The sequence below is a fragment of the Pinus tabuliformis genome, chromosome 3_2 (genome assembly GCF_031772625.1).
Source record: "Pinus tabuliformis cultivar Carrire ecotype Pingquan chromosome 3_2, CPIR1, whole genome shotgun sequence".
NCBI classification, from domain to species: Eukaryota; Viridiplantae; Streptophyta; class Pinopsida; order Pinales; family Pinaceae; genus Pinus; species Pinus tabuliformis.
The window spans coordinates 1,123,650,270-1,123,938,627 of NC_142302.1; the positions used below are offsets into that span (position 1 = coordinate 1,123,650,270).

Consider the following 288,358-nt stretch of genomic DNA (forward strand, 5'->3'; position numbering starts at 1 on the left):
CTATTAAAAGGACTAGTTGAAGTGCATCTGATAGGAAGAGTAGGGAGTGGAAAGAATTTTCATTGTTTTGTTTTGAAAAGTGTAGTGAAGAGTCATCTTACTTTTGGTTGCTTGTTTGTTGCATTGATTGTTTTCTCTTCTCTCAATTAGTGTAAGCATTCATGGAATTGAAAGGGTTTTGTCTCATATAGCTGCACATAAGATTTTTTCAGGTGACATCGATAAGGCCTAAAAACTGAGACTTAATTTCAAGATAAACCTTTAAAATATATTCAATTAACCTAAGGCGCATTTGAAACTAAATGCTCACATTTAGAGGTCTAGGCTAGAGACATGTTTTGGCGTCTTTAAACCTAGCAGTTGTCATTCGCTTCGGCATTAGACAACGCTAGTACGGACTTGTGCTCCCTGTATCATCGCGTATATAAATGGAGACCCCACTAGGTTTGCAATCTTTTATCCATAAGAAGTCGAGTCTACCGCCTTGTAAACATGATACACCGAACACAGCATTCGGGGAGATTGCCTGTTGTACTTTTCGGTTCGTCAGGAGGTATTCTGCAGTTCACGGTTACCTAGTAATCCCTTTTGACTAGACTATCATGATCAGTCATTTTGGTCTTTTTGACTCTTTAAATTTAAAAGATCATCGAGCACTTGTCCTTTCGAGCTCGTTCAAACCGAAAGTGACTAGAGTCATCTTTGCCTTGTTCTCGACTCTTAAAACATGAAAAGGCATCAGTCTTAAAAAAAAATTGCCCACGATCACATCACATTCTTGATAGTTTTATTCTGGACCACGTCGTGAGTATATCCTTAATATATTTTCAAGAATCCTTGAAATTAATATCTCCTCTTTTTGTTTGAGACAAAGTCATCGTGGTTGAACCATCAGGTTTGCCTCGTTCCTCTTCTTCTCCTCCATCTGGAAGGTCATTTGGAGAAGGTTTCCCTGAACTTCAGCAGTCGCTTGAGGATCAAGGTGTTGAACTTGGGATTTTTCTGAGTATTCAACCTTTGTCGTCTCGTTCACCGCCATCAGATACTGGGTCACCTTACGAATTTAGCTCGAAATCCTCTAATAATACTATCCATACTCTCGAGAGTCCACAGACTCCTAAAAGTCCGCAAAGACTGATTGTTTACCCACCGAACCCATTGTTCGATCCTGTTGTGATATCTCCACAGCATCCGTACAGTATGTACGATCGACCTGGTATTCCTTTGGAGTTATCTCCTCGGACATCTCCGGTTCCTCGTCGCCAGTTGTTTCCATCCATGGAGTCAGCGGGCGAGATCCCAGACTCCTCTCTGGGTCATTCAGAAGTTTTTGCTACACACTCCCCACGTAGATGATGAGCAGGGATATGAGTTCCCTCCAGAAGGCTTCCCTTTTACGGGAAGAGTCTCGTCTCTCTCTTATCCTGAGTTTAGTGAACCCATATTGCTGCATGGTTATACCTCTCTAGCTCAGTTGGTTTCGAGCACTCCTAGTGCCTCGTCATTGTATCAAAATGCCATCTAGTCTTCTGGCGCTATGCCTACCTTAGTTCCATTCATTCAGAACACGACCTCTCAAATGATTTTACAAACTGCAGTCACTTCAGTTCCGATTCAACCTACCATTCCGTCTCAACCTTTCTTGTCGTTTCGGTCGACTCTTCTGATGCAACCAATAGTCTCAGGTCAGGTCTCGGTAAGTTCTTCTATCCCTCCAATGAGTGGACAGACTGTGCCACCACCCGGGGGGCAAGATCTGAATATCCCTATTATGTCAGGCCAAACCAATGTGAGTGGATTACAAACTCACATGGTTGGAATGAATCAACCTTTTTACGGCACTATTCCTAACCCTGTTGATCCATCCGGGTCAGGTAACGTCCAATACCAGCAGCCATACATGGCTCAGGTTCCATTCCAACTGGCTTATGTTCTATATGGTTCGTAAGCCTTGGTTGCTCCGCCTTACATTCCTCACGCTGGACCTTATGTTCAGCCTGGTCAACCCGTTACGCCTGGTGGATATGGCCAGATTCAATTCAGGAACTATTAATACCTTCTGGGTATAACTCCAGGAACTGTCCAGCTACCCTTGCAGCAACAACGGCAACCTTCACAGCAACAAGGGCAAGCATTGCAGCAACAATGGCAAGCATTGTTGCAGCAAGGACAATTGCTACCACTGCAAGGGCAACCTTTGCAACAGTCACAACAACCTTTGCAGCCGCAGACACAATTTGTTCAGCAGTCCTCCCAACCTTTGTCCTCGCAAGGCCAGCCTTTGCAGCAACAAGGGAAACCTTTGCAGCCACAAGGTTGGCCTTTACAGCCGCAACAAAGCAAACCTTTGCAGTACCCACAAGGTCAGCCATTGCAACAGTAGGCCGTATATGCATATCAACAAGGTTAGCCTGTCCACGGCCAAGGTCAACCTTTGCCAGGTCAAGGTCAACCCCTGCAACAGAAGGTTAAAAATCCTTATGTCCAAGGTCAGCAGGTTCAAAATCCTTACGTCCAAGGTCAATAGGTTCAACAGCCTTTTAACCCATATGCCCATCAGCGGCCTATCACAGGACAGTATCAAATCTACCCAGGATCAAATCCTCCCTACGGGCAAGGTAACGTTTAGTGGCAAGAAAATCAGATTCCATATGGACAAAATCCTCCACTGTGGGGGAAAAATCCTTACCAACAAGGATGGGTTCCGCAGTTTGGGTCTACTCAAAGGCCCCACATGCCTTTTAACATGCAATTGCCTTTCTTGGCCATGTTGGAATTGTCGGATGTTTCGAGGCTCACCAATGATCCTATCTTTCATTTGCCTTATTGGCCTCCAGTCCCAATGAAGGTTCCGAGCGATTGCCCCAAATTTGAGGGAAAAGCGAAGGAGGATCCACAAGCCCATGTGATGACATATCACCTCTGGTGCTCCTCCAATTCGTACGTCGATGATTCTATCCGTCTCCGACTTTTCAAAGAACTCTCACAGGGGCTGCAGCGAAATGGTACATCGAATTTCCTCGAGGTACCTACGGTGACTTCAACTCTCTCGCTATGGCTTTCCTCACTCATTTCCAGCTGCCAATTCACTATGAAACTGGCACCTATCTGCTTACGTCACTTAAGCAAGACACTGCGACCCATATCTCCGATCACATCCACAAATGGAGACGTCAATGTCACCTCATCAAGTTTGAAATTGTTGATCAGTTGCTAACAGAATGGTTCACAAAATCATTCGTCGGCCCAATTGCTAGGGACATAGCTATGGGTGGGTGTGTTACTAAGGAGCAAGCCATCGCTCGTGCCCAGTATTTAGACCTAGTCTACTCACAATCTAGCACATTATATGAGATGTTACCCGATGCTCCAAGACCATCATCAAATCTGACAGCATCGATGTCTCCGGATACACCACCTGTTAATGGAGTGATTCGTTCTGTGTCACAAACTCCCACGAAATCTTCTTCTAAGCAGAAAACGGTCTCGAACATTGGTTCCAATGATCCCTCTAGAAATTCATAGAGTCCTAGTAAGACCTCTAAGGTTCATGTTGTGCAGTCTACCGTAGCGGACAAAACCTCTAAAATTAAAAAGAAGGGCAAAGGCAAGGCCAAAGCCAATGCCCCAAAACAAGGCCCTCCTAAGTATTCTGCTGGCGATGCTTCTCAAAGAAATCCAAAATATCCTTGCCTCATCTATGAGGAGGATCATTACACTAAGGATTGTCCCCGACAATCTGAAGTTAGTCGCTTGCTAAAAGGGACCCCGGTTGTCTTAAAAGAACCCTTTCCATCCCAGCAGACCCAAATGGTAGACTAGCCTCAGTCTTCCACTTCCGCAGGTTCCCAAGTGTTTATGATGAATACACCTATAAATGTGGCTACTAGATCTAAAGATTATCAAACCCCTCTGACGGCAGGGAAAGAGAATGAAAGTACCCCTTCCTCCTCTATCCTGTCTACCTCCAGTCCTCTCCATATAGAGTGACCTAGTCCTGATTCTACTATCCGACCACCCTCTCGAGGTGTGCTGCGAAAGTCCTCATATAATCCAAATGCTCGAGCTGCTCAGCACTACAATATTGTTGAGGATTTAGCTCAAGCGCCATCAGCTATGTCTGCTCTTGAGGTCCTTCAAAGTTGTCCCTCTCAGCGGAAATCATTACTGTCGACCATTGGAGGTGTTGATCCATCTGATTCCAATCTCATTTGCTTTGATCTGGAAAACCATGTTCCGTGCTTACCCCATCAAATTGCCTTTCTCATTTAGGTGATAATTAATGAAAAGACGATTCACAGGACCGTCATTGATGAAGGTGCTTCCACCTGCATCATGTCTGTGTCTTATTGGAAGGCAATTGGTTCTCCTACCCTCATCAATCGCCTAACATGTTGGGAGCCTTTGATGGACGCAATTCTCGACCATTCGGTGTCCTTCCTAATCTTGCCATTACCTTGGAAGGTAAGACAATTAATGTCGAAGTAGAAATTGTTGATGCAAATCTTAACTATAATCTTCTACTCGGGCAGAGTTGGACCCATGCTATGCATTGTGTGGCCTCCTCTCTTTTCCGCATGCTTCATTTTCCTCATCAAGGGAAAATCGTCACAGTCGACCAATTGTCTTTCTTTGCCTCTTCCTCCTTGGATGGCAATGTTCCTTACGTGAAGCATACCAGTGCTCCATATGAGAGTGTGGGGGTTGGAATTTTCAAAGATCCCGCCTTAATGGGTATTTTTCCTCTCCCACCTCCGAATGTTGCCTCAATCAACATGATCTCGGTTAAGTATGATCCTTGGGTCATTCCCCCTCCTGATCGTGTTGATTCATGGGGTGATGTCATGTCGTTAAGCCCTGCCGAGATTAATTATGTGGAGATTGTTTCAGCTTTGGCTTCGGTATCTACTGTTCACACTGCTTTGAGTACGTCTCTTGACGCGTATTCTCAATCCCCTTGGCTTGGTTCTTCGGATTCTTCTGATCCCTTAACCAAGATGTTTCCTACTGACGAAAGTATCATGGAAATTATGTCTCTTGAGGAAGCACCTTGGAATGATACTCATCATCGTTCCTCATTCTTACCTGGCCCGAAAGTCATGTCTACCTGTCTTGAGAAGTTCTCTTCTCGTTTCCCAACCCAACCACTTCAGATGCCTATCATGACTCATGAAGTCTGGTCGGAAGGGAACATGGGTAATATTACCCAAACGATGCCTATTGACATTTCTGTTAAACCTGGTATCGTTGAACACGTTCATATTGGGGTAACTTGTTCTCCTGATGAGATCAAGCTTTATACTCGCCTTTTTCAAGAGTTTCAAGATGTTTTTGCATGGTCGTATGAAGAAATGCCCAGCATTGACCCAAGTATAGTCGTGCACGAAATTCCGACTTATCCTAACGCGAAGCCCGTTCGTCAATGGCTTCATCCTGTGCACCCTAGAAAAGCGGCCGCCATTAAGGCAGAGGTTGAAAAACTTCTTAAAGCTGGTTTTATTTATCCTATACCTCTAACAGATTGGGTGTCCAACATCGTACCAGTGACTAAGAAACAAGGCACCATTCGCGTCTGTGTTGATTACCGTGACATTAATCGTGCCTGTCCAAAAGACAATTATCCCACTCCTTTTATAGACCATATTATAGATGAATGTGCTCGGAGTGATATTTTCTCCTTTATGGACGGTTTTTTTGGTTATAACCAGATAAAAATTTCACCCGCTGATCAACACAAGACCGCTTTTATCTATCTGTGGGGGACTTTTGCATATAAAAATCTCCCTTTTGGCCTTAAAAATGTTGGGGCTACTCTCCAACGAGCGATGTCTTATTCTTTTCATGACATTAAAAACATCGTTCAGTGTTATCTGGATGATCTTCCTGCTCGTTCACTTAAGCGCCATGACCATCCCGATCATCTTCAACAAATCTTTCTTCGTTGTAGACACTATAACATTCAGCTTAACCCATATAAGTGTGTCTTCGGCGTTGAGTCCGAACAACTTCTCGGTTTTATTGTTTTGAAGGATGGTATTTGTCTTGATCCTCTCAAATTCGAGGCTATTGTTAATCTACCCCCTCCCTCTTCGTTGCATCAATTACAGAGTCCGCAAGGGAAAGTAAATTTCCTTCGTCGCTTTGTGCCTAACTATGCTGAGCTATATAGGGTTCACCCAATTACTTAAGCAAGGAACTCCATTTCTTTGGGATGAGACTACCCAAAGTATTTTTATGACTTGAAAGTTGTCCTCATTAATTCTCCTTTATTGCACCCTCCAAACTATCATCATGATTATTTCCTCTATCTAGTTGCAGCTTCTAGCACTATTGCTATGGTACTGGTGCAAGACGATGACGAAGGTCATGAACATGTCATTTATTACCTTAGCCGCAATCTCCTCGATACTAAGACCCGTTATGATCATGTCAAGAAATTGGCTTTGGCTGTTATTCAGGTTGTTCAACGCTTTCGGCATTATATTCTCCTCCGCACTACAATCGTGATTTCCGATTGCAACCCCGTGACTTATATTCTGACTCATTAGTTATTTGAGGGCAAATATTCCAAGTGAATTGTCATCCTCCAGGAATTCGATTTGGTATTCACTACTGCCAAATCAAAAAAATCACTTGTATTTTCTGAGTTGATTTGCTCTTTTCCCTCTGCTTCTCTACCTACTGGTGCTAATGAGCAGCTCCCCGATGAGACTTTATTTCTTATTAGCACTCTAGATCCTTGGTACGGTGATATCATCATGTATCTCCAAACTTCTACCTTTCGGTTTGCATTGTCCAAGGATGATCATCGATGCATTCAGCATCAATCCCAACCTTACTGCATCATTGGGGATACTTTATACTGCGTTGGGGTTGATTCGATTCTTCGCTAATGTTTAACTCTAGATGAGGCTTAAAGAGTCTTAAAATGACTGCCATTCTAGTGCATGTGGTGGTCATTTTTATGGCTAAGCCACTGCTCAAAAGATTTCCCACGCTCGCTATTTCTGAGTCTCCATCTTTAAAGATTGCATTCTTGTTGTCCGCAAATGCCATGAGTGCCAGATTTATCAGCAGACACCGTTGATCCCTGTTCCAAATGGGGCATTGATTTTATGGCATGTAACCCTCGTTCGGTCGAGGGGCATGGTTATATTATCATTGTCATAGATTACTTCACCAAATGAGTCGAAGCGATGCATACATTTTCAGCGGATGGTAAAACAGCTACGCAATTTCTCTTCAATCATGTTATTTCCAGGTTTGAAGTGCCTCAAGCCATTGTCACTAACCATGGCTCCCATTTTCGCGATTATATGATGGCTGAGTTGACTTCTAAATTGGGCTTACGTCACGACGGCTCAACTCCTTATTACCCTCAGGCCAATGGCCAAGTTGAAGCAGTAAACAAAGTTTTAGTTACTATGCTTCAGTGCACCATTGGGATGCACAAATCCAATTGGCATCTCATGCTTTTTTTAGCTTTGTGGGCCTACCGAACCTCGACTAAAGATGCAACTGGATTCACACCTTTTTAGCTAGTCTATGGTCTAGAAGCTACCCTACCGATTGAATGTGAAATTACCTCACTCAAATTGGCTGTTGAATTACTCCCTGATACCTCGCCTCAAGAGGAGCATCTCCTATATTTGGAACGACTGGATGAAACCCGTTGTCTCGCTGCTTTAGTTATTGAAGCACAAAAAAAGTGAGTTAAATCCCATTTTGATCAGTCGGTCTCTCCTCGTGCTTTTTCTGAGGGTGATTTGGTCTTGCTATATGACCAAGCTAACGATAAGCTAGGGGCAGGAAAATTCGAACCCATGTGGCATGGACCCTATATTGTCAAGCGTGTATTACAAAAAGGGGCCTATGAGCTAATTGATTATGAGGGTAACCCTTTGGACAAGCCCCGCAATGGGCTATACCTCAAAAAGTATTATGCGTGATTCATCTTGCATGGTTACTTATGTACATAAGTGTGTTATTCATTTTTGTGCAGTTTGGTTTGGTGTGTTTTTTCAAGCAGCTTTCTTGCTTATTATGTCTTCACCTGCTTTGCAGATGTCTGTGACTCCTTATGTCGGTTTCGTTGATGGTGCTTGCCGTAGTACCCAGAATTTATCATCTGCAGCATGGGCTATTTATGACCCTCACGGTGAATTGATTGATCTTCAAGGTATTTGTTTTGGGTCAAACAACTAATAGCATTGTTGAATATATCACATTCCTCTAACTCTTGTCAGAAGCTATTGCTCTTGACATTCGAGAAATGGTTGTAAACCTTGATTCGCAACTTGTTGTTTTTCAGCTCAATGGGCAATATTCTGTCAAAAACTCTCAATTATTGAGAATGTATTTGCGTATTCGTCTCTTGGAAAAAAAATTTGACTATATTACATATCATCACATTCCTAGGCATATGAATACATTAACAGATGCATTGGCTAATTATGTTTTAGACAGACATTTACACAATATGTGAAAAACATTGTATCATAGTAAACATGAAATATAGCATATATATGTCGATAATGTTCGAGTATAATAAATCAAAATCCAAAAAATAATATGTGTGTTCCAAGTACATCCATGGCTCGCAGGCCTCAAAACTGTAAATGCTAACTACGGACTACTCTGCGTGATAGCATGTTATTTCTCGCACTACACGAGTCAGTAATCGACGGATCTGATCCAACAATCCCACTGTGTGCCGCTGATAACGGCGAGGAATGTCCTCGCTCCGTGCATACTCTGGAATCCCTCTCGTCAGGTTATACAGATTTCGATCAATCTCCTCTTCGTTGTCAACTCCTTCCTGGTAAGGAGTGATCTCAAATTGCCAAACAACGCGTCTCGCTATTGGGGACATCCCTGCTGGTCTCTCTAGTCCAACATCTACAATTACAACGTCAAGGTTTCACGAATACATATATTCAAAAACAATAAAAAACAAAAAACAAAATTGTTTTGCTCAGCTCCATCATCGAAGTCCTCTCCCTCTGGAAGAGTTGAAAATAATGGGCGCCATATAGTCCACAGCATATTGGAAGTGAGATTTGTTGGACTCATGAAGTACTTGAGCCCCAGCTACTCGGTTGATGGTCAAAAGTACCACCTTCAATAGAAGATCATTTATTGTCATAATATCAATCTTGCCACTTGTAGATTTCAGAGCTCCTGGGCAATGTTGGGCAAGGAGCGTGTTTACGCTCGCCCCAATAGGCCTACCTCCATATAGTTGGACTGGTTCCCCTCTGCGAGACAGTGCAGTAATGAAATAAATATCTGAAGTCTCCAACTCTAGCTCTTGGTCATGAATCATAAATACCTCCCGTCCGATATCCCATAGACTGATCAGGTACTGCAGTAGTTCAGGTTGAGCCCGTAGGCCTGGTGTCAGAAAGAACTTGAGGAGCCCACAGTTCCTCAATGCGTCAAGACAGTCTGGATCCTCCAAGGCCATTTGGTCTATTCTTTCATGTTCGTGTTCTTTCCACTCAATCACCATTTTCTCGCCTTGATTTGCCTGCAAACACCCCACATTTAACTCAACAGGGAAAATTTCAATTTAAAGCATTGAATTTGGGCAAAAAGTGAAAATTTTTCGTTCTCTACGCCAGCGCAACTGTTTTTAAAATAGGAGCGCCAACGACACGAGACCTTGTCTTAAAAGCCGACCATCGGCGCGGTCCCGTGCCCAGATCCCGCGTCAACCATCGGCGAATTTTTTTTGTAAAAATCCCCTGCAAAGGCAGTTAAATGTTCAAAAAACAGGTATCAATGCAAAGAATAGGGCCACGGCTCTTCCCTGCAACGAACGGTTCAACGATCGACTTCCTGGATCCGCAGCAATCCGCTCCTGAAGATCTAGAGCACAAGTGGGTAAAAAAGTTGCTCAAATGAGGTAAATGAGGTAAATGGTAAAAAAGTTTTACATTTTTCCCTTTTTATAAACTTTTGACAATATTTTAGGGTTTTAAAAGTATTTTTTCACCATTTTTTCCTTTGAAATGGATAATGCGTTTGATTCTTGTGTAGCGACAGGTGATGGTTTGCCGGTGATGATGCAAAACTGGAGTCGTATTTAAGCTCTTTTCCCGACTCGTAAAAAAAGAAATGAAAAGATTGCAAAGTATTTTTCCCTTTTTGACTCGTTAAAGTAAATAAAAACAAGAATATGCTTTAAGCTCTTTTCCGACTCTCAAAACACGAAAAGATTACCAAGCTCTTATTGTTTTGACCTCGTAAACGGTTCTAAAACGTCATTTACCAGTATACGTTTACCCCTTTTTCAGGATGGGATAAACTATTTACGAAAAAGGTACTCCTTAGTTGACATGGCCAAGAGGTTCTCTCGAGTATTGTTTTCTACCTTTTCGGGCTCGAGAGACAACTTTATGAAAAGGGACCTTTTGGAGTTTCCTTTTGTTATTTTCAAACTCTCTAAACATGAAAAAGATACGGAGTTTTTCCTTTATCGAACTCGTTAAAATTTAACGACATCGAATTCGTCACCATGACGGACGTGAGCTTCTCTTTCCTAGGGCTTGTTAATCTTACTAGGTCGGATCTATCCGAAGAATGGACTTATATTACAAGCATATGTTATCCCCTTCAAGCTTGTGATACTAAATAATTGGGATACCTGCCAGGAATGGTGGGGTAAAGTGGAAAATTTTTACTAGTTGTGTCGGCAGCTTGTCACTCTTGAACATGACACTCTTTTTCTTCGTGTCGGGTTGGGATATCCTCACTTCATCATTGACCTTCCTGGGTTTGGGTCATCCACTTTTTGCCTTTCCATTTGATCTTTTCCACGTCATCATGACCTCTGATCCTATGGATCCAAAGAGCTGCTAAACTCCGAAGTCGTGTCATCGATATGTTCAAGAGTTAATCCTTCTGTAGTTTACACTCATTCCTGATTCTCTGTATCATCCATAATCACTGCATCCCCTTGTCTCGCGTCAATGGTGTGGAATACATCATGGCCCTCCTTCGACAAGGTCACTTCCTGTCGACTTCAGCTCATTATCCGGGAAGTTAGTCGAGAGACTCCCTTCTAGTACCTTAAAGCTTCCATGCACTAATGGAAAGTTCTTCGCACTCGATGAGAAGTTCTCATCATTGGCTTTCAATCGAGTGACTTCACGAGTGTTCGACTTCAGTTCCTTATTCACACTCCGTGAATTGTGTTGTTGGTACCTTGAGAGCCATTGTCATTATTGGTGATTTCTCTCACGCTTGTTAATTGTTCACATCATTGACCGGTAATCAAGCGACTTTCTAGCATGTTCAACTTCGACACATCTATTCACATGTTAGAATTTGTACTTTGATCGGGGTGTGTTGGAGCACAAGACCCTGGGCTCAAATTACAAAAGTCCAGGGTGCGAGGCAATGTGACATGATCATGCTTATACACGTCTCTTTTAGTTGGATGGTTGCGACCATACCATGAGTCAGTTATATGTGATCTTATTATTGGATGGTTGCGACCATACCTTGGGTTAGATATGATCCTTCTTACTGGATGGTTGCGCCCATGCCTTGGATCCATTTACATGATCTTTTTCTGGATGGTTGCATCCATACCACAATTCATTTATCTTTTATCAGCGATTTCAGTGATGTATAAGTATCTATGCTTGCTTGCAGGTTTTCCGATGACAATCTCTGGTTCCATGCATCTACTCGTAAAGCATTTCACCCCACTCTTGTTCAGCCTTCACGCTTTAGGAGGCATCTATTACACAGCGTTTTGTCACTGTCCCTATACTCCCCATTCCTTGATCATGGAGGTCCTCTACAGTGAACCTCACGTGTTTTCCTATCATGAAGAACATGTCTTTACATCACTCTTCATCTGCAAAACATTTCCCTCTTACATCATTTCCGGAGAATATTCCTTCAAACTCAGGGGTTATCCCTCAGTTCCTTCCCCACGTCGATCCTCTTTTGGAAAAATTTTAAAAATGGAGTCGAAGCTTCCAGGTCTAGAAGCTTCGTGAACGGAAGTCTGGTAAATGGTTAGTCGAGATAGAGTCAAGAGAGACTGTTTGGGCTCCTTTCCCCTATTAAAATGGAACAAACCAAAAGGGATAAGACCTCTCCCATCATAAGAGGATCCATATCCCCTCTCTCAAGCTATATAAACTTCTCCTATTCCAAACCTCGGCTCGCTAATGAAAGCGCTGCAATAATCTGCAAAATCTTGATAGCCAAAACAACTCTTGATAGCCTTAACCTTTTAGTTTGTTCTTGTAAAGGGAGAATAAGTTTGTAGTTTGTTTGGTTTGGAGCAAAGAGGAAGAAGCCTTGAACTTCCATTGTTTGAGGTGAATCATGAGATGCTAATAGTGGTGCTGGAACTCGGACACTTCAAAGGAAACCTACAACGCTAAGGCGAAGGTTGTACATTCTTTTTGTCATAATAATACAGCTGATATTTTGTTTCCTATATCAATTGCATATGGTATTTGGTAGCTTAAGACTCCTTAGCCTCTTAAGTAGGTTGAATATATTGTATGCTATCATGTGTATTTTGGTTTCTTGTCTATTTGTTTTGAGTGCTTGATTGACATTAAGGAGTTGATCGTTGGAGCAAAGACACAAGGACTTCATCAAACAAGGATAAGCAATACAAGAGGTAGGATCTTATCCATTCTCAATCTAAGGGAACTTATGTGAGATTGTCTTCTTTGTGACTAGACCCTCTCCCCTAGGCTAGATGGATTGTCTTTGTCCACATCGAGAATCTTCCTACTCCACAATGACCTATGGGATTTCTTCAGTTACCTATTCTTCTTGCTTTTGTTTTCTTCTCCACACATTTCCTGAAATTAGAGTTTTCCTTCATGGAAGACTTCATCATGCTTTTGCAATCATGAGTTATATGTCCATAGTTGTGGCATTTGAAGCATTCTACATTATGCCTAAATTACGATGCAGCGAACATATTTGGATATTTGCCTTGAGTTCTTGTGAACATGTTTTCAAGATTTCGATAATGACTTTGATTGCAATCCCTGTCATAAGCTCTGTAATCCCTAGCCTTGTGCCTAAAGTTAGGACATGAATAACAATAACCAAGAAATATACTAGAGTACATGGATGGGGGCAATCTTCTCGGTGATGCAACTCTTTTGTAAGCTTCATCTTGAGTCCTCTCTACTACAGGTCGTTGATTATGCCTTCTCTGATTCTTTTTTTAGGGTGTGTGTTCTTCCTTCTTGATGGAACCCTTGACGACACTTGCATAGCTTTTCTACTCTGGTTCTTTTCTTGTTTTCATGGAGCTTGATCCCTTCTCAACATAGGAGGCCTTGCAACCTAATCCAGATTTATCGTCGTGTGGTCTTTGACTACTAATGATTTCTACAAGATTTTGGTGTTGTTAACAAATTTCTGATGGACATTTTTCTTCTGAACTTCCTTTCTTAGAGAGACCATCTCTGCTTCCAAATTTTCTTTCCTTTGTATTTTCTTCTAAAGTGTTTTTGAGTGTTTCTTCAATCTTTTTCGTTGCTTCTGATTGGACCTTCACATTGATGATGATCTTCTCTGGTTCCTCAGCGTTCTTGATGAGACTTTTAGCGTATTCCTTAAGTTAACTCAATTTAGCTTCCAATTCCTTGATATACTTCCTTTCTTCCTTTAGATCCTTTAAAGCGCAGATAAGTTCTCTTTCAAGGTTTGCTTCGCCTTCTTCTTCATCCTCTTTAGGAGGTTTCTTTCGATTGTCTCTTGCCATGGATACCACTCTTCCTGTTTCATTTTCATTATCACTATCGCTTTCTTCATTGGATGAAGAGCTATCTTCTTTTGAATAGGAATTTTTCTTGAAGGCTTTATTTTTACCTTATTTCTTATATTTTCTTTGATTCCTTTTTACTTTCCTAGGTGTTTCTTCTTCATCATCATTGTATGAGTTCTTTGCATACAAACACTTTGAAGCAAAATGGCCAATTTCATCACAATTGAAACATTTCAAGGGGAGCTTACCTTTGTACTTGTTAGTTCCTCTCTTCAACTTCCTTACAAAATTGGGAATTTCTTTATCTGAAACTTCACTACAACTGCAACTAGGGCTTGGCTTTGATTGTTGCTTATTTTTCCCTATTTTCTTGGATATTGAAAAGATTGCTTCTCTTTTAGATGATTTCTCATGTTATGTTCTCATTTTGTAGGTTGTAAGCATTCCATGTAGTTCATCCATGCTAACATTTTCTCAATCTAATCTTTCTTCTAGCACTGAGACTTTGGCGTCAAATCTCGTTCGGAGTGATCTCGGTATTTTTTGGACAATTGCCTTGTTTTCCATTTGTTGTCCCAATCCTTGATGGTGTTTACTACTTCATCAACCCAGAGAAAATAAGCTGCAATGTTTTCATCCTCATTCATTCTTAGCTACTCAAATTGACCACTAAAATCCTGAAGCTTGGCCTTCTTGACCTTTTTGTCCCCTTCATATATGCTTTGGAGCTTATCCCAAATGTCTTTGGCAGACCTGCAATGCATTAGTTTAAAATACACATATTCTATTAGACCATTCAAAATAGCATTCCTGGCTTTGGCATTACTATCATAAAGCTTCTTACCTGCATCAAAAACTGAGGGCTCTTTGTATCCAGTCATTATAGAGTGCCAAACATCATAGTGCTTGCATATATGGTTTCATCCTCCCACTCCAAAGCGCATAGTTTTTCCCATTAAATACTGGAACTTCGTTCTTTGTGCAATCCATCATCTCCCTTCTAGTGGTTAAACTATTAGTTTTTGGTAGCATCGGAAGTGCTCTAGCCTTGAAAATTGGTGGAGCAGCTAAGGCACATGAGTTCTAAAAAACCCAGAAACCGTTTGGTGAAATTCCACCCGGATTGTATTTTATTAAAATAATTAATATTTTTAATGGGGTCCCTAAGTCTAAACTTGGGAATTTAAAATATTAATGGGTATTAATCAAAATATGGGTGAGAATGATCTAGAAGGTGGATCAAGTCATGTTTTAATCTTAGTCGTTGATTAGAGACTTAATCTCGGTTGTTGAAGACTAAACAAGAAAAGTATAAAATGGAGGCTTGGGGTTGATTTAAAAAAAACACACAGAGAGATTGAGGAAATCGATTTTTTGAGGTGAAAAGTTCTCAGGAGGAAAATCAATTAGGGAGATCTTGTAGCTGAGGGGTAGTGAGAATCCGGAAGGACATTCCAGAGAATACTGACAGAGGCGGAGAGAGCTTGTAGAGAGGCAGTGCACTAGCCGGGAAAGGTTGACGTTGGGCCAGTATGGGCCCACGCAGAGCCAGAAGGGTTAGCACAGAAAAGAAAAGTTGCCTGTCACGCAGAATCCAGAACTGTCGGGAAAAGCCGAAACTGTCGGGATAGCTAACGCACAGGGCAAAAGAGGCGATGCAGGGCTGACGCAGACCCTACGTAGGGCCAGCGCAAAAGTAATCGAGGTTAGTCAATCTTGTGCCGAATCAGCCGAAATTTTGCCGAGTGAATTGAGGTAAATCTCACTCAGATTTTCCGCCAGCATTTTCTTTGTAAAGGATTGCTAGATGAGCATCCTAGATTTGTATTCAGATACTTTTCCTGCGTAATAATAAACCCTCATAATTGTTGCACCGATTTTCCCATATTGGGTTTTTTCGGGGACTATTGCGTCCAAAAATAAGTGTGTCCTATGTATCTTGTTCTTTGCTCTGTTTTCTATTTCATGAGATCAAATATTAAATTAGTGTAGGCGGCAGAAGCAATTTTCTTCAGTATTCAAAAGAAAACTTTATGAATGTAATTTAAAATCAAGTAGTTTTAGTAGGGGTTCCTTCGAGTGTAGGAATTTTCACATAAACTACTAGTGAAGAAACTGGCTCTAATACCAATTGTTGGAAATATTGAGAGGGGGGTGAATAAGTATTTCACTTCAATTAGTTAATTTTTAATCTTCAAAGCATTAAATTCACATTAGTCTTAGATCAAACATAAATTAGCGCACATCACATGAACAATTAGCAAAACCATTCAACAATGCACGACATCAAGACAGTAACGAGATTTTTTAGGTGGAAACACTTCCGAGAGAAAAGCCACTAAATGATTCTTAATATAGGTCTTTAAAGATTACATCAACTAGAAGCTCCATCTTCTAAGTTTCTCCAGTTACCGTTGAAAGGAGGCTTCAACCACCTGATTTACCAACTCCAACTGAAAGGATGCTCCAACATTTTGATTTACCATCTTCAACTAGAAGGATGCTCCAACGCCCTGATTTACCAACTGCAACTAGGACACTCCAACACTCTAATTTACTAGCACCAACACCCTATACAAGCTCCAACCTATCCTAATCACCCTGTCACCTTGAAGTGTTCTTAGGCTCCAACCTAAAGAAGACTCCACTCTCTGCCTTCCACCACCCTGCCACCCTTCAATTCACCACCGCAGATCATGTTTCACAATTTTTAGACAAAATCCATCATTACTCAATATTAATACAAAAACAAACTACAATACAATCTCTGCTCAATCAAATTTGTTTCTACCCAATATGTACATCAAACCCTAGCTTCTTAAAACTTAATTATCTCCTTCTCAATTTGCATTGTGTCATCAAACATCTAGCCATATAACCCTAGTTCAACAATCAAGTTAGAAATGTTGTAAACCCTAGGATTCATTAGCTGCCCACACAAGCCAATAACACTGCTCACCAAATTATGTCAAACTTTAACTCAACAACAACATATCAAACATGCATCAATATTGTACCAGCATCCCCTGCATCAATGCACCAATAGTATATCATGCCAAACTTCTCTGCAATGCAAGCTTAAATTGTTCTCTCAAACCATAGTTGCTTTGATTGATCAAAAGTAAGTGAACTAACAACTCCATAACAACCCTGTAAGGTCACTATGATCAGCAACACACTCAATTCATTAATAGCTTCAAACCATGATCTTTGTCCTTGTCTCAACATATGCATCAAAACCTAAAGGGTTGATTCTTACTCAGCCATATATCATCATGTAAGCTCAACCAAACTAACAGATACTAGCGATTGATACAATTTCACTTATGACAATAGAAGGTATGCACGTCAATGATCTAACTCTCTGCAATGGTGAAATATAAACAACTCCTTCCTATTGATGTAAGCTTCAGATGAGTAATAATGATGTCCCACACTTCAGAACTAGAATTTCAATAAACACAACTAAACCATCATACCTTTGGTTTGCTAATGTGAACTTTATGTATCATACCTCAAATTGGTTGTCAATCAAATACTTTGCCCTTATCTTTTGTTAATATTGTGCCTCAGACTCTAACACAAAGAGTTTTCACTGCTCAAATTTCATTTGCACTGCAAAGATCAGCTTTGATACTAGGATTGTGACACTCGGGTTGAGATCTACACAGTCGCTCCCGGTTCAGACTCCACTCCAACCATCCAAACAAACCTCTGACACTTTAGTCGTTTTGTCCCAACAAGCTTCAAGAAGACATCTTCAATTTGTTCAATTGAAATCTCACAAGGCAAACCTCAATAGAGCTTCTGGATAACTTTTAGAAAGAGGCCTTGAATGGCAACAAAAACACTGCAATACCCCCCAGACTTTGCCTTTGAATAAGATTCAGACCACTTCGGATTATCACAAGAAAAGTTAGCAGTCAAGCCCAAAGATGATTATGTATTGGTCTCAGTCAAATTTGGGCCTCAAAATAAAGTCCTTACAGCGACGAACAAGCCCACAGATTGGCACATGATCATACTGCAAATCTATCTACAATAAATGCAGAGATAATAGTGTTGCTTTGATCTTGAAAACTCCACTGATTACGAAAGAGTGATCTCGGCATGGTGCACAGATTGCCACAGAGAGATCCGAGTTTTATGCCACTGAGACTACCTCCAACATCCTTCACCCAGTCATATGTTAGGGTCTGGATTTTCTTCACCACAGAAGGTTGAACAATACTCAAACATATACTTATGGATCCATGAAAGCTCAACGAAAATTATACCGAGATTAACCCTCAAGCCGCAGTGTTATTATCATGGAGGGTCGAAAGGCTTCCAAGGAAATAGGCTGAAATAGCACACAGTGAATCAAACGAAAAAGTCTCAGAAATGTGTATTATATCAACTACATGCTTGTCATGAACGTCTGGCAAATGGAGGGCCTAGTCAGCCTATAATGATCACAATAACTACAACAAAAGAACTTCAAAATTAACTCAGAACTTCGACCCCCTTCTTAAGGTTTGCAAGTCTACTCAAGGTTGTAGACAATCACAAAGATATTTTGCACAAAATAAGTGTTTGATTGATGTCTTTTAAGGGCAGATGAGTCCCATTTTTATAGTAGATGTGTCATCGATAGGGGTAGGCTGACCTAATCTAATGGAGGGAGCCAACCCACGAAAATTTGAATTCAAGATTTAATGCGAAATTTGTTTTGGAGCCAAAAATCTATTTCCCTTTGAGGTCGACTTAGCCTCCTAGGCAACTCACATTAATCTCCAACAAAGTAATTGATTTACTCCATAAAAATCCTCCATGTTTTAATTAATCGCTTAGCCAATTATTTTGCTGCCACATCATTTCACTTTGGAGACTTTAACCACACTATCGGGGGCACAAACTTGGATGGACACATCTCCTCATCCGTGAGGAGTTATGAAGCGTGCCACTTACCATTGGAATCAGCACGATGAAGAGAATCAAGTGAAGATGAACTTGCTTGCCAAAGCACTTGGCTTCTCATCCAAAATCCTCATTAAATGCAGGGTAGCATGACCAGAACAGAGGGACTTCTCAGGACTTACTGATCTAGAGCTTCCAATCAATGCAATCCATTGATTTATGTTAAAGAGTGTTCAAGGATAATGTTGGCATCAATCACAACACCATTCAACAATGACAAAAAGAAAAAACTCCAAGAATTACAAATACAAGGAATTAGAACTAATTATTTAAAAAGGGAAGCACACTAAAATGTCAAAAGCATTTCATTTGAATTGATAAATTGTTAAGGCCCATGTTGAACAACAAAAGAAGCCTAACCTACTTAGAAATAATTTAGACTGATGCTAAATGAAGTGCAAATCAATATTGACAATGAAATTTTAGAGTTGACAAAAGACAAACCACTTCCAGAGGCGGCTACAAAAAAACAAACAACTAAATTTTAAAGCAAGATTGAAAACTTGAAAGATAAATGGACCGATGCCATTTTAGAATATCAAAAATTACAAGTAGAAGTACAAAAAAACATTATAGCTCTGGCACCCATATTGTAGGATTGAACAGTTGTCTCAAAGACCAGACAAAAGAAGTGGTCAAGGCCTGTTAGAAATCCATTTTGCAGTACTGCATATGCATGCCCAATTAGGCCAGGGACAAGGACATGCATACTGATATATTGAATATCAATGTGACAATCTAAATGAATGCACCATCCTTATTGACTTGCGACCTGTAATAAAGTGCACATGTTTTGTAGTTACTTTTCTAACTGAAAATATTTATATATATGTAGGACTGAAAACTTATAATTAGAGAGTTAGAAATTGAGAGATGATCGAGGATTTCTGTTATATTTATGAGGAATGGTTGGCGGCTATGAAAGATGTGAATCTAAGTTTTATATTCACACTAACCTTTGCAATTGCCAATGACCACTGTCAGTTTCAGTTGCTTTGCTTATTGGTTTATTGTAAGCCATAAAATATGATCCACAGGAATAGTACATCTTCTTTTCTTGTAATATATAAATGAGATTCACGACAGAACCAACAATATTGGACCATAGTTAAAAGATGTGAATATGCAGAACAAATGTTTGTCTCTTGAAAGCATGTGATTTCATATACAAATTTACCTTGGTGCCCATTGGCAATTCAAACTATTAATAAGGGAAGCATAAATGATTCTGGCCTAAGCAGAATTCTACCTTGCATTGAAACAACAAAAAAGATTTCTCGTGACCCTCCCTTTGATTCACTATGAATTCAGCATGCATACAGATCTCTGCATTGGCAACATTCTACTTGAAACAAAAATTGTATGATCTTTAACTGAAATAGAATAAGAGCACTAGACTTCAGTGCTATTTACCCTGTAACCTTGATTGTCAGCTGTTACATTTCTCTCAAAAAGTTTCCAAGAAGTTTTTGGTCAAAAACCATGTTGGGTACCTGCAATATATAAGGAAATGATGATGGATGCTATTTGGTACAGCTTTCAAATCATTCACAACCAAGAAAAATAACTTGTAATTCAGCTGTAATATATATTACCTTGTTTCCAAAAAACATTTTTGTATTATTTGCAATGGCCTCGATAAACTTCAATTCTAGGTACTCTGGAGTCAACAGTAACTCGTTTGCTTCAGCTTCCTTCTTAACCCTACAACAAAAATATGACCAACCAACTTGTATATTTCATCTCATTTTGCCTCTTAATGGACTCAGCGTTCAGCAGATCCAAACAAGAAAATATCTTAAACGAGTGAAAACATCCAGTGATGTACCTGTAAAAATTAGAATCTGCAAGACTTTTCTCCCGATTTAAGTACATTTCATTCTCTATTATTTGTTGCATCTTTATGCTTTCTTTCTCCATAATTATTTGCTCCATGCGAATCTTACTTACGAGTGCATCTTTCTCAGCTGATGTCACAGCCATTTTCATTTCTGTTTCAGCTTCCTTTTCCACTACCTTTTGCCTCTCCATTGCTATCAGAACCTATGGTATATGGTCCAAACAATCATTAGGAACAGGAGAAATATGAATATATTCCTCTAAAAAGAAGTAACACTGGGATTCCTAATAATAATGGCCGGAAATGAGCATGCCAATCAAGAGACGAGAAGACAAGAAGGAAAAGAGAGCCTGGCATTTTAGTTAAATTTTGACATATCAATCAACATGACATTCTGAATGAGGTTTTAGAACAACCCACGTGAAAGCAGTATGAATCACTGATTTATCAAGAAACCTAAATGCCCCAGTGGTCCTACTTCTAAGTTGTTACAAATTACTGATATAAAACTATAGCACACAAGTATATTTTTGGATCTAAGAAAGCATATGATTGACCTGTCTTTTTGTGTACAGCCTCATGGACTCCAAGATAGGAGTTGATGATGTACCCACTGATTTGGGGAAAAATATGACATCCATTTCTCAATGCATCTTGATAGACCTGTTCTTGCTCTCTGCAACCCCATTCTGGTGTAGGTTGTAAGGCACTGCCAGCTTCCTCTTGATCCATGTTTCCCTGCAAAAGGTGTCAAACTCCTTGGAGGTATACTCTCCTCCATGATCTGTTCTCAACATTTTAATCTTCTTCCCTTTTTGAATTTCTACAAAAGCTTTATACTCTTGAAACTTCCCACGGTTCTCAACCTTGGTCTTCATAAAGTATATCCAGAACTTCCAATAGGAATCATCAATAAACAAAACAGTATAAACCTAATAGTGAAAATGAAGTCATGGTTCCACATACATCTGAATATATCAAGTCAAAAATCTTTCTTAACCTAAAATACTACTTGGGCCGCAGAGTTGACATGCTTCCATCGTGCACAACATTCGCGCACTAACAGCTTCTCAATCTTGACGTTTGACAATCTCTGCACCATCTCCTTCAAAATAAGCAACACTCGGTAGTGAAAACTTAAAAGTGACCCAACGTATTGTGCCAAAGCTCACACAAGTTCTCACTGTCAGGCACTAGGACTTTCACTAGATCCGCAAACAACCTGTACAGACAACTCGCTTGAACACCTCTGTCTAAAACTCCACTAGAATCCAAGCGCAACTCCAGATTATACTTGTTGATCATCACACTCGACAACACATCTTAGGTCTGTCATTGCTAAAACTGAAAGCAGATTCTCAGTCAAACCATAAACTTATAAAACACCACCAAGCTCAAGAACATCAATTGAGGACCTCCAAATGAGATGGACCCCACTCCTACTATTAGAAAGATGATATCATCACCAAGCTCTAATTGTATGTTCATATGTCTAGCGGTTTCATAGTCCACATACCATTGGACACTAGACATGTTGTTAGATGAGAGCCATGAGACCATGGAGAAGGTTGTGTTGAAAATAGTAGCGAGAAAGGTCCTTCTTTGACTTGTGCCTTAGTCAAAGAGACCAAGAAGCAGTTTTCCTTAGCATGCATGATTTCCTAAAAGTTAGAACGTGTTCCTAAAATTTAGGACGAATTCCTATAAGTTAGGACAGTTCATGAAGCAATTTGTCTAATGTGCAGAAGTGGAAGGCTCAGTTGTTGTCTTCTAGTGCAAGTTAGATTTGGGAAAAGGACAAGTGATTGAATCTCAATTTTAAATTGAGACTAGACAAGCTAAAATAGTCAGTTTGACTCAGTTAACTCATCAATCACGAGTTGACTTCCTAAAATACTACTTGCCAGAGTTATCCTATGCGAATTGCTTATAAGGAGGACGAAGACAGCATTGTACACAGTAGGATTTCAGACAAAGCCCAGGTAATTAACTTATCAGACATCAGTCTTGATTATGCAACTGAATCCATTTTGAAAAAAGGTCTAAATTTTGCCATAACCCCGAACAAAATTCCTATAAAGGATGTTATCAGTAACATTGAAGTAGCTATTAAAAACCTAGATATAGCAAAAAGTGAAGAAACCAGACAAGATATTGCAAAAATTCTGAGAACCTCTAAACCGCCTACATCTAACATTTCCATAGAAGAAAAAAGAGCTCTAAACAACCTCAGAAAAAAATAAAAGCATAGTCATCCTAAAAGCTGATAAGGGCAACGCTTCTGTAATTATGAACAGAATAGAGTATGACAATAAAATGGAAGAACATTTAAATAATAGTGGATGTTATAAAATTATCAATAAAGATCCTAGTGAGAAAATCATGTGTGAAGTAACTAAGAAAATCAAAGAATCATCTCTGGATGATGTCACAAAAAAGAAAATCATCCCTAATAGTTCCATTATTCCTAGAATTTATGGAGCTCCTAAAGTCCATAAACCTAACATACCTCTCAGACCTATAGTTAATACCATAGGTTCCCCTACTTACCTTTTGGCAAAACACCTAGCCAAAAAACTCAGACCCCTGTCTGGCAATACCCCTTCTTATATTAAAGACTCCTATTTGTTTGTTCAATGGATTAATAACATAGAAATGAAAGATGAAGACCTTATGGTTAGCTTTGATATTGTATCCCTTTATACCATGATTCCTATTGATGAAGCCATTGAGATCATGAGAAACATCACTGATAAAGAAATTGTGGATCTTCTGGAACTATGCTTGAAATCCTCTTACTTCAGCTTCAAAGGTAAAATTTATGAACAAACTCATGGTGTGGCTATGGGCTCTCCTCTATCCCCCATAATTGCCAACATCTTTATGGAGCACTTTGAACAAAAGCTCTTAGGTCATTTCCATACACCCCTGAAGAATGGAAAAGGTTTGTTGACGACATATTTTCCAAATGGAGTCATGGAAAAGAAAAACTTGACCTATTCCTCAATCACTTAAATAGCCTCTCTGACCATATAAAATTCACTATTGAAATTGAAAACAACAACCAACTTCCCTTTCTCGATATCCTTCTAACTAAAAGAGATGGGTCTCTTGGTTTCCAAGTCTACAGAAAGAAAACCCATACAGAAAGATATCTTCATGCAAATTCCCATCACCACCCTAAACAGAAGATTGGCATCATTAGGACCTTAACTACTAAGGCGGCCATAATATCTGATGCGGACCATCTAAATGATGAGCTTAACCATATTCACAAGGTGTTTGAACTAAATGGCTACAATAGAAATACCATCAAGAAAGCTATGCACCTATCCCTAAACAAGATTAACAATGATATTGAAAATCAAAATTTATCCACTCCTCAAGTCTCCCTTCCATACATAAAAGGCACCACTGATAAAATCTCTAAAATTCTTAATAAACATAACATTAATGTAGCATTCACCCCTGCTAATACCATCAGACAATTATTCAACTCTGTCAAGGATCCCATAAACCCTAAACTTCAAAAAGGTGTTTATGTGATTCCTTGCTCATGTGGTAAGGAATACATAGGCGAAACGGGTAGGTCTCTTAATATTAGAATTAAAGAACACACTGCTGACTTAAGAAGAGAAAGGACCTCTAAATCAGCCTTAGCTGAACATGTTCACTCTTCCTCTCATTACATCTGCCTAGAAGACGTCAAACTGGTTAGAAAAGAAGACCACTATCTCAAAAGGAAAATCAAGGAAGCCATTGAAATAGAAAAAAGGAAGAATAACCTGAACCGAGACGATGGATTGAAACTAAGCAACACCTGGAAACCATTACTTGAAACCTTAAAGCCAATAATTAAATATGTTTCCTAAAAAAACTTTTAAAAAAAATAAAAAAATAAAAATAAACAAATAATAAAATCATCAATTATGTAATATCCTCCTTAAAACAATAGATTTAATTAACAATCATAAACATAAATTAGTCATAGATTTCTTCACATATAATCATTTGATATCATAAAAAAATAACTAATAGAATGCATATAGGTGTAGTTACTCAAAACTTCAAAAAAAAATAATAATAATAATAATAATAATGAATAATAATAATAATAAATAAACTCTAGAAATTATAGATAAATAACTCACTAAAACCAAAAAAATAAAAAAAATTAAAAAAAATAAAAAAATTAATTAAGCAAATAAATTATAAAACAAATTAATCAAATAAATAAATAATTAAACAAAGAAATAAGTACATTAAATTAAAATAATAAACTTATTAAAAAAATAATAAATAATAAATTTGTTAACTAATCTATCCGTTTAATTAACTATCAAAAATTAGTTAATTAGTAAAACATAGTAATTAATCAATCAAAAAAAAAAAATTAATTTTTCATAAAAGTATTAAGCCTAATAATTCATTCAAGAAATAGAAAAATAAGTAATTAATTTATCCCTGTAAACTTATTAATTAATGAATTAGTTAATCAAATTATTAAATTAATAATGTAAATAAATGAATAAACATATTAATAAAGAATACATAATTAAATTAATTAATTTTATTAATCAAACAAATTAATTTATTATTTAAACAAATTAATGAATCAATTGAACCAATTATTTAAAATAAAATTAATAAACATAATAATTAATTCTATAAATAATAAAATTAATCGATTAAGTTATCTCCTTGAATAAATTAATTAATTAATTAAAAATAATAATAATAAATAATTTAATTAATTAATTAAATAAAAAGATAAGAGCCGACCTATTTTCTTATTTCTTTTGTTTAATAACTTATATATATACCCTAATTATAGCTCTTGGATACATCATTAAGATCTTAAGAATATCTATTGACGCATCCTCCCCTGATGATGGACTCACTTGGTAGTCCGAAACGTTGGGTTAATAAAACTCTACAACAGGTCATTCCTCCTCTACCTAAAACTATCCTCACCTGTATGGATTCATTATTTAAAAAAATCTCGATAACATTCCGATTTTATCTCGAAATCACAATTTTTTGGCCTAGTCGATGTTTGCTGATTTTTAAAAATATTTTTATGGTATCTTAATTTTGTCGATGTTTGCCAATTTTCACTGATCTTTTCCCGATCTTTATGATTTTTCGGTTTTCCGGATCCTTGCTGATTTTATCCCGGTACCGATGTTCACAACATTGGTGTGAACTTGTGAGAGGAAGAGCGTGCAAGAGAAGCTTGTGTGCAGATTTCAGGAGAAATTTCCCTAGGGATTTGCGCAAGGATTTAGGGAGAATTCCTTAAATAATAGGAGCAGCCTATGTGTATAGAAATAGGGAGGCAGAGTCAGGCTACTTGCAGGTGTTTCAAGCCTAGTTCAGGCAGCGAGAACCATTGTGTTTTCTGTCAAAAGTAAAACAATATTGTATTGTAAGAGATCTATTGCTCATTCTTCTATCAATAAAATTCTCAAACAGGTAAAGGGTTTTCCCGCTTGGAGTTGCAATAGGCCGAAATTTAGCCCTGTTGACCCAGTTGGCTAATTTTCAAGGGGAGTTGCAGGAGACCGAAATTCAGCCTTGTCGACCAGGTTGATTGAATTTCAAAAGGAGTTCCAGCAGGCGGAAAAGTGGTATGTTTGACCAGATTTGACTTATTGGATTTTGTGGTCAGTTTGACAAATTTTTTACTAGGAAAATCATATTGTACTTTTGATGAATTGAATAATTTATTTATACTACGAAAAGATGGCTGGGTTTTCCCCTCGTTAGGGTTTTCCAAGTGGAAAAATTTGTCTCTTGTGTTTGGCTGTCTCTTCATGATCCTACTGTCATTATTATTTTACTCTTGAGATTTTCTATGTATAATTGCTTAATGATGAATGTGACATAATATTGCCAATGGTTATTTGGCTAGTGGGTTGAGTGAGTGCCTTATAGCATCGGCAAAGGACAAGCCGCACCCGCCATGAAAGGGTGCATCCCTTGGGGTAAATGAACCCATTCAACTTGTATATATAAACATGATGTAACACTTCATTTGATTATGCACTCAAGATCATATTTTTTCTTTAGAAAATTATGCTTATGTTGCAGTCCACCAAGTTCCAAGTTTTTGCATGATTTAATGCCCAAAACCCATCATGAACATATGACTGATATATACATTAATTTTGCATTTGACTTGAAACAAAAGCTACTCTACTATCTTTTCTTTTCAACAGCTGATACAAGAAATTATTGCAAGCACACACATCAAATGAGACACTTGTTTTTGGTCTACGACCCTAGAAAAACCCACAAGGGGAAAACTAGTTTAAGAGAGGATTTATTTGCTTCTTTCGAAATTTCTTACAACAAAAAATTTCATCTTATCTATTCCCTTGAAGGAGTGGCTCAGAGGTCCTCATTCAACTGAGTTCTAAGCTGATAATTATGACACACAGTCAGCTCTCCTCTAGCTAGAATTTCAGCCTCTTATCTGCTCCTTCAACACTGGAAATCATGTAATATTGTAGCAAGGAAGGGCTTCATTTGACTTGTGCCTAGTCAAAGAAGCAGATTTGAATTCAGTCTCCTAGAAATTCGAATTAGCTGTCAGTTGTGTTAAAATTGGCAACTAGGGCCAAACTCCATGTGGGTCACCTTATTTATGGCTGCTGATATTTTTCCTAGATTCCTCTCGTCAAGAGGTGTAGGATTGATCTAAAGATCATCTGATTCCGACAAGTATTTATGGAGATATGAATTTATTTCTAATTACTTGACAAATTGTCAAGGTTGGCCAGCAGCTAAGTGTGTGGCACACATACCCAGCGTTTCATATAAGTAGAAGAGAGGTTGAGTCATTTGGAACTTATTCATTCACTCATCTTCTCTCTCTCCTATGCATCAAAGGAGCCTCTCTCTCTCTCACACAGATGTGGCTGGAAAAGAAGACGCAGTAGGGCAAGGCAGACGCAGGAAGGACGCAGGGGCTGCAAGTCATCTCTTTGACCAGCGTTGGCCAAGCGTTGACCATCTAGGAGTGCGGATTTGGTGTGGCTGCCTCTCCTAAGCAGGCCGCAGATTTTGGCACGAAAACCGAGGTGATTTGACCTCTAGTTTGACCAGTGTTGACTGCCCTAGTTTGGGGCAGCAAGTTGACTTCAGTGAACTGCAGTTTGACTGGGTTTTCAGGGCTGTTCAAGGGCTGTTTCTTCAGGCTGTTCGAGGATTAGCTGACCAGAAATTGACCAAACATATTGGAGGTCAATTTCCACTCGTTTGACCAAGTTTGACTTTGCTGATCTAGGGTTTGCTGCTGCTGATATAAAATTACAGAATTCTGATTTTGTACTATTTCTCTCTGCTGAACTATTGAAGATAAAAGAAAATTTGATCAAAGGGTTTCCCCACATTGGGGTTTGTGTCCCTCGCTAGCCACCACATCTTGTGTCTCTTGCCTTGGCTTGTTTTCTGTCGATCATTCAATGTTCTATCTGCACTTTACTTTATGTATATGTGATTGCTAATCTGTGGGTAATAAGAAGAAAAATAAGTAAACTGCTCTAAGCATAGAACATACTAGAATTTAACATGGTATCGAAGCTGAGGTGGAGACAAAGCCCAAGCAAGAACAAGAGCAATCTCCGAAGAGAAGGTTGGCAAGGCTATCTTAAATAAATCATGGGGTTCTCAACACACTTCCCTGCTGAAGACAAACTCCGTGAGAAGTCTGACTATCACGGATGGAAGATGTCTCTCGATTTAACATTAGAAGAGCAGGAAGTGTTGGACCATGTGAGAGGCAGAATTGTTGAGCCTCCATTAAATGCATCCGTTGCTGCTAGAAACAAATCGACCAAGGGAGAAGTCAAAGCAAGGAAGATCATCTGGGACTCTATCGACAAGCGCCTGGTGGCCTATGTTTCCGAGCTGACCACCTCCAAGGAAATCTACGACAGACTGGTCAGTTTATTTAAAGTTAATGATGCAAATCAAGTTTTGTTCCTTAGAAATAAGTTGAAGGGAAAATTAATAAGGGCAAAGATGAGAGTATGCAAGCATATTTCTTAAGGATCACCGAGATCAAGACGATCTCCTATCTATTGGGGAAGTAATTCCTAACAGGGAAATGACACTCACAACTCTTGGAAGACTTCCATCTGAATGGTATATATTCAGGACTACTCTTCTCAACAATAACGTAATTCCTGGATTTGAGGAATTGATGGCTAGATGCATTCAAGGAGAAACAAGGATGGAAAAGCAAGAAATGCCCGCACTTAAAGGCCATCCCTCTGCTTTCTCTTCTCATGCTAAAAGAAGAAACAATTCTGGGTCTAAATTCAAAGGAAAGGCTGGAAGAAACAATTATGGGTCTAAATTCAAAGGAAAGGCTGGACCGAAGGGTGGAAGAAAAGGACGATGTTACAATTGCAATAAAACGGGCCACTATGCAAGGGAGTGCCCTGATAAAAGGGACTCACACCGGGACGATGATCAAAATCACTCTCAAGGAAACCAAAGGAATGGCAGGTCAAATGGCAGAGGCAAAATAAATGCCGGAAATCAAGGAAGAGGACAACCCTTCAAGAAGGCAAGAAACTCCACGTATGAATCTAACATTGTTAACAATAAGCAAGATGAATATTATCTACCAGCGGCTCTCTCTACTACTACTCCCCCGGACTCGTTGGGAAATTGGATTATTGATAGTGGTGCCTCAAGGCACTTCACTAGTTACAAAGAAGCTCTCTCTAATCTGGTAGAGAAGGAAACCAACCTGGAAATTGTTCTTGGGGACAATTCAAAATATCCCGTGAAAGGCGTAGGAAATATCACTCTTCAATTGAATCAGGGAAATACAATCCATTTATAGGATGTATTATATGTATCTGATCTCAAAAAGAACTTGATGTCCATTTCGGCAATGGAGGACAAAGGCTACAAGGTGGCCTTCAGCGATGACAAGGTATGTGTATGGAAAAAAAAACTTTAAAGATGCTTTCACTCTTGGGTTTCGAGTTGATTCATTATATCAGGTCAAAGGAAGTCCGCTGGGTGTCATGTCTTGTGACACATCCCTTCAGTCCGAACTATGGCATCGGAGGTTTGCTCACCTTCATTACAAAGCTCTACCCGATGTGAGAAAAATGGTAACAGGGATGCCCGAATTCAGATTAGAGCAAGAAGGTGCATGTCCAGGATGTGCCGAAGGAAAGCTCAAAAGGGGACCATTCCCCTCAAGCCAAAGCAAGACCTCCGATATATTGCAGTTGGTTCACTCAGACATATCCGGTATGATGCCTGTGAACTCCTTGGGAGGATATTTATATTACCTCACTTTTACAGATGATTATTCTCGCAAGACTTGGATATACTTCTTGAAAAAGAAGGATGAAGTGTTCTCCTGGTTTCGGCATTTCAAAGCCTTGATCGAGAATCAGACCGAAAAGAAGATAAAGACCTTAAAGAATGATAATGGGACTGAATATGAATCCAATGAGTTTCATGACTTTTGCGATGAGGTTGGCATTAAGAGGGAGACTACTACACCATATACTCCTGAGCAGAATGGTGTGGTGGAAAGGAAGAATCGTACAATTGTGGAAGTTGTCTGTGCTATGCTCCATGATCAAAGATTTCCAAAGTTTCTATGGGTCGAAGCTGCAAATACCGCCGTATATGTACAAATTTGATGCCCTCATCAAGCATTGGGTTCCAAGACTCCTGAAGAGATGTTCATTGGTAAGAAACCTGAGATAAATTTTAGAATTTTTGGAAGCCCTGTATATTTTCATGTGCCGAAGGAGAAAAGGAATAAATTGGGTGCATCTGGAAAGAAAGGAATCTTCGTGGGCTATAGCGAAAATACTAAAGGCTATAGATTCTATGTCGCTGGTCAAAGGGAAGTCGAGATTAGCCATGATGTCACCTTTGATGAAGATATGGCTCTTAGCAAAGTAGACAATCTTCCTACTCTAAAAGTATCTAAAGAAACTGACACCGGGGAACCGAAGGAAAAGGAAGATGAGACGATGCCCGATGTGGAAGAACCTATGGATCCTATTGATCCTCCTCCGCAAGAGCCTTACTCTTCTAGGAAGAGGCCTTCATGGCTTAGGGGGACACTTGATGATGCTGAAAGACAAATTGCACCCAGAGGAACCTTCCGTAAAAGTAAGAAGCCGAACAAATATCAGGGATACCTGACCATCATGAGCACGATCATCCAAAATGAGCCTTCGTCATTCACAGATGTTGTCAAGCATCAAGTATGGAAGGATGCTATGACCGAGGAATATAAGTCCATCATGAAAAACAATGTTTGGGATGTGGTCCCCAAACCCCAAGACAAAGCAATTGTCACTTAAAAATGGCTTTACAAGATAAAGCATGCAGTTGATGGAAGTGCGGAAAAGTATAAGGCTCCTTTTGTCGCTCGTGGCTTCTCCCAGAAGGAAGGTATAGACTATGACGAGATATTTGCACCTGTTGCCCGATATACCACCATCCGCTCGATCATAGCCCTTGCTGCTTCGCAAGGATGGAACCTACATCAGATGGATGTCAACACTGCATTCTTACATGGTTCGATCAAGGAGGAGGTCTATGTGGAGCAACCCAAAAGATTTGAGATTTATGATCGAGAATCTCATGTGTGCAGGTTGAAGAAGGCCCTCTATGGGCTAAAGCAAGCACCCGAGTGTGGTATGAGAGGATCGATAGCTACTTGATGAAGCTGGGATTCACTAGGAGTGAAGTCGTCCCTAACCTTTACTTTAAGGTTGCAGATGACAAGCCTCTCACACTGGTGCTATATGTTGACGACCTCTTTCTAACAGGCGCAGACCCTCTCATTCACAAATGTAAAAGGGAGTTGGCTTCTAAGTTCGAGAGGAAAGACCTAGGACTTAGGCATTATTTCCTAGGACTAGAAGTCTGGCAGAAACCAAGGAAGATTTTCCATCTCAAGGAAAATACGTGGTGAAAATATTGGAGAGATTCGGCATGGTGGACTGCAAGCCTATAACTACCCCGATGGAGCTTGAATTTAAGAAGTTAAGCGGTGGTGCTACCGGACCTGTTTTACGAAATGCTACCGAGTATCGTCAACTCGTTGAAGCACTGATGTTCTTGGTGAACTCCCGTCCGGATATATGCTTTGCAGTCAACACATTGAGTCAACATATGGCTGAGCCTCACCACTCACATTGGATTGGTGCCAAGAATCTGTTGAGATATCTTTGTCGCACGATCACTCATGGGTTGAGATACACAGTCAAAGATGTGAGACTACTTGGATATATCGATGCTGACTGGGCAGGCAGTGTGGTGGACCGAAAGAGCACTTCAGGGTGTTGTTTTTCTTTGGGATCTACCTCGATATCCTGGATGAGCAAGAAGCAGAAATCGGTGGCTTTAAGCACCACCGAGGCAGAGTACATTGCTGCTAGTATGGCCTCCTGTGAGGCAGTCTGGTTGTGAAAGCTCTTCAATGAGCTGTTTGATTTACATTCGATACCACCGTGATCCTGTGTGAAAACCAGAGCATGATTCGTTTATCAGAGAATCCTGTATTTCATGATCGCTCCAAGCATATCGATATCAGGTACCACTATGTTCAAGATATGGTGCAGCGAGGAGTAATAAGGCTCCAACATATCAATACAGATGAACAGGTCGCCGACATTTTAACAAAGCCCCTGGGAAAAGTCAAATTCTTGACTTTTCGAGAACGACTTGGTGTCGTTCAAAGACCCTCTTATGAGGGTCGAGTATGATGTATTGAGCTCTGGGAGCTCCAGGGGGGCACGGGGTACTTCTTGGAGCAACATGTGACCACAAGGCGACTCACCATCCCCTGGTGGTGCACTATGTACAGGGTAAAAGGTTCAACCTTCCCCTGTGACACCCCGTGGCAACTGTGGAACAAGATGATTAGTTCTCCTGTGGGCCAAGATGATTAGTTCTCCGTGGCGACTGTGGAACAGGATGATTAGTTCTCCTGTGGGCCAGGATGATTCGTTCTCCGTGGCGACTGTGGAACAGGATGATTAGTTCTCCTGTGGGCCAGGATGATTAGTTCTCCATGGCGAATGTGGAACAGGATGATTAGTTCTCCTGTGGGCCAGGATGATTCGTTCTCCGTGGCAACTGTGGAACAGGATGATTAGTTCTCCTGTGGGCCAAGATGATTCGTTCTCCATGGCGACTGTGGAACAAGATGATTAGTTCTCCTGTGGGCCAGGATGATTAGTTCTCTGTGGCATCTATTGGACAGGATGATTCGTTCTCCTATGGACAAGATGATTAGTTCTCCTATCGAGGCATCCTACCCATGCAGTCTGGGACTCATGGGAAGTACCTCTCATCCAATCAATGAGCAGGGAAATGAGGTTAGGGACCATAGTAGTACTATCAATGGACGCATCATTGTATCTACCGTACTCCCTATGCTAGGATGACCTCCATTGACCTGGGATCAATGACACTGATATGGGATCAGTGAGAGTGGTACACACTCTAAGACTGACTTCGGGTCAGTGGAGGATGGTATGATACATCCTCGATCATTTCTTCTTCTTCATAGTTCGAGCAGAGCAGAGCAGGGGTCAAGTTGTGCAGGGCAACGCATTTGATGGATGGATAGTAGCGAAGGTCAGACGGATTGCAAATGGAGTTCTCCCTAGTTGAGAGGGAGTGTTAAAATTGGCAACTAGGGCCAAACTCCATGTGGGTCACCTTATTTATGGCTGTTGATATTTTTCCTAGACTCCTCTCATCAAGAGGTGTAGGATTGATCTAAAGATCATCCGATTCCGACAAGTATTTATGGAGATATGAGTTTATTTCTAATTACTTGACAAATTGTCAAGGTCAGCCAGCAGCTAAGTGTGTGGCACACATGCCCAGCGTTTCATATAAATAGAAGAGAGGTTGAGTCATTTGGAACTTATTCATTCACTCATCTTCTCTCTCTCCCACGAATCAAAGGAGCCTCTCTCTCTCTCACATCTGGCTGGAAAAGAAGACGCAGTAGGGCAAGGCAGACGCAGGAAGAAAGACGCAGGGGGGCTGCAAGTCATCTCTTTGACCAACGTTGACCAAGTGTTGACCATCTAGGAGTGCGGATTTGGTGTGGCTGCCTCTCCTAGGCAGGCCACAAATTTTGGCACAAAAACCGAGGTGATCTGACCTCTAGTTTGACCAGTGTTGTCTGCCCTAGTTGGGGGCAGCAAGTTGACTTCAGTCAACTGTAGCTTGACTACGTTTTCAGGGCTGTTCAAGGGTTGTTTCTTCAAGTTGTTTGAGGGTTAGCTGACCAAAAATTGACCAAACATATTGGAGGTCAATTTCCACTCGTTTGACCAAGTTTGACTTTGCTGATCTAGGGTTTGCTGTTGCTGATATAAAATTACAGAACTCTGATTTTGTACTATTTCTCTCTGTTGAACTATTGAAGATAAAAGAAGATTTGATCAAAGGGTTTCCCTGCATTGGGATTTGTCCCTGGCTAGCCGCCACATCTTGTGTCTCTTGTCTTGCCTTGTTTTCTGTTGATCATTTAATGTTCTATCTGCACTTTACTTTATGTATATGTGATTGCTAATCTGTGGGTAATAAGAAGAAAAATAAGTAAAATGCTCTAAGAATAGAACATACCATAATTTAACAAGCTGACATGTGTAATGTGGCCTATCACTAGGTTATTGTCAGTTAATTCGAGTTAGACGGCTTTTAGTGAGTTGTGTGTAGTGGATTGCTATTATTTAGCAATCTAATTGAGTTGACTACTAGTGTCTGTCAGTTAACTAATCACTAGTCTGGAATAGAGATAGTTTAGAGTTTAGTTGAGATGTTTGAATTTTGTTAACTCAACTGACTCTCAGTTAACTAGTTATAGCGGCTAAAATTAGCTCTAGTTGGTCATGCAATTCGAACTACCTATTGAGACTGGATGGAGGCACAATTGTAATCATTATTGTAAAATAGGTTTTGTGTACAAGCTTGAGAATTGAGCAAGCATATTTCTCTTGTGAATTGCGCAAGGAAAAAGGAGACATTCCTATCTTTTAGGGGTTGAATTGCGCAAGGAAATAGGAGCATCCTTGCAGGTTGATTTGGCTATGTGTTGGGCAATTCTTCAAGAGCAATTCATCAGTATTACAAAGGCTTCAGGCTTGACGCAGATTCTTTGTAATAGATCAAATTGCTCAGTTGATAATACAAGCAAGAGGCGTTTTTCCCAGTTGGGTTCCCCAGATAAATATTGTGTTGAATGTGTGATTGATCTATTGTAATTGTGTTTCTATTCTTTTTTTTCATTCCGCAAAATTTTGAGTAGAAGAAATTTTGTGTGTTTTGTTATCAATTTGATATCATTAGCAGTTGCAAGAGTTGCAGGATTTTCTACATGGTATTAGAGCAGAAAACAACGTAGAGACCTTGTTCCTTGATCAGATCCAAAGCGAGTTGAAGAGGAGATTAGTTGGTGCACGAATTCTACAAGTGCGGGAATCATGTCAATCTATGGTTTGAGCACAGAGCATGCCCTAGAAGGAACTTTGAATTTTTGTGCATGGAAGGATAGAATCGAGGTTCTGTTAGATGATAATGGAGTTTTGGAATGCATCAAGAATGATATTCCTAAACCTCCTGCATTAGATGCTCAGCAGCTAACTCAATGGAGGAAGGATTCTACCAAAGCTAGGAGGATGATCCTAGATGGATTTAGAGACCATAATGTTCCAAATTTGCATTGGAAGGAGACAACATTCCAAATGTGGATCGCCTGTACTGATCTTTTCGAAAGCAATAGTGATACCAAAAAACTTGCTTTGAAGAACAAATTGAGGAGCATTCGAATGGGCAAGGATGAGCCCATTATTACATATCTATCCAAGTTAGCTCAAGTGAGGGATGAACTTGGAGGTGTTGGAGAGACAGTTCCATCATCAGAGATGGTGAGCCTTGCTCTTCTTGGGCTTCCAAAATCTTGGCATAGTTTCTAGGATACTTTGAATGGCAGAGATAAGCTCCCTAATTGGGAGAGATTGTGGTCAGATCTCGTGCAAGAAGAGATAAGGAGGAATACAAGAGATGGAGTCTCAGCTAGAGCTGATGAGGAGGAGAACTTTGCTTTAGTTGGCAAAGGGAAGAAAGCCAAGGGTAAGAAGGCCCAAGGCAAACCTGAATCTAGTTAGAATGGAGGCAAGAAAAAGAAGGATCTTAGCAAGATTAAATATTTTCATTGCCATGAATTTGGGCATTATGCTATAAAATGTCCAAACAAGAAATCCAACAAGCATGTTGTAGCGAGGCCCTCTCTTCTCAATTCGAATTGGATTTCTCTCTAATAGCTTGCATGGCAGGGTCAGTTCGAGGTAGTGTGTGGTATATTGACCCAGGGGCTTCATTCTGTATGACAGGGAATAAAGTGTTCTTCAGTAGATTGGAGGGGAAAGACATGCAATTCCATATTGAGCTTGGTGATGATGGGAGATATATGACCAAAGGAATTGGTACAGTAGCCTTTAAGAGGGAGTCTGGTTCCCTTCTCCACCTCAATAATGTGATGTATGTCCTTGGATTGAAGAAAAACCTTGTCTCAGTTGCAGTTCTTGAAGACAAAGGGTATGATGTAGTATTCAACATTTTTCTTCAGGTCAGGTCAAGCAAATTGGTGTCAGGATCAAAAACGTCTACAAGTTGGAGGTGGATGCATGTGCAGCCTTAAGCAGGTAGGCAAAGTTAGTTCAGGGCCGAGATGTCGGAGAGCTCTGGCACAAGCGCATGGGACACCTACATCATGGAGCATAGAAAATACTCAAGCAGATCACCACTAGCCTACTTTAGAGCACCCTTGAGCAGCATGATGTGTGCAAGGGATGCACTCTTGGCAAATATGCCAAATCTACCTTTCAGGGCCGAGATAGCAGAGTTGGAGCTATTATGGAGAGAGTTCATTCAAATGTTTGTGGCCCTTTCTCCACAGTTTCACTTGGTAAGCACAAGTATTATGTGATTTTTATTGATGATTTCTCCCGTAAGTGTTGGATCTATTTCATGAAGAAAAAATATGAAGTATATTCCAAGTTTGTTGAATTCAAGGCCTTAGTGGAGAAGGAGACAGGGAAGAAAATCAAGTCCCTGAGGAGTGATAATGGAGGGGAGCACATTTCAAATGCCTTTAAAGATTTATGTGCCAAAGAGAGCATTAGGAGGGAGTTGATTGCACCCCATAATCCTCAACAAAATGGGGTTGCAAAGAGGAATAACAGGAGTATTGTTGGGGCTGCTAGAGTAATGTTGCATGACCGGGGGTTACCATTATACTTTTGGGCAGATGCATGCAACATAGCGTTGAGAAATCTAGGGCATAGAAATTAAGTGATTTCTCTTCAATTAGTAACTGCTTGAGTACTTTTTACTTCTTTAGATTAGGATCTTCTTTTACTTAGGTTATCAGTTTTATTCTTCATCAAACAACTACCAATTCATAAACCATAAAGAGATAAGAGACACAAAATATAGGTTATCAGCCAAGGCGAAAACCTCTCACTCTTTGAGAGGAAAACCCGCACAAATTCTTCTTATAGAGATTCCAATTGAAGAATACCAAGACCAAGACCCTCGACCTATTTGCCACTCCAAGACCAAGACACAAGTCCTTTTCCACTTTGACCTTCTTAACAATGAGACATTATCACCACTGTTATGACACCAAGGTCTCCTTCTCGTATCACTAAGATGTTACAACAGCGAGACCTTCTTTCTGAGATCTTCTTACTATGGTAGTACCGAGATCTTCCTACTGTGATGACACTGAAACCTTCTTACTATGGCGGCACTGAATTCTCCTTCTTGTTATGACACCGAGACAGAGATTTCCCTTGACTGTGAGATAGCACCGAATTCTCCTTCTTGTTGTGAGATCATATCACTATGACAACACTGAAGTTTGATTATTGTGATTACCAAAATTATCTCTGCAATCCTATCCGAACTTGCGTCTGCAATTAGCCTGAGTTCCTGTACCCTTATCCGAGCTCCTTTATCGAACTTGTCTCTGCAATTAGCCATTCGAATTTCAAAGGTGATCCGCACTGCTTGACCGTGAAATAGGTCGAGATGCCTATTTATAGTAGTCTGTCCATGTATATTAGCCGACATGATAGTTTGAACAGTTATGTCTCCATTTTAGGTGAAGCCGACATGAGTTCTTCATTTCATCTTGAGGCCGACTTGAAGAGGGATAACTTGTGCTTGTCTTGGAGGGCTACTTGACAATCCTATAGACTCATATACATTTGTAACATGCCCAAGAAGGGTTTTTCATACATGATATTGACTCTCTTTGACTTTAATGACTAGATGAAAAATCCTAAAGGCTCACAATGGGAGCCATCACTAAAAATAAAATTCCTTGCTCATGAAACCCATGAGGCAAGCATTACAATAATAATTTTGTTTTTCTTCCTTTACATCATTTACATAAAAATCACAATTACATGTCACTATGAAGACCGAACCTAGTTACACTTTTCAACACATAGTTGTGTACTTGCAGAATAAGAGTCCTCACAGGATTCCTGGGATGATCACACCTGAGGAGGCTTTCACTAGTAGAAAGCTAGATGTCTCCCACTTTCGCATTTTTTTGTCCATGGTGTATTCTCATGTGTCCAAAGTTGATAGGAAGAAGTTGGAGCCTACTGCAAAGAGTGGGATCTTTGTAGGCTACACGGAGATAGCACTTATTTACAGGGTGTACATTCCCTCTCTCAAAAGGATTGTTTTGAGAAGGGATGTGCGATTTGATTAGGAGAAAGCCATGAGGAGCCCTCTAGAGCAAGAGCTAAGCAAGTCACCAGATGAGGAGCTTCTAGCTCCCAAGGAGGAGCCTCAGTCATATTTACAAAGTCAGTCTTTACCAAAGGGAAACAAAGAATTCCAAGAGGATGATGTGGAGCAGTCACAAGATGAGGAGCAAAGAGCAGGTTGAGTGGACTCACCCACTCACCTAGTGACTCCCAAAGAAGGGAGGAAAAGAACCAAGTTGGTTGATAGCTTGGTGCAGGAAACTTAGGAGCAAGTTGGAGCTCCTAGTTCCTCACACAGATAGCGTAGATCACCAGATAGATACTTAGGATACATGGCACTCATGACAAAATTGATAGATTTTGAGCCATCTTCTTTTGAAGAGGTTGTTTCCCAGCAAGTGTGGGTAGATGCCATGGTGGAGTATGACTCCATCATGAAGAATGATGCTTGGGAGGTTGTGCCTAGACCTGAGGGAAAATTTGTTATTGGCTCCAGGTGGTTGTATAAGGTGAAACATGCAGCATATGGCAGTATTGAGAAGTTCAAGGCCAGATTTTTGGCCGAGGGCTTCTCTCACATTGAGGGGATTGATTATGAGGAGACCTTTGCCCCAGTGGCAAGGTACTCATCTATCAAGACCATACTTGCATTAGTTGTGCAGATGAGGTGGAAAATCCACCAAATGGATGTCAAGATTGCCTTCCTCATTGAGCAGCCTGCGGGGTTCGAGGTCTTCAACAAAGATACAAATGTATGCAAGCTGAAAATAGCTCTAGATGGGCTCAAGCAGGCTCCCCGAGCCTGGTACACTCACATAGATACTTATCTTAGAGGATTTGGCTTCATCAAGAGTGAAGCAGATGCCAATTGTTGATTTTGGGTAGCATCGGATGTGCTCTAGCTCTGAAATTTTGTGGAGGAGCTAGAACACATGAGATCTCCAAGATCAAAAAATCATTTGGAGAAATTCCACCCAGATGAGGAGTTATTAAAATAATTAATATTTTTTAATGGGTTCCTAAGTCTTAACTTAGGAAAATAAAAATATTAATGGGTATTAATAAAAATATGGGTGAGAAGCTTCTAAGAGACAAGGATCAAGTCTGTTTTAATCTTAGTCGTTGATTAGAGACTTAATCTCAGTCGTTGATTCATCAACAGGAAAAGTATAAGAGAAGACTTGAGATTCATTTGGAGACACACCGAGAAAATACTCAGTACCCCGAGGGAAATCGATTCTCAAGGAGAAGGAGTTCGATTTCAGAGGGAGAGTTGCAGGGTGGAGGAAGAGGAGGGCATCAACAGCAGTTAGTGACTGAGGAGGAGGTGACGTAGGGCATTCGAGAGACAGTGTAGAGGGAAGAGCAGGCAGACAGCACCATTGGAGACGCAGTCCTCATGCAGACTGACGCAGAGTGACGCAGAAGTGATGCAGAGGTGGGTGAAGGGTCTCCAAGGTGTCAGAACTTCTCCAGGAAGAGGAGAAACTTTGTCTCAGGTGTTTTCTCTCAGTAGTGTCTCGGTTTCTCTGTGAAAATCATTCCTTGTAAAGCGATTGTTGCTGAAGATTAATAAAACCCTCATCTGCTGCACCGGTTTTCCCACATTGGGTTTTTCCAAGGACAATTGTCCAAAAACAACTATGTTGATGTGATTGATTCTTGTGCTTGTATATCACTGTTATTTTCTCTATGTAATTATGTGATAACTGCAGTAGAATTTATTTTAATGTTTGTTGAAGGGTTTTCATAAATAACTTATCCAGAACAGGACTCCTCACAGGACATTAGGTAAGATTAATCCGGAGAGTGTCATCAGCGGTAAGAAGCCTAAGGTGAGTCATTTCAAGATATTTGGGAATTTGGCATACTACCATGTACCTGAAAGAGAAGAGGAAGAAATTAGATCAGAGTGCGGAGAAAGGATATCTTGTAGGATACAGCGAGAATGCTAAGGCATATAGAATCTATCTTCCGGGGAATAGGAAGATCATAATTTGACAAGATGTGAAGTTCATGGAGGACAGAGCCTTCAGAAAATCCCGAGAAATGCCTTCTGAAGAGCAGTCAAAGGATGATCCGTTGGTTCAGCCACTTCGACCAATAGAAACTAGCGCTAGTATTTCTCCTAAAGACAAAACTCCAGAGGTGGAGCCTCAGGAAGAGGAGCAGCAAATAGATATACCCACTACCAGTGGTAGAGCGAGCCGGGAACTTCGACAGATACTACGAGATGCAGAGGATTTTGTCGGGGCGCCCAAGAACGAGAAAAGGGAGCGTAGACAGCCAGACAGATACCAAGCCTTGGTGGCTCAGGTTGGAGAACCCTCCAGTTTTTAGGAGGCCGTTCAGCATCAAGTATGGGTAGATGCTATGGTGGAGGAATACAATTCCATAATGGTCAATGATGTCTGGGAAGTGGTACCTAGGCCTCAGGACAGGTCAGTTGTAGGGTCGAGATGGCTCTACAAAGTCAAATACGCTGCAGATGGCAGTGTAGAAAAATACAAAGCCAGGTTTGTGGCTAAGGGGTTTGCTCAGAAGGAAGGGATAGACTACGAAGAAACCTTCGCCCCAGTAGCCAGGTATACTTCTATTAGATCTGTGATATCCCTTGCAGCTTAGATGGGGTGGGAGATTCACCAGATGGATGTCAAGACGACGTTCTTGAACGAGGTGATAGAAGAAGAAGTATACATTGAACAACCAGAGGGTTTTGAGACACATGAGAAGGAATCTCATGTATGCAGATTGAAGAAAGCTCTGTATGGGCTTAAACAGGCACCTAGAGCATGGTACGGTCGAATTGATGGCTACTTGCAGAAGATGGGATTCATCAAGAGTGACGCAGATCCTAACCTCTACTATCTGGTTGTAGAGAATGAGCCTCTAATCTTGGTTTTATATGTGGATGATCTCTTTCTGATAGGATCATCCAGGCTCATTAAAGATTGCAAGGAGAACCTAGCCACAGAATTCGACATGAAGGATTTGGGACAGATGCATTATTTCCTGGGGTTGGAAGTTTGGTAGCAGAAGGGTGAAATTTTCCTTAGGCAAGGGAGATACTCTACAGAGATTTTGAAAAGGTTCAGAATGCAGGACTGTAGACCTATGGCTACTCCAATGATCAGCAACTGGAAGAAGATTGATGCATCCGAAGATAAAGAAGTCGATTCCACCTTGTACAAGCACAAGCAGCTCATAGGGTCCTTGATGTATCTGGTCAATACCAGGCCAGACATTTGTTACGCTGTCAACACGCTTAGTCAATTCATGGTAGAACCAAAGAGGGCGCATTGGGCAGCACTCAAGCATGTTCTCAGATATATACGAGTTACAGTCGAGCATGGACTAATGTACACCCAAGGCAATGACATCAGGTTGAGTGGGTTCACTGACGCAAATTGGGCTGGAAGTTCAGTAGATCGAAAAAGTACCACTAGGTACTGTTTCAGCATTGGATCAGGAATGACCTCCTGGTGTAGTAGGAAACAGAAATCCGTGGCTCTGAGCTCAGCTGAAGCTAAATATATGGCAACTAGCACAGCTTCGTGCGAAGCCATATGGCTTAGGAAATTGCTTGTGAATCTATTCAGGAGAAAGATGGAAGCGACCAGTATTTTGTGTGATAATCAGAGTTGCATCAAGCTCTCTGAGAATCTAGTCTTTCATGATCGGTCGAAGCACATTGATATCAGGTGTCACTTTATCAGAGACTGTGTCCAACGAGGGGCAGTACAGTTGAGGTACACCCCAACAGGAGAACAGGTGGCAAACATTCTCACCAAGGCCCTAGGAAGAACAAAGTTTGTTTACTTCAGGGAGAAGATGGGGATGGTGAAGAATCTGTTTCAGTAGCAGAAGCGGATAGTATAAGGAGTTGCAGTGCAGCAATTAGCAGTGACAGTGTTATGGGCAACATGATGCAGCATATTCAGAGGGAGTTGTGGTACAGATGTAGCAGTGACAGTTACAGTGTCATGGGCAGCAGTACAGGTTGTAGCAGCGCAGTGGATGAGGGGCAGTTGGTCGAGCATCAACAGCGCAGAGGACCGATGTCGTGGATCAGTGTGATGCTTCTGTTGGGAAGTATTGCTAGGGCACATTCCTCGCTAAGAGGGAGTGTTGATTTTGGGTAGCATCGAATGTGCTCTAGCTCCAAAATTTTGTGGAGGGGCTAGAACACATGAGATATCCAAGACCCATAAATCGTTTGGAGAAATTCCACCCAGATGAGGAGTTATTAAAATAATTAATATTTTTAATGGGTTCCTAAGTCTAAACTTAGGAAAATAAAAATATTAATGGGTATTAATAAAGATATGGGTGAGAAGCTTCTAAGAGACGAGGATCAAGTCTGTTTTAATCTTATCCGTTGATTAGAGACTTAATCTCTATCGTTGATTCACCAACCGGAAAAGTATAAGAGAAGACTTGAGAGTCATTTGGAGACAGACCGGGCAAATACTCAATACCCCGAGGGAAATCAATTCTCAAGGAGAAGGAGTTCGATTTCAGAGGGAGAGTTGTAGGGTGGAGGAAGCAGAGGGCATCAGCAGCAATCAGTGACTGAGGAGGAAGTGACGCAGGGCATTCGAGAGACAGCGCAGAGGGAAGAGCAGGTAGACAGCACCATTGGAGATGCAGTCCTCACGCAAGCTGACGCAGAAGTGACGCAGAGGTGGGTGAAGGGTCTCCAGGGTGTCAGAACTTCTCCAAGAAGAGGAGAAACTTTGTCTCAGGTGTTTTCTCTCAATAGTGTCTCAGTTTCTCTATGAAATCATTCCTTGTAAAGCGATTGTTGCTGAAGATTAATAAAACCCTCATCTATTGCACCGGTTTTGCCACATTGGGTTTTTCCGGAAACAATTGTCCAAAAACAGTGGTGTTGATGTGATTGATTCTTGTGCTTGTATATCACTATTATTTTCTCTATGTAATTATGTGAGAACTGCAGTAGAATTTATTTTAATGTTTACTAAAGGGTTTTTGTAAATAACTTATTGTGAGAGATAAGTAGGTGAAATAAATCAGTTACTGCACTAGAATTTCGTATTAGAAATTTTCACACCAATCTCTACTAAATTATGATAGATGGTAGTCTGCTCATCTTGGTACTCTATGAGGATGATTTGATTCTGACAAGAGATGACAGTTTAATCCAGGACTGCAAAGAGGACCTTGCCAGAGAATTTGAGATGAAGGATATGGGTTTGATGAACTACTTCCTTAGCTTGGAAATTTGACAGGGAGATGGAAAGATATTTGTTGGATAGGGGAAATACACCTCTGAGATCCTTCAGAGATTCCACATGCTGGATTGAAAACCCATCGATACTCCTCTAGGTGCTAACTAGATGAAAGAGGATGCTTCCACAGCAGAGGCAATAGATGGTACTATCTACACAAAATTGAATGGATCCTTGATGTATCTGATGAACACAAGGCCTAATTTTTGTTTTGTTGTGAACCAATTGAGTCAGCACGTGGTGGATCCTTCCAAGGTCCACCGTAAAGCAGCAAAACATGTTTTGAGATACCTCAGAGGCACAGTAGACTTTGGATTGTGGTACAGACAAACTGATGGAGTGAAGCTTCAAGGCTTCACAGATATAGATTGAGTAGGGAGTCCCTCAGATAGGAAGACCACTTCAGGCGCAGTGCTCAGTATTGGGTCAACTGCAATTTCTTGGTACAGCAGGAAGCAGAGGTCAGTGGCACTCAGTACAGTAGAGGTTGGGTATATCGCTACTAGTCAGGCAGCATGCAAGGCCATTTGAATGAGGAAGATCCTGGTAGGACTCTTCAGTCAACGGATGGATACTAGATTGATCCACTATGATAATCAGAGTGTATAAAACTCTCTGAAAATCCAGTGTTTCATGATAGATCCAAGCATATAGACATCAAGTATCACCACCTTAGAGATTGTGTGCAGAAGAGCATTGTTATGCTACAGTACATTCCTACAGAGAAGTAGGATTTAAACATTTTTACCAAGGCCCTATCAAGGGGCAAGTTCGAGTTTCACAAAAGCATGATTGGGGTTGTCCGGAATCCCTTCCTCGCTAAAAGGGAGTGTTAAAATTGTAGCAGGGAAGGGCTTCTTTTGACTTGTGCCTAGTCAAAGAAGCAGATTAGAATTTAGTCTCCTAGAAATTCGAATTAGCTACCAGTTAACATGTGTTATGTGGTCTATCACTAGTTTATTATCAGTTAATTTGAGTTAGATGGCTTTCAGTGAGTTGTGTGCAGTTGATTGCTATAATTTAGCAATCTAATTGAGTTAACTAGTAGTGTATGTCAGTTAATTGATCTCTAGTCTATAATAGAGATAGTTTAGAGCCTAGTTGAGCAGTTTGACTTTTGATAACTCAACTGACTCTCAGTGAACTAGTTCCAGTTGTTAAAATTAGTTCTAGTTGGTCATGCAATTCGAAATGCCTATTGAGACTAGATGGAGGCACAATTGTAATCATTATTGTACAACGGGTTTTGTGGGTAGGCTTGAGAATTGAGCAAGCCTATTTCTCTTGGGAATTGTGCAAGGAAATAGGAGATTTTCCTACTTTTTAGGGGTTGAATTGTGCAAGGAAATAGGAGCATCCTTGCAGGTTGATTTGGCTAACTATTGGGAAGATCTTTAGGAAGAGTTGATCGGTATTGCAGAGGCTTTAGGGTTGAAGTAAATTCTTTGTAATAGATCAGTTTGCTCAATTGATAATACAAGCAAGAGGGGATTTTCCTAGTTGGGTTCCCCAAATAAATATTGTGTTGAATGTGTGATTGATTTATTGTGATTGTGTTTCTATTCTTTGTTTTCATTTCACTGAATTTTGATTGAAGAAATCTTGTGTCTTTTGTTATCAGTTTGATTTCATTAGCAATTGCAAGAGTTTTGGGATTTTCTACAAATGGAACCACTTGAACAGTCAATTCTCTACTCTGAAACTCGGGTTTACGCAGCAGGGAATACTCACTCATGCAGCACACATCTCCTTCCTAAGCCACAAGCTTAAACAAACTCAGAGATTAGCCCAAGAAACTTGTTGAAATACGCTCAGAACTGGCCTGAGAAACTCGAACTTTGTGTGACTGACAGACGGAGAGTTCTTAGCTACCTAAATGTTGGTTTTGACTCGTTCTGGCCTAAAGATAAATTTGACCTGTGTGCAGATGTTTATAGTGGCTACTACCTTGAAACTCGAGCCCCCCTAAAGACTTAACTCGGCCTCCAAGGAAGTTCAAACTACTAGTGGTCTTGATTTTTGTTCTTTGTTGTAGAATGATCTCACCAAACTCTCTTCCTCCTTTCTCACCTTGCTCTCTTCTCAATGGCGATGATGAGAATGAATGAGAGAAATTGTTTCCTTTTCCTTTTTTGTCTTCCTTTAGTGTGAAGAACCCTAACCCTTAGATCTAATGGCTGAGATTAAATCTCAGTTCATTAGATCAAAGGTGGAGATCATTCCCTCTCTTGACCCTATCCCTCATGTAGTCCCCCTAATTTAATGAACATCTTAGTACTTTTTTATGTTTTGTACCATGTGCATTTTTTCTCTCATAAAGTCACTTTTAGTAGTATATAAAATTCACTTTAATAATATAAAGTGTACTTAGTACTTTTCACATAAAGTCACTTTTAGAAACACATGTGACTTTAATATATTAAAGTACAAGGTACATCTCCCATAAAAAGTAACTTAGCTCCTTGCGATTAATAAAACACATAATGCCACTAGACAAAAGGGTCATTAATGTGTCTCCCTAGGCCAAAAGAATAAATGCTTAGGAAACACCTCCTTGGTACCCTATTTTCAATACTCCCTCTTACCGAGGAAAGCGTTTCTCACCACTCCCATCCTGTCTCTAAAGAATACATACTTTCCCCTTGGCAATGACTTGGTGAGAATCTCTGCTACCTATTCATCAATGGATATATACTCAAGCTTCACAACTCCCCTCTGAACCCAGTCTCTGATGAAGTGGTATATGATCTCAATATGCTTTGAACAGTCATGAAATATTGGATTCTCGGAGAGCTTGATACAACTCTGATTATCACAGTGTATCGGAGTTGGTCTCGACCTCTAACCAAATAAACCAAATAGCATCTTGTGAAGCCAAAGTGCCACACAACCTACCTAACTAGCTTCCATATACTCTGCCTTTGCATTGCACAATGCCACTGACCTTTGTTTCTTGTTGAACCATGACACAATTGTTAAGCCAAACGAGAAATAACACCCGAAAGTACTCTTCCTGTCACTAGCACTGCTAACCCAATCTGAGTCTGTGCAACCAACCAATCTGACTCCATCTCCCCTGACATAGTCCAAACCATAGTCCACCGCGCCCTGTAGGTACCTCAACACATGTTTCACAACCACCCAGTGCACTCTCCTAGGCTCCATCATAAATGAACTCAATGTCTTGACTATGAAACAAATATTTGGCCTAGTGTTGAACAGATACATGATGATGAAAGAACTAATCAATTGACGATAAAATGTGGGGTTCACCGACTCGAAATCCAAAGCATGCAGCTTCTTTCAGCTAATGATCATAGGAATAGCCATAGGCATGCAAGCCTCCATACGGAATCTCCTCAAGATATTGCCTGCATACTTGCCTTGGCCAATGAAGATATGCCCATCCTCCTACCAAACCTCCAACCCCAAAAAGTAATGCACCAGTCCCCTACGGTCATATCAAACTCTGAAGCAAGGTCCCTCTTCTAAGTTGCACGAAACGGGGAAACGGAAACGAGTTTCCGAAATGGGAAGCGATAAGAAATGCGACCTCCCCAAATTTTGGAAACGGGAAAACGCGAATATATATATATATATATATATATATATATATATATATATATTAAAAATATTTAAAAATTATTAATATATATATGTGCAATCATAAAGCATTAATGATACATTTACATTATATGATTATAATTTATTACATTTAAACATTAAGATTAAATTTACATCACATTTACTCATGAGTCATGAATGATCACATAATGAAAATAAAAATATAGGAAAATCCAAAATCAGCCTTTATTTATATTAGTATATGAGGCTGCAAGTACAATAAAGACTATAAGGCTGCAAGAACTATAGAGACAAGTCACAAAAGACTAATCCTCATCAAAAATAGAAGCAGCACAATGCTCAACAGTGGATGGTGGTGCTGAAGAAGATGATGCACCAATTCCACTTCCAGATTCGGCTTACCCAAATTAATTTTCTGTGGCTGAGACTACCCCGAAATGCCAAAAAAGAGAAGAGAAATATGGCTGTAGCTGAGCCAAATCTGCTGCTGCTGAAATCTCTTTCTCTTGCTACTGAAATCTCTTTCCCCTGCTGCTGAAATCTACTTTGCTCACTGCTCAAAACACCCTAGCTGAAACAACTGCCAGTCTCCAAGAGAAACGACTTGCTGAATAGTGTGATGAGAGAATGAGACAAACTGCTCTTTTATAACTTTAGAATAGGTTTCTAGAATTTTCCGGAAACCTAAAAAAAATTTAAAAACCAATTAAAAAAAAAAAAAATTAAAAAACAACACATTAAATTAGGGAAACATGGCTCGTACGGCCTGGAAACGCGTTTCCGGCTGTACTGCCACGTTTCCCGAAACGGAAACGTGGCAGTACGGCCGGAAATGCGTTTCCAGGTCGTACGGTACGCGTTTCCTGGTTTCGTTTCCATTTCAGGGGGGAAACGACCCCTACCCCCACGTTTCCTGCAACTTAGTCCCTCTTACAATGTTGGAGGAGTTTGTCCTCTCCTGTAATAAACAAATCATCCACATACAAAACCAGAATGAGTCGATCGTCACCAATCATAATGAAATAGAGGTTCGGATCTGCATCACTCTTCTGGAAACCCATCTGTTGCAAGTAGGCATCTATCCTCTCGTACCATACCCTCGATGCCTGCTCTAGTCCATATAAGGCTTTCTTAAGCCTACACATGAGACTCCCTGCCATGCACCTCAAAGCCCTGTGGTTGCTCAATGTACACCTCCTCCTGTATAACACCATTGAGAAAGGTGATATTCACATCCATCTAGTGAATCCTCCACCCAATCTCAATTGTTATAGATATGACTGATCTAATGGAAGTGTAATGAGCAACAGGTGCGAAGGTCTCCTCATAGTCAACTCCCTCTACCTGTGAGAACCCTTGCACCACAAAACAAGCTTTGAACTTCTCCATGCTGCCATCTGCAACATGTTTGATCTTGTAGAGCCACTTGGAAGTCACCACTAACCTCCCCTCAGGTCTCAGCACTACCTCCTAGACATCATTCTTCATGATAGAGGCATACTCCTCTGCCATGGCATCGCTCCAAATCTGTTGACTAGCGGCCTGCTCATAACTACCTGACTCTGTCTCCACAACATCTGCCACAACGCCACCCAACCCCTCTAGTGGTTTATTCTCCCTTGCTGACCACTTGGGTTTCCCCACTGCCTCTTGGGCTTCCTTCAGGGTGTCAAGAAGCCATCTTGGCTTCCTCTTCCCGGTAGTAGCCTCCTCTGTTGTTACGGGAAAATCCTCAACTGAAGCCTCTCCTCCTGACAAGGAAGGCTCTCCTATGATCAACGAAGATCATGAACTCTAAGATCTTGCAGCTAACAATCCTGCACTCTGTGAACCTGTCACCCCTGAAGAAGGGGATCCTCCTGATCCTAATGTACCACCTAAAGATCCTGAGACTTGTCGTGTGGTCCCCTACTAAGGAGTCTCTTGCTCTACCTTATCAACCTCCCGAGACCTTCTCAAGGCCCTCTCCTCCTCAAATCTCACATCTTGCCTCTATACAACTTTCCTTTGTCCAAGAATATATATGCAGTAAGCCCTGCTAGTCTCACTATAACCCATAAGAATTCCCTTCTCTACAGTGTTGATTTGGGGTAGCATCAGATGTGCTCTAGCCATGAAAATTGGTGGAAAGGCTAAAGCAGATCTCCAAGACCCAGAAATGGTTTGGACAAATTGTACCCAATTTGGGAGATATTAAAATAATTAATATTTTTAATGGAGTTCCTAAGTCTAAACTTACGAAAAATAAAATATTAATGGATATTAATATAAAATTGGGTTAAAAGGTTCCAAAAGTCATGGATCAAGCCAAATCTCATCTTAGCCGTTGATTAGAGATTTAATCTTAGTCGTTGAAGGACCAACAAGAAAATTATAAGAGGAGGCTTCAGGGTTAGTTGGAGAACACACCAGAGTGATCAGTCATTCGATTTGCTAGAGCAGGGTTGCTAAGCAAAGTCGAATAAGTGATCAGCAGTGAGGGGCAATGAGAACTAGACAAAGAAGCAGAGACAGCGCCGAGAGACCAGCGCAGAGGCAGAGAGCGAGAAGCAACAGCCAGAGCAGGCCACGCAAAGCCCAGCAGAGAGTCGCTAGAGTGACGCAGAGGGTCCTAGAGGCTGCACAGTGCCTCGGAGGGTTGACGCAAAGGGGTTTGGGGCTGACGCAGAGGCTAGAAGGGCCAGCGCAATGCTTCAGAGTCGTTGGAGAGGATTTCGTGAGACAGGTTTTCTGAATACCTATTTCCGAATAGAGAGGTATTGCTGCCAGTGATTTTTCTTTGTCGGGTGAGCCAGCTTGGCACCCAGTTGTACTCAAGGAAATATTGCATAATAATAAACCCTCAGAGTAGCTACACTGGTTTTCCCGCATTGGGTTTTCCGAGGACATTTGTTCAAAAATAACGGTGTCACTTGTGTGTTTGTTTTCTTTCAGCTGATGGTCTGTAGATGTTGAGACTGTATTGTGTTTATTTCGTTATTTATATGTTTTAAATAACTTGTTCGAATTTAACAAGTAGAAGAAATAAACCAGAAGAATACAGATTAAATTTCTAACAGATAGAATTAGAAATTTCAACATGTAGTGGGTTCCAACTTCATCCTCTTCTCCTCAAGGATGTTTGAATATGTAAGGCACCCAAAGATCCCGATGCGCCCAACCTTTGGGCTCTTGCCACTATGGCCCTATTATTCCTCTTTGCCACCCCATTCTATGGGGGCTATAAGGCACTATATACTCCCTCTTGATGCCCGCACTCCTACAGAACTCCATCTCCGTGGATGCATACCGAGGCCCATTATCTAATCTCAAAACCTTGATCTTCCTCCCTTTTCGGTTCTCCACACGAGCCTTGAACTCTTGAAACCTCTTGAAGACCTCATCCTTGGTCTTCAGAAAGAAAATCTAAGTCTTCCTGGAGTGGTCATCAATGAAGGTCACATAGTACTCACATCCATTCAGTGATACAGGAGACATAGAACCACAAACATCATAGTGTACAAAGTCAAGGATACCTGCAACTCTGTTGTCATTGCTCGTGAAAGGTACCTTGGTGTACTTTCCCAAAGCACACCCCCTGCACACATCATGATGCTCTCTATTGAACTTAGGCAAACCAATAACTATCTCCCTCAACTTCCTGAATGTTGGAAAATGTAACTAGGTTTGGTCTTCATTAATGTATTTGAGTCATCACAAAATGTACTTGTCAAAAGAATAAAGAAAATAATTTTTATTATTGTATCAATGACTTATTAAAGCATGGGTTTCATGTTTCAGTCATCATTATATTAGTCAAAGTCCCCATTGTGGACTCCTAGGATTAATATTGAGTTTATAGAGTCATTGTACATTCAAAGAGACCCTTCTTGGGTTTTTGAATCATGTAAAAAGGTTTACTATTGAATCAAATATAATTTATGTAACCTCCACATCAAGTCGGCCTAGAAGAGATCAAGTCTGCCTAAGGACATCCATTCGAACTCACTTGGAGCCTACAAATAGAAGCAAGTCAAATTCATTTGGAGCATCTCATCTCAGGCTAGTTCGATATCTCTAAGGAAGTTAGAGAAGTGCGAAGTGGGTCTAAGGAAGCAAAGGAAGTGCGAGTTGGGTGAAGTCTAAAGAGAAGAAGAAAATCGAACTTTTGGTGCCTCTCTCTCTGTTTCGTGCCCTAGTTTGGGAAATCGAAGTCTTCCAAATTCTGTTGCTCCCTGATGCCAGAAGTTGTTGCATAATCGAAGTTGCTAGTAAGGAAGTGCTACTGGAAAGAGGTCGAAGATTTGGGAGGCTGACTTGGTTTGGTGGGAAGGTTTGGTCTTTGTCTAGGGTGAAGAGTCTCAAAGAATACTATTGAAAGGAAGATAATTTTGATTGGGTTTTCCCCTTGAGGGGGGGTTTGCCCTGCCATAATGCCTACATCTTGTGTCTCTTGTTTTTTGATCTTCATACACACATAATATGGTAATTGCTTGATGAAATATAAGATAAGAAAGAAGCAAAAGAAGCCAACATAACTCACAAGTAATTATCAAGTAATGAGAATCATACCCTAATCTATTTGCATTGATTTTCCAACATGGTATTGGAGCTAATGTGAGGAAAATTTGAAGATCACTTTGTTGGCATGAATTCTCCCTCTTATGATCTACAAAGGAATGGGTATCAACACTATTGGAAGTTGGATCAAGAAGGTCATACATTACTTATTCAACAAGGTCAGAATTCAAGGATTCTTGGTTGCTCTTACATGTTCTCTTAATGATGACAATGCATGGATCGTTGATAGTGGAGTATCAAGACACATGACAGGAGAAAGTAAACAACTTCATACACTATCAATGGAGCCATCTTCTCATGCAGTGGACATTGGGTGACAACAAAAGCTATGTTGTTAGAGGCCTGGGATCAACATCGTTCAAGTTGGAAAATGGATCAAAGTTGCACCTCAACAACATTCTATATTTTCTAGGTTTGAAAAAGAATTTGCTTTCTATTTATTGTTTAGAAGATAAAGGGGAAAGAGTTGCTTTTGTTGATGAAAAAGTATTGGTTTGGGGAAAAGACTCTAACATTGATAAAGCTAAGGGTTATTAGAGTTCGTGAAGGAAGCCTTTATAGAGTCATTACACCACCTCCTCAAGATTTGGTTCATATGGAAATAAGTACCATCGAGCTATGGCATAGGAGGTATGGTCCTCTACATTATAAGGTCATCCCTACTCTTAGTCAATCGGTTCATGGTATCCCCAATATGAAGTTAGATCATGAAGGTGTGTGCAAGGGATGCTCTTTGGGAAAACATACAAGAAAGCCATTTCTAAATAGTGAAAATAGGTCTAAAGAGATATTAGACCTCAAACACTCTGATGTGTGTGGACCCATATCTGACAAGTCACTTGGAGGTCATCTCTACTATGTAACATTCATTGATGACCATTCTAGAAAGACATGGCTCTACCTTCTCAAAACAAAAGATGAAGTATTTGATAAGTTCAAGGAGTTTAGTTCCGAAGTGGAAACCCTAACCGAAAGAAAGATAAAAACTCTAAGGTCTGACAATGGCGGAGAATACTTCTAAGGAATTGATTGCATATGTAAGGAAGCAGGTATTAAGAGGGAGCCCATTGTTCCCTATTATCCCGAACAAAATGGATTGGCCAAAAGGAAGAATAGGTCAATTGAAGAAGGCATTCGAACTATGCTCCTTGATCAAGATACCAAAATTCTTATGGAGAGACGCAGCAATGACAGTCGTGTACATTCAAAATAGAAGCCCTCATAAAAGCCTTGATAATACAACAAAACCCAAAGAAGTATTCACAGGAAAGAAGCCGAGTGTGGATCACCTCTAAATTTGTGGAAGTCCAACATACATCCATGTTCCAAAGGACAAGCGAAAGAAGTTGGACTCTACAAGTATCAAGGGAATATTCATTCGATATAATCTCTCCTCAAAAGCATATAGAATCTACATTAAGGAAGGAAGATATATTGAAGTAAGCAGGGATGTCATATTTGATGAAAATTAGGCATATAAGAAATCAATAGATATTCCTATTGATTCTGATGACGAAGAAGTTCCCATATTTAAAGAAGAAGAAGTTCATCATGAAAACCCTACTACAAATCAAGAAGAGGAACAAGTGAGCCTATTCAATCGATGGTCATCCCAACCACAAGGAAAAGGGCAGATTGGTTAAAAGCTACATTAGAAGATGCTGAAGGACATGAAGCTGTGAAAGGAACCTTCAGGGAAAGTAAGAGACCAAAATTCTGGTTATGCTGCATATATGACAAAGTTAATTGAAGTCGAACCATCTACATTCAAGGAAGATACATGTACATAGATCAATCCTCAAAGGCTATTAACCAGCAAATGCAAATAAAAGCAGCAAAGTATTAAGAACAATATTACCACATAAATCTGAAAGAGGAACACGATGTTTTGAAACCCCAAAGTCTTTGTGTTTTATTAACCAGAAAAAGTTACAAGAGATTTCTTAGAACAAGTACACGATTCAAAAATTGGATCCAAATAATGGAGAGAGGCCTCCCATTTATAGAAAAATTTTCCAATGGCTAATTGGCTTAATCCCCATCAAAGCAATCTCAACCGTTGATGAAGATCGAATGATATTTTAATCATCACCATTGAAATAAAGTTACTTTTTGAGTACATTTGAATTTCACTTTTGATTCTCTTTTAATTAGCTCAAAAATGATTATTTTGAGTTAATTGCCACAAAAAGTTGACTCTGACTTAACTACTATGGTCCAAGGGTCCAAAATATCTTGAAATTTTCAATATTCCCTTGGTCGGAGATCTCCAAAAAATAAAAACTTTTAAACCCACGAATTTTAAATGTTGGAGAGTTTAATTTTTCCTAGGACCTAAATTAATTAAATTTCTGGCTTCTGCATTTTAATTTATTTTAGCCAGAAATTTTAATTACTTGACTCATGAGGAGATTATTAATTTTTCCAACCCTCTAATATTTAGCCATGCTGTCTAACTATGAGGGACCATGCACTAAATATTTTTTACATGAAATATTACATTTCTAACCCATGAAGGAGGAACACCCATTCGTTATAGACCCTCAATAATTACCCATTTCTGCGACACAAAATATGATCTATTAGACTAAGTGACTTGTAATAAAATAATCTAACCAAATAGTTAGAATTATTCCCAAATCACTTTTACAGAGACTCGATAAATAACACTATGACACATTTAAAATCCTGCCGACAAAATCCACCCTAGCTTTGAGGTGAGGCTGGAGGGAAAAACTCTACCGATCATCCGTGTTTAGAAAAATACATGAATCGGTGAGACTAAAAACCTCCTAAGATAGAAATCATCATCAAAAAAAAATTTACCTCAATTGTTACATACATTTGTCTTACTAGGATCATTTACATTACAAAATGCAGAATGGATTTACAAAACTCCAGTGTACATATAGTTGATAATGATGAATCTGAATGATGCGAACACTCGAACATGATAGATCCCTTTTGCGAAAAATGAGAGTGTACTGCTATGGGGTCGTTGACACAGAGTGGTCAACAGGGCCCTAGATGAGCCCTCCTCCACATTAAGGAACCCATGATTGTCCCAAACCCTGGTGGGCAATGAAATGACCCACCTTAAAAGGGGGTAACTACTGCGATATCCTACACATCATGCTCTCATCCCTTGGAGCCCTGAGCAGTTTTGAAGAAAAATAAATCAAAAGGCAAAAGGCATATGAAGAAGGGTGGAAAAACAAAGGTCGGGGTAAATCATGTACCACAATTTGCTCCCCCCCTACACTCATATATCCAAGTGTGGATTTCCCTCCTTATAGCTAACATTGTACCATTACATGTGGACTGGAGCATTCCCTTGATCCCCACTCTGTTCCATCACACTATATCACATGCCCCCTGCCACCTGATGGATGTACCACAGATATGTCACCCCCTTTAAAGGCAAAAACCACCTAATAAGGTCCTTGGTTAACTCCCTTATTGAGCTTGGAGAAGCTTGTACATGCCAAAGCCCACTATGGAAGGGCATGCCACCATGAAGTGCCCCATTGATTTCATTATTTGTAAGCTCTTTTACTTGATAATTCTAATGATTTTTTGTATTGGACAGCAAGGTACGCATTGGATCTTATGCGGGATTGCAAGTGGGTCTCCATTTGGGGATTGGTCTCCCTACATAGGGTCCAAGCCCTCCAAAGGGCCATATTGGCACTTGTAGGGTGAGCGTTGAGAGCCATGGGCCTCCACCATAGCAGAGAGTACTTCATGGATCCCCAGCACCACTCAAGGATTGCTCGTGTTCCACCTTTTGGATGACGATGATGCACCTAGTTCACCATACCCAGTCGGCTCCACACTTGCACCATACACTTGGCAGATGTTCCAGGGTCTAGATGAGGATGTGTCTTACTACATGAAACAAAGGGAGGGTTTATGTCATCATCCTAGCCCTTACAGATGGTTTACAGGCATTATCGATCCACTTGGAGACCCATGAGGAAGTCTTTGTACCCCCACACCCAGTTGGGAGAACCACATGTGACTTACATGGGAAACAACGAGCCAACCCCTTGTTCACTATGTTTGGAGTCCATTCTCTCACCATGGCACACTTTGGACTTCACTAGGCCTTCTCAATGGCCCAACGACTCATTATATTAATTATTTTGCCCTCTTGAGAAGCTTATTTTTATGTTATTAAACTATCTTGATGGGTTTGTCATCAAGTGATATTGCTATTGCACATTATTTTATTATTTGGGGCTTAAATGGGCCAATTAGGCAAATCGATTTCTTTAGAGACCATATAAATTGATGAGAGGTGATTCATTTCTCTCATCATCAATTGGATTTGGGATTAGTAGCCTTCTTAGAATTTTGCATTCCCTTTTGGAGGACGAGTTTGGTTTCATGGATGAATTTTGATGTTTGGATTCTATCTTCTTGGTCTTGGAGCTTCACTATTGGCAGAATTTGATGATTGGAAATACTCATTGTACATGTAAGTGATATTTTTCATGTTTATTCTTGTTATTTACTTTGTCACATGAATGTTGTTGGGATTTTCATTATATAGCTCTGAGATTTACTACTACTCTATCTGAAATGGTGGAAATTTTGGTATTTTGAAGCATTGCATACATTGCATGTTGTCATGTATGAATGGGTGAATGTTAATAGATGTTATCTTTGTTGAAAACACCTTGACAAGTCATCCATTATTGCATATCGAAGTATAAAATCTTTTCGCAGCTGCTCTCATGCCCTAATTACCATGCGAAGTTGTTTAGAGGTCTCCTTGATTGGACATAGCTTCTCCAAATCACAAATTCACCTTGACTCCATCTCTCCCAAAGGCAAGGCATTGATCCAACCATTGGTGTTCACTTAAAAGAATAGTTTTCTCGCCTTCTCCTTCCCTTTCTAGAACTAGCCCTAATAGGTCACCTAGGGCATCAACTAAATTCCATTGTAGCCATCAAAACACCTTGATTTTTGGTCTTTAACTGCGCTAGTGTTTCTTCTAGAGGCCCTCCAAATTTGAAGCAATTCCGACTGTGGGATCTCAAAATATAGCAAGCCCTAGCTACAAGACAAAGTTTTGCCCTAGATTGACTTGAGTTAGTGTCCCCACTAGGATCATTGCATACAAATCTCAAAAGAAAATTAGTTCTTTGATCTTATTCCCTACCCTAATTAGGTCAAGCACCTCATTGAATGATCAACTCCACACCCTTAACCTAGTTTTGGGTCCACTTGAGTCTGTGTGGTCCCACAACTTTGTAAGTTCAACTCCACAAGGATTACATAGAAGCCTCTTATCCACAAGGATCCTTAGGTCTAGGACGCCCCTTGTTAAGGCATATCTTCCAAACCTAGGCTCAAGAATCCTCCTAGCCCTTCCTAAAGACCATCACCTTGCTTTCAAAGCAAGCAAGCTATTTATTCGAGCCTCTCTTGTTAATAGGCCTTAGGAATCACTCTTTATCCTCTTACTGATCCATTCATCTATTGATTCCCCTTATACCAGGTCTCCTCCCATCGGTGAAAGTCTGTAAAGAGCACAGAGCCTTAGCTAAGGTGACAGTGGGCTATCACTTCATTGTCACCCCTTGACCTAGTAGTTTCTCTATAGGATCCCCTCCTAAGACCCCTGCTAGTTTGCGCAGTAATAGGCTAAACGGTGTTGATTAGAATAGAGAAAAGTGTTGTGCTTGTCTAAGTGCTAATACTAGCAGAAGAACATAGAAGACTACCACTTTAGTAGAATATTAATTTATTTACCTATTACCTAAAGTTAGACTTACGAAAAAAGTTAAAGTTCCCAAGTTAACATATGATTTAATCTTAACCATTGATCACGATTTAATCTCAACAATTGAGAAGGAGATTAGGGTTGAGAATGAAATCATAAGAGAAAATAGAGTGAGTTAGTGGCAAGTCAGTTGAGCATAGGTAGGCATGACATCACAACAAAGGAAGAGTCGAGAGTTCAACAATTTGCAAAGGTTCAGCTTCCAGGAGAGATTCAGATCAATTAAACGTTGACCTGCCTTAGCCCCGAGGTCAGTTGCACAGCTTCAATTCGCATGTGCGCTAGAGGAGAGGACTTGCGCTTGCACGTGCGAGCAGACAAGAAAATTCACGCGGCCTTTTGGCAAATAGAGGAAGCAATGATCATATCAATTTATCTTGGAGGATTGATCAGTTGTATTTCTGTGATAAACTAGGAAGTTTCTCCCTTGTTGTAATTCTCAGAAGAAAATATTTTCCTACAAAGGAATAATAAAATACACATAGTGTTGCAGGTTTTCCCTAGAGTTGGGGTTTCCTGGGTATATCTTGTGTTCTATGTGTTTGTCTTCTGATTTGTTTTACGTTGTGCATATTTAACTTAGAAAACTCAGTGTATTTGTGATTTAAGGTTATAGAATATTGGTTTGGGGTTTTTACACTTAGGGAATTGCAAATCAGTCTATATGGTTTTAAGGAAAACTAACATGGTATCAAAGCCCAATTTTTTATTGAAGACAAAGCCCAAAATTATCTTCAGGAGCAGTTTATGTGATTCAGAGGGAGCAAGTTATCATATCGGCTTCGCCATTAGAGTTTTGAACAATGTGCATTGATTTTACCAATGTGATTTGTATTCAACAGTGTAATTTGGTAGTACGGCATATCAAGGTCTCAGATTTGAGGACAGATTGGACAGTGCTTCCAATTTCTGTTCATGGTGAGAAAGGATAACAGTAGTGTTGGAGGAACAAAGGGTTTGGGACTTTGTTGATAATGCCCTAGTCGCACCCATGGATCCTCAACAATTGGCTCATCATAACAAGATCGATACCAAGGCAAGAAGGATTATCATGGAAGGAGTCAAAGACCACATTATCCCTTGTTGATTTTTGGGTAGTTGCGGTAAGGTATTCCCCAGCTACAAGTCAGCACAATTAAAAGAGGTAAATTTAAATTTAAATTTAAAATAAATCTACTCATCTCGGCCTAATAGCAAATTTTTCAAGTCGGCTCCAGCAAAAGGTCATGTCTTTTCAAAGAGTCAAGTCAGCCCTGATGAGCACACTTGGTCAACAATTCCAAGGAAGCAAAATGCAAAGACATGAAAATATTTTTCAAAGTTCAAAGTCATCGGCCAGCACAATTTTATCATTGTAAACCTAATTTCCGCAAATAATTGTAAATGATGTTAGTATGATCATTTAAATATTTAACAACACCTAGGTAAGCCTCTGATTTTGGCAATGAATTTCATCCTAACAAGTTTTTAAACCTCACCAAATTACATGTGTTTCTAAACACGAATAATCGACAGAGATTTTCTTCCAGCTTAAACCCCAAAGCTAGGGTGGAATCTCTTGACAAGGTCTTAGATGAGTCCTAGTGTTATATCGAGTCTTTCTAAAAGTGTGTTTGGGAATAATTTAAGCACATTTGCCTAAATTATTTTATTACAAACCACTTGGTATATACTAGATCATATTGTGTCACAAAATTGGGTAATGTCATAAGAGTCTTTGTGTAAAGGTATATTCCCCCTCTAAGGGTTGAATTAATTGTAATATTTTATGTAAAAAGTATTTTACTGCATGGTCCCTCATACTAAGAAACCATGGCTAAAATGTTTCAGGGTGGAAAAAATTCTAATCCCCTCTAGTGTCAATTAATTAATTTTTTTGGCTAAATTAAATTAAATCCTAAGCCAAAAAATTAATTAATTTTAAGTCAAAAATAATTATAGAGCAATTAATTTCTCTCCAAGTGGAAAATATTCAAAAATTCGTGGGTCAAAAGAAAGTCAATTTTTGGAGGTCCCACACCAAGGGAAAAATGGATGTTTTAAGAAAATTTGACCTATTGGACCTTGGAGGTTAAGTCAAAGTCAATTTTTTGAGGAATTAATCCAAAATATTTATTTTGGATTAATTAAAAGTGGGTTTTAAAAAAATTCAATTTTTTCCTCAAAATTAAAAATTCGACTGTGGAGATTAAAAAATCATCAATCCATTTTCAACTGTCGAGATTGTTTTGACGACGATCAAACCAACTAGCTGTCATTTTCCACTTGGAGGAATTTCTCTATAAATAGAAGTCATTTTGCTTCTATTGCATATCACTGGATGTTGTAATTCTTGAACGTTGGTATTGAATTGTTGCTCTACTGGGAACATTTTGTATCATAATAGAAAGAATTTGGGGTTCAGTTCATGGTGTTTCTCTTCTATTGATCTATGGTATGTGTTAGTTATGTGTGATTCTATTATGAGTTGAATACTGATTAATAATTGTTATCTCGTTTGCCAGTGATAAGAACATTCTATTGATATATTCTATCTTAGGTGATCTGATTCACTAATAATTTTCTTGAGAATATAATAGAGATTTACGGGTACACTAGCCCTTGAGCTCCAAGTTCACAAACTATGGGGAAAGGTTGACTATGATTGGGCTTTGAGATTTCTTTAGGGTGTTTGATTTTGAGGAGGGTTTCAGCCAATATTTATTTTTAGAAAATATGTTCATCCATTGTTATTTATCCAAAATTATTTCTCCAAAAATTCTAAAATTTTGTAAATATTGTATTTTTGTAAATTATTTGTAAATTGTCTGTAAATTATTTCTAGCCTACTTGTTTTGCAGCAATTGGGGTTTTATTATTTTTGGGGCTTTGAATTTTTGTATATATATTTGGGGTTTGACATTTTCAATTCAATCGTGCAGGTGAACTTCAAGATGCTCAAGAAGATTTCCGTTGGAGTTTTGAGGCAAATCTAGGTTTAGCAAGGCAAGATCTAGTCTCCATTCATCCTCTAGGCCCAGCGTCCATCACTTTTGCTGCAAATTTTTCGACAAAATTTAGTTTGCAGGGTTTGAAAAAAAAAATTCAAGGCCCTAGGCCTAGCCATTCTCCATTTCCAGCCTAGTCGTAGGGCCTAGGAGTCTCCTAGGGTCCTCGGCCCCCCTCCTTTGCCTAGGTCACAACCTTTTAGGGTTGGTTGTGGGCCTAAAAGCGCCTCGCCCCTCCTTCTCCTCCCCTGTCGTGGCTTCTAGGAGATCCTCCTCCCTCTTGGCCTCCCTTTGGGCCCTAGCCACAACCCTTTAAGGGCTTTAACCCTAGCCGCTAACCCTCCTAGGGCTTTTTCTACCCCTACGTCAGCCTCAAAGGGCTTGACGTCAGCCTTAAAGGGCTTGTTTGCCCTTGTCGTGGCCTCATCTTCCCCTTTTCCCTTGGTCTCTGCCCTTGTTTTGCCCTTCTAGCCCCTCATTTGTCATTTCTAGCCCTAGTCTTGGGGTTTTCTAGCCTTCTAGCCCTTGCCCTAGCCTTGTATTCAGTGATCTCTGAATTTTGTATGATTTTAGTTGGCTAACAGTTGTTTTTGCTACATTTATTTGAGCTAATTTGGTGTTTGCAAGTAACCAAGCTCATTGGAGGTCAATCTAGCCTTCAACTAGTTCTCAAGGCCTCTTGGTTTTCTCTCTAACCCTCTTGTTTCACCACTGCCCTAAATTTGAATTCTGAAGTATTTTATGACAACAACATATTCAAGGCCTTAAATACATTTTTAATAAGCCTAAATTCATTGATAATTCATCTAATACATTAAGAAGTACACCTAATTTAATTTTAGTGCATATAAGTGGTTTTCTTGTGGGTTGGGTAATATTCAGATCTGATATTTTTGTTACAGCCACATAAAAATACCTACAACAATGATTAAACTATATAATAGTGGTATAATAACTCATTGTTAATTATACTTCATCGTGTATTGCCACTTGCACTCATTGGGCTTTCTCTTCTATGCATATTTGATCATTTTCTGACAGTTGTAATAATAATATTTCAGGGTCTGAAATTCACTACATAAGGTCTGATATAAAAATTACAGCAATGATATAAAGTCGTTGAAAGTCATCTAATCTCATTTAGCCTTTATTTCTTACATCTTGTGGATCTTGGAATAGTGTTCATTTGAGGAATTGGGTCATTTTCTTACTGCTGCAATCACATGTTTATTGGTTGATCCATATTGTATTTCTGACTCATTGGCATCTAGTTGCACTCATGCATTCACACATAAGTGCTTTAATCAAATTGTTAAGTGTTTAATAAGATTAGCTAATTTCTCTAAGTGATATTGTGAATAAATACTCTAAATTTCTAATTGTCATTATTGTCATTGGATAAGTGAATTCATTGTTGAATTGGATATCTCTTGTGGATGCTATCTTAAATCATAATTGTGATAAGTCATCTAATTGGCATATTGGTGATTTGTTGGTCATAGTCTTGAAAGATTGTTAATCATCTTAGGAAGCATTGATCTTGTATTTGTTTATTTCTTGAGCAATTGTCTATTGATATCACTGGTAACATTTTCTGGCGCCATTGAGTTTTGAGCACTACCTCTTTTGGTTGGGATTGTCATCTATCTATTGTTGAAGTACTTCATTGTTCATTAATGATCATTGTAATTAAGTACTTAAGAACATTTAGTAATCTCACCTTGACAGCACTCATTCATCTCTTGCACTTGCATATTAGGATTAGCCTCTTGCATTTATTAATTTACTTCCAACCATAAGCTTGGTCGATAGAGAGATAGGCCCATCTTTCTCATCTAGCTTGAGGAGTCTAGCACCTCTTTAGTAGTTAACACAGCGACCTTGCAGTCGTCAGAGCCACAGTCTTTGCAGCGCTGGAGGCATCCGCTGGTTAGAACCCCAGGGGAGGTATCGTTAACCAAGCCTTAGCGTGCTTCTCCCTGGTTTCTCTCTCACAACTTACTCTAGAGACTAGCTTCGAAACAGTTAAGAGGAAATATACACCTAGAATAGGCATCTAACTAAAATAAACCAAGATTTTGCATCTCACCTAAATTGTAGGATTAGCATCTCATATAGGATAGTGAAGCATCACTTAAGCACCAATTGTTCATCCGATGACTTGGTAATTAATTTGTCTTAAGCAAGTAATTGACTCCATTTAAGGTATTGATCTTCCATAATAATCTAATCAAATCATTTAACTTGCTAATTCAACCAAGTTGTTAGGCCATTCAGTTGTGTCTCTTGAATTTGTTGGTTGCCAACGAATCTTCCATCTTCACACTTCATAGAGACTACCCCCCTTAGCTTGTTGTAGGAAGACAGCGAGAATGGATAGGGCGGGGATCAGAGTGATAGGCCTCGCCCGGAGTGTTGTCACATCTTGCCTGTACAGTTTGGACGACAACATTTTCTAGCACCGTTGTAGAGGATAAGTTTGTCTTGTTCTCAGCGCTTTAACGACATTCTTCCTAATCTTCTAATCATTTTCATCTTCTTAATCCGTCAAACACCACATTTTATGGCGCTTTGACATCTCACTAATCTTCTTATCACCTTGTTCACCTTTCTATTTGCACCTTAGCGCCTAGACATTTGGGTTAGTTTCATGTCTGGGTGGTGACTCCACATATTCATCCATTCACAAGAGCTTATACTAGAAAGAATCCTGGTAGCTTGGTCAACTCCGCTCTTGATTCTGAAAAAGCGCTAAGAGCTCGGTTAAAAAAATTACATTCTAGTAAGCATTTAATCTTTCTCAGACAGGAAACCCTCCCTGATATCCACTTCCTTTTCCCATATCCCATTTGTCAGGACATCATGGATTTTTACGGGCCTTGCAACTTTGCCAATGTCCAAGGGTATCCTCATAATCTTCCAGATGTTGGTATGGATAAGATCCCTATGTTTCAGGGGAACAATGCAATCATTGTTGATGCTCACATCAAGAAGTTCACATCTTTTCTGCTAAGACATGCTCACGTCGTTGCCTACAACCATGAAGATGTTAGAATGAAGCTCTTTGTCCTTTCATTAGAAGATGATGCATTGCAGTGGTACATAGACAAGCCTGATGAATCTTCTGATTGTCTGCAAGATTTCATCAATGCATTTGAGGGTAAATATGGGGACAAGAAGGAAGGAAGATATCTTTCCAAAGCTATCAATAGCATAAAGAAGAATAAAAATGAAACGACTGAGGAATTTAATCAAAGATTCAATGGCATTATCAAAGAAATGACTCAGGATTATAAGCCTCTAGACAAATCTTTATTAGAGCAATATCTTGAGGCCTTTTGTGTTGATACATCGTATGAGATAAGACGTGCAAAACCCATTGATTTAGCCACTACTCAAGTTGTTACCGAAGAGTTAGAAAAGGATAAGAAAGCATCAGGTGAGTCAAAAATTCTTGGTTTTGAAAGAGGTCCGGCCATAAATAAAGGTAAAGAAATAAAGGAGGTAGAGCATGACCCAATCAAGGAATTAACTCAAATGATTAAGGAAATGAGGGTTGAGCATGCTAGAGAAATAAGTGTCATACAATCTAGGCTAATTCAAATGGAATGAAATCAAATTCAGAATATTCAGCCTAGAAATAATAATAATAGAGGTAATAGCAATCCATGGCCAAGAAGGAATCTTCCAAATGATCAAAGAACTCCCACTCCTCTCAAGTTCGCTAATATCGTTGATCAGCCTATTCCATTTTGCAGACCTTGTGAAAGTTTTCATGAAGAAAGTGTGTGTGCCATCGCTAGAAAACTCCTAGATGAAGGAACCAATGAACAAATAAATAATGTAAGTTCTTCAAAGGAAAGTCGTTGTGCAGACATGATCCCTTCATCTTTCACCATCAACAACTTCAATGATGAGAAAGATCCTATCACAAAAATGTCTGGTGAAACTCAGTCTCAGGAACAGATTCTAGAAATTATTAGAAGCGAATGTTATACTTATCAAAAAAAAGGCAAGGATCAAAATCAGAATCAACAGGTTGCATCTAAAAGCTATCAATCAGGATTGGAAATTGATTGTGCCGCATGGATAAACAGTGTTAAAATTTATGCCAAAGTGCTAGAACTTCTAAAGATTCCTTCCCAAATAACAACGTTCTTCAAAGCTCTAGGCATGACTTAGCAAGATAAGACTGATACGCACACAAAGAACGAAGATATTAAGTTAAAGGATCTAAATTCTTACATGACTAATAAATATAATCAAGGCTTTCTTCCTTACTTTAGAAGTTAATGACTGTCTGCTTCATAACTATATGCTACACTCCTGGGCTTCAACCAATGCCATGACTCAAAAGGTTATGGACCAGTTAAATTTGAGAATTGCAAGGCCTTATCACAACATTTTCTCTATGGATTCTAAGAAGATTAAGGTCCTTGGTGTGGTTAAAGACTTACAGGTTGCCTTGGCAAATTACCATACAAAATTATAACCATGGACATAGAAATCATTGATGTGCCAGACGTATGGGGAATACTTCTGTCTAGAATGTTTGTAACTAACTTAGGTCGATGCATTCAGTTGGATCTATCATATGCTACTAGTCTCGCGCAGCTAGTGGTATGGTCAAATTATACATAGAGGTTGAAAGGAGGTACTAGGGAAATTGAACCACAGGGTCATCCGTCAAAGCATAATGCAGTGGTCACTGAGTTCTTCCAACCTATATATCATTTTTCTTTGTTTCATCTTCCAAGCAAGAAAAGAAGACAGCTTGAGTTGGATAAAGATATGCAATGCAATGATGAAGTTCACATCAACGAAAAAGGGTTTAGTTTCAACAAGGGACATCTGACAAGCAACCGATCGATTTACCTAAAAGATGGCAGGTGTTCCAGATTGTGCCACAAGGATGACATCTGATGCCATAGAGCATTTGTATTGTATTTCTAACACTAAACTCTTACTTAGGATCTCATTTGTGTCATTAGCTAGATTTCTTTTATGCATTTAATTTTATGTCTTTACGTTTTGTTAGAGTAGATTTTTTATATTCTAACAGATGTTCTATATATACATGATGATTTGGATTTTGAATGGATGTCTATTTGATGGACTCTTGTTTTCTTGGATACAGGATTCTGGATTCTCACATTTCTTCAACAAAGCAGCGTGTCCCCAAGTAGAGCCAGAAGTTAACCACACTATGTCAACAAGTCCAATGAAGCAGAATGCAAAGACATGAAGATATTTTTCAAAGTTCAAGGTCATCGTTCAGCGCAGCTTTATCATTGTAAACCCAATTTGTGCAAATTATATTATAAATGATGCTAGTATGACCATTTAAATATGTAACAACACCTAGATAAGCCTCAAATTTTGGCAACATATTTCATCCTAGGAAGTTTTTTAACCTCACAAAATTATGTGTCTTTCTAAACACGGATAATCGACAAAGTTTTTCTTCCAGCTTAAACCCCAAAGCTAGGGTGGAATCTCTTGACAAGGTGTTAAGGTGAGTCCTAACATTATATCGAGTCTTTGTAAAAGTGTGTTTGGGAATAATTTAAGCACATTTGCCTAAATTATTTCATTAAAAACCACTTGGTCTATACTAGATCATATTGTGTCGCAGAATTAGGTAATGTCATTAAGGGTGTATGTGTAAAGGTCTATTCCCCCTTTGAGGGTTGAATTAATTGTAATATCTAATGTAAAAAATATTTTAGTGCATGGTCCTTCATACTTAGACGTCATGGCTAAAATGTTTGAGGGTGGAAAAAAATATTAATCCCCTCGAGTGTCAATTAATTAATTTTTCTGCCTAAATTAAAGTAAATCTTATGACAGAAAATTAATTAATTTTGAGTCAAAAATAATAATAATTTATCCAAAAATTTTAAAATTTTGTAAATATTGTATGTTTGTAAATTTTTTGTAAATGATTAGTAAAGTATTTCTAACCTATTTGTTTTGCAGCAATTGGGGTTTTATTATTTTTGGGGTTTTGAATTTTTGTATATATATTTGGGGTTTGGCATTTGTTATTCATTTGTGCAAGTGAACTTCAAGTTGCTCAAGAAGATTTTTGTTGGAGTTTTGAGGCAGATCTAGGCTTAGGAAGGCAAGATCTAGTCTCCATTCATCCTCCAGGCCCAACCTCCAGCACTTTTGCAGCAAATTTGTAGAGAAAATTGGTTTGCGAGGTTTGAAAATAAAAATCAAGGGCTTAGGCCTAGCCGTCCTCCATTTCTAACCTAGTCATAGGGTCTAGGAGTCTCTTAGGGCCCTTGTCCCCCCTCCTTTGCCTAGGCCACAGCCTTTTAGAGATGACTGTGGGCCTAAAAGGGCCTCGGCCCTCCTTCTCCTCCCCTGTTATGGCCTCTAGGAGGCCTTCTTCCCTCTTAGCCCTAGCCGCAGGCCTTTAAAGGATTTAACCTTAGTTGCTAACCTTCCTAAGGATTTTTCTACCCCTGCGTCAGCCTCTAAGGGCTTGATGCCAGCCTTAAAAGGCTTGTTTTCCCTTGTCGTTGTTGATCAGTGGTTGTCATTAATGTCAACCCATGTTGCACCAGGGGCTACCCCAATCTTGCATGGGCATTTTGACTTGACAACTCATTCTTTTTTGAGTCAAGGATATTCTAGATGGATTCTACTCGTCGAGATGTTTCCATTGATATATGGCACGCCACATAGTTCTTCACAGTTTGAGAGTTATTCGTGTTTGAAGTTAGTAACCCCTCTTAGTGGGCTAAACCTCATGGGGTTGTGGCATGGGACTCATCATTGGTTGTGGTCATTGAATAGTCAATAATTAATAATGTTTTATGCTCCTAAAAGCCCTCCAACGTTCACTTGTTGAGGACCCTCTCAACTCAAGACATTTCTATAAATAGTGACCCTCATATCCTCCTCTAGCAAGCACTTTTCAACGAACTATCTTGTGAGAAGACCTCTGTAATTTTTCGGCCCTCATGAGCTTCTAATGCAAGATCTATTACAGGGAGTTTAAGGTTTCGTTGAGGTCTGGTTAGGGCACAAAATTATGATCAAGTTTGAAGGTCTGTTTTGAAGCAAGTTTAGAGCCTTGGATTCTAGGATTTCGCTGCTTCAAACAGGTCATCGTGGCATTTTTTCTATAACTTTTTTTCTACGAAGCTTCAAAAGCTGAAATTAAAACCCATTTGAGCCGAAATCTTGATGAACCTCGTGACCGAATTTTAGATCTTGGTTCGCTATATTTTCAGAGATATGATCTGAGGAAGTTAGGGTTTTTGCAGGCTCCCAAATTCCATGTCAAACAGGTGACCTCGGGAAAATCGTCATAACTTTCTCTTTGAGCATTGGATTCAAATTTCGTAAACAGTGACAGAAAGAGGATGGACAATAGTTTGTTGGGTATCGTTTTCAAGGCCGAAGGTCAAAACAGTGACACGTGGCACTTCGTACAAGTTTGCTCTACTGAATCAATCTACAATCTGGTCATCGTGGGAGATTGGGCATAACTCCTTCTTGAAGAATCCAATCTCGATCAAACCTATGGGGTTGGAAAGAGGACTCAGAGGGCTACCACAGGACGAAATTTCAAACCTTGGAGATCTGAAATTACATAGATACAACATATTCAATATCGAGCTCCTAGAAGGCAAGAAAAAGTATGCATTCAAGGATCACTGCAGCAAGGACCATACATCAACAGTCAAGGGTAAGTCTACTACAACAAGGTATGTATAATTAGTGTTTGCATTTGAATTTTTAATATCATCTCTGACATGTGTTTTTGCAGGACAACGTAAGTATATTGTTTTGTAGTTGTTTGGGTCTTGCTTGTTAATGCATGTGTAGGAAGGAGAACACTTTAGGACAACTCGGACACATACTAGAAGGACGTGTAGCACCAAAGTACTATTACTTGAAGCAAGCACGATAGTACCTCAACAGTTGCAAGCAATCCAAGAAATCGTGTCAAGTTAAGCGTCAGTTCTTGTCAAGAGTCAGTGTTGTAAAAGATCATCATTGTAAAATTGTAAAAGAGTCGTTATTGTAAAAATTCAATCTGCCTAGAGTTGAAGAGGCATTGTTGGGCGGTACAGGAATGGTTGTTGGATCATGTCATGGTTAGGTTGCAGGTCATAGTGTGATTGGGTAATCGGTCAAGTACAAGAAAATCATTGTAAATTATATTGTATCATGGATCATTGTCCTTGGTACAGGAGTCCACACTCTTGTTTCATTTCTGGTCATTATAGGGTGGCAGGGAGGTGTTAGGCAGGTGCATGAAGTCGCCTACAGGTTGGAGCCTGTGAACACTTTAGGGTGGTAGGTTGGTCTAGGATGTTGGGGCATCCATTCAGTTGACTACTGAAGAAACCAAGGCGTTGGGGCGTCCTTCTAATGGGAGCTGGAGAAGAATGTTTTTCTAGAATTCTAGGAAGTTGTAACTTTCATTTTAGTTGGGGCTAAAGATTAAAGAATTTATTAGAAAAGCGTTCGGTGGTTTTTGACCCGGAGGGGGTTTTCCACCTAAAATTCTTGTGCCTATTGTGTTCTTTTGTTTACTGTTGTTACTGGATAAACATTAATAATAATTGAAGATTAACTAATGCTCTAAAAAGATTTAAAAGTGCTAATTGCTAAGGAATATTGATTCACCCCCCTCTTAGTATTTCCAACAATTGGTATCAGAGCTTGGTTCCTTCAATAGCAGTCTAACAACTGGAAGGAGATCATGGAATACACCAAGAATAGAGTTCCTTTGTTCAATGGAAATAACTATGCACTTTGGAGTGGAAGAATGCAGGTTCATTTGTTGGCACAAGGATACGAAGTATGGGAAATCATTGAAAAAGGCTTCACATTGACCCCGAATGAACAAAGTAAGAAAAATACAATATATGATACAAAGGCTAGAGATCTTATTATTAGTGGGCTTATCGAATTTGTCTATATTAAGGTATTGAGTTGCAAAACTGCTAAAGAGGTATGGGGCAAGCTTGAGAATATATATGCAGGCGACTCACAGGTGAAAGAAGCAAAGCTTCAAATTTTCAGGGCAAAATTTAAGCAACTCAGAATGAATGAAGATGAAGATATTGTTGCATACTTTCAGCGTGTTGATGAAACAACAAACACATTGGAAGGTTTGGGAGAACCTGTCGACACAAAATTGTTGTCTGAAAGATCCTCAGAACCTTTGCCAGCAAGATTCAAGCCAAAGGTATCTGCCTTGGAAGATACATCAAATCTAACCAATCTCGGCATAGATGAATTGCATGGAATTCTTACGACATGTGAAATGAGGATTGAAGAAGAGGATGGCACATCTCACCTAGAAATAGCATTTGCCGCATCCAAGAAGACTAGTAAGGACAAGTAGACTCTGAAACCAAAAACTTGCAGTTGTAAGGATGAAGAAAAGGAAGAAGATGAAGAAGAATTTTCAGATAAAGAATTTGCCTACTTCACGCGGAAAATGAGAACAAGTATGGGAAAATTCAAAGGTAAACTTCCATTAATATGTTTTGATTGTGGTGAGGTTGGGCATTTTGCAGCCAAGTGTCCTCACAAAAATGAGGTTGTTACGAAGGGAAAGAAAGGTCCTAGGAAGTTCAACAAGCAAGGCAAGAAGAAATGGTTTAAGAAGAGTTTCTTCTCCAAAGAAGATAGCTCCTCATCCAATGAAGACAATGATAACAAAGAAGAAATCAACGAAAGAGTATTGTTTATGGCCAAGCACAATAAGCAAGAGGCATCTGACGAAGAAGGAGAAGAAGAGATGACTGAGGTTGAATTTCAAAACGAAGTGATCAGGGTTATCAAAGAGCTCAAGGCTGAGAAGAAGCATGTCAACACTCTTGAATATGAATTAAAGACAGAAAGTGAACAGGTCCTAAATCTTAAAATCAAGGTTGAAGAATACAAATGAATTGAAGAATTGCTCGGGAAAGAATTAAAAGAAAGAAACAAGGAAAGAGAAGCATAGGAAGATGAAATAGTTTCTCTACGAAAGGAAGTAAAAGATGGAAAAACTCTTCAAAACTACGCCAACAGCCCAAAGGCATTGGAAGAACTCATCAGCGATCGGCGATCATGCAGTGACAAGACTAGTCTTGGTTACAAAGAAAAATCCGAAAGGGAGTCAAGTCCTTCTATGGCAACAAAAGAAGATGGATATGCAAAATTTACCAAGCAGGTAGATCTCCCAGCTAAATCAAGAGATCAAGACTCGCAGGAAGAACCATGGAAGAAAATTCCTCGAAGAAGATTTCCTCCCAGGTATCAACCTATCTTTTATGGTCATTGTTATTCATGTGGAAGGTTTGGACATAGAGTTGTAGAATGTCACATGTATGTTTGGAATGAATATAGTTCCAGGAGATCTTTCAGAAATGGATATTCTAGAACTCAGCAGAATATCAACAGATTTGATCATTTGAGAGATGATGTCGAATGTTACAAATGTAACAATTTTGGACACCTGGCTAAAGATTGCAGACTTGGAAGTTCTTCAAAGGAATTCTCGCAAAATCAGAATGAACAAGTATGGAAAAAGAACACTGAAAGGTGTGCTCTTGCTCTCAAGGCTCAAAGCAACAAAAACGTTTGGTATGTTGACAGTGGCTACTCAATGCATATGACTAGAGATAGAAATAAGTTCATATCCTTGAAGGAAAAGGATGGAACAGTGTCTTTTGGAAATGACGGGTCTTCAAACATCATAGGAACAGATACGGTCACTTGGAAGCAAAGATGCATTAGCGAAGGATGTGTTATTAGTTGAAAATATGAATCACAATCTGCTCAGTGTTGGACAAATGTGCGATCAAGGACGCACGATGCTATTCAACTCTAAGAAATGTGAAATCAGGAAAGGCAAGTTTGGTAAAATTGTGGCTATAGCAAGCAAAGCTCCAAATGACATATATATTTTGGATGAGACACCTGAAGGGTGTTTTTTGGCAAAAGAAGATGAAATATGCAAAATTTAATCTAAAAGGAGAACCAAATTGTCTTCTTCTTCATCCTATTCGTCCTTATTGTCCTTCTCTTAATTGCCCATAAACTATCTTGTGAGTGAGATGTGAATTTACCTAGGTGGAGGAGGTCGAATTGCCTTTATATAGTAATCTATCTTGGCCGAATGGGTGTGTCTTCTGCCAAGGATGACTTGACTTGGATGGAAGACGACTTGACAACTTTTGGAGACAAAAATTATAATTAAAAAATTCAAATTTTTTTCTTTAAAAAGTCGCAAAGGGACTTGACTCAAAATAATTTTTCTTTTGACTCTAACATTTAAAATATGCTTTACAATAATAAATACAAGTGACCAAATATACATTATGAAGACCGACCATAGTTACAAATTCAACTCTCACTCTTAACTAAGGAGGTATTCATAATCAATGTCATAGGTCTTCTCAAGTTGACAAATTTCTCTAAGAAAAAGTTATCTCAATACATCATCTACTATCAGCATCCGCTAGTAGCCATATCCGAGGTGATACCAAACCCATGGCTCATCATCAGCGTACCAAGACTCACTCCTCCAGAGTCATCGATTCTAAAGTTGACTCAACCCTCCTAGGGAGTACTAGCAGGCACTCACTCAACCCTCCTAGGGAGTACTAGCAGGCACTCACTCAACCCACCTAGTGAGTACTCGCTCAACACTCCTAGGGAGCACTTCCTCACCCCTCCTATCAAGCACTTTGGATCTTGATGTTGAAACACCACATTCAACCCTCTCATGGGGAGTGATTAGGTCTCCTCACCGGGAGGCACTCGCTCAACCCTACCTGGGGAGCACTCTAAGCCTCTCAAACCATTCTCCCCTTCCGAGAGAACGTCCATCCATATTGGTGACATATTAGCACCCCCTCTCAACAAAAGAGGTTGTTGTTGCCTGGATTGTACAGGCATCGTGACAACTGCTCATGGCGGGCGTTGTCACTATGATCCTCGCCCACTCTGTTCTAGTTGTCTCCCGACAGCAAGCTATGGGGGGTAGTCCATATGGAAATGAGGTGAAGGAAAACAAGTTGGGAACCAACTTGTTTGGGATGCACGGATGAGTGGCCTAGCTGCTTGGTTAAATTTAGTAAGATTAATTATTAAATTAGATTTTAAACATGAAACTAGTGCCTTATGGAGTCACAATTCTTGCTTAATGTAAATTAATGCCAAGTAACCGGATGGACACCTGTTGCTTGATATGATAGACTAACCTATATGGGATGCAAGTCCTAAGAGCTAGGTGTGATGCAAGAATGTTGGTAAATTTTAGATTAAATGCCTATTCTATGTTGAACCTCTCCCTTTATTGTTTTGAGAAATAGTCTTCAGAGTAGGTTGTGGGATGGAAGCCAACGGGAAGCAGACAAAGCCCTTATTAACGATACCTCCCCCTATGTTCCAACCACCCAATGCCTTCAGCGTTGCAGAGACTATGGCTCTGACGACTGCAAGGTCACTGTGTTAACCACTAAGAAGGGTTGAATCCCTCAAGCTAATCGAAAAAGGGTTGCCCTAGGAGTCTATCAACTTATCTTATGCTAGGAAGTAAGTATTTCATGCAAGCTAGATCCTAGAATGCTCGTGCAAAGATGATGAATGAAATTAATTGAGTTAAAACTGTTTAGGTGTTTAAGTACTCAAATTATGATTACTCCTTATGATAACAGTACTTAACAACAATTACAAGACAATCGTAATACAAAGCAAGTGCTTAAGGATACAAGTGCTAATGAATCAATCCACAAGATACTTAGAATAAATTATCCAATTTGTCAATTAGCCAATGATTACATGATGCCAATAAAATTTACTCAAGATGTTCTTATCACAATGCCAACTGTCAAAGCAACTTAACCAACCACAAAATCAGAAATTTAGAGCTTAAATGTATGAGTGCTTTAAGTGTAAAATTCAGAAATCCTTGTAACTTGGAGCAAGACAAGCAAATGTTAAATCTCAAATATCCAAATCAGGGGTAATATTTCAAAAAATTCCAACACTTAATAGACTTATGACAACAGCGAGAAAATCACTTTAGATCATGGAATTTGCCAAATATATGAAACAGAACATTCTTCGAACGATTGGCAAATGTAAATTTATGAATTTAGCCCACTTTAAAATAGAGTATTGGAGTATTCAGTGATATGTTAGATCTGAAGTAACTTATTACAGCAGTAAACAAAACATTAGATCAATAAGTTAATGATGCAACAACAAATGCCCAATATGCCCAAAACTAGGAAAAAATTATCAAAATTGAAAAAATCAAGTTTTTAGGGCTTTTAGAGTGTGATATTCATAAAATAACAGATCTCAAATCATAAAACTAGCGAGTTATTAGTGCTTGAACAAACGCCAAAACATGCCCAGAACTTGGAAAAATTTGCCAAAACTGAAAATTTGAAATTTTGAGCCTTTTAGGTTAATTATTCAAAAAAAGTTCAGATCTGATATATTCAGTTATGCAATAAAATTCTAGCAAGCAAAATCAAATCTAGGCTATATAACCAATGCCCAAATGTCCAAAATGGTCTCATGGATCTCCAACTAGATCAACATGTTGATACTCAATCCATAATGCCTAGAATGATGATACAAGCCCTCCCATGCCTCCTTAGGTGAGACAAAACTCCATCTGGAACCTCGATCATATGCCAAGTGTCTGGTGCAAATATGTGGTCAGCTGGGCAATGTGGTCCAAGTGCATCATCATTTCTGCATGAGTGGGGCACGAGCAAACCAAATGTGGTGTTGAAGAATCCCATGGAGTGGCAATCAATGCTCTGCTGCGGAGGAGGCCCATGGCTCTCAACGCTCACCCTACAAGTGCCATCATAACCCTCTTGAGGGTTGGGATCCCGTTTAGGGAAGCCAAACCCTATGATGAAGACCCATCTGCAATCTCGTATAATATCCAATGCGTCTCCTCCCTTCCAGTACAAAAATTCATTAGTGCAATTGAGTAAATGAGCTTACAAATCAAGGAACCAAGTGGACACGTCATAGTGGCATGCCCTTCCATAATGGGCTTTAGAATGTATAGGTGTCCCTAGGTTCAAGAGATAGGTTAATAAAGGACCCTATTAGGTGGTTTCAAGTTTCAACCTTTAAGGGAGTGACAGGTCCATGGTACATATGTCAAATGGCAAATGTCATGTGATATAATGATGGAACAGCGTGGGGTAGCAGGGGAAGGCTCCAAGCGACATTTCATGGTACAAGGGTAGATGCAATGAGGGAAGCCCACACATGGGTGTACAGATGTAGGAGGGAGAAATCGCGGTACATGAGTTACTTCGACCTTTGTTTTTCCACCCTTCTTCATATGCCTTTTCCCTTTTATTGATTTTTCTTTCTTTTAACTGCTCGAAGCTCTAGCGAACGAGAGCATGATGTGTATGATATAGCAATAAATACCTCCTTAATGTTGGGAAGGTCAATGCCCACCAAGGGTTCGGACAATCATGGGTTCTTTAATGATGTTGGGGCTCATATAGGGGCCCTAGGAACCAAGATGATGGCCATGATGATAAGGGATAGAGCTCATGTTTGGCTTTTTCCCACGTGCTAAATTTTTATGTCCCAGCCATATTTTGCATTTTATGGTATATTTCTTGTTGTAACTAGCCAAATTATGCTTTTAACTTTCTTTTAGCTGCATCAACCTCTGGGGCGTCATTTCAAGCCCTACCAAAAGTGTGAACAAGGGGAGGGGGAGGCTAACTCCTTGTGGACCCAATGGAAAATGTGGACTCGAATGATAAATATGTGAAAAGGGGTTAAAATGAGCAGAGGGGAGTGATGTATGTGGTGTTGGGAAGCGGGACAACGCGACCAAAATCAGGTTTCCTACATAATGCCACTCTTAAAGCTAGTAGCCAATAGAGGAGATCTCACGGGACTAGGATACAAAACTAACCACCAAGTTGGACAAGGGGACAAGAGTACAAACCAAGCCCATTCTTTCCCTCGAATCCCCCCACTAGTCCATGTACAGAAGTGTCCATGATAAGTAAGCAAAAATAACCAATTACATAATGAAAAGCCATACCTTCAGGGCTGGAAGGCCCACCTTCAAACATACAATCATAACAGATGGGCGAGGGCACATAATGGTTGGCTCAAGTCGCGGAAAATGGTGGGACATCGAGCTATCTGGTGGTCGCATGGGGCTATTGGTTGTCGACTGAAGACATATCAAGGAGAAAACAAATTCTCCTATGGGTATCACCCACTGGTGGTGGGTAAGACTACCCTTTCGTGGAATTGCACCACAAGGGAGGGTTCCCGGTAATCACTTAAAAGATGTTCTAAGTTAGATGGCTCAAGGTGATGTAAATGAAAGGCTAAGTAAAGATACTTCTTTGATGGACAAGGACAAAATTCTTTTGTGTAGGAGCAATGTATTGTTAGTTTTTGGCAGCATCAAAAGTGCTCTAGCCTTGAAAATTGGTGGAGAGGCTAAGGCACATGAATTCTAAAGAACCCAGAAACCGTTTAGTGAAATTCCACCCGGATTGTATTTTATTAAAATAATTAATATTTTTAATGGAGTTCCTAAGTCTAAACATAGGGAAATTAAAATATTAATGGGTATTAATCAAAATATGGGTGAAAATGATCTAGAAGGCAGATCAAGTCATGTTTTAAGCTTAGACGTTGATTAGAGACTTAATCTCGGTCGTTGAAGACTCAACCAGAAAAGTATAAAATGGAGGCTTGGGGTTCATTTGGAAACACACACACACACAGAATTGATCTAGAGTTCGATTTTTGGGGCTAGGAAGCTGAGAAATTCAAATTAAGTGATCATTCAGCAGCAGAGGGGCAGTGAGAATCCGGGAGGAGGACTTTTTGGAGAATACTGACAGAGAGGTGGAAAGTGCTTGCAAAGAGGCAGCACAGTAGCCGGGAGAGCTGACGCTAGGCCAATCTGGGCCCACACAGTCCTGACACAGAACCAGAAAGGTTGGTGCAAAGTAGAAAAGTTGCCTATCACGCAAAATCCAAAACTGTCGGGAATAGCCAGAACTGTTAGGAACTACCGGAACAACCGAGATAGCTGACGCAAAGGGTATAGAAGCTGACGCAGAGCCTATGCAAGGCCAGCGCAGAAATAGTTGGGGTTAACCAGTCCTGTGTTGGATCAGCCGGAATTCTGCCGGGTGAAGTGAGATAAAACTCACTCAAGTTTTCCACGAGTATTTTTCTCTGTAAAGGATTGCTAGATGAGCATCCTAGATTTGTATTCAGATATTTCTCTTGCATAATAATAAACCGTCAGAACTACTTGACCGTTTTCCCGCATTGGGTTTTTCTGGGGACTATTGTGTCCAAAAAATAAGTGTGTCTTATGTATCTTGTTCTTCGCTCTGTTTTCTGTTTCATGAGATCAAATATTTAATTAGTGTAGGCCGCAGAAGTAATTTGTTTCAGTGTTTAGAAGAATAACTTGGTTAATGTTAAAAATCAAGTAGGTGAAGTAGATTCAAATTTGCTACAATAGGTGTTCCTTCAAGTCTAGGAATTTTCACATGGTATCAGAGCATTGGTTTTGAAGTGAGGAAGAGCAGATCCAGTGCTGAGCAATGAGGCCGAAAGTTGTACTTGGCAGCAATTCGAATCCCCTTGAAGGGATTGTGCAGTTCTTGCCAAGAAGCAGATCCAAGGAAATCTCTCTCTGAGTGAGACGTCAAAGAGGTATGATTTCCAATTCGTGAGTTCGCAGAGGCAGAGAGAGTGAAACAGAGCCTCAACGCAGTTCTTGAAGGGTGCAGTTTCTGCCAAGGTAGAAATCCGCTGGAAAAGAACGAAGACACTTAGAAGGGGAATTTTCTCCTCAGAGAACTTTCCGCCAAAAAGTTCGAATTTCTCACTCGCTGAGCAATGCTAAACAGTGACTGGAGGAGTCAGTTCGACAGTTGGGCGAGATGGCATTGCATGGGCTCAGAGATCAGGACAGGTTGGAAGGTGCTTCCAACTATGTCATATGGAAGACCAAAATCTTAGTTGTTCTGGAGGAATATGATCTCGAGGCCTACGTCAATAGTGTTGTAGCTATTCCTGCTGACAACAATCAAAAGAAGAAGTACAAAGCCGAGCTAGGTAAGGCAAAGAGGCTCATTCTTGATGGACTTCGAGATCATGTGGTCTCACACTTGCAGGGCAAGGATACAGCCCCCGAAATGTGGGAAGCCTTGTCTTCTCTGTATGAAGGCTCTTCCAAATAGCGGAAAATGTATTTGGAGTAGAAGTTGCAACGAACTTTGATGCAGAAAGGGGAAGGGGTGAACCTTTATCTTCAGCGTCTTCAGGACATTAGAGACTAGCTTGCTGCAGTAGTGTCCACTCCTCAGCCAACAGTGGTGGTGAGGATAGCCCTAAATGGAGTCTCGGATGAATGGCAAGTTTTTGTCCAAAGCATATTGGGCAGAGAAAAACTACCTTCATGGGACGAGATGTGGGCGGCTCTTCAACAGGAGGAGTTAAGGAGGGACCTAGTGAAGGTCAACCTCAGTGGCAGCAGTGGGAGTCGCACAAAGATGAAGGAGGAGGAGGAGGAGAACGCAGCTCTGGCATCGAAGGGACAATAGAAGTTGAAGCGAACGAAGGACATTTCGAAGGTGGAATGCTTCAGTTGTGGCGAGTTGGGCCACTATGCATCCTAGTGTCCTTTGAAGAAAAAGGACAAGGATGAGAAACATGATCCTAAGGCTGCTTCAGCAAAGATTAGCAAGGATGAGTTTGCCATGAGTGCCCACGCATCTCCATGCGGCAGATGGGGCGATATTGAGCTGTAGTCAGGAGGACTACATGTGGGCAGGACCCTTGAGGAGTCCACCTCTTGGATCAATTCCTTGCTATGGAAGCCCAAGATAGCAGTGACGAGATTGACTCAGTGACAGATGATGCAATGGAGCGTTTGGAAGACAGATGCAATAGCTGGGGACCAGAGACTGATCAATGCAGAGCAAGGTTGGCAGCAATGCAGTTGGCACAGTGCAGGAGTCAGCAACAGTATAGAAGATTTGGAGGTTAGAATCAGTAACAGTCAAATTCCAACATTCATTGTATTATGTTGAACACAATTAAGTTCAACTAATTTTGGATGTTTTTCAGTTGCTTCTCTCAGCAACTGAGTTGCAGTACGGATCCATTGTTAGCAGTGGTAGTGTTAGTGTCACAGGCAGTAGTACAGTAGCAGTAGCCGCACAGTGTTGGTGGCAACAACAATACAGAAAGGAGGTGCTTTAGAAACAGAGCAGCATGGAGGTGGACATTGTTGCTAGAGCACTTTCCTCGCTAAGAGGGAGTGTTAGTTTTTGGTAGCATCGGAAGTGCTATAGCCTTGAAAATTGGTGGAGAGGCTAAGGCACATGAGTTCTAAAGAACCCAGAAATTGTTTGGTGAAATTCCACCCGGATTGTATTTTATTAAAATAATTAATATTTTTAATGGAGTTCTTAAGTCTCAACTAAGGAAATTAAAATATTAATGGGTATTAATCAAAATATGGGTGAGAATGATCTAGAAGGCGAATCAAGTCATGTTTTAATTTTAGCCGTTGATTAGAGACTTAAACTCAGCCATCGAAGACTCAACAGGAAAAGTACAAAATGGAGGCTTGGGGTTCATTTGGAAACACACACATAGAGAGAGAATTGATCTAGAGTTCGATTTCTAGGGCTAGGAAGCTGAGAAATTCGAACTAAGTGATCATTTAGCAGCAGAGGGGCTGTGAGAATCCAAGAGGACTTTTCGGAGAATATTGACAGAGAGGCAGAGAGAGCTTGCAGAGAGTGTTAGGGTCCCACCCTAACCCCCTTATTTATGTAATAGGATCGAGTCATAGTTATAGTTCGTAAAGAGTCAATAAAGCCCATATTAATAATTGTAAGTGGTTAACCCGCATTTAATGACGGGACCATAGTTAGTTGCAAATGGGCCATGGTATTAGATAGATGGTATTAATAAGAACCATGGTATTGCATGTATGAATCCTATATAAAAGATAGAGACTCCCTGCGAGAAGCATCGTGTCTTATTTTGTAATCGAGCTCTGCTCTATTGGAGGTTGCCCCCTCGAAGAGGCAAGTGAACATTGCTTTCTGAATAATAAAATACTTGCTGTTATTTCTCACTGTTCTATGTTCTGGGTATATTTCTTCGCATATTTGGTATTCTGGTATCGTCTTGGAGGTTAAGAGCATAACGTGTGGTATCAGAGCGCTTTCTAGGGCCGGTGGGATCTCCATTTTTTAGCAAAAAAAATTTTGGCTAGAGACGTGTTCCGGCGTCTTTAAACCACGGGATCTGTCGTTGAGTGCATAAACCTGCAGATTTGGGGAGGCATGCATGCATATAAGAGGTGGTCACGCTTGTTGGACTCCCTTGTAACCCCTGTGGGTACCCCTTCGAGTAGTAGCGCATTACACAGAACCGCGCATGAACTGTCTTCCAAGTTCCAAGTACCTTCTAGGTATATCAGAAGCCCCCTAGCTCCCTTGAAACCTCGCCATAGATAAACAGCCAGCCGTCTTGCTGCTACAGTACACCGAGAACAACACTCGACGAAATTACTCGCCCGTACGATAGGGTAGTCGGGTTGTACGGCTAAAGGTACGGTTGATCCTCCTTGGTTAATGCCCTGAAAAATTGGGCCGAGTAATACTGTCAAACCCTTATGTATATTGCAATCTGTAGCACCTGACACTCCTGGAGACCATAGTTCCCTTCTCTATCTCGGGATCACGCATAATCTCTGCCAGATCAGATCTCACAAGTGGGGTTTTGCAGCAGCAGCAGCAATCAGTTCCACCGTTCAGATTTATTAGAACAGCCATTCAGATCTATTAGATCCATCAGATCCGCAGCAGCAATCAGATCCACCATCCAGATCTAAGTAGTTGTGTGGGTTCCTATACCTGGGCGCGATTTTTGTAGGACTTTTGGCAGCATTGACATTTCTGGGATTCAACGACTGCAGTATTCCTAAGCAAGGAGTAAAACTCCGTTAAGAGTAAAAAAAAAAAAACTCTGAGACCCCCCGGGTTGCTTATTAGTGACTTAGCCCATAAGAATCAGGACAACGCGTTGAGCAAGGTGGTACCATTCAATTGTTAGTGCCAAAAAATTCAGGCGGTCCCAAATTTCAAGTAAATCGGCTCGGTGCATGGTACAAACTAGAAATCAAGCTATGGCGAATGAGAGGATGGACAGCCTTGAAGCATCCTTGAAAGAAATCCAAGCGCAGCTGAAGGGAATAACTACAGCACTCTCTATGGGCAAGGCGGAAGCCCGCGAGGAGGCATATATTGGCACTGAACACAATGAGGGTGAGTCTAGCCAGTCTCTTCACCTCTTTGGCCCCCACCAACAATCCCATCCGCGACCACCCAAGCTGGACATGTATAAATTTGATGGCTCTCACTCGGCAGCATGGATAGCACAAATGGAGCAATATTTCAATCTGAATTACATCCTGGATAATGCCACTCAGCTTAGTGTGGGTATCATGTACTTGGACAATGAAAGATGGCAATGGTGGCAATGGCATCAACGTTGCTATGGAAGGCCCTTGACTTGGGAGACATTCAAAAAAGCTCTTATGGATCGCTTTGACCATGACTCTGCCTTTTTGGGTCATCTCACTAAGCTCCAACAAACAAGAATAGTGGATGAATATATTATAGCCTTTGAAGCCTTAGCTTTCCGCACTGGAGGTCTACAAGATGAGTTCTACACGGAATGTTTTATCAGTGGTCTTAAAGAAGCCATACAAGCCCACGTCCGACTGCACCACCCTCCCTCATGGCTGGAGGCTTGCAGGATAGCTCGTGAAGTAGAACGTGCGTTAGCGGCCCAGTTCAATCGCCCAAATTTCACCGCCAAGGGTCGCCCCCCACAGGCTCATAGCACTACCCAAACACTCAAGGTTCAAAAGGTGTCACCTGCAGAAATGGCAGAAAGAAGAAAGCAAGGATTATGTTACTACTGTGATGAAAAATACTCCCCAGGGCATAAATGCAAGGAGCCCAAATTCTTTCAAATTGATGCTACTGATCACAGTTCATCGGAGGAAGCCCCACCACTTGAGGAACCAGAAGGACAATGTACCTGAAGAACCAGTTATTTCACTGCATGCCTTGGCAGGGATTTCTTCGCCTCAAACTCTCAAAATCAGAGGTTTTATTAAGCATCGCCCAGTAGTAGTCTTGATTGATAGTGGAAGTACACATAACTTTATCCATCAAAGAGTCGCGGAAGTAGTGCACTGTTTTGTACGAGCAGTTTCTAACTTCCAACTCCAAATTGCTGATGGGGGAACAATGAAATGTGAAGGCCGCTGTGAAAATGTCAAACTTCAAATGGGGGATTATCAGTTAAAGACCCACATGTTTGCCATACACATGGGCGGGTGCGACATTGTCCTAGGTGCTGAATGGCTTCGCACACTTGGCCCAATCACAATGGATTTCCAGGAATTATATATGAGCTTTAAGCAGAACAACCACACACATACCCTCTGCGGACTCCAGGCGGGAGCTCCCTCTATCATCAGCTCACATCGAATGGAAAAATTGTTAAAAAAGGGCCATCATGAAGTTATAGCTCAATTTAATGTCATCCAAGCCTTCGAACCCAATTCTCTTCAGATTCATCCTGAGATGCAACAGATCTTAAATAATCATCTGTCAATCTTTGACAAGCCTCATGAGCTTCCACCCTCGAGAGGGGAACATGATCATAACATCACTTTGGTCCCAAGGGCCCAACCACCAAATATGCGCCCATATAGATATTCGTTCGCCCAAAAGAATGAAATAGAAAAAATAATCAAGGAACTTTTGGAAGCAGGCGTCATTCGTCCCAGCATTAGTCCTTATTCATCATCGATGGTCATGGTGCTCAAGAAAGATGGGGAATGGCGTATGTGTCCAGACTTCAGGGCCCTTAATAAGTTCACAGTAAAAGATAAATTTCCCATCCCGGTTGTTGATGATTTGCTGGATGAACTAAATGGGGCTCAATTCTTCACTAAGCTTGATCTTCGCTCAGGCTACCACCAAATTCGCATGAAAGAAGTCGACATTCCAAAGACTACTTTCCGAACTCATGAAGGCCATTATGAGTTCCTGGTCATGCCATTCGAACTTTGTAATGCCCCATCCACTTTTCAGAGCCTTATGAACCACCTCCTCAAACCATATCTCAGAAAATTTGTCCTTGTTTTCTTTGATGACATCCTCATCTACAGTCGCACTTGGGCCGCACATCTTTAGCATGTAGATCTGCTCTTGCAACTGCTCCGCGAGCATAAATTATTTGTTAAGATGTCCAAGTGTTCTTTTGGCATGGAAGAAGTTGAGTATTTGGGCCACATTGTGGGGCGTGAAGGTGTCAGGGTGGACCCCAAAAAGATCCAGGCAATGCAAGATTGGCCTCAACCTAAGACCTTGAAGAGCCTGAGAGGATTTTTGGGTCTCACGGGCTACTATCGCAAATTTGTCCGCAATTATGGTCGCATTGCGAGGCCCCTCACTCAACTCCTCAAGAAAAATTCATTCCTCTGGAATGATGAAGCAAAACAGGCCTTTACAGCTCTCAAAAATGCCATGTGTTCCACTCCAGTCTTAGCACTACTCGACTTCACCAAATCTTTTGTCATTGAATGTGATGCTTCGGGTACGGGTATTGGGGCGGTCTTAATGCAGGAAGGTCGACCCTTGGCCTTCACAAGCCAACAACTAAGTGGGAAGAATCTGGGACAATCTACCTATGAGAAGGAGATGATGGCCATCTTACATGCAGTAGATACCTAGCGACCATACTTATTGGGGTGACGCTTCCACATCCGCACAGACCATCAAAGCCTTAAATATTTTTTGGAGCAATGCCTATCATCACCACAACAAAATAAATGGCTTGCCAAAATGCTAGGATATGATTATGAGATAATTTACAAGAAAGGGCGCGAAAATATTGTAGCAGATGCATTATCTCGCCAATTTGAGGAGGAAAGTACCCTGCTCGCAATTTCCCTTCCCATTCCAAAATGGATTGAAGAGGCTTGCAAGAAATGGTTTTCACATCCCTGGCTCTCCCAACTCAATACTCAATTGCAGGCAGATCCAAATTCCACAGAGGGCTACTCGTGGCAGGATGAGATTCTTCGCTACAAGGACAAAGTCGTAATATCACCAACATCCACCCTCAAAAGCCGCATTTTGGCGGAGTTGCACTCATCTCCCACTGCAGGACATTCAGGCTTTCAAAAGACGTATGCTCGCACTCGAAAGATCATTTTATTGGACAGGCATGAAAAAGGACATTCTTACTTTTGTAGCTGAATGCGACGTCTGTCAGCGCCACAAAGGAGAAACAGTCAAAGCACCAAGCACATTACAACCATTTCCCATCCCGACATCAATATCGACGGAGGCTTCTATGGATTTCATTACAGGTCTTCCAAAGTCAGGAAATAAGTCAGTCATCATGGTGGTTGTGGATAGACTTTCTAAGTATGCTCATTTTTGCGCCCTACCCCACCCTTTTACACCGACTTTGGTCACTCAATCTTTCCTGGATCAGATCTTCAAATTGCAAGGCATGCCCACTTCCATTGTGTCTGATCATGACCCGGTCTTCACCAGTAACTTTTGGCAGGAACTCTTTCGGCTACAAGGTACCCAACTACAACTCAGTACTTCCTATCATCCACAGACTGATGGTCAAACTGAAGCAGTCAACAAATGTCTGGAAACCTACCTTAGGTGTTTCACTTCAGAAAAGCAACATCTCTGGGTACAGTGGTTACCTCTAGCTAAATGGTGGTATAACACCAACTATCATGCCACCACCAAAATGACTCCATATGAAGCAGTTTATGGTCAACTCCCTCCTTCCCCTACTTCTTATATCAAGGGGTGCTCGAAGGTACAAGCAGTGGATCAACTCCTACAAAACTACACAACCATGCTAGCCCATCTTAGAGAGAATCTTCATCAAGCTCAAAACTGCATGAAGCAACAGGTAGATCAACATTGCTCAGAACGCCAATTTCAAGAAGGGAATCAGGTATTTTTGAGGCTGCAACCATATAAGCAAACATCACTCAAAGACAAGGGTTGTCAGAAACTCTCTCCAAAATTCTACGGACCGTATCAAGTACTTCAGCGCATTGGAGAAGTGGCCTACAAGCTAGCTTTGCCACCCACCGCAAAAATCCATCCAGTTTTCCATGTCTCATGCCTCAAGAAAGTGATTGGGAACAATTGCAAAATTCAAACTAGTCTACCTGAACTGGATGAAGAAGGGTTAATCTGGCTCCAACCTGAACAGGTCCTGGACACACGAGAACGGCACCTGCGTGGCCGCATGATCAAGGAAGTCCTCATCAAGTAGAAAGACACCTCTCCAAAAGATGCAACCTGGGAACCAGCCACTATTCTTCAGCAGTTTCCACAGCTTCAGCCTTGAGGACAAGGCTATTCTTATGGGGGAGGGCATGTTAGGGTCCCACCCTAACCCCCTTATTTATGTGATAGGATCGAGTCATAGTTATAGTTAGTAAAGAGTCAATAAAGCCCATATTAATAATTGTAAGTGGTTAAACCGCATTTAATGACGGGACCACAGTTAGTTGCAAATGGGCCATGGTATTAGATAGATGGTATTAATAAGAACCATGGTATTTCCCCATGGTATTGCATGTATGAATCCTATATAAAGCATAGAGACTCCCTGCAAGGAGCATCGTGTCTTATTTTGTAATCGAGCTCTGCTCTACTGGAGGTTGCCCCCTCGAAGAGGCAAGTGACCATTGCTTTCTAAATAATAAAATACTTGCTGTTATTTCTCACTGTTCTATGTTCTTGGTATATTTCTTCGCATATTTGGTATTCTGGTATCATCTTGCAGGTTAAGAGCATAACAAAGAGGCAGCGCAGTAGCTGGGAGAGCTGACAATGAGCCAATCTGGGCCCATGCAGTCCTGACGTAGAGTCAGGAAGGCCAGCGTAGAGCAGAAAAGTTCCCTGTCACGCAAAATCCAAAACTGTCGAGAATCGCTGGAACTGTCGGGAACTACTGGCACAGTCGGGATCGTTGATGCAGAGGGCAGAGAAGCTGACACAAACCCTGAAAGGCCTACGCGGAGCCTACGCAGGGCCAACACAGAAATAGTCGGGGTTAGCCAATCTTGTGCTGGATTAGCCGAAATTCTGCCGATTGAAGTGAGGTAAAACTCACTCAGATTTTCCGCTAGTATTTTTCTCTATAAAGGATTACTAGATGAGCATCTTAGATTTGTATTCGGAAATTTCTCCTGCATGATGATAAACCCTCAGAATTGCTACACTGGTTCTCTTGCATTGGGTTTTTCCAAGGAATATTGTGTCCAAAAACTAAGTGTGTCCTATGTATCTTGTTCTTTGCTCTGTTTTTTGTTTCATGAGATCAAATATTTAATTAGTGTAGGCTGCAGAAGTAATTTGCTTCAATATTCAGAAGAATAACTTGGTTAATGTTAAAAATATAGTAGGTGAAGTAGATTCAAATTCGCTGCAGTAGGGGTTCCTTTGAGTCTAGGAATTTTCACATGTATCATATGCTAAGCCTCAAAAGAGGCATGTGTCGCTAAGGGTTTCAAGACATAAATCAACAAAGGAATACCTAATCATACAAGCACCAAGGAAAAGAATTGCAAATGATTTAATCATCAAAAGAGAAGGAAAACCTTCAAATTAAGTCCCAAGTTGGAAGCCCTAACTAAGGTTAGCATTTTTTAGTAGGGCAAATTCAGCCATGTAAAGTGTTAGATTTTGAGTAAAAAGGATCAACAAAGAAGAATTCAAGACAATTAAACTCCAACGTCTATCTAAGGAATTCCCTAATTGAATTTGGCCCTACTATCTAGCTCTATCAACTTACATTGAAGGACTTCGAAAAATAAAAGGGAAGGAAACCTTGAAGGTTTTTGTGATTTTTGACCAACACAATGATTCCCAGTGCCTATTCCCACTTGGGTGATCAATTCTTAGGGCAAAATTTAAGAGAGTGAATCACTGCTTGGAGTAAAGGGGAATAACATAGTTTTTACTTGATAAACCTGAACTATCTCTTTTGTGAGGGGAGAAATTAAATAGGGGAAGCTCCCTAGGAAGTCCCTACAAATTTCAAAGAAGATAATTTTAACATGCAATAATCAAGCATGATTTTCCATAAATAATATGAATTTAGACATGGAATATGAAAAACCCTAGCATTAATTAATCACATGAAAAACAATAAAAAATCGCAATTAAACTTACAATTCTTCCAAGAAATAGCCTTCTTTCAATCCCAAAAAGACATCCCCAAGAAAAAAATCATTCTCCAATAGCAATAGCTCCAAAAATATCACCACATCTCACAAAGTAGTGAGTTACAACTAGGCTAAGTCGAGCTCTCTAAAGGAGGCCAAAATCCAAGAGTGTTGATGAAAAAAATAGAATGGAATGATCCTCTATTTACATGAAGTTAATCACTTACATTAATTTGTCTAAAATCCCTATGACAAGTTTAATTTTGAGTGTACACACAGAAAATCAATTAGAAGCCAACCCAATAGCTCAATATAAAACCCCACAAGTGTGGATCAAAACTCCTCCCAAGCAAGACGTCATGCATTTTAAGGGCTAATAAAGCTCCAAAAATGCAAGAAATGGGCTAAATGAATCTCCAACCATCATAATCAACCAAGTGATTAAGGGTAAACCCTCAATCCAAGCCTCAAAACATCTCCATATGTCAAAATCCAACTCTGGGTGCCCCATGTCATCTCCATGGGGGCCATCAAAACAACATGGTGCAATCTCTCTCAAGTGTTGGGGCTCCATGAGGTGGTACAAGCCCTCCCTCGTCATCTTGGGCATGACCATCATCATCTAGATTTCAGATCAAGCCATGCCCATCAAACAATGTTAAGGCCAACCTGGGGGCATGTAGGGTCCACCTAGTACATCATCAAAAATCTCCAACAATATGTAATGCGAGCTCAGTGTTTTATAATCTAGGGGTGCTCTGATGTGTCAATCAACTGCCAGAATCATCAAAATGCCCAATGCTATGTTGTGGAGGGGCAACATTGCAATTTCGAAGTCATCACTATTCTCTAGAAGTGTAGTACAGCCTGGGCATCATGTGAAGTAGGCATGGAGTGAGTGTACCCACAAGGTTGTTGTTGCTCTGTGAAGGACCTGTTGACCCTATGGCCTACACCAACCTACAAGTCAGTGAAAAAAACCTTCAACCCACAAGGTGTGGTTGGTGGCAGGGAACTCAGAAAAGGGGTTGTCACACTAATCCCGACTCTCTCCGTTTGAGCTATCTCCTAGGTTAGCTAAGGGGGGTGGTCCCTAATGAAAAGTTAAGTTAAAAGATGTGAGTTTCTAGGAGAGTGTTATAGTGAAAATGGATTACTTTTAAAGATTTATGAGCAAATATGAAGTGAGCAACTTGAAATAACAATGCCAATCATTAATATGATTAAAAACCATAAAACCAGTGCCTTATAAGGAATTTGCTCAACAATTTAAAGATATATTTGCTCAAAGTAAAATGCAATGCTCTCAAAAGAGAAAACAAAGTCACCCTGAAATGTAAATAAGAATTGTTAGCACAAGATATGTAAGATACAAAATGCTTTTGAGATAATCAACTTTATAAATCAAAACATGTGAAACATATCTTGCCAAAACACAAAAAAAAAGTAATTAACTTGGAAATGTAAAAGAAAGGAAGTGTTAAACCAACACATCAATATGCAATTAGACTCGAAACATGAAAAGAAAACACTTGTTTGAAATGATTACAATACTTGCTTTTGGAATAGACTTTGCATATGAAAACTCAAACCATCAAGAGACAAGCAAAGTAAATGTAATGGAAAGTGCTCTTGGTTAATTTTATTAATTAGCTCTACAACAAGATTACAATTTAACTCTTCAATCCTCAGACCTCACCCTCGCCCAATGATATGGATCTCACAGTGAGGAGTCAATAGAGAAGTAGATGATCCCTAAGATGTCTACTTCAACCAACTTATGTTGGAAGTAAAATTTTAATGAGGCTTGAGGCCTTCCTACACTAAAATGCCTAGATGAAATGCAAATTGTGTTAATTCCCCACATTAAAATAATGATACATGCAAATGCTTCAAAGAGATTGATTTGCAATGCTTGAGAATGAAATAGTGTTCAACATAAGTTGCAATTATAACTTCAACTGGAGGAATAAAATTAGCTTACAAGTGTTGCATGTGTTTCATCAATGAATTAAAATGATACAAGTAATTTGCTTGAAAGTAAAATTTGTTTCAAATAGACAATGACAATAAATTGCTCCAATATTAAATATAACAATGTAGCATAAAATTGAACCATGTATTCAAGTGCTCATGAAACAATTTACGAAGGTAAATGGAAACGAATCAAAGTTTGTTAAGAATATAAAATGTTTGCATGTAAAGGATGAATTGCCCAAAGTAAAGTGTAAGCTTGTATCTTCAAGCAACAATGAGATAGAGAATGCAAAGCTCAAATGAAATTGTAACAAATTTTAACTTAATGAAATGTGATAGTGAGGTTGTGTTAATTCCCAATTAAAACATGCATGTAAGTGAATGACGTATGAAAGCTTAAATCCTGCAAATGTCAATCCACCCAAGAGAAGCCTCCCTCTAAATGGGGAGATAGGATACCATGGGAGAAATCCCAAGCTCCCACAAGCAAGTTAGATCTTTTATTAATATTACAATGAGAAGAGGGCCCTTCAAAATTCTCAACTATACTTCAAGGAGAGTCCTCACAATAATTGCTTGAAACTTGGACACTAGACCTCCTTTCTTGAGAAAGTAGTGACAAGATCTCACAAAACTTATGCAAGGGAAACAAGGTGTGAGTTTCCTCCAAATGCCCACAGCTTAAAGAGAAAAATGGTCAACCCTCTAGTTAACTTGACTTGGCCAAAATAAGCCTCAAAAGGGCTCACGACATCCTTGGAAATCGAACCCCCAACACTTGTCAAAGGTCCCGTAAACACTTGTTAGATGTTGCGGGAAGTTGCTCTTCAAATCTGCCACACAAGAGTTAGCAAACAATTCAAACAATGGCTGCAAAATAAGTTAAGTATTAATGGAAAAATCAGCAAGATAAAATGTATATGTACAATTATAATTTACAAAAGGCTAAGCTAAAGAGTGAGAGTAAACTCTCGTCTTTGCTTAGCCATCTTCAAGCTCTTAGATAGCAAATGAAAGAAATGAAGTACAATGTTTTTTAAAAGAGATCTAAATTTAGAAGTTCTCGGCTTGTGTACAAGCTATGTGCCGAAATCTCTGCAAAACCACTTTGTAAAATAAAACTATGAAGGTTCAAAGAACAAATGAGAGCTCCTTTAAGAATGTATCAAGAGTGGGTTGATCTCTCCAAAGACTTGCCCTCACGCTTGATTCTGTAATCCCAACAAGATGTCCCCTCTACAAAACTTCAATCAAGAATTAGTTCCATATAGATTTAGCAATAAACAATGATAAGAAACTCTATAGATTTATTTAAAACCAACTAGAGCATTTTATACCTAGAGGATACTTCTAAATCAAATGTCAATGCAAGATAGCTCTACATTAACAAATCTACAGCATGAGTAAAAGGAATTATACCAATGCTCAACAATTCATCGCACTCGAAAAGGAGGAACACCTCATGAATGAAACCCCAAAGTCTTCATTGATATTTTTGGAAGTGTACAAGACAGTAATGCTTCCGCAAGCACAATAGCTAGTAACAATCTTATTACAATGTGAAAGCCCATGGCTCTATTATATAGAAAGTTGGGAGCAAATCCCAATGAAGAATGACAATGACAAATGGCATGAGGTGACAATCCCAAAGAGAAATTCGAATTTGTTGAATGGAGCTCCAATGCCCAATGTAAAAATCGAATTCTGGCAAGTGGACATCATTTAATGTGCCAAATTCGAATTTTATGGTGGAATGACAAGTGTATATGGGTGGTAACCCATGTGGGGAGAATTTTCCACAAAAATCTCCACCAAATATTCTCTCAAATCCTCCCAAATGTGCATTAACTTCACAAATTCGAATTTCCAGGCAACGTTTTCATTTAATGCCAGAAATTCGATTTTATTTGAGCACATGTCCTTTCCTTGATTTTAGGAGCCCACATCACCTTGGGACTTCACTTTAACTCCCCCATAATTTTCCACTTCATTTCCACAACATTTAGCATGTGTGGATATTTATTTTTCTCCATTTATTTAATTTTTGTCTTAATTAATTGCCAGATTTCCCACTAAACTTAGGAAAAGTGGGTTTTGAGGGTCCAAAACACATTATTAACCCCTCAAAGTGTGTCATATTAGAAAGTTGAAGGTGAGAGGTATAAATTTGATTACTCATACCCCATACAACTTCTCTAGACTACACTTATTACAATTCAAATACAATTTTATACGCAATTTTTTACCTACGGGAAATCTAAAAAATTAAAAAAATGACTACCTAGATCTAACCAAATTCCACGAAATTTTTTGTGTGATCTAATATGGTAATATACATCGATTCTAAACACTAAGATGTATTAAGGGCTCAACCTTCAAACCGTCACCCCGGCTTTGGGGCAAAACGTGAATGAAAAAACTTAGAAAATTATCCGCCTCTGAAAAAGAAGGGTTAATTAACCAGATAAAAAAAACACTCCAAGGTGTACTCGTTTGCTGATCAAATCCCAACATCCTAGGCCTGTTACAGACTCAAAACTCATCATTACTAGTATCACTTATTACAATTCCCCGTAGGGTGTGGAATCTGGGTACAAGAAAGATAATGAGAAGATAGAAGTAGAGTTAAAAAAACTTCGTTGACTGATGATATTTGATGGTACAAGTATCCTTTGGATCATCCTTGGGAATGGAGTTTTCATTTAATCATCAGGTGCCACTCCAGTGGTCAATAGGACCACTTGGAAAAACCATCTCAAACTCAAGTGAAAGAAACCACTCATCAAAGACAATGACCATAAATGCATCATAGTGGACCATAACTTAATTGTTAAGGGCATAGTAAGACTTCAAAGCAAGATCACCTTCAAAGTTTAAATATCTAACTAGACTAGGTCATGTAAAAGTGTTCCCTAACTTGTTAGAGGCGGCTAGATAATCAACTCTATTAGGTGCTTCCTGCCCCTAAGGGGAGTTGACATGTCCAAGATCAACCCTTCAATTCATAGGTATTTGTGATGGTGGTGGCAATAAAGGGGAAAGACTTCATGGCTAGATGCCACATCCATGAAACCAGTTGATGGAGGTCCATCATTTTGAGTGTCAAGATGTAAGGAGGGAGAAATCACGGAGGCATGAGTTACCCCTTTTCTCGGCCTTCTTTTTCCACCCCTTTCGCGTGCCTTTTACTTCTTTTTTATAATGTTTTGATGGGGAGCATAGCTTAGGTGTCTCGGCTTGCTTTTAATGAAGTAGTATTTATTTATGCCTTAAAAATGAATCACTCTCTCGCTCATCAAGTTTGGGACAAGCAAGGGTTCCTAGTACATGAGCACAAGGAACCCTTGCTTGTCCCAACCTTGATGAGCGAGAGAATGATTCATTTTTAAGGCATAAAAAAATACTACTTCATTTTTTTCCCATGCACTAATAATTGTCTCGGCCATCTTTTGCATTTTATCTTTCTTTTCTTTTATTGCGGACATACTTCTAGGTTATTTTCCTCCCTATAGCAATGATAAGTCAAGGATTGCTTGAGAGAACCCCCCTCCCCTTGGTTTGGAGTGGTCACTAGGTGACAGGTTGTAATTGTGACCACTAGGTGTTATCCTTAGGTTCTCCCATGAAAGACATTAGTACTTTTTCCACTAGGGAGAATCCAAGAGATAACAAGATGTAAGCTTATCAACTCTACCAGAGGTTTTTATTACTTTTGTTATTGTTGCTTACCTTTCCCCTTCTTCTCAAGACACAAAAGTATAGTGGCCTAACTTTTCACACTTGAAACACCTGATATGGCTTAAGTCTTTCTTGGCCTCAATCAAGGAGCCTAAATCCTCTTTCCTTCCTCTTTGACTCTTCTCAAGATATTTCTTGCTACCCTTCTTCATCTTGTCGATGAGGGTTAGATTATACTCTTCTCATCTATATTTGTGATTGTCCCCAATCTCATCTTCTCCTAGACCAAATCATCCCATAGCTTCTCGAAGGTAGGAAGCTTATCTCGGGCACAAACACCCTAGACAAAAGGTTGCCAATAAAATAAAAACATAGTCAAAGCTATGGGTACTAACTCTTCACTCTTCACCTCTTCTCCTACTAATATGCATTGATTGTTCAACAATCTTATCAAATAACTAACTACAATATATATCTTCATCATTCATTGGGCTATGAGGTTATTCCTCAAAAGCATCTTCCAATTGGTGTATTCACTTTGAAATAGGGTGACTAGAGCATCAAGCATCTCCTTACCAGTCTTCCTTCCAGTGATGTGAGGAATCAAATGATCCTTGAAGTTCAAATAATCACGGATGACTCACTTCACGTTGGTTGTCTTCGTGTCAATCTACCAAGAAACCTGACAAAGCTCATGCTCCTCCAAAAGCATCTACAACCTATACTTCCAAGGAATAAAGCTAGAAGAGCCTTCCAATTTATCTTCATATCTAAGATAAGAATGAAGGTTGTCATATTATAGCTCGAACATCCCACCGTTGAAAGTTTATGAATCCCATATAGAAGCCTACTTTGCATACACATTCCTGTAAAGTTTCAGAAGCATGCTCTGACACCATGATAAATTTCAACACATGTTAAATAGACCTGCAAAATGGAAACCCTAAAAGGGTACATATTTCAAAACTAATAAATTCCGAAAATTGGTTGTTTTGCTAGATACACATGCTCACTCAAAAATATTAGCAACAAATTACAGAAATTTGCAGCACAAAAATCACATTGTTTTATTTATTAATTGTATAAGAATACTGTATACACACTCACTCTAAAAACTAAATAAATAACAATAGAGAACTGCCTCTCTTTCCAGAGGAGGGACGCCAGGTTTGTACACTAAACAGCATCACTCTAAGCACATCAGTTAGAATGCCTAGACTGTATGAAAACATGCAAGTGCTGGCCTCCTAGAGAATTGCACCTAAACTGGAATCTGCTACACATATTAGCAACAAATTACAGAAATTTGTAGCACAAAAATCACATTTGTTTTCTTTATTACTTGTATAAGAACAGTGCATACACACTCAGTCTAAAAACTAAATAAATAACAATAGAAAACTACCTCTCCTTCTAGAGGAGGAGGTCAGGTTTGTACACTAAACAGCGTGACTCTAAGCACATCAGTTATGTTGATTTGGGGTAGCATCGGATGTGCTCTAGCCTCGAAACTTGGTGGAGAGGCTAAGTCACATGAGATCTCCAATACCCAGAAATGGTTTGGGCAAATTCTAAACAGTTTGAGAGATATTAAAATAATTAATATTTTTAATGGAGTCCCTAAGTCTAAACTTGGGGAATATAAAATATTAATTTGTATTAATATAAAATTGTATTTGAATGGTCCAAAAGTCATGGATCAAGCCAGAATTAATCTTAGCCGTTGATTAGGGACTTAATCTCGGTCTTTGAATTGTCAACAAGAAAAGTATAAAATGAGGCTTGAGGGTCACTTGGAGAACACACCAAGTTGATCAAGAATTCAATTTTCTGGGGCAGGGTTTGCTGAGAAAGTCGAAAGAGTGATCAGAGTTGCAACTGAGGGTCAGTGAATACAGAAGCAGAGAGGAAGAGATAGTACCAGGAGGATCAGCGCAGAAGCCGGGAGAGAGGGACACAAAGCCAGCCAAAGCTTCACGCAGAGCCAGCCAGGGCTCACGCAAAGGCCGCCAAGAGCTGCACAGTGCCTCAGAGAGCCAACGTGGGTGACACAGAGACTCTAAGGGTTGATGCAGTGCCTCCAGAGGCTAATGCAGGGCGAGCTAGGGTGATGATGGGCAGACGTTGGGCCAAAAAGGGTTGACGCAGTCCCTAGAGGCTGACATTGGGGTTTTCATGGGGTAGATTGGCGTTGGGCGTTGTCGGAGTGTTTATCCGAGGTTTTAGCCGGAACATCTGTCTCCGACTAGGAGGTACTACTGCCGAGATTATTCTCTGTTGGGTGAGCCAGTTTTGGCACGCAGATTTTATTCAGAAACTGCATAATAATAAAACCCTCAGATAGTTGCACCGGTTTTCCTGCATTGGGTTTTTCCGGGGACATTGGTCCAAAAACAACGGTGTCACTTGTGTGCTTGTTTTGTTTCCTTTAGTTGATGATCTGTAATGTGTTGAGCATGTACTTGTATTTATTTTCAGTATTTACATGGCAAATAACTTGTTAATTAATCAAAACAAGTAGGCAAAAATAAATCAGAAAGGTACATGAAGGGTTTCTAACAGTTAGACTTAGAAATTCCAACATGGTATCAGAGCGTAGTTGCAGATCACAAGAGAACTGAGGACATTAGCTGCGCAGGGCAGCAGGAGCAGAAAACAGTTGTCCCGAGTGACAGAAGTTGTTCCTAGCAGAGAAGCAGCAAGGAAGGGGTGACATAGTCACTGTGTCATCAAGTTTGAATCGGGAAGAGGATCAGCGCAGTGGCAAAGGGGAGCAGACTCGACCTACACAGTGCCCGGTCATCTTTCTCAGTCAGGAAATATTGACGCCCGTGGCCAGAAGGTGCGGATTTCGCTGGTGTCGGGATTGCGCAGAGCCTAGAAGCTCTAACCTTCAGTTTGCTGGGGCTTAGGAGGCTGTGGGTAAGTTACAGAGTGAAGCTGGTGGGGTACTGTAGTCAGAACAGTACCTAACAGGGCAAGACCAAGGAGGAGGGAGTTGCTACCGAGGATTTCTAGCCAAGAAATCGGGATAAGTGGTGCAGCTACACTAACGATCGGAGTGGGGGCATCTCGACTTTGGCAGAAGGGTTTCCAGGTGGGAAATCGAGGCTCAGAGGGAGTCACATCGAGAACTTCCAGAAGGGAAGTAGAGGAGCAGCGAGATGGTAGTGAACGGGGTAAGAGACCCGGACAGACTGGACAGAGCCTCAAACTTCGTACTCTGGAAAACCAGAATCTTGTTCGTTCTAGACAGGAATCATGTCAAGCACTTCGCCTTGAGGATGATAGCGATACCAGTTGACCCAGCTAAGAACGACAAGTACGAGGAGGCAATGGCGAGGGCCAAGAGCATCATCCTTGACGAGGTCAAGGACCATGTAGTACCACATATTGCCGAAAAGGACACAGCAAATGAGATGTGGGAGGCCCTAAAGAAATTGTACCAGCATGCTTCTGTGTAGAGAAGGATGCTACTTGAAAATCTGTTGCGGTCATACCAGATGCAGAAAGGGGAGCAGATAGACACCCTCCTCAGTCGATTGAAGGAGATCCGGGATCAGCGGAATTCCATGGGGGCCACGCCGGATCAAGAATTGATGGTGAGAACAGCCCTGAACGCAGTCTCAAAAGACTGGGAAGTGTTTGTGTAGAGCACACTAGGCAAGGCAACCCTTCCAGATTGGGAAGAAATGTGGGCGGCTCTTTGCCAAGAAGAGATCATAGGGCTAAGCAAGGCGGGAAGCAGCGACAAGGGGATTAGAATCAAGGAGGAGGAAGAGGAGGATGTTGCCCTAGCATCTGAGGGAAAGCAGGAGAAACGGAAGAAGGACCTCTCCAAGGTCAAATGCTTCAATTGTGGAGCACTGGGTCACTATGCAAGCCAGTGTCCGAGGAAGAAGAGCAAAGGAGAGGCTTCCGAGACCAAGGCTGCACCAGCAAGGGCGGAGAAGGAAGTGGAGACAGATGATCACTGTGCCATGAGTGCTCACACGCCACTTGAGCGGCAATGGGAGACATCAAGCTGTAGTCAGACGGGACTACAGGGAATGAGGGGCAGGATCCTCGAGGTACCCAGCCTCTTGGATTATACCTTGCTATGGGAGCCCCAAAGAGGAGTAGCAGTACTGGCGGATGTCAGTGGAGACGGATGCGGATGGAGCGATAGAGGGAGCTACAGTGCAGGATTCCCTGGACAGCGTGAGGCAGTAGTGCGAGCTGCATAGAGTTGTTGCAGCAACGCAGAGGTCAGAGAGGGAGCACTTGTCAGTGACAAAGGGAGTTTCAACATTGAGGGTGTCTCTAGCCTGACAAAGATGTTAGAGTTGGGAGATCAGTTACTTCTCAGTAACTGAGTTGCAGTGCAGCAGTTAGAAGTGGCAGTGCTATGGGTAGCACAATGAAGCATGATGAGAGGAATTATAGTGTAGATGCAGAAGTGGCAGTGGCAGAGCCATGGGTAGCAGCACAGATGCAAAGGGAGTTGTTGTACAAATGCAACAGTGGCAATGGCAAGGCCATGGGTAGCAGTACATGATGCAGCAACTTCAGAGGATGTTGAGCAACAGGCCTAGCATCAGCATAAGGACCAATGTCGGATGATCAGGGTGATGCTCAGTTAGGAGTATTACTAGAGCACAGTCCTCGCTAAGAGGGAGTGTTGATTTAGGGTAGCATCGGATGTCCTCTAGCCTCGAAACTCGGTGGAGAGGCTAAGTCACATGAGATCTCCAATACCCAAAAATGGTTTGGGCGGATTCTAAACAGTTTGAGAGATATTAAAATAATTAATATTTTTAATGGAGTCCCTACATCTAAACTTAAGGAAAATAGAATATTAATTTGTATTAATATAAAATTGTGTTAGAATGGTCCAAAAGTCATGGATCAAGCCAGAATTAATCTTAGTCGTTGATTAGGGACTTAATCTTGGCCGTTGAATTGTTAACGAGAAAAGTATAAAAGGAGGCTTGAGGGTCACTTGGAGAACACGCCGAGTTGATCAAGATTTTGATTTTCTGGGGCATGGTTTGCTGAGGAAGTCGAAAGAGGGATCAGAGTTGCAGCTGAGGGGCAGTGAATACAGAAGTAGAGAGGCAGAGATAGTACCAGGAGAATCAGCGCAGAAGCCGAAAGAGAGGGACATAGAGCCAGCCAGGGCTCATGCAAAGGCAAACAGGAGTTGCGCAATGCCTCAGAGAGCCAGCGTGGGTGACGCAGAGGCTCTAAGGGCTGACGCAGTGCCTCCAGAGGCTGACGCAGGGCGAGCTAGGGTGACATTGGGCATACGCTGGGCCAGAAAGGGCTGACGCAGTCCCTAGAGGCTGACGATGGGGTTTTCGTGGGGCACATTCGCGCTAGGAGCTGTTGGAGTGTTTATCCGGGGTTTCAGCTGGAACATCTGTCTCCGACTAAGAGGCACTACTGCCGAGATTATTCTCTGTTGGGTGAGCCGGTTTTGGCACCCAAATTGTATTCAGAAACTGCATAATAATAAAATCATCAGATAGTTGCACCGGTTCCCGCATTGGGTTTTTCCGGGGACAATGGTCCAAAAACAATGTTGTCACTTGTGTGCTTGTTTTGTTTCCTTTAGTTGATGGTCTGTAATGTGTTGAGCATGTACTTGTATTTATTTTCAGTATTTACATGGTAAATAACTTGTTAATTAATCAGAACAAGTAGGCAGAAATAAATCAGAAAAGTACATGAAGGGTTTCTAATAGTTAGACTTAGAAATTCCAACAAGTTAGAGTGCCCAGAGTGTATGCAAATATGCAAGCGCTGGCCTCCTAGAGAATTGCACCTAAACTGTTATAAGCTACACACGCACCTCACCTTCACCCTCTCGTTCCAATCAACACCCTATATCTTTAAAACTGGAAATCCACCTATCTAGTACTCTTTTCCTAAAACTAGAAAAGTAACTCATAAATAGAAACAAAACTAAAAAAATAGAACTGAATTTTATTTGCCAAGTTTATTAAAAAGAAAAAGGTAACTGTTGTTCATGTGTCATGACAACAGTTAGAATTGGAAGATATTTGTGGATGGTGCATTTATGTTGGTGGCATGCATGCATCCTCTATCTGCCTATAATTACTGCACATGCCAAAGGCCCATTCCTGTCCACATTCAAGCCATCTCTTCGACTGCACACATCAACTAAGCTGACTACTCTGCCAATGCACCATTGTTGCTAGAGAGCACTGCCCAAGCAACAGGTAATTTAACAGTCATAGGTCACAGGTTCAAATCCAATCAAGTCCTTCTAGGTTACCAGCTGCTATAGAGCAAGGTTACTTGGGAGCGGGAGAGAAAACGGGGAGCGGGAGCAGGAGCGGCATTTTCATAAGCCCCTGGTTTGGGAGTGATTCCAGGAGCATTTTCTCTCTCTCTCTCTCTCTCTCTCTCTATATATATATATATATATATATATATATATATTGATGCATATATGTCAACAAAAGCATGTAGAATGATGAATTAGATATAAAAAACATAGATTGAACCATATAACAACAATCATCTAGAAGTTATAATCTTCATCAACCACATCCACAAGTTAGTAACATAGTAACATGCAACATATTGAGTCTCATGATTCATCAATCTTAAAGTTTCAAGGTTTCAAAATTCAGTATATAACATTTATCATCATTGATCACCTAAGTTGTACTTGTAAGCTAAGTGTAACCATTACAACAAATAATATCTAATATGAAATGAAATGTTATAAAATGAAATGAAACAACTTTCAACTTTCAACTTTCATGAAGCATCATATTCATAATTCATTACTAATGAGTTATAATTATCAACTTCAAACTTCAAACTTAAATTGTGATATATTGTTTACAAAAAATATCATAATAAATATGAAAGAGTCAATAGTTATAAAAACTACTAGAAACTAGAAAAGACAAGTAAATCTATTATCTATTGCTAATGGTTGGGCCTCTTGCCGCCACGAGAATGTTTAATTTTTTAGCCTTGTTGGAAAATCAGGATCTTTGTCATTAATATCACCCTTTAAGCATTAATATCTAGAGGTATCTTTGTCATTACCTTTTGTTAAAATTGGCAACTAGGGCCAAACTCCATATGGGTCACCTTATTTATGGCAGCTGATATTTTTCTTGGATTCCTCTCACCGAGAGGTGTAGGATTGATCTAACAATCATCCGAACCGACATGTATTCATGGAGATATGAATTTATATATATTCTTGACAATTTGTCAAGGTCGGCTAGTAAGCAAAACAATCATTTTCACCCTCCAATTATCCTCAACGTTGCATATAAAAGGAGGAGACCTTGTGGCATCATTTCACCATCTCATCTTCTCATCTTTCTCTCTTCTTACTTGATTGGGTACGCATAGAGGAGCAGCATCTCTCACACGTGTGGCAAGACAAAGTGCTTTCTGATTAGGGCAACGTTGACCTAGGTTGACCGAAGCTGCAAGGTGACTTTTGGACAACGTTGACTCTTCTCATTTGCGGATTGGGCTAGGCTGCCTCTCCTAGGCAGGTCGCAGTTCTGGGCAGCAGCATTGACCTCATTCTGACCCCACGTTGACTATCAAAGAGCTGACCGCAAGTTTGACTAGAGTTGACTGAAGTTTGATTGGATATTTCGCACTGTTTTGGCTTGACATTTCTTGTTGTTGGAGGCCGAGTTGATTGAGCATTGACCGGGATTGACTAGAGGTCAAATCTGACCTGTTTGACCAATGTTGACTTTGTTGCTTAGGGTTTTGCAGTCGCTGTCATAAAATTATAGAATTGTATATTTGTACTATCTCTCTTGTTGGGAACAGGTTCCCCCAAGGACAGTTTTGGGGCTAAAAGCCCATGTTTTGGAACAATTTTGTAATAATGTTGTAAAGTCTCCGCATTTTGTGGTCGCAGAGCACGAAGGTGTCAAGAGTCATAAAGGATTATCCGCCCTTATTTTGTAAAGTGTAAAGTCGGCTGTAAAGATCCACCCTTGATCCGCGAACCATGGGATTGTATAAAAAGGAGCTAAGTAAGCTCGCTCTAAGTAGTAGGCAGCGAAGAATGAAGTAAAGAATCAAGCATTGGGGTCTAAGTGTTTCAGGTCTTAGCGTAGGTAGAGGCTCTACAGCAGAGTGCGCAGAGGCCTAGGGTGGAAGTCCGCAGCTGAGTGCGCGGACCCCTGCAGCTGTGTGCGCAGGGCGGATAGAGTCACTTAAAGATATCAATAAAGAGAAGTATTCTGCAATTACTGTGTATTTGGTTCTTGTTAATGCATCTGATTATATTGTGTTTTGGGTTTAATTTACAATGTTTATGTGATGCGTGAATCTATGTTACTACATTGGTTAATTGAATGCAGGGATATGAGTTTACGCGGCACTAACTGTGATTGATTAGTAAGATAAGTAAAACACTTAAGATAACTTGGGAACCTATACAATACGTTGTCATAGCTGCGCGGAAGTACCTGGATCATGGGTTAGGGCTGCGCGAAGGTCAATCGTACACCTTCACGGAGGTACTGAAGGGCGGAATAAAGGGTAGACTGACAAAGCGCTAAATCTTAGTGACTTGCGCGAAAGTAGGGGCAAAGGGTATAAACCAACATCACAACCATCTCAGGGTCTGGAAACTTGGTTCCAACATCCCACCATACTGCTTCGGGTGAGACTTTGGTCCGTGCTCTGCGGGCTGATGCCGAAAGGGCTAGTAGTGTAGAGATTTGTTTGGCTAACTAAAACTGAACCTGAGTGAGGCAAGTCACTAAATCTTAGTGACTTACGCGAAAGTAGGGGCAGAGGGTATAAACCAACATCACGACCATCTCAGGGTCTGGAAACTTGGTTCCAGCATCCCCCCATACTGCTTCGGGTGAGACTTCGGTCCGTGCTCTGCGGGCTGATGCCGAAAGGGCCAGTAGTGTAGAGATTTGTTTGGCTAACTAAAACTGAACCTGGGTGAGGCCCCACAAAGCCAACAAATGGTTCTGTTGCCGGGACCGGAATCTGCATGAGAGATGTGTGATATCGCATCACTAGAATCCAACTAAGAAAGAGGTCGAAGACTGGTTGGATAGAAAGATCCATGAATTCGCGGCACAGGAGAGCAGAAACCCACGGCTGACAGTGGCTCGACAGGTACCTGTATACAGAAATCCACAAGATCTTTTTCTGTTCCTTTCCGGTTGAGTTATACGACTGGATCGCGAAGCTAGCGGATAGTCAAGGAAGGTGGAGGCTTGACGGTCCTATTGTCTGGACCCCGGAGCTGGTACAGAGACTGGAAGCCTCTAAGAATAAGATCGCTTGCGTTGTTGATCACTGGCTTGATCGTATCATAAGAGGGTTTGTGACAAAATTCATGGTCGATACCTCAGTCAGTTACAGCGAGGCGGAGCGGCGCTTTTTCACAGGTCTACGAGGTAAGTACTCGAAGTCTTTAAAGACTTGGATTAAGATGTTATTGTGCAAAAAACGGGTTATGCAACTACTTTGATGTTCGAAGCTACGCGAAGTGGAAAGACTTACAGGAACGAAGGAAGAAAGGGTCCTGAATACAGCCCACTGATCTCAACTCCATTGAGTGACGAAGAGGGGCTAGCGCAGGCTTCTCTGCGAAGTGCAGTTCAGTTGATAAAACAGGGATTCCCGCCACTGCCACCTCCACCTACACCACCTCCAACTTCACCACCGTCACCTACGACTTCGCCCACACCACTACCACCTCCACCACAATTCAACATGGCAAATTCAGTGAAGATGCCTTTGTTTAATGACTTGGGAAATGAGGACCCGGACCATTTATGGTTTGTCATAAAAGCTGTATGGGAAGCTCAAGGCGTCACACACGATCACATAAAGAAGGCAACGTTGCTTAGTGATTTGCAGGATCGCACGCTAACTTGGTACATCAAGTATTCTAACGATAACCCAAATGCTGGGTTGGCAGAAATCCAAACCGCGCTGAATAAATAGTTCAATAGGCCTAAATCTGAGGCCCATTTGATTGTGGGGTTCAAGGAAATCGCGATGAAACCAAGTGAGACACCTTAGGAATTGGATCAAAGGTTGAAGTGTAAAATCTGCAAAGCTAATATGAACATAAAAGATGGATAGCACCGCGAATGGTTCGTGGCTTTGCTCCTGCCTCACCTAAGGGTTGCACTGTCACAACAGAAGATTACGACTCAGGCAGAGGCCTTGGAGATTGCAATAAGACTGCATGAAACATTGATGCAAGATCCGAATCTAGGGGTTTAGCAGATCCATGCGCAATTGCAAAATCTTTGCCTTGAAATGCAAAGTTTGAAGCAGGACAGAACAGTTCGACCGGAGGCGCACGAAGAGATATGGTGCCTGAAATGTAAAGGTCAGGGGCATGACAAAGACCACTGCCTGGTCTTTGCGAACTATATTGCAGGAGGAGGACCGATGCCTTTGAGGCCAGAAGCCCAAGCAAGACCAAGCGCGGGGCCTGCGTTGTGGTGTGCTATATGTCAGGTAGCAGGGAAACATACGACTGATAACTGTCATTTGCTGCAGAAGTTTGTACAAACATCGCAACAACTGTTCTACAACTTTTGTAGGTCAGTAGGGCATGATGAACGCAACTGTCGAAGTTATGAATTGATGATGGTCAGAACACCCACCTATAGAGTTCAAGCAGAAACGCGGCCCCTTGGCTAGAGCGTTGGGATAGCACGAACAGGCTTTCAGGGGCACGGACGAGGTCGAGGCAGAGGAGGACCTAGCAGAGGTCGGGGACAGCTGATCTGTTACAATTGCGGAGGACCAGGACACTATGCCCGTGAATGCACTAACCCAACGCGTTCGTCGTGCAAATATTGTACTCAGTTTGATCATGAGACAGAGGATTGTCCTACGCTGATAGCGAGGATACGCGACAAAGGGGTGCTACCACTGCAGCCGACTCAGAACCTGCAGATGATGAGGGCTGAGCCTCATGAAGAGGATCCGAATGTGAATATAGTGCTCCGAAGTGGAATTGCAACGGGCGACGATAAGGGGAAACAGCCCGAAGACAGCACATGGGTTCGCAAAGCTCCGGCAAAGGAGGCTAAATTTGATTTGGAGCGCGCACGCAAAACGTTCATGGAAGCAAAGAAGAGCTTCACTGAGGCCTCTACCTCAGGGAGTCGGGATAAGCCTGATCAGGAAATGGACCCTTCTATGCTTACGACCTTTCTAGAGACCTGCATGAAGTTGTTGCGCGATAGCAAGGCTGTGAAGGGGTTACAGGAACTTATAAATAGATGCGCTGGAAACACTTCGGGTGAACCGCGCGTGGTACGGAAGATTGGTAAGCATAAAGCAAGGACAGGGCATGAGATGAGACTCACCGCGCAAATAGGAGAATATGAAATGGATCAGGTTATTCTGGATCTGGGATCAGACGCGAACGTTTTACAAATCAAACTTGGGAGCGGATGGGGAGACCCGCACTGCAGTGGTCTCCGATTCAGTTAAGGATGGCAAATCAGTAGAAGATCATCCCCATGGGACGGCTGCAAGGAGTAACTGTAGACATTGAAGGCGCGAGTGCATTAGCTGACTTTGAAGTGATAGAAATTGTGGATGACAGCAACCCCTACCCTGCGCTCCTTGGCATTGATTGGGCTACTAACATGAACGGGGTAATCAACCTAAAGAAGCGAAAGATGATATTTGGAAAGAAATCGCTTCGTGTAATAGTACCCCTAGATCCTACTGAAGGATCTCGCTATACTAAACTAGTCCACGATTACGAGAGCGATGACGATTTGGACTACATATATAAGATAACAACGCAAGACCAAGATTTGGTGAATCCGATAGCAGATGGACGAATTACATGGGATCGCAAGAGTTCCTGCACCTCAGACTCGGATGAAGAATTAAAGCGCTGGCAGAATCAGCTACATGAAGTAACTACGTTGAGCCGTAACATGATGACCGGGTCGTTGCGCTATGTATCGTCAGAGGTAAGAAATCTACCCACTTACGATGGCTTGAATGATGTGGATGTGTTTTTGGATGCATTTGAGAGATAGGTACCAGAGAAACAGCGCTTCCAGGCTTTGGACTGGGCACTGCGCACTACGCCCGCGAAATGGTGGGGTACACACAAGAGTAGTTTTGATGATTGGCACGAGTGTAGAAGGATGATGAGAACACGCTTTGGGAACTCGGTCGTTGTAAAAAATACATTAAATATTTATTTTTTTTATAAAAAAACATAATTTTAAAGATTTTCATTCATGTTTCCAAACACACAGCATTAGAAAATAGATAGAAGACAACATATGATCAAAGTAGGCTCATGAATATATCCATTATATCAAAATGGCACCCAGTGCACTGTCTAATACATACATGATGATGATATAGAGATCAAAACAAAAACACATAACCAAGGAGGCTAGAAATGGCGTTATCCTCCAAAATAGATTGTAGGTCATCAAGGAACTAATACAAGGGTCCAAGAGTGTTCCTCACTCCAAGAAAGTCCCAAAGTGCATGTGTACATCTTCAAAAGGTGCATCCTCCACCATGATGTCATCTAGGAGAGACCTATGTCACCCTTTTCAAGCATGTGAGTGACATGGCACCCCTAAGGGTAAGCATTGCCATCAAAGAGGGATGTGCTAGCCCTCCTAAGTCATCTCAATGATAACCATCCTCATCTGTCCTTTGGAAGAAGGCACCATCCACCAAAATAGGGTCAAGGCCAGCCAGGGGGCATCTTCAATCCATTTGGGCATATCATCAAATAGTCCAATGTCCAAGCTTTTAAGTTTAGTGTCTTAGCATTTGGAGGCTCATCAAGGGGTGTAGCATCACGTGGAATCAACTCAAGGCTCGATGCTCATCTTTGGAGGGCCTAGGTTGGGGCCACAAAGTTAGGTTTGCTTTAAGAAAGGGGCAAAGAACCTATTAGAAGGTTTTGAAAAAGAATGAAGCTATCCCTTAAGGAATCTCTACTACATATGTGATACCACCTAAACAAACTTCTCAAGATCAAGCAAGATAAACTTATTTATGGACAAAAAACCATTAAAGTATCATCATGAAAACCTTGGAGTCCCCCAAAAGCAAAAAAATTTAAAAAAAAAAATCGTTGTTTTTTAATTCACGGGCCGCTGTCATCCAACCCAACCGAGTAGGCTCGGACTCGGCCAAGCCGGCCGAGTTATTACAGAGCCGGCCGAGTTGTTAGACAACTCGGCTGGCTCGGTAATAACCCGGCCGACCGAACCAATTCACTGGCCGAGTCGACCCAGTGAGGCCTTGACTCGGACCAACTCGGCCAAATCGGTTCCGAGCCAGTTGAATCTTAAAACACTGGGCACAAGAGCTCAGCAAGACCTTCCACTATGTGTGGCTCTTGCTGTCTATTGTGCTAGTAGCCTGGGAGCTATCGGAAGACAGTAAATTCTCCTCGGTCGCGTCGGACCTACCAGAAGCAGCGAAGTATGCTTCATTGTGGGCGACCAAGGATGCTCAGCGCATCAAGGATAGCAAGATCTTCTAGCTTTTGATGGAAATGAACATCCGCATGGCTATCAATCGCAAACCGCGATTGTCACCTACTGTGTTTGCCAAACTACAGGAGTACGTGAAGTTCAAGGCAGACTTTCAGCGCGTATCGATCAGGACACGGAAGGACCCTGAGCAGAGATGGTATGACTTGCCTTACTTGGCAACTGACGACGCAATTGATGCAATTTTTGATCGATGGCTAGCAGAGTAGCGCACTGCCTCAAACTTGGTGGTGGGGTCGAGTAAGTCCGTCATGCAAGGCAAAAAGGAGGAGGCCAAGCTCAAGATGGCACAGCTGGCCGAGAAAAGGAAGAAGGAAGTCGTTGACAAGGCCCAGGCGGAGCGCGATGCTGCCCAGCAGACGGAAAAGTAGACAGACGAAACAGAGCATGGCTCTGGCAAAGGCGTGAGGTCGCCTTCGCCCGAAACAGAAGAAGAAACGGACGAGCAAACAGAGCAACAAGGAGCGGACCCATAGACGACATCGGACCGCATCAAACGTCCAAGAGAACAAGAAAAAGTGGGGCTGCGGAAGAAATCCAAGGCCAACAAGATGTCGCAGGACCCAATCACCCTAATAGAGGGAGATTTGCATGACATAGGAGACACGGTGCGGGATGTCACCGCGGAGGTACTATAGCAGTTCGAGCAGCAACAGTGCAACTACTGGGGGCCATCCAGACAGGTTTGCAGGAGCTCCAGATCCGCACATCACAGGCTAGCACGGTGTCCACTAGCCTCGTTATCGGTACTTCAGAAGCTGCCAAGATGTTGCGTGCAAGGGACTCCCGAGCGATAGTGCTACCGGATGGAGTACTGACCACACAAAATGAAGCTAACAAGCCCACTGTCAGCGCCCTCAAGGGAGTGGGGCTGAACTTGGCAGCGCTCCCTGGCGAGGCAATCCACCTACTGCAAGATGGATTGATCGCGGAGCTGAGGGCCCGCGAACAGCACGCCGTGATCAATGAACAGGAGATCAATAATGTACAGCTGGCCCTACAGCAAGACTCTGCCCTCACCGTCGTGACCAAGGTAACCGACCGAAACAAGCGCATAGTTCAGGTCATGGAGGAGGCATGCCGAATGGTCCCGGAGTTGGCCATTCCCGAGGGAGAACCGGTCGAGGTGCGCATTCGCAAGCTTGCTACAGGGGTGCGCGACGCTCACACAGAGTTGGCTAAGGTTCAGCTAGAGCTGAACCTACAGATTGCAAATTTACAATTGAAGGCCCAGCCTTCAACTCCGGCGGAAGTAAAAGAGCAACGTGTAATCGTTGTCACGGAGGCAATAACGGCGATAGAGAGTGCAGTAGAAAACTGCGCACAACTTTTTGAACAGTCGTTCGAGATCCTAACAAGCCTGCAAGAGGATCCTAATGTACAGCGGCTGGAGACAAAGGCACGAGAACTGCAGCAATGCTATGACGAAGTAAAAGGTACAGCGCGCACCGTCGCTCTCACGCAGAGACTGGCGAAGCTACAGGAGGCCAAAACATTGAAAGAACAGGTAGATGCAACGCAGCACAAAGAAGCATTGTTGAAGGCGCACTTGAAACCCTGGTTAGATGAGGCTTATTCGATCATGGCCTCTATTGAAGGCAAGCTTGCTAATCTGCAAGCGACTCAGCAAAAGCTTCAAGCTGACAGTTCAGGACCAGTGACAGAGCAGTTGGTTGAAGAAGCGAAGCAGGTGGCCGCACAGTGCACCGCCAAGGTTGTCGTCATACAGGTCGAGCTGGGAGGTCTTCGCGCCAAGATCTCCACGCTCGCAGAGTGACTCAAGGGCGAGTCACCATGTTTGTGTTGGGGGCCTGTTGGGAACAGGTTCCCCCAAGGACAGTTTTGGGGCTAAAAGCCCATGTTTTGGGACAATTTTGTAATAAAGTTGTAAAGTCCCTGCATTTTGTGGTCGCAGAGCGCGAAGGTGTCCAGAGTCATAAAGGGTTGTCTACCCTTTTTTTGTAAAGTGTAAAGTCGGCTGTAAAGATCCACCCATGATCCGCGAACCATGGGATTGTATAAAAAGGAGCTAAATAAGCAAGCTCTAAGCAGTAGGTAGCAAAGAATGAAGTAAGGAGTCAAGCATTGGAGTCTAAGTGTTTCGGGTCTTAGCATAGGTAGAAGCTCTGCAGCTGAGTGCGCAGAGGCCTAGGGTGGAAGTCCACAGCTGAGTGTGCGGACCCCTACAATTGTGTGCGCAGGACGGATAGAGTTTGTATTAATTTAAAGATATCAATAAAGAGAAATATTCTGCAATTACTGTGTATTTGATTCTTGTTAACACATCTAATTGTATTATGTTTTGGGTTTAATTTACAATGTTTATGTGATTGCATTGATTAATTGAACGCAAGGATATCAGTTTAGGCGCCGCTAACTGTGATTGATTAGTAAGATAAGTAAAACACTTAAGATAACTTGGGAACCTATAAAATACGTTGTCATAATTGCGTGGAAGTACCTGGATCACGGGTTAGGGTTGAGCGAAGGTCAATCGTACACCTTCACGGAGGTACTGAAGGGCGGAATAAAGGGTAGACTGATAAAGCCCTAAAGCTTAGTGACCTGCGCGAAAGTAAGGGCAGAGGGTATAAACCGACATCACAACCATCTCAGGGTACGGAAACTTGGTTCCAGCATCCCCCCATACTGCTTCGAGTGAGACTTCGGTCCGCGCTCCGCGGGCTGATGCTTTAAGGGCCAATAGTGTAGGGATTTGTTCGGCCAACTAACGTTGAACCTGGGTCAGGCCCCACAAAGCCAACATCTCTCTCTCCTGAATTATTGAAGAATATAAGAAGAATTGATCAAGGGTTTCCCCACATTAGGGTTTGTCCCTGGCTGGTGCCACATCTTGTGTCCTCTTGTCTTGGCTTGTCTTCTACTGTTTATGTTTATGTTCTATCTTCATTTTACTATCATGCTGATGTGATTGCAAATTTGGAAATTGATATTGGGCTAATAAGAAAATTTGAAGTAAATTGCTCTTAAGCATAGAACATACCAAAATTAACACCTTTGGATCTGTATAGGGATCTTGGTCATTAATATCACCCTCTAAGCATTAACATAAGATAGAAAAAGCATAGCATGTCAAGTTAAGATTTTGTTTGAGTGATGCGTACATTTTTAGGAGGGTCATGATAGAGGAGTTCGACAACCAATGTCACTAACATCAAGGTGCATAGAGCGATTGGTGTTCTTGATTAAATACGAGTTCCATACCCTAATACATGACAAAATCCAATGGAAATATTGCAATCCCCCCAATCCTGAAATCCTGAAAAACTAATAAGTCTGCTGGATTTTGAATGAAATCTAAAATTCTACTTTCTCCATATGAAATCCAATGAGGTCGGAACCACTCTCAAACATCATGAGTCATTTCATGGTAATGTTAAAAATTTAAGTAAAAGATTTACTTTAAGAATTTAACATTACCATTTATCGCATATCAATACTAGGGCCATAGGCTTGATCATTAGGCTACCCCACTCAAAACTTATTTGTTTCTTTGAAAAAAAATTGCATTTGTAATATTACTGCAAAAAAAAGCAAAAAAGACTAAATGCTCCAGAAAAACCAGGGAGCGTTTTTTTTGTCGGGAGCGTGCTCCCGACTAGCTCCGAGTCGCTCCCGTCCAGAGTGCGAATTAGGAGTGGGGGCGTGAGGGGGGGAGGCGCTCCCCCGCAACCCTGCTATAGAGGCTAGTGATGAGGCTAAAGAGCACTGCCCAAGCAATAGGTAATTTAACAGTCATAGGTCACAGGTTCAAATTCAGTCAAGTCCTTGTAGGTTATCAGCTGCTATAGAGGCCAGTGATTAAGCTGCCATCCATCCAGATATTTGAGGGAAGAGGGTGGGATCCACAAAGATTTTCGTTTATACACAGACACATTAATTATTCATTCTCAGTTTTTATGTACAGCAGGAGACACCTTGAGTGTGGAAAGCAACAAGACTTTAGCAGGCGCAGCAGTAATAGGCAAATAGAGAGTGTTGAAATATCTGTTGGTGCACCATTGTTGCTTGAGAGAAAACTGCCCACAGGTTAAAATCTGGTCATGTCCCTTGGGGTTACTAGCCACTATTATGACTTGCAATTGAGCTTCCTTCCATCTGAATATTTTAAGAAAGAAGAAGGGGGGAGGATATATATATATATGACATCATATTCATTATTCATTATTCAAAAATCTAAAGATAATGACTACTTGTATTTGGATTCACACCAAAAACACACACTACACTTGTACTGTAATATGGACATATGGGAGCACAATCACAAAACAAATGGCTATACCCTTAGGAAGCAGTACTGCCAACTGCTCAGTATGGTTTGAATATATTTGAGAATGTCCCGTGTTCCCTACAAAATTAATAAAATTGTGTGGCTTAGGTTGATTCCCCAAAACTTGGATAACTTTCACACTCAAGACCAATACTGTGACTTGAGACAAATTACATAGAGGTTCATGAATGACTAAAGGAGATCAGGCAACAACACAAATAAATATAATCCAAGATATATATGGTGTAAGAAAGACACAGAAATTAGCGTCATTCATTTCACCCTATGATTGAGAGGTTGCACTTACGAGATGTGCATGTAAATCAAATCCTTTTTATTATCTAGAGGGATGAGGCTCTGCAGCGAAGGCACCACAGTGAAAAGAAAGGCAGTAAATGCAAGAAATGTGGAAATCAACGGTAAACAAAGAGAACAAGCAAACTAGAAATTCACCCAGATAGAGGAGAAATCTCAGCTGCTAGATTAAGCTGTAGTTTGATTTGTAGACTGTAGTAGTTACATAGGCAACACATACCTTACTATTATCAATTGGGTTCATCTCAGGTAGTTTAAAAGAATGATTGTTATCCTCCCAACCCAGGTTCAATTTCTGTAAGTGATATGATGAGCTTTGCTGTAATGACTTCAAGCCTTGTTGTTGAGCCTGAGTAGTCTTGAGTACTGGAACATGTATATTCCTCGTATGGAATATAAAGATATTTGTCATACAGAAAATAAAAATAAAAAAAACACATACCTTAGTGCGCTCTTCTTCCATTTGTTCATAGTTTCGAGCAATGATTGCTGGAATTGAGGGTTTTGTCACTCTCACATTAATGATTTCAATACCAGGAGCATAAATGGTACAATCCTTTTGAAGAGCCTCTTTCATGTTCTCGTCAATCTGCACATTATAATAGAAATAATTTGTTGCGCAGTTACAACTCCCAACTTTGCAATGTAACTGGATAAAATATTTCATCTCTTATTTGGAAAAAACCCAACCCAACCAAATCAACATCAATCTCAAATGCATCTTTTATCCTTTTAAAGGCATATTCATATAACACATCCTACAGTTTATAAAAACATGCCTGATCAAACTTGTCAATGTACACATCCTGCAAAGTGTGCGCGCTGCAAAACTGGTTGATTTCATGATGAATTTTATCATAAATCCAAGTCTTGTCATAAGTGACACCATAATTCAATATGGTATCATAGACATAATCCTTTCGAAGGCGATTAACAACCTGCTTTCAATATTTATAATGTTAGGTGATATCTTATTTAATTGAAACCATGAAAAAGAAAATCCAGTATTATACAAGGCAATCTGCTAAATCCATTTTACATGCAGTGGAAACAGAATGCACCTTAGGTATGAAGCATCAGACAAGATAGTATAACTCAAAAATTAAATTATAAAGATCAAAGCTTCAGCAAAAATTTTGAAGAGTATTTTATTGCAGAATTAGAATATTTGCATACCTCGATCTTATCAAAATAAATCATTACACCACCCTTGGTACCACATGGTATATTTTTTACCTGTAAATATGATGTTAGGAAGATATCAAAGACAAAACACAGCAAGGAAACTATAAAGAAACAAATTGATGAATCTCAGTACACACAGACTAAAAGAGTGATTAAAAAGTTTCAAATACACAAGTTTCCACGTGTAACATGAGAAAACTATTGAAGTGATCCAAGGCATCTGGTTTACTGACATCATTCTGTCTCTAAGATTAACACATCCTATCCTATCTCAGAAAAATCTTCTTGCTAAGGACAACTTAGCTATAAGTATTGTTGCACACATTTTGTCACAGTTCAAGGAAGCAGTTGTGCTAATTATTTTTAAAAGATCAGAATTATAAACCAGCAGCTTATTATGTCATTGTAAACCCATTCTGCAAATTTGTAATGTAAATGATGCTAGTATGACCGTTTAATTATGTAACAACCTAAGTAAGTCTATGATTTTTCTTAAAATTCTATCACTGCAACAATTGATTTATTTTACCTAAATATTTCCCAATAAGTTATTTATGAAAGTCCTTCAGTGAACATTAAAATAAATTCTGCTGCAAATATCACAGAAACAAACACATGCACAAGAATTAACACATTGACACAAATATTTTGGACAATTAGTCCCCGGAAAAACCCAATGTGGGAAAACCAGTGCAGCAAAGGAGGATTTTATCATTCAGCGATTCTTCAGTACAACTGGGTGCCAAACTGGCTTACCCTATAGAGAGAAAATTTCTTCAGCACTTCTCCCAGTCTCAGCGTCAGCCTCGCTAACCTCTGCGTCGCTCCCAGACCCTCTGCGTCAACCCCTGCCTCTCTGCGTCACCATTGGGCCTCTCTGCATCACCCACGCAAGCCCTCCAGTGATTGTGCACTCTGTTGCCTCTGCGTCTGCCTTTCCAACCTCTACAATGTTCCCCAGGTGTTGTTCCCGACTCTCTGTTCTGTACTTGCTGCCTACCGCTGTTCTCCAGACCACTAGTTCGAATTTCTCAGCGAACCCCGCTCCAGAAATCGAACTGACTGGTCTCCCTCAATGTTTCCTCCAACTGACCCTCAAGCCTCCTCTTATACTTTTCTCGTTGGTCCATCAATGGCCAAGATTAAATCTCTAATCAACGGCTAAGATTAGATTTGGCTTGATCCATGACTATTGGAACCTTCTAATTTTTATATTAATACCCATTAATATTTTATTTTTCCTAAGTTTAGACTTGCGAACTCCATTAAGAATAGTAATTATTTAATATCTCCCAAACGTTTAAAATCTACCCAAACCATTTCTGGGTCTTGGAGATCTCGTGTGCTTTAGCCTTTCCACCAATTTTCATGGCTAGAGCACATCCGATGCTACCCCAAATCAACAATTTTGGCGACGAGCTTCATCCTGGGAGGTTTTTCGTCTGACTAATTATCTCTATTTCTCAACAAGAATGATCAGCAGAGTTTTTTCCCTCCAACTTCAGCACCAAAGCTAGGATGGAATTTATCGACAAGGTCTTAGGTGAGTCCTAGTGTTTTAGTCGAGTCTATTGTAAAAGTGATTTGGGAATCATTTAAGCTATTTGGCTAAATTATTTTATTACAAATCACTTGGTCTACTAGATCATATTGTGTCGCAGAATTGGGTTAATATTATGAGGGCCTATAACAAACGGGTATTCCCCCTTCGAGGGTTGAATTATTGTAATATTTGGTGTAAAAATATTTTAGTTTATAGTCCCTCATACTTAGACACCATGGCTAAAATATTTGAGGGTGCAAAAATAATTAATCCCCTCTTGTGTCAATTAATTATTTTTTCTAGCAAAAATAAACTTAAATCCTAAGGCAGAAAATTAATTAATTTAGAGCCAAATTGGAAAAATTCATGAGTCTAAAAGACGTTAATTTTTGGAAGCCCCCCACCAAGGGAATATTGGAAATTTCAAGAAAATTTGGACCCTTGTGTTGAAAAGTGTAAGTAGGTTTGGTCTTCATCATGACAAGTAATTGTGATTTTTATGTGATGGATATAAAGATGAAAAATAAAATTATTATTGTAACATTTATCTCATGGGTTTCATGAGCAAGGGATTTTATTTTTAGTGATGGCTCCCATTGAGAGCCTCTAGGTTTTGTCATCTAGTCATAAAAGTCAATATTGAGTCAATGTCATGTATGAAGGACCCTTCTTGGGCATGTTACAATTTTATATGAGTCATAAAATGTATAAGAAGGCCCTCCAAGACCAAGCAAAGACACCTCCTTCAAGAAGGCTTCAAAATGGATTAAATAATTTCCTCAAGTGACATGTCGGCTCATACCCAAGTCAAGTCGGCTTATTATAGGCTCCAACCACTATAAATAGGCAGCTCAACCTAATTTCAAACGGATTTTCGGTGAAGCAGGTCTGAAGTTAAGCAGTGTGAAGGTGACAAAGAGGGAGCCTAAGAACCCGCGAGGAGAGAGGAATTTACGAAGTGTTCCAGCATTATTTTGAGACTGTTTTGGGCCAAGGGATCTCCACACGTGCGAAGGTATAGATATGTCTATTGCAGCAAGGAGGCTGAGAAGGTTAAGAGTATCAAAAGGTAATCAAGTTGGGTGAAAGACAAGTAAAAGGGATATATATACAACATCTAATAATAGCTTAGTTTTTCTTGTGAGAGCTTGGGTTTTCACCCAAGGCGTCATTTTCTCCTTTTTGGCAAAAAGACGAAGATGTGGGTGGTTTGATTTGGAGCTTGTTTTATAAGTTTTTCATCTTGCATGCCTTAAAATTAACACAACATCACCTTCACAAGCGAATTTTCTGAATTTGCTTTTTGTTACTTATGTTCATGCTTTGCCATTTCAAGTTTAGCTTTCAAGTAAAAATCTAAATCTCACTTTTGGAAGCAATTTATTTTATGCAAGGCATCTAATTTCAAGTGGCAAAGTTTAAACATTTGCTTCATGTTGGCCTCACAATAGGCTCATTCTTTACATGCTCTTTTATTCAAGTTATTTTCTCATTTTGCAAGCACATAAATTTCAAGCTTCATTGCTTTAGTTGGTTATTTGTTTATCATATGTCAAAGCAAGTATTTTGAGTAACTTACAATCTTATATGTTCATGAAGCTTATGTATCTTGCATCTTGAGCAACTATCCAAGTTATCTTTTTAAGCACCTTTCCATTTTCTTGAAGCAAAACATTTAGCAATCTTATTTAATTCATGTGCAAACTACTTTCCTTTTCCAATTGAGTTTACATTTTGCAATTTACTTTGAGCACTATTTCCATTATATTGAATGCATTGCAAATCTCTATTTGGAAAAATTATTTTCATACCATATTAGGCATTTTAGTATAGCTGCATCCTCACTAAAATTAACCGCCAAGCATAAGCTTGGTTGATAGAAAGTATAGGGAAAAAGGTTTTCTTGGAAAGTTCTTCCATCTGGTATGAAATAAGGTAAAAGTGTGTGGCCCATGCAGTTATGAAGGTGGTTTGTCCCCTTGTAGGAACGAAGGCACATGCTGGCTCGTAAGACTCAAGGGACGGGTATCGTTAATGACACTTTCGTGCCCTCGCCCCCTTTCTTACAGTCACCCCAATTTTTACCCTTTGGTAAGAGCTCAAGAGGAGCACTTCTCACTTAGATTAGGCATTTTAGATTAAAAATAACCAAGACTAATTGCATTCAAATCTAGTATAGGTGCATCTCATGCTAATGCATCTTGTGATTTCACTTGCAATTGTCCATTTTACTTGTCATTATTGAATATTTTATGTTGGCAAGCATTGTTGCATTTTCCTTTTACAAGTCGAACACTAATTGCTTCTCATTTTGCAAGATATCTCTATATTCTTTGATTTAGGCTTGGATTATATTTTGAAAGCATTTTATATCTTGTATCAATTATCGTGCTAACATCTCTGTTTCCATTTCAAGATTTCTTTTTTTTCATTATTGGAAGCATTCCACTTCTGTTTTGAGCAAATGTATCTTTCATTTTTGTTGAGCAATTTATCTTAAGGCATTGGTTTTATAGTTTTATCATGTTAATGATTTTTATTGCTCATAATTCTTAAAAGTAATCCACTTTCACTTTAACACCTCTCCTAGAACCTCACATTTCTTTCACTCAGTTTTCCATCTAGGGACCACCCCCCATAGCTAACCTAGGAGATAGCTTAAACGGAGAGAGAAGGGATTTAGTGTGACAGCCCCCTCTCTTAGTTCCCTGCCACCAACCACACCTTGTGGGGTTGAAGACTTTTCTCACTGACTTGTAGGTAGGTGTAGGCGGCAGGAGTAGCTAGACCAATGGATAGATTGCCCTAGTCAAGAATCTAGTCCATGGCATTGCGGTGCCTAAAGTTCTTCATGGTTCATATAGTTTGAGACCTTCCATTGTATTTGTACACTATGAATACCTCCCTAGTTAAGAGGGAGTGTTGGAAAATCTAACTATGTTCGGTCTTCAGTAATGTACTTGAGTCATCATGTAATGTACTTGTCAAAAGAATAAAGAAAAGAATTTTTATTATTATTATTGTGACTTATTAAAGCATGGTTTTCATGTTTGGGTCACCTTGTTTTAGGTCAAAGTCCCCATTGAGGACTTCTAGGATTTATTCTGAGTCAATAGAGTCATTGTACTTTTAAAAAGACCCTTATTGGGCTTTTGAATCATGTAAAAAGGTCAAGTATTGACTCAAATATGATTTATGTATCCTCCACACCATGTCAGCCTAGAAGAAGATCAAGTCGACCTAAGGACCCTATTCGACCTCACATGGAGCCTATAAATACAAGCTCATTGAATTCATTTGGAGCATCATTCTCACACACAAGTTCGATATCTCTTGTAGCTGGGAAAAAGTGCGAAGTTCTCTTATAGTTGGGAAAAGGTGTAAATTCTATTGCCAAGAAGCCGAAGTGAATGCGAGTTTGGGGAAGTCTAAGGAGAAAGGAAAAATCGAAATTTTGGTGTCTCTCTCTCTCTCTGTTTTGTGCTCAGGATTGGTAGATCGAAGTATCTTAACTTTCGTTCTTGTCAGTAGCTACTTGTTGTCAGACGTTGTTGCCTAGTCGAAGTTGCTAGAAGGAGTCGAAGATCTGGGTGGCTGACTTGGTGTGGAGGGAGAGTTTGGTCTTGGTCTAGGGTGAAGAGTCTCAAAGAATACTATTGAAAGGAAGAATTATCTTGACTGGATTTTCTCTCGAGGGGGTTTTTGCCCTGGCATAGTGCCTATATCATGTGTCTCTTGTTTTGTGATCTTCATACACACATAATATGGTAATTGCTTGATGAAAGATAAGATAATAAAGAAGTAAAAGAAGCCAACACACTCACAAGTAATTATCAAGAAAGGAGAATCAAACCCTAATATAACTGCTTTGATTTTCCAACAAAATGTTGCCAAAATCCATTCCCTAACTTAGGTTGGGTCCACTTGGCCTTGTGTGGTCCCATTCTTCACCAAAGCCTATTTAGCAAGGACTACTCAAGAATCCAAGCTCTCAAAAGGATTTTAGGGATTGAGAATATCTTTTATAGGTCTTATACTTCTACCTCAACCCTCCAATCCTCATCCCCTTTCCCTAGAAGATCAAGTCCCTTGCTTAACGAACAAGCAAGCCCTATCCTTCAGACTCTACTGGAAAGGGAATCATTTGGGCCACTCTGCTCCTTCATAGATCTATACTTTACAAGTGAATTCCCAACTACCGAGTCTACTCCCATCGGTTGAAGTCTGTAAGTAGGGAGTCTTAGTTGTGGTGATAGTGGGCTAAGTCTTCATAGTTGCCCTTGACCTAGCAGTTGTCCTCATATGAACCCCTTTAGGTCCCCTGCTAGTTTGTGCGGTAAGAGGCACTACAAAAGAGATTGTCCGAAGGTCAAGAAGGACAACAAAAGAGGAAGAGAAGAAGCCCATATCGCCAAAGAAGTAGAGGAAGTTGAAAAGAAGAAGTCGAAGAAAGAGGAAGTAAGAGGTCTCTATTACTAAGATAGTCTTTCTCACCTAAGTTCTTCTCAAATTCCTAAGTCTTCTGTTGTAAGATATGGCTATCATGATTCACTAAATGGGATGCATCAAGGCATCATAGAAGCATTGAAAGCAATAGCTCGGGATATCATCATAAAGAAGCACGAAAGAGTGTTTGGAAGTCAAGGATATAGCTCTTGGGAATCTCATTGGGAACATAAGTGGCAAGGTCATCAAGTACAAGGTACATCATGCATCTGTCAAAAGGAAACATCTATAGATGGAGATACTTTAGATCCTCAAGATTCTCGGATAAAGCAAGTATTTCATCAAGAATTCCAATCTTGTGGAATTCATGGGATGATGGTATGATGACATAAAAGTGAAGCAGATCAAGGGATTGAAGCTCTTTCAATCAAGGAAGCTACTGCAAGAAGTTTGGATAACCCAAAGGAAAAATGAGGTATGTATGCTTACATTTGATATTGTAGAAGTCATGTCATATGGTCGCAGGTATCATGAACCAATGCTCTATCTGAAGAGCATGATCAAAAGAAAGGATCTCCTCCCTCAGAGGGATGCAGGAATGCATGGGTCACACATTCACTAAATGAAATCAACATAATATGTCCTCATATGAAGTATGAGGTGGTTGACTACAATTGACGAACTTTGATTGGAAGCTCTTGGGAATGAAATGTGTGAAGAAATGAAGGAAGAGATCATGGAATATGCAACCATTGTAAAGACAATCAACATCTGAAAGACCAAGAAGATTTGACTAGGACATCTCCATGGAAGATATGAAGATTTTGATGAAGTCTGCAAAAGAAAGAGACCCTTGACAATATGTATATCTTTGGGAGATGTGTCGATATGTATGCAAGATGTTGATGCAAACTATAAGAAGTCGTGATGAAAGACCATCACAAAGGTAATGTTTTAATGTTCATTCCTTTATTGTTACAAATATCTAGATGCAGGGTTGCCAAGGGAAGATCTATGGATGTCTTCCACCACCAATGCACATGTAGTAGATTGATAGATCCTTAAGTGAACATGGCATAAAGAAAGCAACATGGCATTAAGGAAGACCAAATATGGGTTGATGGATCACTTTCCGATGATGACATGGTTGACCCATGGATGAAAGTGATGGATGGTCGGTGCCCTATGTAGAAGTCCCCAACATGAAGACTCCTAGACAACGAAAAGAATTTCATGACATCGTGAAGAGGAGATCTTCAAGCAGTTGGTTGTCCCATCATCTCCACCTAAGGAGTTGTTGTAGGTCCCTAATTAAGAGGAAGCCTAGAAACAAGTTTCTTACTTGGAAGTAACTTGGAAATTCCTGAGCTAAGAGGGAGCTTAGGTACATTCCTTTCGTAGGAAAGAGCACATTCCTTTACTGTAACAGATATGTCCTCCCTAATTAAGAGGGAGAGATAGACACATCATTCTTGTCTTCACTTGGGAACACAGAATGGAGGATTGGGTAAACATCTGGCATAAGATGCTCTTTGAGAATGTATTAAGGCATCCAAGATAAGAGTAGTCATTGAGGACTGATATTCTTTGAGGACTGGAAATCCAAGATAAGAATAGTCCCGGTGGAACACACCGTGAAAAACCAAGTGGGGTATGTTTTGAGATGAGGGTGTTTATACCATAGTTTTAAAAACTGCCCTAGCTAACCGGTTACAGGTCTAACCGGCCAGTTAGCAGGCCAACGGTTGGAACTGGTGAAAAAACCCGGTTTAATAGGCTGTGTGGCGGAAAATTTGACTTAATCGGTCCTAAACCAGTCGATTACCTGCCATGCCCATTGAGGACCCACAATGCAGCTTTTCCATGGAAGTTTAGGGGTTTTAGAGGGAAATTAAGGGTGTTTTCCCTCCAAAAACACCCTCTCCAAGCCTTCAAGGAACAAAAACAGTTAAATGATCTTGTTTTCATGCAATACAACCTTCGACTGAGGAGGAACCAAATGATGAACAAAGCACCTAATCTAGATCCCATTGTGTTGGACGATATTGATCCAACATCAGATAGGTGGAAGAGACTGAAGATCCTGTGTTTGAGGCTGATTTTGATATCGACATGGCTTTAGCGGGGGATGAAGCAAATTTTGTGGCAGCATCAGAACTAGGATCAATAGCGGCATCAAGGAAAGGCAAAGAACCAATGGAAGGCACTAGTCGTGCAGGTTGACAAACTTGTGCTTCCATTAGGTCCACTTCTATTGTTATTGGTGGCATTGCTACTGAGGTTGTAGATCAGGTTGAGGCATCCTCAGACTCTGAACCAGATGATGTCTATGTAGCTCCTGATGATGATCCTGTGGCTAGTAGTGGTGATGAACTTGATGATTGATCATGTGTACACTGTAGACTTGTAGTAGGCCAATGGCCTCATAGCTTGCAGCATTGTTTTTGGACTTTATAGGCCATTTAGAGCCTCATTGCTTATGTATTTTGCTATTTTGTCGATGATATGTATTGCACTCAGTGCCATTTTGATATATTCACCTTTACATGGTATATAAATGAGCAAACTTTGCATATTTTGTCTCTATTGTCTTGGAATCATTGTTTTAAATCTTAAAAATAGTTTTGTTTCATTAAAAATTAACTATTTAATGTATTTTTCTAAAATCGGCTTGTTTAGACCAAACCAGTCCCAGATAGACCGATTATGGTCAGTAAACCGGTTCATTAGGTGGACCGGTCCAGTATGTTGACCCGGCTATCTGAATTTGATTATACCCAGAGAAACCATTCATAAGAGATAGCAATCCCGTCTACTATTGTCTCGTGCAAAGTTGAACCCGGTCTACCCGATGTTGCACAAGCAAAGGGGTCTACCTCGTGCTGCTCCAGCTGTGACTCAGCCTTTTTCCTCATACCATCACAGGTACAACCGGTTTGGTTCCCCTGGATCTGGAACTACTCGTTTTGCTCGGGCAACATCTGTAGAATCTAAAGGATCGACTGGGATAGGCAATTCACGACTCGCCACCCGTCGTATCAACAACAGCTAATGGAGAGGGTGGGTAATTTGGTTACCCGACTTCAATGAGAGGTACGGACCTTATGGTCGAGCACCTAAAGGTCCTTATCAGTCGAGCCCCCTAAAGGGTCCAGTCGAGCCTGCTTACGCATCCAGTCACTAGTTCCGGTTTTAAAAACATCGGTCTATATATCATTGGTCTCGCCAATATTATGCTCAAATCTCATGGAGAGATAGAGTTGTTAGTCAAAGCCTAGTTATGTGACAATGTTGGTTGATATGATGTTAAACAGATGGGTTACCAATCTAACTCCTCTTATAAGAAATTCTTCAGTTTGAGAATGACCAAGTACCATTATGAATACCTCCATAGCTAAGAGGGAGTGTTGAAAACTGTAATTAGGTTCGGTCTTCATAATGACATGTAATTGTGATTTTTATGTGATTGATGTAAAGAAGAAAAATAAAATTATTATTGCAATACTTGTGTCTATTGAAGAATCTAGGGCAATTGGATATAGTAGGATTCTTCTAGACTTGATAACAATTTGTGAAGCACTTTTACAATTTATCTTGTAAACTTAATCGTCTTCTCTTCTTATTAGTGTATGTGTGTTTACTTCATCAAACTGCTACCAAAACACAAGAAACAAGAACACAAGATGTTGGCTCTCTGCCAGGGCAAAACGTCTCTCTTAGAGAGGAAAACACTTTCGTAAATTTCTCTTATTGAAGTTTCTATTGATCAATGTCAAACCCTAGACCCTTGACAAGAATATCCTCCAAGCACAAGTCAAATCCTTCCTTCTTCTTGCACTTTGTTTCCTGACACTTCGTCTCCCTTCTTTCGGAACTTCATTCTTCTTCCGACAACTGATGATAGTCCTTGTTATGTTAGCTCTTAGAAGAGATACTTTATCTTTGATCCTTAGGGAGGTCCTTCACTAATGAGGATACCTTCCTTCTCTTGACCAATCGAGCTCCTTCTTGATGTGAGGTTGCAGACTTGATGTGACAGTATTGTAGCCCTAGTTTCTCGCACGTATGAGACGTTTCCTTGTGTATTTGACTCTTTTATCCTTCGCTTGAGTAGGAGGCCTTATAGGCCTAAGTTTCTAGCCCAAACAATGAGAGATGAGCAACTGTGATGTTGTTGTTGTAGTGACCGCAGATAGCCCTCCTTTCCTCACACGTGTGACTACATTCACCCTAAAAACAGTGCTTTAAACTTTGGTTATGTCTCCTTCTTCATTGCACTCGAGGCTCCTTATACTTGTCTTTTTTCACCCTTTACTCGGCTTCTCTTGCTCGCTGATTTCAGAGGTATGATTCCTTGTCGTTGGAGGAGTGGACAACCTCTATATATAGAGGTTTGTCCCTCCTTTAGGCCGACTTGAGGCTGACTAGGAGACTATAGGCAAACTTGACTTTTCTTCTTTGGAATTGCTTCTTTTAGTGATGTCGTTGCATGGAGGACTTGTGACTTTGCTTGGAGGTATTCTTTTGACTCTTATACAAATATATACATGGTGTAACATGCCCTTAAGGGTCTTCAACATTTTCTTTTGACTCTTTAACTTACCTATAGCACTTTGACATGTGCTAGACCTATTTCAATGAGCAAGGAACTCATTGATAAATATAACAAAAATAATATTTCATTTCTTGTATAAATACAAATATCAAAATTACATTTACGAAGACCGAACCTATTTACACTTTCTTCAACACTCCCTCTCAACTAGGGAGGTATTCATAAATCATTGCAAGGTGTTTGGCTATTTTTCAATCTTGAAGAATTCACATAAGAGAAATTGGATTGGCAATCCATCTGTTATAGCATCATAATAACCAACATTGTTTAGAGCAAGGCCTTGACTAACAGCTCCATCTCTGATAAGATCAGAGCACAATGTTGGCGAGACCAATGATATATAGACACCTTTATCATTGTCTCTCAAGGTACATACCCACCCGAGTGTTCATTGAGTATGACCTTCTAGGACTATTCTTATATTGGGTTCCTAGCCCTCTAAGAATATTGGTCCTCTTGCCTACTCTTGTCTTGGATGCCCTACACATCCTCAAAGAGCATCGGATGCCAGATGATTACCCAATCCTCCATTCTTTCTTCCAAAGTGAAGACAAGAATGTTGTGTCTATCTCTTCATCTTAATTGAGGAAGACATGCCCAAGTTTCCTCTGACAAGGAACTTGCTCAAGCTCCTTTGTAATTAGGAACTTGTTAGAACTTCCTCTTAGCTAGGGACTTATCCATTCATTAGCAACTTCTTCTTCATGGGTCCTTCATCTTGCTGGATATCCTTCTTTCCTTGATGTCATGAAGCCTTTGTGTTTGAACTTCTTTTGGTAGGGCACTGGCCATCGATCACTTTCTTTCCTGGTTTTTCATGTCATTGTTTACTTCGTGGAAATTGGCCTTCGTGATATATGATATATTGGACTTCTCCTTTGTCACGTGATTATGCCTCAAGATATTTATCACATAGATGCTTAGTTGTACTTGCTTGTTCCCATACTTCGATCTAGTAGCCCTTCATGACTTCATCCTGATATTATTTCAACATCAAATAGTGCTTTTGTTGGATGGCTCTTCATCATGACATCTTTGTAGAGTTCAATCAATTATCTGCATCTTAATATCTCCAAGGCTTCATGGGTTTCAAGGGTCCTTTGATCTTTTACCTTCCTTTGTTACAGTTGCCATGCCTTCTTTCGGGAGATGTCTTATATTGAATCTTTGTCAGATAATGATTCTCCGTGTCCATAGTGTTCTTACATGCTTGATATCTTTCTTCATTTGCTTCTTCTTAGATTGTTTAGTCAACAACCTCATACTCCTTATGAGAGCACTTCTTCATGTTGACCTTCATTGGATTGTACTACATGCTTTCGAGCATGTCATCAGTGAAAGAGATGCTTTTATACTTGAGCATGTTTTAGAACTATTCCCGTGATTCAATAATACATATGATGACATTACTAAACTTTGATGCATACATACCTCCTCTTGATTCTGCTTTTCATCATCTCGCCTTCATGCTTGTTTGGTCCTTCTTGATTGGTGTAGCTTTTCTTGCTTCATCTTTTATTGCCTGCATATCATCCTTTCTTAAATCCCATGAATAGAACTCCCATTGAAACATCTGCTCTTATTTATGAACTTCCTTTTGAAGACTCTGTCAAAGGATCTTGAAGACCCTCATCCTGCAAATGTTTCTTCCTTTTGATGATGGAGGCTTTCTAAGATTTTTAATCATGATTATTTTCTTTCATCGTGGGTGAGGTCCTTTCATAGATATATTCCTTCTACATGAATGTTTTGTTAAATTATGGTATGTTCTATGCTTAGAGCAGTTTACTTATTTTTCATCTTATTACCCACAAATTAGCAATCACATATACATTAAGTAAAGTGCAAATAGAACATTAAATGATCAACAGAAAACAAGCCAAGACAAGAGACACAAGATGTGGTGGCTAATCAGGGACAAACCCCAATGCGGGGAAACCCTTTGATCAAATCTTCTTTTATCTTCAATAGTTCAGCAGAGAGAAATAGTACAAAATCTGAATTCTGTAATTTTATATCAGCAGCAGCAAACCCTAGATCAGCAAAGTCAAACCTGGTCAAACTAGTTGAAATTGACCTCTAAAATGCTTGGTCAATTTCCGGTCAACTTGTCCACGAACAGCCTGAAGAAACAGCTATTGAACAACCCCAAAAGTACAGTCAATTTGCAAATTTCTGAAGTCAACTTGTAGCCCTAAACTAGGGCAGTCAACACCGGTCAAACCAGATGTCAGATCACCTCGGTTTTCATGCCAAAAATTGCGGCCTGCCTAGGAGAGGCAACCACACCCAATCCGCACTTCTGAATGGTCAACGCTTGATCAACGTTGGTCAAATAGATGACCTACGGCCCTAGCGTCCTCCTTTCTACGTCTTCCTTGCCCTAGGACGTCTTCCTTTCAGCCACACATGTGAGAGAGAGAGAGGCTCCTTTTATTCGTAGGAGAGAGAGAGAGAGAGAAGATAAGTGAATGAATTGTCCAAATGAGGAGGAGGCTCCTTGTATTTATATGCAAACATTGAGGGTGAATAGACGTGACTGTTGGGCTTCTGAGCCTACATAAGTTTGCTGGCCAACCTTGACAATTTGTCCATAATCAAAATAAATTCATCTCCATAAATACTTATCGGAATCAGATGATCTTTAGATCAATCCTACACCTCTCAATGAAAGGAATCTAGGAAAAATATCAGAAGCCATAAATAAGGTGATCCACATGGAGTTTGGCCCTAGTTTCCAATTTTAACACTCCCTCTCAACTAGGGAGAACTTCATCTGCAACCATCAGACCGTCGCTGCTATCCATCCATCAAATGGATTGTCTTGTACAACTTGACCCCACTCTTCTCTGCTCTGCTCTGCTTTGCTCTGCTCGGCTCTGCTCGAACTATGAAGAAGCAGAAACGATCGAGGTTGTATCATACCATCCTCCACTGACCCGAAGTCAGTCTCAGAGTGTGAACCACTCTCACTGATCCCAGATCAATGGAGGTCATCCTCACATAGGGAGTACGGTAGATACAGCGATCCGTCCATCGATAGTACTACCATGGTCCCTATCCTCATTTCCCTGCTCATTGATCAGATGAGAGGTACTTCCCATGATTCCCAGACTGCATGGGTAGGATGCCTCGACAGGAGAACTAATCACCCTGTCCACAAGAGAACGTATCATCCTGTCCAGTGGATGCCACGGAGAACTAATCATCCTGGCCTACAGGAAAACTAATCATCATGTTCCACAGTCACCACGGAGAACGAATCATCCTGGCCCACAAGAGAACTAATCATCCTGTTCCACAGTCGCCACAGGGTGTCACAGGGGAAGGTTGAACCTTTAACCTGTACATAGTGCACCACCAGAGGATGGTGAGTCGCCCTATGGTCACATGTCGTTCCAAGAAGTACCCCGCACCCCCATGGAGCTCCCAAAGCTCAATACATCATACTCAACCCCCATAAGAGGGTCTCTGAACGACATCAAGTCGTTCTGGAAAGTCAGGAATTTGACCTTTCCTAGGGGCTTTGTCAAGATGTCGGCGACCTATTCATTTGTACCGATATGTTGGAGCCTTATTGCTCCTCGCTGCACCATATCTTGAATATAGTGGTACCTGATATCGATATGCTTGGAGCGATCATGAAATACAGGATTCTCTGATAAACGGATCCCGCTCTAGTTGTCACATGGGATCACGGTGGTATCCAATGTAAATCCAAACAGCTCACTGAAGAGCTTTCCCAAACAGACTGCCTCACAGGAGGCCATGCTAGTAGCAATGTACTCTGCCTCTGCGGTGCTCAAAGGCACTGACTTCTACTTCCTACTCATCTAGGATATCGAGGCAGATCCCAAAGAGAAACAACACCCGGAAGTGCTCTTTCAGTCCACCACACTACCTGCCCATTCAGCATCAGTATACCCAAGTAGTCTCACATCTTCAGCAATGTATCTCAACCCATGAGTGATTGTGCCACGAAGATATCTCAACAGATTCTTGGCACCAATCCAATGTGAGTGGTGAGGCTCAACCATATGTTGACTCAATGTGTTGACTGCAAAGCATATATCCGGACGGGAGTTCACCAAGAACATTAATGCTCCGACGAGTTGACGATACTCAGTAGCATTTCGTAAAACAGGTCCAGCAGCACTACCGCTTAACTTCTTGAAGTCAAGCTCCATCGGGGTAGTTACGGGCTTGCAGTCCACCATGCTGAATCTCTCCAATATCTTCACCACATATTTTCCTTGAGATAGGAAAATCTCCCCTGGTTTCTGCCAAACTTCCAGTCCTAGGAAATAGTGCATAAGTCCTAGGTCTTTCATCTCGAACTCAGAAGCCAGCTCCCTCTTACATTCGTGAATGAGAGGGTCTGCACCTGTTAGAAAGAGGTCGTCAACATATAGCACCAGTATGAGAGGCTTGTCATCTATAACCTTAAAGTAAAGGTTAGGGTCGGCTTCACTCCTAGTGAATCCCAGCGTCATCAAGTAGCTATTGACCCTCTCATACTATGCTCGTGATGCTTGCTTTAACCCATAGAGGGCCTTCTTCAACCTGCACACATGAGATTCTCGATCATAAATCTCACATCCTTCGGGTTGCTCCACATAGACCTCTTTGATCGAACTATGTAAGAACGCAGTCTTGACATCCATCTGATGTAGGTTCCATCCTTGCGAAGCAATAAGGGCTATGATCGAGCGGATGTTGGTATATCAGGCAACAGGTGCAAATATCTCGTCATAGTCTGTACCTTCCTTCTGGGAGAAGCCACGAGCGACAAAACGAGCCTTATACATTTCCACACTTCCATCAACTGCATGCTTTATGTTGCAAAGCCATTTTGAAGTGACAACTGCTTTGTCCTAGGGTCTAGGGACCACATCCCAAACATTGTTTTTCATAATGGACTCACATTCCTCGGTCATAGCATCCTTCCATACTTGATGCTTGACAACATTTGTGAATGACGAAGGCTCATTTTGGATGATCGTGCTCATGATGGTTAGGTATCCCTAATACCTGTTCGGCTCCTTACTTTCACGGAAGGTTCCTCTGGGTGCAATGTGTCTTTCAGCATCATCAAGTGTCCCCCTAAGCCATGAAGGCCTCTTCCTAGAAGAGAAAGGCTCTTGCGGAGGAGGATCAATAGGATCCCAAGGTTCTTCCACATCAAGCATTGTCTCATCTTCCTTTTCCTTCGGTTCCCCGGTGTCAGCTTCTTTAAATCCCCTTAAAGTAGAAAGATTGTCTACTTTGCTAAGAGCCATATCTTCGTCAAAGGTGACATCATGACTAATCTCGACTTCCCTTTGACCAGCTACATAGATTCTATAACCCTTAGTATTTTCGCTATAGCCCACGAAGATTCCTTTCTTTCCAGATGCACCCAATTTATTCCTTTTCTCTTTAGGCACATGAAAATATACAGGGCTTCCAAAAATTCTAAAATGAGATACGTCAGGTTTTTTACCGGTGAACATTTCTTTGGGAGTCCTAGAACCCAATGCTTGATGAGGGCATCGATTTTGTACATATACGGCAGTATTTGCAGCTTCAGCCCATAGAAACTTCGAAAGTCTTTGATCATGGAGCATAGCACGGACAACTTCCACAATTGTACGATTCTTCCTTTCCGCCACACCATTCTGCTTAGGAGTATATGGTGTAGTAGTCTACCTCTTAATGCCAGCCTCTTCGCAAAAGTCATGAAACTCATTGGATTCATATTCAGTCCCATTATCAGTCCTTAAGGTCTTGATCTTCTTTTCGGTTTGATTCTCGATCAAGGCTTTATATCCAAGTCTTGCGAGAATAATCATCTGTAAAAGTGAGGTAATATAAATATCCTCCCAAGGAGTTCACAGGCATCATACCGTATATGTCTGAGTGAACCAACTGTAATATATCGGAGGTCTTGCTTTGGCCGGAGGAGAATGGTCCCCTTTTGAGCTTTCCTTCAGCACATCCTCGACATACACCTTCTTTCTCTAATCTGAACTCGAGCATCCTGGTCACCATTTTTCTTACATTGGGTAGAGTTGTATAATGAAAGTGAGCAAACCTCCGATGCCATAGTTTGGATTGAAGAGATGTGTCACAAGACATGACACCCAGTGGACTTCCTCCGACCTGATATAATGAATCAACTCGAAACCCAAAAGTAAAGGCATCTTTAAAGTTCTTTTTCCATACACGTACCTTGCCATCGCTAAAGGCCACCTTGTAGCCTTTGTCTTCCATTGCCGAAATGGACACCAGGTTCTTTTTGAGATTAGGAACATATAATACATCTTGTAAGTGGATGGTATTACCCTGATTCAATTGAAGAGTGACATTTCCTACGCCTTTCACAGGATATTTTGAATTATCTCCAAGAACAATTTCTAGGTTGGTTTCCTTATCTATCAGATTATAGAGAGCTTCTTTGAAACCAGTGAAGTGCCTTAAGGCACCACTATCAATAAGCCAATTTCCCAGCGAGTCCGAGGGAGCAATAGTAGATAGAGCTGCTGGTAGATAATATTCATCTTGCTTATTGTTAACAGTGTTAGATTCATACCTGGAATTTCTTGCCTTCTTGAATGGTTGTCCTCTTCCTTGATTTTCGGCACATCTTTTACCTCTGCCATTTGACCTACCATTCCTTTGATTGCCTTGAGAGGGATTTTGATCAACGTCCCGGTGTGAGTCCCTTTCATCAGGGCATTCCCTCGCATAGTGACCCGTTTTATTGCAATTGTAACATCGTCCTTTTCTTCTGCCCTTTGGTCCAACCTTTCCTTTGAGTTTAGCCCCGGAATTGTTTCTTCTTTTAGTATGAGAAGAAAAGGCAGACGGATGACCTTTAAGTATGGGCATTTCTTGCTCTTCCATCCTCGTTTCTTCTTGAATGCATCTAGCCATTAATTCCTCAAATCCAGGAATTACGTTATTGTTGAGAAGAGTAGTCCTGAATATATACCATTCAAATGGCAGTCCTCCAAGAGTTGTGAGTGTCATTTCCCTGTCAGGAATTATTTCCCCAATAGATAGGAAATCGTTCTTGATCTCAGTGATCCTTAAGAAATATGCTTGCTTACTCTCATCTTTGCCCTTTTTAATTTCCTTCAGCTTATTTCTAAGAAACAAGACTTGATTTACATCATTAACTTTAAATTACCTCCCCAGTCTATCATAGATTTCCTTGGAGGTGTTCAGCTCGGAAACATAGGCCACCAAGTGCTTGTTGATAGAGTCCCAAATGATCTTCCTTGCTTTGACTTCTCCCTTGGTCCATTTGTTCCTAGCAGCAGCGGATGCATTTGATGGAGGCTCAACAATTCCGCCTCTCACATGGTCCAACACTTCTTGTTCTTCAGAGGGGTTTCCAGGAGGGAAATCGAGGCTTAGAGGGAGTCACACCGAGAACTTCCAGAAGGGAAGTAGAGGAATAGCGAGATGGCAGTGAATGGGGTAAGAAACCAGGACAAACTAGACGGAGCCTCAAACTTCATAGTCTGGAAGGCCAGAATCTTGTCCGTTCTAGACAGGAATCGTGTCAAGCACTTCCCCTTGAGGACGACAGCGATCCCAGTTGACCCGGCTGAGAACGACAAGTACGAGGAGGCAATGACAAGGGCCAAGAGCATCATCCTTAACGGGGTCGAGGACCATGTAGTACCACATATTGCCGAAAAGGACACGGCAAATGAAATGTGGGAGGCCTTGAAGAAATTGTACCGGCATACTTCTGTACAGAGAAGGATGCTACTAAAAAATCAGTTGCGGTCATACTAGATACAGAAGGGAGAACAGATAGACACCTTCCTTGGTCGATTGAAGGAGATCCGGGATCAGCTGACTTCCATTGAGGCCACGCTGAATCAAGAATTGATGGTGAGAACAGCCCTAAACGCAATCTCTGAAGACTAGGAGGTGTTTGTCCAAAGCATAATGGGCAAGGCGACCCTTCCAGATTGGGAGGAAATGTGGGCAGCTCTTCGCCAAGAAGAGATCAGAAGGTTGAGCAAGGCGGGAAGCAGCGACAAGGGGATCAGAATCAAGGAGGAGAAAGAAGAGGATGTTGCCCTAGCATCTGAGGGAAAGCAGGAGAAATGTAAGAAGAAGGACCTCTCCAAGGTCAAATGCTTCAACTATGGGGAACTGGGTCACTATGCAAGCCAGTGTCCGAGAAAGAAGAGAAAGGGAGAGGCTTCCGAGACCAAGGCAGCGCCAGCAAGGGCGAAGAAAGAAGTGGAGACAAATGATGATTGTGCCATGAGTGCTCATGCTCCACTTGAGAGGAAGTGGGGAGACATCGAGTTGTAGTCAGACGGACTACAGGCGATGAGGGAGAGGATCCTCGAGGTACCCAACCTCTTGGATTATACCTTGCTACGGGAGTCCCGAAGAGGAGTAGCAGTGCTGGCGGATCTCGGTAGAGACGGATGTGGATGGAGCGACAGAGGGAGCTACAATGCAGGATTCCCAAGACAACGTGACGCAACAGTGCGAGATGCATGGAGTTGTTGCAGTAGCACAGAGGTCAGAGAAGGGGCACTTGTCAGCAACAGAGGGAGTTTCAACATCGAGGGTGTCTCTAGCGTGACAGATATGTCAGAGTTGGAAGATCAGTGACTTACTTCTCAGTAACTAAGTTGCAGTGCAGCAATTAGCAGTGGTAGTGCTATGGGCAGCACGATGCAGCGTGATGAGAGGGGTTGTCATACAGATGCACCAGTGGCAGTGGCAATGGCAGGGCCATGGGTAGTAGTACATGATGCAGCAGTGCAAAGGACGTTGGGCAGCAGGCCTAGCATCAGCACAAGGACCGATGCCAAATGATCAGAGTGATGCTTAGTGAGGAGTATTACTAGAGCACAGTCCTCGCTAAGAGGGAGTGTTGATTTGGGGTAGCATCAATGTGCTCTAGCCACGAAAATTGGTAGAGAGGCTAAAGCACATGAGATCTCCAATACCCAGAAATGGTTTGGGCAGATTCTAAACAGTTTTGGAAATATTAAAATAATTAATATTTTTAATGGAATCCCTAAGTCTAAACTTAGGGAAAATAAAATATTAATGTGAATTAATATAAAATTGTGTTAAAAGGGTCCAAAAGTCATGGATCAAGCCAAAGTTAATCTTAGCTATTGATTAGGGACTTTATCTCAGCCGTTGAATTGTCAACGAGAAAAGTATAAGAGGAGGCTTGAGGGTCACTTGGAGAACACACCGAGTTGATCAAGAATTCGATTTTCTGGGGCAGGGTTTGCTGAGTAAATCGAAGGAGTGATCAAAGTTGCAGCTGAGAGGCAGTGAATACAGAAGCAGAGAGGCAGAGATAGTACCGAAAGGATCAGCGCAAAAGTCGGGAGAGGGGGACGCAGAGCCAGCCAAAGATTCAAGCAGAGCCAGCCAGGGCTCACGCAGTGCCTCAGAGAGCCAGCGTGGGTGACACAGAGGCTCTAAGGGCTGATGCAGTGCCTTAGAGGCTGACGCAGTGCGAGCTAGGGTGACGTTGCGCAGATGCTAGGCCAGAAAGGGCTGACGCAGTCCCTAGAGGCTGACGCTGTGGTTTTTCGTGGGGCAGATTGGAGTTGGGAGTTGTCGGAGTGTTTATCCGAGGTTTCAACCGGAACATCTATCTCCGACTAAGAGGTACTACTGCCGAGATTATTCTATGTTGGGTGAGCCGGTTTTGGCACCCAGATTGTATTCTGAAACTGCTTAATAATTAAAACCCTCAAATCGCTGCACCGGTTTTCCCGCATTGGGTTTTTCCAGGGACATTGGTCCAAAAACAACGGTGTCACTTGTGTGCTTGTTGTGTTTCCTTCAGTTGATGATCTGTAATGTTTTGAGCATTTACTTGTATTTATTTCAATATTTACATGGTAAATAACTTGTTAATTAATCAGAACAAGTAGGCAGAAATAAATCAGAAAAGTACATGAAGGGTTTCTAACAGTTAGACTTAGAAATTCCAACACCAGATGGATACTTTGCAACTTAACAAGGGAAAGACTAATCATATGAAATAGTGTAGAACCAACTCTAGAAAGATAAGCTTAGGCTTGTGGTCTCCCTAAGTAAGAGAGAGTAAAAACAGTTAAGTATTTTCTTTAACAAAGATTTGGTATCCTGAATATGCACGAGACAGAGGATTGCTAAGTGCTCTGCTATGAGAATGACTAGTTGTAAGTCAGTACATTTGTAGAATCTCTTTAGTGAACTGTGTGCCCTCATATATACATCTATATGTTGTTGTGGAGCAATGAGGCTCCCATTGACGAACCAGTCATCAATATTATAATCAAGAACTAGTCTTGGTTTTCAGAAAGCAGCCTAGCACTATTCCCTATATGAAGGGATCTTTGGTTGGGTTGAACATTGAACTCTGGGAGCTCCTAGGGGCCTGGTACTTTTTGAGCTATATGCGACCATAGGATGTGGTTCCCTCCTTTCCCTATGGGTTCACTATGTACTGGATATGGTTCATCCTTTCCCTATAGATGTTATCCCAGTGAGAGATGCATATAGGCATTTGTCAATTGACGTGGTTCATCCTTTCCCCATGTGTAGAATTTTTACTACATTTGTTGATTCGCATGCATGTAGGACGTGGTTCATTCTTTCCCTACTATCGGTGGTTTGCATGCACGTAGGATGTGGTTTATCATTTTCCTATGATGGTTGTGACGTGATTGTAGGGTGATTGGTTCACCTTCCCCTACGATTGATGAGATATGCATAGGATGAGTGGTTCACCCTCTCCTATGGTGTTATGAATTAAATATTCATAACTCAATATATATATATAATAAATGATAAAATATTAAAATAATAATAAGAAAATATTAATTAATAAATCAGTAATTAGATTAAAAATTAAGTTAAGTTACTCAATTAGTTTTGACGAGACATTAGTTCAAAAGGATGTGTCTCAACTCCTATAAAGGAGAATCGCCCTAGCCTTGTAAAATCATCTCAAATATTGAATAATAAGATATATTGATTTACATACAAATGTGTAATTCATTTGGTAATATAAGTGAACAAAAAAATCCCTGTTCCAGTGGTATCACCTTCTCCTGCGGATGCCCGAACATGCATCCTATCCAGAGAGTCCGGGGCAAAGGAAAGCACCTCTCACCTAGCCAATGAGTTGGGAAAAGTGGATAGAGACCATAGCACTTGTGAAAATTCTATCACTGCAACATCTGATTTACTTTACCTACTTATTTTCAATAAGTTATTTATGAAATTCCTTCAATAAACATTAAAATAAATTCTGCTTCAGATAACACACCATAATACAGAAACAAACACATGCACAAGAATCAACACATCGACACAGATATTTTGGACAACAGTGCCCTGAAAAACCCAATGTGGGAAAACCAGTGCAGCAAGGGAGGATTTTATTATTCAACAATTCTTCAGTACAACCGGATGCCAAATTGGCTTACCCGATAGAGAGAAAAATTATCCAGCACTTCTCCCAGTCCCAGCATCAGCCTAGCTAACCTCTGCATAGCTTCCAGACACTCTGCGGCAGCCCCTGCTTGTCTGTGTCAGCCCTAGGCCTCTCTGCATCACCCACGCAGGCCCTCTAGTGACTGCACAGTCTCCTGCTGCCTCAACGTTTGCCTAAAAGACCCTGGGTCTACCTCTCCTGCCTCTGCGCTGGTCTTCTGTTGTTGATCCTGATTCTCAGCTCTGTACTTGCTGCCTCCTGCTACTCTCTAGACCACTAGTTCGAATTTCCCAGCGAACCACGCTCCAGAAATCGAACTAACTGGTCTCCCTCAGTGTGTTGAAATGTTCTCCAACCGACCCTCAAGCCTCTTCTTATACTTTTCTCGTTGTTCCATCAACGGCCGAGATTAAGTCCCTAATCAACGACTAAGATTAGATCTGGGTTGATCCATGACTTTGGGACCATTCTAACTCAGTTTTATATTAATTCACATTAATATTTTATTTTCCGTACAACGGCCGAGATTAAGTCCCTAATCAACGACTAAGATTAAATCTGGGTTGATCCATGACTTTTGGACCATTCTAACTCAGTTTTATATTAATTCACATTAATATTTTATTTTCCTTAAGTTTAGACTTAGGAACTCCATTAAAAATATTAATTATTTTAATATCTTCAAAACTAGTTAGACTCTGCCCAAACCATTTATGGGTCTTGGAGATCTCATGTGCTTTAGACTCTCCACCAATTTTCGTGGCTAGAGCACATCCGATGCTACCCCAAATCAACAGCACTACTGATGGACGCATCGTGTACTGTCGTATTCCCTATGTCTAGGATGCATGGTGTTCAACAACTTGATCTGGGATGAAATCTGATTGTGGTTCTACCCCTAGTTATGTGGACTGACTTTTGTCAATGGAGAGTGGCAAGGTATTGTGAATCACTCTCAATCAATTCTTCTTCATAATCTATATCAGTGTTCAGCAGAGTTGAGACGAGATGTAGAGATCGTATATGATCACATGATGGCATGATGATGGATGGATTGGCAAGTGGAATTCTCCCTAGTTGAGAAGGAGTGTTAAAATTGGCAACTAAGGCCAAATTCTACTTTGGGCAGCTCTATTGAAGAAGATAATTGTGACAATGAATTCTTCTTTCCGAGAGGACCAAAATCGACCTAAAAATCACTAAAATTGGATAAGGAAAAAATATATTTTTGAAAGCAAACCCACTCATGTGTAACTCATCAAGGTCGGCTTGGGGTTAATTAACCAACTTAAACCCCTCTCCATCTCCTATAAAAGTAAGTGCCCTCCAACCTCATTAGTCACATCGTCATCACACATTTCTCTCTTAAATGGCCGCAGAAGAAAGGACGGCTCCAGCGAAGGAGGAAGGACAAGGTTTGTTGAAGTTTCTAAGTTTACTTAGTTTAGAAAACCTTCATGCACTTTTTCTGATTTATTCCTACCTACTTGTTATTTTTCTTTAACAAGTTATTTACAAAGTAAATACTGAAAATAAACACCAGTGCATGCTCAACATATTACAGATCAGCAACTAAAAGAAACAAGAACAAACACACCACATGACACCATTATTTTTTGACCAATGTCCCCGGAAAAAACCAATGCGGAAAAACCGGTGCAGCTATCTGAGGGTTTTCTTATTAAGCAATATCAGAGTACAATCTGGGTGCTGAAACTGGCCTACCCAACAAAGAATTTTCTTAGCAATAATCCCTCTCCGCTTTAGACAAATCTACTGACTTAAACCCCGGATAATCCTTTCGGCAGCTACTCAGCACCAATCTACCCCTGAAACCCTAGCGTCTGCCCAATCTGGACTACATCAACGTCTCCTAGCCCAGCGTTGGCCCTGCGTTAGCCTATCTTAGCCTGCGTCAGCCCCAGGAGGCCTTGCATCAGCTCTCTGAGCCTCTGCGTTAGCCCCAGGAGGCCCTGCATCAGCGCTCTGAGCCTCTGCGTCAGCTACGCTAGCCCCTCTAGTGCTCTGCGCAGCGCTTAGCTGCCTCTACATCGCCCTGCGTGAGCACTGGCTACTCCTACATCTCTCTCTCTGGCTGCTCCCGCGTCTCTCTCTCTAGCTGCTTTGCTGCTGTCACAGCACTATCTCTGCCTCTCTGTCTCTCTGTACTCAATGCCCTTCAGCTGCTCTCCCGATCACTGATTCTATCTCTCTGTACTCAATGCCCCTCAGTTGCTCTCCCGATCACTGACTCTATCTCTCTTAGCAAACCCCGCTCTAGAGAATAGAATCACTGATCACTCTGGTGTCCTCTCCAAGTGACCCTCAAGCCCCCTCTTATACTTTTCCTGTTGACATATCAACGGCCAAGATTAAGTCCCTAATCAATGGCTAAGATTAGATCTGGCTTGATCCATGTCTTTTGGACCACTCCAACATAGATTCATATTAATACACATTAATATTTTATTTTCCCTAAGTTTAGACTTAGGGGCTTCATTAAAAATATTAATTATTTTAATATCTCTTGATCTGTTTAGAATCTGCCCAAAACCTTTCTGGGTATTGGAGATCTCATATGCCCCAACCTCTCCACCAAATTTCGTGGCTAGAGCACATCCAATGCTACCCCAAATCAACACTCGCTCTTAGCAAGGATTGTGCTCTAACAATACTCCTCACTGAGTATTACTCTGATCATCTAGCATCGATACCTCTATTGATGCTAAGCATCCCTGCCCAACATCCTCTGCACTGCTGCCTCCTGTACCACTGCACACGGTTCTGCCACTGCCATTCCTGCATCTGTACGAGCATCCATGCTGTTGCTGGTCCTTCCTCCCAACACTGCAACTCCCTCTGCATTTGTGTTGTTGCTGGTCCTTTCTCCCAACACTGCATCTGCATTGCACCTCCTCTCATCATGTTGCATAGTGCTGCCCACTGCTGCACTGCAACTCAGTTACTAAGAAGTAAGTAATTGATCTCCCAACTGACCTCCCTGTTGGGTTAGAAACACCCTCTGATGCTGAAGCTCCCTCTGTCGCTAACAAGCGCTCCCTCTCTTTGACCTCTGCGCTGCTGCAACAACTCCCTGCATCTCACACCGTTGCACACCTCTTTGTGCCCTCCTGCACTAGTGCAACACTCCTATGCCTCTCGCACTGCTGCAGTCTGCTAGCTTTGCGCTGTCTTGGGACTCCTGCAGTGTATCTCTCTCTGTCGCTCCATCCGCATCCGTCTCTACCCACATTAGCTAGTCTTGCTACTCCTCTTCGGGGCTCCCGTACCAAGATCTAATCCAAGAGGCTAGCTACCTCGAGGATCCTGCCCCTCATCGCCTGTAGCCCATCTAACTACAGCTCAATGTCTCCCCACTTCCGCTCAAGTGGTGCGTGTGCACTCATGGCACAGTCATCGTTTGTCAAAACTTTCGTCTCTGCCCGTGCTGGCGCTGCCTTAGTCTCGGCAAACTCTCCCTTACTCTTCTTCCTTGGGCACTAGGTCGCATAGTGACCCATCTCCCCACAGTGGAAGCACTTGATATTGGAGAGATCTTTCTTCTCTGTTTCTCCTACTTTCCCTTAGATGTTAAGGCCACATCTTCCTCCTCCTGCTGAATTTTGATCCTTTTGCTGCTACTACCTGTCTTTGACTGTCGTCTGATCTCTTCCTGGCGAAGAGTTGCCCACATCTCGTCCCAAGGTAGGAGAGTCCCTCTACCCAAGATACTTTGGACAAAAACTTCCCAATCTTCTGAGACAGCATTCAGGGTTGTCCTCACCATAAGCTCCTAATTCGGTGTCACTCCTATAGCAGTCAACTGGTCTCCGATCTCATTCAGTCCTCTGAGGAAGGTGTCAATCGATTGACCCTTCTTCATCTAATACGACCTCATCTGGTTCTCGAGCAGCATTCTTCTCTACACAGAAGTATGTTGGTACAGGTTCTTGAGAGCCTCCCACATCTCAACTGTTGTTTCCTTCTCGGCTATATATGGTACCACATGATCCTTGACCCCGTCAAGGATAATGCACTTGGCCTTCGCCATCGCCTTTTCGTACTTGTCATTATCGTTTGGGTCGACTGTGATAGTTATCGTCTTCAAGGCGAAGTTCTTGACACGATTCTTGTCTAGCACTGATAAGATTCTGGCCTTCCAGACTACAAAGTTCGATGCTCCGTCCAGTCTATCCTAGTCTCTTACCCCGTGAAGTGCCATGACACTCCTCTACTTCCCTCCTGGAAGTTCTCTATTCGACTCCTCTGAGTCTCTACTTCCCATCTGGAAGTTCTCTTCTGGACTCCCTCTGAGTCCTGATTTCCCTCCTGGAAATCCTTTTGCCGCTTGTCGAGATGTCCCCTACTCTGGTAGTCTTGTGCAACTGCACTGTTGATCCAAGTTCCTCGGCCAGAAACCCTTGGTAACAACTCCTCTGGCCCTGCTCTATCAAGTATTGTTCTGACTACAGTACCTCACCACCTCCACTCTGCAATATTTCTGCAGCCTTCTAGACTCCAGAAATTGCCTCTCTGTGAACTGCGTCAGCCCCTCTCTGCCTCACGCTGGTTCTGCGTCACCCCAGATGGGTCTACATCAGCCCTGGGATACCCTACGTCAGCCCTCTAGCCCTCTGCGTCAACAACACTGGCCTCTCTGAGGCTCTACGCAGTTCCCGGCTTCTTCTGCGTGGCTCTAGCTGGTTCTGCGTCACACTTCCTTGGCTTCTGCGCTGCTAGAAACAGCTTTTGTCACCTCGGGACAGTTGTTTTCTGTTGTTATTGCTCCGCTCAACTGATGTCTCTTAGTCCCACTGTGATCTGCAATCACGCTCTGATACCATGTTGAAGTTTCTAAGTTTACTTAGTTTAGAAACCCTTCATGCACTTTTTCTTATTTATTCCTACCTACTTATTATTTTTCTTTAAGAAGTTATTTACAAAGTAAATACTGAAAATAAACACCAGTGCATGCTCAACATATTACAAATCAGCAACTAAAAGAAACAAGAACAAACACACCACATGACACCATTATTTTTGGACAAATGTCCCCAAAAAAAAACCCAATGCGGGAAAATCGGTGCAGCTATCTGAGGGTTTTCTTATTAAGCAATATCAGAGTACAATCTGAGCGCCGAAACTGGCCTACCCAACAGAGAATTTCCTTAGCAGTAATCCATCTCCGTTTCAGACAAATCTACTAGCTGAAACCCCAGATAATCCTTCCGGCAGCTACTCAGCACCAATCTGCCCCTCAAACCCCAGCATCTGCCCAATCTGGACTGCGTCAGCCTCTCCTAGCCCAATGTTGCCCCTGCGTCAGCCTATCTTGGCCTGAGTCAGCCCCAGGAGGCACTACATCAGCGCTCTAAGCCTCTGCGTCAGCTATGCTGGCCCCTCTGGTGCTCTACGCAGCACTTCGTTGCCTCTGTGTCGCCCTACGTGAGCACTGGCTGCTCCTGTGTCTCTCTCTTTGGCTGCTTTGTTGCTGTCCCGGCACTACCTCTGCCTCTCTGTCTCTCTGTACTCAATGCCCTTCAGCTGCTCTCCCGATCACTGATTCTATCTCTCTTAGCAAACCCCGCTCTAGAGAATAGAATGATTGATCACTCTAGTGTCCTCTCCAAGTGACCCTCAAGCCCCCTCTTATACTTTTCCTGTTGACATATCAACGGCGGAGATTAAGTCCCTAATCAACGGCTAAGATTAGATCTGGCTTGATCCATGTCTTTTGGACCACTCTAACACAGATTCATATTAATACACATTAATATTTTATTTTCCCTAAGTTTAGACTTAGGGACTTCATTAAAAATATTAATTATTTTAATATCTCCTGCTCTGTTTAGAATCTGCCCAAACCCTTTCTGGGTATTGGAGATCTCATGTGCCCCAACCTCTCCACCAAATTTCGTGGCTAGAGCACATCTGATGCTACCTCAAATCAACAATGTTGATGTCTTGGTTGGGTTGTGTGATGGGCCGAGTTTCTTAGGCAGGAGGTCAAGCATGTTAAGGGCAAATCTGGTCTCATTTGAGCATTGTTTTCGACATATCTTTCTCCTATTGCAAGTCTGAATTATCCCTGAGGCTAACAATATAGCTCTTTTGGGTGTGTTTCTATGGTATGAAATCTCTCCACTAGTTGGACTGCACCTGCAAGGAGCCATTCTCAAGCAGGCCATAGACCCCATCGTGTTGAACAGTAGGCCGAAAGGGTTAGTATCTACCCAAGTCGACCGCAGACCTATTTTGGTTAGCATGGATGTTACACATCAATTTGTCACCATGACACCTGATCAGTTTATGGGTCTTTTTACCATCCGTGAACATGTTTGATTGAATTCCCTTAGAATTCCAACAACCAAAAATATCTTGAAGAAGATGGGAAATTTGGGAAAAATAGCTGTCACACCTTGTCAAGTATCACCTGCACTGATTTTCCTAGATATTCCCGTGAATTCGTTGAAATTAACTTTGAGAACAATGCAGAACTGCACTTTGTCTGCCACTATAGACCGCGCAAGTGAATCAAAGAAAGTAAAAATAAAAAGTACATTCTAGAAACATAGTTGGTCGAATATTTCCCAACTGAAAGCTTCTAGGTGATGACTATTCGAGTTATAACCCTCAAATGATGCATCTTAATCCCTTTCCTCAAGGAAACCTAATCCCTCAATTAGAGGATCTCACCCTCCTCTTTTGGATCTGAAACTTCTTCCTCTTGGCCTATAAAATGACTAGAGGGTAGAGGGATTGAGGAGATCAGAACTAAGAGAAGATAAACTTATGCTGCTAGTTTGAGATTGGAAAACTTATCATCTAAGGAGGAGATTGAAGGCATTTGGGAGGAACCTCACGGCATCAAGGCGAAGGTTGTAAGGTTCTTCTTTATCTTTAATTAATACAAATGAACGCTTTTCCCCATTGAATTGTCTTATTGGAATGATGAATGGTTTATAATTGTTTAAAGTGTTTATTAAGGAAAATTCAATTCCTAATCTCCTTGATCATTAGGTTAAGTTTGTTTGGATTATTATATCGCATATGCTTTTGATCCTTTTCTTGTTTATGGTTGCAAATCTTATCAAGCATTGAGGAATTGCATCAAGTCACAATAAGGGATCTTCATCGAGCATTTCGTGAAATAGGTAAGAGGCTCATCCATTGGCTTTAATACTTATAATTCAAACAAGTCCAACTTAGGGAAAGAGTTAGTTCAATTGTCTACTTGTTTCTAATTTTCATCAAGGATCTAGGGAGATTGCTCTTGTCCGCAAGAGGGATTTGTCCCGTATAACAAATTGGCGACTCAACTAGGGAAAATTTATGTTCTCTTCTTTTCCTTAGTTTTGTTTTCTAATCTTTCTGGTTTATCTTGACCTGAGTCTTTATGAACTGATGACCTTTTAGATCTGTGTGGTTGATTTCTTGATTTTTTATTTTTTCTTGGGTTTGTGAGATCTGTGTTGTTTTTGTTCGCCAACAGAGTGCAGATTTGTGTTGGTTTTGCCGTATCAACCAGGCACATGTGCTCTGTTTTGTATTGCTGACCTGCGCAGGCCTTGGAAATTTTTTAAAATTTAGCTTTTATTTCAACCCAGACCTAAATTTAATTTTCTAGAAGTGTCATTATCTTTGTTTGGACTATCTTATGTCTCTTCTGAACTCATTTGAGTGCTTTGTTAAGGTTTTTTTAGAATTAGGTCTTTTCGCAGAAACTGATTGGGGTTTTGTCTGGTTGGCTTGTTGATTGATCAAAACGAGATAGGTTATCCTTGAGTTTGTGATATCCCTATCTTATTCTGTCAAATACACCAGTTTACCTTTTAATCTTGCTTCTTTGTGATCAATTCCATATTGAATTGCAAATTAGGGTTTCTTGAGATTTAGTGTTTTTGTGAAGGAATTGTTGTCATTTCTTTGATAAAAGGGAATTGTTGTTGTGCAATTTTGAAAATTTCTCATGATTACTCTGTTGGTATCATTAAATTAAAGCATTCATAGGGAAAATGTATTTTTCTCCAAACTCTCTTAATTGATTTCTGTGTGCTTGAAAGTTTTGAGTGATAAATGATAAAGAGTATTTTTGAGTTTATTTGATCTTTAGGTAAATCTGGATTTTAGTTTACTTCTGCATTTTCATTGCATTAAGATGGAATTGGTTGTTTTATGAAAAGTTGGAAAAGTTGTGAGTTTTGTATTTCATTTCGGAAAAATCAAAGAAACTCTTTCTTTCCTCTAAATAGGATTTCATCGAATTTGAAAGTTGAAAATTGCATATTTGAGTGCATTAAGATTTTGAGTCGTGTCATAATATCATGAGTTTCACCTCCATCACCTATTGAGTAAAGAACAACTTAATAATACAGCGTTAATTAAAATTCATCTAGAATTTTATATTTTTTAGGGCTCTTACCACCTACAGTAGCTTAAGTGTAGGGCTTTGGAATAGGAAAGTGAGTAAACTTTCCAAAGCTACAGATATACAATAGAATCTTGAGTTAGGGAGAGAAAATCCAGTTATTTCAGTTTTGCTCTGGGAAGCTCTTCTTGTACATGAGTTAAGCACGAGATCATGTCGAATCTGGTGAAGTGATCGTACCCACTTCATCAGCCAAGATATAGTGATTTGCACGTATTACAACAGTACTGAAAGGTACTTGGGGTCACTTGAAAGTAAACCTCCAATTGATCATGTGGAGGAGCCTTCAAGGGGATTGAGCTTGTTACTCTGCCCTTGCGTGTACGTCTGATCTACGACTGTCCCCCCAGGTAAAATTGTTGTATTTGGTAAACTTAGTGACCATAATCCTAGGGCTCTACCTAAGGTGACGGCAGAGGGAAGGTCTTGTTGTACTTGGAACAGACGTTGACTAGACTCACTTGGACTTTTTGGAGGGTAATCTTTGCTCGAGATGGTATAAGCAAAGTTACTTGCACCAGACTGTTTCATTAAGCAGGTTGTCAAGGTAACTATTTCCAAACGCTCATTTCTATAAAGCTTTTCACCTTGATCACTGCGACATTGGATTTCATCACCAACTAGTACTTACTGATCTCTGTGAAGAGTCAATTTGTATGGTTTGAACTCCTAGATTTTTAGTGTGTGTTACTTTCTGTGTTGTTTTTACTTTTTAGAGACTTTAGGTGTAATTTAGATATTGTGTGAATTATTAATTGAAAATTTTTCATTGTGGCTGAATTACCAAGACAATCACAGGATGCTCGGGCAACCCCCTGAGTATACACCGAGTCAGTTAGAAAAGATCAAAGCTGAAAAATCTAAATCATCGAGGTCTGGGACTACAACAGAACCTGAAACTTCTATTATTATAGAATCTAATGTAATAGGAATTGAAATTAATCAACCAGAAACATCAACTATTTTAGAATCTAAAGTGACAGGACCTGAACTTGATCAACCTCAAAAATTAGAATCACACTCAAAAGAAACTGATTTAATAATTACTGAATTTATTCAAACAAAATCAGATACTGGAGAGGTTTCAAATTCACAATTAACTGAACCAGATATCGAAGAACCTAAGTCTAACATTTCTGAGCCTAAATCACCTTCAGCTGCTTTAGCCCCTACTCCGAGTCCTCCACGTTCACTGCGTGTAAAACTGATTATCACTGATAGTCTTCCTCTTGGTCTCATTAGCATCAAAGAACTTGCCTCAAACGAAGAAGAAGAATCACCTCACACACCGGTTTCTACCAATGAACCAACAAATATTTCGAATCTTCTCTTTAGGTCTCTTCACCCTGACCCTTGGTATTTCACACCCTTGAACTTGTTAGGGCAAGGTATTCCACAATACACGACTCCTTACTCTACCATTCCAAGTTTTCACTGGTCTAGAATGGCTTCTAGAAGTATGTCATCAGACACATCTATGTTTTCTACTTACCCCAGAGTCAACTTTATATGGTGGCCCGTTAGTGGCCCCTAGATATCAATCTCTTTCTGGGACATATTCAAGAGCTTCTCCCTCAAATCAACCTTTAACTATGTCAACTGGGTTAATTGATCCTATGTTTCAGGATTTGACATCTGATCAATATATTAATATGATTTCCAGCAACATAGGTAATCCTCAAACAAACCCAACAGGCAGTTTTTACCTGCCTAGGAGCCTACCTTCATATCCTCCTCCAGGAGGACAACCTTTAGTTGGAAATTATCCTATAGGTGGAGGGCAACCTCCTTCCGGAAATTATCCCAATTATGGTCAGATGCCTCAAACCAGTTTCAGTCAACCTATTATGCCTCAACCCGCCACGACAACGCCTTACCCTGGGGTGAATACAATTTGGAATCCTTCATTTAATCAACAGTGAATTCCAGTTGCTCCTCAGGTACCTATGTATCAACCCATTCAACCTATTGGACAACATATCCATCAAATGCTTGTTCAAGGCATTCCTATTCAAGTCCAACAACCCTTTCAGGTTGGTCCATCCACCCTTGTTCAGCTACCATTACAGCAACCCATTCCGAGTACTCCTCAAAACCCAGTTCAGTCTATTATGCATGTTTGTACAAACTCCAATCACGACTCCACCACGAACTCCCATCCCAGGAGTATCCCAGGTAACTGTTCCCTTTACTTCTCAAGTAACGACGCAACCAACTACTCAGGCTATGCCTCAGGTATCTGCTTATCAAATTGCTTCTATGATTCTGTCTATTCCCCAAATACCTGGCATACAACCTAGTATGTCGTACATTCAAACGTTGTTTCAAGGGCAAACTTTGCAAGGCCAACCCCAGAGGCGAAACTGTAGCAGTTTTCATTTTCAATCATGTGATTGCTCGGTTTGATGTCCCACAAGCTTATTGTTACGGACCATGGTAGCCATTTTTGTAACTTTATGATGATTGAACTATCAGCACAGCTCGACGTATGCCATGATATCTCTACTACTTATTATCCGCAAGCTAATGATCAAGTCGAAGTTGTCAATAAGGTTTTAACAAATATGGTTAAACGGATAGTTGGTAATCACAAAGGAAACTGGCATACTATGCTTTTCTCCGTACTGTGGGATTACCGCTACAGCAAAAACATCGACAGGTTTTACCCCTTTCCAATTTGTTTATGGTTTGGAAGCAGTATTACCCATTGAATGTGAAATCCCATCTCTGAAACTAGCCATCAAATTACTACCCGCTACCTCTACAGACGAAGAGCATTTTGTACACTTAGCACGTTTAGATGAAACTTGTCATGATGTCGCACTGGCTAGCGAGGCTCATAAAAAATGAGTCAAAGCTCAATTTGATCAAAACGTGAATCCTCGTTCATATACAAAAGGTGACCTAGTCTTGGTTTATGATCAAGCTCATGACAAGTTAGGTGCAAGAAAATTCGAGCCCATGTGGCATGGCCCTTACATCATAAAACATGTATTAGCTAAAGGAGCCTATGAGCTGGTTGATTATGATGGTATTCCTTTAGGAAAGCCCGGAAATGGTCTTTACCTAAAGAAATATTATGCATAAAATTGTCGTGGAGATTTGTACATTATTTACCGTTTTTTAGGTGTGTGTGTTAGTTAATATTTTTTACATTTCCTATTACTTCTCTTGCTTATCTTGTTTTGCACTTGATTTGTAGATGTCGACATTCCCTCAAACTTACATTGGCTTTGTTGATGGCGCTAGTCATAGTACTCGGAATTTATCTTCTGCAGCCTGGGTTATCTATTCACCCAATGATGAGCTAGTCTCTATTCATGGAATATGCCTCGGTCAAACAACGAACAATATAGCAGAATATAGCGCAATCATTGAGCTATTATCTGATGCCATCACATTTGGTATTTGGTGTTTGATCGTTAGGTTAGATTCGCAGCTCATAGTATTACATTTAAATAGTGTCTATACAGTAAGAAGTCCTACAATGCTAAAAATGTTTTTAGGGGTCCTTCTCTTGGAAAAGAAATTTGATTATATCGAATATCAACACATTTCTAGAGATTTAAACACATTAACAAATGCATTGGCTAATCATGTGTTAAATAGACATTTGCGACATTTGTAAATTAAACACAATATTCATCCACACATTGATCAAGATAAACTAGAAGTAAAAGTAGTAATTTGCATTAATATAGAGTTTGTATAAAAGTGTCTACAAAATATGTCATCCAAGGACATCAGGCCTCGTGGCCTTTATTTTCTGAATAGGCTGATACCAAAAATCAAAATGTGGTCCTATAAACTAGAACAGCTAAGCATGATGATGCTCATGATAGCAAACTATAGCACGGGAAACTCGACACAGTAATCGCCTAAGTGACCCTGGACCCCAACAACATGTCTCTGATATCGAAGAGGTATGTCATCCGTCCCAGTGTCTGGGATATCCAAAGTCAACCTCTCTAGGTTGTGTTCCAGCTCTATCAAAGCCTCTATTGCATCTAGGTTAGCTACCACAATTGCTATAAGTTGCTTGCCTCGTCTGTCAAAACACCTCAGCCCTGTTGGTTAGTTTACAAATCTGATAATTTATAACAGCAGCAAAAGAGCCCTAACCAAAAAAGTCAACACTGGTCAACAAGGAAGATTTGACCCTCAACAAATCGTCAACTTCAGTCAACTTCGGCCTCCAAATAGCAAGATAAAACAACCCTCAAAACAGTCAAATTCAGCCCAGTCAAAGTCTGGTCAAACAACCCACCTACGGTCAACCCTAGCTGCAGTCAACGTTTAGCCTCGATTTCTGTGCCCAGAAATGCGGTCTGCCCAAATAGAGATAGCCCTCACAAAAACGCAGTCAAAGGAGGTCAACGCATGCTAGTCAACACTTGGTCAAACTATCCAGAAATTCGATCTCCTGAAAATTTTGGCCTCGTGAAATTTCGAACGCGTGGAGAGAGAGAGGCCCAAAAATCCATACCCAATCAATGAAGAGAGAAAGAGAAGTGTGAAGATGAGAGTGTCCAAATGAGGCTAAGTCACCTTCTATTTATATGCAACGTTGAGGATGAATAGATGTCACTGTTGGGCTTCTGAGCCTACATAAGTTTGATGGCCGACCTTGACAATTTGACCATAATCAAAATAAATTCATAACTTCATTTGTACATGTTAGAATCGGATGATCTTTCGATCAATCCTACACCTCTGAGAGAGAGGAATCCAAGAAAAAATATCAGTTGTCATAAATAAGATGACCCATGTGGAGTTTGGCCCTAGTTGCCAATTTTAACAAAATTCGACCGAGCAGAAAGGCTATATAAGGAGAGGCAATTCGACCTATTTGTCTCATTCACTCAACAAGTTCGATCTTTAAGCACGAGAGGCAAAAAAAGAGCGTGAAGTCATTGTAAGAGGACGAAGTTTGTTGGGAAGACCTAAATCAAGTTTCTCGCAATCTATATCTCAAACATGCGAAGTTTATGGGCAGTTGTTGGGGCCGAAAATCTGTCTACTACAAGTTCGAAATTTTGTTGCTGGGGTCGAAGTTCTGCTGCTAGGGGGCTGAAATTCTGGACTGAATCTACTATTGGGAAGCTGTCACTTGTAGTATCCTATCAAGATCATTTGTTGCAGGGAAGGGTTGACTTGGTGGTTGGAGGAGGTCTTTGTATAGGTCTAAGAAGTCTGGAAGCATCTCATCTTGATTTGAATCTATTGAATGAAGAGTTCTTGATTGGGTTTTCCCCTTCTAGGGGTTTTGCCCTGACTAAGCGCCTACATCTTGTGTCTGTTGTTCTTGTGATCTTCATATACATATAATTTGGTAATTGCTTGATGAAGGATAAACAAACTAAGAAGTAAAAGAAGCCAACATAATTCACAAGTAACTATCGAGAAAGAGGAATCAAACCCTAATTCACATAAGCATTGATTTCTCAACAAGAAGTTAGGTTAATGACCGGGGAGAAAACCATAAGGGGAAAACCCAACCAGATTCTTCTTCTATTAGGAATCAATTGTTCAACAGAGATATAAAGTACAATGAGAGAATGAAGAAGTTCACCCAAATCTGCAAAAGATCTCTAATAGCAGTAGTTGATGCAAACACTAAATCGGTTTGGCTCTCCAAGATTTGCTCTTGCTCTTCAAGGCTCTATCTCTCTCTCTCTCACAATCTTCCTTTAGACTCTCCAACTCTCTCTCTCTCTCTCTCTCAATATTCCTCTAGACTCTCCAACTCTCTCTCTCTCTCAATATTCCTCTAGACTCTCCAACTCTCTCTCTCTCTCAAATTCGAATTCTCCTTTCACAAACACAAGTAAGTGTGTCAAGTGAGGATGAGAGGCACAAATATAGATGAAGAGCAAGGAGGTCGAATTCATGAGGGAGTAACTCCTATGCCTTGAGGAGGACATACAAAAATAGGAGTGTAACTTATGCCATAAAGGAGAGGAGTGTAACTTATGCATTAGGAGAGAAGTGTAACTTATGCATTAAAGAGGTGTAAGAGGAATCTTTCTGTGACGAGTCATTAAAGTGTGTAAGAGAGTGTAAGAGGTGCGTAAGAGCATTAAAGAGAGATAGGAATGAATCCATTAAGAGAGAGAGAGTAACATATGTATTAATTGAGGGGAGTTACATATGACATGATTGAGTCCCATGATTGAGAGACTTGAATTTCTTTTTAATAATAATATAATAATATCATAAAGAGGATAATAGTAATAATAATAATAATATTGATGATTAAGTTAAAAATTAAACAATTGAGATTGATTAATGAGACGTTAAATGATTTTCCATCATATATATATGATTACGAATTGATGGAGAGCGATTTACTATTTTTGGAAAGTCATGGTTGCAAAGATAGACATGACTTTCTATTTTTAAAAAGTCACTCTAGAAAGGTCAAAAATGAAATTTTATTCAAGGAAATTCATTACATAGCTGCCAATTTTCAACAGAGGAGAGAGAGATATAGTTGACTTTATGTTTTGCATCTTTGACCAATGTTGACTTTTTGGGCTTGGTTTGACTTGTTTTGACTTGAGATATTGAATCTGATTTGGAGGCCAAATTCAATGGCAAGGAGGATGAAATTTTCTGGTCACTTTGACCCATGTTGACCACGGATCTACACCTAGGGTTCAACAGGGTTGACTTTGACTTTGACCAGATTTGGAGGCACTATTTTGGGACTGTTGTGACTTCACTTTGACCAAAAAGGAAGGTCACATCTTTTGACTGTTGACCGAGCTCTCCTGGAGGAAGTTTGACCATTGACATGTGCACTCGTTAGGGCATCATTTGTTGTTGTTAACTGTTGTTGACTTTGATAGAAATTGCAGATTTGACTTTGAGGCTCATCTTTTGCATATTGGTTGGTTGATGATTTGCTCTCTTGGATAGTCAAAGTTGTTGACATTTGACTCCTATTAATGAATTGGAACATTGTATCTCTTTGTTGAACCTTTGATGACAATCTAATAGAAGAAGAATTTGGGAAAGGTTTTCCCCATGTGGAGTTTTTCCCTAGTCTTTGACCAAATCTTGTGTCTCTAGTTATTGCTCTTGGTTGTCTTCTATTGTGCATTGGATTTATTGTTCTATCCACAATTTCTTATTGTTAATAGTAAACTGAATTTATTGGATAACTGAATGTTAATAGAAGAAGAATTGGAATAAGTGATTGTGCTAAGCATAGAACGCTAGAAAATTAACATGGTATCAGAGTTGAGGTGAATACGGGCCCAAGCAGACAAGAGACTAAAGCAATCACTTTTGAAGGAATCCATTTGGAAGAAGCTACTTGATTAAGATGTCTACCTCATACTTCAAGGATGCAGAGAAGTTGGGTGACTGCCTTTCAATTAGGAGGACACAAGCACAAAACTTACAAACAAAAGACACTCAACACTATAGTCAAGAAGTTAGAACACAGCTACACACAAGAGCATACTCCTAACAAATGACAACCCTATAGAATCTTTACTCCCAAACTAAACAAAAGGTAAAAAGTAGGACACTCCACTACTCCATGATGGATCAAATTGTGAATCCACCAAAGTTGCCAAGATAAGCAAGGCTCTAGTATCACTACTACAAACAATTCATTCATTAACCTTAAATATCCAGTCCAAATAGGAGAGGGGGAGGATATCTATATAGGGTAAATAAAAAATATTTGTATTTGAATAACAAGCGATGATTTACAAGACCTCTCAGATGGTATAAATACTCATTAACTAGTAAGAAGGGTCAAGGGTTATGACCATTGGTTTTATTTAATATATTATTATTATTATCACTAAACATTAAACCTTCTTAACAATTTTTATGGTAGCCATTTTTTGTTGTTTTTGTTTTGCACGTGCGTGTGTCGAAGAAACTTTTAAGATGGATGGCTTATCTTGTTGCATGTGCCATTTAAAGCATTTGTTGAACCGTTTTTGGACCTTCTTGCTCAAAAAGCATGTGGTTGGCCTAGATTGAATAATTATATTAGTCGCCATGCACCTTGATGCTTTCAGAGTGCAAATTTGGGGTTTAAAACCTTCCAAAGGCAGTTTGAGGCATTTAATGAAGTTTATTGGGGTCTGAAAACTCTCGCGTGTGCAAGAGCCCCTTACATTGTTGTACAGTTAGATACCTTTCCAATGATGCAAGAATGACCACAAACGGAGTCCATATGCAAAAGTTATGCCGCTAAAGAATTGACCTTCTTGTTTTGTCCACCACAATTCAAAAGGATGCCATGTCAACCCCATTACTCATGGAGAAGGGGCTAGCCACGTGACCATGATGAAGAACACTCTAAAAGAGTTGAGTTGTAACTCATATTGAGGGTTGAAAGGGTCAAATTTAACCCCTAGTTGGCTATCGAGTTTGATTCTATTCTAGTGTGTTCCATATTAGTGCAGAATAGTTTGAGAGTGGATACAATGAGGGCAGAAGAAAGAGAGTTTGTGTTTTATAGCAGCCTACAGGCCACAGGTCTCACTCCTTTGTATTTGCACCATTTCCCTTCAGAGAAAAAGAGAGCAGAGCAGCCTCTCCTCCCAACTAGTTCTTTCCCCAAAAGGATTTCCCATGTCATATCTTGGGTTATTGTGGTTTTGTGAGTGATTGTTCTATTTTTCCCTATTTTCCGCATTTTATGTATTGCACATGCAAAAACAGTGATTCTAAAAAAATCTAGAAATTCTAACGAAAAATAACCCTCATGATATATATTTTCGGATTTTAGTAAATCTTTATCAAATCTCAAGTGACGAACAACCCAATGAAATATCAATGGCATTTTATGGATCATATTGGTATCAAAGCAGGTTTCTTCGAGTATATTGTGGGGAGTTGTATGGGATCTAGATCGATTTAAGCCGAAAGTCATAAAACCCTAGCCATCGCCGACAAATCTATTAATAGCCCTTGAAATCCGACAGAGGAGAGATTCACAATGTTGGAGGAGCAAGTCGCAGATATCAGACATAATATGAATCTCCTTATTGTAGCTTTTACAAACAAACTTGGAATTGGAGAAAATGGAAGTTCCAACCCAGAAGTCAAATCAGAGGAAAACTCAGGGGATCGGAAAAAACCAAAGGAGGAGTCTAAGAGAACAAAAAAAGAACAACCCAGTTTGAGTCTCATGAACCATTCATAGTCCCTCTTCAAGATGGAAGCGAAGATCGACATCAAGCCATATCAAGATGAGATTGATGCTTTGAAATTAAATCATTGATTACAGCGCAACAAAACCTGAACTATGTGATGCTAAAATACTATTACATAATTAATCATAAATAGAGTTCCCTTTGGGTAGCAAAACCGGGGATTATCTCCTCTAGCATATAGAGGAAATGATAAGACATAAATCACTTTTTGGGGGTTTAATCAAAGCATTTACTACATAATTATTACATAATTTGTGCATGTGCTTCACATAGCAAATGTTACTGGAAAAGAAGATCTATTCTGAGAGTTAAAGTAAGCAGCATCTCTAGATACTTATGATCAATTTTAGATTCAAAATAATCTTCACCTCAGTATCTAATTATGGTATCACCTTGTACTATAAGTATATACTCTTATACTCTTATGTAATATGAATTGAAGTGTATGGTGTGTGTACAGTTGAGAAACTTTCTCCTCTCTTTTTCCATATTTTCCACTATGTGCTTGTATCGATAAACCTAGGGTAGTTTAATTGAGATACCCATTTAATTTCATGATTGCCAACTCAATTGTCCCCCACTTCAAAAACAACACAACGATAGAATTGCCTTCTTTTTCAACGAGGTAATGGGTTTACCATCTATACTTTTTAGATGTCTCACATGCCACAACCACAATCTAGGGGAGTAAAAAAAAAAAGCTTTCAGGTTGTGTCATATGATATGTAATATGGCTAAACATGAGAAGTCATGACCATTTCAAAGAACTGAAACTCGAGCATATGGAACTAGTAGAAAAGTTGACTACTGAGAAGATATTGTGCATAGATCCTATTTTCAGATGTCAAAGTTCATCTTAACAGAATCAACCTTGTGTCTTACATTTCAGTAAATTAAGAGCTTTACAAAAAGATGATAACATACAACAGCATTAGAGATGATTGTCATTGATATTCTTTAGTACCATTTCACGAATTGAAAAGCCAATATACATGCTATAGTCTGCTATATAAACATTTATGAAAGAATTAAGTTGTAACAGTTAACTTCAGTTCCCAATTTCTGAAATATAAAATATACTGGTTCTGCCTCTATTCTTTACAACATGAACTATAAGAAATTCTGCACAGATAGTCAGTAAATTTAGGATTTCATCCAAGAAAAAGAGCAGTCAAAGGCTATACAGACTATAGTTGTTAACAGTTATAATTCTGTTTCATAAATTTCAACTCAATGAAAACTTGCTACATGCCATAGGCTGTTTGGTGTCATTGACATTATTGAATGTTCAGGTTAGTTCAGTGATATTTACACTTTCTGAATAGGAAATAAACTGCTTCTGCCTCTGCTGTTCATAACAATAACTATGCTAAAGTATATATGAAGATATCCATTCCACCAATATTGACTTCATAAAAACTTGTAGAATCCAGCTCAGAATTTACCTCATCTGTCTGGATGGTCACTTGAATTGGCTCATACTGAGTCAAAACAGGCATCTTCAAATGGAAACCTGCAAAAAAAGAGAACAAAAAATAACTCCAAAAGAAGAAAAAAAGGACCAAGCAAGAAAAAGAGCCACATTTACACAAAGAGTACCAGGTTCAGTAATTCTCTTCGATAGAGCACCGCCTATCCAGTAAGCACCAACGTGTCCTTCTGGAACTTGGTGCAGAATACCAAAACAAGAACTGACAGCAGGAATACATATCTGCCACATACATATTAAATGCAGTCACCATATCACAATCTGTAGTATGTAAGAGGAAGAACTGGGTTTAGAAAAATGAAATCTAAAACATAAAAATGGAATACAAGAGTATTCGCTCGAGAAAAATGGCCTCCCAGCAGTTCACAGCAAGCTGGAAATTATTAATATCAGAAATTGCATGCACAATGGCAGAGAATACAGAGCAGAAAAATATAATAGAACCATTTAAACTTAATGTCTATTCCAAAGGATGTGAGTCATTTATATAGCCTCAATGAAAGTGAATGTCTGTTTCATATTTCCAACATCATTAAGTCATGACAACTTCACTTTACAACACAGCTTTCTTATAAAGTTCCTAAAATTCATATGACCATGGTTTCATTGGCTGCTACAATGGGTTGGTGTTAATTTTAGGTATGTTCTATGCTTAGAGCAATTTATTTCAATTTTCACAGTTAGCTCCATATCTTTTCCAGATTAGCAATCACATCAGCATTAAAGTAAACTGCAGATAGAACATAAACATAAATCGCAGAAGACAAGCCAAGACAAGAGGACACAATATGTGGCGCTAGCCAAGGACAAACCCCAATGTGGGGAAACCCTTGATCAATTCTTCTTATATGTTCTTCAATAGTTCAGCAGAGTGAGAGATAGTACGATTACAACAGAAGTCAACACTTTGACTTATCTAGATAAAAGCATAGATCATCTCTAAGAAGATGATACATGAGATCAGTTGAAGACAAGCTGCTTCAACTAATTCTCCAAGGTGACTCCTTCACCTATCGTTGTGCTGCATTTCGTCATCATGCTGCACCTCACCGCGCTGCACCATGCTGCACCCATCATCACTATGTTGCATCTCATCACGCTTCATTAATAATGACTGTACCCATCACTGTACTGCTTTATGTGCCATTGCTGCACCATGTTGCCATCCTGACCTATGTGTTGGCTGCACCTTGCTTGCTTGTTGTCCCTTGCTTGCTTGTTGTCCCTAGCATGCTTGTAGTCCTTAGCATGCTTGTTGTTGTATGCTAGTTGTCCCTTGCATGCTAGCTGTAACATTGCATGCTTGGTGTATTTGCTGCTACGTACCATACAACTGTCCCAATGTTAGTTAGCTAACCCTTGCATGTTGCTCTCCTTCGGAGACAGATGCTCCAGGTGTTTCGACAGTTCTGGCAATTCCGGCAGTTCCGGTTGTTCCCAACAGTTCCGGCTGTTCCCGGCAGTTCCAGTTGTTCCCAACAGTTCCGGTTGTTCCCGGCAGTTGGGGTTGTTCCCAATAGTTCCGGCTGTTCCAACAGTTCCGGCATTTCCGGCTTTTCCAACTATTCCAACTTTTCCGGCTTTTCCGGCTTTTCCGGTAGTTCCGTCTTTTCTGGCAATTCCAACATTTCCGGCTTTTCCGGCTTTTCTGGATTTTTCGGCAGTTCCGGCTTTTCCAGCAGTTCCGACTTTTCCGGCAATTCCGGCTTTTCCGACAGTTCCGACTTTTCCGCCATTTCCGGTTTTTCCGGCTTTTCCGACGTTCTGCCCTCTGGATCAAGGCAACATTATTCCTTAGGATCTCTCCTCCTACTAAAACCCAAATACAAGTAGAGAGAGGAAGAGATCCCAAGTGTGTTGAAATGACTTGAAGGCCACCTCTATTTATACTAAAACGTTGAGCACATGTGGGGTTTATTTGGTTGTTGGCCGTCATTGACGAATTGTCTTATAACACAAATAAATTCATAACTCCATGAATACTTATCGGAATCGGATGATTTTTAGATCAATCCTACACCTCTTGATGAGAGGGATCCAAGAAAAATATCAACTGCCATAAATAAGATGACCCACATGGAGTTTGGCCCTAGTTGCCAATTTTAACACTCCCTCTCAACTAGGGAGAACTCCATCCATATGTCCGACTGTACTATCTCTGCCATCAGTGCCCTGCACTACTCTGATCTGCTCTGATCTGCTGAGCTCTACTCTGCTCTGATCTACTGAGCTCTACTCTGCTCTGCTTTTCTCTGCTCTACTGAACCATGAAGAAGAAGAACTGATCGAGAATGTCTCATACCATTCTCTACTGACCCGAAGTCAGTTTCATCTGAAGAGAGTGTGTCACATCACTCTTACTTACCCGAAGTCAGTTTTATTGATCCCAAATCAATATCACAAGAGAGTGTCTCAAACCACTCATATTGATCCCAGATCAATGTCACAAGAGAGTGTCTCAAACCACTCATACTGATCCCAGATCAGTTTCATCGATCCCAGATCAATGGAGGTCATCCTAGCATAGGGAGTATAGTAGATACAGCGATGCATCCATCAATAGTACTATTATGGTCCCTATCCTCATTTCCCTGCTCATTGATCAGATGAGAGGTACTTCCCATGAGTCCCAGACTGCATGGGTAGGATGCCTCAACAGGAGAACTAATCATCCTTTCCACAGGAGAACGAATCATCCCGTCAGTGGATGCCACAGAGAACTAATCATCCTGGCCCACAGGAGAACTAATCATCCTGTTCCACAGTCGCCATGGAGAACAAATCATCCTGGCCCACAGGAGAACTAATCATCCTGTTCCATAGTCGCCACGGAGAACAAATCATGCTAGCCACAGGAGAAATAATCATCCTGTTCCATAGTTGCCACGGGAAAACTAATCATCCCGGCCCACAGGAGAACTAATCATCCCGGCCCACAGAAGAACTAATCATCCTGTTCATAGCGCACCACCAGGGGAGGGTGAGTCGCCCTGTGGTCATATGTTGCTCCAATAAGTACCCCAAGCCCCCTAGAGCTCCCAGAGCTCAATGCATGCAACATGCAAGACCCTTATAAAAAAGTCTCTCAATGACTCCAGGTCGTTCGGGAAAGTCACAGATTTGACCTTTCCCCGGGGCTTTGACAATATGTTTGTGACCTGTACATCAGTCTCAATGCGATGGAGCCTCCTTGCTCATCGACTTACCATATCCCAGATAAGGCAGTGTCTGGTGTCTATCTGCTGGAGCAACCATCGAATACGGGATTCCTCAATAATCGAATCCCACCTCTGGTTGTCACAGAGAATCACAGAGGTATTCATCATGTGTACAAACAGCTCACTTAAGAGCTTTTGCAACCATGAAACTTCACACGAGATCACACTCGTAGCTATGTATTCAGTCTCAGCGGTGCTTATAGCAACCGACCTCTGCTTCCTGCTCATCCATGATATCGAAGCAGAATCCAAAGAGAACCAGCACTTAGAAGTGCTCTAGTGATCCTCCACACTGCCTACCCAGCCAGCATTTGAATAATCATGCAGTTTCATATTTCTGGCAGTGTATCTCAATCCATGAGAGATTGTGCCACGAAGATATCTCAGAAGATTCTTGGCACCAATCCAGTGAGGCTCAACCAAATATGAGCTCACCATGCTAACTGCAAAACATATGTCCGGACAGAAGTTCACCAAGAACATCAACGCGAATGAGTTTATGAAACTCAGAGGCATTTCCCAAATCTGGTCTGACATCACTACCATATAACTTCTGAAAGTTAAGATCCTCGAGGTAGTCACAGGCTTGCAGTTTATCATTCCACATCCGGAATCCAACTCCCTCTTACTTCTGCAAATGAGAGGGTCAGCACCTGTCAGAAATAGGTTGTCCTCATAAGGTGTCGGTATGAGAGGTCTATCATCCACAACCTTCGGGTAATGGTTTGGATCAGATTCACTCCTAGTGAATCTTAGCTTCATCAGACAGTTATCAATCCTCTCATACTACACCCGGGGTGTTTTGCTTCAAGCCATAGAGGGCTTTCTTTCACATGTATACACGAGATTCCCAATCATGAATCTCAAACCCCTCGGGTTGCTCCAAATCTGTGGCCCTGCTGCATGAGGGGAATGGTCCCCTTATAAGATTTTCCTTCGGTACATCTCAGACATGTACCTTCATGCTCTACCTGAATTCAGACATCCCTATCACCATTTGACTCAATCAGGTAGGGCCCCATAGGTAGACCCCCGGTGTTATAGATGCGATATGTCAATTGACATGATCCCCAATGGACCATCCTGCAACTTGATACAAATTGCCAACCCTGAACCCATGAGAAAAAACATCTTTGAAAATTATATTTTTTAACACGTACCTTTCCATCGATGAATGCCACCCTGAAACCTTTGACTTCCATTTCCGAGATGGACACTAGGTTCTTCTTGCGATCAGGTACTTAAAAGAGATTCTGTAAATGAATCGAGTTACTCTTATTCAATTGAGAGTTAACATTCCCTACACCCTTTCCGGGATAGGTGGCATCGACTCCAAGTATAATCCCAAGATCGTTTCCATCTCTACCAAATTAGAGAGTGCACCTATCTATCCGATGAAGTGCCTTGAAGCACTACAATCTATAAGCCAGATTCCCAAAGAATCTGAAGGAGAGGGCCAATACAAGATAACGCTTCTTTATCTTATCAGAAACAACATTTGATTCTTCATACCTGGGGTTCCTTGCTTTCTATGAAGAGTCGGCCATTTCCTTGATGACCTGCATTACCTGTCATTCCTTTGATCATTGAAGATGTCCCTGGAATGATTGTTATCATCATCAAGATATGTGTTCCTGCCATTCGGACACTCCTTCGCATAATGGTCGAACTAGTTATCTGCCTTTCCTTCCACCATGAGATCCGATCTTCCAATGAAGTGATCTTTAGGTAGGCCATATTCCACTGCGCCATTCTGATAATATTCTCTGCTTCGACTTCACCCTTGGTGAATTTGAAGAGGTATGAGGAATCCGCTGATCCTTTTGTCCTTTCCCAACTGTCTTCGGTGATTGCTCTTTCACTCTTGCTTGGGCATTGTCTTCACCTCAGCTCTGATACCATGTTAATTTTACGTATGTTCTATGCTTAGAGAAATTTATTTCAATTTTCACAGTTAGCTCCATATCTTTTCCAAATTAGCAATCACATCAGCATTAAAGTAAACTGCAAATAGAACATAAACATAAATCGCAGAAGACAAGCCAAGACAAGAGGACACAAGATGTGGCGCTAGCTAGGGATAAACCTCAATGTGGGGAAACCCTTGATCAATTCTTCTTATATGTTCTTCAATAGTTCAGCACAAAGAGAGAGAGAGATAGTACGATTACAACAAAAGTCAACACTTTGACTTATCTAGATAAGAGCATAGATCATCTCTAAGAAGATGATACATGAGATCAATTGAAGACATGTTGCTTCAACTAATTCTCCAAGGTGACTCCTTCACCTATCATTATGTTGCATTTCGTCATCATGTTGCACCTCACTGCGTTGCACCATGTTGCACCCATCATTACTATGCTGCATCTCATCACGCTTCATTAATCATGACTGTACCCATCACTGTACTGCATTATGTGCCATTGTTGCACCATGTTGCCATCCTGACCTATATGTTGGCTACACCTTGCTTGCTTGTTGTCCCTTGCTTTCTTGTTGTCCCTAGCATGCTTGTTGTCCTTAGCATGCTTGTTGTTGCATGCTAGTTGTCCCTTGCATGCTAGTTGTAACATTGCATGCTTGGTGTATTTGCTGCTAAGTACCATACAATTGCCCCAATGTATGTTAGTTGTCCCTTGCATGCTGCTCTCCTCCGAAGACAGATGCTCTGGCTGTTTCTGCAGTTCTGGCAGTTCTGGCTGTTCCCGGCAATTCCGGTTGTTCCCGGCAATTCCGGTTGTTCCCGGCTTTTCTGGCAGTTCAAGCTTTTCCGGCTTTTCCAGCTTTTCCGACATTTCCAGCTTTTCCGGCATTTCCGGCTTTTCCGGCAGTTCCGACTTTTCTGGCTTTTCTGGCTTTTCCGGCTTTTTCGGCAGTTCCAGCTTTTCCAGTATTTTCGACTTTTTGCCCTCTGGATCAGGGCAACGTTATTCCTTAGGATCTCTCCTGCTACTAAAACCCAAAGACAAGTAAAGAGAGGAAGAGATCCCACGTGTGTTAAATGACTTGAAGGCCACCTCTATTTATACTAAAACGTTGAGCACATGTGGGGTTTATTTTGTTGTCGGCCGACCTTGACGAATTGTCTTATAACGCAAATAAATTCATAAATCCATGAATACTTATCGGAATCGGATGATCTTTAGATCAATCTTACACCTCTCGATGAGAGGGATCTAAGAAAAATATCAGCTGCCATAAATAAGATGACCTACATTGAGTTTGGCCCTAGTTGCCAATTTACACAGTTGGAATATCCATCAAATGGATGTGAAGACGGCATTATGAATGGGACCATTGATGAGGAAGTGTATATCGAACAACCTGAAGGCTTTGAAGTTAATAACAGGGACTCTCATGTTTGCAAACTTAAGAAGGCCCTATATGGTTTGAAGCAAGCACCTAGGGCATGGTATGCAACGATGGATGCATATCTACTTGGAATTGGGCTCGTGAAGAGTTATGTTGATCCAAATCTCTACATCAACGTCGTGAATGATGAGTCTGTCATTATTCTACTATATGTGAATGATTTATTCCTCACAGGTGTGGAGCGAACAATTCAAGAATGCAAGGAGATGTTGGCAGCGAAATTTGACATGAAGGATCTAGCACTAATGCACTATTACTTGCGTCTAGAAGTATGGCAGACCCCTAGGGAGATATATTTGGGGCAAGGAAGGTACATCATCAAGTTGTTGCAGAAATTCAGGATGATGGATTCCAAGCCAATGACTACTCCTATGATCACCAATCTCAAGAAATTGAGGGACTCTGACTCTAGTCTTGTGGATCCTACCTCTTATCGATAGTTGGTGGGTTCCCTAATGTATCTGGTAAATACTAGGCCAGATATATGTTTTGCAGTAAACATTCTTAGTCATATTCGGTTGGAGCCTCGTCATGATCATTAGATAGCGAACAAACATATATTGAGGTATCTTCATGGCACTATATATCACTTCCTAAAGTATGATAGTAAGGAAGTCAAGCTAATTGGCTTCACAGATTCTGATTGGGGTGGCAGTGAGACCGATGGAAGGAGCACTACCGGAAGATATTTTAGTCTGGGAGCTATTATGATCTCATGGATGAGTAGGAAGCAAGATCTCGTTGCTTTAAGTATTGTTGAGGCAGAATATGTGGTTGCGTGTGAAGTAGGAAAGGAGGTTGTTTAGTTAAGGAAGCTTCTGACAGATTTGTTCGAAAAGTCTCTTGGTCCAACTGTGATTAATTGTGACAATCAAAGTTGTATCAAGATGTTTGGAGATCCCGTGTTTCATTCTAAAACGAAACATATCAACAATAAGTTCCACTTTATTAGGAACCTAGTGCAGGATGGGATCGTGAAGTTGCAGTATGTCTAAACAGATGAACATGTAGCAGACATACTAACAAAGGCTCTTCCTAATTAGAAGTTTGAATATCTAAGGAACATGCTTGGTTTAGTAGATATTGTTGACTGTAATGATGATAAGAGATTGGAAGAGATTTGTTGAGGTTTTGCGAATGAAGCATTACCTGGGAGGACATCTAGCCGACACTTTGTGTTGATGTCTAGGTCCCAAAGTAGGAAAGATGGCATGGGTCGTAGAGCTCTGACCATGGATATGCACCTAGGTCCCTGGGTTGGTGGTTAGCAAGTAAGCTTCATGGTACCTAGAGAGGTTGAAAGCTTGAGTCCACCTTATTCCCACTCGGATAGATTTCCCTGGTCAGGAATCTAGTTTGTGGCATTGCGGTGCCTAAATTGATGAGAGACCAATGGATAGATTGCCTTGGTCAAGAATCTAGTCCATGGCATTGCGGTGCCTAAAGTTCTTCATTGTTCATATAGTTTGAGATCTTCCATTGTATTTGTATATTATGAATACCTCCCTAGTTAAGAGGGAGTGTTGGAAAATGTAACTAGGTTCAGTCTTCATTAATGTATTTGAGTCATCATAAAATGTACTTGTCAAAAGAATAAAGAAAAGAATTTTTATTATTGTATCAATGACTTATTAAAGCATGGGTTTCATGCTTGGGTCATCATTATATTAGTCAAAGTCCCCATTGTGGACTCCTAGGATTAATATTGAGTTTATAGAGTCATTGTACATTCAAAGAGACCCTTCTTGGGCTTTTGAATCATGTAAAAAGGTTTACTATTAAGTCAAATATGATTTATGTAACCTCTACATCAAGTCGTCCTAGAAGAGATCAAGACGGCCTAAGGACATCAATTCTACCTCACTGGGAGCCTATAAATAGAAGCAACTCGAATTCATTTCGAGCATCTCATCTCAAGCTAGTTCGATATCTCTAAGGAAGTTGGAGAAGTGCGAAGTGGGTCTAAGGAAGCAAAGGAATTGCGAGTTGGGTGAAATCCAAGGAGAAGAAGAAAATCGACGTTTTGGTGCCTCTCTCTCTGTTTCGTGCCCTAGTTTGGGAGATAGAAGTTTTCCAAGTTCTGTTGTTGCCTGATGCGGGACGCTGCTGCATAGTCGAAGTTGCTGGGAAGGAAGTGTTGCTGGAAAGAGGTCGAAGATCTGGGAGGCTGACTTGGTGTGGAGGGAAGGTGTAGTCTTTGTCTAGGGTGAAGGGTCTCAAAGAATACTATTGAAAGGAAGAGAATTTTGACTGGGTTTTCCCCTCAAGGGGGGTTTTGCCCTGGCATAGTGCCTACATCTTGTGTCTCTTGTTTTGTGATCTTCATACACACATGATATGGTAATTGCTTGATGAAAGATAAGATAATAAAGAAGTAACAGAAGCCAACATAACTCACAAGTAATTATCAAGTAAGGAGAATCAAACCCTAATCTATTTGCATTGACTTTCCAACAAGGAGAACTCCTCAAACTTCTCTGCAAAGTCATTCACTGCAACTAAAGCTGCCACTGGACTTGCTTATCCATTCTTCACTTTCTTCTTGTTAAGGCATTGACCAGCATAGTGACCATACTGATTACAAGCAAAGCATCGAACCTTTGCTCGTGTCCTTCTCCTTAGAAGTGGATCCCCTAGTGCCCTTCATCTTTCCTTTGCCTTTTCCCTTTGCTACAAGGGCTACATTCTCTTCATCTCCCTCATTCTGATGGTTACCACTCTTTGCATTTCTTCTTGTTTCTTCCTAAATGAAATCATCCCACAACCTTGTCTAGTTGGGAAGATTCTCTCGAGCCACTATTCCATCAATGAAAGTATCCCACTCCTTGGTGAAGCATTTTAAGGCTATCCGCACCAACTATGCATCTGAGATGACTTTCCCTACAGCCAACTCGTCTTTTACCTAAGTCATACTAGTAAGGTAAGAGGCCACACTTTCTCCTTTGGCCATCTATACATTGTGCGGCTTGTCTTTGGGAACCATCTTTCTATTTTCATTCATTGCTTCATATAAATTCTTCTAAGTATCCCACATCTCTTTGGTTGTCTACTTCTCAACCAAATGAGGGATAAGGTGATCTCTAACTACATCTAGAATGATCTTTGGTGCTTTAGCCTCATTCACTTCATGAATGTCTAATGCAATAGGATAGGATGAGGGAACAAGAACAACAGTGTTGTCGAACCTCCATAGTTTGTTTTCCCTGAGAACAACACCTATTCTGACCTTCCATTGTAAATAGTCAGACACCACATCCAACCAGTCCTCATATCTGATGTTGGAAGCCATCTTCTCCAAATATCCAACAAAAAACAAACGGACAGTTTTTCACTCCACTTGAAAACTTGCAGATCACTATGTCTACAACCTTACTATCTTAGAAAGAAATAATGTGTCCACTATCCTTTCAAAGCCCCAGCTCTGATACCAGGTAGAAAAATCTTACAAAATCACTTACTTTTCATTCAATGATTTTGTCAAACACTTAGTAGTGAATGATTTCTAACTTCAATAAAATTTCCAAAGTCACTTCACACTTAACTTTGATATTATAAGCAGAAATACTATACTAAGTAACTTTGCAGTGGAAAGAACAACATTAGACAACATTAAAATACATAGTGATTTTAGGGTCAAGCCCGGGGGAAAACCCAAAGAAAGATATTTTATTAAGGACAATCTTCAAAAAAATTACAGCAGTAATGAAACAATATTAAATGCATTTGTTCACCTCGATTCTAGTGCCAAATACTAATCTGAAAATCTGTTGAAAAGTACAGTCTATACAGTACTAAATGGCCTGCTGTATGTACCACTGAAATGCTACAAATCTACCTTGAAAATTGTGCAGTTGTGCTGCCTCAAACTATGTGCCATCTTTGCATGAATCCCAATGCAATCTATAACAACACTCCTTGATTTTTGTGCAGATCTGATTGTACAGTATAAACAGGTACAGTACGGCCTCCTCAAGTACACTTCAGTGTCTTCTCTTTTTCTAGAGTGCAGCACCCTTTCTTGGTTTTTGTGCCTTCTTTCTCCTTGGATTTCACACCCAATATGTCTCTCTCTACAGATTTCATTCCTTTTCCTCTCTTTCCCTCATACACTCATTAAAATACTCGTTAATGAGCCTCACATGTGAATCACTCACATGAAGAATGTCTTCTTCCCTCTAAAAGTATTTTTGTACTTTACCTCTCTTGAGTCTTGACTTAACCCTAACCTCTCTAACTAACTTTTTCAATGGCTATGATTTAATTAGATCTAGGGCCCACATTTAACCTCTCATATTAAATACACTTTAATATACATTAGATCCACTTTAATATACATTAAATCCACTTTAAGTCACATGCTTAAATACACTTTAAGTTATAAAGTACAAAAGTCTATTTATTAACATAAACCCACGTTATATCATAAAGTACATCTAGACAGACAACATTGTCCCCCCATGATAGACATCAAACCATGGAGGACTGACTAAGCTACTACTTTTCAACACTCCCTCTCAGCGAGGGAGGTCCTTCCACCATGAGGATCTCTTTGCAAACCCATCACACTGTCTGTTGTAGAAGCTCCCCCTGACTCTAGAGCTAGTCTTGCTACCTGTCCTGGTCCTCAAACTAGAGAGACCTATGCTAGTCTCCTATGCTCCAAGAAGACTCCTCTCTCCCACCCAGAGCATTCTCCTCTATCATCTCAAACCATAACGGACTCCTAACTGAGCTAGATGTATTCTCTCCTCCAACTGCCTCTAGAACTACCACTAAACACGAGATCTAACTGGCTAACCATCCACAGGATGACTTGCTAGCTCGTACATCCTGCCCACACAGATGCCAATAACTTGTGATGCATCTTTACTCCCATCGGCTAAATCACCACCTGACCATCACATTGTCTGTCGTAGAAGCTCCCCCTAACTCTAGAGCTAGTCCTACTACCTGTCCTGGTCCTCAAACTAGGAAACCTATGCCAGTTTCCTATGCTCCAAGAAGACTCCTCTCATCCACCCTGAGCATTCTCCTCTGTCATCTCAAACCATGACGGACTCCTAACTGAGCTAGATGTATCCTCTCCTCGAGCTGCCTCTAGAACTACCACTAAACACGAGATCTTATCGGCTCACCATCCACAGGATGACTTGCCAACTTGTACATCCTGTCCACACAGATGCCAATAACTTGTGATGCATCTTTACTCTCTCCCATCAGCTAAAACACCACCTGACCATCGCAAAATAGGATAGCATATCCCTCATCCTCCAAAGCTGCCACGAGCAAAAGATTTGCTTGCAACTTTGGTACCCACAACACGTGGTCACCTTCCAAATATCCTCCTAACTACAACTAGAACCTCACGTATCCAATCCCCCTCACTGCATGTGTGGTGTGCACACTACTGTCAACACGTATGTCTAAGTCGATACATGTAATACTTAGGAGCATAGCTCTAGTTCCTGTCATGTGGTACGATGCCCCGCTATCCACAAACCAAACTCCAGTGTTTTCACACTCAGCGACACTACTACTCAAAAGATGAGATACCAAGGAGAACTCGACCTTCTTTGCAAAGTCATTCATTGCAGTCGAAGTTGCCATTAAACTTGCTTCTCCCTTCTTCCCTTTCTTCTTGTTAGGACACTAACCAGCATAGTGACCATACTAATTACAAGCAAATCACTAGACCTTTCTCTAGTCCTCCTTAGAAGTGGATCCCCCACTCCCCTTCCTCTTTCCTTTGCCTTTGCGCTTTGCTACAAGGGTTGCATTCTCTTCATCTCCCTCATTTTGAAGGCTACCACTCTTTGCATTTCTTCTTGTTTCTTCCTGAATGAAATCATCCAATAACCTTGTCTAGTTGGGAAGATTCTATCGAGCCACTATTCCATCAATGAAAGTATCTAACTCGTTGGTGAAGCCTTTTTAACACTATTCGCACCAACTTTGAGTTTGAGATGACTTACCCTACAACTGCCAACTCATCTTTTACTTAAGTCATTCTAGTAAGGTAAAAGGCCACACTCTCCCCTTTGGCCATCTTTACATTGTGCAGGTTGTCTTTGAGAGCCATCTTTCAATTTTCATTCTTTGCTTCATATAAATTCTTCAGAGTATCCCACATCTTTTTGGTTGTTTGCTTCTCAGCCAAATGAGGGATAAGGTGATCTCTAACTCCATCCATAATGATCTTGTATGTTTTAGCCTCATTTTTTGAAAATTGGCAGCTCATGGATGAATTTCCTTAAATAGAAATTTCTAACAATTCTAGAGTGACTTTCTAAAATTAGAAAGTCATGTCTAGCATCTCAAGCATGACTTTCCAAAAATAGTAAATCACCTTGTATCAATTGGTAATCAAGTATAGTTTATGGAAAATCACTTATCATTAATCAATCTTAATAGTTCAATTTTGACTTAATCATCAATATTATCATTACCTTATTACTATCCTTATGATACTATGATATTATTATTAAAAGGAATTTCAAGGCACCTTTCCCTCTCAATCATTTCATTCTCCTCTCTCCTTGATGAACCACAAGGTCCTACGTTACTCTCTCTCTCTTAACGGATTTGTTGCACTCTTCTTACACTCTCTTACACTCATTAAAGACATGTCATAAAAGATTCCTCTTGAACATTCTTTAATGCATATGTTACAATCTCTCCATAAATGCATAAGTTACAAAGGCATGCATACCTCTCTTTAAATGGCATTCTTTACCCTCTCTCCTTAATGCCATGAGTTATTCTTCCTAAAAGGGCATGAGTTACACTCCTCAAAGCATGCAAGATTCCTCCATTTAAGGCATGTCCATAATGGCTTAAGTTACTCTTCCCTATTTGGCATACAAGTTACTCTAAGTCATGTTCCTCCTTTATGGCATGAATTCGTTGCTCCTCCTATATATATGTGCCTCATATCTTCTCCCCTCACTACTTGTGCATTGTGAAAGAAGGATTCAAACTTGAGAGAGAGACTTGAAGAAGATTGTGAGCGAGAAAGACTTGGAGGATAAGAAAAGAACTTGAAGGTTGATTCAATGTCTGCATCAGCTGCTACTACCAGTGATCCTCATGCTACAGCTTGTTTAGATATGGGTGAACTTACTTATTCTCTTGATCTCTCATTGAGCTTTGTATCTCTGCTGAACAATTGATATCTAATAGAAGAAGAATTTGGTTGTGGTTTCCCCTTGTGTGCTTTGCCCTAGTTATTGGACATAAATTCTTTGTGTCTCATTCTACTCTTGGCTATCTTCTATTGGGCATTTGTTTTATGTTCTATCTACAATTGCTTAACTAATATTGCAGCATAAAGAAGTTTCGTAATAAGTGATTGTTACAGCATAGAACATTTGATTTTCAACATGGTATCAGAGCTTTGGTGAAGACAAGCCCAAGAAGATAAGAGTTGTCACTCTTTTATTTTCTGTTGAAATATCACTTGCTGCTCCTTCTATTCACTGTTGAAGTATCACTTGTTGCTCCTATTTACTGTTGAAATATCACTTGCTGCTCCTATTTACTATTGAAATATCACTTGTTGCTCCTTCTACTTCTTATTGAAATATCACTTGTTGCTCCTTCTACTTGCTACTGAAATTTGTTTGACTAGATCAAGATGTCTTCTTCTTACTTCAAGAATGAAGAGAAGTTGAATGATGCTTCGAATTTTGGTCCATGGAAGGCACGATTGGATATTACTCTTGAAGAACATCATATACTGGAATATGTTAAAGGTGATGTAGCAGAACCACTACAAAAATTTGAATGTTGCTATCAAGACTAGATGCAAGAAAAGAGAAGTCAAGGCTAAAAAGATTATCCTTTATTCTCTTGGAGACCATCTCACCACATGTGTCTCCAACTTGAAGAAATATAAGGAAATGTATGACAAGTTGATTGGGATGTATCAAGTAAACAAATTGAGTCAAATCCTTGCTCTGAAGAATCAATTCAAGGACATTAAGATGAACAAAGGAGAGACCATTCAAGCATACTTCATGAGGATTTCAAAATCAACGATCAGTTGTCAATTGTTGGTGAAATTGTATCTGATAAAGAGTCGGTGTTGATTATGCTTGGAGGTCTTTCTCCTACTTCGGAGACTTTAATTACTACCATCAGCAACAATGATAAGTTTCCCACATTTGATGAGTTCCTAGGAAAGTGCAACCAAGAAGAGGCCAGAATTATTTCTTCCCAAGCATGAAGAGGGAGAACCTACTGCCTTTGTTGTCCAAGGCAAGAAGCAGAAAGGAAGAAAAGGTCATCACTTTTCAAGAAATCCTACTCCCAAATCCAACAGTTCCTATAAATGAAATAGGGACTTATCAAAAGTTCAATGTTACAACTGCCATAAGCATGGCCACTATGCCCATGATTGTCCTGAAAACAGAAGAGCACCAAGATCTAACTTCAACAATCATAACAACAACTTCAGATCTAATTATAGAAGAAGAAGAAAAGCTCCTATTGTTCATTAAGAAAGCTATCGTTCTTCTAAGACTTCAAGGAACCCAAGGTATGATAATAATGCAGTTGAGACACAATCAGAGTACTTTCTTGTTTCTGCTCTTTCTAGTTCCTCTCCTGCAAATTCTTGTGATAGTTGGTTGGTTGATAGTGGTGCTTCAAGGCACTTTATTGGTTATAAAGAAGTTCTCTCAAATCTAGTTGAGAGGGAGACGGATTTGAAAATCATACTTGGAGATAACTCTATATATCCTATAAAGGTATCTGATTTTGTTTATTTTCATTCGGATCAAGGTAAAACTATATCTCTTCAAGAAGTTTTGTATGGACCTCGTTTGAAAAAGAATCTTGTATCTATCTCTGCCTTAGAGATAAAGGAATGAAAGTTGTTTTCACAAATGGAAAAGTTCTCACCTGGCCAGTAAAATCTAGCATGGGAGATCCCTTCACTATGGGATCGAAATTTGAAGGTCTTTACAAAGTCAATGGAAGACCAATCCATGCGTTGATTCATGACAACAATCATCAATGTGAACTTTGGCACCAAAGGTTCACTCATCTGCACTATAAGGCATTGCCTCATGTGAGAAAGATGGTTTCTACAATGTCGGAGATTATAGTGGATCATGATGGGGTCTACCAAGGGTGCGCGAGTGAAAGCATGTAAAGGGATCATTCCCTTCAAACAAAAGCAAAACCAGTGAGGTACTTCATCTTATATATTCTGATTTATGTGGACCTATCACTATAACTTCTCTTGGTGGCTACTTGTATATTATAATCTTTGTGGATGATTTTTCTCATAAAACATGGATTTTCTTTTTGAAAAACAGAGGTCAAGCATTTAACATGTTCAAAGACTTCAAAGCTCTGGTAGAAAAACAAACTGGAAAGCAAATCAAAATCTTCAAATCTGACAATAACAGACAGTTCACTTCAAATGATTTCATTGACTTCTACAAAGAAGTTGAAATCAAGAAAGAGACCATCATACTATATAACCCAGAACAAAATGGTGTGGCCGAAAGAAAGAACGAAACTATCATGGAGGTAGTCAAAGCTATGTTGCATGATCAGAAGCTACCAAAGTTTCTATGGGGGGGAGTTGCTAACATTGTTGTCTATGTCCAAAATAGATCTCCACACCGAGCCTTAAACAAGAAGACTCCTTAAGAAGTCTTCATTGGTGAAAAGCCCAAGGTTGGGCACTTGAGGATCTTTGGTTGTCCTGTCTATTTTCATGGGCCAAAGGAAAAGAGGAACAAGCTGGAGTAGTGTTGCCCGAACCCCCCCCCAGGATCCAAACCAGGAAACACGTCTTGTACGGATCCGTGGGGGATCCATTGTCGGATTCGCGGTTCGAAATTTCAAAACCGCGGATCGGGTCGGCGAAGACAATACCTGGAAATTCAAAACCGCGTCGGCCCGATCCGTAGTTCCATATTTCCGAACCGCGAATCCGACGACAGATCCTTCCCGGATCCGCAGTGGATCGGGCACAGATCCGTACGGATCCCAAGCAGATCCGAAGTGATACGGGCGGTTCCACAGGGTTCTAAATATTTTTTTTATTTTTTCTTTGACTTAAGTTGGGCCGGGCTTCTTGGACACTCCCAAGGTGCTCCCTTGATGCTCCTTAGATGCTTCCTAAATGCTCCCTCATGGTAATGTTAAATTCTTAGTAAAAGTGACATTCTCCTTTATTTTTCATTTTCATCCTTTTACTTAAATTTTTAACATTACCATGAAATGACTCGAGATGCTCCAGAGTGGTTCCAGCCTCATTGGACTTCATATGGAGAAAATAAAATTTCATATCCTATTCAAAATTCAGCAGACTTAACAGTTTTTCAAGAACTCAGGATCAATAGGATTGTGGCATTTCATTAGATTATATCATGTATGAGGATATGTGATTAGCATTGAATCAAGAGCACCAAGCCCTATATGTACACTAGAGTTGGTGGTGTTAACTTTTGAACTCCTTTGTCATGCCCTTAGCAAATAATTACCTTTCAATCAAGTCAAAATCATTGATCAAGCATGTTAAGCTTTTTCTACCATATTTCAAGGCTTGGATTAGGTAGTTTGATCAAAATTGAGCAATGTTGACTAATGTCCTTAGACAATCGAGGTAGAGGAAAAGGCTAGACAAGAGGAGAAGAATCTTGATTCTAGATGGTTGATGCATCTAAATGGTTGATGCTCGAATAATTAATCATTAATGTACAATGGATGTCATATCTATCTTGATTTATGTACAAATATGCATGCTTCCATATCTTCTACAACTATTTTGGTATTTTGGATGTTTTTTTAATATAAATGCAAAATATATATATATAGTAGACACTTCGCTTCCTATATTTTTGGGAAATGATGCTTCCGCATCCCCCCTTCGTGCAACATTGAGCTGAAAGCTTTAGGTAAGAAAGGTACGTGCCTGGTCAAAGAACTATAGAGTTTAGCAGGGATGTAACATTTGATGAAGATGCAGGTCTTGGAAAGGCAAGAGACACTCCTCATCCTGCTAATGTTGAAAGTCAGGATAATGCCTTAGATGCTCAAGAAGATCTTGAGCCTGAGCCTGATCTTGCTGATGAACCCATGGAGCACATGGACCCCTTGGACCCTCCTCCATGCGATCCTCCTTCTAGAAAGAGACCATTATGGCTTAATGACACTCTACAAGATGTTAATAGACATGTTGCCCCCAGAGGAACCTTTAGAGAAAGCAAGAAACCATATCAGTTCCAAGGATACATTCATGAGCAAGCTGAACCATGCACTTTCAAAGAAGCAGTGCAAAATCAAGTATGGAAAGATGCAATGGCTGAAGAATATGAGTCCATCATACATAATGATGTATGGGAAGTAGTTCCAAGACCCCAAGGTAAGTCTATTGTGACTTCTAAATAGTTGTACAAAATTAAACATGGTGCAAATGGCAATATTGAAAAATATAAAGCTAGATTTGCAGCTAGAGGTTTCTCTCAAAAAGAGGGAGTAGACTATGATGATATTTTTTCACTTGTTGCTCGATATACTACCATCCAATCTATTGTGGCTCTAGCTGCTAGCCAGGGATGGACTCTTCACCAAATGGATGTGAAAACTACTTTTCTACATGGCTTCCTCAAGGAAGAAGTATTTGTGGAGCAACCACAAGGCTTTGAAGTGCATGACAAGAAAACTCATGTTTGTAAATTGAAGAAAGCTCTCTATGGATTGAAGCAAGCCCCAAGAGCTTGGTATGCCCGCATTGATAGCTTCTTAATGAAGCTTGAATTTACCAAAATCAATGTTGATCCAAATCTCTACTTCAAGACGATCCAAGGTATGCCTTTGATTTTGATATTATATGTTGATGACTTATTGTTCACAGGTGGAGAACCTCTTAACCTCCAATGTAAGAGGGAGTTAGCTTCTGAAGTTGAAATGAAAGATCTTCATTTGAAGCACTACTTTCTGGGCCTAGAGGTATGGCAGAGACCTAGTGAGATTTCCTTTCTCAGGGAAAATATGTTGTCAAGCTTCTAGAAAGATTTGGTATGACAAAATGTAAGTCCATGAACACACCAATGGAAATTAATTTCAAAAAGTTATGTGGTGAAGCAGCAGGACTTGATTTGGCTAATCCTTCCGAGTATAGACAATTAATTGGGGCACTGATGTTCTTAGTGAACACTAGACCGGACATATGTTTTGCGGTCAATACTCTGAGCCAATATATGATTAAGCCATCACATGCACACTAGATTGTTGCAAAGCATGCGCTGAGATACTTGCATGGGACCATCAAACTTGGATTGAGATATACAACCAAAAATGTGAAACTAAATGGCTACTTTGATGATGATTGGGCTAGTAACTCTGCTGACTGAAAGAGCACATCTGGATGTTGCTTTAGCTTGGGATCTGCCATGATATCTTGGATGAGCAGAAAACAGAAGTCTGTAGCCCTTAGCACGGCTGAAGTCGAGTACATTGTTGCTAGCATGGCTAGTTGTGAGGCAGTATGGTTGAGGAAGCTCTTTGGAGAGTTGTTTGGGCATGTACTAGATATGACAATAATATACTATGACAATAAAAGTGGGATTTGAATTGCAAAAAATTTTGTGTTTCATGACAAGTCTAAGCACATTGAGATCAAATATCACCATATTCGGGATATGGTGCAGAGAAGAGCAGTGAGGCTCCATCATATTGCAATTGATGATCAGATAGTTGACATACTTACCAAGCAAGGTTGCACGAAACGGGGAAGCGGATACGAGTTTCCGAAACGGGAAGCGATACAAAATGCGACCTCCCCAAATTTTGGAAACAAGGAAACGCGATATATATATATATATATATATATATATATATATATGTGTGTGTGCAATCATAAAGCATAAATGATACATTATAATTTATTACATTTAAACATTAAGATTAAATTTACATCACATTTACTCATGAATGATCACATAATGAAAATAAAAATATCGGAATATCCAAAAGCAACCTTTATTATATATCCAAATCTCAAAATCAGCGTTTATTTATATTAATATATGAGGCTGCAAGTACAATAAAGACTATAAGGCTACAAGAACTATAGAGACAAAAGACTAATCCTCATCATAACAATCCTCATCAAAAATAGAAGCAGTACAATGCTCAACAGTGGATGGTGGTGCTGAAGAAGATGATGTGCCAATTCAACTTCCAGACTCGGCCTCAATATTCAGGGCAGCGAGAGAGAGATCCAAATCAGGATTTTCTACATCCACATCCCATTCTTTAGAAGGACCATTGTTGTATTCTGGACCCCTACGAGATGCAAGGCGAAGGTTGGAGTGCACATAAACAAGATCCTCTACCTTCTGTGAGCCCAACCTATTGCACTTCACAGAATGAATAAAACCATAAGTGCTCCAATTCCTTTCTGCTGATGAAGAGCTTGCCACTTGTGAAAGAATACGAATGGCAAGGTTTTGCAAATGTACACCATTTGCTCCATGACAAATCCACCACCTAACCGGATTCATGGTGCTTCTCTCCTCCAACGCTGATATATCTGCATAGTCATCTATTCCTGCAGCAAAACTGGCAAATTCCTCCTTTACCTCCCTATGTAGATGAGAAGGAAACATTCTCATAAGGGCCTTTTTCACCCCATTAGCCACCTCTCTATCTTTATGGGGTGCCTTCCTCTTCCCATTGCTTTGAGCAATAAGCTCCTCATCATAAAATTTGGGGTTCAAAGCATGTGCTAAAGTGTGCAATGGAGTGTTGAAATTGTTCCACCTATCAACAATGATTTTCTTGATCAAACCAGCAAAATGATCATCAACAAACAAAAGTTTTGGAGACTCTTGCGAAATGATTTCCATAGTTTTCTCAACCATGGAATCCATGCCATCATATACCTCTCCTAAGAAAGGTTGGTCAGTGTCAGCACTCCGGAGAAGCTCAAATGCAGGGGTTGTGAACTTAGCAAGAAATCTACCTTGCTCCACCAATCCTCATCAAGGCACAATCTACGAACCATAGATCCTCGCTCTGAATCTGCTTGTCTCCACTCAATCCAAAGTTGACTCACCACCATAGAAACTAATGCATGCTTAACCTCAACAAGGCCGTGCAACATCAGGAAGTTTGAGGCATATCTTGTCTCAACAACTTTTAACAACTCCAATTTGGAGTACTCTCGAAATATGGCCTGAGATTGATGGTGGTTGGTGATGAATTTGACAATCTCCCTTGCTTCCCCTGTGAGTTCCTTTATCTAGGAAACTTTGTTGTCGATCTCCTCTAAGATCAGATTCAGATTATGGACAATGCATGGTGTCCAAAAGATGTGGTCATACCTCCCCTCAATAATTAAACCTGCAGCTTTGCAAACTAGTGCATTATCCGTGATAACTTGCACCAGCTGGTTAGGCCCTATTTGTTCAATAGCTTTTATAATAACATCAGCAATGAACTGTGCATCTTTCACCTCTCCTGAGCAGTCTTCTGCCTTGATAAACATTGCTCCTTTGGGGGAAGTGGCAATGATATTTATCAATGGTCTGCGCCTTGTATCTGTCCATCCATCTGAGACTATGGTAACCCCAGAGCTACTCCAGGAAGAACGAATTGGAGCTAAAATATCCTCCACAAGCTCCTTCTCATTTTTGAGAAGCTGGGTTCTGACTTTCTCATAGTTGGGCCCCTTGTACCCTTGAGGAGCTTTGTTAATTGCCCTTATCATATCTTGCCAGTAAGGAGAGCGAACAACATTGAATGGGATACCACATGCATAAATGCACCTAGCCACTCTGGAATCAGTTTCTTCTCTTGCTTGCACATTCACCAATTTAGCAATTCTGCTATCCTGAACTGAAGGGGATGCCCCTCTGGTATTTTTGGGTGCTGGTTGTTCATGTTGTTGAGTGGGACCGGCTCTCCTCTTTCTTGCTTCAACTACAATCCTTGGCTCAATGTTAGATGGAGCTTGAGTAAGGTCATCATGCCTTCTCTTAGTACCATCCGCCTCATCTTGCTCTCTTTGATATGCCCTCCTTGCCAATGGATCTGTTGTTTTTGTGCAACCTGCAATCCCCTGTCCTCCTCCATGCAAAAGATGTGCCTTCACTCTTGGGTAGGAGCCCTTGTACAAATTATTGCAAAGATTGCATCGCCATTCCCATGAGCCACCACCTGCACATCTTTGAAGCTTCGTCACATGCCTCCAAGAAGATAATATTCAGCCCTTGGGTTGGCTTGAACTTGCAGCTGCACTTTGGTTGGAAGCCATTGCTGCAAAAATAAATTAAAAAAACAAATCTGTAAATAAAAAACGTTTTTCATATTTTCGGCAGCATAACCCTAGAAAAATTGAAGAAATAGTAGGAAAAACTAACAAAATGAATGTTGCTTACCTAAATTAATTTTCTGTAGCTGAAGCTACCCCAAAATGCCAGAAAAGAGAATAGAACTATGGCTGTCGCTGAGCCAAAAACCCGAGAATGTTGTAGCCGGAAACTCTTCACACCAAATCTGTTGTTGAAATCTCTCTCTTGCTGCTAAAATCTCTTGCTCTTGCTGCTGAAATCTACTTTGCTCACTGCTCAAAACACCCTAGCTGAAACAACTACTCTCTTCCTCTCTTCTCCTTTGCTAAAATCGCCAGTCTCCAAGAGAAACGACTTGCTGAATAGTGTGATGAGAGAATGAGACAAAGTTCACTTTTATAACTTTAGACAGGCATCTAGAAGCAACTAGAAGTCATTAGGAAAACCTAATAATAAATTAGAAAACAAATTAAAAAAATATATATATATATATATATAAAATAAAAATAAAAATAAAAAATAAAAAAAAACACAAGTTAAAGCTGAAACGTGTGTTTCACGGCCGTACTCGTGAAACATGCCAATACGGCCGGAAACGCGTTTCACGGCCGTACCACACGCGTTTCAGCGTTTCGTACTCGTTTCCGTACGGAAACGGCCTCCTACCCTACGTTTCCTACAACTTAGTTACCAAGCCTTTGCTGAAAGGAAAGTTCTTGGTATTCAAAGAACATCTTGGACTGACGGATGTGGCCCTTCCTGGTAGGGGTGGTCATGGATGATCAAGAAAACTGAGTTATGCTCTTCCCTCTTGTTTGAGCTCACAAGTTGGGAAGGGAGCCAGGAGAGCTCCTGGGGTTGAGAGAACTCTTAACTGTAGGTTGTGCGTGATCCTTGTCTTGTGTTGACAAGTGGTAATCCCTCCTACCATCAAGTTTGGAACTTGCTAAGAGTATACCCCAGTATGCATCCTACTCACAAGTTGGCTTTGTTGGGATTGCCACCCATCTGGCTAATGGGTGTAGCTTGGTTGTGCGCAATCCTTGTCATGTGTTGACAAGTGGTAATCCCCCCAAGCAAAGATGAGACTTGGTTGTGCGTGATCCTTGTCATGTGTTGAAAAGTGGTAATCCCCCCAAAGTCTATGGATGCAAGTGTTCTACCACTTGACTAGAGGAAAAAAAATCTTGGTTGTGTGCGATCCTTGTCATGTGTTGACAAGTGGTAATCCCCCCAAGTCTGTGTCAAGGTGGGAAGATCTATGGATATAGAGTGATAGATGAATCCCCCTATGATGATTTTTTTTCATTAGATTGTGACATCATTGTTCCAAAGCAGAGATAATCAGAGATGAGCAGAGAAAGCAAAGATCTTTGTTACAAAAAGCAATTCCTCCCTAGTTGAGATGGAGTGTTGAAAATTGGTAGCTCATCGATGAATTTCCTTAAATAAGATTTCAGTTCTGACAAATTTGGAGTGACTTTCTAAAATTAAAAAGTCATGTCTTACACTCATTAAAGACATGTCATAAAAGATTCCTCTTACGCACTCTTTAATGCATTTGTTACACTCTCTCCTTAAATGCATAAGTTACAAAGGTGTGCTTACCTCTCTTTAAATGGCATTTGTTACCATCTCTCCTTAATGGCATGAGTTACTCTTCCTAAAAGGGCACGAGTTACACTCCTGAAAGCATGTGATATTCTTCCATTGAAGGCATGTGTCGCCTCTCTCTATAATGGCTTATGTTACTCTTCCCTATTTGGCATACGAGTTACTCTAAGGCATGCTCCTCCTTTATGGCCTGAATTCGTTGCTCCTCCTATATATATGTGCCTCATATCTTCTCCCCTCACTACTTGTGCATTGTGAAAGAAGGATTTGAACTTGAGAGAGAGAATTGGAGAGACTTGAAGAAGATTGTGAGAGAGAAAGACTTGGAGAGTAAGAGCAAAACTTGAAGGTTGATTCAATGTTTGCATCAGCTGCTGCTACCAGTGATCTTCATGCTACAGCTTGTTCAAATTTGGGTGAACTTACTCATTCTCTTGATCTCTCATTGTACTTTGTATATTGAAGAAATTTCAACCCCCACTCCGGTTATCAGTTTTCCTTATCACTCCATGCATTTAGTGTTAAATACAAGCATGATAAAAATTCTAAAATCTGGAAATGAGAATAATTTTCTGAAAACACAAATTTAGAGACTTCACAACTGCTAAAATTGCAGAAATAAAACACAGCAAAATTATGACAACCACACACAGAAAATAACACAGCAATTTTTGGTCAATGTGACCTTGGGAAACCCCCTACAACTCTTTGAGGAAAACCAATTTGAGAGCTCTTCTTTATTTCTGAAAATGATTTTACAAAGAATCTGAAATACACAATAAAAATTCCAGCAACCACAAATTACAACTTATCTCGAAAATCGTGCCAATCATCGAACAGCCAAAACAGAAATTTTTACAACAATAAAACAACATTAAATGTTGCACAGCGAGCCTCAAAAAACGTGCCCATAACTTGATGTACGGACCATACGGATTTTAGCAGTATGACTGCCTCAAAATTCGTGGCCAAACTGATGTCCCTCTTCCTCGATTTCTGTGTTGTCCCTCTTCCTCGATATTTGTGCCTTTCTCCTGCTATACGATTTTTCCTTGGGAAGCATGCCAATAAATGTTGCTACCCAGATTCGTTGAAATGACTTCTTGCTACTCTCCTTCACTTCCTCACTGCTCAAAAATTTTCTCCTTGCTCTCTCTTCTCTTTCTCTCAAATGTTCATGAAAGAATGAATTGATCGTTTCCTCTTCTCTTCTCCTTTTATTCTCTAAATGACCTTTTGGGTTATCCTAAGATCTAATGGCTGAGATTCATTTAGATCTAGGGATGAGAATAAATGTGCATTTAATTCTCACTTTCTATTTTTTAACTCACCCACTTAAATAAAGACCCACTTAGACTTTTATTTCCATAGTCACTTTTTCACTTTCTAATTCTTCATTGACTTTAATAAAGTCACCCTTAAATTAGAATGTAACTTTACCACTTATAAAGTCACTTTTAAATTAGAATGTAACTTTACCACTTATAAAGTTACTTTTAAATTAAATTGACTTTACCAATTACAAAGTCACTTTAAGAGAAAAGGACAAATAAATTTGGACACTTTTCCCTAGGCCAAAGATCAAAGCCTTAGGGAACCACTTTTCCTCTGGTACCCAAATTTTAACACTCCCTCTTATCGAGGAAAGTGTTGCTCATCACTCCCATCTTGTCTCTGAAGTAGACATGCTTGCCCCGTGGTAAGGCTTTGGTGAAAATGTCCGCTACCTGCTCATTTGTGGAAATGTACTCAAGCTTGACAGCTCCCTTTTGGACATAATCTCTAATGAAGTGATACTTGATCTCAATATGCTTTGACCTGTCATGAAAAACTAGATTCTCCGTGAGTTTTATGTAACTCTGATTATCATAGTAAATTACTTAAGGTCTCAATCCCTTACCAAATAGACCAAACAACATCTTGCGAAGCCATATGGCCTCACAACTAGCCAAACTAGCAGCCATATACTCTGCCTCAGCTGAGCTCAATGCAACTGACTGTTGTTTCCGGCTAATCCACCACACAACTGCCAAACCCAACCCAAAACAGCACCTAGAAGTACTCTTCCTATCTGAACCACAACCTGGCCAATCTGAATCCATGTACCCTGCCAGTCTCACTTCATCACCCTGTCTATAATCCAGACCAAAATCCACAGTCCCCTGCAAGTAACAAAGAATGTGTTTTGCAGCCACCCAGTGCACTCTCCTAGGCTCACACATGAATTGACTCATAGAGTTAACTGCAAAACATATATCTGGTCAAGTGTTGACCAAATACATCAAACAACCAATCAGCTGTCTGTATAGAGTAGGATCCACCAACTCGGAATCAAAAGCGTGAAGCTTCTTCCAGTTAGTGATCATAGGTGTAGACATGGGTTTGCAGTCCTCCATGTGAAATCTGCTAAGAATATCCACAATGTACTTCCCTTGTCCCAGGAAGAAATGCCCCTCCTCCTGCCACACCTCCAATCCCAGAAAATAATGCATCAAACCGATATCCTTCATCTCAAACTCTGAGTCTCTCTACACTAGTGATGATCAAGTCATAAACATACAACACCAGAATAAGAGGCTCCTCACCCACCACAATGAAGTATAGGTTCGGATCAGCCTCACTCTTTGTGAAACCCAACTGTTGCAAGTATGTATCAATCCTCGAGTACCAAGCCCTAGGAGCTTGCTTCAGGCCATAGAGTGCCTTTTTCGATCTGCATACATGGGACTCCTTCCCATGCACCTCAAAACCCTGCTGTTGCTCAATATAAACCTCCCCTTGAATGAAGTCATTGAGAAATGCGGTCTTCACATCCATCTGGTGGATCTTCCAACCCATCTCTGCTCCAATCGATATAATGGAGCGAATAGATGTATACCGAGCTACAGGAGCGAAGGTCTCCTCATAGTCAACTCCCTCTACCTGTGAGAACCCTCTCGCCACAAATCGAGCTCTGAACTTCTCAATGCTGCCATCTGCAACATGCTTTATCTTGTAGAGCCATCTGGAAATAACAACTGATTTACCTTCAGGCCTCGGCACTACCTCCCAAACATCGTTCTTCATAATAGAAGAATACTACTCCATCATGGCCTCTCTCCAGACCTGCTGGCTGGCTGCCTCCTCATAACTAGAAGACTCGGAGTCAACAATGCTTGTTACCAATGCCATGTAACTACAGAACTGCTCAAGTGGTTTACTCTCTCTAACCTGTCTCTTTGGCCCAGCAACTAATGTGGCCTCGCGCAAGGTATCTTGAAGCCACTTGGGCTTCCTCTTCCCTGAGCATACTTCTCCCACCGGAGTGAAAGAATCCTCATCATCATCAGAAACCTAAACTCCTGAAGGCCTGCCAACTGACCTCATGCCTAAATCTGTGCCTGTAGATGCTGAAGTACCGTGCGAACTGTCCATTAGTGGACTACCCTGTGAACTGCTCTGCGGACTGCCCTGCATGCTGCCCGAAGAACCACCCACCTAACTCTAAGAGCCACTGCTCACTGATGGACCTGACACTATAATCGATGTACCTCCCAATGTTGGATGAAACGGGGATGTTTTTTGGAAGCGGAGACGCGGAAGCATCATTTTCCAAAAATCTAGGAATATATTTTTTTAACTTTTTTGCATTTATATTCAAAACTAACATCCCAAATACCAAATTAGTTGTAGAAGACATGAAAACATGCATTTTTTGCATAAATCAATATAGATATCGCATCTGTGATTCCATTGTAGTTACTAATATGTAGTATGTACATCAATGATTAATTATTCGAGCATCAACCATCTATATTCTAGCAATTACAAACATACATCAAATTTTTAAGCATATTATAAAACATAAAACATTTAAGCATATTATAAAACATATAGAGCATATTATGATTTATCTAGCAAGTGAGCCACTGTCAACATTTGTCATGTCCAAAATTCAAATAATAATGTTTACAAAATAGGTCACTTGCTCACCGCCAAGCCAAAAAGGTTCAAATTCACAAGCCTACAAGTCTAATGATTAATCTATGACAAAAGTAGTAAATTGTGAATATATCTACTAATCTCTCCTCCTTCCAACATGAAGAGAACGTGGCAGCGGGTCTCCACGTGGTGGCAATGAAGAAGATGGTGCCTGTGGAAGTTGTGGCACTAAAACTGATGAAGACGAACCCCCTGCTGTTGGTGTTGAATCATGGAACCTAGGAACCAAGGGACCAGATGGGGGTGGCATCTCAACACGATTATCATCATCCTGCAATCGCTCAAAAAATTCATACAAAAAAAAATGGAGGAAGCTCACAATCCGTACGCTTCGTACTCCGAAGCTTGACGCTTCGTATGGCCGAAGCGCCGTCCGAAACATCAATACGCGTTTCGGACAACGCTTCCCCCACGCATCCGTACGGATCGCAGATCGGGGTTTTGATCCAGGGGGGACGTTTCCTGCAACACTAGTACCTCCTGATCCCTGACCGCTAGATCCCTGTGACTGACTCAGCTGCTCCTAAGGGTCTAGTGACTCTGGATACTCTAACTCTCGTGACCTCCTGAAAGCTCACTCCTCCTCGAACTTCACATCCCACCTGACAACCACTTTCCTCTGCGCAGGAATATAAATCCGATAAGCTTTCGAGGTCTCACTATAACCCACAAAGATGCCCTTGTCTGCAGTGAGATCTAGCTTGGTCATGTTCTCCTTTGGGACATAGGAATATGTAAGGCACCCAAAGATACAAAAGTGCCCAACATCAAGCTTCTTCCCAAAAAAAACCTCCTCTGGAATCACATTCCCCAAGGCACGATGTGGACTCCTATTTTGCAAGTACACAGCAGTGTTGCAAGCCTCTGCCCACAAAATAAAGGTAACCCCTGATCATGAAGCATGGCTTTGGCAACCCCTACAATGGATCTGTTCTTCCTCTCTACAACCCCATTGTGCTGGGGGTAGTAAGGAACTATGAACTCCCTCCTAAGGCCTGCCTCAGCACAAAAATCAACAAACTCACCAAGGGTATACTCCCCTCCATTGTCCGACCTGAGCACCTTGATCTTCCTACCTGTCTGGGTCTCCACAAGAGCTTTGAACTCTTGAAACCGCTTGAAGACCTCACTCTTGGTCTACAAGAAATAAATCCAGGTCTTCCTGGAGTGGTCATCAATGAATAAAACATAGTACTCATAGCCACTCAAGGATACATGAGACATCCGACCACTCACATTGCTATGAATCAAGTCAAGGATACCGGTCGCTCTGTTGTCACTACTGGGAAAAGGGGATCTGGCAAACTTCCCCATAACACATCCTCTGCATACATCAAGGTGATCAGAACTGAAATCTAGCACACCAGTGGTGATCTCCCGCAATGTACTCAAGGCCCGATGATACATGTCCCCATCCTGCGGTGCCAAATCTCACACAACTCTGAACTGCTAGATCTGTTGTCGGTCCTGTCTCGGGTGCTGCTACTCAATGCCATCAAGAGCTGGAATGAGAACTTGTACACCTTGGCATGGCGCACACCAATCTCTCTAGCTGAAGAAGCTGGAGTTCCCCTAGGGTATATAAGCACCCACCCTCTCCTGAACAACACATCATACCCTCTGTCCTCAAGTGCTGAGACGGATATCAAGTTCTTCTCCATTCCAAGCACATATAGAACATCTGACACTTTCAAGGGAGGTTTGGGTCCCCTATCAAATGTTAATGTCCCCACACTGACTGATCTAACAATGTTGTCATCACTAAGTACTACCTCCATATCAGTATCATCCTCTGAAAGCTCTAAGAAGTACTCTCTAGCTCTTGTCATGTGGCGAGAAGCGCCACTGTCAACATACCAAATGCTAGAAGATGCTCTGCTAGTAGCGAGGAATGCACACTCCCTCTGAACCTGTATGGCAGGTGATCCTGCAGTAGTGGCCTCACAAGCTATGAACCCAAACTCCCGATCAAAGCTCTCTGAGAAGCTCTCTATCTCTGCAGAAGCTACCATGGGTTTGTCTTTCCCTTTCTTGTTCTTCTTCTCAGGACACACAATAGCATAGTGTTCCACTTTTGACAATTCCAACATTTGACTTTGGAATAGTCCTTCTCCTTGTTTTGTTGCTTGTCTTTACATTTGCATTTGCCTCCACTGTTGGAAGCTTGCTTCTTTGCTCTGCCCTTCTTACCTCTTGCTAACAATGCCACATTGTCATCCTCCTCCACCTGTTTAGCTGCCCCAAGATGGTTCTTTCTGATCTCATTCTAAATGCAACATCCCACAACCTCTCCCAATCAGGAAGGTTTTCTCGTGCAACAACGCCATCCACAAAATTGTCCCAAGTCTTGGGAAGACCATTCAAAGCAATCCTCACCAACTCAATGGGTGCAATGATCTCACCTTCGGTTGCCAACTCATCTCTCACTGAAGTGATCTTTGTGAGGTATGTTGTAGCACTGTCTGTCTTAGTGATTTTAAGGGCCTTCAGTTTCTCCTTTAGGACCATTTTTCTGTTTTCATTTGAGCTCTGGTAAAGACAGGTCAACGTTGTCCACATCTCATGTGCATAAGTCTTTCCTCTCACACGAGGAATGACATGGTCTTTGATTCCTTCCAGAATCAATCTTTTTGCCTTAGCATTCTTTTTGTTAAACTCTGCCAATTGTACAAGGTCAGCAGGTACTACTACTGGGTTCTATGTGGTATTTACCATAATGCCCCAGACTTCTGCTTCCTCAAAGATGCTCTCGATTCTCTCCTTCCATGCGTTGTAGTTGTTCTGCCCATCCAACTTGTCTTCAACTCTCAAACCCAAAGACATGTTTCACTGTCCTACCAAACTGAAATTTTCAAATCTATAGTAAAGGGTTCTGTTTTCTGTGTAAAAATAAACTTGCTCTAATTTTCACTTTGTTGTCCCAAATTGCACTTTTCAGCCAACCAACCTCTGATACCATGAAGAAATTTCAACCCCCACTCCGGTTATCAGTTTTCCTTATCACTCCATGCATTTAGTTTTAAATCCAAGCATGATAAAAATTCTAAAATCTGGAAATGACAATAATTTTCTGAAAACACGAATTTAAAGATTTCACAACTGCTGAAATTGCAGAAATACAACACAGCAAAATTATGACAGCCACACACAGAAAATAACAAAATGAATGTGACCCTGGAAAAACACTCTACAACTCTTGGGGAAAACCAGTTTAAGAGCTCTTATTTATTTCTGAAAATGCTTTTACAGAGAAACTGAAATACACAGTAAAAATTCCAGCAACCACAAATTACAACTTATCTCGATTTCCGTGCCTGAACTCCACCTCGAAAATCATGCCAATCCGCAAACAGCCAAAACAGAAATTTTTACAACAATAAAACAGTGTTAAATGTTGCACGGCTAGCCTCGAAAAATGTGCCCAAAACTTGTTGTACGAACTGTATGGACTATACGAATTTCAGCACTACAAATGCCTCAAAATTTGTGCCCAAACTGACGTCTCTCTTCCTCAATTTATGTGTTGTCCCTCTTCCTCAATATATGTGCCTTTCTCCTTTTGTACGGTTTTGCCTTGGGATGTGTGCCAATAAATGTTTCTGCCCAAATTCGTTGAAATATCTTCTTGCTGCTCTCCTTCACTTCCTCACTGCTCAAAAATTTTCTCCTTGCTCTCTCTTCTCTTTATTTCAAATGCTCAAGAAAGAATGAATTAATCTTTTCCTTTTCTCTTCTCCTTTTATTCTCTAAATGACCTTTTGGGTTACCTTAAGATCTAATGGTCATTTCGATCTACGAATGAGAATAAATGTACATTCAATTCTCACTTTCTATTTTTTAACTCACCCACTTAAATAAAGACCCACTTAGCCTTTTATTTCCATAGTCACTTTTTCACTTTTTAATTCTTCATTGACTTTAATGAAGTCATCTTTAAATTAGAATGTAACTTTACCACTTATAAAGTCACTTTTAAATTAGAATGTAACTTTACCACTTATAAAGTCACTTTTAAGTTAAATTGACTTTACCACTTATAAAGTCACTTTAGGAGAAAAGTACAAATAAATTTGGACACTTTTCCCTAGGCCAAAGTTCAAAGCCTTAGGGAACCATTTGTCCTCTGGTACCCAAATTTTAACATATATTTGCTGAACAACTAATATCTAATGGAAGAAGAATCTAGTTGGGTTTTCCCCTTGTGGGTTTTGCCCTAGTCATTGGACTTCAATTCTGTGTGTCTCATTTTGTTCTCGGCTATATCCTATTGAGCATTTGGTTTATGTTCTATCTACAATGCTTAACTAATATTGCAGCATAAAGAAGTTCTGTAAGAAGTGATTGTTACAGCATGGAACATCTGAATTTCAACATCATTCACTTCATGAATGTCTAATGCAATAAGATCAGATGAGGGAAAAGAACAACAGTGTTGATGAACCTCCATAGTTTGTTCTCCCTGAGAACAGCGCCTATTCTGACCTTCCATTGCAAATAGTTGGACATGCCATTCAACCAGTCCTCATATCTGATTCTGCGAGCCTCTCCAAACTGTCCAACAGAAAACAAACAAACATTTTTCCCCTCCACTTGCAAACTTGCAGATCACTGTGTTTACACCTTTATTATCTCCAAAAGAAATAATGTGTCCACTATCCTTTCAGAGCCCTAGCTTAGATACCATGTAGAAAAATCTTACAAAATCACTAACTTCTCATTCAATGATTTTGTCAAACACTTAGTAATCAATGATTTCTAACTCAGATAAAATTTCCAAAGTAACTTCACGTTTAACTTTGATTTTATAAGTAGAAATACTATACCAAGTAACTTTGCAGCGGAAAAAACAGCAGTAGACAACATTAAAATACACAGTGATTTTAGGGTCAAGCCCATGGCAAAACCCCAACAGGGGAAAACCCAAAGAAAGATCTTTTATTAAGGACAATCTTCAAAAAATTTACAGCAGTAATGAAACAATATTAAATGCACCTGTTCACCTCGATTCTGGTGTCAAATACTAGTCTGAAAATCTGCTAAAAAGTAGTATGTACAGTACCGTATGACCTGTACAGACCACTGAACTGCTGCAAATCTACCTTGAAAACTGTGCAGTTTTGTTGCCTCAAACTGCATGCCAACTTTGCATGAATTCCAATGCAATCTACAGCAACACTCCTCGATTTCTGTGCAGATCTGATTGTATAGTATAAACAAGTACAGTACAGCCTCCTCAGGTACAGTTCAGCCTCCTCGTTTCCTCGATTTTTGTGCTGCACCTTTTCTTGGTTTTTGTGCCTTCTCCTTGGATTTCACACCCAAAATGTCTCTCTCTCCTGCTGTACAGATTTCAGTCCTCTTCCTCTCTTTCTCTCATACAGTCATTAAAAATACTCATTAATGAGTCTCGCATGTGAATCACTCACAAGAACAGTGCGTTGAGATGTGTAGCTTGGGAGGTACTCCCACAACCCCTGGGGTATTAGGTTTGTGTGGAGTTTACCCACATAGAAGATGTTTTGTGGGCAATGTACCCAAGTGGTGGGTTTTAGACCCAAAGGGGTGGGCTAAAGGCTTAAAGAAAGTAATTGTTTATTTCATATGTTGTGAGAGGGCATCTTTGAAGGAGTAAAGGAGCTCCTATGTCAACAATGGAGAGGATATAAATAAGTGAGGCCTAAGTGGAGGTCTAACACATCAAGTGCAACTTGTCTTGAGTGAAAACAAGCCTAAGAAAAGGACACGTTTCCTCAGGAGAAAGCCGCAGCTGGAGGAGTATCTTCTTGGTTTCTCTTGTGCTAGAAAGGCTGAAAAGAAGGCCAAGTCTGCTCCAAGACTAGGGCCGAGCTTTCTATGGAGGCTGGACATATGAATTGCTATGGTTCAGGGCATATGGGCTGTGGATTATCTGTGTTAAGGCCGAGTTGAATTTTGTGCCATTAAGGACCGTCGAGACCCTTGTAACTGTTGAACAGTGAGGCCATTAGGCCTGTGATGAAGCTAAAGTGAGGGCCGAGCTCCCTCAAGTCATGCGCAGGAGTTTTAGGGCCAAAAACATGAGGTATACACAGCGTATAGAAATCTGAGGTGGCGGTTGATTAGGGCAGATCCTGAGGAAGCCACAGAAGCCTTCATAGAGCTGAGAAGCCTCAAATATACTGTGCACAGGACCGAGTCTTCTTGGATCTGAGCAGAGGTCAGTTAGGAAGGTATGTGGCATTGTTTTCATGTAGATGATTGCTGAGGTGTATGCATGAAGGTCTGTCCAGCAAAGGTGTGATTGGGCAGCAGTTTAAGGGCTTAACTACAATAATCTAAGGAGCAGATTCACTGTGTCGCAAATCCTATATTGCAGGCTATGTACAATCACCTTAGAGCAAGCAAAGGGACTATGTGTTGCAGAAATATATGTGCCTATATACAGTGACATTTGAAGTAGCAATTCCATTGTTAGAAGGCAGATTTGTGGAGCCTACTGTACAATGCTTTTGATGTGGCAAATCACTATGTGAAGACAGATGTGTTGGAGCTGAAGTCTGCAAGGATTTTGGAGGAGCAGAACTCTTGTGAGCAGTTGAAGGCAGAAGTATTGGAGCAGCAATATTCTCTACGAGTAAAGCTGGCAAAGGACGTACCAGGTGTTCAAGACAAGTGGACTGAAAGGGCTTGTGTCAAGCGCTTCTCCAGCAAGTAAGTCAAGTTTGTTCTTGTTCTTGGGCAGATTGATAGTCAAGTGTTGTTGACATCAAGCCCTAGTTTTCCTTGTATCAGTGTTAATTGTAAGGGCCATGATCCCTGGTACGGGAGCCCTATGTTTGTTGTATTAAAGTTGTAATATAAACAAGTTTTGGGTTTGCAAAAATATTGTGCACTTAATTGGTTCGCTTTTGTTACATTTCTGCTGTGCAAAGTGCTAGGAGTTGTGGTATTTCAGTGTGTTTGTGATCATGTTTTAGACATACACCTGATTCTGAAGTGCCAAGGAAAAATCAACATGGTATCAGAGCTACTTTGAAGGGGCAGTGAATCAGAGTGTGCACAGCGTACAACTCAAGAGGGAGTTGGTTGCCTTGTTGTTGAAGGACTAGCAGCATGGCGAAGTTGGTCACTAGTCTGAGGTACAAAGATAGATTGGATGGCTTGTCCAACTATAGTCCTTGGAAGGAAAGGATCAAGCTAGTCTTGTTGATGAACAAGATATGGGAGTTTGCCGACAAGGAGATTCAAAAACCAACTGACCCTAAGGAGTTGGAGGCATATGAGGAGTTGGATGCGAAGGCTAAGTTGATCATCCTAGATGGTGTCAAAGATCACTTGATACCTCATCTAATTAGGAGGACCACTGCACGAAAAATGTGGAAGGCTCTTCAAGAATTGTTCCAGAATAAGAACGATAACCGGTTGTCGGTATTGAGAGAGAAGTTGAAGAGCGCCAAGATGTTGGACATCGAAGGTGTGGCTCTTAATCTAATGAGAGTTTCTCAAGTTCGTGATGAGCTTGCTGCCATTGGAGATAATGTTCCAGAGTCAGAGCTAGTGAGGACTGCTTTGAAGGGGTTCTCCGAGGAATGGAAGCCATTTATCAAAGGGATAGTCGCTCGAGATACTTCGCTTGAGATACGCTACCAGATTGGAAAAGGTTATGGGACGACTTCGTCCAAGAAGAACTATGAGACGAGGATCTTCATAAGAAGAATAAGTCTGCTGAAGATAACGTGGCTCTTGCAGGAAAGATGAAGGGCAAAGCGAAGGACTTGAGCAAGTTGAAGTGTTATACATGTGGCGAGTATGGTCATTATGCGAGAAAGTGTTTGCGAAGGAAGAAGGGAGATAATGAGAAGAGGAAGGAGAAGATAGCTATGGTTGCTACATCTTCAAGTGAGCTAGATGACTTCTCAAGAATGTTGTAGGAGGACTTTTCTCGGGTTTCTCATTTCTCTGAGGGTACCATTGACGAGGGGGCATGGTACATGGATAGTGGAACGTCAAAGCATATGATAGGTTCACGTGAAGTTTTTGAAACTCTAACTAAATGGGACTCGAAGTTGCACATGGAGGTTAGTGACAAGGGTCAGAAAGCTCTCAGAGGATTAGGTGTTGTGCCATTCAAAATGGAGTCAAGTGGGTTGTCACGAGTTCAAGATTATTGTGGGTACCGGAGCTCAAGTACAGCATGTTGTATGTCTCAATGATTGAGGCAAAGGTGTTTAGGTGATATTCTGAGATGGGAAAGCAATACTCAAGCCCAGAGGCTCTAACTCTGCTGGAGTTATCATTGGAGTTAGGGAGCATAGTCTATACAGTTTGACGAGCAAGCCTATAGATCAAAACTTAAAAGAAAAAGCAAGTTCCTAAGACTTAGAGGGAGTCAAGTTTGAGTGGGAGTATGCAGGTCCATAAGGAGAATCCACAACCCAAGAAGAGTGCATGGTCTGTGGGGAGTAAGGAGACTTCTACAGCTAGCAAGAAAGAACCATGGAATGCCCTGAAGGCATTTCAAGAGAAGAAGAAGCGTGAGGCTTTTGGTGGAGGGAAACTACCGAGGATAGTGTGGTTCATTCTACAAGGTACGCTACAGTGGTGGACGCCAGCGATTGGGCTAGTGTCGTTGACAAGTTACTTTCGACTAGTGGAAATAACTCCCTCACTAAGAGGGAGTGTTGAGATATGTAGCTTGGGAGGTACTCCCACAACCCCTGAGGTACTAGGTTTGTGTGGAGTTGACCCACGAAAAAGATGTTTTGTGGGCAATGTACCCATGTGGTGGTCTTTAGACCCAAATAGGTGGAATAAAGACCCAAAGAAAGAAATTGTTTATTTCATTTGGTGTGTGAGGGCATCTTTGAAGGAGCAAAGGAGCCCTTATGTCAACAATGGAGAGGATATAAATAAGTGAGGCCTAAGTGGAGGTCTAACACATCAAGTGCAACTCATCTTGAGTGAAAAAAAGCCTAAGAAAAGGACACATTGACTCGAGAGAAAGTTACAACTGGAGAAGAAGTATCTTCTTGGATTGTCTTGTGTTAGAAAGGCTGAAAAGAAGGCCAAGTTTGCTCTGAGACTAGGGCCGAGCTTTTTGTGGAGGCTAGACGTATGAATCGCTATGATTCTGGGCATATGGGTTGTGTATTAACTTTGTGTTAAGGACAAGTTGAATTATGTGCCATTAAGGAGCGTCGAGACCCTTGTAACTGTTAATCATTGAGGCCATGAGACATGTGGTAAAGCTAGAGTGAGGGTCAACCTCCCTCAATTCATGCATAGGAATTTTAGGGCTAAAAGCGTGAGGTATATGCAAAGTATAGAAGTCTGAGGTTGCCGTTATTTAGGGTAGATCCTGAGGTGGCCGTAGAAGCCTTAATAGGGTTTAGAAGCCAAAGATATACAATGCACAGGATCGAGTCTTCTTAGATTTGAGCAAAGGTCAGTTGGGAAAGTATATGGCAATGTTTTCGTGTAGATGATTGGAGAGGTGTATTCGTGAAGGTCTATCAAGCAGAGGTGTGATTGGGCAGCAGTTTGAGGGCTTAAGTACAATAATTTAAGGAGCAGATTCACTGTGTTGCAAACCCCATATTGAAGGCTATGTACAGTTACCTTGGAGCAAGCAAAGGGACTGTGTTACACAAAGTAGCAATCCACTATTAGAAGGTAGATTTGTGGAGCCTAGTGTACGGTGCTTTTGATATGAAAAATCATTGTGTGAAAGCAGATGTGTTGGAGCTGAAGTCTGCAAGCATTTTGGAGGAGCAGAACTCTTGTGAGCAGCTGAAGGCAGAGGTATTGGATCAATAGTATTCTCTATGGGTATAGGTGGCAAAGGACCTACCAAATGTTCAAGACAAGTGGACTGAAAGGGCTGGTGTCAAGCACTTCTTCAGCAAGTAAGTCAAGTTCGTTCTTGTTCTTGGGCAAATTGATAATCAAGTTTTGTTGAAATAAATTCCTAGTTTTCCTTGTATCGGGGCTAATTGTAAGGGCCATGATCCTTGGTACGGGAGCCCTATGTTTGTTGTATTAAAGTTGTAATATAAACAAGTTTTGGGTTGGCAAAAATATTGTGCACTTAATTGGTTCACTGTTGTTACATTTTCGTTCTGCAAAATGCTAGGAATTGTATTTCAATGTGTTTGTGACTGTGTTTTAGACATATACCTGATTCTGAAGTGCCAAGGAAAAATCAACACAATACCTTCTTCCCTCTAAATGTCTTTTTGTATTTTACCTCTTGACTTAACCCTAACCTCTCTAATTAACTTTTTCAATGGCTATGATTTAATTAGATCTAGGGCCCACATTTAACCTCTCATATTAAATACACTTTAATATACATTAAATGCACTTTAAGTCACGTGTTTAAATACACTCCAAGTTATAAAGTACAAAAGTCACTTTCTTAACATAAACTCACTTCATATCATAAAGTACATCTAGAGAGGCAACTTTGTCCCCCCCCCCCCATGATAGACATCAAACCATGGAGAAGGAAAAACTAAGCTACTACTTTTCAACACAGGGTGGGGAAAACCAGCAAACGTTGCGCTTCTTATTGAGCTTCAGGAGAAATATTTTTTTACGACAGTCTTACAAGAATTTGCTCCCTAAAATACCTAGTAAAAGATCTTAGCCCTCTCTCTCTCACTCGGCTCTTGTATGACTCGCACGCACAGCCCAACAAAAAACTTTTGCATACAAAGAAACTTGGCCTCTCTGTTGATCTCGTTTTGCCCTGATCTCACTCTAGCTAGCTCGATCTAGCCTTTTCTTGCTCTCGCTTCCGAATATTGCGCTCCACTGAAACCCAACTCATGCTAAATTGAATGTGCATCTCCTTTGGCTTGAACCTCATATTAAAATAATCAAACTCTAATCTCAAGTGAAATCCTCAATCTCAACGATTGAGATTAGATCTTGACTCACTAGATCAACGACTATGTCTTAATCTATCGTTGACTTATTTTCCCTTTTATAAAAAAGACACACAACGATTAAAATAAATTGTCGGCTGAACTCTTGACTAAGGAAATTCATTAATTAACTGTTGCAGGAGATAGTTAAGGTGACTCACTACATGTCATGGCACCCGATTCATGCAAAAATCAACAACAACCAACACAGGTACTTAGTCTTCAAACCAGGAGGAGAAGCAAGAGCCACCTTCTAGTTCTATCAGGAAAAGGCCACAATGGTTGGAGCAAACTCGTAGGGATCCTAACCAGCATGTGGAGGCTCCTAGGAGGACGTTCAGAGAAAGAAGCCCACCACAAAAGTGTTGAGAAATCTAGGGCACCAAGATTAATGATTTTTCTTCTATTGATAACTGCTTGTGAATGCTTTTTACTTCTTAGATTAGGATCTTCTTTTACTTGTGTTATTATGGTGTTATTCTTCATCAAACAGCTACCAATGCATAAACCATAAAGAGACAAGAGACACATAATACAGGCTATTAGCCAAGGCCAAAACCTCTCCTACTTGAGAGGAAAACCCGAACAAATTCTTCTTCTTATAGAGACTCAATTGACGAATACCAAGACCAAGACCCTTGACCTATTTGCCACTCAAGACCAAGACACAAAGCTTCCTCTTCTTCTTCGAGTCAACAATAGTCAAACCATTTGCTTCTTCTTCTTTCTCAGTTATCCTTCAAAATTTCGGCCCCTTGATTTTGGTCTACAACTTTCAGTTCTACATCAGAAACCCTAGCTCATATAGTTGACCAACTTTGACCCTTAACTATCTTCACTTTAGAAGGAGTCTTCTTCTTGAAAACTCAGCTTCCCTTTGACTTGTCCTTCTCCCAATTCGGTTACCTTGGATCACTGTAACCTTCTCGGCCTTCCTGCAGTAGATGATTCATTTCTTCTTAGCATGTGTGACAAAAGTACAGCACCAAAACAAATCCGAAAATGATGCTAAGGACTTCGCTCTTCTTCCTCTCCTCTTCGTTGATGATTAGGCTCTTTCCCAAGAGATCTTCGCACTTCTTGATTTCAAACCTGCTTGACCGAAATTCTCTACACCAAATGAAATCCGAACTACCCTATTTATAGTTGTTTCCCCATCAATTAGGCCGATTTCATGGAGGGTGAGCCGACATGTCATTTTGTGAAGACCTTTTATTCCATCTTGTGGCCGACTTGTAGGAGGTATCTTTGCTTGGTCTTGGAGGGCCTTCTTATACATTTAATGACTCGCAAAAATGTAACATGCCCAAGAAGGGTCCTCCATACATGACATTGACTCAAATTGACTTTTATGACTAGATGACAAAACCTAAAGGTTCACAATGGGAACCTTAACTAAAATAAAATTCCTTGATCATGAAACCCATGATTCAACTACAAAAATAATTTTATTTTCTTCTTTTTTATCAATTACATAAAATTACAATTTACACATGTCATTATGAAGACTAAACCTAGTTACACTTCTCAACACTCCCTCTTAATTAGGGAGGTATTCATAATGGTACTTGGTCATTCTTAATCTAAAGAATTCTCATAAGAAGAGTCGGATTGGTAACCCATCAGTTTAGCATCATATCAACCAGCATTGTCACATAGCAAGGCCTTGACTAATGGCTCTATCTTTCCACGAGATCTGAGCTCAATGCTGGCGAGACCAATGATGTATATACTATAGACACCCTCATCATTGTCTGTCTCGGAACATACCCCACCCAGGTTCTCAAGGTGTGTTCCACCAGGACTATTCTTATCTTGGATTCACAGTCCTCAAAGAATATCGGTCCTCTACGACTACTCTTATCTTGGATGCCCTAACTCATCCTCAAAGAGCATCAGATGCCAGATGTTTACCCAATCCTCCATTTTGTCTTCCCAAGTGAAGACAAGAATGATGTGTCTATCTCTCCCTCTTAATTAGGGAGGACATATCTATTCCAATAAAGGAATGTACTCATTCCTATGGAAGGAATGTACCTAAGCTCCCTCTTGGCTTAGGAATTTTGCTTCCAAGTTTCTTCCAAGTAAGAAACTTGTTTCCAGGCTCCCTCTTAATTAGGGACCTACAGCAACTCCTCAGGTGGAGATGATGGGACAACCAATTGCTTGAAGAACTCCTCCTCACGATGTCATGAACTTATTTTCGTTATCTAGGAGCCTTTATGTTTGGGACTTCTTCATAGGGCACAGACCATCCATCACTTTCATCCATGAGTCAGTCATTTCATCATCGAAAAGTGATCCATCAGTCCATATTTGGCCTTCCTTCATGCCCTGTTGCCTTCTCCATGCCATGTTTCCTTAAGGATCTTTCATCCTATTACATGGGCATCGATGGTGGAATATATCCATAGATCTCTCTTCGGCAACCCTGTATAGGCCCATATAGATATTTTTTCAAAAATAAGAAATGAACACTTGAATCAAAAATTACCTTTGTGATGGTCTTTCATCATGACATCTTCTAGTTTGCATCAGTGCCTTGCATACATATCGACACATCTCCCAAAGATATATATATTATCAAGGGTTTCTTTCTTTTTCAGACTTCATCTGGGTCTTCATATCTTTCTTGGAGATATCCTAGTCAGATCTCTTGGTTCTCGAATGTTGATTGCCTTTTCCATGGATGCATATTCCACGATCTCTTCCTTCCTTTCTTTTACACATTTCATTCTCAGGAACTTCCAATCAGAGTTCCTCCAAGTAAAGTCAACCACCTCATATTACATATGAGGGCATATTATGTTGATTTCATCTAGTGAATGTGTGACCCATGCATTCATGCATCCCTTCGAAGGAGGAGATCCTTTCTTTTGATTATGCTCTTAAGATAGAGCATTGATCCATGTTACCTGCAACCATATGACATGACTCTACAATATCGAATGTAAGCATACATACCTCATTTTCCTTTATGTCATTCAGACTTTCTTCAACAACTTCCTTGATTGAAAGAACTTCAATCCCTTGATCTACTTTATCTATTTTTGTCATCATACCATCATCCCATGAATTCCACAAGTTGGCTTTCTTTGATGAAACACTTGCTTCCGCTCTTGATCAGTGAACCTTTCGATGAAGATTCCATCAAAGAATCTTGAGGATCTAGAGTATCCCCATCCAACAGATGTTTCCTTTTGATAGATGTATGATGAGCCTTGTACCAGATGACCTTTTCCTTTCTTTTCCATAAGTTCCACCTATGTTACAAACGAGGTTTCCAAGAGCTATATCATTTCATGCTTCTCTATGATGATGTCACAAGTTCTTGTTTTCAATTCTTCTATGATGCCATGAAGCATCCCATCATATTTCTAGTGAATCATGATATCCATATCTTACAACAGTAAGACTTAGGAACTATGGAAAGAACTTAGGTGAGGAAGACTATCTCAGTCATGGTAGATATCTCTTACTTCCTCTTTGTTGGACTTTTTCTTTTCAACTTCCTCCACTTCTTCGGTGATATGGGCTTCTTCTCTTCCTCTTTTGTTATTGTCCTTCTTGATCTTAGGACAATCTCTTTTGTAGTGCCCATATTCTTGACACCCATAGCATTGAATCTTAGCCATGTCCCTTTTATTTTTCCGAGAACCAGACTTTCCAAATTTTCCCTTTCTTCTTGTCATTGTAGCATAAGCTTGATTTTTCTCACCTGCTCCCACATCAGATTTGGCTTTTAGTTTAGATTCTTCAATCTTGCACAGTGACCATAGATCCTGCAATGGAGTAGATTCTTTCTTCCCATAAATACTTGAAGTAAAGTTACCCCACTCCTCCGGTAGTGCATTTAGTACAACTGTAGTCATTTCTCTATCAGACATGACTTCTCCCACATCTTGAAGTTGATCCTTGATTTCAAATATCCTCATAAAGTATGAGGCTATTCCATCTTCCCTTGACATCTTTAGCAGTGCTTACGGAATACAACTCTACTAGTTTGTCATAGATTTCTTTTGAAATTTCGAGTTTAGATACATATGCGATGAGGGGATCCTTGATGGAATTTTTGAGCCCTAACTTCCCCTTTCATATACTTTGCAAGAGCTTAAGCATCTTCCTTTCCTGGTTTAGTGATATATCTTTTAACATGCTCCATAACCTCATTTTCAATGAGATTCAAATCTGTCCTTTTCTTCCATGCAAGATAGTTTTTAGACCCAACCAATTTCTTGCTTTCCTTGCTAAAAGACATTTTGATAGATTCAGATGTGGACATGAATATACTTGATAGGATGCTCCTTCTCCTTGTTGCTTCCTTGATGTTGATGATGATATATGTTGTCGCGCAGATTGACACGACAACGCTCAGACCGGGGCTGTCACTCTGATCCCCGATCCCTCCGTTTAAGCCTGTCTCCCGCGGCTAAGGGGGGTAGACCCTGCGAGATAAAGAAGACCAACTGCCAAACAGTTGGGTGGGAGACACGAGACACGATCAAGAGAAGCACTAAAATGGATTTAGAAATGCAAAGACCAGTGCCTTGTGGAGTTAATGTTTAAATGATTACTTTTTAAATGATATAGAAACATGGACCATGAATAGCAACCATCTATCATCAGCTAAATCATATGACCAAAACGATACCCGGCAACTGAAAATTTGAAAAGATGAATGCTTTTAATCACCACGAGAATCATAAACCATTAACCAAATATCAATTTCGCATCTCGGCTTAAAAACACTAGATCTCAGCAATAAAGATATAACGTGAAAGCCACTGAAATCTGGCAAAAATAATTTTCCAAAATTTTAAATATTTTTTTTTTTTTTTTAAATCCTTTTCCAATTTTTTATTTTTCAATATTATTAAAAATCAAAAAATAAAAAATAAAAAAAATTCTAAAACCTAATTAAATTAAAATCTATGTTAATTTAAATTACAATCTAACATTAAAATCTCATTAAAATTAAATCTAAAAAATTAAAATCTATATACTATACAAATTTCTAAACTAAACTAAAAGAAAACTAAATTGAAATCAAATTAAAATCTAACTAAACTCAATACTAAAATCTAAACTAAAACATTTTAATTTTTGATATTTTATGAATCTAAAAATGAAACCTAAAAAGATAATCTAAAACTAAACTAAAAAAAAATTAAAATCAAATTAAAATATCTAAATCTATTCTAAAACTAAACTATAAATAAAAATTAAACTAAACCCAAAAATCTTTTCTTTCTTTTTATATTTAATAAAATCTAAAAATAAAAATAAAAATGGAGATTACGTAACTACACAAAATCCTTGAACTAAACCTATGCAAATGATAAAAACGCTTATCTAATCCTAATTGATTTATGGAAAACGACAGGCAGGCTAGACCTACGCTAAAAATGACTACGCTTACACCCAAAAAAATTTTTACACAGTCGGCCTTACGCATTGAAACAAAAACAAAAAAAAATTTAAAAAAAAAAAAAAAAGGGAATCGGAACGCCGGAAAGAGAAACCCTACTGCGCAATACACTTACCTGGCACGCGATATCAAAACGACAGCGGCATAGCAGCGGGAAACAGTTCAAAATTTTACCTTGATGAACCACGTGATCTCCCTCAGCAAAATTCGAAAGGGATTTTACCTGAGCAACGTGACAGTGATTGACGGCAGACAAGGAATCGATGTAAGTTCGCGTATGGCGGCTATGAAGACGGCGGAGGCATATGAGAGTAATCTGAGCATAAGACGGTAACCATGGCAGATACGCCAAAACTTGTGAATAATGCCTACGCAACCACATAGATATCATACGTGCAGATTGAAACTATTCTTGCGGTCATGACCGAAACCACTGAGCGACTATCTCTCGGCCACTGATGATTTAACGTGCTGCAGACGAAGCGGTCCACTGCTTTTGCGATTTAAAGAGTGCCAGAAGTCATATTCCTTCATGAAACAAATACACCCTTTGATTCTGCAAATTTTCGTGACCCTGGACAGTTCCTTGATGGCAGACGGCGGATGCAAACGAAATATTGCAATGTCAAAATTTCAGAACATTAAACACAGGGGACGTGAACGAAGCCTCCGATGGATGCACAGTGGACTACATTACCACACAGGACTACGCATGAATAGCTGATGTGTGTGGGTTAATACCCTGTTTCCAGCATAAACGCCGTCTCACCCGAGAATCCCTTCGCTGTCGTGATCTTTGGTGCGTGAAAAAGAATCGGGCGTTGATTGAATTTTTCGAGTGGAACCGATACTGCCGGCGAAAAAAACTGAGATTCGTGCATATATAAACCAGCAACCAAAAAATGCCTCTCGCTAGAATCTGCTGCTTATGCACAGTGTGTCAGCGTATAAACCTTGACGGCAGTCCTGCAAAAAAAACGACAAAACCCTAATCAAAACTGCATAAAGCAAAATTTAAAACCCTAGATCAGCTAAATAATTTACAGATTTGGCCCCTTTAACAGCCAGATTTAACAATAAGAACAGGAAAAATTTTTAAAGATAAGAAATTTCAGATTGTCACTGTAAGAAACTTCAGAAATTTTCTCATGCAAATTAAAACATAAAACCGAATGATAGACCCAGGATCAAATCCAGCTGGGCTCAACAAAAAACGCTTGCGGGAGTTGGCTGGTTCAGCCGAGAACTTCCCCGAACGCCCACAAATTCCTTCAGAAAATGTTATTCTGCACAGCTCAAAACAATCGTCAATAAAGAGGGCAAAATGCTGCTAGATCTCAAACAGTAATGGAGATACCTGCCATTACTCCTGAAACCCTAGCAGCACCCAAACCCTAGCAAGTGAGCAAGATACCTGTACCCACAATACTCTAGAAAAGCTATTATTAACAGCTGAAAATAACATATGCAGAAAATGAAATGATCTCACAGCATTCCAAGAGAGTAACACCAGCAAGATATGGACCCCAAAGTCTTCCTTTATTAACCAGAAACAGATTTACAAGAGAGCTTCTTTAGCCTTAGACTCACAGATCCAATAATCTGAAAATGACTCCTAGCACCCTATTTAAAGGAAATGCTCCAACGGCTAGTTTGATTGATCCATGTAAAAATGATCTCGACCGTTGATGAGAATCAAGACATCTCTTGATCTCATCCGTCGATTTATTCAATTAATTTTTTATTATTATTTTTAAAATTTTTAAATTATTTTTTATTATTATTTTTTGAATTTTTGAATTTTTATTATTTTTTTATTTATTTCATTTTTTTAATTTTTTAAATTTTTAATCTTTTATTATTTTATTTCATTTTTTAAATGGATCATCGAACTAAGCCATTGGAAACATCACCTAGGACCTAGGACTTAGGACTCACGAGGGGATTTAAAACATTTCTCAACCCTCGGGACACATTACATCATGATTTTTTTACAATTTACATCTCAAAAGGATGAACCCACTTAACACAGACCCTCATAGAACACCCAGTTCTGCGACACAACTATAATCTAGCAGACTAACATATAAGACTCTCCCAAACTTTCTGATGACGGAATCCATCCCGGCTTTGGGGTCAGGTTTGAAGGAAAACTCTGCCGATCCGTGGATCGGTGAGACAAAAAACCTTCCGGGACGTAGATCATCAACAGAAAGTTAGGTCCACCTAGGCAAATTACATACATTGACTCATGTCTGCTTAGATTATTTACAATTCATATATGCAGACTGGGTTTACAATTGAAATCATCAAGCTGCTGCTGATGGCAGGATGGCACGGACATGCTGATCAGGTGCTGCTTCTTTCTGTCAAGAAAAACGGGGTGCACTGCATGGGTAGTTGACCAGTAGGGGTCAACATCTGGCTCTACTTGGGGACACGTTGCTGCTTGCAGGAATGTGAGAATCCAGAATCTGCATCCATACAACACAAAAATAAGTAGCGTCCATCCCAAAAATCAGCATATACGTTAAGCACAACAGAAAAGCTCTTCATTTATTAACTATCTAAAGCAGAAACGAAAATGCGGAAAAAACAAGGAGTAGGGTTAGAAATACGATACAAAAAATGCCCCATGGCATCAGATGTGTTCAATATAGTGCATACTGAGCATTTGCCTGCTTTCAGGCAAATCTGTGGGCTGCTTGTCGGATGTGCCATGTCCAATTTTGCATATGGTAGGACTCCTTCCTATCCGAAAATCAAGCTGCTCACGGCCGTCTGATGCATCAAATCTTCGTCTAATCTTCTTCCTCTTGCGCTTCTTCTTTCTGGCAGGATGAATTACTGATGATCTGGAACTTTCTGTTTCAAAACTATCAGATAAAGTATGCATGATATGTCTTTCTTTAGCCCGCATCTGATCTTTATCATTCTTAAGTCTGTCCGGATCACCTTCAATTAACCATCTTTCAATCGAATCAACAACCTCCTCATAATAAGATGGATCTTGTTGCAGCACATGAGAAGGCTCCTGATCTATTGATGTCACCTGGTTTCTTTCATCTTCCAATTGCTGAAACCTTTGAACCTCTATTCTAAATGCATCTACCTGACTAGAGTGTTCAACCTTTACAACACTAATTTGTCTGGCATGGTATTCTTGCATGTCTTTTATTACTTTAACATTTCCTTCCTTTATGTTCATCAAGCAGTGGTGTATGGAATTTATTTCTTCTCTATGATTTGCTTGCATGTCAGCCAACTGATTGTTATGATTGAATGTCATGATAGTCATTTCCTCATCCATAGTGAATAACTTATTTTGCATAGAGTCAATTTCCCTATCATGATCAACTTTCATGGTCACCATATTTTCCTCTAAGACTGACATCTTGCTATGCATGTTTCCAATTTCTGTCTCATATTTAGTTTTTATGGCCTCAATTTCCTTAGCATGCTGATTTTGCGTGACCTCAATCTCTCTATTACGTTTCTCCAGGTGAGTGCATAAAGTTTTCACATCATTGACATAATTAGTTTGATTGATTTCCATATTTCTTACCAGCATCATTAGATCTTGTATAATCTGCTTTTGCTCTTCTTTTTCATTGTTATGAACTTGATCTGCAATATTTTCGGTGGATGACACATTCTGACATGAAGAATCGTCTTCAACAGCTGAACCTTTAATATGATTACTTTTATTCTGTTGCACAATTTTGGAGGAAGAAGGCAAGCTGTTTGGATAACCATATCTATCTTCAAAAGCATTGATAATATCAGCCAAAGAAGAGAAAGAATCCTTAGGAAAACTGTTAAACCAATTCAAAGCATCATCTTCTAAAGAAAGGACAAATAGACGCATTTTGATATCGCCATGATGAAACTGAGGGGGTCTGCAATATATGATCATGAAGCGAATAAACAAATCAAGATGCCTTTTAGCAGCGATTGGATCACCATCTGAAAAAATAGGCAATTCAGGAAGGGCCTCCTCCGGAAAATCATGGAGACGGTGAGTAAAACGACATGGTTTAAACGAATAATCCATGATGAACAATAAGGGATGATAGAACTAGATCTTTGCTCAAGAAAATCAAAAGATGAAAGAAGTGGAGTCGCCACTTGAACAACAAATCTGATTCTAAGATCCGAGAAGCAATCAACAAACATATATGCGGTAGGCTTCTTGTCTGCGAAAAATGAGAAAAGTGGAGTCGCCACCCAGACAGGAAACAAACCCAAGAGGTACTGCTGATGCGTGATGAAAAGATGCAAAATATTGAATCTGCCAGCTCAAATGAGAGATGAGAAGATGAGAAGATGTATGTCGATGAAAAACCAGGAACAGAAAAACTCTATCCCCGGCAACGGCGCCAAAAAATGTTGTCGCGCAGATTGACACGACAACGCTCAGACCGGGGGCTGTCACTCTGATCCCCGATCCCTCCGTTTAAGCCTGTCTCCCGCGGCTAAGGGGGGTAGACCCTGCGAGATAAAGAAGACCAACTGCCAAACAGTTGGGTGGGAGACACGAGACACGATCAAGAGAAGCACTAAAATGGATTTAGAAATGCAAAGACCAGTGCCTTGTGGAGTTAATGTTTAAATGATTACTTTTTAAATGATATAGAAACATGGACCATGAATAGCAACCATCTATCATCAGCTAAATCATATGACCAAAACGATACCCGGCAACTGAAAATTTGAAAAGATGAATGCTTTTAATCACCACGAGAATCATAAACCATTAACCAAATATCAATTTCGCATCTCGGCTTGAAAACACTAGATCTCAGCAATAAAGATATAACGTGAAAGCCACTGAAATCTGGCAAAAATAATTTTCCAAAATTTTAAATATTTTTTTTTTTTTTTTTAAATCCTTTTCCAATTTTTTATTTTTCAATATTATTAAAAATCAAAAAAAAAAAAAAAAAAAAAATTCTAAAACCTAATTAAATTAAAATCTATGTTAATTTAAATTACAATCTAACATTAAAATCTCATTAAAATTAAATCTAAAAAATTAAAATCTATATACTATACAAATTTCTAAACTAAACTAAAAGAAAACTAAATTGAAATCAAATTAAAATCTAACTAAACTCAATACTAAAATCTAAACTAAAACATTTTAATTTTTGATATTTTATGAATCTAAAAATGAAACCTAAAAAGATAATCTAAAACTAAACTAAAAAAAAATTAAAATCAAATTAAAATATCTAAATCTATTCTAAAACTAAACTATAAATAAAAATTAAACTAAACCCAAAAATCTTTTCTTTCTTTTTATATTTAATAAAATCTAAAAATAAAAATAAAAATGGAGATTACGTAACTACACAAAATCCTTGAACTAAACCTATGCAAATGATAAAAACGCTTATCTAATCCTAATTGATTTATGGAAAACGACAGGCAGGCTAGACCTACGCTAAAAATGACTACGCTTACACCCAAAATTTTTTTTACACAGTCGGCCTTACGCATTGAAACAAAAACAAAAAAAAATTTTTAAAAAAAAAAAAAAGGGAATCGGAACGCCGGAAAGAGAAACCCTACTGCGCAATACACTTACCTGGCACGCGATATCAAAACGACAGCGGCATAGCAGCGGGAAACAGTTCAAAATTTTACCTTGATGAACCACGTGATCTCCCTCAGCAAAATTCGAAAGGGATTTTACCTGAGCAACGTGACAGTGATTGACGGCAGACAAGGAATCGATGTAAGTTCGCGTATGGCGGCTATGAAGACGGCGGAGGCATATGAGAGTAATCTGTGCATAAGACGGTAACCATGGCAGATACGCCAAAACTTGTGAATAATGCCTACGCAACCACATAGATATCATACGTGCAGATTGAAACTGTTCTTGCGGTCATGACCGAAACCACTGAGCGACTATCTCTCGGCCACCGATGATTTAACGTGCTGCAGACGAAGCGGTCCACTGCTTTTGCGATTTAAAGAGTGCCAGAAGTCATATTCCTTCATGAAACAAATACACCCTTTGATTCTGCAAATTTTCGCGACCCTGGACAGTTCCTTGATGGCAGACGGCGGATGCAAACGAAATATTGCAAATGTCAAATTTTCAGAACATTAAACACAGGGGACGTGAACGAAGCCTCCGATGGATGCACAGTGGACTACATTACCACACAGGACTACGCATGAATAGCTGATGTGTGTGGGTTAATACCCTGTTTCCAGCATAAACGCCGTCTCACCCGAGAATCCCTTCGCTGTCGTGATCTTTGGTGCGTGAAAAAGAATCGGGCGTTGATTGAATTTTTCGAGTGGAACCGATACTGCTGGCGAAAAAAACTGAGATTCGTGCATATATAAACCAGCAACCAAAAAATGCCTCTCGCTAGAATCTGCTGCTTATGCACAGTGTGTCAGCGTATAAACCTTGACGGCAGTCCTGCAAAAAAAACGACAAAACCCTAATCAAAACTGCATAAAGCAAAATCTAAAACCCTAGAACAAAAAAAATTTACAGATTTGGCCCCTTTAACAGCCAGATTTAACAATAAGAACAGGAAAATTTTTTAAAGATAAGAAATTTCAGATTGTCACTGTAAGAAACTTCAGAAATTTTCTCATGCAAATTAAAACATAAAACCGAATGATAGACCCAGGATCAAATCCAGCTGGGCTCAACAAAAACGCTTGCGGGAGTTGGCTGGTTCAGCCGAGAACTTCCCCGAACGCCCACAAATTCCTTCAGAAAATGTTATTCTGCACAGCTCAAAACAATCGTCAATAAAGAAGGCAAAATGCTGCTAGATCTCAAACAGTAATGGAGATACCTGCCATTACTCCTGAAACCCTAGCAGCACCCAAACCCTAGCAAGTGAGCAAGATACCTGTACCCACAATACTCTAGAAAAGCTATTATTAACAGCTGAAAATAACATATGCAGAAAATGAAATGATCTCACAGCATTCCAAGAGAGTAACACCAGCAAGATATGGACCCCAAAGTCTTCCTTTATTAACCAGAAACAGATTTACAAGAGAGCTTCTTTAGCCTTAGACTCACAGATCCAATAATCTGAAAATGACTCCTAGCACCCTATTTAAAGGAAATGCTCCAACGGCTAGTTTGATTGATCCATGTAAAAATGATCTCGACCGTTGATGAGAATCAAGACATCTCTTGATCTCATCCGTCGATTTATTCAATTAATTTTTTATTATTATTTTTTAAATTTTTAAATTATTTTTTATTATTATTTTTTGAATTTTTGAATTTTTATTATTTTTTTATTTATTTCATTTTTTAAATTTTTTAAATTTTTAATCTTTTATTATTTTATTTCATTTTTTAAATGGATCATCGAACTAAGCCATTGGAAACATCACCTAGGACCTAGGACTTAGGACTCACGAGGGGATTTAAAACATTTCTCAACCCTCAGGACACATTACATCATGATTTTTTTACAATTTACATCTCAAAAGGATGAACCCACTTAACACAGACCCTCATAGAACACCCAGTTCTGCGACACAACTATAATCTAGCAGACTAACATATAAGACTCTCCCAAACTTTCTGATGACGGAATCCATCCCGGCTTTGGGGTCAGGTTTGAAGGAAAACTCTGCCGATCCGTGGATCGGTGAGACAAAAAACCTTCCGGGACGTAGATCATCAACAGAAAGTTAGGTCCACCTAGGCAAATTACATACATTGACTCATGTCTGCTTAGATTATTTACAATTCATATATGCAGACTGGGTTTACAATTGAAATCATCAAGCTGCTGCTGATGGCAGGATGGCACGGACATGCTGATCAGGTGCTGCTTCTTTCTGTCAAGAAAAACGGGGTGCACTGCATGGGTAGTTGACCAGTAGGGGTCAACAATATAGAAAATAGAAAACTTCTCCTTGATGAAGATAGTTTTCTTCAATAATGATCCTTGATCCCACAAAGAGGGAGATCCCTTGGATCCTTGATGGTGGAGTCTTTGTTGATGAAGATCAATGGTGACTTCTTGATGATGTCTTCAATGGTAAGGATCTTGCTTCAACGAGAGAGAGATCGCCTTAAAATCTTGATGACAACGTCCTTGTTCTTGCTTTCTAGGAAGGAACTTGATGTATAAGTCCTTCAACTTGAGTAGGGTCTTTGTGGTTTCTTGAGATGGTTTGAGGATTCCAAGACTTCTTGTTGGTGAATAGTTTCTTTGATCTAGGGCTTTGATACTTCCTTTGACTTCAAGATGATCTTCTAAATTCGCTTTGATGCCTTCCTCGAGATTTGATCCTTGAGAATCCTTTGATAAGATGCCCTTCCTTGACTTTGTCACCTTAGCTCTGAAACCATGTTGAGAAATCTAAGGCATTGAGATTAAGTGATTTCTCTTCTATTGATAATTGCTTGTGAATGCTTTTTACTTCTTAGATTAGTATCTTCTTTTACTTATGTTATTATAGTGTTATTCTTCATCAAACAACTACCAATGCATAAACCATAAAGAGACAAGAGACAGAATATAGGCTATCAGCGAAGGCCAAAACCTCTCCTACTTGAGAGGAAAACCCGAACAAATTCTTCTTCTTATAGAGACTTCAATTGACGAATACCAAGACCAAGACCCTTGACCTATTTGCCACTCCAAGACCAAGACACAAAGCTTCCTCTTCTTCTTCGAGTCAACAATAGTCAAACCATTTGCTTCTTCTTCTTTTTCAAAATTTCGACCCCTTGATTTGGGTCTACAACTTTCGATTCTAAATCAGAAACCCTAGCTCATATAGTTGACCAACTTTGACCCTTAACTATCTTCACTTTAGAAGGAGAATTTTTCTTGATAACTTGGCTTCCCTTTGACTTGTCCTACTCCCAATTCGGTTACCTTGGATCACTGTAATCTTCTCGGCCTTCCTGCAATAGATGATTCCCTTCTTCTTCGCACGTGTGACAGAAGAACAGCCCCAAAACAAATCCAAAAATGATGATAAGGACTTCGCTCTTCTTCCTCTCCTCTTCGTCAATGATTAGGCTCTTTCCCAAGTGATCTTCGCACTTCTTGATTTCAGACCTGCTTGACCGAAATTTTCTACTCCAAATGAAATCCGAACTGCCCTATTTATAGTTGTTTCCCCATCAATTAGGCTGACTTGATGGAGGGTGAGCCAACATGTCATTTTGTGAAGACCTTTTATTCCATCTTGTAGTCGACTTGTAGGAGGTGTCTTTGCTTGGTCTTGGAGGGCCTTCTTATACATTTAATGACTCATACAAAAATGTAACATGCCCAAGAAGGGTCCTTCATACATGACATTGACTCAAATTGACTTTTATGACTAGATGACAAAACCTAAAGGTTCACAATGGGAACCTTAACTAAAATAAAATTCCTTGATCATGAAACCCATGATTCAAGTACTACAAAAATAATTTTATTTTCTTCTTTTCATCAATTACATAAAATCACAATTTACACATGTCATTATGAAGGCCGAACCTAGTTACACTTTTCAACAAAAAGTTTTCAAGCTACATGGCACTTCTAAGTGACATCAGTGATTTCGTGCCTTCTAGCTTTTGAGGAGGCAGTAGATCAACAGGTTTGGAGAGATGCCATGATGGAAGAGTATTCTTCCATTATGAAGAATGATGTATTGGATAATTTGCCTAGGCTAATAGGAAAATCAGTGGTCACGTTGGAGATGGCAATATCGAGAAGTATAAGGCTAGTTTCATGGCGGAACAGTTTTCTTAGGAGGGAGTGGATTGTAAGGAGACATTTGCTCCAGTCGTCAGATACACTTCTATCAAGGTTGTGATGTTTATTGCCTCAAGGATGAGATGGAGGATACATCAGATGGATGTGTGGGCAACATTCCTTAATGGAGTGATTGAAGAGGAATTGTATATGAAGTAGCCGCAAGGTTTTGAGCTGCATGGGACAAATTCTCATGTATGCAGGTTAAAGAAGGCTTTGTATGGTCTCAAGCAGGCACCTAGGTCATATTACTCGAGGATTGATGGGTATTTGCTAGGCATGGGCTTCACCAAGAGCGAGGTGGATCCCAACTTGTACTATATACTAGTTGGTGACAATTCACTCACTCTAGTACTCTAAATGGCTAACCTCTTTCTTGTAGAGTCATTCTCACAAGGTCGAAAAAACTCATAGAGGTGTGCAAGAGAGACCTAGATGAAGAGTTTGAGATGAAGACCATTGGCACGATGCACTACTTTTTGGGCTAGGGGGTGTGGCAACAGGCAAGTGAGATCCTCCTCAAACAAGGGAAATATGGAATTAAAATCTTGATGAGATTCAAGATGGTGGATTGCAAGCCTTTGTCACACCCATGATTATCAACTTGAGGAAGTTGAATGCTTCTGAGCCAAAGTTGGTGGATCCCACATTGTATAGGCAATTGATAGGTTCCTTGATGTATCTAGTCAATACTAGGCCAGATTTATGTTTTGTTGTGAACACATTAAGCCAACTTATGGTGGAGTTGAGGAAGGTTCATTGGGTATCAATGAAGCATGTGCTCAGATATCTTCGAAGTACAGTGAAGTATGGACTTAGGTATGTCAGGAGTGGAGTGCACGTAGTAGGCTATACAAAGTCATATTGGGTTAGCAGTGCAATGGACATGAAGAGCACCTTTAGGTGTTGTTTTCATTTGGGGTCAACAATGATCTCATGGTTCAGCAAGAAGCAGTCTTCCATGGCAATTAGTTCAGCAAAGGCATAATATATGGCAGCTAGCTTGGCAAGTTATGAGGCCATTTGGCTTTGCAAGAAGGTCATAGGGTTATTTAGTCTGGAGTTGGATATGACGACAATGCACTGTGACAATCACAATTGCATCAAGCTTTCTATGAATCTAGTGTTTCATGACATATCCAAGCACATGGAGATCATATATCATTTTATCAAAGACAAAGTTCAGAAGTGAGTTATAAAGCCCAAGTATATCTCCACAAATATGCAAGTCGCAGATATTCTTACCAAGCCCCTAGTAAAGGGAAAGTTTGTTTTCTACAGAGACAAGTTGGGGGTGGTGCAGATTACCTTCCTCACTAAGAGGGAGTGTTGATGTTATTAGCTCGGATAAGTGTTTCCACATAAGATAGGTGTTAAGCATGCAGAAGATGTCATATTGCCTCTTTAGGTGATTGCTCATGAGGAGTAAGTGTTTATCATGAGTTTTTTCCCAACTTGGGAAAATTAAATTAATTAATTTATTAATTAATGTTGATTATTGAACCAAGTTTCTAAGGATAAATAATTTAATTACTTAAGTGACCTACATCTAATCTCTACCGTTGATCTCAAGTGAGGCCTAGGATCTAATCCTAACCATTCATCACTTAGGAGATTAGAGTTAGGAATTTCACTTAATGAAATTATAAAATAAGCCTAAGTGAGAGGTAAAAGACACATTGTGATTGAGAGAGCAATTTTTCTCAAAAGAGTGCGAAACTCAATATTAAAGAGGAGAGGAAGGTGTGCAACTAGAGGTTCCAATAAGGAAAACTTTTGCAAGTTGAGTGTGCAAGTGAAGGAACCAAGTTTGTTACACATAGGACGAGGCCAAGAGTGTTGAAGTCAAATTCAAGCAGGCAAATAAGATATGTGCGGAGGCCGAGAAGGTTGATGTTACGTTTGTAGAGGGGCTGAACAACTTCAAGTGTGCCAAACTTGTGGAGACAACCTATATAATTGCAGATGTAATTTCTAAGGGCCGAGTTGCGAGATTTCGTTGCTTTAATTTCTGTGTATTCTCTGTGGGTCGAATTCCCTATTAAAGGAGGCCCTAAGTTTCCAAAGTAATGGAAAGTGAAGGAAAATTTGTTGGCAATATTTTTGTGCTATGTTATGTGATTGGTTTTCCATTTATTTTCCGTTATAAGTTTATTTAGAAAGTCAAAATCCCAGTGTATTTAGTATCAGCAGTTTTCAGAATAAACAAATTTTAAAAAAAAAACAAAAAAACAAAAAAACAAAAAACAAAAAACAAAAACAAAAACAAAAAAAACAAAAAAACATTTTACTTGGTAAAATATTAATTGGGTATAAAATTAATAGATAAGAAAATCAAATCAGATCTGATATTAAAAGTTAACAGAAACTCAAACCAAGAAAACTAGAAATATTTTTCAGTATATTTTTATTTACGGTATTACAATACAATATATATAATATATCTAGCAGCATCCATAAACCACCAATCCATTTAACTTGGATTAGAATACAATCATAGTTCCTTAACCGAAACTACAAAACCACAGGCTAAACCACCATGCACCACAAATCTGCTAAGGGCAAAAACTGTGTGCTGAAAACAATGTTGCATGAAGCGAGAGCGAAGCGGAAGCGTTTTTTGGAAGCGGGGACGCCGAAGCGTCATTTTCCAAAAATCTAGGAAGCGAAGCGTCCGCGGAAGCGTCTGCTATATATATATATATATATATATATATATTTATATTTTTTTGCATTTATACTCAAAACAAACATCCCAAATACCAAATTAATTGTAGAAGACATGAAAACATACATATTTTTGCATAAATCAAGATAGATATGGCATCCATGATTCCATTGTAGTTACTAGTATGTACAACAATCATCTATATTCTAGCTATTACAAACATACATCAAATTTTTAAGCATATTATAAAACATAAAACATAGAGCATATTATGATTTATCTAGCAAGTGAGCAACTGTCAACATTTGTCATGTCCAAAATTCAAATAATAATGTTTACAAAATATGTCACTTGGTCACCACCAAGCCAAAAAGGTTCAAAATTCAAATTCACAAGTCTACAAGTCTAATGAGTAATCTATGACAAAAAGTAGTAGATTGTGAATATATCTACTAATCTCTCCTCCTTCCACCACGAATAGAACGTGGTGGCGGGCCTCCACGTGGTGGCAATGAAGAAGATGGTGCCTGTGGAAGTTGTGGCACTGAAACTGATGAAGAAGAACCCCCTGCTGTTGGTGTTGAACCATGGAACCTAGGAACCAAGGGACCAGATGGGGGTGGGGGTGGCACATCAACACGGTCATCATCATCCTAGAATCGCTCAAAAATTCATGCAAAAAAAAAAACACTAGTTAACAAAAAAATTAAAAACATGAATTAGAGAAATGCTTTATAAGGGAAAATTGGAAAATTCATACCACAATGGACATACCTGGATAAGAGCATCCTCTAATTGCTCTAATCGCAACACTCCATCCTCCAAATTGGGCTCCTCTGGATTCTTGTCCCAATCAACAAGTCTTTATTAGACTTTGCATCTTCACAGTAATGGGACAACAATCGCAAGTTGTAATGAACATAAACCAAGCTCTCTGCCCGGTCTAAATTCAACCTGTTCCTTTTAACACTGTGGATGAAAGAATAAGAGCTCCAACACCTCTCTGCAGAAGAAGTGTTTACCACCTGTGATAGCACCCGCAATGCCAAACTCTGTAGAAGTGGAGTACCCCCTCCATGCATGTTCCACCACTCAAGAGCAGAAAAAGTCTCTCGATCTTTAATTGCATGCATGCTCCAAAATGGACCAATGTTGAGCGTATAGTTGCTCACCTGTCTCCGTACCAATGCAGCCTCCTCCTCATCAGGGATTAATTTACTCAATGCAGCCATATATTTTTTGTGAACCTCTTGATTTTAGTGTGGTTTTCTCCTGCTTCCCCCCCCAGGTGCTGGTGTTGAAAGCCATGATGGATGATAGTATTCAGGTGTCAAAACATATGCTAATGCATGCAATGGAACATTTAGCATTTCCCATCGGTTTTCCACCTCTACACGAATATAATTGTACAGGGTGGTATCTCTAAGCTCAACAATGTCTTTAATCTGCCCCAACATGCTATCCATTTGCTCATACACCTCCCCAATTACTGGTCGATCTGAATCTGCAAAATTGATCATGTAATAAATTGGTTTGGTGAATTGCAAAACATATTTAACCTGTCCCCAAAAGTAACTGTCAAGAACAGTGTCCTTGACTACATTAGCACCATCTATGTCAGTGTTAATTTCATCCCATGTTTCAGCACACACCAGATTAGTTAAAGCTTGTCTCACCTTCACTAGCCGCCTAAAGGTGAGGTAATAACTAGCAAATCTTGTCTTTGCAATTTTAAGCAATTGCAACTTGGAGTAAGTGCCATAGAAGTAGTTTACCCTTGTATGCCCTGTGATGAATTTAATGAGCTGCTTCCCTCTCCTGTAAACCTCAGCAATCCACCCACATTCTTTGTGTTTCACAATATCATGCATCAAAAGGTTCAATGTGTGAACCAGGCACCCAGACCAAAAGATGTGTGGATGAGTATGCTCAATAATTTTTCCTGCTGCCTTACAATTTGCTGCATTATCTGTGATCACTTGAACCACATTATTCAGACCAACATCTTTGATTGATTTCAATAGGAGATCTGCAATGTTTTGTGCAGATGCAGTGATGGAGGAGGAGTCATGACATGCAATAAATACTGCACCACTAGAAGAAACACCAAGAACATTTATCAAATGTTGGTTTCTAATATTTGTCCACCCATCTGATACAATGGATACCCCAGAATCTACCCACTCATTTGTAAAACGTGTCAAAGCTCTTTGAACCTTAGCTTTTTCTCTTTCTAATAACATTGTTCTAGCTTTCTAATAGTTGGGGGCCTTGTATCCTTTTGGGGTTTCATTGATGGCCTTTACCATTTCATGCCAATAGGGAGAGCGAAGCACATTGAATGGTACACCGCAAGCACAAAGAAAACAGACTATCTTTCCATCCACATCATCCCTCCCAGCAACATTAAGGAAATCCCCTATTGTTCTTCTACCTCCAGAGCTTGCAGAAGTACCATGAGGAGATGAGCAACTACCAAATTTAGAGGTTGCACTTGATTCAGAATGAGTTTTTTGTTTCTTGTTTTTTTGTTGTGCAGCCATCTCTATTTGGATGTATTTTCTTCTTTCTTCAGTTGAAATGTTTGGGCAAATTTGTACCCCCACAGGACCCTTTTTTTCATCACTTTCCAGCACCCCACAAAGATGCCTCCTCAGACGGGTATATGAACCACAATATGGTTTTCCTCCATGACAACCATGAGGGCACACAAATTTGTAAGATCCACCACCCTTTCCCCCATCAAGTTTGGTCACATAGTTCCACAAGGGTGTTGATGTAGCTTTCCCATCTTGTGTTTCAGTGTCCCCTTCAGGTTCATCCCCTTCCTCTTCAAACCCTTCCTCCTCATCATACATTGGGTCACTCTTATTGGGACCATCACCACTGTCCTCTTCTGTTTCTTCCCTTCTATTCTTATTCACCTTTGCCATCATTAAAACCAAGAGTGGAATGATACATAGAAGCCAAAAGAACACCATCTTGGAATATGGATATAGGTGGTGGACAACCTGTAAATAAAGGAGCAAGTAGAAACAATGGGAAAGAGTAGGAGAGGGAGGAGAAAAATACAAAAAAATTGTCAAAAAAATAAGGGAGTTTGGGGTTTGAACTTACCTCTTTAGCTCTTGTAGATGAAGTCCTCCAAGCTCTTGGTCCAAGCTCCTCCTCCTTCTCCTAGCTCCTCCTCCTTCACTCCTCCAAGCTCTCCTCTCTTCTCCTCTCCTTTCCTCTCTTCTCTTCTCCTCTCCTCTCTTCTCCAACTCTCATAAACTCAAAGTGAAAAAATGAAGAATGAATGGGGGCTTTATTCTTTTCATTCCTCGCCTTAACCTCACTCTAACCTCACCCTATCCCACCCCCTTAATGCTAAGTTAACATAACTTAAAAAAAAAAAATTTAAAAAGAGTGTCTTTTTCCCTTGTGCACGGCCTGCTTGCCCGAAGCGTACGGAAGCGTGCGTGAAGTGTGCGCTTCCTCCTCCGAAGCGCCGTACGAAGCGCGCTTCGGAGGCATGGAAGCAGCGCTTCCGTCCAGCGCTTCGGAAATTCCAGGAAGCGGCTAAAAAAGCTGAAGCGCCGCTTCCGACGAAGCTTCCTAGGCGCTTCCGTAGGGGACGCGCTTCAGGGCTTGGAACCGGGGGGGGTGGCGCTTCGTGCAACACTGGCTGAAAACCACCAAAAAACAGACGCAAAAAAGGCCCAAATAAATTTTGAGGGGGTTTTCGTCCCCCTGTAACCCACCAACTGCACCCAACACAACGTACAACGTGCGGGCACAGTCATGCAAATAATATAATATATACCCAACTTTCTCTCACTTGTTGTATTCTTTGCACAAATGGGATTGCAAGAGTACGTGATCAACAATCCAAGGCAATAATGCCCATAGTTTCTCTACACCAAGACAACTTCTCAATGCTTACAACTTTTGTTGATGAATCTGCAACATTGTTCAAAGTGTCCACCTTCACTAGCAGCTCTTTCTTTTCTTCAATCATATCTCACAAAAAGTGATACTGAATATCAATAAGCTTTGTCCTAGAATGATAGGCTAGCTCTTTTGCTAGGAAGATTGAACTCTAACTATCAAAATCTATCCTCATAGCTCATTGCAATAACCCAATACCTAAACATAATCTCTGTGACCATACTACTTGTTTGCAAGGGTGGCTACCACGTATTTAGCTTTAGTAGTTGAGAATGCCATGACAGACTGTCTCTTGCTCATCAAACTGATCGCTCCTCCAAATAGGTTAAACACATACCCACTTGCAGATCTTCTACGATCCAAATCTCTAGCCTTGTCTGCATCAACAAAGCCATGTATGTCCAACATTGGTCTTCCTTGGTAACATAATCCATAACCAGTGGTGCCACACAAATACCTGAAAACCTTCTTTAGTGTTGTCCAATGCTCCTTCTCTGGTTTAGAAATACACCTACTCAACACTCCCACTACATGTGCAATGTCCAATCTAGTACATACCATTGCATAACTTCCAACCACTATGTCATATGGAGCATGCGACATGTCCTCTTCCTCTCCCTGTATCTTGTGACATTAATCTGCATATAGCTTTACACCTACAAGTATAGGCACTTTCACCAATTTACATTCTTGCATATTAAATCTCTACAATATCGTCGCAACATACTTCCTCTAATTTAACCAGAGTTTCCTATTAGCCCAATCCTTGCAATTTCCATGCCCAAAATAAAATTTGCAACACCAAGATCCTTCATGTCAAATTTAGAGAATAACTGAGTTTTCACTTCCTGGATGATTTACCTATCATTTTTAATCAACGACATATCATCCACATACAAGACCAAATAAATAAGATGATCACCAATTAGTTTGGCATACATATACGCAGTAATCTATTTTGTTCCTTGTGAAGCCAAGTCCCAATATATAAGTATCAAATTTTTTATACCACATTCTTGGCAATTGCTTTAACCCATATAAACAATTTTTCAACTTGCACGCTAAGTCTTTCTTTCCCTTCACCACAAAGTCTTCTAGTTGCTTCATGTAGATTTCTTCTTCCATATCCCCATGTAGGAATGTTGTCTTTACATCCATTTGTTCTACTTCAAAATCAAAAGCAACAACAACAAATAAAAGAAATGTAATAAAAGTTAACTTGGCAACAGGAGAAAAGATCTTACCAAAGTCAATTCCCTCTACCCAGGAATAACCTCTTGCCACTAACCAAGTTTTGTATTTCTCCACTCTACTTAAATACCATTTATTGCTAATGGGCTTTCTTCTAGCTGACAACTCCACTAGATTCCAAGACTCATTTTGTCCAAGGATATCATTTCTTCAACCATAGCCTTTTTCCAAGTATTTTCATCCTCTGAATCCAATGCCTCCCTAAAAGTTATAGGATCATCGTCAATAATAAACAAAGCAAAATTTTAACGAAAATCAAGTGGAGTATACCTTTATGACTACCTTCTTTCCCAAACAATCTCAATACTGGAGTACATGGTTCTTTTTCTTATTCTTGTTCTTTTGTAGAGTCTAATTCATCATCCTTTAATTCAAACTCTATATTTTCTAGTTCATTCTCCCTAGGTAGGACTTCCTATTTGACATCTTTGATTTCTCTAAATACCACATTTCTACTATACGCAACCTTCTTAGCTCATGGGTTCCAAAGCTTATAACCTTTTAGACCATCTTTAAATCAAATAGAGATACAATTTTCAGCTTTCTTATCCAACTTACTCCTATTCTACTTTGGAACATGTACATAAGCATCACAGCCAAATACCTTGAGATCTTTATGAGAGCGTGTCTTAACAACCCATACCTTGTGTGGAGTCTTCTCATCTAATGCTGATGAGTGATCTATTTACCAACTAACACGCAATGTCCACTACTTCTACTCAGAATCCCTATCCTATTGCAGCAACCTTAAGCATGCTCCTTACTTTCTCTATCAATCGTGTTTTTTTGGCCTAGGCAATGTTTGCTAATTCTTACTGATATTTTGGTGGTATATTAATTTTGCCAATGTTTGCCAATTTTTATCAATATTTTCTTAATATATATGATCTTTTTGGTTTTCTAAACCCTTGCTGATATTTCCCTGATAGTCTTCTACCTCGCTATATCGCACTTCTTACATAATTCTTTGAATTCATTCCCACATAATTCTCCACCATTATCTATCCTCAACACCTTAATTTCCCACCTCTGATTTTCCACAAGAGCTTTAAACTCTTTGAATTTGTCAAGGATTTCATATTTCTTCCTCAGAAAATAAGTCCATGTATTCCTCAAGAAGTCATCTATAAATGAGACATAGCACATAGATTTACCCAATGATGGAACTGACAGAGGTCCAAAGACATCACTAGGCACAAACTGTAATATTCCCTCTAACCTCGTAACACCAAAGGAGAATCCTGCTCGATTACAATGTTCACAAAAATCAAAATCAAAAAAGCAATTAGACAAAATTTCTACCATACAATTACAGTGTAGTACTCTAACATACAATTGCAGTGTAGTACTCAAAGGCCCTTCTCTTTGATATGTCCCAGTCTTTGATGCCACAATAGTCTTTTTTTTAGAGACTGTAGGAGTTTTTCCATCTTCTATTGCACTCTCAAGAATAACAGAACTATTGCACCCATCACTAACAGTACTTTCTAATAGCTTATATAGAGTTCCAATCCAAACTCCCATCAATAATAACATTACTCCTCGAACCATCCTACAGGTATCCTTTTCAAACAATGTTTTTACACTTGCATTGTCCATCTTCCTTACAGAAATCAAATTTCTAGTCAATCCAAAGATGTGCAGAACACCAAGGAGAGTTCTAATCCTTCCACCCATCAGCTTCAACTTGACTTTTCCTCATCTTATGATTCTAGTTGTTAAGTCATCTCCCAAGAAAACATCACCACCATCATATCTTTCATACTCGTGAAACCCCTCCCTGTGAAGAGTCATATGAAAGCATGCACCTGAGACGACCAGCCATGCTTTATGACCTTCATGTGTACTTGAAGAAGCCAAATTCAAATCCCCTCCTTCACCTGAGAAGGCTTTTCTTTTTGTTGGAGATTTCTGCAAGTGGACTGTGTAATGGATTTGATCTGTCCAAAGTTCTGGATGGTTACTCCATCCATCATCAAGGACCAAACAACTTTATGAGTAAACGAGTGTTGACGAGCCTTTTTATAGGAGAAGGATACTAAGCAGTTGTTTGGTCAAAGTTGAAAGAAAGAATTAAACCCGATCAAGGTCAAATTGAAAATTAAATAATTTAAAAATAAAATTAATTAGAATTAATTTAAAATTAATCAAATAGAATTAGTTTAAAATTAATTAAAATTTGAAAAATATTATTTAGAAAAATGATTAGAATTTTTCAAATTTTAAAATTTTTATTAAAAAATAGCTAATAATTAAAACGGGCATTTGACCAAATAGGACATAATAAAGAGCAAAGAAGAGGGAGGGTAAATGATAAGAACCAAAATCAAAAGGAATTTTTAATAAGATGAAAATTAATTAAAAAGGGAATATTAAATAAGATGAAAATTAATTAATTAGGAAATTTTAATTAATTAGAAAAAATTGTAATCAGGTTAAAAAACAAGGAGGAGGGGGTGGGGTGGGGGGGCATTATATTCTAAGGGTCAAAGGTTAATTAAGAATTAATCAAAGAATGGGGGTTCAAAGAAGAGGGGGAGAGAGGGCAACCAAGGGGGGCGGGAATCATTGGGTGAGAAGGTGGATGACAAGCTTCCAAGATTGGCTAAGCCTATATCCATCCTCCCTATTGAAGTTATTCAGGTTCTTCTCAATTTTGAGGGCTTCTCGAATAATTCGAGAGTTATAAACGGAACAGAGGCTAGGATTTTTGATTGATCAAAACAAATCAAGTGTTTGGATTTGAATGAGTTTTCAGTGATGGCAGACTTTGATAGACGGTTATGATTGGTGTCAACTATGTGCTCTTTGAGGCAAGCTTTGAAAGAGCGACCTGTCTAGCCAATATATGACTTGTCGCATGAATAGGGAATCTGATAAACCCCTAATCCTAGCATGGGGTCTGATTTATCTTTGGTTGACCGGAGCAATTGTTTAAGAGTTTTATGGGGCTTACATCAGTTTTTATGTTCTTCTTGGCCAAGATCTTGGATTTAAGATCTATGGTTACAATAATGTATGGGAGTGTAACTTGTCCACGAGAGGGAGAGGGATCAGAATTGGTGATCTCGGGTGAGAGACGGCATGAAAGGCTTTGATGATATGAGAGGCGGAATAGCCATTGGCTTTGAAAGCTTGGAACAGATGGGATTTCTCAACAGAAAGGAACTAGGGAGCAGAGATTTTAAGTGCTCTAGAGATGAGGGTTTTAAGAACAGGTAACTTTTGGGAAGGGTGGTGATGCGAAATGGCATGAAGATAATGATCAGTGGGTCTTTTTCCTATAAACTTGACGAGAGAGAGAGAGCCATCGGGGAGGCGGGTAACGAGGACATCTAAGAAAGGAAAGGATCTTTTTGGTTCAATTTCCATAGTGAATTGAATATAAGGGGAAATACTATCAAGATGGGAATGAAAGGCGTCGAGCGCAAGCCGACCGTGTTGCCAAATGACAAATGTGTCGTCAACAAATTAGAACCAACACTTTTGTTTGTGATGCCAAGAGTTAAAAGCTCTGGCTTCAAAGTGTTCCATAAATATGTTAGCTACAACAGGAGAGAGGGGGAAGCCCATAGTTGTACCTTTCATCTGCTCATAGATGGTACCTTTAAAAGAAAAGAAGGTTGAGGTTGGATCAAGTTTAGGGTTTCAACATCTACTAAATGCGAGATCAGGTTTAAAGCTTTCGGGATGGGGATCTTGGTGAAAAGGGAAACAATGTCAAAACTTACCAAGATTGCATTCTCATCAACTTGGATGCTTTTGGTTTTGCAAATGAAATCAATAGAAACTTTGATATATGAGGAAGTGGAACGCACAAATTGTAGAATATTGGTTGATCAGGTTCAGGGTTTCAGCATCTACTAACTGCAAGATCAGGTTTAAAACTTCAGGGACCGAGATCTTGGTGAAAAGGGAAATGATGTCATAACTTACCAAGATATCATTCTCATCAACCTGGATGTTTTTGGTTTTGCAAATAAAATTAGCGGAATCTTTGATATATCAAGAAGTGGAACCCACAAATTGTTGAAGATTAGTGGCTAAATATCAGCTCAATGCATGGGTTGGGGCCCCAATAATGCAGTAATTTACAGGGTAAGTTCCTCAGATAGAAAACCAAAGGACACCGCTCACAAACAAATCACAGATCAATACACCAGTGTTCTTGACGTGGTTAAAACCCTCAAAGAGGGAAACAGTCCACGGCCTGAGCCAACACGGCCACTTCAGGCAATTTATTAATAAAAGAAAGAAAAATTACATAAGCTTCTCTCATGAACGGTCACCCTACAAATGACCCTCCATGCTCTTTAAATAGAGATCATGGACCAATCGGGTGTTAAGCCACGGATCAAGTGTCGGTAATACTGAGGAGAGAATGAACCGTCGGATCACTTCATGTCTAGAACATATCATGACCGTCGGATTGTAAGTTACAAATGTACATAGTAAAGAAACACACTTTACCTAACTCTACACTAGACCAAGTTATACTTAACTATTTCTTGTGTCGGAATATCCTAACATCCCCCCTTAAGAACAACTTGGGATAGGATTGAAAGATGTACAAATATGACACAATAGGAGAAGGAAGGAGGCATTAGAACCTATTCCCCCTTAGTGACAACTTCCTAAACTCCAACCATAAATCAATGTTTAGTAAACTTTGCCTCTGTGAGAGCCTTTGTAAAGATGTCTGCAACTTGATCATCGGCGGAACAATATTGCACATCAAGAACATGGTCATGAATGAGCTTTCTGATGAAGTGCATGTGTAGTTCAATGTGTTTGTTGCGCTGACGTTGGGACTGGATCTTTGCATAGTTGAATGGCACTTTGATTATCACACCAAAGTGTAGTCGGATGCTGCAGCTGAAAGCCAAACTCTGACAAGATTTGATGAAGCCACAGGGCTTCCTTACTAGCTTCTACGACGCCACGATACGCTGCTTCTGCTGAAGAAAGAGAAATGGCACTTTGTTTCTTGCAAGCCCATTTAATAGGTCCAGAACCAAGAGTGAAGACATAACCTGCAGTAGACTTCCGATCATCAGGGTCACCAACCCAATCGAAATTAGTGAAACCAACCAATAGAGGAGATGCTTTTGCACTGTAATGAATCCCAAACTAAATTGTACCTTGAACATAACGAAGTATTCTTTTAGTTGCTTTCCAATGACTTTCATGTGAGTTTTGCATAAACCGAGCAATAAAGCCAACAGCAAAGGAAAGGTCAGGACGAGTATGGGTCAAATACAAAAGTTTTCCTACAAGCTAATGGTATAAGGTAGCATCAACTTCAGGGGAAGTACAAGTGACTGAAAGGGAGAAGGGGTTGGCTTACAATCTTCCATGTGAAAGTGGCGTAGAAAATCACAGGCATACTTGGGCTGGGAAAGGGAAATATCTTCTTTGGATCGCAGGACTTGAAGACCAAGAAAATAATGCAAGTGTCCTAAGTCTGTCATTTCAAACTGCTTTTTAAGGCTGGACTTCACATGGTTTATGAGGTTGGGATCACTACCAGTAAGGATAAGATCATCAACATAAAGAACAAGAATGATAAGAGACTTACCGACATTCTTGGTGTAGACAGTATTGTCAGAATGACACCTAGAAAAGCCAGTATCTAAAAGAAAGCTATCCATTTTGGCATACCAAGCCCGAAAGGCTTGTTTGAGGCCATAAAGGGATTTCTTAAGCCAACATACAAGGCTGGAGTCTGTTTGTATAAAGCCAGGAGGTTGTTCCATATAGATTTCTTCATGCAAGTCCCCATGCAAGAAGGCGGATTTAACATCCATCTGATGGACTTCCCATTTGAAAGAGGCAACAAGGGAAAGAACAAGGCGGATAGAGTTCATTTTTGCAACAGGGGAGAAGGTTTCAGTATAGTCAATGCCTTCAACTTGTGAAAAACCCTTAGCAAAAAGAGGAGCTTTATGTTTATCAACTTTTCCATCTGATCCAAACTTGGTTCTGTAAACCCATTTGCATCTAACAAGTTTTCGTCCCTTTGGAAGAGGAACAAGATCCCATGTATCATTTGCCAATAATGAACGATATTCTTCATTCATAGTTGCATCCCAATCTGGATGGCCTAAAGCTTCTGCAAAGGTGTCAGGATCATAATTCGTTGAAGCTTGAGCCAGTAAAAAAGAGGCTCTATTGAACTAAGAACATGTACATCGTTGATCTGTAGGATCACCTACAAGAGCACCTGCTGCATCCCAAGTAGCACAGACCCATTTTGGAAGCCAAGGAGCTGAAGGAGGATCCTGAGAAGGTGGGGGGATGATTGTCATCCTCGTTGTCATCATCTAAAGAAGAAATAGTTTCAGAAGCATAAGGGATAGAGAGAGCTGGCACATTCGCCGAACTAGGCTCGTAGGCTGATATATTTTCAGCAAACTTTACATCTCTTCTAATGATAACATTTTTGGACTAAGTGGAATAAGTCTATATCCTTTGACACCTTCAGAATATCCAACAAAAATACATTTTTCACTTTTAGGTTCTAAAGCTTTATGTTTCTCATCTGGAATATGGGCCCATGCTTCACTTCCAAAAATACGAAAGTGACTTACATCTGGTTTAATTGAGCTCCATGCTTCTTCTGGAGTGATATTCTTCAAAACCTTAGTAGGAGTGTGATTTACTATGTAATTTGCACAGTTAATTGCTTCTACCCAAAAATTAAGACTAAATCCTTTAGATTGAAGCATACAATTAGCCATTTCCTTTAAGGTGCGATTCTTCCTTTCAGCTACACCATTCTGTTGTGGAGTATATGGAACAGTATGTTGCATTTGAATTCCATGCTCAGTGCAAAAGTTGATGAATTTGTTGTTAACATATTCGCCACCATTATCAGGTCTTAGCTTAAGAATTTGATGTCCAGACTGTTTCTCAACAAAGGCCTTAAAGGCCAAGAAAATGTTAAATACTTCACTCTTGAATTTTAAGAAGTATACCAAGTGCATCTAGAGAAATCATCAATGAAAGTTAAGAAATACTTGTAGCCAGAGAATGAAACAACTAGAAGTGGACCACATAAATCACTATGCACAAGTTGTAAAGGGGTTGAGGCGTGCCAAGAAACACGTTTTTCAAAACTATCTCGATGATGTTTTCCGAGTACACATCCAGAACAAACACCATCTCTGCAAGATACCATAGGAAGACATGTCACCATATTTTCTTTACATCGATTTTGAAGGGAGCGATAGTTTAAGTGACCAAATCGCTCATGCCAAAGTTTGCTCACTTCATCATTATGAGCAAAAAATATCGAGGGAAGAGTTGATGACCCAAAGTTGTTAAACTTATACAACCTTGTAGAATCATCAACAATGTTAGTAGCTAAAATCTGTCTAGGATCTCTTAGGTCCTTAATTACAACATCGTGAGGTGAAAATTCAACAGTTTAAACTTCTACCTAAATGAGTTATCTGATATACAGATAGAAAGTTGCAGGATAAGGTTGGAACACATAATACATCATTAAATTGACCATTGTCTAGATGAACAGTTCCAGTCCCTACAACACTAAGAGATCTATCATCACCAACATATATATTTTTGGTGTTACAATCATTTAAAGAAGAAAACATAGCTTTGTTTTTAGCCATGTGATAAGAAGCTCTAGAATCAATGAGCCACTCATGAGAATGAGAAGAAGAAGATACATTTAGTGCATAACCAGACCGAGATGCTTGACAACCACATGCAGAAAGTGTTATTCTTGAAGATGAAGTTGAAGTTGAAGAGTGCTCCAAATGGATGTTATGCTTCTTAATCGCTGCTTCCAAGGCTCCATCTTCTTAAAGCATTTGGATTCTAAGTGGCCATCTCGATTACAAAAGTTGCAATGTCTATCAATCTTCTTCCATTTGTTTTTATTTGCCTTATCATTTTGTTGAATTGATTTTTCATTTTGAGACTGAAATTGCTTAGGACCCTTGTTTGGTTTAGGACCATTCTTTTTAGGATACTGCTTCTTAGGATTCTTTGAATTTGATTGATGTTGGGCGAATAACGCTTTCCTAGAAGAGTTTCCAAGATTAAGAAGACCAAGATGTAAGAGTTTTTCTTGTTCTCTTATTAAAGAATCACAAGAGGCATCAAAAGAGGGGGACTTGTAGTCTTGTCCTTGCGAAATGAAGGCTTCTCTGGTAGAATGGAAGGTGGAAACAAACACAGAGTAGGCTGGTCCCAACTTAGTAAGAATGGAATAGATAAGGCTACCATCTTCTTTCTTAACCTTAACACCTTCCAAGATAAGTCTAAGGGTCTTGAACTTGGACAAAAAATCTTCAGTGGAAGAAAAATTATTTGGGTCCAAGTTTCCAACGTAAGCAACTCATTTTCGAGTTGATGGGCTCTAATTTCATTTTTAATTCCAAAAACTTTAGTGAGTTGTTTCATTGCTTCATTAGGGGTATCAAGTTCTGCGATATGGAATCTAAGATCTGGAGAAATAAACATCCCTATCAACCCACGTGCTTGATCTTGCCTATTTTCCCATTTGGCTACCTTATCTTCATCTTTAGGTTTAGTTTCTTGACCTAAGGCTATTCTGTAAAGACCTTTACTTCTAAGTAAATCCACAATGTAGGACCACCATTGGAAGTAATTGGTGCTATAAAGAATAACTTGGCATGGACTTTCCATTTTAACAAAAACTAAAGTTGTAGATGCTAAAACTAAGTGTTCCAATGGAAAGATCTCGAAAAATTAAGCCAATTCAAAAAAAACGGCTCTGAAAACGGCTTTTGGATGAAGAAGTTATGGCTTTTTGAAGAAAAGTTGTTGAAAATGCCGACGAAGTGCGTGAATGTGCAGAAGTGAATGATAATGTTATATTTAAAAAAAATCCCCCCCCCCCTCCAAACTTAATCTAATTAGCTCACTTTAAAAAAGATTTTATGTGACCCACTTTTATAAATAAGTGAAAGTCACTTTTACAATGGTACTTTATGAGCTACTCACTAAATTGTAACTTAAATAAAAGATAAAGAGACTTTAGAATTATAAGTGACTCACTTTTTATAATGGGTGAGAACACTTTACATAAAGTAACTTCAAAACATAAGTTACAAGTGCTTTTTGAAAAAGTAACTCAACAAAAAGAAAGACTTGAACTCAAGACCTCTATTCTCATAAAGTAACTTTAAACAAAGTGAGCTAATTTAAAAGGTTAGTGATTTTTGGAAAAGAGAAAGGGGGTTTTTTTTTAGTCACTGAAGCTTTGGGGTGCGTGCTTACTTGAAAAAGCTCTTTTTGCCTACAAAACAAAAAACCACACAACCCAACACGGACATACAAAAAAAACCAAACCTTATGGCTTGAAGTTAGCTTTTGCCAGAAACTAAATATTTTCCTCAATGTTTCTGATTTTCCGAGATCACACTAAGGCGCGACGGAAAAAAGCATATGCATGAGAAAAATCATTCCTTTATGTTTCTGATTTGCCCAGATCGCATTGAATCGTAGGGCAAATAGCATACGCAGAAATGAAAGGTATAGATCCAGTAATTAAAAAAAAACAGAGAGATAAATAAAGATGAATAACTAAAACTGCAAATAAAGACTGTATACCTCCAGATCTTAAAAATGACATAGCTAGGGCTACCGGAAACCTTTTCGCGTGAAACGAAAAGGGTCCCTCACTGGAACAGATGCTCCTAACACAATAGAGCAGTCCTCTCAGCCCGAAAGCAGTGAGAAAGAGTAGATCTAGGAAACAATAGTCGCATGCACTTGTACCGGCTTCAGATTTGGATCACCAACGGATGCGACCTTCAAATAGCTATGTAACCATGTCGGAATTTACAAGGTAAGTTCCTCAGATAGAACACCAAAGGACACCGCTCACAAACAGATCACAGATCAATACACCAATATTCTTGACATGGTTAAAACCCTCAAAGAGGGAAACAGTCCACGGCCTGAGCCAACGCAGCCACTTCAGGCAATTTATTAATAAAAGAAATTAAATTTTCATAAGCTTCTCTCATGAACGGTCACCCTACAAATGACCCTCCATGCTCTTTAAATAGAGATCATGGACCAATCGGTTGTTAAGCCATGGATCAAGTGTTGATAATACCGAGGAGAGAATGAACCGTCGGATCACTTCATGTCTAAAACATATCGTGATCATCGGATTGTAAGTTACAAATGTACATAGTAAAGAAACACACTTTACCTAACTCTACACACTAGACCAAGTTATACTTAACTATTTCCTATGTGTCGGAATATCCTAACAAACAATGGGTCGAAGGGGGACTCCTTGTTTGTGAATTTTAGGTTGACCATAAATTTTAAGAGTTTGGGGGGTGTGAGAAATAAGCTTAAGTTGAATGGAAGAGGGTAAAGAGGAAGAATTTTAGGCCTTAGCGACCAGGTGAGTAATGGAATTTAAGGGGTACTTAAGAAGGATTTTATAAGATGATGAAGAAAGAAGATCCATCATCTTAGATTCATAGTCCTTCGTGTTCATGATGATAGTAGCATTATCAGCCTTGAGGACAAGAATGTAGGGATTATCATTGAGGTGTTTGATGGCTTGGACCTCTTCTTTGGATAAATTTGATTTCGGAGGTTTAGCATGGCAAAGAATCCTACCACAATCTTGCCAAAAAAATTCAGCAATGTGAGATGGAAGGTTCTAAGAAATAAGCTCATTGGAGCAAAGAATCTCTTCAATGGGAATCTTGCGAGGAGGTAGGGCAAAGTTGAACCCTTTTTTTAGGAGCTGGAGGGTAGGGGTATCAATAACAAGAGGAGAGATTCACAGCAGAAGAAGGTTGAGAAAAGGGAGGAGATGAGGTTGAGAGATCAAGACTATTGTGAGACGAGGTAATGGAATTTGAAATAGAATTATCAAAATGAGCAATATCAATTGAATGAAAGGGATCTTTATTATCTAGAAAATGAGCGTCTAAATTATCTTTAAAAGTATTAGGAAGTCGGGAAGAGGGGGGATTAATAATAGCATTGGAAGAAACATTAATATTTTGAAGACTACTAAAGGAGATATGATTAAATTTTGATTTAGAAGAATTACTATTAAGGTGGGGATTGTTAATGGAAATGTCACTTATTTGAATCGGATCTTTATGGTTAGAGATATCATTAATTTGAATTGATTCAATATTAACCGAAGAAAGAGAGTTCAGAGAGGATTTATTTGAATGGGGAGAGTTTGAAGAGGATTATTTGAATGGGATGAGTTTGAAAAGAGCAAAAAGAAATTGTTAATAGGCGAAACGCTAGGGGGAATGAGACAAATAGAATTAAAAGTCAAAATAGGGGGGTTAAAACATGAAATTCAAATGAAGGAGGATTATGCGAATTGGTCAACGCGCTCGAAGCCGAGACTGGACCGTCCAGCGAAGATGAACCCACAATTGTGGAGGAGTTGGTTTGCTGGACTTCATGGTCACTGCCCTAAATTGTGTTATGGTTGTTCAAGGTTGAGCAAGTACGAGGACTAGGGGAGACAGCTTGAATTAAATTCGAACCATGAGGATTCACGACCCAAAAATTGGAATTATGAAAAGAATTAAGAGTTGGATTGTGCTGAACGAACTGAAGCTTAGCAAATTTTCGAATTTGATTTTTGGTGGCAGATTCAAAAGCAGTGGAAGCAGATATAAAGGAGCATCATTCGATCCCTTCCCTTTCTTAACAACTTTGGATTTACAGTCTTTCTAGTAATGCCCTTATTTTCCACATCTCCAACATACCTTTACGAATTTTCCCGGAGATTTAGATGTTCCTCTACATTTAGATCTCCCACTTGAGGACTTATTTTTATTTCTATTTTGGGAGCATTCTCTTACTAACAAGGCATTTGTATGTTAAATTTCTAACGGCTAGATTTGTTCTCTATTGTAGATAATTGCATTTTAAACATTTTCAAACTTTTCACATTACATTCACCCCATATCATCATAAGCAATTATATAGAGAGAACATTAACATCAACAATGTAGCAGAACAGTAACGAACATTAGAAGAAAAGCATACACAATAGAGACACCAATATTTTGGTCAAAGACCAGGGTAAAACCCAAACAAGGGAGAAAACCTAGAATCAATTCTTCTTCCTCTTCTTAGATATTCATCAAATGTTCAACTGAGATATGATCCAATAGTACAATTATAAGTCTTTCGACATTAATCACACTAGACATCTTAAGGCCAACCCTGAACCCTACAAGATCCTCATAAGATGACAGCAGACAAGCCTATCACGGAGGTATTAACAAGCCCTTCACAAGACCTTATGAAACCATAAGAGTTGCTTCCATTCACTATCACAAGTAGCATATATCTCTGTCTCAAGTAGCATACATGTCACTGCCATAGAAGCATGTGTCACTGTTATATCATGATAATCATAATATCAAGTATTAATGCCATATAAGAACAAGTGTCACTGTCTTTTAAGAACAAATATCATTGTCACATAAGAACAAGTATCACTGACATACATCATTGTCCAATCACAGAAGATTAGGGCACATAAACCCTTATCATTGTATTGCTCCTTCTTCCATCAAGAACACCAGCACATAGGGACTTCACAACACGTCCCACTTCTACCACATTGTTGTTCCAAAGATGACAAACTTAGGGCATAGGAGGTTGCCCTCTTATCACTGAAGATAACCTCTGCAACTCAATGAACAAGGGCACAAATGATGGCCCTCTTACCATCAACCTTTCACTCTTGAGATCAATGACCTAGGGCCCAAACCTTCTGCCCTTATTGTCCTTCACAAGAGGCTATACTTAGGGTTTTTCCAAACAGCTTCTACCAGCCCATTACACCTGTAGATAAGTTGTTATGCAAACTATCCAAACTGGACCTCATCACCTAGCAAATTCATCAACACAAAAGACAAACACATACCTTTGAAGGACATCATGTTTCTTCCCTCAATTACACTTTGGCCTATGCACAGATCCCTGAAGTTTCGGCCCTGGTTAGGGCTTTCTATAACCGCTACGTCAACCCTACAACTCTGCCTCCAAACTGTTGAAGAATCTAGGACAAAGTAGTGTAGTGTGATTCTTCGTTACTTGATAACAATTTGTGGAGTCTTTTTACTTTTGTTGTTAGCTTAATCTTCTTCTTACGTGTGTGTACTTCATCAAACTGCTACCAAAAACATAAGAACAAGAACACGAGATATTGGCTCTCTGCCAGGGCCAAAACCTCTCTTCTCTTGAGAGGGAAACCCTTTAGTGAATTTCTCTTATTCAAGCTTTTATTGATCAATGCCAAACCCTAAACCCCTGACAAGAGTATCCTCCAAGCACAAGTCAAGCCTTTCCTTCTTTCTGCACCCTATTCCCTGGCACTTCTTTTAGCACTTCTTCTGACACTTCTTCCGGCACTTTATTCTCCCGCACTTCATTCTCTTACTATGAATCTTGTCTAGAAATAGACCTTCTTGAGTGAGTCTTCTAGGTGAGGTGTTCCTCTTCTATCCCTTGCACAAGTAGACTTAAACGTTAACCAACCAAGATCCTTATTGATATAAGGAGTGTATGACTATGTTGTTGTTCTGTTGCCCTAGTTTCTCGCACATGTGAGAGGATTACTAGGTGTTATATGCTCTTCTCTCCTTCGCTTGAGTGTCTTCCTTCCACGCTGGAGTAGGAGGCCTTATAGGCCTAGTTTTAGCCCAAACAATGAAGAATATACAACTGTGATTTCACTGCTGGTATAGCCGCAGATTTTCCTTTACTTTCTTGCACGTGTGACTGTGTATACCCTAGAAAACAGTGCTTTAGACTTCGTTGTTCTTCCTCCTTATCTCGCTGCCTTAGTAGACCCTTTTCCCTTGGCTTTTGTCGTTCTTCATATCCTCTTTTTCTTGCAGAAGTAGTGCATTCTATTTGGAGTGGACAGCCTCTATAAATAGAGGACTATCCCTCCATTTAGGCCGACTAGAAGGCCAACTAGTTAACTATTTGTAGGCCGACTTTGAGGGCAGATTGTAGGCTGATTTGTTAAGCGGTTTGCGGATAGCTTCCATGGTGGTGTAGCATTCTTGAAGGTGTCATTGCATAGGAGTAGACTTGACTTTGCTTGGAGGTTTTCCCTTTGACTTTAATACATATTTATACATGGTGTAACATGCCCTTAAGGCCTTCAATAATTTCTCTCGACTATTTGACTCACCTATAACACTTTGACATGTGCTAGACCTACTTCAATGAGCAAGAAACTCATTAACATATATTATAAAAATAATATTTCTTTTCTTGAATACGTACAAATATCAAAAGTACATTTATGAAGACCGAACCTAGTTACACTCCCTTCAACACTCCCTCTTAACTAGGGAGGTATTCATACAACATTACACGGTGTTTGGCTATTATCAATATTGAAGAATTCACATAAGAGAAACCGAATTAGCAATCCATCTGTTATAACATCATATCCATCAGCATTGTCATAGTGCAAGACCTTGACTAACAGCTCCATCTCTTTACGAGACCATGAGCTACAATGCTGGTGAGACCATTGATTTATAGATACCTTCATCATTCTCTCAAGATACATACCCACTCGGGTGTTCTCCGAGTATGACCTTCTAGGACTATTCTTATCTTGGGTTCCCAACCCTCAAAGAATATCGGTCCTCTTGCCTACTCTTGTCTTGGATGCCCTACACATCCTCAAAGAGTATCGGATGCCAGATGATTACTCAATCCTCCCATTCTTTCTTCCCAAGTGAAGACAAGAATGTTGTGTCTATCTTGTGTCTACATTTCCATTCATGGCCTTCATCTAGACTTACAGCTGTTAGTCCTGGTCTAGTGCATGACCCATGAAATGGAAAACACAATTGTCACTCCTTTGTAATCAGGGGTGATCCAAAACTCCCTCTTGATCAGGGACCTGTCAGAGCTCCCTCTTAACTGGGGACTCTTTCCTTCATCAGCAACTTCTTCTTCATGGGTCCTTCAGCTGCTTGATCTCCTTCCTTTCTTGATGTCATGAAGTCTTTGTTCAAACTTCTTCTAGGTAGGGCACCATCCATCGATCACTTTCCTCCCTGGTTTGTCATGTCATTGCTTCCTTCGAGGAAAGTGGCTTTCTTGTCATTCATCAGGTTTTCTTGTCATCTTGGCTACTCTTTTGTCATCTTGTCCATACTTCAGAGTATTCTTCTTATGGATGCTTAGTTGTACTTGCTTATTTACATGGTTCGACCTAGTACCCCATCATGACTTCATCCTCATATTGCTTCAACGTTGCTTTTTGTTGGATGGTTTCTTTATCACGACATCTTTGTAGAGTAGAATCAGTTATCTGCACCTTTTATATCTCCAAGGCCTTCATAGGTGTCAACGGTCCTTGCTTCCTTTATCAGAGTTTCCCTGCCTTCTTTCGGGAGATATCTTTAAAGCATTTTGTCAGATATTGATTCTCGAGATCATGGTGTTCTTCACATGCTTGATTTCTTTCTTCATTTGCTTCTCCTCAGATAGATAGGTCAACCATCTAATGCTTCTTGTGAGAGCATTCCTTCATTGCTTGCTTTCTGGACTTGTCAGCATTTCTTCTTGCTTCATAGTAAGCAATCTTATGCTCCTTATGTGAGCATATTCTTTTGTTGACCTTCATTGCATTGAGGTACATGCCTTCGAGCATGTTCTTGGTGAAAGAGATTCTTTCATGCTTGATCATGTTATAGAACTATACCCATGACTCAATAATATACAAATGATAACATGACTTAATCTTTAATTCATACATACCTCATCTTGATTCTCCTTTGATCATCCTTTGGTGTGGCCCTTCTTGCTTCATCTTAGCTTGTCTGCATATCATTCTTTTCTTGAATCCCATGAATGGGATTCCCAATGAGACATTTGCTTTGGTTCATGAACCTTCTTTTGAAGATTCCATCATAGGATCTTAAAGATCCTTGCCTTGCAAATGTTTCTTTTGTTTTTGATGATGGAGGTCTTCTAAGATTCTTAATCATGATCAAATTTTTCTTTCATCGTGTATGAGGTCCTATACTAGGTATGCTTCTTCTACATGAATATCATGAGCTATATATGCCATGCTCCTATATTCTAGAAGATATTTCTACTTATGCATTTTTTGTTCTTATCATAAATGCTACATCTTCATGAGTATCTCGAATTTTGTGTAAATCATGCTTCTAGATTCTAGAGGATGTTTCTAGCCATGTAATATTAATCTTATCCCACATGCTCCTATATTACTCAAAACTTTGAAAGAAGTCTAGAAGTAATGAGTTTCACCTAGTTATAGTAGAGATCGGAGGATCTTCCTTCTTTAGCTTCTTTCCTTCTTCTTTCACCTCTTGAGTCAAGTGAGCTTCTTCCCTCTTTCTTTTGTTGTTGTTTTCCTTCTTAAGCTTAGGGCAATTCCTTTTGTAGTGTCCATATTCTTGGCATCCAAATCATTGGATTTTGGACATGTCTCTGTAGTTTGTTCTTCGTGGACCAAACTTGTCAAATTTACCCTTTCTCTTGGCCATGGTAGCAAATGCTTGCTCCTTTGATCCAACATCTTCCTTTGCCTTAAGTCTGGTTTCCTCTGTTCTGCATAGAGACCACATTTCACTGAGAGTGGTTGCTTCCTTCTTGGCATATATGCTTGATGTGAAGTTTCCCCACTCCTCAGGTAGAGCATTGAGTACTACAGTTGTCATCTCTCTGTCAGATACTTCCCCAAGCTCTTGAAGTTGATCTCTCATTTCAGAGATTTTCATGAAGTAGGGAGTTATTCCTTCCTTCGTTATCTTCATCTTGTATAATTCATTTCTCATAGATATAACTTCTCTGGTTGTGGATACCGAGAATAGCTCTGCTAGCTTATCATAAATTTCTTTTAATGTCTCAAACTTGGAGACATAAGGAATGAGAGAGTCTTTGATTGATTCTATCAGAATCCTTTGAGCTCTTGTCTCATCCTTATTGTACTTGGCTAAGGCTTGAGTTTGCTCCTTAGCAGGGGCAGTGATATTCCCTTTGACATGTTCTAGGAGTTCATTCTCCTTGAGAAGTAGATCAATCGTCTTCTTCCATGCAAGAAAGTTATTGGTTCCTACCAATTTATTGCTTTCCTTGCAAAAAGACATTGATGTATATTTAGAAGGGGACATGTACTTACATGATAGATTTTGAAATGTAATGAATTTGCTTCCTCCTTGAAGGCTTGATGGGTTGTCTTCCCTGGATCTTGATGTTCTTCAAGTTGCCTTCTCCAAGTGGACTTGCTTGATGATTTGCTTGATGACTTGTAGCTTGATGTAGGTCCTGCTTCAATCTGTTCTTCTTTGTATGTGCCTTTATGTAAGGCTCTTCTTCTAGCTTTGTAGACTTCCTTGATGAATGATGGATTGTATACCCTTCTTGTCCTTGAAGTGATTGAGACTTCTAGGCTTGATGCTTCAACTTTGTAGATGCTTCTTCTTGATGAGTGTTCTTGAGTTGCCCTTTCCTTGATGTGTCACCTTAGCTCTGATACCATGTTGAAGAATCTAGGGCAAAGTAGTGTAGTGTGATTCTTCGTTACTTGATAACAATTTGTGGAGTCTTTTTACTTTTCTTGTTAGCTTAATCTTCTTCTTATTCTTATTAATGCAAGTGTGTGTACTTCATCAAACTGCTACCAAAAACACAAGATATTGGCTCTCTGCCAGGGCCAAAACCTCTCTTCTATTGAGAGGAAAATCCTTTAGTGAATTTCTCTTATTGAAGCCTCTATTGATCAATGCCAAACCCTAGACCCCTGACAAGAGTATCCTCCAAGCACAAGTCAAGTCTTTCCTTCTTTCTGCACCCTATTCCCCAGCACTTCTTCCGGCACTTCGTCCTCCTTCTTCCTGCACTTTGCTCTCTTACTATGAATCTTGTCTAGAAATAGACCTTCTTGAGTGAGTCTTCTAGGTGAGGTGCTCCTCTTCTATCCCTTGCACAAGTAGACTTCAACGTTAACCAACCGATATCCTTATTGATATATGAGTGTATGACAGTGTTGTTGTTCTACTGCCCTAGTTTCTCATACATGTGAGAGGATAACTAGGAGTTATATGCTCTTCTCTCCTTCGCTTGAGTGTCTTCCTTCCATGCTGGAGTAGGAGGGCTTGTAGGCCTAGTTTTAGCCCAAACAATGAAGAATATACAACTGTGATTTCACTGTTGGTATAGCCACAGATTTTCCTTTACTTTCTCACACGTGTGGCTGTGTATACCTTGGAAAACAGTCCTTTAGACTTCGTTGTTCTTCCTCCTTATCTTGCTGCCTTAGTAGACCCTTTTCCCTTGGCTTTCGTCGTTCTTCTTATCCTCTTTTTCTTACGGATTCAGAGCTCAAGTAGTGTGTTTTATTTGGAGTGGACAGCCTTTATAAATAGAGGATTGTCCCTCTATTTAGGCCGACTAGTCAACTGTTTGTAGGCCGACTTTAAGGGCGGATTATAAGCTGATTTGTTGAGCAGTTTGCGGATAGCTTCCATGGTGGTGTAGCATGCTTGAAGGAGCTTCTTGAAGGTGCCATTGCATATGAGTAGACTTGACTTTGCTTGGAGGTTTTCCCTTTGACTTTAATACATATTTATACATGGTGTAACATGCCCTTAAGGCCTTCAATATTTTCTCTTGACTATTTGACTCACCTATAGCACTTTGACATGTGTTAGACCTACTTCAATGAGCAATAAACTCATTGACATATATTATAAAAATAATATTTCTTTTCTTGAATAAGTACCAAGTATTAAAAGTACATTTATGAAGACCGAACTTAGTTACACTTCCTTCAACACAAACCACTTCAATACCTACACTAACCCTTCTCTTCTAAGCCCGATCTCCTGCACTATGGTTCAATCAAGCTCGGCCCTCAAACACGAGTTTGTTCTAGCACCATATAACCTCAGACCACCTCCAAACTAGGGATTGGACCTCCTGCAATATCACAGAAATGATGTAGCCCTATCACAGAGAGTTTAGTACCCAAACGCATGCACAGAATCTACCCAGTCTTGTCCTCTCCCACTCGGTCAACAAGCTGCCTCACTCAACCTATCCAAACACAAAAAAGAAGCCAAGAAACTTGTCCTTTTCTCCCTTGGATTTTCTCCTATAAGTTGCGGCCAGATGAGAAGTCCTTCTCCAATGATGATTGCACTTGTGATGTGCATTTTGAATGAGCGCCAAGGCCTCTTATCTATACTAGACGTTGGAGGAGCCAAGGGGTGTCTTAAGGCCAACGTGACCCTTCATTTAGTGAGGTCGACTTGAGGAGGACCTTTGTAATTTTCTCTTGATATTGAAGCCAACATGATTGCTTGCCCAAATAAATTTATGCCACATTAAAAAATAGTGAGAGGAGTGCCAAACCGACTAAAAATAATAAATTCCTTTTTTCAAATTTAAATTCTCCTTTTGGGGCAAGATGGTTTCTCCTTGGGGTAATTGGATTTCCCTTGGGGAAATTCATCCTGAAGCTTCCCAAATTTCAACATTGTATTCTAACTTTTCATATTTGTCCATCTCATCTCCTCTAATAACAAGGATGAGACCACATCATCAAAACTTAAAGTAGTTGCATTACTACCTATAGCAACAACCAAACTATCCTATGAGTGTGCTTAAGAACACAACAAACTGATACACTTATCTTAATCTGAAATCTTAATATCAACAATAAATAGCTAACTTAGCACGATATTGAAGGCGTTTAGATGCTCTATCACTGAGTCTCCATCCTTCTGCTTCACCCTTAGTTCATACAACATTGATCCACTGATCTTTATCCACCAATAGATCTTTCATTTTGGGCTTCCACAACTCAAAATTCTATCCATTGAATTGCTCGATCTCTATCTTTGAACTCATCGCCATTTCCTTTCACCATAAGAATTGATTCCACAAATCTCCCACGGAAACAAAGTCTACTGCAGGCTCGAGCAAAACCCCTTATCCACAAAAGCATCCCCTTGAACCCAAAACTGCTCTAATACGAAATGTAGGTTTTAACCCCATACAGTTAATTGTTGCAAATAGGTTCTTAATAAAACAAAAAATATGTAATGGCAAACACAAACATTAATATAGAGATTTCACCCTAGAAAACCAAAAAACAATAAAAATATATATATATATATATATATATATATATATATATATATATATATATATATATATATATATATATATATATATTAACCATCAATCTGTTTACCCTATACTAAAATAAAATTGTAGCTCCTTGACCAAAACTACAAAAACAAGGACTAAACCACCATGTGCCACAAAAACCATTAAAGCCAAAAAAACATGTGTCGAAAACCACCAAAAACAAACACGAAAAACTCCCCCAAAAAAAATTCAGAGGGCCAACATAGGAGGGGCTTCAACCTTGTTGCACCCGATGCAACATACAACGCTTGGGGGTAGTAATGCAAAGAATATAAGATATACCCAATACTTATCAAGTAGTTTTCAAACTAATTGACCTTGCTCCCAACTGCATCACATCCTTCTCCCGTGTGAAAAATCATTATCCCACCTTTGTTGTGGTTAATCATGTCTAGTGGATCAAATGACAGCCCTACGACAAGTTTTAGCATGCAAGAGTGGATGCACTAGTCATGTCAAATTTGTGCACCTCACACTAAGTCGAGTCACTAACGAGGTATGACATATGATGCTTTAAGGTGAAGGTGTGTGCCTTCATATACATGGATTTAAGGTTACGATTGTTAGAAAATCGGAAAGGCAGAAAGATTTTCTTATATTGATAATTACTTGTGATATTTTTATGTTCTTTATTATGTTCTTCTTTTATCTTTTCATCAAGCAATCATCAAAGTAAAAACATGAAGATCAGGGACACCAGAAGTAGGCACTCAGCTAGAGCTAAAACCCTTTTATAGGGGAAAACTAATCATAACTCTTCCTTCAATATATTCAAATCAAGATGAGATAGACCAAGATCCTAGACAAAGAGACCTTCCTCCTCCACCAAGTCAGCCTTCCAATACGATTCAGCGAACTTCAATAGTTTCTTCTTGTCCAACAACTTCAGCCCAGCAACAACCCAGAATTTCGACCTCCAGCAACTCCCAGTTATAGAACTGCAACTTCGGCGCTTCCAGTAGCTCAGCAGCTTCCACATGTGTGAGAGAGAGAGAGAATTTTGAATTTTTGTGCTTGATAGAGATCTCCTTCTCCTTCGCTATCCCTTTCCTCTTCTTCCCTTGAATTTTGCACTTTTTCTAGCCCCAAAAGTTTCAGATCAAACTTGATGAGTGAGTACTCCAAATGAGGTCGAATTGTTGCCTTTATATAGGAGTTTCTACCCTCAGTTAGGCCGACTTGGTTGAGGAGGCATAATTGACCTATTTTACATTAAAAAAAAATATTTCTTGACAAATGAAGCCCAAGAAAGGTCTGATATAATATGACATGGACAAGGACACTTAACATAAACGCTAGAAGCCTACAATGGAGGCTTTGACCTATAAATAATTGACCCAAACATGAAACCCATGCTTTAATAAGTCAATTTCTTTAATAATAAAATTTATTTTTCTTTCTTTTGACAAATACATTATATCATGACTCAAATATAATTATGAAGACCGACACTAGATACATTTTTCAACAACGGTATGGCTTGATAAATTGAACCTCCATTAATCCCAACACCCCCATTCTTAATGAGATGGCCTCGTTTACGAGCTAGTCCACTTCTAATTGTTCTCTCTCAATATCTGAAAAACAATTTTTTTTGAAAAGGACAAACCTCCTTTTGAGAGCGAGCAAGGATAGATGCTAATATGCTGTCAGCTGGGACATAATTTGAAATCATTAATTTGAAGACTGTGTTGAATCACCTATGACAATGAGAGACTTGACTCTGGAATCGATAACAATAAGCAAACCCTAAAGGAGTGCACACGCCTCAGCTTGGTTATTAGTGGAATTTCCTAAACCCCAAGCATAACTTCTTTCAAGTTTTCCTCCAAGATTAAGGATGATTCCTGCACCCCCCAACCTTACCAAAGTCATTGGCCACAACTGAGTCTAACTGATTTCGACCAGGGGGTTTGATGGAATTTTGACTCAGTTTGCCAGCTTTGAGAGTGGAGTCAACCCGTACTCTTGAAACTATAAAGAGTCTTGTTTCTAATCCTGGAAACATTGCATGCTTAATAGGGCATTTCACTAAACTTCTGTCTCGTAAAGATTTAGTGCTTTCACATAAAAGATATCACATTATATATAATCAGGGGGTTGATAGGGGGGTTTGGGGTGATTAATCGATAACCAACATTAGGGTTTCCTAAAAATGCATAAAAACCTGATAAAGATATGATAAGAAACAGTTAAGAGCGTGATGTATACATCCAAATCAAATATGCATCCACGTAGCCGTGAAAATTTGACCAAGGTTTAACAAGATTCTTAGAACATTATTTTAGGTAGAATTTTAGCTTCTATAAGGCATTTAGAACTTCAAACAGAACTCGATGATCAGAACAGCAGAGCCAAATAAATTAGAAAGAAAATAAAATTTCATATTGCATTGAAGCAAGGGAGGGCAGAGCATTAATACCGCGACCAGTACGGCAATAAGAACCAACAAAAGCTGCACGAGATTGATCTCCTGGGGTGCAGGCGCACCAGGCACGGGCCCTCTATCCATCACCAGAATTCGAACTCGTCCTACTGGGTTAGAAAACCAAATCCAATCCGCGCTAATTCATTTATAATGACAAAAAAGATCAAAGAAATGCTGAATGCAAAGCTTTAGTATGCCGCTTGCCTGGGCTTTAATGGTGATACGGACGTTAGATTCCAACTCAGTGCTCACTGGGCAAATGTGGCAGTGCTGCTTAGGTATGTACTGTAAAGTGCTCTGTTCATGATAATTTTAATTTTCTTTTAATCAAATATCTCTTTCTATGTTATGTATTATGTAACTTTTTTTAAAATATATGTTGAGGTTTTGAGGAATATATTATTATAACGGCTTTTGAATTTTATATTGATAAGTAACCTCTTGCGCTTCTCAAATTGAGTTTATATAGGTTATTATTTTTTTTAAATAGAATTAGATTTCATAATTTTGAAAAAAATAGGTTGAGTTTGATTTTATTAGGATTATGGTAACCTTAGTTCAGTTTTCGCCTAATCGAGTATGGAAATTTAGTGAGACAATTTTTATCCTTAGAGCTTGGCTCAAGCTTTCAACCATTCTTTATGAGATTTGAATTAGTGATATGATGGGAACTATAAACCCGAGATAAATCAATTGATCTACATCTCATGGAATTGTAAATATTCTCATCCTCTCTAAACACTTATGGTGAATTCTTCATAAATAAATAGTTGTAACAACTTTGAGTCATATATTAAGAAAGCTTCCAACTTTTGCAAAATCCAATTATCTTGAAGGGGTTTGTCTATGCATTTCCCTAAAAAATTATATATTTACCAAAATAAAAGAAAAAGGGAAAAATATCGGCATTGCCTCATTTACCATGAGAATGATTGTTGTGATCTAGGGAAAAGTGCACACAGTTACTAGTGGTACAGACATCGATCAATCACATAATAAGCATAAATAAAGAAACAGAGATACATTAATGGAGAACCAGTGAAAGCACCCTGATATATTATCTCTTATTAACCAAATCAAAATTGATACATCGATATATAGACAGATATATATAGATCGTTGGGACAGTTACAGCAGTCTATTTATCCGACCAGACACCTTAACTAATCTAACATTAGTTAAGTCTTATGACGTTTGTCATTACAACGTATGTTTATCAACCCGACTTGGGCTAGTCGGTTAGGTCAATTGGCTCCCCCAACATCTCCCCCACCCTCAAAACCTTCTTCATCCCGAAGAAGGGGAGATTTGGAGTGATACAAAAAACTTTTGAAAAAATCTGATAGAGCAAGGACTTATACAGTTGATGTCGTTGGCTCTTTTAAGAGCAAAAAATTTTAAATTCAAACAGATTACAATGAAAAGTAAATCAAGACAAGACAGTTGGAAATTCTTCGGCAAGTGCTTTTAAAGTCTCCATTGGAACTTCTTGGACTGGATTTATTGATTGATTTACTGTTTGGTCGACTTCAACTTCATGCGATTGTTCTTCCAAAGCTATAGCACATGTCGAAATACTTGGTGCGAAAAATCGATGGGTGGGTTGTAGCGATTGTGGTCATGAAGAGCGAGTTGGCGACTATGGAGGCATGTTTGGAAATGCATTATAATAAATAACTAGAGCGAAGATCTGTAGATGTTCATCAAAGATGGACCATTCGCGCATTGCCAATCTAGCCGTAGCACTAGATTCTTTGAGATTCGACAAGAACTGGACTTTTTCTTCTAAGGGTGTGTCTTCTGCTATCCTTTGGTTGAAGGGCTTGGCTTGTTCAATTCTCAAAACTTGAGTAAGTACTCCCTTCAAAAATTTTGGCGCGTTGTTGGCTTCGAGTTGTGCTTCGTTCCCTTCCTTAAGCCATTAGCGCTCATTTTGCATTAGTTGTGCATAAATTTCTCGTTCTTGCTCCAGTTTGTTGTTGAGTGCTAGCTCTCCTATGGGCTCTGCAACTTGTCTTGAAGCTATATCAGGAATAAACATATCTTGTGCTTTGATGCAGCTATTATTGGATACAAAATAAGTAGGCCAATTGTTTAATATAGTTGTGAGAGAAACTCCCTTGTCGACTGTATTTTCTAAAGTCTGTTTAGCCACCCAGAATTCATCATGAGCCCTTTGCAATATTCTGTAAATTTTGGACTTCCAGTACCTATATGTCTGGCATGAAGTTTTGTCACCTATGCATTAAGATGTTCATTTTGGTCAATTAGTTGATGCACCAACTGTTCAATAGCAATGATATGATCATCAACCTTGGTTGGAGTGTCAATATTGAGTTTTTCTGCTACTCAGTTTTGATAAGCCAGCCAAGTCTCCCTTTCTTGTACTTATTGTTGTTGAAGCTTATTGGTGTCCTTCCTCATCTTTCACATCCGCTTCCTAGCAGCTTTGAGGGAATGCTCTGAAACCTGGATAATTTGTTTATCACTAGCAATTTTGATATCAACATACTTGGTAGAAATATCAATATGCTCCCTTTTATCTTTAGTTCTCAGCATGCTTGTTGAAATTGGTTCTAAGGAGTTTATGTCGGTCGAAGCAGGCTTAGTGATTGGTGGATTATTCATTAGTACTTTAGTAGTTTCTTCTTTATGTTGGTCGGTCGAGACATTAGTCGTTTGCGGTGTGATCTCTGATTGTTTCGTCGGACTGAGTGTGTTCAAATGAATTGTCTTGTGAATTCTCTTTAGAATTATCTTATGGGTTCTACTGATCTGACTAGTTATGCTTCGACTAATTATGTTTTTCTTCAATACGATTCAAAGAGTTTTTTTAACAAGAATGAGTAGAGGGTTCTATTAAATCTTCCCCTCGGACGTAGCAAAAAAACCAGGAAATTCCTTACATTTGCACCATCTTCAAAGGATCTTCTACTGAGAAATTGACTAAGATTCTAGGAGACAAATCCCAATATCTTCCACGGTTTCTACAACTAAGACTTTCCTCGTGATTACAAGAGTAAATTCTTACAAATTGCAAACATAATAATATGCAGAAACAATACATTGACTTATTTGGGAGACTTTTGCAACAAGGAATCTACACGAAGTTGGGATCCTTAAGCTAAATTGACATTCGCTTCATGTTCCCATTTTTCCTTACGAGATTTCTGGCCTCTTGTGAGAGGTTGTTCTGCTACATTTGAGGAGAGTCATTGTCCAACATTGCCTCCTATGCTTGACTTAGTGTGAGTTGCTTTGATTGTCATAGTTTTTTTGTAAAACGTTGGAGTAGATCTACTCATCTCCGCAAGCTCAAAATCTGACATTGTTAATACTTTTTCTGCAAAGCATGATTTTGTATCTAAAGAGACAACCCTCAAAGGAGCTTTCTCTTCATTCTCCCTCGACATTGCTAAGTTTCCTTGATCCTCCTTTGGGGTTTCATTCAAAGGAGTAATTTTGTCTTATTCTAGATCTTTAAGAGCCTCAAAAGAATTTTTGTTGAGGGAAGGTTTAGGAACTTCTTTGGCGTACTTCTTTGGAGCTACAACCTTATTTTGTTGATTCTTCGTTCACTTTTGAAGTGGTTGAAAATTTCCCTCGTTAGATATGGCTGTATGGATCTGCCCTTCTTTAGAGACAGGAGCTTGGGCTTGCTCATCCTTTTTTATTGAGGGTATTTTTTGGTAAAGTGCCCATGAGAATGACAAATGATGCATTTGAAGGGAATCTGATCATTGTCCAATTTGTGAATATGGCTTCATTCCCCTAAATTTATTTTTAGGGCCTCTGGTAAGCCTTTAGAAATATTTACTTCGACACAAATGCGAGGACAAGAAAATTGGCCTCCTTTTGGTTCGACTTTGTCCAGACAGCGACTCAGCTCCTCTCTAATCTCTTTTAGTGCATCAAGTCCCCAGAGATGGAGAGGGAGGTGAGGCAACCGAATCCACACTGACATAGAAGTAATTTCAAAATTTGTATTAAAATCCAGAGTCCATGGGGAGATAAAGAGGCCTCTGGTCCCTATAAAATATGGCCCTGATTTGAAAATCAGAACTCTTTAGAGTTTATTCACAAAAAGAAAAACATAGAAACCCCTACCTATTGCAAAGAAAGTTACCTAACCTTGAAGCTTGGGGGTCTATTATCTCGTGATCCGGGATTCAACAACTTTTGGATTCGTCTATAAGCCCATAAACTTGTCAATCAATGTTTTTTTCTGAGAGGGATAAGGCTCTCTTGCATGAATTTAACGAAGAGAGTTCCACATTCAAAATCCAAGCTAATTTCTTCACAAAGTTTTGGGGGAGAGAAGAAGGCCCTCACGATTTCTACCCTTGCAACAAGGCTCTGAATAAAGTCACCTCCTCCATAATGAGCAGAGGAAAATCAATCTGCAAGATCAAATCTAAGAAGCCACCTACAAAACATTTTTTAAATAGAATCTTTCAGCGAAAGCTAATCTTCAACGATCAAATTACGAGATGGAGTCCAAGATCGGAGCACTACAATCCTCTGCAAATCATATCTAAGCTAGCTAATGTTACCGCTAAGGAAACCCTAGCCGCCAAGAGCTAGGAGTTGCAGAGCTCATTTTTTTTAATACGAGTCAAAGAGTTAATTGTTGTTTCATCTGTTAAATCAATTGCAATCACTTTATTGGTATGTGTGTTGACAATCTACTCTGTCTGATTATGAACTTGGTCTAAAGTATCATTTTGTTGATGTTGAGTGTTCCCATTCATCTTACTGGAAGAATTACCATTTTGCATACGACTCTGATTTAATGAAGCCTGATAAATCTGTTGCATTTTTTATTGATTACCATCTGCAAAAATGCGCTTAGCACTTTCCATTACATTCTGGATCTCTGCTTCAATAGATGAAATTTTGGGTTTCCGAGTTTTTTTTTACTATTTTTTTCTTTTGCCTTCAATTATCGGATAGCTTCATCATGTTGTTGTTGTTGTTCATGATTCTATAGACAGATTTCTGAAAGTACCTGTTCCCATTAAACTGATTTGGAAGTGGTCGGGGTGGCCTTGGGGTTGTGTGACTCTTTATTACCAGGCTTTTGGGAGGTTTCTAGTAAAGGCACTAATAAATGATTTTAAAGGGTTGTAAGTACAATGTGGCTTGTACCTCTTTTTCTAATTTAGCATCAGACAAAGGGGTAATAATATATTGGGATGGGTCAAATAATTTGTGGGGAATAACATAATTAGTATTGGATTGTCGATGTAATTCGTAGAATACTTAGTCAACAAAAGATTGATAAGAGAGTTCTTGAGGGTCGGCTTCTGCAAAGTTATTGTACTAGACTTTGGTGACATGTAGACATAATTGGATATGGGAATAGGGAGGTAAATCTCGACGAACATGTTGTGGGACTCTCCATTTATTGGATATGTTCTTAATGTGTACTAACCAATTCCTAAAAAGTTCATGTGGGCCTAAGGAATGTGGTTTTCCCAACTAGTTATGCAAAAAGATCCTAAAGTTATTCATAAGAGGCATCTCTTTTTTAGTGAATTTTGCCTCCCCAACTTGTGGGCTAGACTTCATAGCTAACGAAATTAAAATAGAATGGAAATAGAGGGCTTTACCCGAGTTTTGACAATCCTAATAGTTGACTTTAACAAGGTTTGTTACATGTTCCACTCAACTGTATGCTTTGCCAAAATTTGTTGTCTCACCAATTGCTTCGAGCATTGTCAATTTGACGTTCGAGGCCCGATTGACGGTTGTGAGACATAGGGAAACTATTGTGTAGATCCATCTGACCAACGGGTCATGAACCTGGCTAATGATTAACCCTCTTGAATTTTTTCTGGATGCTCCACCAGAAATTTGTGTGAACCACTTGTTAAAGTCGGTTGCGATCGACACCATTAAAACGATACAACACGTGTTCCAATAGTGGAACTTTAAGCCACTACTTGCTTCTCAAAAGCCCATTCTCCTCTCCTATGCCTAGCTTGAGAAGCCAAGGTGAAAAATTCCTTTGCTTGAGCTATGAGGGTGTATATATAACAAATGAGGTGACTCTTCACCTCCCTTGTGACTCTTGAGTTCCCCTCATGACTCTTGAGCTTCCATATGACTTTTCAAACTCCTAAGAGACCTTTAGACTTCTACATGACTTTTCAAATTCTTTGGGTGACCTTTGGACTCCCACACACTTTACATTTCTCATTTTCTTGAAAATTACATAATTACATCCACAAATGATGTGGCAATATGATGACCCATATGACTCTTGAGATGACACTTTGATAAGACATGACTTAGAACTAATGACATGGAATTTATGATGGTCTGTTAATTTCAAGCTTCTCTTCTCGCAGCTATCCTTGTATCTTCATGATAGATGTTGCACGTTCTTCCTCTTCCTCCTCCAAAAGGCTTGAAGATATGGAGTTTTCTATGTGATCTGGATCTTCCAACTTCTGTCGCAATCTAGTGTCCCTTCATCTTCTTGTTCGTTGATCATCTTATCTTTGCAGTCTTCTTGAGTATCTTCTTGCATATTCTCTTTGTCATCCATCTTGAGCATCATCCTATCATGTCAAGATATAATACCGACAAATGGGATTCACTCATGACAAGATGACATTAGTACGAAAATATCCTAGTCCAACTTTCCTCATGCAATTCATTGATCAGCCTGGAACTAGGTACGTGAAAGAGGAAAAAGCTCAGGAATTATGCACTGCGTGATTCTAGGAGGCAGGGGTAAGGGACTGATGACTGTGATTGCGCAATGTATAGTGGTTGGAGGCTTGATAAGCAAGACTACGCAATTGAGGGAAACAATGACACAATGAGGCAGGCTTGCCCACTGTGACTATGCAGTGTGTAGTTCAAGAGAGAGATTGCAAAGTTGTGCAGTTTAGAGAGACAAGTAGATAGACTGCTGACTGAAACTGTGTAGTGCATAGTGGGAGGCCGACTAGGGGGAAAGATTGCGCAGTTCTGGGGAGAAGGAGGCAGTTCTTGAGCACTATGACTGCACAATGCACTGTATGATCCAAGTGGATATTGGTGGCCACCAGTCAATTCCACTTGGACCCCCACCATTGTTTCTTTCAGCTTTTCAGTTTCTTAATTGTAGCACAATTCACTATTTTTAGCAGTTTTTCAGGTCCTCAACTTCCAGAGTCGTTTTGAGGCCCTAAATGACGTTTTTTGGGAAAACTGGGAGCAACATGGGTCCATGGACCCATGTTTCTCTACTCAAAGTTGTAGTCCTCAAATAGATCTTTCTAACGAGGTATTATGCGCGTCAAACGGAAATCATATGCCAAAGTTACGACCTCGGGAAGTTGATATACCAATTTACCCAAAACGAGGCCCATAGTTTGGCGCTTCATCTCCTAGGGTTATGTTTTTAGATATTTAGGGTTTTTCCATTATTTCTCAACAATAAATAGGCCTTTGAGCCTCATTGTAAGACAGATCAGAGGCATGTAGCCGCCGCATCTCTTCTCAGAGAAACTACCATCGCCCTAGCTAGTTTATTTCCATTTCTGTTTGTAAGCATATTTTATTATTTTATAGTAATGAAATGAAGTATTATTTCTGCTACATCTTTGTATGTATGGTTATATCTGTAATTTGTTGCATTCATGTTTGAATCCGGATCAGTGGTATCAAAGTGGTCTGCTCTTTCTCTGTCTTTCTTTGCATGTCCCAACGAGGTCAGGATATAAGGAGTTAGGGCTTGAACTGGTCAAACCTTTGCAAGACTAGCCTCACAAATCCCGACGGCCTCCCATGGCGGATGAAAAGAAAGACAAGGGGGCAGGAGATCCTATCAAAATCTTGCTCGAAGAGGCCCTCAAGCGACAAAGGAACGTGATTATGGACAACTTTGCCCAGATCCTTCAGCAGCTACCCAGGGGCGTTACATCTACTTCCAACAACTATTCTGGAAGCGCCACACCCTTTAAGGTACAAGTTAACTTTGACATTCCCATATTTGAGGGTCAGATAGATGCAGACGCCGTAAATAAATTGTTAAATCTGCTAGAAGGGTATTTTTCTATTCATGATTTTTCCGAACGGCAAAAGATTACTTTCGCTCTTCTCAAAGCCACCCCCCATGTCAAGGACTGGTGGGAAACCTACTGCGAGCAGAAGGATGAAAGTAGGACCTCACTATTTTCAACCGCACCCAAATGGAATTCATTCCAGACTGCCATCAAGGAGAAGTACTACCCTGTCGGAAGCTATGAGGATCAATACATAAAGTGGACCACGCTGCAGTAGGGAAGGGACCAAGACGTGCCGAAGTTTACCAATATTTTCCATACCTTTCGCACAAAGTTGGGTATCAAGGATTGAGAGCAGCATTTGGTACTCAAATACTGCGGCTACTTGCATAGGTACATCTAGGAAGAAATAGAATTCCTAAACATCTCCTCGCTCGACACATCATACCGATATGTCGTCAAGATCGAGAAAAAGTTTAAACAAAAGAAGCGAGACTTTAGATCTGCGAATCCGAAGCAAGGGAAAGGTGCCCCCAAACCGCAGAAAGTGGTGTGAGTTCCATAAGAGCTCCACTCACAACACAAGTGAGTGTCGAGCCAAGCAGCACTGGTGGCCAAGCTGAAGGTTTTAGAATCAGATGCATGTTCTGACTTTGAGTCAGAACCTGACAAGCGGAATGACAAAGGGAAGCAGATTATCGATGCGGAGCCCAACACCATTGTTGCCACCACAAAGATCCAGAAGGAGGAACCTGAAGATCCAGAGGAGGAGGAGTGCCTCTTCCACTCCCATACCACAACACATCCACAACCATACACCATCGGGTGGTTTCACCAAGGATGGGATCTTCGTGTGAGCCAGTAGTGTCGCCTTCCATACAACATCAAGCCCTTCATGGATGAGGTATTGTGTGACATTGCTCCCCTTGATGTTTGTGACGTATTATTAGGCCAACCATACTTGTGGAAGCGACATTTTTTGTATGAATCAAGGCCCCATGCTATTATTGTTACTGTGGAAAATAAGTTGTACAGGATATCGGAGGTAGCACCGCCTACCACCATCTCTTTGGTTACTGCAAAACAATGTAGTAAGCTTATTTCCAAAATCGGGAAATTTGTTTTCTTGATGATATGCCCTCAAGGAAAAAAGAAGATGGTGGCCACGACCTCCAGACAAGGCCCCTCCGCACGACAACTATAGATGGACAAGATCGTGGAGGAGTACGAGGACATCTTCACCTCCCCTGCAGGGGTTCCTCTGCACTATTAGGTCAAGCACTCCATCGATTTGACACCAAGTGCATTGTTGCCCAATGGACCAATCTATTGGCGCTCCGTTCTGGAGAATGATGAAATCAAGAGGCAGATTTAGGAGCTGCTACAGAAAGGTCATATCCATCTGAGTTCATCGCCCTATGGGAGCCCGATTGTGTTGGTACAGAAGAAGGATGGGACTTGGAGACTTTGTATTGACTATCGAGCGCTGAACAAGACCACTGTCTATAATAGGTACCCGATCCCAAGGATTGATGACCTCTTGGACCAACTGAAGGGGGCAAAATATTTTAGCAAGATCGATTTGAAATAAGGATATCACCATGTAACAATCGAACCCTCCGGTGTGTGGAAGATTGCCTTCAAAGCCAAGGAGTGCCTTTTCGAATGGTTGGTTATGCCTTTCGGATTGATGAATGCTCCTGCAACCTTCATGAGGCTAATGGATGACATCTTGTGGCCATTCACCAACTCATTTGTAGTGGTATACTTGGATAACATCCTAATCTTCAGCTAGAGTTGGAAAGAGCACCTCCACCACATTCGACAGGTTCTCCAAACATTGCAGCAACACAAGTTATGTGCCAATTTGGAGAAATGCACTTTTGGCATGACCCAGGTTCAGTATCTGGGATACATTATTGATGAACGGGGTGCATGTGGATCCAGCCAAGATCCAAGTCATTCGGGATTGGCCATCTCCAACCACTCTGATAGAGCTCTGCAGCTTTCTGGGTCTTGCCAACTTCTAATGCAAGTTCGTGATGGGATTTTTTCATATCACTTGGCCCTTGAGTCAAGTCACCAAGGGAGGAGCGAAAGCAAAATTCTTTTGGTCTAAATCTCAACAGAAGGCATTCATAGAGTTGAAAGATTTCCTGTGCTCGGCACTAGTGCTTGCATTACCAAACTTGCAACAACCATTTGAGGTCGAGACAGATGCCTCTGAATATGCTATTGGGTCAGTCCTTACTCAACACGAGCATGCAGTGGCATATCACAGTGAGACACTTTCAGACACAGTCCAGAAGTATCCCACTTATGACAAAGAGATGTATTCCATTGTGCAGGCCTGCCGACAATGGAAGCATTACATTTTGGGGAAGGAAACGGTCATCCACACAGACCATCGGCCCCTGCAGTTCATACACACCCGAGGGAAATTACAGAATGATCACTATCAGAAGTGGTTCACATACCTGCAACAGTTCCATTTGAATATCAAGTATAAGAAGGGCAGCACCAATAATGTTGCAGATTGCCTCAATCGACCACTGATCATGGAGTTAACCACCGTGCTCAACTCTTGTGGGCACGAGACTTTTGATTGGCCACTTCTCTACAAAAGCGACCCAGAATTTAGCCACACATACTAAACACCTTGGAGGGTCAGCATGTTCCGATTTTCACCTCTAGGATCCCCTGTTATGTCACCTGGGTCACCTTTGTGTTCCTTCAAGCGAGTGTGCCAAGATGATTTGGGAAGCACGCTATAGTGGGGCTGCTGGGCATTTCGGGGTCGAGAAAACGGTGGCAGTACTGCATAAGTATTTCTATTGGCCGAATCTTCGATATGATGTCAGGAAGTACATTAGATCATGCACTACCTATGCCATTACCAAACCAACCATCAAGAAGCAAGGCCTCTATACCCCACTGCCTACCCCTAGTCGACCTTGGGAATCCATCTCCATGGATTACATGTCCATCCTTCCTTCTACTAAGCATGGAAATGTCTGTGTTTTTGTGGTCATCGATAGGTTCTCGAAGATGGACATTATGGCGACCTGCAAGAATAATATCACAACAGAAGCCACTGCTAAACTCTTCTTTGAACGAGTGTGGGTACACTTTGGGATCCCACAGCCTATCATCTCAGATCGGGGCAACAGGTTCCTTAGTACATTTTGGTCCAGTCTCTCGTCGATGCTGGACACCAAACTCACTAAGTCCACAACCTTCCATCCCCAAACTGATGGCCAGACAGAGGTTGTCAACATGATGATCATACACATTTTGTGCATGTACAACTCAAAGCATCCACGCACATGGGATGAGAGCCTCCCCTATGTATAGTACGGCTATAACCGGGTTCTCCACAGCTCGACTAGCCACAACTCTTTTCAGGTGGGCTTGGGATTCCAGCCACTATGTCCCATTTATCTGGCCATGCCATTTGCAGTTACTCAGGCAGATTTAGCTCATGTCCAATCCGAAACAAATAAGGCAAACAACTCCAATGAGCACATCCAACATATTCGCTAGCAGGTCCACAACATTATGGAGAAATCAAATGCCAAGTACAAGAAACAACATGATCAACATCGGGTGCCACACAAGTTTTAGGTGGGTGACAAAGTCTGGTTGCATTTGCAAAAGGAGCACCTTACCGGAGCCTATTGGAAACTCAGACCACTCCGATATGGTCCTTTCACCATTACCAAGGTTGTGGGAGACAATGCATTTAAGCTTAACATTCCCCCATTCCTTGGCCTACACCCAATGTTCAATGTGGACCGCATTTTGCCATACTTTCCATCATTACTAGACACATCCGACATTGCAGAACAACTCACACCCACAGAGTTAAATCCAGATTGCATGGAACGAGTTGCAACTCATCAGATCATGTACACATAGATCAAGCACACTCGCCAACATAATATCCAACTGTATCGAGTTGTTAAAGCAGGCCAACTCCTTCACCAGGGCAAGTGGCTCACCAGGGACCAATTTCAACAGAAGTTTCCTCATCTCATGGAGGAACTCAACGCAATGGGGACCATTGCTTCCAAAGGGGGGAGGAATTATCCAGGTGGATAATGGTGGTCACCCGCCAATTCCACTTGGACCCCCACCATTGTTTCTTTCAGCTTTTCAGTTTCCTTAATTGTAGCAGAGTTTACGATTTTTAGTAGTTTTTCGGGTCCTGAACTTCCAGAGCCATTTTGAGGCCCTAAATGACATTTTTTGGGAACACTGGGAGCAACATGGGTCCATGGACCGATGTTTCTCTTCTCAAAGTTGTAGTCCTCAAATAGATATTTCTAACGAGGTATTGTATGTGTCAAACGTAGATCATACGCCAAAGTTACGACATCGGAAAGTTGATGTACCAATTTACCCAAAACGGGGTCCATAGTTTGGCGCTTCATCTCATAGGGTTAGGTTTTTGGATGTTTAGGGTTTTTCTATTGTTTCTCAACAACAAATAGGCCTTCGAGCCTCATTGTAAGATAGTTCAGAGGCATGTAGTCGCCACATCTCTTCTCAAAGATAAGCTAACATCGCCCTAGCTAGTTTATTTCCATTTCTGTTTGTAAGCATATTTCAGTATTTTATAGTAAAGAAATGAAGTATTATTTCTGTTGCATCTCTGTATGTATGGTTATATCTGTAATTTGTTGCATTCCTGTTTGAATCTAGATCACAGTACTTGGAGGCAGTGACTATGCATTGCATAGTTTCAGGACGCAAGGGATACGGATTGAGGCGTGTTACTGCACAATGTGTAGTTCAGGAAGGTAGAGTGAGGCAGGGTTGGTCATGTAAGGAATCTTTCGAAATTTGACTAAGTGTGGAATCAATGAGGCATAGATGAAACCAGAACAAGTTTTGAACATGATCACACACTCAAATTGATTGACGAAAGAACAACGGTCACTCGATACCCATGAACCCATTGAAATGACAACAAAAAAGACACTTACCTTCAAGTGTGACACTTATGATACACTTTGCGACACATGTGACGACACCAACAAAAAAATGCATACAATTTTCAAAATGAGCCATACATGTCTCCATGATACTGATCCGAATCGGATCCACAAAAGACTGTCAAGAATCTTGACTGTATCGAGTTGAACAAATCCTTGAAAATTCCAAAACAACGATCAAAAACGCCTTGAACCAGTGGCAATGGCTGCCAACGTAGAATGACGAGGACCTCGGTCAAAGCGCACTGATCGAGGCCCATGGAGACTACGCAGGAGGTCAAAGCAGCCCCTGGGAGCCTTGGATAGGGAAAAGGAGGCGATTAATCGCGCACCGTTGGGCAAACAGGACCAAAGTGGAAGAGCCTTAAGCACTCGGTCGCGTTGGGAGCCCGAGAACCGCGGCAGAGAAACAAAAAGCGCTAAAGGACAAAGGCGAGACCGCGCTCTGGAAAACCGACGATATTGATCGGGGCGCCCTTGAACGGTAAGAGGTTTTGGAGGAGAGCGGAGCGATCCCACTCAGCGATCGACGCGTGGCAGCGGAGGTGAGAGAAAAACCGTCGTTGATCGCGCGCTATCGGTCGAGCAAGTCAACCACACTCGACATGCGTATGACGTTGGATCTAGAGGAGCCCAGATCAGACGGTTGAGATTGCACCCGATGGAGGAAGCGGAATCGATAGGGGATCAAGCCGAGTTCTAAAGAGATTTGGAGTTCGTTTGACCACCACGGTGGAGAAAGAACGAATACACGACATAACGAAAGAAACAAACCGACGAAGCATGCGGGCACCAGTTAGATGGAGACATGTGCCCACTTCCTGAGCGATCGTGCTGACGCCGAATAGGGAATTCCAAACGCAGCTACAGAAGGTGAATCGACGCAGGCAGGAAAGGAACCGAACAGGCATAAGGATTGAATGACTAAAGCCATGAACAGAGACATTCGGAAAAAGAGAGAGGGAGAGAGGAGAAGAGTTAATTGGAAACCCAAATTGAGAGGAGTCCAAGCAACTAGGAGAGACAGTGAACACAGAGAGCAGTAAAGCCACGCAAAGGAGACAGAGGGCCGAGCTGACCATAGGCAGCATCGAGCACCGGAGAGCTTGAAGATTCAAGCCTTCCCATAGAGGAATCTGTCCGAACTGAGCATCACATTTGGCTCTTTCCACTATAGACCAAGGGTCACAGAGCTGGTAGGAAGAAAAAAAGTTTGTGAACTCTGAGTGGCTTGGGGAATCCAAGAACCACCCTGCCAAGCAAAATCTGCTTCGGGAGAACTCATATTGAGTCCTTGTATTGTAATTTCTCTGCTGGAAGACATAATAAAACAAGGCCACCACTGAAGCTGGATCGGAGACGTAGCCCTGGAGAATAGGGTGAACTCCTTATTAAAAATTGTTTGTGTCTTTGTGTTGCTTACTGTATTCCTCTGCTATCTTTCCACTTATTTTTTGTGTATTGGCAATCTGATCGATCTGTTGTTTCAATAACACAGAACACACACACCAGCACATGGGTCTGTAATACCTTTTTGTTTAATAAATCTTCAACTGAGGTCACTCATAGGGTGATTATCAAATCAAGTGGTATCAGAGCTCTAGGCTGTAAGGTTAGACAAGCTTGTGTTGGTTTAGTTGTGAATGCTCACTAGATCAAAGCTCAAATTAGGAGAAGGAGAGTTGGTGGAAACTAATCCTGAAATTGGGAGAGTCTATTCTCGGAAGACAATGTCATAAGAAGGTTCTATAGGGCCAGACCCTCAATTCATAGAAAGTTTCCTAGCTATAAAGTCTATGGTAGAAGAAATGTATAGGGACTTTAGAAAGCATAAGGATGAAGATTCATCAGGCTCTAAGCAAGATAAAGAAGAAGATGAATCTCATTCCCATGACCACTCAAAAGGAAAGGGAAAAGAAGAAAGCTTCCCTACACCTCCTAATAGCCCTGTGCATAATAAGAAAGCATATTTGATTAAGTTAGATGCTAAATTTGATTTGCCTATATATGATGGAGAGCTAAATGCTGAAAAGTTGGACAATTGGATTAAACAAATTGATGTGTATTGCAGAGTACAAAATATAGACTCAGACAAGAGTAAGATTCAGCTGGCAAGCCTACGCCTAGGAGGCACTACCTTAGTTTGGTGGGAAGGCAGAACCCAAGCTGATGTGAAGAAGCATGGTAAGACCATCTCTGTTTGGAGTGAATTTGTTGTTGCAATAAAAAAACAGTTCTATCCATTGGCCTACATGCAATAAGCCATGATGAGTTGGAAAACTCTTCGGCAGTTGAAAGGACAAAGTGTGCAAGGGTATACTCTAGAGTTCAGAAAGAGAGCATTGATGTTGGGTATCTCATTAGACTCACCACAAACTCTTTTGAAGTACATTGGTGGTCTACACAGCTACATGAGGCATACCATCCTCATGTTTAATCCCACTAGTATAGATGAGGTAGCTCGACAAGCTACTCATCTAGAAGATAGAGGAAAGAATGGAAATCCAGAAGTTGGGGGACCATCCCAACCCACTATAAGCAAGAGCAAGGAGAAAAGAAAGCAGAAGTGGAAAGCAAGGAAGGCTAACACTGCACAAAAAGGCAAAGCTTCATGCACTCACTGTAAAAAGGAGGGGCATGATGATGAGCACTATTGGATTCTGCATCCAGAGCTGAGACCTAAGAAGTTCGAGGGCAAGAAGAAGAAGACTGCTGCAGCTATTCAGAAAGATTTGGGGTCAGATTCAGGAGATGAAACAATCATTGCAGCCACAGGTATAAAAGGTAAGAATTTTGAAGCATCTACTAGTAATTATGTTCAATCTGTTATTGATGAAGAACATGAGAGAAAGAGACATGAGCTTTTCCATATTCGAGTTGTTTCCAAAAATCAAAAGATTGATACTTTGTTTGATAGTGGCTCACAAGTAAATCTAATTTCTGAAGCAATTGTAAAGAAATTGGGATTAGCAACTACACCTCATAAGAATCCATACCCATTAGGATGGTTGAATGATAAAGCACAACTACAAGTGACTAGAGAGTGCAAACTCAAGTTTTCTTTTGGGTCAACGTTTGTAGATGAGGTTGAGTTAGATGTAATTCCTTTGGATATATGTGGAATTGTTTTAGGAAGTCCTTACTTGTATGATAGAAAGGCTATTTTCTATAGAGCTGAGAACAAGTATCTACTTGTTAAAGATGGAATCAAATACTTTGTAAGAGCTCATAAGCTCAAGAATAATTATACTCTCATAAACTCAGGACAGATGAAAAGAATGATAAATTCATGCAAACAGTTCTTACTGATGGTTGTAAAGGAAAAGACACCTGAAAAAACCAATGTATTTAAGGGTTGTAATGGTGATCAGCAAGCTGATATAGAAAAGATTGTTTCAAAGTATGATGTCTTATTTCAAGAACCTAAAGGTCTGCCACCCAAAAATGGAATAGTACATGATATTGTTTTGCAGGAAGATGTTACTTCGCCTAAAATTGGGATGTACAGGTTATCTGCTTTAGGGAATGCTGAAATCAAGAAGCAGGTGCAGGAGTTGCTCGAGAAAGGGTTCATCAGGCCTAGCACATCACCATGTGGGTCACCGATCGTTTTGGTGAGAAAGAAAGATGGCTCGTGGAGAATGTGCATTGACTTCCGAGCACTGAATAAGATAACAATAAAAAATCGTTATCCTCTTCCTCGCATAGATGATCTTTTAGATCAATTGAAGGAGGATGTTTATTTCACCAAGCTGGATTTGCACAGTGGATACCATCAGGTCAGAGTTGCAGAGCAAGACGTAGGGAAGACTGCTTCCAAAACAAAGCAGGGATTGTATGAATAGATGGTTATGCCTTTTGGCCTAACTAATGCTCCTGCTACTTTCATGAGATTAATGAATGATGTACTCAAACCTTTTCTTAATGATTTTGTTATTGCGTACCTGGATGACATTCTGATTTTTAGTAAAACGTGGGAAGAACATTTAAAGCATGTTAAGCAGACGTTAGATGTTTTGAAAAGAGAAAAACTTTATGTTAAACTCTCCAAATGTGAATTTGGAAAAACCTCTCTAAATTATTTAGGTCACATAGTAGGGGGAGGCGAACTAAAAATAGATCCCTCTAAAGTGGCAGTCATTGTAAACTGGCCTAAACCCAAGTCTGCTACAGAGGTACAAAGCTTCTTAGGAGCAACACAATATTGGAGGAAGTTCATTTCCAATTTTTCCTCAATTGCAGCTCCCTTACATGCTTTGACAGGATTGAACAAGGTGTTTCAGTGGGGAGGCAAACAACAGAAAGCCTTCGACACCTTGAAAGAAAAAATTAGTACAACACCTGTACTAGCACTGCCAGATCTACAAAGACCATTTGAGATCCAAACTGATGCTAATGACTATGCCATGGGAGCAGTGTTGACACAACACGGTAAACCCATATGTTATCATTCTGAGACTTTTAATCCTGCAGTAGTTAACTATCCTACATATGATAAAGAATTGTATGCATTAGTTCAAAGTGTGAAAAAGTGGAAACATTACTTAATGGACAAAGAAACAGTAATACATACTGATCATCAGCCACTTCAATATCTACACTCCCAAACTAAGTTGCAACAGTCAAGACATTACAGATGGATGGGTTTTCTACAACAGTTTCATTTAGTCATCAGATATAAAAAGGGCATACATAACAAGGTTGTAGATATGTTATCTAGACCCATTATAAATGCATCTACCATACTTAAGCATAATTCTGTGCTGCATGAAAGCTACATAGAACAATATGCTCAGGATATGGACTTTAAAGATGTATATGCAACTTTGAGTCAAGGCAAAAGAGTAGAAGAATTGGACTATCATGTGAAGGACCGACTCTTATATCATTGTGGGAAACTCTGCATTCCACAAACTAAGAGAGTAAAGATAATTAGGGAAGCACACACTTCTCTGATATCAGGTCACTTTGGGGTAAGTAAAACAGTTGCACAGCTGCAAAGGTTCTGCTATTGGCCGAAAATGAATGAAACAGTTTCTAGATATGTGAAGGGATGTGCTATGTGTGCTAAAAGCAAGCCCAACAATAGAAAACTAGGCTTGTACACTCCATTGCCAGTTCCTTCTCACCCTTGGGAAAGCATTTCCATGGATTTTGTTGGAGGACTGCCCAAATCTAGGAAAGGTCATGATTATCTGTATGTTGTTGTGGATAGGTTCAACAAAATGTGTATTTTGATACCCTGTAGTAAACAAATTACAGCTGAACAAACTGCAAAATTATTCTTTGAACATGTATGGGTTCATTTTGGATTACCCACTTCTATTGTATCTGATCGAGACACCCGATTTTTGGGGAAGTTTTGATCAAGTCTGTGGGAACTAATGGACACCAAGTTAAAGAAAAGCACAACTTTTCATCCACAAACAGATGGCCAGACAGAAGTAGTTAACAGGACGGTGATCCAGTTACTGAGAGGATATTGCAGCAAACACCCTAAGCTTTGGGATGAACACTTGTGTTATGTGCAGCATGCTTACAATAGAGCCAAACACTCTTCTACCCAGAGATCTCCTTTTGAGACCTGCTTTGGTTTCAGATCAAGGTCTTCCTTGGATTTTGTCTTTGGTAAAGATACCATGGTTGATAGACATAGTGATGTGGATAGGGCAACTAGGTTCATTGAACAAATCCAGGAGATCCACCAGGCAGTATAGGAACATTTGGAAAAGAGCCAGGCCAAGTACAAGGCTAGGCATGATAAGCATCGGATGGAGCATAGTTTTCAAGTTGGAGACTAAGTCTGGCTGTATATCAGCAAGGACAGGATGCAAGGTGAAGGTAAAAAGCTAAAACCTATCAGCTATGGACCCTTTAGGATACTTGAGAAGATTGGTGAAAATGCTTTTTGCCTTGATCTGCCAGCTTACATGCACATCTACTTAGTCGTGAACGCAAATTGCTTGAGGTTGTCTGAACCTTCAATGATTGAGGACCCTGAAGAGCAGAGTCAATTACCTTCTGTTGATGACCTGCTACCTGAATATCTTAATGAGTTACGGGAAGACACAGTGTTGGATAGGAAGGTAAGAACGACGCGCAGTGGACAGGTGGAATACCTCAGGATTGGGCTTAAAGGTTCGAAGCCGAGCAGTGCGAAGTGGATTGAGATTGCACAGGTGAGACAGCAATTTCATCACTTAGCCGATGCTTGAATAAAGCCAACTTTTGGTGGGTAAAATATTTTTCAGTAGGGAGGCCATGATCCGAATCGGATCCACAAAAGACTGTCAAGAACCTTGACTGTATCGAGTTGAACAAATCCTTGAAAATTTCAAAACAACGATCAAAAACGCCTTGAACCAGTGGCAATGGCCGCCAACGTAGAACGACGAGGACCTTGGTCAAAGCGTGCTGACCGAGGCCCATGGAGACTGCGCAGGAGGTCAAAGCAGCCCCTGGGAGCCCCGGATCGGGAAAAGGAGGCGATTTTGATGCGCGATTAGTGCTTAGGCTGGGCAAACAGGGCCAAAGTGGAAAAGCCTTAAGCACTCAGTCGCATTGGGAGCCGGAGAACTGCGGGCGGAGAAACAAAAAGCGCTAAAGGACAAAGGCGGGACCCGCGCTCTAGAAAACCGGCGGTATTGATCGGGGCGCCCTTGAACGGTAAGAGGTTTTGGAGGAGAGCGGAGCGATCCCACTCAGCGATTGACGTGTGGCAACGGAGGTGAGAGAAAAACAGTCGTTGATCGCGCGCTATTGGTCGAGCAAGTCAACCGCGCTCGACGTGCGTATGACGTTGGATCTAGAGGAGCCTAGATCAGATGGCTAAGATTGCGCCCGATGGAGGAAGCGAAATCGACAGGGGATCAAGCCGAGTTCTAAAGAGATTTGGAGTCCATTTGACTGCCACGGTGGAGAAAGAACGCATACACGACGTAACGAAAGAAACGAACCGACGAAGCATGCTGGCACTAGTTAGATGGAGACACGTGGCCACTTCCTGAGCGATCGTGCTGACGCCGAACAGGGAATTCCAAGCGCAACTGCAGAAGGTGAATCGACGCAGGCGGGAAAGGAACCAAACAGGCATAGGGATCAAATGACTAAAGCCATGAACAGAGACAGTCGAAAAAAGAGAGAGGGAGAGAGGAGAAGAGTTAATTGGAAACCCAAATTGAGAGGAGTCCAAGCAACTAGGAGAGACAGTGAACACAGAGAGCAGTAAAGCCAAGCAGAGGAGACAGAGGGCCGAGCTGACCCTCGGCAGCATTGAGCACCAAAGAGCTTGAAGATTCAAGCCTTCCCATAGAGGAATCTGTCTGGACTGAGCATCACATTTGGCTCTTTCCACTGTAGGCCAAGGGTCACAGAGCTGGTAGGAAGAAAAAGAGTCTGTGAACTCTGAGCGGCTTGGGGAATCCAAGAACCACCCTGCCAAGCAAAATCGGCTTCGGGAGAACTCATATTGAGTCCCTGTATTGTAATTTCTCTGTTGTAAGACACAATAAAACAAGGCCACTACTGAAGCTGGACCAGAGACGTAGCCTTGGAGAATAGGGTGAACTCCTTATTAAAAATTGTTTATGTCTTTGTGTTGCTTACTGTATTCCTCTGCTGTCTTTCCACTTATTTTCTGTCTATTGGCAATCTGATTGATCCGTTGTTTCAATAACACAAAACACACACACCAGCACATGGGTCTGTAATACCTTTTTGTTCAATAAATCTTCAACTGAGGTCCCTCATAGGGTGATTATCAAATCATATACATAGGACTCATTAGCATTAGAGGCACCTCTTAAAGATGTGCCATAACTCCCTTTCACAATGTGTGACAGTTCCCTTACCAAAAGACAACACTTAAGTTTTCTTCATAAAGGGACTAGGAAACTTAGAGAATAAACATGGAATGGCTTTTACTACTAGAAGCGATGGCTCACAAGGTTAAAGTAGGCCTCAAATTTTGGATATATACCAAAATTTGGAGGGTGTTGTTGTAGTGACAACACTTGGTGTCACACTGGTAGAACTCCAACTTCTTTGCTTTGGTTTAACTTTATTTGCAGGGTCTACTCTCTCAGGAAGTATTGATTCATCAAATGAATTACTTTGGCTTTCCCACTTAACTTGAATATAGATGTAGTCTTCTCTATTCCCTTTCTCAGTAAAACACATTCATAAAACTTGTTGTATCACAATTGTTTCGATTCAGGAGAAGGGTAATGTAGTTGTGAGTTTAGGCAACTAGTTAGAGTCTTAGTTTTCATCTCTCGTGTTGCTCTGATGCCAGCGAGCCTGTTCAGTACCCCGACGGAGTCACTATAGGAACATAAGTATTGCTTCACTACCAGTAGGCCTGTTTAGTACCCTAACGAAGTTACTTGTTTCATCCCTCTGCGCAGGAAACCTTTCTCTTCTTTCACCTCTAATTTATTTCATACTTTATGCATGTTGTCATTTTATTGACGTTTATATCACCATGGTGGAAGAGGTATCTTGACTTATTAAGAACAGAAGAGGTTGTTCCTTCAGAGACAGTTATATATACCTCTAACATTGATATGCTCGTTATAGATTTTCCCCTTGCCCTTCTCTACTTGATTAGATTGGCATGCAAAACATTGATAATTGATGAAAATGCAGCAAGAAAGTCTCAGTTTGACTTTGCTTTGGTCAAACTAGAGAAAATTTGAATTTCTATTTTAGCAGAAATCGTGGAGGTAGTTAATTGAGGCGACATGGCACTTGTCACTTAGTTAGCTCAGTTAATTCGAGTTGGGAAAGCTTGAGTTAAATTTAGTATGATTGGTTGCTAATTTGTAGTAATCTAGTTCAGTTAAATTATGGTCAGTTAAACTAGTTCTAATTGTTAGAGGAACTAGTGGAGGTCAAGTCGTGGAAGTGGAACTTCAACCACACTTAGTGATCAACCAGTTAACTAATCAATCAACCCAAAACAACTGATGCATGCAGAGAATTCGATTTACCCAGTTCAGATAGAGATTCCAAGGTAGTGTAATATCAGTTGTAGACTATTCCAATGTGTACATGTGGTGCATGTAGTCAGAGGAAGAACCTAGAGGGTTTGTGTAATCCAATTGAGGGAATTTCCTATTTAATAGGAGTTAATTTCCTCAAGGAACAAAGCAAGGAAATAGGAGCTTGGAGAGCTTGAAAATTTGCTAGGTGCTGGCCATAGTCAGTCAGTCAGGCAGATGGATAGACTATACATTTGCAGGTTGTGCTCAGGCTTGAGCAACATATGTCTTTCATCCTTATTTTTTAATTAATGCAATACAGATAGGAAGGGTTTTTGAGTTATTGCTTTCCCCTAGATAAATCTATGTGCATCTGTGAAATTCTTCTTGCATGATTATGATTTGTGTTCTCGATCATGAATTGAATTCCAGAGAATAGTATAGTAGATTTGAGTCTTGTGTTGTAGTAAATTTCATGAGTAGTTTCATATATACACAATAATTTCTACATGGTATTTGAGTAGGATTCACAGCAGAGAAGAAATTTCGAATTTGATATTGCAGAAGGATCAAATTTGTAGAATCAATTCTTCAGAGCTAGAAGGGTGGCTTTCTATGGACTATGACTCGAGTATGCCCTCGAGGGAAGCTTGAATTATGTTGCTTATAAGGACTGCATGGAGGTAGTGCAAGAAGATTATGGATTGAAGGAATTGATCGATAATGACATCCCGAAACCACTACCAGTTGATACTCATGATCTAGCAGAATGGAAGAAGCATGTAGCCAAGGCGAGGATAATCATATTTAAGGGAGTAAAAGACCACATCGTCTCAAATCTCCATGGGAAAGAGACTTTGTATGCAATGTGGCAAGCATTGAGAAATTTTTTCTAGAATAGTAATGACCACAAGAAGTTGATGCTCAAGGATAAACTTCGAAATATCAAGATGCAAAAGAACGAAAGTATTTTGCCGTACCTGAGTAGGTTCACAAAATGTCATGATGAACTTGGTCAAGTTGGTGTTATTGTTGCAAAATATGATTTGGTAAGCCTATCCCTTCTAGGCCTTCCCAAGAGTTGGCACAACTACCAAGATTCGATGAATGGGAGGGAGAAACTACCAAATTGGGAACGCCTATGGTTCGATTTGGTACAAGAGGAAATAAGGCGGAATACTAGAGACAAAACTTCATCTAAGGGCGAGGATGAAGAAAATTGTGCCTTGGATGGAAAGGCAAAAAAAGGAAAAGGGAAGAAATCCAAATCCAAATCAGAATCTAGTCAAGGTGGCAAGAAGAAATACTTGTCAAGTGCTTTCATTGTCATGAATTCAGGCACTATGCCACGAAGTGTCCACACAAGAAGATAAGCGAGAAGACCTCAAGAGGAGTAGCAGGTGAAGCTTTGCTCCATAGTTCAAGCTTGACTTTACTCTCATCGCATGCATGGCAAGCATAATGATGGGGAGTGTGTGGTACTTGGATAGTGGTGCCTCGTTCCACATGATAGGGAATAAAGAGCTTTTCAATGATTTGGAGGAGAAAGATCTCCAAATGCACATTGATATGAGAGATGATGGAGGGTACAAAGCGGCCGAGATTGGTACTGTCACCTTTTAGAGGGAGTTGGGCTCCCCTCTTAGACTCAAGTATGTGATGTTTGTTCTAGGTCTAAAGGAAAATATCATCTCTGTTGTAGTTTTGGAAGACCATGGTTATGATGTGATATTAAACAAAACAAGGCATTCCTGAGACACATAACCATAGGATAGGTGAAGCAAATCAGGGTTTGTGTGAAGAACCTACATAAGCTAGATGTGGAGTATTGTGATGCATTGAGCACAAAGGTGGAGAAGGTACAGAATCATGATGTTGGTGAACTTTGGCACAGAATACTTGGCCATTTTCATCATGGCACTTTGAATATTGTGCAACAGATAACCACAAGCTTCCCTAAAGGATCACTAAAGAAGCAGGATATATGCAAATGATGTACCTTGGGGAAGTACAGAAAAGCCACTTTCCATGATCTGGACACCAAAGCACATATAGTCCTTGAAAGGATCCAATATGATGTCTATGGACCTTTCTCGACAACCTCCACTGCTAGGCACAAATATTTTGTCATTTTTATTGATGACTTCTCACAGAAGTGTTGGATATTCTTCATGTAGAAGAAGGATGAGACATTCTTCAAGTTCGTAGAATTCAAGCCACTGGTTGAGAAAGAAATAGGAAAGAAGGTGAAGTCTCTCAAGAGCGATAATGGAGGTGAGTATGTGTCGAATGAATTTAAAAATGTAAGTGAAAAATAAGGCATTCGACGAGAGTTGACAACACCCCACTACCCATAGAAGAATGGGGTGGTTGAGAGGAAGAACCGTAACAGTGTGGGAGAAGCGAGGGCGATGTTGCATCAACAAGGCCCACCTCTACATTTGTGGGTTAAGGCATTAAACACAACAATCTATTTGCAAAACCGAAGGCCTCATCAGATTGTGGGCATGATTACACGAAAGGAGGCTTTCTTGGGGAGAAAGTCAGATGTGTTGCACTTTGGGAATTTTGGAGCCTTTGTTTACTTCCATGCCTCCAAAGAATTAAGGAAGAAGCTAGAGATGACAACAGAATTGGGGGTATTTGTGGGTTACACAAAGACTCCACACAACTATTGTGTGTACTTACCATCCCTCATAATGGTAATTTTGCGAAGGGATGTAAAATTTGACGAAGATAAAGCCATACGGTGCTCTCTTGAGAGGGAGCTTCAAATCCCACAAGAAGAGGAGATTTTAGCTCCAAAGGAGGAACCATGAGAAGTTGTGGAGCAGCCACAAGTTGAGGAGCAGAGAGTGGAGACATCCACTCAAGAATAACCATCCAAAGAAGGCAAGAAAAGGACCAAGGAAGCTAAGAGACTTGTACAAGATGTGAGGGAGAACGTTGGTGCTCCTTCACATCAGTGTAGGCAGAGAAGGTCACAAAATCGGTACACTTGCTACATGGCTCTAATGATTGAGCTTGTAGAGACTAAGCCATCCTCTTTTGAGGAAGAAGTAGAGAAACTTGTATCAATTGATGTAATGGTGGAGGAGTACAAATCCATTGTAAACAACAATGTTTGGGAAGTGGTCCTAAGACCAACAAACAAATCAGTTATGGGTTCAAGATGGATCTTCAAGGTGAAGCATGCAGTGGACGAAAGCATAGAAAAGTACAAGGCTAGATTTGTATCCAAGGGGTACTCTGAGTTTGAAGGGATTGACTATCAGATGACCTTTTCTACTATAGCAAGGTAATCATCCATCATATCAATCCTTGTTCTGGCTGCACAGATGGGGTGGACGATCCACCAGATGGATGTGAAAACAACATTCCTCTATGGAGTTATTGAGGAGGAGATGTATATTGAGCAACCAGAAGGCTTCGAGGTTTTTGATTGAGAGTCTCATGTGTGCATTCCTAAGTAAGCATTATATGGTCTCAAGCAAGTACCACGTGCTTGGTACACCAGGATTGATAACTATCTCACAGTTTGGACTTCACCAAAAGTGAAGTGGATGCAAACCTATATCATATCTTGGTAGAAGGTAAATTGTTGATTATTGTCTTATATGTTGATGACTTGATTTTAATTGGTGATCAGCAGTTGATCAGATCTTGCAAGGAGGACCTTACAAGAGAGTTTCAAATGAAGGACATGGTTCTCGTGCACTACTTCCTTGGATTGGAAGTATGACAAGGTGATGGGGAACTGTTTGTCTCTCAAGGCAAGTTTTCTAATGAGATATTATAGAGGTTCCTCATGGAAAATTGCAAACACCTGGAGACTCCTCTAGTGACCATCTGGAGGAAAGAGGATCTAACTTCAGGTGAGCAAGTGGACGCTACTGTTTACTAACAATTGGTGGGTTCACTAATGTATCTTGTGAAGACATGACCAGATATGTGTTATGCAATCAACTAGCTGAGCCAAGCTATGGTTAGGCTAACCAAACTATTTTGGAGTGCGACTAAGCATGTTTTATGGTACCTCAAAGGCACTACCCAGTTTGTACTATGGTACAGATGGATAGAGGTAGTGACTCTGTGTGGGTTCAAAGATGTAGATTGGGTAGGGAGTCCATTAGACCGAAAGAGTACATCAGGTGGAATTTTCAGTGTTGGATCTACAACAGTTTCTTGGTACAACAAGAAGCAAAGATCTATTGCACTTAGATCAACAAAAGCAGAGTACATGGTTGTCAGTCAAGCAACATGTGAGGCGATCTGGATGAGAAATATACTTGTTGGACTGTTTGGTCAGATGATGGATCCAACTGTGATATACTATGATAATCAAAGTTACATCAAGGTCTTTGAAAATCTTGTTTTTCACTATCGATCCAAGCATATAGATATCCAGTATCACCATTTATGGGATTGTTTCCAGAGGCGGATAGTGTTGTTGCAATACATTTTGACAGAGGAACAAGATGTTGACATTTTGATAAAGGCCTTGTCAAGAGGGAAGTTCAAGTTCCACAAGTGAAGGATAGGGGTGGTTGATAATCCATTTCTTGCTGAGAGGGAGTGTTGAAAATGCAACAAGAAAATCTCAGTTTGAATTTGCCTTGGTCAAACTAGAGAAAATTCAAATTTCTATTTCGGTAGAAATCTTGGAGGTAGTTAACTAAGGTGACATGGCAGTTGTCACTCAGTTTTACTCAGTTAATTCGAGTTGGGGAAGCTTGAGTTTAGTTCAGTATGATTGATTACTAATTTGTAGCAATCTAATTCAGCTAAATTGATTTATGGTCAGTTAAACTAGTTCTAACTGTTAAAGGAACTAATGGGGGTCAAGTTGTGGAAGTGGAACTTCAACCACACTCAGTGATCAACCAGTTAACTAATCAATCTGCCCAAAATAACTGATGTATGCAGAGAATTCGAGTTACCCAGTTGAGGTGGAGATTCCAAGGCAGTGTACTATCAGTTGTAGACTATTCCAAGTATAGGTGGTGCATGCAGTCAGAGGAAGAACCTAAAGATCCAATTGAGGGGATTTCCTAAATAATAGGGGCTTATTTCCTCAAGGAACAACGCAAGGAAATAAGAACTTAGAGGGCATGAAAATTGGCTAAGTGTTGGGCAAAGTTATTCAGTCAGGCAGAGGGATAGAGTATACACTTGCAAGTTGTGATTAGGCTTGTGCAACATATGTATTTCATCTCTATTCTTTGATTAATGCAATACAGATAGGAAGGGGTTTTGAGCAGTTTCTTTCGCCTAAAGAAATCGTTGTGAATGCGTGAAATTATTCTTGCATGTTTATGATTTGTGTTCTCGATCATGAATTGAATTCCACAAAATAGTAGATTTGAGTCTTGTGTTTTAATAAATTTCATGAGCAGTTTCAGATCTACACAATAATTTCTACAATAATAAGAAAACCGAGGTAAGGAAAGAGGTTCCTAAAATAGAAGTAGGTGTCATAGTTCTACACAAATATTGCTTTTACAAATGGGTTATATTTTCCATCAAAACATTAATAACCATAGGGATATAAACCGAGGAAAGGAAGAACGATTGAAAGTTAGCCAAATGTTGTGGTGTGTCACAAGGTCCTTTTCAACATTTTCCACATGCATTATAACCATACAAAACACTTTCGCACAAGATTTTATTCACAATATGACAACACAAAAGACAAGGAAGGACACCACATCGCATAAAAAAAACTAACTAACTAAAGAAAGGAAAATAAATATTTACATAAGGTTGGGACACTACTGATCCATGGGATAAAAAAATATGCTCAAAATCTCTCGAAACCAGTGCAAAATGGTAGATATCATCGTTTCGTTTCCAACGACGCTTGAATTTCTTCAATCCGGCACCATATGTGAAATTTATCACGTTTTGAAGTTTTTGGCAAATAACTATAAATTCAACTTGCAGGGTCGAATGGACTGCTAACTGGGCAAGCCGTATGGTTATGTGGCGCTAACATCAACAGGCTGACTAGGTAGTATGAATGTTAGACGGGCCAATCTCGTGTTGACACGTGGCATGTCATACATGTCAGGCTGGCAATTTTTTAATTCGTTTTTGTGTTTTGGATCAACCAATTGGGAGGTGCCACATGGCCTAATGGGAAACTGCTACGTGGCCCTTGGGGCCCGTGCAAAATTTTGTTAAGGGTCTGACCGACCCTGCAGGAATCGAACCCACGACCTTGCATTGAATAACCAACCCCCGAATCGTTAGACCAATTATGTTCCTCGTTAATACTGGTGGCATTAGTTATATTAAAATGGCAATTGTTTTGACGTTGGGGGGAGGGGGCGGCGCACATGGCCCCAACCCCGAGTCACATGATATAGCCAGCATGAACGAGTGCTATGATGAGAGGGGTGGGGCAGGAAGCCCTGGCCCACGCCCCTGACCATATAAAAGACCATATGACCAACCCGGGGGGGCTAAAGAATCGACGCACGATCCCTATTGGCTCATTTAACTATTAGACAAATTGCATAATTTTCGATGAAATTTCTGCTGCTCCCGCACGAATTTGTCGCCTGAATATTTTACCAAAGATGGAATTTGTTTCCTTTGTTTCCCATTTTTGTCATTTTACAAGACAAATAACAGAGAAATGAACACAAAGGCCTAACTTGGCCATTTTTCAACCTTTTTGAGCCCAAGAAGAGCATACACAGGGATTTTTGGGGGTGTTTTGGACACAATGGCAACATTATTTTGTGAATCGAGCATTGTATGTTGGTGGGCTGGTTGCAGGTGTTAAAGATAATCGTTCAAAACCAGAAATGATCTCTTCAAGTTCAGGCGAGACTTCTTCTTGGGTTTCCTTTGGAGTATCAATCATCAACCTCTAATTTTAGATATTATGCTAAAACAACAGAACTGTTAAATTTACCCAAAATATGGTAAACCTTCACTTTTTCTATGGAATCAAAAAGAATTAAAACTTTAGTTTAAAACCTTATCGCGTCCGTCATTCCACAAATATTTAGTGCGTTAAACCTCCGTCGTCGATCTCATTCTTCAATCCGACGGTTATCACTTTCCCCGCTTGCAAACTAGCCGGATGATCTCCACCGTTGATCAATCCTGCTTGATCCAACGGTTGACGCATAATCTTGCATGGATTCTTGCGCGATGTTTAATGAGTTGAGAGCACGCGAGAAAAGCAGTTTTCCTGTGCTACGTGTCAGCTACTAAGTGTAATCACATGAAAATTCCAAATACAACTTACCACCTTGAGACCGCGCGAGAAACAACTTTCTCCTACGAAGACCGCCTTTCTATTCTGTCTAACGCATGCGCTTGTTGGCATGCGATGACCATTAGATCTGTTGGGTCTGTTGATCAGACGGTTCAGATCTTTCCCTGGGTTTCTCACAAATTTGTTAGGTTTTCCTCATTCTGCCAAGGTTTTAACGCTTCCGCCAAGTTTAATCTGTCTCTAAGTTATACTCAGGATATCGCTAACTAACCTTGTGGTTTTGAAATACATTCAAATTATTTAAATGTGCAGCGTATGAAATAGCACAAGATTATACAAAACTCTAATTCTAAAGGCCAAACTGGAAATCCACAACACTCAGAAATATTTCGAAGGAACTTCAAACCTCCAGGATTGACCATTCATGCACAGAATACACAGAGACACAGAGAGATTCCAATTTCTGCAATACAATCCTCCACAGCCAAATCCCATTACACTAATTCAAAACTTACATAAATACCATTACATACAACAACCAGATCCTAAATCAATGGATCGAAACTGCCTAATCCTATCTAATCTGCATGATATTCTCCTCAAGAATCTCAACTAAGCCTAACTACTTGAATTAATTACAAGATAATCCAAATCCTTGAATTCTAGCTCAAATTCTATCTAGAAATCTTTGTAAAGTGACAGTTAAAGGATCCCACTCCTTTGCTTGTAATTTTTTTTTGTATTTTTGGAATAAAATCGAAGTCTTTTGTCTTCAAGCCTTGTGCTCCTGCATCAGACTCCCGAGGACAAAATTGTTCATGGGCTCATTTCCATGAGCTCTTTTACAAAACTGCTCAACTTCTGTAGCATGGTATCTGTCATCCAAGTAGCATCAACAATTAGTTGATCCCTCCATTTGACCAAATACTGAAAATACTCTTGTCCCCATGTCTTCTTAAATAACCTCTTGTCTAAAATCCTTTCTGGCTACAATGCCTTTGCTATAGGTAACTATTTTACCCAATCAACCTCTTGTTCTTCCTTGTCTTTTGTTGTATCCTCTGCACTTCCACTTTCATACCTGTACAAATTAGAAACATTGAAAATTAGAGATATTCCAATCTCAGGGGGTAATTCAATTTCATATGCATTTGCAGAAAATTTCCTCAAGACTCTGCATGGTCTAATTTTCTTAAATTTTAACTTGTTATACTCCCTTTTTTGGAAATCTTTCCTTCCTCAGGTGTGCCAAAACCAAATCTCCAACCTCAAAATTAACTGCTCTCTTCTTTAAATCTGCTCTACTCTTGTACTTTATGTTGCTATTTTGTAACTATTTTTTTACCTGTTCATGTATTGCTTGAATCTTTGAAGCAAAATCTTCTCCTTCAATACTTCTCATTTCAACTTTTCCCAAGTCTCTTAATTCAGACACTCCTCTTAGGCGCATTCCATAAACTATATCGAATGGACTCTGCCCTGTACTCCTGTTAGGAAAATCATTATAAGCATATTCAACCTGTGGCAAAATTTGATCCCACTGTTTTGGATGTTCACCTGCAAGACTTCTCAGAAGATTACCCAAGCTTCCGTTTACAACTTAAGTCTGTCCATCAGTCTGAGGATGAAACTCAGTTTAGTACCAAGTTTCTTCCACAAGGTCCTCCATAAATGACCAACAAATCTGGTGTCTCTGTCTGAAACAATGCTCTTAGGTAACCCATGCAATCTTACAATCTCCTTAAAAAACAGATTAGCGATGTGAGTAGCATCACTGGTTTTATAACATGGAATAAAATGTGCCATTTTAGAAAATTTGTCAACCACAACATAAATTGAATCATTTCCTCTTTGAGTTTTTGGCATACCCAAAACAAAATCCATACTTACCATATCCCAAGGTCTATCTGGAATAGGTAATGGATTATACAAACTTGTGTTTTGGCTCCTTCCCCTTTGCATACTAATAGACTTTACAATTTTTAACATACTTCTCCACTTCAGATCTCATGTTCGGCAGGAAATAAAACCGATTCAACTGCTCATAAGTCTTGTTTGCACCAAAATGTCCATCAAGTCCACCACTATGTTTCTCCTTGATTAAATTTTCTCTCATAGAACAATTTGGTATGCACAACTGATTTCTTTTAAACAACAATCCTTCTTGCAAGAAAAAATCCAGCCACTTACTTCTGTCTAACAAAACAGGATTTTTACAAGCTTCAAATGCCTCTTTAAAATCTAAATCTTTCTCATACAATTCCTTAAGAAAATCAAAACCCAACACTTGAATTTGACTTTCCTGAACTAAAATACTTTTTCTGCTTAAGGCATCTGCTACCTTGTTTGATTGGCCATTTATATGTTTTAATACAAAATTAAAACTTTGAAGATATTCTACCCATTTTGCATGTTTTTGACTAAGCTTTGGTTGTTGCATAATGTACTGCAATGCATGATTGTCTGAATAAAGTATAAACTCCTTAGACATCAAGTAATGTCTCCACTTTTTCAATGACTGTACAACTGCATAAAATTCCTTATCATAAGAAGAATATTTCTTCTTTGATTCATTCAGTTTTTCATTGAAATAAGCTACAGGTCTGTCCTCCTGACTTAAAACACTGCCAATAGCTTCTCCACTAGCATCACATTTCACTTGAAAAGGTTTATTAAAATCAGGAAAAATTAAAATAGGTTTTTCAGTGATCTTTCTTTTCAACAGCTGGAAGTTCTTCTCTGCTTCAGCAATCCATTTAAATGGTTGTTTATCCTTCTTTATAGTATCAATAATAGAAGCATTGATCTTACTAAAATTCCTTATAATTTTTCTATAAAAACTAGCAAGACCATGAAAACTTCTTACCTCAAAAACACTTTTCGGTGAAGGCCACTCTATGCTTGCCTTTATCTTCTCTGGATCCATCTTTGATCCATCAACAGAAACAACAAAGCCCAAATATACCAACTCTTCCTTCATGAATGGACATTTCTTTAAATTTAGCAGCAAATTTTCTTGTTGCAGCTTCTGTAAGACATAATTCAGATGTCTCATATGTTCCTCTTTAGATCTACTGTAAACTAATATGTCATCCAGATATCCTATTACAAATTTACCAATAAATTCTTTCAACACTTCATTCATAAGCCTCATAAATGTACTAGGAGCATTTGATAACCCAAAAGACATCACCATCCATTCATGCAATCCTTCATTTGTTTTAAAAGCAGTTTTCCATTCATCACCTTCTCTAATCTTTATTTGATGATAACCACTTTTTAAATCTAGCTTTGTAAAATATCTTGCTCCACTCAAACAATCCATCAAATCTTCAATTCTAGGTAAAGGAAATCTGTACTTGATTGTTATTTTGTTGATTTCTCTTGAATTAGTGCACATTCTTCACCCTCCATCATTTTTTGGACTCAACACTGTTAACATTGCACTAGGGCTCAAGCTCTCTCTAATCAGTCCTTTATCTAACAATTCTTGAACCTGTTTTCTGATTTCTTCATTTTCTGTGGGAGTCATCCTGTAAGTTGCTTTATTTGGTAGATTTGCCCCTGGAATCAAATCTATATGATGATTGATTTTTCTAATGGGTGGCAACTCATTAGGCAAATCATCTATAATGATATCACAATAATTCTCTAGCATCTCTTGAATTTCAATTGGAAAATCAGAAATTTTAGTGGAAGTAACTATTACCTCGGGTTTGCAAATCAATGCAAAATTTATCTCATCCTCTTCAATTTGTTGCAAGTATTCTTTTCCACTCAGCAATAGAGTCTTTGGATCAGATTTTCTTGATGCATCCTCTTCTTCCATAGGCAACAATGTATGATTAATACCATCTTTACCAAATTTATATGTGTTCTTTTTCCCATCATGCATAGCTCCTCTGTCATACTGCCAAGGTCTTCCCAACAATATGTGACACACATCCATAGGCATCACATCAAATAGAATTTTGTCTTTGTATTTGCCTAGCTGCAACTCCACTTCACACTATTCATTCACTAACAACTGATGTCCTTTTTGAAGCCATGACACCTTGTAAGGTGTTGGATGTTTCTTTGTCTTTAATTTCAACTTCTCCACCACTTATGTAGAGACCAAATTATCAGTACTGCCACTATCAATTATCATTTGACAACATTTTCCTTGAACCTTGCACACAGTCCTGAACAAAGTCTTTCTCTGTGTTGGTGTAACAACTTCCTATGTTGACTTTAATAAAACTTTGTTAACTACCAAAGATTCCCTTTTCTTTGGTACATTTTCTTCTTCTGGAAACTTTACTGCTTCCTCTTTAGTCTGAGCAACAATTACATTTCTCTGATTTGTTCCTGCATTTTCTGAGCACTCATAGGCTTTGTGTCCCAGCTTGTTACATCTATAACATCTTATTTATCTTCCTCTGCCTCTACCTCCTCTTCCTCTGAAAAAACTCCTTCTGCCACTTGCATCACCTTCTGTGGGTGTATGCTGACTCGAGCTACTGCTAGCTCCATCTCTAGGTGTTGTAGATCTTCCTCTACCACCTTGACTTCCTCTTCCTCGGAAAGTACCTATACTTCTGGTAGATTGCTTCCCCATGAGTTTTTCTTCAGCCTTCAATACCATCGGATAAGCCTCTTCCACTATTTTAGGAGACATCAAACTTATATCATCTTGGATCTCCATTCTGAGACCATTTATATATCTTGCAACCTTCTCATCTGTATCTTGAATTTGTCTAGCTCTTATGCTTACTTTGTAAAATTCCTCTGTGTATTCTTTCACTGTCAAAGACCTCTGTCTAAGGTTTTGCATCTGTCTATATAAGGAAGTTGATAATCACTTGGAAAAAACTTACCTCTCAACTTTGCCACCATCATGTTCCAATTTTTAATTAGCTGCTTACCAAGTCCTTTTCTTTATGCCTGCACTCCATCCCACCAAATTGCTGCATGTCCTTTCAATTTTGTGACAACAAATTTCACTCTCTTTCCTTCTTCTAATTCTTCATAATCAAAGAATATATCCATGCTATTAATCTAGTCTATCAACTCCTCAGGGTTTAAACCTCCTGTATAAACTGAACCCTCAAGTCTGGGTTTAGATGTGGATCCCAACACTAATTTAAAGAATCTCATTTCAGGAGTAACTTATGTAGATTCCTCTTCTTCTGTAGCTTCAACTTCAGGCTTGTTGACATCTCCATCACCTGAATCTCCTTGATTTCCCATTTCCACTGCTTCTAGTCTAGCTTGCATCTGTTCCATAGCTTCCAACACTTTAACATTTGCAACTAGTCTTCCTTTTCTTCAACCACCACCACGTCTTCTCCAACTCTGAAAGCCATGTTGGATTTCTTTTTCTGGTCTTTGGGATCCTGATCAGTGTCAATAAGCTGCTCTGATACCACTAATGGTGAGCTGGTTGCAGGTGTTAAGGATAATCGTTCAAAACCAGAAACGATCTCTTCAAGTTCAGGCGGGACTTCTTCTCAGGTTTCCTTTGGAGTATCAGTCATCAACCTCTAATTTTAGATATTCTACTAAAACAAAAGAACTGTTAAATTTACCCGAAATATGGTAAACCTTCACTTTTTCTATGAAATAAAAAAGAATTAAAACTTCAGTTTAAAACCTTATCGCGTCCATCATTCCACAAATATTTAGCACGTTAAACCTCCACCGTCGATCTCATTCTTCAATCCGACGGTTATCACTTTCCCCGCTCGCAAACTAGCCGGATGATCTCCACCGTTGATCAATCCCACTTGATCCAACGGTTGACGCGTAATATGGCTTGGATTCTTGCGCAATGTTTAACGAGCTGAGAGCACGCGAGAAAAGCAGTTTTCTTGTGCTACGTGTCGGCTGCTAAGTGTAATTGTGTGAAAATTCCAAATAAAACTTACCACATTAAGACTGCGCGAGAAACAACTTTCTCCTACGAAGACCGCCTTTCTATTATGTCTAATGCATGCACTTGTTGGCATGCGATAACCATTAGATCTATTGGATCTGTTGATCAGACGGTTTAAATCTTTCCCTGTGTTTCTCACAAATTTGTTAGGTTTTCCTCATTTCGCCAAGTTTAATCTGTCTCTAATTTATACTCAGGATATTGCTAACTAAACCCTGTGGTTTTGAAATACATTCAAATTATTTAAATGCGCAGTGTATGAAGATTTAAACGTGATAACACAAGATTATACAAAACTCTAATTCTAAAGGCCAAACTGGAAATCCAAAACACTCATAAATATTTCGAAGGAACTTCAAACCTCTGGGATTGACCATTCATGCATAGAATACACAGAGACACAAAGAGATTCCAATTTCTGCAATACAATCCTCCACGGCCAAATCCCATTACACTAATTCAAAACTTACATAAATACCATTACATACAACAACTAGATCCTAAATCAATGGATCGAAACTGCCTAATCCTATCTAATCTGCATGATATTCTCCTCAAGAATCTCAACTAAGCCTAACTACTTGAATTAATTACAAGATAATCCAAATCCCTGAATTCTAGCTCAAATCCTATCTAGAAAGCTTTGTAAAGTGACAACTAAAGGATCCCACTCCTTTGCTTGTAAACTTTTTTTGTATTTTTGGAATAAAATCGAAGTCTTTTTTCTTCAAGCCTCATGCTCCTCCATCATATGTTGATGTAATTTACATTTTGAGCATATAATTTAAAGGACCAACATTGGAAGTTGGACCCAGAGATGTAGCCTAGGAGAAGTGAACTTCGTCATCAAATTTTTGTTTTGTGATGTTGTCTATTTTTCTCTGGTTAAATTTGCAAAGCTTAATGAAAATTACTAAGTTAATGTGCTTTTGCAATTTCGATCCATTTCCCACAAGACATAAACTAGCTTGCAAACTTTTTCAAGAAACCTTCAATTTCTAATTTGAGATCAGTTTGGTATCAGAGCATGGTTGTTTTGAAGGATTAACAGTTTTTTCAAGTGTTTCTTGAATGATTACAAGGTATAAATTGAAGAGAGGAGATGGAGTGCTTGAAGAACCAAACCCTCAAATTCGTTCAAGGAGGTCATAAACTCCAAAAACTCCACCAGTCATGGCACACGAAGAAGTACGAGAGTTGATGTCCGAGGATGAGAGAAATTTTAGAAAGGCTTTCTATGATATGTTTGAGATGGTGAAAGTGTTGTACAATGAAAGGACAATAAGGTTGCAAGGAGAAAGTTCTAATCAACAAAAAGGTAATGGTGGTGATGGGAGCAAGCCTCCACCTCCACCTCCTCCTTCACCTCCATCCTCACCTCCATCCTCACCTCCTTCTTCACCTCCTTCAACACCTAGACATACTCCTCCTAGATCTCTAAAAGGACATGCTAAGTCTCCTTTGCTTAAGCTTGATGTCAAGTTTGAATTGCCTATGTACAATGGGAAAGTAAATGCTTAAAATTTGGATAATTGGGTTCGTCGAATTAAAGTCTATTGCATGATTCAAGATATTGATGATGATGTTACAAAGATCCAGCTTGCTTCTCTTCATTTAGAAAGTGCAACTCTCATCTGGTGGGAGGCTAGAACTCAAGAATATTTTAAGAAAAGTGGTGAAATTATCGCTTCTTGGAATAATTTTATAGTTGCAATAAGAAGGAAATTTTATCAATTAGCTTACATGCAAAAAGAAATTATGGATTGGCAAAATTTTAGACAAGTTAAAGGTCAGAGTGTCCAAAGTTACACACAATAATTTAGAAGAAGAGCTTTAATCTTGGGTGTTGATTTGTCTTCACAAGATACTCTCCTTAAACACATGGGTGGATTACATAATTATCTGAGACATACTATAATTATGTTTAATCTCACCAGTCTATATGAAGTATGTGTTCAAGCGACTCATTTAGTATCAAGGGGAAAGAATGTTCCTCAAGAGACTAGCAAGAAGCCATCCAAATCTGGAGACAAAGGAAAGGGGAAGTTTAAAGGCAAAGTGAAAAAGAATGCTACAGTCAAGAAAGAAGGATAGAAACTTACCTATAAACATTGATCAAAAGAATGCCATGATAAAGACCATTGTTGGAAACTACATCCAGAAATGATACCAAAGAAGTTCAATAACAAGGGGAAACAAAAGACTGTTGCTACAACTCAACAAGATCTAAGATCTAATTTAGGTGATGAAACCAAAATCACAGCCATGGGAATGAAAGGTAAAGCTTATAATGCAAGTATTAGTTCTTCTAGTAAACCTATTTAGTCTCAAAATGATAAAGAAAGAATTGAGACTTTCTATATCAGGGTCATTACAAAACATACAAAAGTCAATACATTGTTTGATAGTGGATCCCAAGTCAACCTTATTTTTGAAGGAATTTTCAAGAAACTAAATCTAGAAACTACACCTCATACTAAACCTTACCTTTTTGTTTGGGTATGTGAATATGCCAAATTGAAAGTGACAGGAAGGTGTAAACTCAAATTCGCCATTACTGCAAATTTTATAGACGAGGTAGAGCTTGATGTTGTACCACTTCACATATTTGGAATTGATTTAGGAAGTCCATACTTGTATGACTGAAAAGCCATATTCTATCGTCATGAGAATAAATATCATATTTTTAAATATGGAGTTGAGTATATTGTTAGAGAACATCACAAGAAGATGAACTTATCTCTTATAAGTGTTGGTCATATGAAAAGGTTTGTAAATGCTAGTAAAAATTTGTGTTGTTGATGATTAAAGCTAAAGATACTGTTGAATCTGAAGCTTTCATAGGATGTGATTCTAAACTCAAGCATGATTTAGTTGAAGTTGTTAGTACTTATGACAAGATGTTTTAGGAGCATGGAGGGTTGTCTCCTAAAATAGGAATCCAACATGAGATTCATTTGCAACAAGATGCACCACTTCTAAATATTAGCATGTATCGAATGTCAGTTTTGGAGAATGTAGAAATCAAGAAGCAGATTCAAGAGCTGCTTGAAAAATGGGACATTAAACCTAGCACGTCTCCTTGTAGGTCTCTTATTGTCTTGGTTCCAAAGAAGGATGGTACATGGCGCATGTGTGTGGATTTTAGAGCTTTGAACAAGATCATAATAAAGAATCGCTATCCTCTTCCTTGCATTGATGATTTATTAGATCTGTTAAAGGATGTTGTTTAATTCATTAAGTTAGATTTGAGAAGAAATTATCATCAGATAAGGGTTGTTGAAGATGATATTTGGAAAATTGATTTCAAGACAAAACAAGGTTTGTTTGAATGGTTAGTTATGTCATTTGGAATTTGCAATGCATCCGCAACATTTATGAGAGTTACGAGTGATGTATTGAGACCATTCTTTGATGATTTTGTCTTAGTCTACTTAGATGATATTCTAATATTTAGTAAGACTCTTGAAGAGCATGTCAAGCATGTGAAACGAGTTTTAGATGTCTTGAAGAAATAAAAGTTGTATTTGAAGATGTCTAAGTGTGAATTTGGGAAAACCTCTTTGGTTTCAAGTCATATAGTAGGAGGGGGTGAATTGAAGATTGATCCCTCAAAGGTTGAATTCATTGTGAGTTGGCCTAAACCCAACAATGTAACAAAAGTTAGGAGCTTTTTGACAACAACCCAATATTGGAGAAAATTTATACCTAACTTCTTAATCATTGCAAAACCATTACATCATTTGATAAGTGTGAAATAGGTCTTTCAGTGGGGAGGCAAGCAACAGAAAGCCTTCGACACTTTAAAAGAGAAAATCAATATAACACCAGTTCTAGCACTTCTAGATCTTAAGTAGCCATTTGAGATCCAAACCGATGCAAGTGATTATGTTATGGGAGAAGTTTTGATGCAACATGGTAAGCCTATTTGTTATCATTACAAAACCTTTACCAATGCAATAATTAACTATCCAACTTATGATAAAGAGTTGTATGCTTCAGTGCAAAGCTGAAGAAATGGAAGCATTATTTGATGGGTAAAGAAACAATTATTCACACTGAGCATCAACCTTTGCAATATTTACAATCGCAAACCAAGCTACAACAAGCTAGACATTTCAGGTGGATGGGATTTCCACAACAATTTCATTTGGTAATTAGGTACAAGAAAGGTATATATAACAAAGTCGTTGATATGTTATCAAGGTCTATTATTAATGCATCTGTCATTCTTAAGCATATATCAATCATGCATGAAAGTTATATTGAAGAGTGTACTCAAGATGATAATTTTAAAGATGTTTACGCAACTTTGAGTCAAGGCAATCATGTTGAAGAGTTGGATTATCATGTTCATAACAAGTTGTTATATCATCTTGGCAAGTTATGTGTTCCATTGGGTGAAAGAGTCAATGTCATAAAGGAAGCCCACATTTCCCTTATTGTTGGTCACTTTGGTGTAGGCAAAACAATTACACAAATTCATAGGGATTGTTATTAGCCTTACATGAATGAAACTATTTCAAGATATGTAAAGGGGTGTTCCATGTGTGCTATTAGCAAGACCAACAATAGGAAATTTGGTTTGTACACTCCACTTCTTATTCCTTCTCGTCCTTGTGAAAGTATTTCTATGGATTTTGTAGGGGGTCTACCAATGTCTAGGAAAGGTCATGATTATCTATATGTTGTTCTGGATTGTTTCAACAAATTGTGTGTGTTGATGCCATGTAAGAAACAAGTTAAAATTAAACAAACCACAAAGATGTTCTTCCAAATTGTATGGGTTCACTTTGTGTTGCCAACTTCTATTATTTTTTACTGAGATTCTCGATTTGTCGGGAAGTTTTGGTCAAGCTTATGGGAACTCATGGACACCAAGTTGAAGAAGAGCACCGCATTTCATCCACAAACGGACGGGCAGACAGAAGTGGTAAATAGAAAAATAGTGCATCTCCTTCGAGGATATTGTGGTAAGAATCCTAAACTCTGGGATGAGCATTTGCATTACATGCAACATGCCTACAATCGTTCCAAGCATTCATTTACGCAAGTATCTCCATTTGAAGCTTGTTTGGAACATTTTCCATAGTCTCATTTGGATTTCATATTTCGTAAAGATATTGTAGTAGATGGACATAATGATGTGGACAAATCCAAGCATTTCATTGAACAAATTCAACTAGTGCATCAAAGAGTAAAAGAGCAACTAGAGAAAAGAAAAGCGAAGTACAAAGCAAGCTATGACAAGCATCGGGTTGATCATGATTTCCAAGTGGGAGATAAAGTTTGGTTGGTTGTATATTAGCAAGGAAAGAATTCAAGGTGAAGGTAAAAAGCTTAAGCCAATTAGATATGGTCCTTTCAAAATATTGGAGAAGATTGGTAGCAATGCTTTCCGATTAGATTTTCCACCTTACATGCAAATTTATTATATTTTGAATGTGGAAAACTTGAGATTGTATGAGCATCCAATGATTAATGATCATGAAGAGAATGTTTAGATTCCATCCATTGAATATTTTTCTCCTAAATATTTAGATGAGTTGTAGGAAGACTCAATTCTTGACAGGAGAATCAGGACTTCATGCAGAGGTAATGTGGAGTATCTTCGATTGGGGCTCAAAGGTACCAATCAAAGTAAGGAAAGGTGGATTAAGATCGAGAAAGTGAGGGAGTTGTACCCTCACTTAATTGCTGAGTAAAAAAAAACTTTTGATGGTCCAAAAGCTTCCAGTGGGGAGGAATGATCTAAGGGATTAAAAATATGCTCAAAAATAAAATTGCTCAAAATCTCCTGAAACCAGTGCCAAATCGTAGATCTTGTCGCTCTAATTCCAATGATGCTTGAATATCCTCAATCCAACACCGTATGTGAACGTTATCATGTTCTGAAATTTTTGGCAAACAACTAGAAAGTCAACTTGCAAGGTTGACTGGACTACTGACTGGGCAGTACGGATGTCGAACAGGCCAATCCTGTGCTAACACGTGGTAGGTCATACAGATTGGGTTGGCGAATTTTTATTGGTTGTTGTGTTTTAGATCGACCAATTGGGTGAATTTTATTGGTTGTTGTTTCTTAAATCGACCAATTGGGAGGCGTCACATGACCCAATGGGAGGGCGCCACATGTCCCTCGGGGCCCGTGCAAAATATTATTAAGGGTCTAATCAACCCTAAGAACCGAACACACGACCTCACATTGACAACCAACAACCGAACCATTAAACCAACTATATTCCTCGTTAATATGGGTGGAAACAATTATATTTAAATGGAAGTTGTTTTGACGTTAGGGGGAGGGGGCGGGGCACATGTCCCAAGCTCCAAGTCACATGGTACACCCAAGATGACCGAGGACTATGGTGAGAGGGGCGCTGCGGGAAACCCTGACCTAGAGTCCCATTCAAATGACATGAGACCATAGGCGGGGGCTGCGATGGAGGGCTGGCATGTGGCCCCAACCCACGACTACACGACCCTCCACATGACAGGAGCACAGAGCTGGCAGGCGCATTGTTAGGTCCCTATACTACTAGTGTAGCCCCTTATTGTTATTAGTGCAACCCCATTATGGTATTGTTGTGCCCATGTAGTCCCCATGTTGTTATTATTGTGCCCCATAGAAGCCCACTATTGTTATTGTTGTGCCCCTACAATATTATTGTTATGTAGGCTCTGATTATATTGGGACCACTTAGACTCCTATAAATAGAAAGGATGTACTTTCATTTGTATCATCCAATAATTGTTCACTTGGGTAATGTAAAGGAGGTTCCCCCTCGAAGAGGCTGATTTCTTGGGTGTTGATATTTCTTTTCTATCTTTTTGTCAGCTGGTTTCATAACATTTGGTATCAGAGCTTTGGATTCTAGGATTTCACTGCTCCAAATAGGTCATCATGACATTTTCTCTATAAATTTTTCTACAAAGTTTCAGAAGCTAAAAAAAAAACCCATTTGAGCCAAAATCTCTCTGAACCTAGGGTCCAAATTTCAGATCTTTTCTCGCTATATTTTCAGATATATGATCTGAGGAAGTTAGGGTTTTTGCAAGCTCCAAAATTCCATCTCAAACAGGTCATTGTGGCATTTTCGCTATAACCTTTTTCTACAAAGGTTCAGACTCTAAAATTAAAACCCATTTGAGCTGAAATCTTGGTGAATCTTGGGCCCTAATGTCAAATCTTGTTTCTCTATATTGTCAGAGATACAGTCCAAGACATTTAGGGTTTCTGCAGGCTCCCGAATTACATCCCAAACAGGTGACCTTGGGAATATCATCATAACTTTGTCTCTGAGCATCAGAATGAAATTTCATAAGAAGTTACAAAAAGAGGACGGACTTTAGTTCTCTATGTATCGGTTTCAGGCCCTAAGGTGAAAACAATGACACGTGGCACATCATACAAGTTCGCTCTACTGAAAAAGTGTATAATCAAGTCATCTTGGGAGATTGGGCATAACCCTTTCTTGGAGAATCCAATTTCGATTAGACTGGTGGCATTAAAAAGAGGACGCAGAAGGCTACCACAACTTGCAATTTCATAATTTGGAGATTTTAAACTACAAAGTTACATTCGTTTGAAGATCGAGCTCCTAAAAGCAAGAAAAAAAGATATGAGGAAGTTTGATGGCAATGATTCGATAACATGGATATTATAGATGGAGAAATATTTTGATCTACATAATGTGAAACTATTACAAAAGGTACGTATTGCATCTTTATATTTAGAACTGAATCAATTTGTATGATATAAAGGGCTGTGTTCTTGTAAAGCACTTGTCACCTGGTCAATTTTCATGGAGGAAATTATAACACATTATGAGGAGACAAAGGGAAACACCTTCTTTAGCCAATTGATAAATCTCAAACAAAAGGGTTCAATGGCAGAGCACATTGAGGAATTCCAAAAATTGAATATAGGGGTAAATGATATTCCAAAGAAGCAGAGGATTGATGTCTTCATAGGGACTTTAAAAGATAACATCCAACATGAGGTTCACCTTTGGGAACCTGATTCATTGGAGAAGGCATACAGGTTGGAAATAAATGTGGAAAGCAAAATTATGGCAACAAGGAAGTCTACCACTCACAACTATAAAGATGGAAGCGTTGTTTCTCCTAGCCTTCCACAACCTACAAGGTTGACACCACAACAATTGGAAGAAAAAGGATCAAAAGGGCTTTGTTACAATTATGATATCAAATACATTAAAGGTCATAAGTGTGCCGAGAAGAAATTATTTTACATAGATTGTGAAGAGGAGGAAGAAAAGGACCAAGAAACGTTAAAATAAGAGGATATACACCAGGAACCAACCCTAGCGAAAGAAGAAATGAATATGACAATATCTTGTACTACATTGGCAGGGATTACCACTCCTCAAACTCTTAAGATAGAAGGACATATCAAGAAGAAGAAGGTTGAAGCAGTGAAATATCAGGGAGAAAAGGATCAAGAAATGTTAAAATAAAAGGATACTCACTAGGAACTGACCGCAGAGAAAGAAGAAATGAATATGACCATATCTTGTAATTCATTGGCAGGAATTGCCACTCCTCAAACTCTCAAGATAGAAGGACATATCAAGAAGAAAGAGGTTCAAGCAAGGAAAGATCACATTGAGCATCAACATCAAGTTCTCCAACTTTTAAAGGATAACCTCACTTTGGCAAAAAATCGAATGAAACAACAAGCATATCAACATCCTAGTGAAAGAAGTTTTGACATAGGCGACTGGGTATTTTTATGACTACAACCATACAAAAAAATGTCCCTTAAGCAAGCTGTAGAGCCTCTACTTTGCACTTGATTATCCATCATTTACCTACAGTTTTCCCTCACTCATCTCTCTCTTTTGCCTCATTTTCCTTGCAAACCAACCCAGATCATTACATTATATGACTTTAAGCATGATTAAGGATCTTTGCTAATGTGTGACTGTTTTGTTTAGATTTTGACATATTTACAGGAATTCCGCAGCCATCTGATGATTCCGCAGCCATCTGATGATTTCGCAGCCTTTTTGTTAATTTCAAGGTTCCACGTGTCATTTTGCCAAACGAGCCACATGGGCACTTAGGAATCAAGGTGCTCGAGGTTCCTGTGCTATTGGTTCAGCCAGCCACGTCATCTGTACCTCCGGTCAACGAGGGTCAAGTTACGGTCAACAAAGGCAGCTTAACGGTGATACGTAAGCTGTTGGGTCACGTCAGTTCAAACGGTGATTTGTCCGTGTTACGCAGGTTGTGGGGGACATAATCCAACTCTGGATTCAATGCCCATAACGACCAGAACCTCCAGCTCATCCACAATTATTTTTCAAGTTTTAGCTGTACGCATTAGGCCATCTTTCAGATGCCTATAAAAACTAGCGTTTGCATACGCTTAAGGTTACTTTTTAGTTGCTGTGTTTTATGAACTTGTTATCATTTTAGTGCATTCCAAGACTCTGTTTTAATAGTGCTGTTCTAGCACTCTTGACTGTAATTTTCTGCACATGGAGTAATAGAAGCAGCGCTGTTCTGAAGTTTTCATTTCCTTGAGTCTTCTTTGGGTATTATGAATGGAGGGCCCCTGTTCATGACTGCCCTTGTATAGTATTTCATGTTTATATTCTTGCTATTTCTTTATTTTCCATTCAGCATTTCCTTTTCTTGAAACATGTACAGTTTAATTCACTTTCATTGTTATTTCATTTGCAGCATTCATTTTGACTGATCAGTATTGTTCTTTTGCAGGTTTTTAACCCGGGATTGTTTTTGTGTTTATGTATTTGCTTTATATCTAGTGGTAGTTTCAGTTGACAGATTCAAAGTTGCTGCCTTTATTTTATTTTCATAGCTGATTTTTAGTTTAATTTCTCAAAGTTGTCTGCTAACATATGAATGATCTCTTTATCACAAACTGGTTATCTTTTAGAGATCAGAATACTGATAACTTACAGCTGGCTTTGAGTGCTTTTTAGACTAATCCTTAACTACTTTCTAATCGTGCTTTACACAGTACTATGTGTTAGAAGCAGAGAGTTAGAAAGAGCAAAACATTATAACTAGTCTTTAAAGTAGATTTTTCTCATTTTTGATCACTTTTCTAACTCATCTTTAGCTACTTCCTAATCGTGTTTTACACAGTACTATGTGTTAGAAGCAGGGAGTTAGGAAGAGATAAACATTATCATTGGTTTTTAAAGTGATTTTCTTACCTTTTATTTGCAGCAGCATGAATGGTGTCTAATGCCATTAGAAAGTGGTTCTTTGCTTTTAAGTTATTTCAAGTTATTTATTTCTTTCAAGCTTTTCCTTTTCAGCAAGTAGTTAGAAACCACTAATCACACACCCTCACTCATCTAGAATTCACCTTACACACACTATCACTCATCTGTTCATAAAAACATCACTCCATCTTAGGAAGATAAATTAACCACAAACAACACCCCAAACGACAAAAAGCTCTAAGAGGTTGCTTAAGTACATATAGTACACCTTCACTTCATCAGCTTACGAGCCCCGGGTTGACAATTAATGACATCAATTTAGGAACACTAAATTGACTAAACATTTTGGCGCCGTTGCCGGGGAAGTGAAATTAAGTAGCCATATTCTTAGAAAAAAAACATTTCAAGGAAAGAAGTTGATAACCTATCAAAGTATGCTCTCCTCTTGCACTGCAAGGTGATCTGGAGGATCAGAAAAGAGAAAGTTATTGATTTGGTAGTTTCTTGACTATGCTCTCTTCTTGCACCTAGAGTGAACTGGAAGATCAGAAAAAGAACTATTAACTTGACTTGAAGAAAAATAATAAAAAATGACATGCATAGAGCTAGAGATTCTAGAGGAAGGTTTTTAGCTAGAGCTCGAAGTTCAATTTTTACAAGTCCATCTGCTTCAAGGGATAGACAAGAGACACCCCCCTTATCTCCAACCGAAACTCCTAGTCCTAGAATTCCTGGAATTCAAGAGCCAAGAGTTGACTCTCCTACACCTTCTATTGAATTTGAACCAGGAAGAGACTCTTCTCTTTCTCCTACAGAAAGACCAATTGTAATTGAGGAATTGGAATCATCTGAAGAAGAAGGAGAAATCTCTTCTCATTCACCTTTTGTAGAGGAACCAGAAGATTTTGAAATCCCTAGGAGAATCATCATGGCAGAAGAAGAAGGAGGTGGTAGGGGTAGAGGTAGAGGTAGAGGTGGAGGAGGAAACAACAATAACAATAATGGAGGTAGAGGTCCCCTTGGAGGAGGAAATTGAGATGGGGATAATTCATTTGGGTTTCCCATTGTTAATGAGGATTCCCGAGCCACCATGAAAAACATATCACCATCTGTCCTCCCTAACTTCCATGGGTTAAGGACTGAGGACCCTGAAACATTCTTATTCGAGTTTGAAGTGGTGTGTCGAACTTATGACTACCTGGATGACTCTCAGAAACTCAAATTGTTCCCTTCAACACTGAAGGATCAAGCCTTGAAATGGTTCATGGGGTTACTCACTCAATCCATTAGGACTTGGGATGAAATGAAACACACATTTTTGGATAGGTATTTGGACTATTGTATGCCTACTAATCACAAGGACGAGGTTTTTAAAATGATACAAAAAGAAGATGAGAGCTTAGAAGATTTACTTGAAAGATTTCAATATAACTTGAAAAGAGCAAAAATGAGTACCTTGGATGAAGAGACCTTAAAAGCCCTCTTATTAAAAGCCATTAGGGATGAATGGATAGACATCTTAAACATGATGGGGAAAGGGGATATTTCTCAACTTTCACTCAATGATATAGCAGAACTCTGTATCCATCTCTCAAGGGGCAAATCAAAAACTCAAAAAGGGCCTAGAGATCCTTCTCTCCTTAGGGCAAATAAATCTGCAACAGGATCAGTGAGTAGGGCTGAAATCGGCAGTATGCTTGATGAATTTAAAACTGACATCTTAGGGAGTCTTAGTGAACAACTTGATACCCTTAAGATTCACAATAAACAAAAAGCAGAAGCTGAGGCTTTGGCTATCTTTTGCCCGAAGTGTAGAAAGAAACATGCTTTAAGGGAATGTCCCTTAGATGCACACGTTGTAGAAACATGTGTAATTTGCTCAGAAACTCATGAGACCAAGGATTGTCCTTCAATTCCTGGCCTCAAAGCAGTCTTTCAAGAGGATCCAGATACACTTGAATCTCTCTGTTTTATTGCAAGGAGACCTTGGCAAGGACAACAGAATCAAGGGTTTAACAACTCTATGAATTCTCAATCCCAACCAAATTGGAATCCTTGGCAACAACCTTGGCCTCAACCTCAAAATGCTTTTCAAGCATGGATGCAAAGCATGCAAAATCCTTATGGGAGATTTGCTCAATTCTATCAATATCCTCTATCATTTCAGAATCAGCAAGCTCCACAACTTCCAAACCAAGGTCAACAACTATCATTGCCATACCCTCAACAACAACAACCTCCTCCACAAAATCAAAATTCTCAACTATCACTTCAATCCCAGCAGGAATCAAATCAGCTTCCCTCTCAGCCATTACCAAATCCAAATAATAGGAACCCTCAAAATGCTTACATGATGGAAGGTCAACCATTCCCTACCTATATGGTTGTTCCTCTCAATGAAGTACAACTCAGATCAGGTAGAATCTTAGATCAACCTTCTACAAGTGTTCAACAACCAAGCATTTCTGAGGAAGAATCTCTCAAAGTCAATAAAGGTTCTGAAGTATCACTTCAAAACCAAAATATCCAAAAAGAAAAAGAATCAACCTCTACAACTCCCATAGTTGAGCAACCTACACCTTTAGCTACACCTCCTTTTCCTGAAAGATTGCAAATTGACAAAGGAGTGGAAAAGCAGATATGGGTGCCTGACTATAATTTCCTAGATGAATTGAAGAATGTCTGTATCAAGATCCCCTTGTTACAAGCCATTAAAGAAATTCCCATTCTAGCGAAAACAATAAAGGAGTTGAGTTTGAAGAAAACAGGAAAAAGAACCAGAGATACTAAAAGGATACATCTAGTTGGAAAAATTGCAGACATAATGATGGGTAAGATTACCATGCAAAAATATGTGGATCCCGGTAGCCCTATTGTCAAAACTCATATTAATGGGGTGGAAATCCCAAATACTTTGATTGACTTAGGAGCCGCGATCAACATCATGAGTAGACAGACCATGGATCAGTTAAAGCTTCCTAACCTTCTCTTTACACCTACTTTACTGCAGCTTGCAGATAGATCAATCATTAAACCTGATGGTGTATTGGAAGATATTCCAGTCTCTCTAGATTCTTGGGAATATCCAGTTGATTTTATGATTTTAACTCCCAAGAACAATCTAGGAGGACATCCTCTTATTTTAGGAAGACCTTGGCTGGCCACAGCTGATGCTTTCATAAGTTGTAGGTTTGGGGACATGTATATATCGGATGGTAATTCCACCAACAAATTCAACTTGTATCCTCCAGCAAAGGCAATAACAGAAATAGGAGAAGATGAGTGGGTTGATGATGAGGATACTATTCAACCTGTTCTAACCATCTCTGAAATCAGTGAGGATAGTCAAATTCTAAATACATTAGAAAATTTTGAAATACCTTTAGAATATGACTCTACACAGTTTCAGTTAGATGCAGACATTGAATATCTCTACTCTAGACAGATGTCTCTCTTCTCAATGGAAGAGTTTGGTAGTTCTACAGTTGAAATCCTTCCAGGAAAAACATTGAACATTAACAAAAACTTGGGAAGACCACAACAAGAAGAATTAACCAAACTGTTGCAAAAACATTCCACTGCCTTTGCATGGGAATACACTGACATGAAAGGAATCGATCCTAAGACTTGTATTCATCACATCTATATTGAAGAAAATAGCAGACCTATTAGGCAACCACAAAGAAGGATGAATCCAAACCTTAGGGAAATCGTGAAAGAAGAACTCCAGAAATTGCTCAAGGTAAACTTCATTTACCCCATTTCAGATAGCTAATGGGTTTCTCCCTTGGTTATAGTGCCCAAAAAGAATGGTAAGTGGAGAGTTTGCATTGATTATCGAGAATTGAATAAGGCAACCTTAAAGGATCATTTCCCTCTACCTTTTATTGATCAGGTACTAGACACTTTAGCAGGTAAAAAGTATTTCTCATTCTTGGATGGTTTTAGTGGGTATAATCAAATTCAGGTAGCACCTGAAGATCAAGACAAAACCACATTTACTTGTCCTTGGGGAACTTTTGCCTACCGAGTACTCCCTTTTGGATTGTGCAATGCACCCGCTACATTTCAAAGGGCTGTACTAGGAATCTTTTCAGATCTGATTCATGATTGTGTAGAGGTATACATGGACGATTTCACAGTTTATGGTAATACATTTGAAGAAGCTTTGGAAAATTTGGAAAAAGTACTGGTAAGATGTAAGGAAACAAATCTTTCTTTAAGTCATGAAAAGTGTTTTATGATGTTTACTGAAGGGATTGTTTTGGGACATCATATTTCAGGAGATGGGATTAAGGTTGATAGATCTAAAGTTGAAGTCATCTCTAAGTTACCTATTCCAAATTGCCAGAAAGATGTTAGAAGTTTTCTTGGGTTTACTGGGTATTACAGAAGATTTATTGAAAACTTCACTAAGATAGCATCCCCTCTTTTCAAATTGCTTACCAAGGACTGTGAGTTCAAATGGGATCCTGAGTGTCAATATGCCTTTGAAGCTTTAAAGACTAGAATATCTGAAGCACCCATCTTAAGGGGGCCAAATTGGAAACTCCCTTTCCACATTTCTACTGATGCTTCAGATACAGCTCTAGGAGTTGTTTTGGGACAAAAGGATTTGATCCCTTATGCCATTTATTACACAAGTAAGAATTTGACTCCCACTGAGTTAAATTATACTGTTACAGAAAAAGAGTTCTTAGCTGTGGTACATGCAATCAACAAGTTTAGACACTACATAACCGGCTATGAAACCTTTGTCCATACTGATCACTCTGCCATAAGATATTTGATGAACAAACCTGTCACTAATGGTAGAGTTACAAGATGGCTTTTACTCTTACAAGAATTCAACATTACTGTGTTAGATAGACCTGGAAAACAAAACACAGTAGCTGATTTCTTGTCTAGAATCCAAAACACTAATGAAGATTCTCCAGTAGAAGATAAGTTTCTAGATGAATACTTGTTTGCAGTGACTACCAAGACTCCTTGGTATGCAGATATGGCTAATTATCTAGTTACAGGGAAGCTTCCTCTACACTTATTTCCTAATGAGAAAAGGAAAATCATTCAGGAGAGTGCACATTATTCTTGGATTTCTAATGAATTGTTCAAAACAGGGCCAGATTGTATAATCAGAAGGTGTGTTCGGGAAGATGAAATGCTTGACATCCTTAAGGCATGTCATGATGAACCATGCGGCGGGCACTTTGCTGACAAGAGGACAGCCTATAAAATCCTTTCTCTAGGATATTATTGGCCTTCTCTCTTTAAAGATGCAAAGCAGTATGTTAGAAGGTGTGACAGCTGCCAAAGAGTTGGGAAACCAACTCCTTCAAATGAAATGCCTCTACAGCCTCAGGTATGCATCGAACCCTTTGAGAAATGGGCTCTAGATTTCGTTGGACCAATTAATCCACCATCAAAGCAAAAGAAGTATATACTGGTTTGTACTGATTATGTTACTAAGTGGGTAGAAGCAAAAGCATTGCCTTCTGCCACTGAAAATTCAGTTGTTCAATTTCTTTTTGAGGATATTTTCACTCGTTTTGGTGTCCCAAGGGAAATTGTAACAGATCAGGGCAGCCAATTTACATCTAAATTGATGGAGAAGCTGATGGAGGAATATAAGATCAAGCACAGAACATCCACTCCCTACCATCCGCAATCCAATGGCCAAGTGGAATCTACCAATAAAGTTCTTGAAGGAATTATCACCAAGACTGTTCATCTTCATAGAAGAGATTGGGCGGAAAGGCTCCCTGAAGCCTTATGGGCCTATAGGACTACATGGAAGAACACAACAGGACATTCTCCCTATGAACTTGTTTATGGGAAGGAAGTCCTGCTCCCCATTGAGTTCCAAATCAAGACCTTCAAGA

At 40.1% G+C, this 288,358-nt stretch overlaps 1 protein-coding gene across 2 annotated transcripts; it reads right to left on the reverse strand.

Moving 5' to 3' along the window:
* Positions 1–19,745: 19,745 nt before the first annotated feature.
* LOC149184629 (uncharacterized) lies at positions 19,746–237,458 on the reverse strand. 2 transcript variants are annotated; one of them, XM_089417630.1, is made up of 10 exons: positions 237,332–237,458; positions 237,122–237,231; positions 153,140–153,251; positions 152,986–153,053; positions 111,845–111,904; positions 111,448–111,606; positions 111,111–111,257; positions 20,547–20,761; positions 20,314–20,422; positions 19,746–20,211 (listed from the first exon to the last, which is right to left on the reverse strand). In XM_089417630.1, the coding sequence occupies exons 2-10, from the start codon at positions 237,209–237,211 to the stop codon at positions 20,155–20,157; spliced, it is 1,017 nt and encodes a 338-aa protein (XP_089273756.1). In that variant the 5' UTR covers positions 237,212–237,231; positions 237,332–237,458; the 3' UTR covers positions 19,746–20,154. The 2 variants fall into 2 exon arrangements, with proteins under 2 accessions (XP_089273756.1, XP_089273755.1); XM_089417629.1 differs by having other exon boundaries at positions 237,122–237,234.
* Between the last annotated feature and the right edge of the window lie 50,900 nt (positions 237,459–288,358).

What these genes read in the sequence shown, in the direction of transcription:
- LOC149184629 (XM_089417630.1), bottom strand. Translation starts at nt 237,211, where the DNA reads ATGGATAGAGGGCCCGTGCCTGGTGCGCCTGCACCCCAGGAGATCAAT. An exon ending in TTTATTTTGATAAGATCGAG is followed by an intron (nt 111,607 to 111,844) that starts GTATGCAAATAT and finishes TATTGAAAGCAG; the next exon opens with GTTGTTAATCGCCTTCGAAA. An exon ending in TGGAAGAAGAGCGCACTAAG is followed by an intron (nt 20,762 to 111,110) that starts GTATGTGTTTTT and finishes CATATACCATAG; the next exon opens with GTTCTGATAGCAATGGAGAG.